Raw genomic sequence first — 246,198 nt, forward strand, 5'->3', positions numbered from 1 at the left:
ACAACGTGATCTAATTATTATATGCATTAGAAGAATGAACAATGTTGTACTTACTCACTGTAGGAAAGTCAAATGACACCAAAATTGCACAAAACAAAGCTCTATGACCGGAGCGGCTGTGTTGCCAGATTGGGCGGGTTTCTGCACAATCAAGCTTCTTTTGAACCTAATGGGTAGGTTGATGAAATGGTTATGTGTTCGTGACGTGTTTTTTTAAATGCAAATCCGGTTTTTACGGTTTTAACATGTATTTTCTACAGAGATGGAGGTTTAGATTGCTTTCTATTGTTGGACAGTTTTAACATTATATTTGGGGCAGATCTGGCAACCTCCATCAGCTGACAGCAGACACACTGACTGTGTGAGTGACAGTGGTGCAGAGCTGGACCAGACACGCAAGGGCGTTCAGTGTGAGCCCGGTGTAATTTGGTTTTGAGCTTTCCAACCTGGCGTCAGGAAGAAGCTCCAGAGTTTGGCTGTATTTCACACGAAAAGATGAAACTGGGGCTACTTGCAACTTGCAAAGTTTTCATGACAAGGATATTTTTTTTCTTCTGTTCAGGATGAAGATATTAAAGAGTTAATGCAAATACCCCATTTGTATTGTTTAATTTCTCACTCAATGAGAATCGATAAGAGAATTGGTAAGGAATCGTATCGATAAGCAGTATCGATAATGGAATCAGAATCGCTAAATTCTTAACAATTCCCATCCCTAAAGCAGACATCATACTCGAATACCGAGGGATTGCAAACGACGACGATTGTCAGCTGACAATAAATTCCCATCAAGCATGAAGCGCTGCATGTGCACGCACACACACACACACACACACACACACACACACACACACACACACACACACACACACACACACACACACACTCGCGTACACACACACACACAATTTTCTTCCTTCTTTTTTTTAACCGCTTAAACTTTTTTTTTTTTCCTACACCTCGCAGTCTACCTGGGGACACTCCGCGATCGATCGACTGGCTGGGCACCCTGCTTTAGGGAGAGCTCTGAAATACACCATTTTTGAGAACTGGTCTGGTACATCGACAATGACCGTATTACCTCCCAGCTCCGGTAATCCAGTGATAAAGTCCATGGCAATGTCAGACCAGGGGCACCGTGGAACAGGTGCCCAGGAGACCAGGAACTGGATGACAACGGTCTTGTTCAGGGCACAGACAGGGCAGGTGGACACAAAATCTTGAATGTCCTTGTCCATGCTGGTCCACCAAATTCACAGTCTGGCCATGAAGAGCATTCTCCTGGTTCCTGGGTGTCAGGACATATGTGAAGAGAGCGCGTACTGGATAGCGTTGGACCTGAAGGACTCGTGCAGAAACAAGCAGTTTGGTGGGCACTTATCAGAGATGAGTTGACCTTCAAGAGCATGCTTGACTATCTCCTCTATATCTCAAGTGTTCGACCCCACCACAGAGATGGGAGGCAGGATCATATCAGGTCCCCCAACCTCTGGGGAGGAATCAAACGGCCAAAAAGGGCATCTGGTTTTACACTGTTAGACCCTGGCTAAGATAGGATTTAAGTTGGATCTGTTGAGGTATAGTGCCCACCCTGCTGGCCATGCGTGGAGCCTCCAAGCAGTCCTCAGGTATTCAAAGTTCTCAGGTATTCAAAGAGACAAGGCTCATCATCCGTTCAGACCATGAAAGGTGTCTTAGTGCCCTCCAGTCAGTGACACCACTTCTCGAAGGCCAGTTTCATGGCCAGTAGCTTCCACTTTCTGATGTTGTAGCTCCTCCCAGCAGCTGAGATCTTCCTGGAGAGGATGGTGCAGGGGTGGACCCGATCATAGTTGGGATTATGCTGAGAGAAGACAGCGGCCACACCTGGGTTGGAAGCATCAACTTTCATGAAGAACTAGTTTTCAGGACTTAGTGCCATTCTCTGAACATGTTCCAAGTTGGTGGCCCCTCCAACTGTAAAGGCACAGAGGACTGCAGAACCAAGCTCCAGGTGTCCCAGTGATGCAGATGGTGTGGTGAAGTCAGCCCCTGAGCGTGTTGCTGCTGTTCCTTCTCCCATTTGTTCATGATGGCCAATATGATCCGGTCTTCCATGTGGTGTGAAGAGTCCAGAGGCACCAGGTGGTCCTTGATGGGGCCGGCAAGACCACTGATGAAAGAATCCATCTGGGCTTCTTGGTTCCAGTCGTATTCGCCTGCCAGCATCTGGAACTCCACCACATAGTCTATGATCTGCCCACGATGGCTGCTGGATGGATCGGGCCACCTGGGTGGTACAGCCTGACAGACCCATGGGAGCGTGTCCCAGAACTCCTGGAAGGAGTGACACAGGGGCGAGTGACAGTTCCACTCCACTGTGGCACAGGCCTCAGCCTGCCCTGTCAGATGAGAGATGGTAAAGGTAACTGTGGAGTTATCGATGGGGTATCATGATGCCTGGAGCTCAAAATGCAGGTCACATCGGATGAGGAACACTCTGCAGTCACCAGAACCGCCAGAGATATGGGCTGTTGAAGACAGAGACAAGGCTCATCATCCGAGATTGTCTCTGGTGGAGTTACAGCTGTGAAAAAGCTGTCAGAGGATGGAGCATAGGTAAGAGCTGCTGGGACAATAGCGCATCCCTGTAACCACCTCTTCTGCCATGGCAGCGAGGGCAAATTCATGGCATTCCACGTCTTGCAGCTCCTGAACCCACGCCTTCATGCTTCCTGATCTGCAAGCCGACACCTTTGGGAAGCCAGCGCAGTATGAACTGGACAGGAGTCTGCTGGGTTCATGTTGTGGCCAAGTCGTACCGTCACAAATCAGGGTGAACCCAAAAGCAGACGAGGTATGATCTTGAGTCTGATGGAGTTCATTGAAGCTCAGGCACAGGTATCAAGAACGGCAGTCCAAAAGCAGTAGTCCAAGAAACAGGCGAGGGTCCAAAAGCACAAAAAAAAAAAAAAAAAGAGTAAGAGAGAAGAAACACTGGGGAACATGACAGACGCAGGATATCTTGTCCCAAGAATGAAGATGATCTGGTACTGAGACGGGGGAAACAAGGGTTTAAATATACAGGGAATGAGGAGAAAACAGGCGACAGATATCTGGATGATGAGACACATGGAGGGGAGCTGACAAGAAGAACAAGTGTGAGAAGGTGTGGACCAGACAGGTAAGTGACAAAATAAAACCGGGAGCAACAAACAAGCAAAGCACAAACACTTGACAGGGACACAGTAGGAGATCTAACAGTTTCCCCTCCCAACGGCCCAGGCCGATCTGGACTGGCCTAATGGAAGTCAGCCATAGATTGACAACTCGTTGTTTGCATTGACAAATCTTACTGCGTGTACACATTTTAATACAGTTTAGCAGATTTTTTTACACATTTGAGAACTTTACTACTGATAGACAAATTTTAAATGACGTCAGAGGTGTAGAATTATTATGGGTTTTAGTCATGAGATTGACAGAGAGATGAGCTGCCCACCTACAGACCCTGCCAGAGGAAAGTGTCTGCCCTGCATGCCACCAGTTTGTATAGATGAGCTGCTTAGACAGAGAGAGCTAATTTGTACACACCACTAAGCTGCTCACATGTTACAAATAGTCAGAGAAAAAAAACCCCATAAAAACAGCAAACATTTAAAAAAGGATCTTTGATTAATGAACACTAAAATAGGTTGAAAATTAAAGCAATGAATTTTATTAGATTTTTCATGCTTTATCTTGGTATTATTCTTTTTTCATTGCATATGTCATGAACTAAAAAATAAATTGTTATTAAAGGTGTGTGTGTATGCGTGTGTGTGGATTTACCGGTGAAAACGAAGGTGAGGATCTACATGAGTCTTCCCTCCATTGAAGATTGCTGATGGGGACCCACTGCTGTGGTGGAATGGTTCCGCGGGAGAAATACCACACCTTTCTGGGGGGGTGTTCATACCAGGAACCAGCATTCCTTCCGAGAAACATTTTTAGTGCTTGTGGGAACATTGTGATACCTGGTCAAGCAAAGTGAAAGGTCATATTTTTGACTTCAAACTGCCCTGAAAAGAATCAATGATTTCAACATTATTCACTTTCCAGGCCACAAGGCTGTGTTTGTTTAATGTTTAGCGACTGAAAAACACAGTGTTGTTTAGTTTATTTTATATTAATATTTATTTCACCCTTCATCTTAATTTAAGAGAGTCCAGAAAAGTAGTTTATTTTTCACACCACAATGCTAAACTTTGTTATTGTGAAGAGCAAAAATTCCACTATGACATACTGAAACCTGCAGAGCCAGACTCAGCAGTGAGGATTCACCATGCTGAGATGGAGAATGCGATAAACACTGAAGAATTTGATTGCAATCACTCCTATGACCATGTTAGCACAATAAGAAATGTGTTTCTTAAAGTGGCAATGTGCTCCGACTGCCATGCATTTTGTAGTTTTGGTCTTTCGGATGAATATTCGATGAACAGTATTTAGTATTGACCAATATGCTTCCTTACTTGTAATTAAAACAACAAGTGTGAAGAATTTTATCTGGCTTGCTTGATTTGCAACAAACTCCAGTGTAATCATTTTGCTGCTAGGCACTTGGCTTCATGTGTGTGTCCTCACAGCAGAGTCTAATTAATTGTCCACAGTCCTGTTGCTGGTTTGACGCCTGCTGATAAAAGTCCCACAACAATAATCTGACAAACAATGTCTTGAAGTCAGTCAAGCACAGAGTATTGCCGTCGATTCTAGCTTACATAATATGTGTCACATCTGTTCAGCATGTGTTCTGTTTCTTTTCGGTCTGCCAGTGTGAGCAAAAAACAAACAGGACTACAGCTGAAAAAATGTAGACAAAGTTACGAGAACAGTGCAAATGTGAAAGTGAAGAAAAAATATCACACAAGTCCTTTGAGACCATAAAAGCACAATAAAACAAGATAATTTAAGTTCACTTCACTTGGTTCTGATCAGGAAAAGGCATCACAAGTATGAATCTAAAAGCCCATTAAGTTGGGAAGGCCAGTTTGGGCCCCTTGGTTCCATAGCCAACAGTTTCAAACCTGGGTTTTAAAACGGACAGTGATTTTAGAAGTGACTCACACATAAGCACAGTGGTTAAGTCCAGTTTCTTCCACCTTAGAAAGTTGGCAAAGATGAAGCCCCTTCTTGCACATCAGCACTTTTGAAACAGTGATTCATACTTTTATTGCATCTGAGCTGGATTACAGTAATGCACTTTATGTTGGAGTCAGCCACTCTTCACTCTCCTGTTGGTTCAGAACGCGGCAGTCTGATTACTAACTGGAGTGCGCAAGAGAGAAAACATAACTCCTGTCCTGGCTTTCCTCCACTTGGCTACCTGTGCATTTTAGAGTTAATTTTAAAGATTCATTTAGTCATTTTTAAATCTTAGAATAGTCTCACCCCATCCTACCCCTCTGAACTGCTTCACCCCTACTCAGTGCCTCAGGTCAGTTGTGAAATGAGTGTCCACTGCACATCAGACAAGACACTTCACTGTCTGTTAATCTTAAAACTTGTTTTTACTCATTGGTTTTTCAACCAGCTTAAGACTCTGCTGCTGATTTTTATTGCCTCAATTTTATTGTTTTTATTGTATTTTTATTGTTTTATTGCTTGCACCTTATGCTTTTAAGTTTCTATGTCTATTTATGTGCAGCACGTTGCAGCGGTGATTGTTTTTGAAGTGCTTCATAAATAAAATTGAGTTGAGAATATTCAAAAATGACAAAAACACTGTAGTGACTGGAAAGGACAATGTGCTGATTGGTCTGCTCTGTGCCATGTTGTGTTTGTGTTCAAAATGAAAGTCAAGTTCTATGCAACTCCAAAGTCTGTCATTTGAATCCACACAGGCAGTATTATAATATTATGATAGTTGAAGATGACACCCTTATAATACTTTTGCTGTTGACAAAACCAAAAATATAACTTCAGGTTTGTTTAAAAAAAAAAAAAAAAAAAAAAAAAAGAGAGAGCGAGAGAGAGAGAGAGAGAGAGAGAGAGAGAGAGACGCCTTTAATCCTAACCTGGGGTCACAATTACTGCTGAAATACAAAGTTACCATGCAGTTGTGTGGGAGGTTTAATTTTGCGTTCATCATATTCCATTAACTTCCTGGAGGATTTACCTTTAAAAAGTCAGGTGGAAACCCATCTGGCGGTGTGGATGTCCAGAGGAACGATGTCTTCAACTCAGACCAGGCAGGATGAGAGCTGCTACCACTGCTGCGCTAACCTGGCGAGCGAGCACAGCTAGCAACAACAGCCGCTGTAGTTCTGTGCAGGGTTTTGTTTGTTTGGAAAACTTCCTGTGCGCTATCTTGTCTTCAATTTAAAAAAAAAAAGTAGCGTTGTTCCGGCTCTGCAATCTGCAGACATATACTTCTCATTGCAGTTATAACATTTCCAGCCTGGTCCATGCTTGAGGGTCGTGTGTGTCAGAGCCATTTATTGATAGAGTTGCGACAATGACTGTTCGGTTCTGCCATTTTTTGGCCCAGCGGTCCTCTTTGTGTTATTTTCGTCGGTTACAAGCCGTGCTAACACATCAGTTCCATCAAAATGTCAAACTGTTGTTCAGGAAGAGCTATTGATAATGTTGTTGATTGTATCTGTTGCAGGCTGAAAAAAATGGGTGTCTGTGAGCTCTTATAGCACAAAATCTAGCCTATCATGCCATATAACGATGTTTAACTTATTATTATGTAGAAAATAAGCTTTAAGCCTAAAAAAAAATTCTGAACTTGTGATATCACACTTCAAACATCAGCAAATTAACACTTGTTGGAAAAAAATGGTGACCATTAAGTCATTGCCGTAACTCTCTCACTATAGAGCTCTGGTGTGTGTCAACTCTACAGCACCGTCCAGTGGCTGGCAGCGGAATTACAAACAAAAAGCAAGAAGTTTTGACAAACTGCTGTGTCTTCTCTTTAAAGAGCTGAAACCAGAAACAGAGCTCTGGTGACATTTTCCAGGTAATTAAAAAAAACAACACTATTTTCCAAGTAATTTTACAACATTTGTTAGACAATCTATCAACGCGCTCAGGAAAAAGAAGATTTTTTTTTTAATTTCACCAAAAGTCAGTTAAAAAAATATCTTTCATACATAATGAACTATCTGTACATGGTCAACGTTACAGGTTTGCGTAAATGTTCTTGTGTTATCTCCTAATGTTGTCACTGTGCTGCCGTTACTCAGGTTTCCTCTCCTGCTCCCCTAACAGTGGCCACTGAAGCAAAACCAGATGAGCAGCATGTTTCTGAACCCCCCAGACAAAGGTAATCTAATATCAGCCCTGCAGAATCTAGAAGACATGGAGATAGGATCTTCTGGGTTAAAAGTACAGCTACCAAACACATACTGAATTATTGTTAGTGTGCTGTTGTTAACATTCACAGTTGTTGATTCAATAAATGTGATAATCCTTTCAAATTGTGTAATAAACCACGCATCAGGAACAATGCTGGATGATCAGTTATGATGGGTCTCCCGGAGCTCCACTTCAAATGGGAGTCCTCCTCAACACACATTCTAAATGTTGCTCATTCCCCACTTCAAGACACCGCGATCCTCCTCCTGGTTTGTACCTGTGTCTGCATTAGACTGCTTTTTCCCAGCCTGCTGAGCAGCTAAGACCCTGCTTATAAGAATTGTACAATACGTATGTGTAGATTTAGAAAGCTGATAGCTCCAGAGTGTGTCTCAATCCCTGTGCAGGTCTGTACTTGTCTGCATACATGCAATGTTTACTCTGAATGTGTTTGCATGTGGGGAGCTTTTCTGTTAACTGGTAATCAGGGTATCAAATGATTGACTGATGTATTTTCTCTATGTTCTGACTAACAAAAATCTCAGGTGTTGCCTATTAGTGAGATCATACCAGGTAAAGATTACACATCCGAGTCTCTTCGGAAATATCCTCGAGGATCCTCGGAAATAATCATACTACTAAAGGAGTTTTATGGGGACATAAATTTTTGAATCTGGTTCTTTCAAAAGTGATCATTATATTCCACAGAAAACTAAGCATTGTCATTCGATAAAGAACCTATCTCAAACAGAGAAACTGTCCGTACAAGACATCTGACCAAGTCCAGTTCACCTGATTTTTGCTGCAGTTCCAATGAAATGTCTCTAATTACAAGCAACAGTGATCGGTTTAGCTGGTTGATATTTGAAGTCCAGCCTGGTGAGGATGTGGATTGTTTTATCATTCTCATTACTAGAAAATGTAATTTCCTTCTGCCCTTCTTCTCAAAAAAAGTTTTTTCCAAGTTGGTGTTGCAAGACCTGAAGCCTCCCAGCAACAGCTGGAGCATGATGAGTTTGGGAAAAGGACAGAATACAGCTTGGACAGGTCACCTGTATGATAAACACATTTACGTGCATGCACATGGAAAAGGTGTAAGCCACTGAGAGACAAGGACCTAACAGACAAACCAGAGTCTACTGCTGAGCTGTAACCACTAGACCCGTTGATAATAGTAATTATCCTTCAAGGGCTGCATGGTGGAGCGGTGGTTGGCGCTCTTCCCTCACAGTGAGAAGGTCCGGGTCCAAATATTGGGCTTTTCTGAGTGGAGTTTGAATGTTTTTCCTTTGTGTGTGTGTTGGGGGGGGGGGGGGGGGGGGGGGGGGGGGGGTACTCCTCTCCTCGGGATACTCCACTTTCCTTCCACAATCCAAAGCATGCATGTGAGGTTAGTCGGTAACCATAACACTGGCCCTGGGTGTGAATGTGAGTGTGTGTGGTTGACTGACTCTGTGTGTTTGCTCAGACTGTGACAGACTGGCGACCTGTTCAGGGTGTATTCTGCTCTCTTCAAGGTTGATTTGTTAGAAGTAATGTGTGAGTAGAAGGATGTGAATGAGTTTGAGAAGGGTCAAATAGCTTCGGCTGGGTTCTTATATGGCTTTCCTTTTCTGTATTGGTCATAGTTTCTGTCAAAAGACGTACAAGGAAGGAAAAGCTTTCAACCAGCTACAGGGCCGCTCATAGATATGGTCACATGCAGGTCCCTCCTCGCAACTAACAGGACTTAAAGGATCTGCTGTTCACATCTTTGTGCCAGATACCACAGCGCACTTTTAGAGATCTCAAGAATCCCATGTCTCGATTCGCCAGAGTTCTGCTGGCAGCAAAAGAGAGACTTTTGAAATATGTGAGGGATAAAGTTATGATGGATATAATATTTCATAATATTTTATTGAATTTCTGATGTTTGGTTGAATAACTAAAACCAGGCATCAAACATCCCACCTGAATAAGGGTTTTTCAACATATATGTGTGACTAATTGCATCTGGTTTATTCATAATTCAATTTAATACACATTCTACTTTGTCCAATTGCTTCTCACATTCACACCCTAATAGTTACCCCACAAAGCACCTGGATTGTTTTTAGATTCCAGTTTTGACAGTACACTGGAAAATTTCAGAAGATCATATTTCAGTTCCTTCACCAGTCAGACAGAAACCCAACACTCCAATGACAAAGTTCAGAGCAGCTTCCATGATGTGCCCCTGCAAGCTTTGTGTTACTGTCTGTGGTCTGTTTATTTAATACAATGAATACTTGAATGCTTCATTCAAGCTTAAGTTCAAACCTAAAATAGACTGAAAAAATATCAAGTTAATTTATTAAGCTCCTTTTTTTAAAAATATTGTAATTATTAAAGAGAAGCTCACAAGACAAGACTATTGAATGCAAATGTTGACAGTTTGTTTTCAGCTTTAGCAAGGGTCTCTGACATAAAGACATTAAAATTGTTCACATACAGATTGACACATAAGTACGTGCCCCACAGATACAAACATAGAGAAGGCGATTACATACATGAGATCACCATTAACATATCATGAGCGGCTTGCTGAGCTGCAGACAGCCCAACATACTTTGTGTGAGCGGTATTCACACAGTAAACCCCCCCCACATCTCTCCCTCTGCTCAGGTTACACACATCCCTGATACAGCGCAGTGTTTCTCAGCTGCTGGGTGGGAGGATGAAGGATCATCCACTCAAAAGTTTTGAGTATTGCGTTACACAAATTTTAAGACAGGCCAGTTTCTCGTCCGCCCGGTTTGTTTCCTGAGACAATAATAAACTGGCCTGAGCAAGCAAAGCTTTTTCACCTCCTGGAGTGATCACAGCTCAATAAGGTTCGTCGCTCGCAAAAAGCTGAGTATACATGACTCAACTGATCTCTCTATAACAAAAATAAAGATCGTTTTGACGTAGAATGATAGTTGGAGATGTTGTTTCTGGTGTATTTTCAAAAGGCTATAGTATGAATAGCTTAAAGGTATCTTGTAATTGCTGTATTGTTGAATATAGGGGCCAAGGAGGGTCCAGCTCTGGACTTCAGGTTTGACTTAAAGATACAATATGCAATGCTTAAGTTTAATATATATCAATATAACCTCTGCTAACAAGACAAAACATCCCAACTACAGTTTTATGATGTGCTGCAGGTGCACCTTCCAAAGGCAACAACAGTTTTCTAACTTGTCGGTACCTGTTTATTCTTGGAAGTTTCCACGACAAAATGATATTGACATGCTCCAACAGTTGTAGGAATTGTTACCCAGCAATATCTGGAACTCATAAACAAGTTTTTTTTTGATCCAATGAACTCAATCTACTGCCACATCAACCACACAGGAGAGCCAAAGAAACGAAACTCTGAATCAAAAATCACTCAACACCACAAACCAAATGTGAACTAGAGGGCAACTTACATTTTACAAAAGGGGGACACATAGTGATTAGAGCGTAATAAAGAAGTTTGTTTTACAAGACCTTCTCAAACTAAGACAAAAACAGAAAGAAGTATCCATCTTTCAGCAAATGAAGCCTTAACTATCATGAAACCTCACTGGATGAGGCACAGAGTCCCTGCAGATCCTCCTTCACTGTGGATAGTCACAAAGTCTAGGCAACCTGTATATAAATACAAAAGTCTCACTCAGACCCATTCGTGTACAGCACCCTCTAGTGGTGAAAACACAGCAGTGTCACACAGAGAGCAAAAAGATATCAGTGACAAAAGAAGAATTATGGCATTGACAGAAAGTTCAGTTTTTATACAACATGTGCTTCAATGTCGATTTTTGGAAAAGGACAAATATGAGTAAACTGAAAGATAATTAACAAACGAAACCCAGAAGTTGTGCAACATCTAGATCTAGATTTCTACTTTTATCATCATTCTCCCAGCCGTTTGCTTCTTCATTACTTTTTATTTTCCATACTGAGTAGCATGTAAATGCTCTCTCTCTCTCTCTCTCTCTCTCTCACACACACACACACACACACACACACACACACACACACACACACACACACACACACACAAATATGTGAAATGAGTTTAATCTTCAGTCTTCAGCACCATGAGGAGGAAATGGCAGCTGACGAGAAGTTATGATGGTGGTGTAAATTCAGTTTTGTCACCAGAGATTTCAGTGATAAAAACACAGATATTCTCTCATGATTAATGTTGTATTCTACGTAACAGAGGGGTCATGAGCCAGGTTTTTTTTCTACTGAACTGACTTTTACCTTGTTACTGCTGCGCTTATCTTTCAAAAGGTAGATTCTTCACATTCTGAGACCCTCATTTCTAGAATCCTGAAGAAAACTCCCACATTTCAAGAAACAGATTTTTCATTGAAACTCTGACAAACAGATGGATTTCACTTGCCTGACTCCATAGTGAAAACGGCAGCTTTCATCCTCAGTTTGGCAGCTACATGAGCTTTATTCAGTGGTTGTTCTGATTCATTTCTGATTCAAAGCATGCAGTCTTTTTTTTTTTTTTTTTTTTTTTATAAATCAGTTCAAAAACAATATATCTCTGAAGTGTTTCCTGGCTGCTGGAGGTGATTTTGTGTTTATGAAGATGCCTCTACAACCTGTCAAACACCAGCTTTTCCTTTTAAAATGTGTTTAAATGTATACAGATTAAACACAGAGGTTATAAATGGTCTGTTACAACACCCAGACCCACAGGGCCTCGGGGAAAAACCTTGCCTCTTGTTACAAAAATATTGCTTCGCGCTTGACCTGCGTCTTTTCTCACCATTTAGTTTTTGCTCATAGTTATGCTGTAAGGTAATTTTTCAGTTCGACACCAGTCATTATTCATGCTTAGAGTTTCGTACACAACATAGCTGCGCTCCACGTGCACGTCAGAGATATGACACTTCCAAATCCCCCTGATGGGATCGGACATTACAGCCCTTAACATAAACTTTATGTTTCAAAGTCTTATCAGAAAGAAAACACTTGAAAGGGCAACAAGGTTACACTTCTTCTGTACTTTCAGATTACACTTTTAATGTTTCTCACTAAAGAAAAACACTTCGTTCAGCTCCATAAATAAAAAATGTCATACTTATTTGGTTTCATCAAATCATGCGATCATGTGTGTGCCCTGCTCAATATTAGTATTATTTCCATCACAGAGGCAGGAGTTGGTTGAACTATTCAATGTGGGTCACATTTTTTTTTATATATATTTTTGGGGGTTCGCTTCCAGTTTTTACGCTGTTAGGAAACCAACTGCTGACTGTAACAGCAAAAAAGTGATATCAGTCTTCTCAAGTTGACTTTAACTGGAAATGAACTTAACAAAAATTCTAGTGCTGTCAATTTTAATCGCGATTAATCCATTGAGGTCTGCCAATTGGGTCAAAGAAAAAAACTAGAGGATAATAGTGTGTTTTCCTGACATTGGGACTGATTTCTGAGGATTAGATTCTTCATTGCAATTAATCTCAATTTTAAAAAAGTTAATTGTTGACAGTTCTCCATGAATTAATCACGATTAATTGCGATCAATGCATTTAAAACTGACAGCACTAAAAAATTCACCTTGAAATATGACCTCAGGAGTGAAACCATTGGACGGAAAGCCTCCTTTCAGCAACATCACTCTTCATAAACTTTCAACACTTTCATTTTTTACAGGCCATCATGAAAACGTCAATCTGACTCCAATATGAAAGCCATGAGCAGAGATTTCTATAGATAAGTCAGATTTTTGACATTCACGTGCGCAGTAAACGCAGGGTCACACCCTTCAAAACCACCGCTAATAAATTCAGTGTTTTGGAATTCGGTGACAGACGTTACCTCGACTCGCTGCTTCCAGTTGTACCTGCGAGCCATTCCACCTTAGGCATCAACACTGAAGGTGTTGAAGGTGACATAAAACTGGAGATAGCATCAAGGCCGAGGCGTCAAGAGAGTTATGAGACGGGATGTGCACTTCGTTTCAACTCGGCTGCGGGGCGCGATCCTCAGAAGAACAACTGAAACACTCTGCTCATGTATTCATTTATTTTGATTATTAATCAGTAAACACAGGAGTAGTTGGTGATGACGATGTGTAATAACTGCTCTGGGTGGAGATGAGGTTACTGTATTTTAACAAAGATAGTTAACACATTTCAACATGGATTTCTGTTTCTTTTCTTTTTTTTTTCTTAGAATGACCATAAAATCACATGTAACAATATTCTGAGAAATCAGATGAACCACTTGCTGATTCCTGTATGATACATTGCCACTGCTCTGAAAAATGTAATACAGTTAAAATTTCAATGCAAGTAGTGGCAACGGTCACCTACTGTTATGGCACTGTTAATGTGAGTAATCTGACAATCAAGAAAACAGGCATCTTTTTTTTTTTTTTTTTTTTACATTTTTTTGTTTGTTTTTGTTTTTTTTTTTTTCATACTTTCATAGTTTAAATCCTCTCTATGAAGGTTGAAAAGTAAACATTGTACCTGAAATAATAATAAAGACTGCGGATTCACAGAAGAACAGGTGAGTAAATACATTAAGCCCACAGCTCTATAGACTACTATTTAAATTTTTCACACTTCACATATTGGTCCGATTTAAATCGACAAAACAAATAATTCACCTATTATTGCAAAAATGTAAACATCCCTCCAATGTGTCATGACAATATCTTTGCAAAAACAGTCAAAAACATTAGCTTCAAGTTGACCTTTTTCAAAAAAAAAAAGATTTTTTTTTTTTTTTTTTAATGGAAATGAAATTAAAAAAAAAAACAAATACAAGTTTCCTGAAACTTCTGATTTGGAATATTGTGAACCTTTTGAGCTGAATTAGCACACATCGTGACTTTCAGGTCAAAACAACAGCGATGATCAATAAACACCTATTCACTGAGAGTTTCTGTCTTTGAAGTTCACCGCTTCAGGCCACGTTCAGAGAAAATACGTCCTTCAAGAACTGCCCTCTGTAGATTTTTCTCAGAAAAAAACATTCATCTTTCATCTGCACACTCCTGAAAAGACTTCCAGTAAATGATCATGAAAATCCTCAATGGCCCATTGTTAGCTATTGTGTTAGTTATATTCCTAAATATATGCAAAAACTGCCAAAATAAGCGACGTTACAGTTTAGGTGCTGTCCTACAACATCAGTAAAGTTAAAAAAATAAAAACCTTTATGACCCCTTTAGAAGAAGAACAATAAAATTATCAGTCCTGGAAAACCAAACTGTTTAGTTGGCAGCTTTCATAACTGTGAAATCATTAGACATTTTTTTAATGATTGGACTACTTCACTGATTCATCATAAACAATAAATTAACTTTGTTGAGCTTAGTTAAAAAACAACTTTTAAATATTATAGTAGTTCTGGATCATTAGGGACTCATCTGGTTTTTAAACCATCATATCTGACAAGAAATAACATTTTTATGTGCATATCTTTCATTTACATGTGTAAAATCACTCACCACTCATCATTCAACTTCATGTTCTTCAGATAGGTTTACATTTTTGATTAGAAAAATAAATTCTGATCTCCCTTTAAAAAACATAAATATGCTTCTGTTTTAGTTTCAGCTCCGTATTTCCATTTCCAATACAGACCAAAGACTCTAATAGGGACAAGTTTGACTACAATGCTGATTCTAACAGACAGTGGTAAACATAAAGCTCTCCGCATCAGAAGTTGGAAATCTGTATTTGTGTCTCAAATTTACCATATCTCCTGAAAGTTTGATTTGAGAAAAAGAAATGTGGGTAAAACAAAAAGAAAAAAAAAAAAAGATCAACTTCAGCTAAATGCCACAACACATCTGCATTTGAAGGCCTGTAAGCGTGCTAATCTAGAACGTCGGGCCTTCCTCATTCAGCGGAAAACATCTAGAAAACAAAGCCGGCATCGGTGGGCCTGTGCTTCCGTCGCTCTTCCAACCAGACAACCAGAACAAGAAACAAACGAAAACAATCTCATCAAAAAAAAACAAAAGACACTTTTTTTTTTCTTCTTTGGGCCAAAACGAAACATATTTTGAAATGGTGTGTGACATTTCCGTTGCTCAGAAATAATCTCGGAGAAACACAACAATGCTACTTCTATTAACAAGATGGGAAAAGATCTGACATCACATCGTTTCTCATTTTGACGAGTATCTGTAGCGTACATGGGCTACTGTTAGTATGTACATGTAGCAGCATAAAACCACCCCGACAGTGACCAGTCACACTACAGCTCCAGTTCCCATTCTCATATCGTCTCCCTCCCAGATGGCTGTCGATGTGGATGAGGTGGAATGTGCAGTTTTCATTATTTTAGTTTGTATTAACCTTAAAAAGCGGGATTCACTTACTTTTTTTTTAATTTTTTTTCAAGATTCTGATCCCAGACTGTTATCACCTTATGCCTTTGTGTCCTATAGTTTACTACAAACCCTAATGGCACATTTGATTTTATTCATCATACAGTTTGCAATTAAGTTTTGGCACTTAAAATATAAATACAGTCTCTTTATATATATACATATATACGAATATATATGTATATGTATATTCGTATCACACAAAAGCACAGTTATAACAGTAATACACCAGTGTCCAGTGATAATTTGAGGTGAAACTTTGGTCTCCATATTACCAACTGGACTACAAAAACGCTGGTCATCACATGGAAAACAAACTGATTATGTTTTTTTTTTTAAACAATGAATAAATAAAAATGACAAATAAATAAATAAATAACGTTGATAAATAGCCTGACATGAATCTCCACTGCGTGACTGACTCGTAACACACTTGGTTACCCTTTAAGCAGACCATTCACACCCGATAACGGACAAAATTATAAATTCAGCACATTTCGTGTGAGGTTATAGCTTAATGCCACTATTTGAGGTTATCGATGTCTCCATCAAGAATGAATAAAACCCAGCCTACATCTCTGACTCAGAACGTCCATGAAATATTTGGCCCCTTGTTTTTTTTTTTCCTTTTTGTTTTTTGGTAAAAGGACACAAGCTGTGGCTTCAGAGGTGAGGGGAGGAACATTTCAGTGGCCGAGGGTCAAAAGTGCAACGTGACAAGCATGAACCGCCCTCCTCTCCCAGCCCACAGCTCACGGATGATACGCAGTGAGGAGTGATCTGAAATGATATGCTACTTTTTTTTTTTTTCTTAATGCTGCATGTTGATAGGAGGGAGCCAAAGCTCATTTAATCCATGTGTGCTACTTTTACCATCATTCAGTTTACTATATTTCATATATATATATATATCGCAATCTCTTCTGGTCGTTGGAACCCATTTTACAGCTCGGATTGGACGAAACGATTCCTTAAAATATGACAAAAATACAATTCCATAGGATTGTGTGCAAAATGCTCTATAGGCATACAGTAACAAATAATGGTCTCTTCTACTAGCCACAACATTAGACTGAAGTGCTTGTGATGAGGTATGAATATTGGCCAGTATGTTGGAGGAAACATTAACCTTTCAGCTCTTCTGTTGTATTTTGAAATAAAAAAACAAACCAAAAAAAATAAATTGCAATCATGAATGTAAATAAACGATGGCATCAATATTATTTGTGAGTGAAGAGGGATTTTAAAGTATTCTAGCACAGTATGGCAATGATTGCGTTCACTGAAAACAAGTCTTTGCTTCCTATTTAATTATAGCTAGGCCTAAAGTCTCACGTCTATATGTATATAAACATGAGACTTCAGGCTTATATCATCCAATCTTTCTAGCGAACAGCGGCCAATTTTCCAAGAGAGTTTCACACCAAATATTTTATAAATAATACAGAATAAAATGGCAAATGCTCCTAAGAGATTCATCATTACCTTTCATATGCACAGATAGGTTTCAGTGAGTTTCTAATTAGGTACCTGTACTGTATTAGTCAGCCCAACAGTTGGATGGATGGATGACAGTGAAGGGTCCAGTGTGCTAAGATGTGGATAAGCCTTCATCTGTCTTCATTGTTCCTCTTCAGTTCGAAACACCGCTTACAGAGGCAGGTCTGTGCTGTTGTGGCGAGTCTTTCTGGAAGTTCCGTCATCCCTGGGCAGAGCTTTCTGTAGATTGGACATGGCGGCGGTCTTCTTCAGGTCGATGACGGCGTAGCACTCGCTGCGCCGGGGTGCCTGCGGACCACATTTTTTGGGTGGTAGGCGCTGGTGCTGTGGCTGGGTCTGGGCACCCCCGCCGCCGAGGCCTTGGCAGGGAGGCTCTCCCTCCAGGTCCACCTGGATGTAATTCAGCTGCCGCGATGGAGGCATGTGGCCGTGCTCACAGCCCCCGACCCCCGACCTCGATCGCCTGCGGAAATCAAAGCTAAATATTCGCCCCCCTCGGTCTGGCTGGCACTGCCGCGGATGCGGCGGGCAGGGGTGTCGGAGCCGGGAGGGCTGGACCTGCTCGGTGTTGACATAGTTCTGCAGGGCGTCTCGGTGGATGCCCCGAGCGTCCTGATGGTACCCATTGGGCGTCCCGGGACCTTCCGAGAACTCGTAATCGTCGTCAAAGTCTTCCTCCTCCTCTTCGTACTCTTCCTCGTCCTGATCGTCGTCGTCCTCCTCCTGCTCATCGTCCCGCTGCAGAGCGCTGTACTCCCACACCGGGGGCAGCGAGGGCAGGTTCTCGTAGTTGAGCAAAGCTGTCCGACGGTGACCCCCGGCCATGGCCCTCTCGCAGGCGTAGCCCTGCGGCGGCAGCGACGACGGGCCGTGGCCGTGCGAGTGCAGGAGCGAGTGGGAGTGGCTGTCCCCGGTGCTGCTGCTGCTGCTGGAGCCCACAGACTGGGACACGCTGCTGGGACTCAGCCGCTGCTTCCGCGCGTTCCGGAGGCCGTTGATGTTCTCGTAGGTGAGCTCGCCGCTCTGGCAGCCGTCGGGGTGCTCGAGGCCCGGGTGCCGATGCGCGTGGTGATGGAAATGATGGTAGGAGTGAGAGTTGCACAGGTGCATGGAGGGCTCCTCTCCCTCCGTCTCCGAGCCTGTTGCGCCCTCTACTGGCTGAAGGCTGTGAGGATTGTGCACGTGCCTCTCCCGCTCTCGCTCCAGCAGATGGCGTTGGGCCGGCGTGGGGCCCAACATGAACTTGACTTCTTGTGAGGATGGCTGTAAGAACACTTGAGGATCCTTATGCTCTTCGAGGGGACAGCACCGCAGGCTGGACTGTGGGTTTCCTTGACCCCCGACAGGCATGGATCCTCGTGTGGTTTCTGGGAAAGTGCTGGGCCGGACCTCAGGTAGAGAGTGCACGCAATGACGCATGGAGAGATCCCCCTCCATGCTCACAGTATTTACATAGGTGTGGGTCTGAAACGGGGAGGACAGACAGGCTCAGACTGCAGCTTTGCACTAACAGACTGAACCATGAAGAACGCCGATCTTACCTGGTCCTCCAGACCCATGAGGCTATGTCCATGATCATCAGCGAGAGACGGTTGAGAAGAATCACCTCTGATTGGATAGCCGGGGTATCCGTTGGGAAACGCCTGGACTGGAAATGCTGGAGCTAAAAAACATGTACGGTATAAGACAATGACATTAGATTAGCATTTACACGTCCAGACATGTTACACCTGAAGAAAATGTGGACCGAGCAGCTTTGAATCACTGAAAAGTGCAGTGAGCAGGATATGCTGTCAAATTAGCTGGGATTAGCTACAGTGCCCTGCAAACCCCTAAAACTAGGAGAAAAGATTCAAGTGTTACATGCTCACAATAATGAGATCACTTCCTTCCGCGCTGTTGACGTCTCTCTCACTGCTGTAACAGGCTTGTTTGTTCTTTTTCCCACTTGAGGGCAGCAGAAGCAAGTTTACCTTTGAAGTCCATGTGGCGAACTTGTAAAACTGTTGCTTGTTTACACATCTACCAGTTACTGAGCAACTCAACACTGCACTACAGATTTTGTTTGACTTTGTGTTGAATCAAAACGGAGCATGTACTTTATTGAAAATCTGCTTTTACATTGTCAAACTTCTGAGGGAAAAGTCTTGCGTTTTCAGCAGCTCAATGCTCCAGCTATGAGTATGATTTAATCATATGTTCATAGCAGCCCAAGCCCAATTATAAAAAAAATCTGAATAAACTTTACACAATTTCACCAGAATTAATCGACCATGTGAACCTGCACCACACCACTGTTTAAAGTAATGACTATAACGCTGCAATCAGGCATCAGACAAACATCTTGCAGACGTTTTAGCAGTTTAAATCAGCTCAAACGGGCTCTCTAAAGTGGATGTCTGAAGCTGATGTGCTGAAGCAAAGACCCACCTTTGCCTCTGACTCAGTCTCACCTGTATCTAATGTTAACTTACAAATTCAGCATTTTTTTTTTTTTTTTTTTTTGCCATGTTGGTGCATGTGACTTCTACAATTACTTTCAAATCAAATCTATAATTAACCAGACTCCTCTTACCATGTGTGAGAGTGTGTGTGTGTGTCGTTTGTGTGACTCACTGTTGGGAGTCTGCGGTGTGCGAGACATTTCCATCTCTGGTGTGTGGCCGCTGCGACTCATCATCATCATCGACTCCTCCACCACGTTGATGCTGTTGCACTGCATCAGCTCCTGGAGCAGATTGAAGATCTCCTCCGCCCGGGAACACTTGAATGCGAAGATCCCTAATCACACCCGCAGGATGACAGCAAGGTTTGAGGGCAGGCGAAAGCGCGTGACACTGTTATTCATGATTTACACAAGCTGATAACGCGTCATGTGGAGGAATTTATTCAATCTTAGAAAGAAGCAAATAGCTGATGCTCATTTTGCAAGTGAAAAACAAGGATAATGTAACAATTTGAAGGATTTATGCCAGAATAGGAATTATCCATATATTTGTCTTACAATGCTGAATCCAGATAAGCTCCAAGATCAACAGCATGGGTGATTAAAGGAGGGATTCCGAGCAATCACAGCTTCTGCGGCATGTGTGATGCAGACACAAACTGTGCTGACGAGTAGCCTGCCATTGTTCAACTGCAAATAAAGTAAACCTCACTCGAGCAAAGAAAGGAAGAAAATGATTCATATACCCTGTCCAGTCTGACAGCGGCGGCCGCTCTCAAAAGAGAACAGGTTGGAGTCGTAGCCGTAGCGGCGCAGGCAAAGGTACGGCCACCGGATGGCGTCTCTCTTGCGCGTGTGAAGAATGAGCTCGGTCTGAGTGAGCTCCATGATGCCAGAGCCCAGCTCGTTGCCCTCATCATCCACATTGGTAACCTGAGGACAGGAAGAGAAAACTATGTGTCAGTATCGACTATTTTCAATGCTTGTGAAGTATTTTGGTGTACCACAACATAACAGCACATTTAATCCAAATTAATCCATCAGAAAAAGAATAAAAGAAGATCTGTTGATGCTTATTTGGTAGCTACAAATTTTATGTGGTGAGTTCTGTTGAGGTTTATTCGTATGTGTTCTTCAAAATAAAGCAACATGGCTGCATCCCGTCAGTGACTGTTTGGTTTTCCTGAAGCTGCAGCAATATTTGGCTTTACTGACCTTAAACTTGGTTAGATGGTTGTCTCGGATGGGGTCTCTGTACAGACAGCTCCAACAGCTCCCCATAGCTTCAGCAGGCCAGCGGAAACCTGTCGCAGATGAATCCATGCAATCGATCAAAAACCATTCGAACATATACGAGAAGGTGAACCCGAACAGACGACAATACACCGAACATTCACGCTCAAATATTCACAGTCATCTTACTCAGTCCAGGCCATCAGTGTAAAGGGATTTCCTTCTCAATCCCAGGATCTTCTACTGGGCGTCGGCGTCAAAACCCAGTTTGTCTGCTGGACTGACGTCTTCAAGCGAAGATTCATGTTCCTCCCCCTGAAATCAAGAAACACATTCAAGTTCAGGGAGTTTTAAGCACATTAAATTTCACCTGCAACCAAATAAAAGGGAAAATAGAAATGTATAAAAACAGTAAGGGGTCCTGGTTTTACCCGGGAAGCTATATGAACCTGTTGTGTGTCCTCTTTCCTCTCAGCTCCTCTCATTGTTGTCACCTCTCTGACAGTACTCAGAAAAAAAAACATTAAAAGAAATAAATATACTTCTCGAGGCTTTTTTCCTGAACAGCCTTCCTTTCTTTTATCTTACTATCCTTTCTTCTTGAAACGACGTCTCAAGAAAAAACATTTGCATGCAACAGATTGGGCATCTGAAATAACACACACACACACACACACACACACACACACACACACACACACACACACACACACACACACACACACACACACACACACACACACACCCAACTATAAGGAATTTTAAGAATGGATCTGTTTAATAAGTCATAGTAAGTAGTCACAAGAAGTAACAAGTAAGGATAAATCTCACCCGATTCTTCACTTGCCTTTTCACTCACTATCTGATTGGGATATTCAGCCCCATAAAGAACCACAGACACAGGACAGTCAAACTCAGACAACACAAAAGACATATTTTAAAGCTGTGTACATTTCAGGCCTTTTCAAATAATCCTGAATATTAGTACCATACTGAATGTTCGCATCCTCTTTCACTGAGCCTCTCCTGAATCTGTTCGATGCTGAAGAAGGCAGACGCGCTTTCCCTCAACTGGTCTACATCCTAAAATGTGAGCCGAATTTGCTTGAACACGTGTTTTTGCTCTGCACTGTGACTTGTATGAGCATGAAGCTCAATAGCTTCTGAGAAGCAGCTGAGTTCTGATCCCAGACTGGTCCTGAGCATCACAAACAAACACAGAAAAGAAAAAAAAAAGTCATCTAGATTGAAAAATCTCGTGAATCTGATAGAAAAATACAGCTGTGGTCTTTGAAGAAAAATCAATACGTGCAGGTTTCTTATTTGTTGCTGTACCCACACACACACACACACACACACACACACACACACACAGACACACACACAGCGCCGCATTCTGAGCTCTAACCTGGGCCTCCACATCTGACTGGAGACACCAGGCTGGACTCCTCTCCAATCCAACAGGGCTAAAGGAGCTAAGCTACATCTCACACACACACACACTCCTCATACAGCTGCTCGTGCACGCATGGGCTTTCCCCTCCCTCAGCTATTTACACACGAGAGGAAAAAAAAATCACTGCTTTTCCCTCAAAAAGCACTGAAGCCAACCAAGAGTCCTCCCCTTGCAAGGAAAGAAAACAACAAAACAAAAACAAAAGAAAAACAACAACAACAACAACAACAACGACAAGCCGACAGCGAGGCTTCATCAATGTGCAGAGATCAGAGCCATGCAGAGACCGAGAGCTGCTCACTGACACCGAGACGCGCAGCGACGCGGCTCGACCAGCGTTTCTCTCCGGGCTCCGAGAGGAACCAGCCGCCCCGACACGCAGCAGTCGACGGGGAAAGTGGAGACAGGCAGCGATGGTTTGTTACTCACATGTCTGGCACGGATTTTTCTCTCTCTCTCTTCTCTCTGTTCTCTCTTCAATATGAGCCCTAATGCGAAGCAGGCATTGAGTCTGCGGTGCGTTATCGTCGGCGGCGGCTGCTGCTGCTGCTGCTGCTGCGGCTGGTCGCGAGATGTGGCACATGCACGGAACAGACGCCAATAAAAAAAAAAAAAAAAAAAAAAAAGATGCAGTGAGAGAGGATTTTTTTTTTTATGTTATTTTTTTTTTCTTTCCTCCTATTACGCCCCCCACCCCCCCTACTGCAGCACGGGCCTCTGCCTGTATGACATTTCCCAAGCAGCTGGGGTGAGAGTTCACAGCCAGACAACGAGGCTGCGAGGAGCGACAAGAAGGTAAGGAGAGGCTGGAGGACCACGGAGGAAAGGTGTGTCTGCCTGGAGGACGGAGGGGAGGGGCGAGGAACCCCGCTGAACCCAGCACATCCACACACATCACCCTTTAACACTCAGTTATTAAACACATCTCCATATTTTTTTTTTAAAAAACTTCATTCTTTTCTTGCCACTTTTAGGTTTTCAATTAAAAGCATCTGCTAAAGCAGACCTGAGCATCATAAGGTCCGGGGGCCATGTGTGGCCCTTCGTCTCTACTACACTGGCCCTCAAGTGAAAGCCTGAATTTAATTAATATTTATGTTATTATTCAGTATATTGTATCTAAAATGGTCTCATTTTTCACAGTTTTGGAATTATTACATTGGTTTTGTCCATCACCACACTTATTAACAGAATTTGAAATTTAGAAAAAAAATTGTAATCACGATTTCCAGATAAAGACTAGGAACGACTGTGAAAAGGTGACACAGAGCAAGAATAGCTTCTAAAAAGCATGTAAAGAAAGACAAAGAACAACTACTTTTTATCAAGAGATAGTTATTACTGAGCAAAGCTCATGCCAACTTAGGTCTCAGCCCATTATGCCAGATTTTCATTTAGACATTTGAGATAAGGATTTACACACTTTTGGTAGTAGCATGTGTATCTTTTGGACTTTTTGTTACTTTGTCTTTGCTTTGAATCTGTTTGTGGTCATTATGTAGGCTCTCAGTTCATGGTGTCTATTTGTACTGTAGTTACTTTGTCACTTAGTGAGAATGTGTCTTTTGCAACAATCTTTCTTCTCCCTTGATGGCATTTTAAAGGTTGCTACTATTGATTCTTTTATCTGCTTTGTAGAAGCTATGGGCTACTTGTGGTTATTTTCTGTCTCCAGTGGAAACATCGTGTCTTTTTATGATCGTGTAATGCACAAGTGGAAGTAACAAAATACAAATATGCACACTGATATCATTAAGAAGAATTTACTACACTTCTGTTGTTTTCATCTCGTGTATAAAATAACCTTAAACTTAAGTGCATTGTTCTCTATTTAATATTTTTCTGCTTCTAATGAAACTGTGTCACAGATCAGTGCACTCGCAATTTCTCTTCGAGAGCAAAGCTGTCACTGGGAAATTGAGGGAAATTCAGGGAGTTAAAGCTAGGGTTGGCGATTTGAATGAGATACATTTTTTTAAATACTGGTTAAAATGATCTTTATGACCCGATGGGAAGCAATTCATGGCGTGTTTTTAAAGTAGTTTGGAAAATATCCGCTATCTACAGCAGGAGTAAAACGGGACAAACAGCAACCAATAGTCTTGAGGGGACACCTTTTTTTAAACCAATCAAATCCCTTCGGCGTTCGACCTGCCCCCTGCGCGTACATGTATGCGTGCACTGACCCTGGTTCAGTGCGCGCGTAGAAGGACGGAGCGTCGTTGCAGAACGGCGGAGACGAATGTTTGGGGGTTCACTCACCGTTGAGTGCGCCATACCTTGGCGTTGTGCAAATAAAGAAAAACGAAGAAACGAAGCGCTCAGGACAGGTTACGCCGGGAACGCACTGCACGCGGAAGTGCCGCGCGCACCGCACGCGCCGCGAACGTCTCCGCGTCTCCGCTCCCAACGGGAGCTCCTCCAATGGGGTGGGAGCTGGGCGGAGCTAGCTAGGCGGAGCCTTGGGGAGATGCTAGATGCTAACGCTAGTTTTCCAAGATCGCCAACCCTAGCTTTAACTCTAAACTCTAACTAACTAACTCCCACAATGTGTGCCTGAAATCAAAGTTGAACCTGTTGATTCAAAGTCAACAGGTGACTTCTCTGAACAGATCTTTGGCTTTCACTTTGAAAAATTAAAGCTTGTGCAGCTTGCATTTTTAAGTTATATTATTTATTCGTCTTCTTTTTCACTTTTTTCAGTTCAGGGTCACAGGGTGCTGAACCTAAAGGCAGGATACACCATGAGCAGATCGCCATCACACAGTGAGGCAGACACACCCAGGGAGAACATGCAGATTACACACAGGGAAGCCTGACCCAGACTTAAACCCATAACCTTGTGGTCTTTTCACAGAGGCAGGAGTACTGCTCTCAAGTAGTGTCTTACTATGAAAAAGTTTTTGTGTTGGCTCTTTCTGAATTTGATCTCAATCCCACCCTGTCTGTGCCCCATCAGGCTCATTTCGCTCATCTGAAGAAGTCGTGTTGTTGCAGTCTAGACTCAAACATCAGATCGTGTTTGGGAAGCTTTAATGTAACTTTGACCAGAGTTTTAACTGGTTTTTCACGTCCTTCAAGCCGGAGGCATACCTGCAGGTTTAAGTGTTGACAGGCGTAGCACGAGGGAGGGGGGCGGAACTATCTTGACGCTTTTGTGATCTTTGCGCCCTCACGTCTGCATGAGTGTGTTTTGCAACGAGGAAACACTCCAGCTGCACACGGGCTGCACGAGCAGGAAGACAGAGCCGTCCTCGCTGTGTTGTTGACCTTCGAACCCCTGCCAGCTTATTACACAACGCATTCATTTAGCCGACGGCACGAGCACGAACCAAACCCTCGGGTCCGCGCGGTGGTTCGCTCCGAGGACGCTCCCCCGCTACGCGACGACGTCACGTCGTCTGGCCGCGCAGCTCGTGGTGCAGCCTGGGAGTGTCTGAGGAGTGACCGCTCAGATAAGGCAGCCCTGCCCCGCTGTTTCTCACTATATCACGGGACAGCGGCATGCCAGAGAGCCACTGAGCTGCTGCGTATCATTTTACAGCGTTTAGAGAGAGGAGGCTCGGCTCGGCGCGGCGCGGTGCGGCTGACAGCGGACTGAGCGGTGAGTAGTTCAGCTGAGGACAAGGCGGCGAGTTTCCTCAACGTCCATCCGCGACGGTTGGAGCAAATATCTCCTCTAACGCAACTTTTGTGGTTACAAAACCGACACCAATGCATGAAAACGACACAAAGTCACTTCGTCTGGAATATGCAACATCTCTTGGAAGTGTCAATAATACAAGTGTTGCAAGAAACGCTGTTTCATACTGTTGTATGAAACGCTAAGTAGTGTTTTTATTTTATTTTTTTTTAACTATGGAACGTTTCCTCAACCAATTCCTTCAAATGTTTGTGAGATGTTTAGTTTCTCAGCTTGTTGGACACATTTCTGCCTGCAGGAGATTTGCATTTCCCACATCAGATAAATTAGACGAAGCTTTTTTACTAGACAGTTTTTCAAGAGCTGTGGAGCTCTGCTAAAATAAAATGTATTTCCAGCCTGCATTAACAACTTCACTACACTGAGGCCACTGACAATATAGTTCTTATTGGTCAAAATTTTGTAATATTGTGTTGTGCAACACACAATGGTGTGCATTTTAGTTTAATGGCTGTTTCACCATATGTCCATTCAAATTTAAAAGACACACAAGCAAGGCTGCTGGACAAAACTTAATACTCTTAGTTCATTGTGAATAAATATTGTCTCCAATCATAAGTATGACAAAACAACAGTCATGTTGTAGTGCGCTGCTGGTGTATCAACAAAAAGAAGCCAGTCTGACAGCTTGCTCTGCATGTCGTGTAATACAAGTTATCATCGCAAAGTGGTGTGTCACTTGACTGGCAGGAGAAATGGGTCGCACAAGGCTAAGCTAATATGTGGTGTTGTTGTGATAAGCAGGTATCAGTTGACCCACTTACTGTAGATCACTGCCACAGATGGAAAGGAAGAGCCAAAGAAGCAACAACTCCAAGCTAAAGGAATAATTGACTCAACGCCGCCATCTAATGGACAGTATAGGCATTATTTAGATTTCACAGTAGATTTCACACCCTTTAAAATAGCATTTATGTAAGTTTGTGGTGTTTCCTCTGCTCCAGTCTTGATTTTTGCAGTCATGTGGACTGTAGGGGATCAAACAGACCCGTTTTTGTTAAAATTATTGGTGCTTCTCTGTATCCAGATGTTTTTTTTCTTCCCATTTTTGTTTGAACCATTAGCCGAGCGTTTCCCAAGCGGATGTTATTGCTTCAGAATTCAAGCAGCTGTCTTTGGGGAGTTGTTGGAGTTTTTCCACAGTGACACACTGAATATTTTTGGCATGTCTGTGCTGCAGTTTCTTGTAAGTTGTTGCGTATATATAGTCTGATATAGACAGAATATTGGCTGATGTCTTGATCTGGTCTCTTCTTCTTTCTATGCTTTTTTTTTTTTTTTTAAATGGACTGATTTCAAATATATAGATTATTATATACTTATTTCATAAACAGGATAAAATTGCTTTATGTACTATTAAATTAGGAATCACTGATTTAAAAAAAAAAAATCTGATGCTGCTTGAAGTTAATCATAATGTTTCCTCGTCCTATATCAGATCATGTGGCTGCCTATGATTGGGATGACGGCCCTGCCGCACCTCGGCGGGTTTTACGGCGGCTACATCACACGCAAGGAAGTGAAGACCTGGTACCCTACACTGCAGAAACCATGGTGGCGCCCACCCAATTCAGCATTCCCCGTGGTGTGGGCATGTCTGTACACGGGCATGGGGTAAGGGCGGTAATCAGCAGCTGAGCCCCACAGTTCTCTCTTTTATCTGAGTGAGCTTATGTTTAACTTTGTCGACAGGTACAGCTCCTACCTGGTCTGGAAAGAGCTGGGAGGCTTCACCGAGAAAGCCGTGGTCCCGCTGGGACTTTATGGCACGCAGCTTGTGCTGAACTGGGCTTGGACTCCTATTTTCTTTGGCGCGCACAAGTTGAAATGGGTAAGTTTGAAATTTGGGTTATGACACCAAAAAAAAATAAAAAATAAGGCGCTATGAATATGGCGGCTCAGTATTCAACGCGCTCTCTTCCTCAGGCCTTCTTTGAGATCGTCGTCCTCACTGGGACTGTGGCAGCCACCATGGTGTCCTGGTATCCCATCAGCCAGAAGGCCACTCTGCTCATGGCGCCCTACCTGGCCTGGATGTTCCTCGCCACCAGCCTCAGCTACCGCATATGGAGAGACAACCCCGAGACGAAAGAGGAGTAAAAGAGTCCCCTGTTGTCTTGAAGAAGCCTTGTAAATCATTTTCTAGTTCTTGCACCTTCTCCATTGCTTCGCCCTTGGCCTCATTAACTTCTTGATATCAGAGGGTTAACATTAAAATGCTGGCCTTTTGAAATACCACGGGACCTATTTAGAAGCCCTGCATTCAGAGTTTTTTGATCTTTCTGATACATTTTTATCAGTCAAATCAAATAGCGATGGAAGAAAGTGTATGTACAGGAAGCTCCGTTATGTCATTCAGATTTAATAAAATCCAGCCAGGTCACTTACCTGCAACACAGACGAGGTCACAGGGTTCAAATGAGATTAATGAAATGTTTTTTTTGTGATGGATTTTTGTATTAAAAAAAATCACTTTTCTATTGAGAATGTGAGTTTATAATTGAAAATGTTCATCTGTGGCATTCATCTGCTTGATTCCATATATTAAAATAAATAAAAGCAAAAACTTGAATGTTGTTTTTTTTTTATCAAACTTTCAACAAGTTGGATGTGTCATTAATCCACATACTATAACTACAAAAAAATTACAACTACGTTAAAAACAACTGTTTTATAATCTTTGTCCAATCACCTGCTAAGTTTTAAAGAAGGTGTGTAGCTGTAGAGGTCTTCACTCTGGCCTCATGGCGATTATTGTTCCTGCTTTGAGTCCAGGATTTGCATGTTTTCCCGGTGGCTGTATTGAATTTCTCCTAGTATGCTAATTCATCCTCCTCTGTCTGAAAACATGTTTGTTCTTCATCTTAGCGTTTGTCACATCCGGGTTAGAACCTGTTTTCTGCTTATTTTCAGCTGGGATGTCAAGATGACTCTGTATCAACTCATGTTTTACTGCAGTAAAGAAAGCACATCTCTTACTAATGGATACTAAAATTGTGGATTAAAAAAAAAAAACGTCAAATGTATCAACAATAAACTTTATTTCTATACATGCAACAAGAAAATACAAGAGCAAAGTTATTTTTCAGAAGGTTTTTCTGGAGCGTCTTCTGGTGATTTGGAGGAAAATCGCTCCATTATTGTCTTCCACAAACTCTTCTTATCGTCATCCATGGTCTGCATGCTCCCTGTCACGTGGAAATAAAGTCTTCAGTCACTTTCTGAGAAGCCAAACATGGTAATGAAGTGTGAAGCAAGCGGTTCTGTGAGTCTTCACCTGACAGGAGAAGTTTACACTCCTCCACAGTGACTCCCGTGAAGCTGGTGTCCCTCACACGAGGAAACTGAAACAAGTGCAGAGATTTTTACAGAGTGAATAATGAAAAGAAAAGGAACTCAAGCTAAATATCATCCTTTAATGCAGAATATTTTGATGAAGAAACAAAAACACACTTGAACATCCAATTCAACAATGCCAATGCAGTTATCTACCTGAACTTTTGAGTGGGTAAAAAAACCAGAGGTATTTTTTAACATGTTCTGCATCTTTTCAATCATACCTCACTGAAAAGATGAACATTATTAAAGCGATACTTCAACATTTTGGCAAATTGGCCCATTTAGCGCAATTCCTTAGTCATTTCAAACAGCATGCTTACTTTTTTTTGTGAGGCTGAGCTGTTGGTTATTCAGAGGTGAGTCGGGAAAGGTTTTCAGGACGGACACAATGGAGGTGAACGGTATTTTTGTTACCCCTCGTCAAACTCATCAAATACAAAATCCAACAACCCCAAAACACTTTGATGGACACGTTATAATCCACACATTCACCACGCTGTGAAATATTAATGCAAAATTACGAGATTGAGTTGTTTATGCGAAAATTGCTAAGACGGAACTACTTACTAAACATGGCGTCTGGGCGTAGTGATTTCAAAAGAAAAAGTAGTTCCCAGTATTTGCTTCAGTGTCGTAACGCTACAATATTATTTGTTGGTGTTCCACAGCGTAGTGAATGTGCGGATTATAACGTGTCCACCAAAGTGTTTTGGTGTTGTTGGATTTTGTATTTGATGAGTTTGAGGAGGGGGAACAAAAAATACCGTCCACTTCCATTGTGTCCGTCCTGAAAACCTTCCCCGACTCACCTCTGAATAAACAACAGCTCAGCCTCACAAAAACAGTAAGTATGCTGTTCGAAATGACTAAGGAATTGCGCTAATGGGCCAATTTGCCAAAATGTTGAAGTATCGCTTTAATGCAAAAGGTTAATTGTATTCCTGTTTTTCCCACTCAATAAATGTGGTTTCTCTGTTGTAACCAGGGCATTTGAGGTAAAGATCAATCCCTTCATCTTCTCCTGTTAATGGTTACAATCTTTACTGTTCACATTAAAGCTTGAAAGTGACCCTTTGCAGTTTAAATATACCTTCGGACCAAATGAACTTCCTTTATTATGATAATCATAAAATGTAGCTGAAGCCTTTATAGTCTTGTAAGAAGATATAGGTTCCTTTGTGCACTGAGATGAAACCCCAGCTAAAGTAGAGAATGTGTTGTTTTTCACCTCCTCCGTGTCTTGAAATAAAGCAGCTGAGGTGTTAACCACTTGCACTGTTGGTGGAAAGTTCTGTGGAAGTGTGGACTTACTCTTTGTCTGTAAATGTTGCCGTTGATACGAGCCAAACTTTCATACATTTGGTCACATTTCTCTGGATCTGCGATCTGTAGAAGAATAAAAAGTATTAGTATGCTGTTGAAATGTCAAAAACAGTTAGAAACCTGATGAGTACAGCAAGCCTGATTCCTGAAACAGTGATAATTTGAGTTTGAAATGCCAGCCGGAGCTTTCTGTGCGGAGTTGGCATGTTCTCCCCATATGTGTGAAATCACATACATGTAAAATCATGTATGTGAGGCTGATCGGTGACCCTAAATTGTCCCTAGGTGTGAATGTGTGTGTGTGTGTGTGTGTGTGTGTGTGTGTGTGTGTGTGTGTGTGTGTGTGTGTGTGTGATGGACTGGCCACCTGCCCAGGGTGTATCCTGCAGTCACACATAATTACCTGGGATTGGCCGCAGACAGATTGATGACTAACGATTATTATTGTTATTGCAGATACTATTGCTCCTCTATTATTATTTTTTGTTTCATTTTCAGCCACTTTGCACAATGAACAACACATATTTATTATTTTTCTACAGCTATCACAATTCACCAAATCTTTACATCATTTGTTATCTCAACTATTTTCTAAGTATACATTTTACTCTTCTTGAAACAAAAAACATTGTGTCTGAGTTATTAAAGAGAGGAATAATCGGTAGTTAGCTGAATAAAAGTTACTTGCGTTGGAACACTGTGTACAAGATGAACGTGTTGAGCGTCACTGCCGCTCTCACTTCCATTACTTGATGTAAAAACACGACTAAACAAGAAATCAATAAATATGTACTGTATCTACAAATAGATCTAATTATCAGTACAGGTTTTCATACATTTAAATCAGTGAGGGCGGAGAAGGTCGTCAGCTGTTCCCTCCTCAGATCACCGTGTTTATCCTCTTAGCTTATCTCGCCGCTGCCGCTGGAACTCATACCTGCGTGTTTTCTCCTTCGCGGAAAGCAGAGGCGACCCTCTGCCGCAGAAACGTCCCCAGGTCGCGGCCTTTCTTCATCTCGTCGCGGGGCCATTCCTCACACAGCTTCAGAAAGCGGCGGTACCTGGTCGCGGACATCTTTGAACATGTAATCGTTCGCTCTCGGCTGAGCGACTTTGAGCCTCGTCGCGCACCGTAGTGGTGTTACATCTAAAGTCTTCCCCCAGACTCTGCCCGTGTGTCTCGTTTTTTCCCCCCCCCCCCCACTGGTTCGCACGTTGGAGAAGATGACCGGAGCAAACGAGAAAAAGGGCTCTTCGTCCGGGGTGATGGAGTGGATCAGCTCTGCCTGCCGCTTCGCCACAGACAGAAACGACTTTAGGAGGTAGGACCGTGTAGACAGTCTGAAGTAGAGGGTTGTTTTTTTGGCTAATCCCCGGGCGGCTAGTTGTTAGCTTACTGCGTTTGTCCTTGTATGGACCACTGATCGATCAAACACAAATATTTAAACTTACACTAACAAATTTCTGATGTTTTCAGAATGACTATCGTTTGGATATGATGTGATTTGCATACCAGGAATATAAACATTTTTTAAGTTCTGTTTACTAATCGACATTCAAAGAACAGACAGGCCAAACCGAACACAGTAAAAACATGTACATAGAGTACTGTGTCTCAAAGAGATTCAGAGAGTCCTTGGTTTGTCCAAGGAAACCACATATTTGACAACACATTTTTTTTACTGCAGTACCTGTTCCATATATATTTACTGACATTTTAAATTGTTTCGCACCATGTGTTTCATTTGTCAGGCTGTGTGTCTCTGTTGGTATTTTCATTTTGGCATTTTCAAAACATGTGATTCACAGTTTCTCATGTCTTGCATTTGTGTGAGTCCTTGTCTTCACACAACTGCAGAAGATTGCGTCTTGATCTTTAATCTTATTAGAGCAAAGACAAATTTTGTGAACTTTCTTTTTCTTTAGGAATCTTCTGGTCAATTTAGGTTTGTTTGCAGCTGGTGTTTGGGTTGCAAGAAATCTCTCAGATTTTGACCTGATGTCTCCTCAGCCAGTGACATAATGGGGACAAACTCCAGGATGAAGGTGAGATCCTCTCTACTTTAAGTCAAATTTGGAGGGAGATGCTATGTACTTATGTTTGATAGAAGATACGAGTATAATTCAATAAAGGAAGGAATAATGCTGTTATGACGTTCATGTGAACTTTTGTTATGGTGTAAATTACAGTTTAGAAAGGAAATCTTGTGATCAGAGGTTTGCAGGTTCTTGACGTTCATATAGCTGACATGATGCTTCTGCCCTTTCAGGTGTCTTGGACCAACGGAGAAGGAAGAAAGGACACAGAGAAATACTTATCAAGTTCTTTTTTTTTTCAGTTTCACTTAAAAAAAGTCTCCCTGTTTACCCAAACATTTTTCATTTTCTTTGTAAATGTTACCCAATAATTGAATGAATCTCAGTTCCTGTCTCTTAGTAACAGATTTATTATTCTATTTACCATTTTTCCTATTCCAAGACGGGCATCTGAAGTACGCCTGCTTACCTTGGAGCATTTGAGTGTTGTGTGGTGTGATTTCTGCAGCCATGTCCGCTCAGGAGCTGCTTGTTGCTGCGGCTCGTCGATGTCTGCGCGCTGGTAGAAAATCTCTCTCCGTTACTCAGAGTCTGAACTTGGCCGCTCAGGTCTGTGCTGTTGATGTAGGATTGAAGCCCTCTCTGCTGTATGATATCAACGGTGCCGATGCAGAGCAGCTGCAGGAGTATTTGAGCTCTTTGCAGTCTCTCCAGCTGGTGTCCAGGTCTCTCCTCGTGATGAGTTTAAATGGGAACAGTTTCATCGTTAATCCAGCTACGGTAAAAACGAATATACAGCAGATGCTGGAGGACAGCAGCGTCGCAGTGGTCGACGTCTGCCATTCACTGGAGAGCCCCACGATTGCTAACCTGCAGAAATGCGAGCTGAGGAGTGTGGGACAAGAGTTGCTAAATCTTATGGAAGAGTTTGAAAAACATGAGGAGGCTGAAAAACCTCTTTACGTTGGAGAGGGAATTGAGGACTGGAACCTGTGCTCAGTGTTCGGACTTTTGCTAGGTTACCCGGTCGTCTATTGGTTTGATCAGACGACGGGTTTCGAGAACTGCCTGTCGATGACTCCCCTGATGGTGATCACAGCCTCGGCGACATGGCAGGCAGACGCCACCGCTCACAGGTGTGGCCTGTATTCCTTCAGCCTCCCAGCTGCCCTGCAGGAAGAGACGCAATCCAACCTGGACAGCTGGAAACTCCGTCTTCAAGAGAAATTTGAGCAGCAACACGTTTTGAAAGACCTCAGTTTGAGTCAGTCCCACGTCACTCTGTCCTCTGTGTGTTTGTGATGTTCATCTGTTTAAAATAAAAACAGCTCCGGTACATTGAGTCTGTCACTCAAACTGATTCTCAGAATGCCTTCATTTGCATGCATTTTTATTTTCAAATGCTTCAAAAGTCATTAGAGCTGAACTTACAACAGAAGTTCCACTGATGTAGGATTACGAGTTCATAAAGGATGTTGGAGACAAAAGAGCACTGAATAAGGTCTCCCAGCAGCCCAAACCTGGAAAAGTCTAATCTTGAAAAGACTTCTGTGGTCCTGTAGGGACAAGTTCAATCCACCAATACTTCTGAGGCTTCACCTCCAGTCCAGCATGACTTGAAACATGGTCACACAAACAAACTGAAGCCTACAAATTTACTGACCTTGATGATCTTTTAAGATACTCTTGAAAGGGACGTTATGCACAGAAGTCATCCGTGTAGAAGAGACGCTGGTGTAGAGTCAAAGAAAAAACCTAGCACCTGACATGTTTCCAGTATTAAAAGAAAACTGATGCCCTTGGAGAGACATTCATTAGTCATTTCAGTTGAAGAATTTTATAATTGAGGACACTGATTGTGTCTGTACTCAATGTTGTGGAGTTCACTTTTCACCACGTGGCTACAAGCTTCCTTCATCTCATTAAACAGGTGATGTGATTCCATTTAATAGACGGGAGGAAGCGAGTGAGATCCAGATCATATCCTCATCGGGGGAAGGTGATGATAGTTCGTTCCCCACAAACTAGTTTGAAATCACCAAGGACAGTGGAAACAAGGAAAACTATTGTGAAAACACAGATTTAAATTGTAGAGAGATAAAGTAAATGAATGCCAGAAAAATTACACATTTGAACACAGCTTAACAGCACTTGCCACTTCCCATCCTGTTATAATTGCTATAGTCGCGTTTGAGGAAATGACGTATATGATCTAACGATAGCATTTCAAAAATGAAAAATATTAACACTGTTTAATGTATTGACAATTTTCCTACTGTTGCATTTCTTGGATCCAAGGCAAAACTAAATTGAACCTGATCAATCTGATAATTTCACCTTCACATAATAAACATCAGACAAATCGTTTTCAAAAACAAACCGGATTGTAGTTTATTATTCATAGTACAATGACATACTTCAACCTAGGATGCAATAGCATCCTCTCTTCTACAACCTGCACTCTGACACCTTGTTCTGTTTCACAGAAATAAAACAATAAGAGCTGTTTTTAATGCATGTTGTTGTTTGGAATAGAATAGGAATACTTTATGAATCCCAGTGGGGATTCTTAACATTAACAGCAGTATTTGTAAATAACAGCAGCAGATAAACCGTTCTCACTGCAGAGTTACTGTTTTTAACGGTTCTGTTTGTATCGTGCCACATTACACCTCGATTCATCTGAGGACACTTTGAGCACTAATAAGGTCAAGACTTCATCTGAGTACAATTCTCACATGAGCCACCGTGAGGAAGGAAACGGTCATTTTTAAAAAGGAGGAGCGCTAATAAAACCAAAATCAGATGTGTTACCATCTGTTTCAGGAGTGAGGGTTCAGCTGCTCAAGGCCTCCACACAACAAACCACACAGCCCTTTATTCAACCCCCCCCCCCCCCCCCCCCCCCCCCCCCCATCTGTTACGCTGCTTCAGCCAACTTGCGATGGTGCTGGGCTGGAACCAATCCCAGCTGACTGTGGGTGAAGGGTAGACCTGTGTTTCTATGAGACATCTGAGGTAGCTTTGGCAGTAAAGTGACCTGCATCACACGCTCTGACTGAACTTTCCTACCCCCCGACTGTCAGGGGAGCTGGATGACGGACAGGACTTCACCGCAGCGGCCGCTCACTCTCAGCTCGGCCAGGTGGTCTGCTCGAGTGGGGCCAATGTTCAAGATGGCGACTGGCGTCCTCCTGTCATTCGCTGCCAGTAAAAACCTGTATCCGGAGTAAACCTGGGGACCAAGGGGAACGTAATTACATAACAGCACAGGAAAACTGCTTTGAATGGGTGTTTTTTTGTTTTTTAATCCTACCTGCAACGATGATCCCACCACCAGCACAGCATCCGACTCAGCCAGCCTCTCATGCACAAACTGAACAGTTCCTTTATTCACCGTGTCCCCGAAAAACGTGACCTCAGGCTTTAGAATCCCTCCGCAGTTCTCGCAGGAGGGGACTCGGAAATGGAGGACCTGCTCGTCCTCTATGAAGACGTCACCGTCCGGAGCCACCCCCGCGGCCTCCACGCTCCAGTCCGGGTTCAACGCCATGAATCGCCTCTGCAGCTCCTCCCTCGCCGTGACGGCGCCACAGCCCAGACACATCACCCTGCAGATGGCAGTTGTTGGTTCTCAGAATAAAGTCATTGCACCAAAGTAACATACAACAAAACTGTCACACTCTACTGATGTCTGATCTCGGAGTGAAAGATATGTTTTTTTTTTTTTTTTTTTTAGTTCTTTCATCATTCCTTCAAACTATTTTTGTTGGATGTTCGTTGCTTTCATCTGCAAGTAGTTGACTAGTTTTCAGAAAGGTTTTATATATTTTTTTTCAATGACTATAATGTTATGCGTGCAGTACAAATTCAACATACACTACCGGTCAAAAGTTTTAGAACACTTAAATTTTTCCAGTTATTTACTGCAATTCAAGTCACTCAAGTCCACTCAGTAGCTTGAAATGATACAACGGTAAGTGGTGAACTACCAGAGGGTAAAATAAAAAGTAAGGTCACCCAAAACTGAAAAACTGAGTACATTTCAGAACAATACCGGTCAGTGAGTACAGTTTCCTTCGCCATCAAAAGGAAGTCAGAAACTGGGGCAAACTTTGACAGGAAGAGGTCTGGCAGACCCAAAGCCACAACTGAATCAGAGGACAAGTTTCTGAGAGTCAACAGTTTGCGAGGGTATTGCATTGCCATGCAATACCCTCTGGTATGCATCTAGTTGGTCAGGGGTTCTTCTTACAGCAAGTTAATGACCCCAAAACATAAATCCAAGCTATGCCAGAACTATCTTGCGAAAAAAGAACAAGCTGGTAAAGTTGAAAACATGGAGTGGCTAGCACAGTCTCCAGACTTAAACCCCATCGAGCTGGTTTGGGATGAAATGGACAGAAGAGTGAAAGCAAAGCAACCAACAAGTGCCACAAGTTTATGGGAACTTCTGCAACAGACATGGGAAGAAGTTTCTGAAGAATATTTGATTTCTATTGTAGAAAGAATGCCCCGTGTGTGTTCAGCTGTTATATCTGCCAAAGGTGGCTACTTTGACGAGTCAAGAGTTTAGAATACATTTTGGTCTATAAATTGATTCCATAATTTCTTTTTTAACTCCAATTGCTTATTTGTACTATGCTTTGATGTCTGAGTGCAATGACACATTAAACGGCGTAATTCTCAGTAAAAACACTGGAAAAATTGGGGTGTTCTAAAACTTTTGACCGGTAGCGTGTAATAATAATTCCTGAAAGTTGGGTTGTTGTTATTTAGATGGAGAATGGAGCGTTTTGGCAACATTACATTCTGGAAGCAGTTTTGAAGTCACATCTTTAAAAAATCAATCTTATTTAATTGGATACGATTTATTTTAACAATAAAACAAAAGTACATTTACACAGTATATTTTTTCTTCTAAGTTTTCGACATTCTTGTCCACATGGTGGAGCAGTGGTTAGTGTGCCTCACAGCAAGAAGCTCCAGGTTCAAATACCAGCCAGGCCTTTCTGTGTGGAGTTTGCATGTTCTCCCCATAGAGTGTGTACTTTCAGGTACTCCAGTTTCCTCCAACAGTCCAAAAACATGCACGTGATGTTATAGGTGACCCAAAGTTTCCCTGAGGTATGAAAGTGAGTGTGTGCAGTTATCCCTCTCTTTGCGTTTGCTCTGTGATGCCTTGCCCAAGGTCCTCCTGCCCTCAGCCATAGTTAGCTGGGATTGGCTCCTGCAGTCTCACCTGTGGGCGCAGCCGTGCAGCTCCGTCAGCCTCCTCTGTCCCGCCTTGGAGTGCAGAGCGTCCACGTTCTGGGTCACCAGCCAGTGCAGCTTCCCCCCGGCCTCCCACCGCTGCAGGGCGGTGTGCGCGCAGTTCGGCTGGTGGGAGGAAAACTGCGACCACCCCACGAAGTTCCTCGCCCAGTAGCGCTGTCGGGACTTGGCGCTGCGGACGAACTCCGCGTGCTGCATGGGCCGCCGGTCGGTGCGCGCGTACAGCCCGACGCCCTCCGAGCGGTAGTCGGGGATTCCGGACTCGGTGGAGAGGCCGGCCCCGGTGATGACGAACAGGCGGCTGGCCCGGCTCACGAAGTCCTGCAGGAGCTCCACGGAGCGGGAGTCCGCCGTGCGGCAGGCCGGGACGAAGCTCTGCACGCCCGCGGGCACGGAGGACAGTGTCCGGGCAGGGGGAGGGAGGACCCTCCAACGGAACAGCCTCATCTGCAGCAGGACAGAAACCAGCGACAAACCTTGAACTTCATGAAGGACAAAGTAAACATTTAAATCCAACCACGAGTCCTTTTCCCCAGCTTAGTGGCTTAGTTTATCAACTTTACCTTCGCTGTGACTTGAAGCCGCAAAATCGCTGTGAAGTTCCTGAAGTAAACACCTGAAGGCAGCTGTTTGGTAACATGTCACCGGCTGATATAAGACAGGAACCTTCGCCACAGCACCGGCAGCAGGACGTCCATGTTTTAATGTAACACCGGAAGTAAACCGCGGTGTATTTTGGGAGGTGTAGTCACAGCCATAGATTCGCTCAAGATTCTAGTGCTTTTGATCGATGGGCGCGTTCTGCCGATTGCGCTGCGTAAATTATCGGTGCTGGCTCTGCAGGGAACAAATCCATTTGTGTAAAATTCACAAAATATTAATATAGTTCGGCATGACAAGCCAAAATACATCTGCTTCACATCTGTCAACTATGGAAGCAGACAGCAGACGCACACGTCGCATCCAATGACGTTCATGAGGACGTCACCTAAATGGTTTTCAGTTATATATCTTTATATTATTCGTGCACGAAAAATGGACTGTATCTCCAATATTCGCTGTTATATTGGCATGGTTCTCCTGTTCCAGACGAAAATAGCCCCAATTCATTTTGAAGAATAAAAAAAGAACAAAGTGATCCAAAACAAATCATTACGGCGTATGTTGAACAGAGACATTTTTATATCATTTATGCAACATTTTGTAAGGCACTGATATTACAAATTTATTTTGATGTTGTAAACATAATTTTATTTTGTCTGAGAAGTCATCCAGTAACTTTTTATGAAGGGTTTCAGTCCTTTGATATAGACAAAATAAACGTGTGGCATAGATACAAATGTAGTGTTTTCTCCTGCGTGTCCATCAGAATATACTGCATACGTCTTGATCACAAAATTCCAGGATATCTGTCGATAGAAGAATGGACAAAAACACATTAGAAAAACCACAAGCAGAAAATTTAAGTCATATATCTGGTCGTACCAGAGTGTGTGCAGTTGAAGACAGTTTCCACATGAGTGCTGAAGTCCTCTCCCAGGATGGAGCGGTAGTCCATGTGGCTCGTGTGGACCAAACACTGTGTTGCATCTTTAAACAGTAGATCGCTTTCTCCAAATTGTTCAGACTCAAAGAGTTTGAACTCTGCTTGGGGATTGGCCGCCAAAGTTTCCTGCATGTGTCAAACAGAATAAAACATAAGCAAGCATTAACTTAAACACTGGCTTTTAACATTTTCAAAGATCATAACTGAGTGCCTTCTGGTTTTCATAAACATGCGTCAGAAAAGTCAAAATTGGTATTAAGTAGATTGCTGGCTAAAACTGATGTGAGGTTTGATTTCATCCAATAGAGCAAAGAAAAAAAAGGCGATTCTTCTACATGATCTTTTCGAACCTCAATACTTTTTTTCCCATATTTTTGAACAATTTATATTTATCACATTTATATTGTTTATTCAATTATAGACCAGCTTTTCAACATAAAGACAAGATTTTTTTTTTTTTTTTTTAACGATTTCAATGCAATGTGGAAACAAATTACAGTTGCATGTTGCAAGAAGCAGCAGACTGACCAGGATGAGATTGAGGCAGAGGATTCATGTTTGTTTGTGCTGCATCTGTATGATGTTTCAATACTTCTGGATGTCCTCAGATCCTCAGGCAGGCTGCTCAAGTATCTCACAGTATATAAGCTGAAGGATGTTTCACAATCAGGTTTTAAAGTCTTTTGGGAACATCATCTATTCTTTCATGCAGTCTGCTGAAAACTATGAGCAGGACTTTGAGAGACACTCACCTGTGACTTCATAAGGAAGTCGTACACTCGTGCTGTGAGCACGGGCCGTGTCATGACGGTGTTTGGCGGAATCACTCCCAGATTACAAGTTCTCCACTCCGACAACGGGGCACGGCTACCGTCGCTGCACAGCAGCTCAAAGTGTGACGACTCCCACCCCTCTGCCCAGCCGGTGGAGCTCAAACCTGAGGAGCAGCAGGGCAGAAGCACATGGCGGCATGATGTGAGTGTTTGCAAATTCGCATTAAAACTTGATGTTGAATATCTCACCAGCGATGTTGGCAAGAAGGTTGTGCTGCTCAAGGAAGGCCACGTCCCCGTAGCTTTTGCCACTTGGATCTCCAACAAGGCACCTTCACAAAAAAATGAGTATGTCACTAATTTGGTCATTATTTAGGCAAATTATTTTTGGTAGAATAGAATCAGTGCTGTAAAGAATTTCCCTCTAGGGTTAATAACTATTTTCTACTCTATTTTAAACCAAAAACTTTGGCCTGGGGAGCCACTGCACGTACCTTAAAGCCCCCATGTTGCCATAGTAACGCTCGTTGTGGTTGTCAGCGCAGCGTTTGGTGGCAGCCTCTCCCGTGCCGCCCATACACACCTTGCAGAGATCCCCCTGAGCTCCAGGCAGACAGCCTTTCCAGAACACCGTGTTGAACACTGAGACGACACAAGGCGTCAAACTGGAGTCGGTCAGATCAGTGTGTGAGCAGAGGAAGAGCTCTAATAATCAGACTGAGTATTCTGTGGACTCAGTACCTTGGTCTGGATCACATGGAGAGCTGCTGTTGTGCTCCAGACTTAAATTGTGCCTGTACGGCAGCAGCCAGCCAGCGGGGCTGTACATGTGGCCGTGGCAGGAGCGCCGGCCTCCCAGGTTCCCCATGTAGATGCTCCTGCTGGAGCGTTTTGCAATCGCGACACCCACGACTGTGGGCAACACTGAGGAGAGAAACGCTGATCAGAACAACATCACCAACCACTCAGCTGAAAATTTGCTTCTTTCATCTTCTCACCGTCCGTCTCTAAATGAGCTGATCCTTCAGACGGCACACAGGTTCCTCCTGAGACAATCCACGACAGGAAGAGAAGTAAACAACACATATTTGGAGAACTGATCAAACTGGGACAAATATTCCTATGAGCAACTTTTCAATCGAGTATAAAAAGTAACAGATCTCTAGAAAACTTTCTTTTTTTTTTCAATAGTTTGAGGGAATTTCAGGTCAAACCTCAAATCCTCAGCAAACAAAAGAGTCATCTGAGAAAATTTGATGCGACGCTACATTATCTATGCAGCGCTTTGCCGGCTGCTTTCATAACGCTGGTCTTCACTGACCACTAGTCCAGAATAAGTGTCTTCACTGGTCCTTTATTTTTTCAAACTTCCTGAATGAATTTTAAAGCTTCTCGCTTCTCAACTGTACATAATATTCACAAACTCTTACGGTTCATTTCAAATTAATCCCTCAATGACTGCTTTTTATTTTTTAATCCTTTGTCATCCCCTAAAATCTCCTATTATCTACTTTTTAAGTTTTGATTGTGTCATGTAATACAGCAGCATTTCAGCACACACACACATTCGGATTAAAAAGAACTGTCCTCTGTGTGTGCAGGTATGTATTAATTTTCATCCGTTTATGTAACTGGTGTGGAGAGTTTTACTCTATTAATAGTTTTACTATTTGCATTATTCTGTGTAAAGCACATTGTGTTGCATTCTGCATGAAATATGCTGTACAAATAAAGTTGTATTGATTAATGTGCCCTCTACCCACTATCCTTGTAGCTTCTATGGCCACAACTTCAGTTTTACTGTCTTGTAGTAGTAAAGTTTTGCCTACAAAAACAGTAAAAAATTTAATCTTCAATGGAATAAAAAGGGGATAAAAGCAACAAAACCTCACATTTAAGATGACTGATTGCAAAATATCTGTAATGTGTTTTATCAAATCAAGTAATTAATTCTACTGTTCCATTTGACGATATGAAAATACTACCATAATATTCAGTCACCACGGGAACGAGGCCACACCTCCCTGCGATGAACGAGTGGGTCGCATCCAGTGACACAGCATCCACTTCATCCCTCTGGGTGTAAAGTCACAGTTATAAAAGTGCTCAACAAGTTCTAAAATGTTTTACAATTAAAAAAAAAAAAAATCAAACCTTTATCTTCTCGATGCAGTCGCGCATCGACGCGGCTTTAACACACACCAGAGGGTCGGACTTGATACTGAGGGCCCACTGCTCGCACTTCTTCTGCTCTGCGTGGCTGATGCAGCACCACCGCACAACGCTGTCCTCCAAGGAGCTTCCTGCACACGGCGGTGAAGCAGTGAAGAACACAGCTGGCGGGATTTAACGTGAACCGGATCACATCTGCAAGCGGACGCACCTTCATGGCCGAGACCTTTGAGGAGCGCAACGTAGTCCAGGCCCAGAACCTGACTGACGTCCATGTCGTCTGGGAGAACCGCCAGTTTGTCCGTCAGGTCTCTGAAGAGAAGGTCGCTCTCTCCAAAACTGGTGGAGTCGAATATTTCAAAGCGTTGCTTCTCTCTTCCTTGGCGGCCAAACAGCATCTGGAAAACTAAACACATTAGTGGAGCGACAGCACGGCTCAGACGTCAGCGCTGCGAGAGAAAGAAGGAAACACGTCTGACTTGACTACACGTGTGAATTACCTGCACGGTAGTGAGAAACTTTCGGACAACTTTGCGAAAATTGTGTCTGGTGACAGTGCCCCCCCCGGGGCCACGGCCCAGATTACACTTTCTGTAGTGGCTGAGAGGAGCTTGTGTGCCGTCCGCACACAACAGCCGGAAGTCTTCTCGGTCACTCTCTGACGGAAAAACAAAAAGCAGGTTAGCTGCAACTGGGAGAGACCTAAAACATGCAGGACTGCAGCTCACGAGGCCTGGAGTTTAAAAGCCCCGTCCCAGATTATTATTGTCATGTTTAAAGCCAACACATGAAAAACAAAAACAAAACAATCACAGGATGTTAGAGCTGGAATATACTGCATACCTTCAATAGTTTCAAGACTTAAATGGTCCAAAAACGCAACATCTCCCACACCCCTCTTTAGACATCTGCAGCAGGGCAAAACAAAGTCACGTGTCTGCTGCCTTTCCTCTCAAACGTGCGCTGTAAAGTGAGAGCATGTGGGTATTTGGCGGAGCCCGACCTGAGAGCTCCCTGGTTGTTGAAGAAGGGCTCGTTGTGGGACGTTTCGCAGTGGTAATTCTTCTGGCGAATGTAGGACTTCTGACCTTGGCACAGAGTGCACAGGCGAGGCGCCATGGCAGCAGCTCCAGGGACACAGCTGGCGTTGAAGAAAGCGCCGACATCTGCCGGGGAGGAGAGGGCCGGGTTAGGGGACTGAGAGACCGCTGAGGGAATGAAAACGCAGAGATTCACCGGCTCTTCACCCTGACTGAGCGGATGCTCTTTTGACCAACTCAGGTAGTTTCTTGACAGCAGGAAGCCGAGCGGAAGGCTCCATCCGGCCGTCCATCGAACCCCACTGTGACAGCTCCGGAGGCCCCTCAGAGACTGGATGTCCAGGCTGCTGTTTCTCACCACAGCTATAGACAGAATACAGCCTCCTGCAGGCCAACAGAGCAGGACACCGCCTTAGTCCTGGAGAGGCAACGCGGACTGTCTGAAGAATCGTTCAGCAGGCCTACCGTCGCTGTAGACCTCTTTGGCTACGGCGACGAGGTCAAACTGCTTGACCGCAGAATAAACCTCTCCTGCGTCTAAGGTCACAATATCAGCACGGTTACCCTGGAAGGAAGAGTTTAATGGAGTGTCTTTAATGTCCTAATCGAACTGCTTAATTTTAAAAACATTTCAGATCAACAATAAATCCAATTCAAAGCTCATAAAACAATGTTTTCTTCTGAATTAAGATGCAGTGAGGTGCAACTTTGATATGAATGAAGCATCAGTTTACAGAATGTTTGTATCTTTCGTTCAGTATACAAGACAGGATAGAGTTAATACAGTATCTCTTTTTTCTTTTTCCCCTAAACGTTTCATCTTGAAGACTGCTTTATATGCCTTTAATCAAACACAGGTTTCTCCAACCCAAAACAGCCATGTTCTAAAGCAAAATTCCACTTTTATGCATAATAGTAAACATTTGACAGAATATTTAAATACTGCATTATTATATTTAGCTGTTTTTACATCATACTATAGAGCTGACAATAATGGCATCAATAAAAGATTTGATATTTTATTAATGCCTTCTCCATGATTAACTGATATCTGCTATGGATGCAAGTTTATTAAAAGCCTCCAAATGAGGATGGGATGAAGTTAAAATACAGCAAAATACACAGAGATAAAAAGTAAATATATTAAAAATGTACTAAAAAAGCCTACAGCTGAATCAGGGTCTTCACCACTTTACACAGATGCACTTATCGTATTCAATTAAATCAACCTTTGAGATGCAATTTAAGGATTTCTCACCTTGATCCTATCTATGCAGTCTGTCGTGCTTGTCGCTCGTATGCACGAGAGTCTGGCAAAAGCCGCAAGAGCAGCCGGTGGCAGCACAGCTGCCAGGGCTTTAGCCAGCTCTGCACACTTCCTCTGTTCGGGATCAGACACGGTGCACCACCGCATCTTCTTTGCTGCCAGGTTCAAACAGTAAAGGTAGTTACACCAACAACCTCCATGCAGTCCTTTCGGTGGGGGTCACAGTCGTCACTCAGTTTCAAGCATATTTGTTGCTTAAGAGGAAGCAAATGTTTATTCAGTTTTTGCATTAAGCATTACATAACTCAAGAAAACTTTAGGTAAATTTGGAATAAGTATTGCCGATGAAAAGAACAACAAATAAATACTAACATGAACAAAGGTTTATTAGGGCAAAATATAACATCAATAAACTTCACAATTAAACCCTTTTTTAAGGCATTTGGGAGTAAAACTTACCCCTGACGCTGCAGGCAAAGATGAACAAAATTAAAACAGGACAAGTCCATCGCATTCTGACCGTCTGGAGATCAAAGACTCAAAGAAATCCTTCCTGCAGTCTCGCAGCATGAAACAAACAGCTGTTCCCTCTGTCCGAATCAAATCCCCTGGTTTCCCTGCTGAGGGTTTCCAAAGTGTTGGAGGCACTGGCACTAACTCCGAAACAGAAAACCAGGTTGCGCAAGGCAAGGGCAGCGCCTCCGAAAACAATCCGGTCACTTCTTGCACACATATGGAAAATATTTAACACCATCTGTTGTCACAAGGACGACCCCTATCTACGTTTGCTCAGATTCAGACTGTACATGCAGAGGTGAGGCTGCTTTCAGGTGCCTGGCGACTGGGGCCGGTTCAATTTAGAGAAATTTCATACTGTTTCACAGGGTCTGAACAAAAAGTGACATTAAAAGGTTTAAGTCTTCAAAATTTGGCAGAAAAAGTGACAAAAACAGGTGAGTTTGTGGAAAAAAAAGGAATCCCTGACTGAATATGGTTGAGGGAGATGAGGAAAGTCTCTGAAAGTTCAGAAAAGTCAGCAGGTAAGTGACCTGCGATGTTTCCTCTCATGTTGTCCACACAGAGTCACTGCTGTCCGTCTCTGGCGCGTGAAGGACAGACTGTAAATGTCCGACTCGCTCTGCCTGCTTCAACATCCACGGCTTCTGTTTTTCCAGCTCTGCGGAGAGTGTGTTGATGCGCTGCTCCAGCTGTCGACGACAAACGCACCAAGTGTGAAATCAGCAACACCGAAATCAACACGTCTGTAAAATAACGATCAGGTTCCAGGTGGGGTTGTTTCTGAGCTTCGTCACTGCTGGGGACTGACTGTGAACGCAGCAACTCTGTCATAAAAGCCTTGATAACAACGACAGTAAAGATATAAGTACAGACACACACCAGCCTGCATGTTATCAACACTGTTTTTTGAGATATGTGATGTATGAGTGTCTGGATCGGTGGAGCTGCAGTGTGCCAGTGATAATCTTACACATACCCAAATTCCAGTCCGTGGCACCAGCTCCCTTTTTCACAAATAATATGAGTTCTAATACATATTAACAACACATGAACACATGAACACATTAACGACACATTGTTCAATTTAACATGACGGTTTATTGGGGATAATTACCTCCTTCAGCTCCTGGCAGACCGCATTTTTTTCCACTTCTTCATCTTTTCCACTGGTCTGCAGCCAGCTCTGTAATATCTCCTGCAGCTTTCTCCACGCCCTTGAAGAGTTACGGTACAAACACAACACAACATCGATCATCAACTGGATAAAATACACAAGAATGAGACAAGAATAAGAAAACTGGGGACAGATTTGTACCGGAGCTGCCTTCTGCTCTGCTGGAAACTCTTCATGTCTTCCTGAATGCTGATAAGTTCTCTCATCAGAGCTGCTGCTGGATCAGTTTCTACATCAGTGATGAGAAATTTTGATTATTGTCAGGGCTCAGGAAAATTCACTCTAGCTTGGACTCAAAATATTTCCTGATAAAAAATGAAAAAAAAAAAAAATTGGTTTCCTCGCTGTGTTCAAGATGTTCTCTATATTCATTTTCAGACACAGATCAAAAACAGACAGAAAAAAAAAAAACAGAAAACCAAAATAAGTGTAGATACAACACCTGGACAGATTGATGAATGGTGCTCAAAGGAATAATCAAACTGAGCAAAAGGCATGAATGGAGCATCTGCAGGTCCCGAAAGGTTACATTTTCCCAACTGGAAAAAGAAAACAAACCAAAAAAATGATATAAAACAGGTGAAGTGACTGAAAACAGCAATAAATATTTGGTGACGTGTGTTCAGGCCAAAAAGCTGATTTTTTTTTTTTTTTTTTTTTTAATGTCTTTACTGTTTTCTGGGTTCCAGTGGCCATAAAAGCTGAAGGAGGTAGAAGAAAGTCTTGGTCTTCCTGAGGAGAGTCCAGAGTGGCGCTGCGACGCTCAGACGGCGGCGCTTTGGACAAGAGGCTGCTCTGATGTGTCGCAGGAACAGAGAGACCGGAAGACACTGGACGCTGGTCTTTCTGTGAAACGTCACTCAGCTCAGATGGCTTTGGAGCTTCATCAAGGCTGGCGATGCTGCTTTGATTCAAACTGTCAAATTCAAGATGTGGATCATCAGTGAAAAAAAAAAAATGAAAATGAAAAATGAATTTTGCACATTAAAAGTAGTGTTAATTTACTGATCTCTATTACCTTTTATCTTTAAACAAAGACGACTCAAAGAGTTCCGTGCAGCGGCGGGGCTGACGTCGAGGCCTCCTGGTGACGAGCCTGTAAAAAAATGATAAACTGTAAGATGAAGTCCACGTGTTCAACAGGCTGCCGGAGTGAAGCAGCACTCACAGCGTCTCCAGCACTCCCTCCACAGCTTCCTGCTCTGCTGAGACCGACGAGGAGAAGCTGCTCGGTGGAGGCAGACAGAATGTCACACTCTTTTTGGGCAGCTCCTTCTCCGCCTCCGGCTCCTTCCGCGGTTTTCGCAGGGCTCGCTGCTTCCAGTGCGTGGCGCAGCGTTTCACCGCTCTGTGGACACGCCGCAGCCTCTGCAAGACGCGTGCAGGACTGAAGAAGTCACAATCATCTCAGGTCTAAAATCGCCGCTGACGCGCGGTAACTCACTTGTTCTTGGCTGTACTGTGTCAGACTGGTGGTGAGAGTGTTCATGTGGGCAGCGTAGGTGAGGATGCGGGTCACGCCCTCCTGCAGCAGCTGGTCCCTGCAGACCTGTGCGGCTCTGGCTGCCTCCTCTCGCTCCCTGCGCTGCTCTGTCACGCAGAGCCTCCATCCATACAACACCTACGGCAGGATCGCACAAACAGCATCTTGCCAGCGCCATTTCTGCAGCACGGCGTTCGTTGCTCAGTTTCGTTGCACGAAGAATGCGGAGGCAGGTGTTACCTTGGCCTGAAGAGCAAGGGACCAGTGCCAGAGCGCTCGCTCCGTCTGCTGAGCCTCTCTCCGTCTGTGCTGCAGCTGTTGAGAAGAAAAAAAAAACAAAGTCAGGGCCAGTTTAACAGGAACAAATATGGTTCTATGAAAAAGGGTTTTGACCCTTTAGATTATTAATAACCTTAAAATGTCACTGAGAAGGGATGCATCGGTCTATAAGGCTGCAGACAGCATTAGAGTGACACTGAATGTATCCTTGAAAACATTAAACATCCACAGATAATAAGAACCAATGAGAAAAAAACCAAAACATGCAGGACGATGGCTCTCCCCAACAAACACCCCAGATATGATAGAATCCTTTTTTCAGAATGTGAAAGGCACATTAACACACCTTGACTCTCCACTCTTCAAAGTATGTCTGTTGTACTTTCAATCTCACTAACAAGTTTCCTTGTCGTTTCATCACCTGGAAAATAACCACATTTCAACCAGTTACATAACAGCATAATATGAACACCAAACGTCTTCTGAGGGACAATGAACTTCTTGCCTTTTTCTTTTGCTGTTGGTGGCGATACTCATTCCATGCTTTCAGAGTCTTGGAGATAAGTTCGGAGTTGTGGTGCTGCCGGGCTCTCTCCATGCACATCCTCTCCCTGCGAGCTTCTTTGGTTTGTTCCCTCCATTGTCTGAAGGACAACAGCAGCCGCACTGAACGGAAAGACATCCCATCGAAGAAAGAATGATTAGAGCAGCATCCCTAGGCTTTCAAAAAAAGTGTCATTTTACTGACATATCTAATTAAAAATGACCACGGAGATAATGCATATGTATTCACCTTGATTTGCAGACGTCTGTGCCCTGCTCACTGCCTCCTCCTGCTGGTGGCGCTTGGACACTGCACGTGTTGTTGCTTCTCTCCAGGCAAGCAGCACCTTCAGAGCAATAAACGTGTCAAAAGGGTTCAGTTGCACTGGCGGCCGGGATCATTTCAATGATGACAGCTTTATAACCTTGAGTTGATGGACGCGCTCAAAGTGGTTCTGTGCGTGCTGCTGCTTGATGCGGACGTCTGCCAGCAGCGCCGCGTTCTCTCTCCACACAGTCAGAGCATTTCTGGGATGAAACAATTAAAAATCTGATGACACTTATGTGTTCTTAATACAAAAAAGTCAAACTTCATATAAGACAATATACGCGTATTCTTTCCTTTACCTGAGGAAACGCTGTGTCTGCTGCCTGTGAAGCTCCTCTGCACGGTCACAGATCTGAGACATCTGAAGATGGTGTTTCTTTGAATTCAACAAATCAGAGACAGACACGTTTAATCCTAGTTCTGACAAGATTTTAGAATAATGAGCGTATTCTACCTGGAGCTCATTTACATACCTTCCAGGCCACAAAAGACTGTTTGAGAAGTCTGACATCATTGTAATGCTGAATCTCCTTCAGTCTGCTTTTTTTGTCCCTCTGCCTCTGAACAAACTGATCTCACACACACACAGACACACACACACAATTGACAATATTACAGAAACAAACAACTGTGCATCTGATTTATGCTGATATCAGCTTTTTCCGTGCTTTTGTTATAAAACAAATCGAACAAGTTTAAAGAAAACTATTCTGGTACCATATGGGACACATAAATATAATAAAATGGAAAAATTCCACACCTACACCTCCAAGCTTTGCTTTCAGTCAGATGGTGCAGATGCTGCTAGAAGACTGAGCTGCTGCAGCAGGGGAATTTCACCCCTGTGGGATCAATAAAATGTGATGTAATCTAATCTAATCAGGGAAATTTCTAAAATGAAGATGATCCTTTTAATTTTTTTCACTCTGAGCCAAACAGCACCTCACTGTGTGCTGAAGAACGGATGGCGTCCTGCCAAACATGACAAACATGACAAAAAAACCCCACCTTTTTCCACTTTTCCACAGACGATCTCAAGAGGAACAAATCGCGCTGGTGATAGGCCTGCAGCTCTCTGTTTCTCCTGGCATGGAACACACAAACAAAACTTACTGGCCAACTATCACGGCGAAGGTCACAGCTCAGATGCATTGACAGTATTTGCTCTACTCCACCTGTCTCGTATCTCCGTGCTGTTTTCCCTCCACTGCATCACTGTTTTCTGGAGAAGCCTGTGCTTGTAGAAATGGTGCGAAGCCTGCAGTTTCTCCACCTCTTGAATCTGCTGTTGCGTGCGCTGCCTCCATCGAGCCCAGGCTCTCTGCACGATGCCTCGCTCCTCATGAAGAATCGCCTGGAAATAATGTTGAATGAGTTGTGCATCTGCAGTACTAACTAGATATACATTTCCCACCTGCAGTTGGCGTACCATCCGCTCAGAGAGCATCTCTTCCTTGCGCTTTTCAAACCGTCCCCACCAAGTGTAAAACACCCAAGAGTACCGCCACTGCCTGAAATAAATATCAGTCAACTAATTAACTAAGGTCTCATGAAGAAATCTTTTGATACTCCATAGAAAATAAAAATTTTAAAAATTAGTAAGAGTAGAGAAGCCAGTTCATGCACATTCCCTCTGTTCAGAGGCTCTGAGCTATAAAAAAACACTGTCTTTGAAATCAAAGTCATGTTGAATTTCTTTAATCATTTTATATTCTCACCGACTGAACACTTCAGCTTTGAGTTTTCTGTGTTCATGCAGTCTTTTCTTCTGAGTGAACTCAACCCACAGCCTCAGACACCGAGGTAATGTCTGCTCTGCAAACCAGGTGTCTGCACGCAGCTCCAGGGCCTGAAAAAAAAAAAAAAAATGGGAATTTAAAAACTGTGAAATTATGATAAATATCAACAGTTCTCTCTTTGTAGAGTAACTGACAGCTGAGACAGAGTTCCACGGGGTTTTTAGACCTTTTTCAGAAGAACCTATAGATGCATACTTATCGGGGCCTCAATAGGATCTAAAACTACCTGCATATGTCTTCGTTCAGCAAGTCTCCGTCTCCAGTGTTGTAAACAGCACCTCAGTAGTGAAAATCTGCGAAGAGGGAAAACATTTTCCAAATTAAGAATCACATTATGCTATCACAATTACAAAGCATGGGGTAATATCTTTACCCGAGCATAAAACTAGGATTGACAGAGAAATGAAAATACATCTACCTGTAGTTCTTCTGTGCCATCTCTGCAAGCCATTTAAAATTCTGGTCTTCAGCTTCCTCCAGACGGTCCTGCCATAGTTTCCAGTACTTTTGCGTCATCTATTAAAAACATTAAAAACGTTTGACACTTTCGAATGTTGACACCTGAAACGAGCAGGCACCGGTGCTACTGATCATTATATACCATCTGTTGCCAATGCTGGAAAGCCATGTTGTTGTTCAGTCGCTGTGTTTTGTTAAATGCGACATTGGAAGACAACCCCTGCAATCCAGCACGCTGCAACAAACACATACAATCTTCAGAACATGAAGCAATCACACTCTGCTGCTTTTATAGAAGCTTGATTTATTTTACCAGTAGACGGCGACGGTGATGTTGTGCAGCTGTCTGATTTCTTTCCGCCTCTCCTCTGCACAAGTTCACATCTGCTGATAAGCTCAAAGATCAAACAGCTGTACCGAGGAATGAAAAATGTAGAAATGCTTCAGCTGAATGTGACTCTGTAGTTTATAGAGAAACCGAAATCCTGTACGTTTTATGCACAGCTAAGGATACAGGCTTTCCAGTGCACCAGCGCTTTCTGCTGAGCGCTCTGCATGGCCAGCTGGCCAGCAGCGTGCAAACGGGCGTCTTCGCTCTGTTTGAGATACACGGCAGTTCTCCATTTGCTCCAGCAGCTTCTCACCAGGCGCATGCAACTGGCATGATGAGCCACACCTACAAGAAAAACAAACACATAAGAAACAGGCAACAAAGCAGGTCATGATTAAAAAAACTGACGCCACACATGCATGGTGTATGGACACTGACCTCTGATCTTTCTTTTGGTCTGGCAATGGGATATATATTCCATCCACTGATTTAACGTTCTTCTTTTCAGTTTCAGGTTGAAGTGAAGTGCAGCGATGGATTCTTTCTCTTTCTGGTGGCAAGTGGCTGCGTGCTTTTCTTTCCACCGAGTCCAAGCCTTTCACAAAATATAGAAGTTCAAACATCATCTGAGAAAATGCCCACAGGCACAGCGTTCATCAAGCTTAACAACAACATAAGATATAGAGGTGTGTAGGATCATGTCTACCAGGCGCTGCGAAGTCAGAGCTCTTTGTTTCAGTACTTGGTTTTCTAAAACTTGGAATTGTCGACGCTGCTGTAGTCTGGTCTGCCATGAGGTCCATACTGAGCTGTAGACCACAAAAACAACAGATTATGCTCTATGTATCATAAACAAACACCACAAATAAAGATCCATTAAAAAAAAGTCTCACTGTATAGTTGAAAGCCTTTTCTGTTCAAGAGCCAATTGAAGGATTCTGTTCTTCATTCTCTTCATCTCTGTGAAAACCTTCCACCTGTCCCAAACCAGGCGCATCTGTCTCTTATCAGCTGATTAAAGAAACAAACAAGTTGATGACAAATCTCCCAAAACACTGGGCTTTCAAGCAACAATGCCTGGAATCATACCAAATGATTGAGCCTTCTGTACTTTAGTCTTCTTTTCCTTCTGCAAAGACACAAACTTTTGCCACCTTTGGAAAGTCCAGCAATAAAGGTAATACCTAGAATTCAAATAAAATTATGTTAACATGGCCACAAAAACTGCTTTTAATAACCACATAGGCAGAAATTACGAGGATTGCTGGACTCTGCTTTCCAGAAAGTTCTGACAAAGACATTTAAGAGTCACTCTACTTAGCCCATTTGTGTTTGCTAACACAAATTAAGAAAAGTTCTGTAGCACCAGCATAACTTGTTAATAATAAGGACTATTTGTAAAAGAAGATGGTTTAATGACACGAAGTTCTAATACAAGATGCCTTGTTGTCCTTTTAAAGCATATTATATTTCTATAAACGTAAAGAAAGGCTCATGTTTGCAATCAAGATGAATTTATTATCCCATCATATAAGTAACCCGTATAATGAATGACCTGTAGTGACAGTCTGCACGCATGGTGACAGTCCACTCCCTCCTGGATGTCCACCACTCATCTTTCCATGCATGAAAAACTTGTCTCAAAACCACGTTGCTATGGTGGGACCTGCGTAGAGGAAATGTTCGTTTATCATCAACTTTTGCGTTGTACAACTTCATTTGTTTTTTTAAAATAGGAATTACTTTGCTTCGTGAGGAAGAACTCGACCAAAGGTGTTGCGCATCCATATCTTCAGAAACTTTCTCGCTAAGTGCCTGCAGAAGTTTAAAGAAGTATGACATGAATTATTGAAACAAAGTTAGATTAAGTCGATTTAATGCTTGAGTACCTTATTCTCAGCTCTTTGAGTCTTCCACCTTTGTTCCAGCTGTATCCAACCCTGTAAGGAATCTTTCTGATTTGCACTTTACGCACTTGTTTTCTTTCACCCCCAGACGTGACACAGCTCGGTCGTTGTCTAACTCCACCTGTCTTTCTGGCATTACTTTGCATTTCACCGTGCTCGGTGTACTCAACTAAAAATCAAAACAAAAAATAATCCACTTACACCCTTTTCGGTTTTTTGTGTTAATGATAAAACCCCTGCATCAGCTTGAGTTAACAAACTACCGCGCGCCTGTTGTTCCTTGTCACGTGAGCGCGGATGTGACGCTAGTTGTCAACAGCAACAGCCCGAGCCGACGCTTTACGCTTGTAAATTCCATCTGTTGGTGTTGTCACGTTCAACGTTTTCACTCTTTGCGATCACATTTCAAAACAGTCATCTTCTTTTGGATATAATAGCACTCACGATCGAACAGAAAATGTTGACATATTTGCATAGTCGTGATTTTTAGAATCGAAACAACACGCCCGCGTACTTGTTGGACCGACAACTTACACGCATTGTAAAACCTGGACTGCCCGTGAGGGCGGGGTATCTATGCTCACAAAGAACAGTTACCGAGAGCGCATTGGAGAATGACAAAACGAGCAAACCCTTGGACACGCAGCAGCTGCCCTAAATATTGCCCGTTGAAATTTCTAAATTGTACACATATTAACTTACAAAGTTAAATAGATCTTATTAAACACTTGACATGGCTGAATATTACTGACTGTATACATCTATGGGATTTACTTGTATTAATTTAGGTACTTAAATTCACGATTGCCCAAACACACTAGTGTGGGGAGAATTTTGAAAAGGCGCGCTGGGCACGGTCTAATCTTCCCCAGGACCTTCTTAAAGCGGTGATCAGAGGAAAATTGCTGCTACGACTTAGAAAACAGAGAAAGCGGAGACGGTTATTTACAGTTTCCGAGCGATTCAGTTTGCAATTGGGACCTGTGTTTTTGTATCAAGTTACTTCACAACAGTACGTGTTTAGTGTAACCTCAACAACAAGCTAGCGGTTTAGGATTTCGTGCTCGCTGGGTGGGCTTTATCCCCAATTCCCCGGCTAGTTAGTTAGCTAGCTGACGGAGCTAGGGGAGCTAGCTGGCTAACTAACGTGAAGTACCGCTTCTCGGCCTTTAGCGACCCGGATTCTACACTGTTAAATCTGAGTAAGTTAACCACAACTATTTATTTTTGTAAATATACAAGCCAGGATGTGTTTATCGTTTCGATACCACGATCGGAGAGCAGCGCTACCTGTGTGTGTGGGGGGGACGGCATCTCAATCCAAGTAACATATGAATGGGATAATTGAGTTTATGGTTAACAATGACTTATCAACTTTTTTTTGACGAGAATTTGGTTAAAGTAAGATTCTGTGTTTGTATCGGTGTTGATTTTCTTAACGGCTTCGCCTCCTATTTGGTTGTTACGGCTCATTTGCCAATTAGCAGCACCTGTTGTAGTCAGCGGTAACAGACCTGCCACCTCACCTGTCTGCGCTTCGTTAATTGGCTGTTAGCATTGACCGAAGGAGTCTCACGGTTAGTCGACAATGACCGAGAGTGGTAGTCATTCGTTTTGGTGAATTTCTTCGTCTGTGTACCTTGTTCTTTTAGATAAGAACAACTGTCACTTTCTGTTTGCAGTGCGACGAAGGCGTTTTTTTTGCATGTTCCGGAAATTCGTGGGGTGATGCGACGTTCCGACATATACATTTTTAAAGATACATTTAAATTGTGTTCAAGTTACTGGCTTTACTAAAAGGGCTGATGCTGTACCTATGCGGTTTTCTCTTCTGAAAACGTTCATAGAGCCCGTCTTTGTACAAAAACCTATGGAATTACCTGAAGAAAGGCACACGTCATTACACACGATCTACGTCTGTAATCTGAATTTCCGAATCTGTTTAAACGCCAGATTAAACTCTCACCCTGTGTGACCAGTTCTTTGCTTTAAGAACTTTGAATCTTTGCTTCTCACAACCACAGATTCGCTGTTGGCCTTGGAGCAGTTTGTTCTGTCTTACTCAGTCATGGAGAAAGATGCCTATGAAGAACAGAAGAATGAAGATGCTGCTGTGGAAGAGTCGAAAAAGCCAGCAGCCACAGCTCCTCACAGATATACGAAGGTGACTAGAAAGCTCTACTGTAGGATTATTTGGTGATTGTATATTTTTCCATCAACTAACTTGATCACTGTCAATTATTTTACAGGAGGAGCTGCTGGAAATAAAGGAATTGCCCATATCCAATGAAAGACCTGAATGTCTCTCTGAGAAATATGACAGGTACGCACTTGTCTTTAGATGTAAAATATGTTGTCTTACTATGCATAGTAAAAAGGGTTTCCATAAAATCACTCTTAAGCCTATTTAGCCCTGGATGTGGAACCATTGCGTCAGGCAATAGAAGCCACAAGCGTTGGCTCTCATTGAAATAAGCAGCTGTTTTTCCACTGGATGCATTTCACTTGCGGCTTGACTCACTTGCGGCTTGACGCACTGCAGCCACAACAGTCGCAAGTGATCTAACAGAGTCCATTTTCTCTGCATACGTCAACCAGCATGCAAGGAATTGAACAAAAGATGACAGACTTGTCCTGCCCCTGAATGACCGGATGCCATTGCTCCAAAATTTAAAAATCCCCCCTTGTTCTCGGCAATGCATACGCATCTGGTGGGGATGGCAGACCTCCGCTGTGGAGCTTCAGATCCATCCCGCATCCAATGTAAACTGAGCTTTAGAAAAATTATTCAGTGGTTTCCCATTTTGTCATGAGTCTCAAATCAGTAGTTGCATTAATAATCGCAACTTGTGTGAATGGCAGTGAAAGCCTCGCATCATTTAGCTTTTTCACTGCACATAAAATCTTTTTTTTTTCTTCTTCTTCCTACTTTTGAGATTGGACTGTTGGGTTTATTTTGTTTGGGATAACTGACTTTTGTCTTTTTAGAACAAACCCAATAACTAATTTTTACAACAGTTTGTATACTTTTGACTCGCCCATACTTAAGCGTATCTTAGACATAAATAATTTAAAGATCTGAGTACTCAAGAGTTTCTTTCCCTTGTGCAGCTGAAATTGTAAAATTTGTTGCTTCAGTTGATTTAAAATTTTTGAAATGGAGCTGATTTTTAAAAGTACTGTTATCGGTGTGAAATTATTGGCAATGTTCATTAGGACGCCAAGTTGTCCTCAGGATGTGCACTCCAGTCAAATTTGCATTTGTTTCACTTAACTAGTCAGTAAATTTTGAAGGTAAAATGTTTAAAGAGCACCAATGTTGCAAATGCTTGGTTAACGATTGGTTTAATGTTGATGCATCTTCTGAGTAAAATGACCATTAAAAATGTGGTAGTTCACTTATATTCAACTCTCGATTCTTGCAGTCCACATGAAAACTGGACGCATTCAGTTTTGTGGCTTACTTTTTGTTGACATTGTTTAAAATATCAAGCAACCTTGTGCTTGGGTTGCTCACTGTTGTGATCTGCAGTGTTTTTGTGTTTTGCGGTGTTGTGACTATCACATTCAAATGAATGTGATTACTGTGAATATGATGAAAATTGACGATGTGCACCTACATGGAAGTCTGTACTTCAAATAAAATATTTAACATGGTCAATTTTATGAAACTTTTTATCTCTAAGTAGTGCTTCATAGAATTGCTAGTTGTCTCCAAAAATCAAGACTGACCATGATGTAGACACTTTGCTTGTAAAGAGTTGTTAGTTTTGAGTGTTGTTTGCCTATGAGTGTCCTAAAATGTTTATCTAACCTCCTAATGATTCACTTTTATATGCTAAATAGTATGTCTAATTGTGGAATTGAATTAATACAGTGATGGCGTCTGGGATCCTGAGAAATGGCATGCCTCGCTGTACCCTACTTCAGAGCGAAGCTCTCCTGTGGATGGTTTTAAGAAGGACTATGGGGAGGATCGAGTTCCCCTCAAGCGAAGACTCCCAGGTAAATATAGAAAACCTTGAACACAAAAGGTGAAATAATCTTATGTCCTCTAGGATTTCTCGCAAAAGAATTGAATTTGATCTCCCAGTTACAGCCACCTGTACCCCCCCAAAAAAAACACAGCAATACGCAAGGCGATTGTCCAATTGAAGTACGTCTGCTTTAACTCATCTAGATCCCCGTGAACGTTTGAAGGAGGATGATCTGGACGTGATACTGAGCCCTCAGCGACGTAGCTTTGGAGGTGGATGTCAAGGCAATGCTGTACCTGCACCCCACACTCGTCGCCCAGTCAGCCCCCTGGAAAATAAGGAAAATGAGACGATCCGTCTCGGAGGGGCGCGCAGAATCGGCAGTGGCCGCATAATGGCAGCCCGTGCATTTGAGAGAGAAGCCCGTGCAGAAAAGGAGAGGGATCGTGAGCGAGATTTTAAGGACAAAAGATTCAGGGTTGGTTTATTCTTTCTGCATTTTGTCATTCATATCACATTCCTTCACTTTTTACCTTTTAAAAAAAAAAAAAAAAATTCACTTAAGTTTCAAATATTTAAATGTTTAGATCAGGGGTATCAATCTCGGACCCTGGAGGGCTGTAGCCCTATATGTTTTCCTATTTCTTCCTGCTTTAACACACCTGTATCTCATGAAGGTGAACTGAGGTTCACACCCCTGGTTTAGACTGAACAGATTACTTTAAACATTAAACAAAATGAGGATCCATTGCCGCCTTTAATTGTGCCAAAAGAAAGCAGCCTCTATAGATGCTCTTTCAGTGTTTTTGCTGTTAAGTTTTCCAGCATGAAACGGGCTTCATTTGATTTTACTATTGACATTGCTTTTGTTTAATCATGCAGAGAGATTTCGGTGACAAACGGGTCTTCAGTGAAAGAAGAAGGAATGACTCCTATGCAGAGGAGGAGCCAGAGTGGTTCTCTGGGGGGCCTACCAGCCAGTCTGAAACAATTGAGCTCATTGGATTTGATGACAAAATCCTGGAGGATGATAAACGAAAATCCAGGCGGTCCAGGAAGCGGACAGAATCTTTAAAAGAAGGCATGTGAAAGCCTCTTCTTGCGTTACGATTATGCTGCAGTACAATTTAAGGTCTTGTTTTGAAAGCTGCTTTATTGCGACAGTTGTTTAAAATTGTCACGTTTCCTCTGCAGCAGTGGAATGTAATGGTGGACAGGCTGAGGAGCAAGAAGTGAGTTTGCGGTCTTCAGCTGATCAAGAAGTCCCCCACCCTGATGTCTTGCCAGAACAGTCAACTGGAGACTTTGACTTTAATGAGTTCTTTAATCTTGAGAAGACCATGCCAGGACTGGCCTCTGTGAGTACTGGGGGTGCACTGTGGCTTTGTTTGGGTGAGGGGTGTACGTCACGTGTTGGTGTCATTACTTCTTAAACTGGTGGATTTTTTTCTTTTTAATAAAATGTTAAAATTCATAAAAGCTTGACAGTAGAGGTTTTGAAACAATCTCTGAACAAAAAGCCACTCTTGGTGAATAATGCATGTCTTGATTGAAATCTTCAAGCAAATAAAGTGAATGACCAGCTTAGTTCTGACATTTCTTAGAATCAAATGAGCAATTCGACAGTATCTGGATATTTCTTCCAGCATAAGATTACCTCTGCTGCCTTGGCTTGAATTCATAGGTCTTTGTTCGTGAGCACTGTCACTGATTCGTACGCCTCTTTTTCTTCTTCCTCTCTCTTCCATTGGCTTGTGCATGGGGTGAGGGAGAGGTTTGAAATGCTCTCAACAATTCAAATTTATGCCCATTCTGATAGTTGAAGCCTCGATTCAAATTTACGCCCATCCTGATAGTTGAAGCCTCACCGGCACCTTCAGCTGCAGGACTGATCACTTTTGATGTTTTGGTGTACTTGCACTGAGACCTGACCTTGATTACTGACAACCTTGGTTGAATTAGGAATGGTATTCAACTTAAAAACTAGACAAATCTATGGCGCAAGTTGTAACCACTTTTTGTGAGCCCTGTGAAAGGAACTGTTATTTTTCTATATGACTGCATATCATTCTGTACCTTAATGTTGTAATACATTTTGTGGTAAATCAATGGAAACCAGACTGGAAGTAAGTGTAACTCTCCTTTGTCACCTTGGATTTGTGTTTTGCTTTGTGTTTCTTGGTCTGACAAGCCTCTTCGTTATTACAGATGATCGAGGATGTCTTGGGAGAGGGCCCTGTATCTGCCAGCCGCTTCAGCCAGTGGTTCTCAAGTAATTTGAGCCCATCAGGCAGTCGGTCTAGTAGTTTGAGGTCCACACCTCATGAGGAGCTGGAAAAACTAGCAGGTAAGTGATTGGATCCTCTCAGCAGAGGCTAATGTGACCGTGTAGACACTGCAGATGCTTGTCATTCGACCTGTTTTGCCATGGTGTGAATGATTTACTTGGCCTAATTGGTCGATCTGTTAATTTTTCAACTCGTCTTAAAATGATTAAAAATGACTCTGCAAGTTTATGATCAGTTTGGATGAGTGAGTTCCCCTTGGTTGGGCTTTACCTGCTGCCCCACTGTCTCCTCAATATTAAGTGGCTGCTCTTCTATATTCTTGCTTTGCCTATACTGCCCCAACTAAAATCTTTTTTTTTTGAATATTTATGTTGGATGTCTTAAACTTTCAACTGTCTAAAGGACTTGAGCCATGCTGCACATCCCCCAGCCAAGGTCCTGCCTCATTCTTCACACCTATTCAATCATCAGAATGCAAGGAGAAGGTGGATATCCTGGAGCTGCTCCATAAGGCCAAAGTAGACCTGAAGCCCCTCCTCTCAACTTTGTCAGTCAACAAGGCTCGGCTAAGGGAAAGCAGTAAGTGCTGCTTCATTGAATTCAAGGCAAAAAGAAAAACTCTTTACTGTTACATGGTTACTGTTAAATGTCACTTTGTCTGCAATGCACACGCCTTTGATGTGTAAGATTCTATTATATAAGATAATAGAAGATTATATTGGTTCTCAACAGACGGCTACCTAATTAACACTAAAGCAGAACTGTGTAAGCTAGTTTTTCTGGCCTTCAACAGACATTGCAGCGTGTGGTGAAATTTATTGTGTGCACTGTTTTGCAGCTATTGCTTAGCTGCAAAACAGTGCAGCAGGTCATTTTCTTTATCCTGGCCCAATAGTGATCAAGCTGCATTTGTTTCAATTCCAGCCAACTCTGGGGTGGTGCTGTCACTGGAGGAGGTGGAGGGAGAAATGAAGGCGATGAAGCTTGGTTCTGAACCACAGGCACGAAAGGTGCCCCCTCCACAGAGGGGAAATAGCACACCCTTCATGGCCGAGCATTTAGAGGAGGCTCTGACCGGTGGCTCGAGTGCCCGTCCACGCTCACGAGACACTGACATGTCGGCCTTTAATAAACTGGTCAGCAGCATGAAGGCAAGTGGAACTCTGCCAGCTCACCCCAAAACCAGCACAAACAATGTAAGTATTTCTGCTCATTTTTTTTTTGTTCCAGGTATACACTGGATAAGTAACATGAAATGAAATGGGTAAACTTGCGCCTGTTGATGAATACAAGCTTTAAAAAGGGGAAGAAGTTGAGATTTGATGGGCATAAATTTGCTTGATGATGCTGAATGTTTGTGTAAAAACTTTCTGAATGCAAGCCATGGCACAAGTGGGTAATTTCACTGAGATTATGCATATTTGCCACTGGACCAATGATCACTAGTGGGAAAATAACACTTGCATGAGGGACACTTGGATTTCTGTAGGTTCTTCTCAGTTTGTGGAGGTTTCAGAAGTCTGTGAAATGCCTAACGCTCATTCTGTGTTGCAAAATGCCTCATGGTATGCATGAATAATTTCTTTGTCTTTGCAAAAAAACAGCAAACGTCAGACCCAGCTGTGGGCGCACTCTCTGATGGCCCGGTACCTGCTCAGCAGCAGAAAAACATATTCCAGGTGTGTATGTTGTAGAGTGAAATATGCTGATTGGTTTACAGTGGAATATAGAGGCCTTCTGTAGCAAAGAGCTGTTTGTGACACAAAGCATAAAATATATTAAATAGATGAATGTGGAGTGTCTGTAAATTGTATGGGGGTGTAGATCTTGTCCTCAATTCTAAAGCTCTCGACAACCAAGATGGACTCATAGAAAGATTCACTTTTTGAAGGGCCCGCTGTCCAAAGTGTCAAATCACATTGCTTATATGGAGACGAAAAGAATATGCAACTAAGTCTGATGTAGTTTCTTCCTTCGGGCATAGTAAACTGAACAGGCAATTGTTGAACTGCTGTAATTTTTTACTTATTTTAGGAGCTGTTGGGAGTTCGGAGTGGGTCCCCGACGCAGCTCAGTAGCCTGCTGGGCAGCTCTGACCCCGCCACCACTGTCCCTCTACACAGTCTACTACACAAGGCACCTTCACCGCCGCTCTTTCCCCAGAGGGCACCGTCACCCGACTATTTCAGTAGTCGGCTGCAACACTCTGCAGGCAAGTTCCAAAAAAAAAAAGTGTGATTTGTTTGATCACTTGTCATTGAACTTTTGAATCAAATCCACATTTAAAAACTATATATAGAAACTAATTTGGTCTGCATGAACCTCGGGTCAAAGCTTGGTCTTGTTCATGCACTTGCTACTGACATGGCAGATGTATGGAAATGTTTATTAAAGACAGAAGTTCTGATGCAGTTTAAAAACAGTTTGTCTCTTTTCCAATTTACTGTGGAAAGGACTTTGAACGTTTCAATGAAAACTTCCCTCCTTAGGCCCAGTTCATTCAGTGAAAACGCAGACCTTTTTGGGGTTCCGTTCACATGACGTATCAACACTGGCAATTATTCCACATATTGATCATGGATTTCACAGCTCACTTCATTAAAATTACATCTCTATAGTTTAGCTGTCCTACTGACATGTTGTTCGTTCTTCAATGCTGTAGAATTTGATTCTTCCACGATTTTGCAGCAAGACCGATTTAGTCTTACCTGTTGCCTCAAATCCAAAATGCTTCCAAATTAGCATTCTATTGTGTGGAATTACCTCAACTTGATCGGCTGATGCCAGATTACTTGATAATGTTTTTTTTCACACAAAGAACAGCTGTGCTTAGATTTTAGGGAGTAGAGTGGCAAAGGATGAGGATTTTGGTGTTTTTCCCAACTACATTAGATTAATTGCCAAGCCCTAATGTGACTGCAACGCTGCTTAATTACCTTGGTCAATGATTGATTTGTTAATTTGATTGATTTGTTTTCACTGTAATTTTCCTTTTACATTGAGATTAAGAAAATTAATAGATTGCACTTCTTCGTCCCAGGTTTTCCTATGGGTCCTCAGTCCATGCTGCCAGAGCAGTTTGCTGATGTGCACAGGTCCATAAGTCCTGGATCTGTAGCGCACCAACAGGTAACGCATGGATAATGATTGCACATACCCCAGAATATCAAGTTGTAGTGAATGCCTGAGTTCTCTTGCAGATTTCATTTTTGACTTGAAGCTGAATTAGTTTGTGTTTACTGTGCCCCCCCCCCCCCCCCCCCCCCCCCCCCCACATTTGTTTTTGTTTTGGGTCATCTCACCTGTGTTTTGTAGATGAGAGCATTGTCCATGCCCATCAGTCAGGCAGAACTGGAGGCTCTGGCATTCCAGCAGGACCTTGCTCTACATGCCCACCACTCGTTTCAGTCGGGCTACGGCAAGCAACAACAGGACAAGTCTTTTCGTAACCGGTTAGTTTCTCATGTTGGAATTTAAGTATTTAAATGGCACCCGAATGGCTGAATTCCTTATTAATATTAATGTAGCCTAGAAGTGTCAAGGTGGTTGTACTGGGGATATATCTTTTTCAAAAGCTCACTTTCTCTACTGATCCACTGTAACTGGACCAATCCCAAGTGTATGTTGCATCCTTCCTAAAACATTTGAGATGGGTCACAAAGATGGATTTTTTTTTTTTTTTTTGAGTGTGATTGACCTTATACCGTCCTTTGCTTTATTTCATAGGCAACAGCGAGTGATTCGCTCCCCTGGGCCCGGTCCGCAGCCTGCTGGACGAAGCTCTCCAGGCAATGCGGTCACTAGCATGGTGTGTGTGTGTGCCTTGAAATTGTGATAAAAATCTTTACAATCCCTTATCACAAAAGGTCTTTTGTAATTTGTGCCCCTTTGCATTAATTTCTCTCCTTTGTTTTGCAGCTGTCTCCATCATTCACACCCACAGCTGTGATCCGCAAAATGTATGCAACAAAAGAAAAGAGCAGGGATGAGCCTTCAGGTCGTTCAGAGACTAAAGAGGAGTCAGCAGGACATTCTCAAGATGGTATTTTCATTTGATTTGTACAAGTTTGGTTTAAATATTCATTACGAAGCTCTGAAACACTGAGATGTGGGATTTTCCCATTTACAGAAAGAAGCTCCCCAAATCTGTATATGGAGGCGATGGATGGCAGTCTCGCCCAGCAGGGAGGGATAAAGACTGGCCTACAGACTGTGCCAAGCAAGGACCAAGAGCGTCTCAGGCCTGGTTCCACCGGACAGCACGCGCCTACCGTGGGACCTCCAGGGCCATCTTCGTCTTTCCCTCGTCCCATCTACCCAGTGCCAATGATATCCCATGTACCGATGGTGCGTCCTCCTCCCCCCCAGCTTCACCCCAGTGTGGTTCAACGAATGCTGGCGCAGGGTATCCAGCCCCAGCAGCTGGGACCTGCTCTTGTCCAAGCAGGTTAGTAGAATTTGAACGTATGCGTTTAATGTCAGAAATCATTATCACTGATGGTCATTTTTAATTGTACTCACAAGGTATATTTCCATCACATGTTGACCTTGCACAACTTCAAGGCTTGCCTCCTGCCCTCCTTGGACAACCGCTGTACCCTGTAACAGGGCATCCACTACTACCTCCCAGATCAAATACTCAGATGCAGTTGGCAGTAATGCAGCAGCAGCTTCAGCAGCAAAGGCAAAGTGAGTGAGAACAACTTGTAAAATTACTAGTCTGTCCATATTGTATTAAAAAAAAAAAAAAAAAAGTTGGGAAAACTGGAGTGCCTTTTACGTATTCTGTGTTGAAAAGTAACTGTCATGATGTGGACACAAATGTAAGTACTGGCATTTATCAGCTTTTTTTTTTTTCTTCTTCTTCTTTGCAGTGCATCCCAATGTCCAAGGCACTCAGAGCCAAGGTCCCCACCGGACAAATGGCTCCCAGCGACACGGAGGCAGCCCCCCTCTTGGTCTCGCCAAGTGGTTTGGATCAGATGTGCTAGAGCAGCCGCTCCCTTCCATGCCAGCCAAGGTCATAAGTGTAGATGAATTGGAGTTCCGGCCATAAGAAAACGCTGTGCTGGATTTTTTTTTTTGTTTTGTTTTTTTTTCCCCCCCCTCCATCTCCTCATTACCAAGAAAATGTGAACTTTTAATTTGACAGTTCCCAGAACAGGACATCTAGCCATGCTTTGTCTTCAAACTTGAAGTCACTGCTTTTGATGAGGCAAGTGATGGAGATTTGTTTGGCCAGCTGAGTGAATTTTTTTTTCTTTTTTGTATTGGACTCTGCACAGTAAATGTATAGGCTCGATTGTACAGAACATGGGAAAGAATCTTCTCTGTATATAGCTTTGGTGGGTTTTTTTTTTTTATTTTTTTGTTTTTCTTTGCAAGGGAAAGGTGAAACAATCGTAGTTGAGCTGATAAACAGCGAGAGACAAAGTCACTGAGTGCTGGTAGCATTCCTTTTGTCATGTCCACCTTAATTTCCCCCCCCTCCCCCCCCTGACAACTCTAGAGAAGGGCCACCGCTAATGAGAAATGTTGGATTAATGAGGATCTTTAGTGCACCGTGCACATCTTCGTTAATGGAATGGCTAGTGACCCTTTTCTGTTGACATGAAGCATTTCAAGACGCCTCCAGGGGGATGCAGCAACCTGGCTGTGCCTTTTTTGTTTTTCTTTTGACTGTATCCTTACCAATCCTACTTGTCACGAAGAGGGCAGCACTGCTCACGTTTAAGGGTGGTTGGGATTCAGTTTGTGTGCTATTAAGTTATAAAAAGCACAACTAGAATTAATAAATAAAAATCTTCAGTAAAACATTTCTGTTTGATGGTTTTAATTTCCAGTTGTGACCTTGATTGACATGCCATTGTTTACGCTTCCCAATTGTGAAGGAACACCTTCCAAATTTCACTTTAACAAGACAGCTGGTCCATGTTTAATTGTAATCTTACAACAGCGTCAAGTGTTATTCTGTGATGGTGTTGTATTGGTATGAATTATACAGGGTTTTTTTATGGTGCAAATTTGTTCTAGAAAGCATATCAAAATGCTGTTTAAAGAAATAGCCTGTTATAATTAAAACAATACATTTTTACCATTAGAAGTAAAATCAATGTTATCATTTTGACTGGCCTTCCTAAGAGGACCCCCTTTTTTTTTTTTTTTTTTTTTTGTTTGAATAGTTTTAGATTCATTGTTGCCTAAATTTAAAGGGGGGCGGGGGTTGCTTGGTAATGGAAACTCATTTGCAAAGTGTTTCAGTTTCTTTTAAAGAAGTTTATCACTAGTGTTCTGCTGAGCAAAGTCGGAGTGGAAGCAGCAGATTTCAGTCTAAGTTCTGAAGTACTTCAAATTTTATTGGACGTTCAAAGCTTTGATAAATGGTAAATGGACTACACTTGTATAGCGCTTTTTACCCTGCTTGACAGAGCCCAAAGCGCTTCACACTGCAATATCACATCACCCTTTCACACCATACTTTGTGGAGGTAAGCTACGACTGTAGCCACAGCTGCCCTGGGGCAGACTGACGGAAGCGAGGCTGCCAATCTGCGCCATCGGCCCCTCCGACCACCACCAACCATTCACTCTCACAACTTTCATACTAGGCAAGGTGGGTGAAGTGTCTTGCCCAAGGACACAACGCCAGTTTTACGCCTGCGGGAGCGGGGATCGAACCGCCAACCTTCCAGTTATAAGACGACCCGCTCTACCAACTGAGCTACTGTCGCCCCGATAATGTAGTGTTGACTCTTCAGATACAATTTGGGTGTAATTTGAAGTTTTTTACCATGAATAGGAACAGACACTCAAATGTAGACCTAATGATTGCTATGAAATACAGTAGAAAAGATGAGACTCAAAATTACATCTTGGACATATGAAACTAACGATTGCCTAAAAGCTATTAAAAAATCAGGACAATTTAGACTAGATCTAAAAGCCTCAAATTTGATGTGCATCCAAGCATTGAACAGAAGAGGGGTGTGAATGAAAATAACCAAGCTTGGCTACTTTGAAATTGGGGGGGGGGTTACATAAATCAGTAGTAAATAGTGTGACCAATATCAATATTAAATGAATTGTCCCCCCAAAATTTAAATCGATTCACTCTGGTATCAACATTAAATATACTCGGTGTGAATAAATTGACAAAATGTCAAATTAAACTAAGCTTGAAAAGCTGACTGGGGCATTTCAGTGTGACCAGAGGAAAAACCAAATTGCTGCAAGCCTCAGAGATATAGAGGGAGACATTCCGTCTTTGTTTCGAATTATATCGGGCTTCATATCTTTATCATCATGAAACAATTGGGGGCGGTGGTATCTGTCTGCCCAGGTGCCTCTCTCTCCACACTCCGCCCTTGCTCGCAGAGAAGGGGTTTTTTCGGGTCTGTGGTTGGGGGAGGGGTTTCCAAACACACACATACACACACATACAGGAAGAGAACTGCGTGCTAACGTTCGGTTGTTACAACACGAAAAGACCCCCGCGGTGCTGCCGGGGCACGACTCCCCGGAGGGACGGCGGCTACAGCCACAGAATCGCTTCAAAAATGCACGTTTCCGATCAATGCCCGTAGATCCAAAACAAGAGCGACCCCCACCCCCGAAGAAAGCCGGGTCAGAGTTCACAGGAAGCTGGGGGGCTGCCATTTTTCCCCGCTGCTGCTGCTGCTGCTACCGCTAACGTTTAACATTAGATGCTAAAACGACGGGAGGGGCGGCCGTTTTAGGCTTTTGGAGCTAGCTGCTTTCAGTAAGTCGACATCGTGAACACGCAAGTCCGTCATTTCTCCGACCGCTGTCGCGAACAACCATTGTTGTTGGATGAATTCGCTATGGAGAAAGTAGCGGAGCCGTCTTGGACTTCTTCGTACACCTACCAGGTGAGCAAACACAGTGCGGAGATGCTACACAACCTCAACGTTCAGAGGAAAGATGGAGGCAGGTTCTGCGATGTGATCCTGCGCGTCGGCGAGGAGAGCTTCCCTGCCCACAAAGCGGTGCTGGCCGCCTGCAGCGAGTATTTCGAGTCGGTCTTCGACCGTCAGGCGGAGGGCGACGGCGACGCCAAGGAGCTGGAGATGCACACCATCAGCCCCAAAGTTTTTAAAGACATCCTGGACTTCGCCTACACCTCCAGGATCGTGGTGCGACTCGAGTGCTTCCCGGAGTTGATGACAGCTGCCAAGTTTCTGCTGATGCGCTCGGTGATCGAGATCTGCCAGGAGGTCATCAAGCAGTCCAACGTCCAGATCCTCGTCCCGACCTCTCGGGGAGGGGACGCCAGCCTTTTCCAGGCCGCGGGGGCTCCGGAGGTGGGCTTCCCGGTGGCTCACCACCAGGCTGCGGTGAACGGGACGGGAATGCTGGTGAACGGCCAGAGCTTTGCTAACAATGCACAGATGGAGGTGGACGGGGGGGAGAACCCCGCCGCCGCCGCCGGCGCGCTGGAAGACGGAGGCCAGTCCTCCGTGCCCCTGCTGGAGCCCGTCGAGGGGGTGCCGGGCTCCCCGCCGGCGGACATAACGGGCAATGCGTTTAATCACGACATGGGCTCCCCGGGGTCAAAGAGGGGCAGGGGGAGACCCAAGAAACCCGGGGCGCCCATGGAGGCTGTGCACTTGAACCACAGCATCCTGAAAGACAACGGGCTGTTCCCGTGCGGGACGTGCGGGAAAGCCTTCACGGAGGCTTCCCGCTTGAAGAACCACGAGGCGCAGCACGGAGCTTCCAGCGGCGGCGTAAACAACGCGGCTGACAGCCTGTCATCCGCCAGCGGCATCTCTCTGCTGCCCCAGTCCGGGCTGCTGGAGAACGGCGTGCAGCTGCACGCGGGACTCACGCTGGACAACGGGCGCAAGCGGGAGAGGACCCGGCGGCACGTCGGCTGTGACATTTGCGGGAAAGTTTTCCGCGACGTGTACCACCTGAACCGGCACAAGCTCTCGCACTCCGGGGAGAAGCCGTACGCCTGCCCGGTGTGCGGGCTCCGGTTCAAACGGAAGGACAGGATGTCGTATCACGTGCGGTCCCACGACGGCTCCGTGGGGAAGCCGTATGTGTGCCAGAGCTGCGGGAAAGGTTTCTCCAGGTGAGCTGAAGGCATCGTTTTGGAGTTGTTAGAAACAATGCTGTGACAGATAGTCATACACACTAAAGTTTGCTTTGTTTGCTGCCTTAAAGTGTAAATCATATTGTTCAGATAATTATTATTCATATATTGCACTCATGTTGAATTGGCACAATGTTAAATCTGAAACTGCATAAACATAAGGCATATAGCCACTAAAAGACAAAACATAGAGGATTGATTTAGTCACCTTTTCACAGAAGACATTCCCTTTGATGCAACAGCTTTCTTATTTACAATAACCTTAACCATCTGAATTGTTGCACTTGCTTGGATCCAATATGATTTGCTTTCATCCAGAGAATCCAATTAGCAGCCCTGTGGTTCCAGGCCTTGTTTCTAACTCACTGCCTCCACCTGCTGCTGTGGAGGGTAAACGTGCTCATTGTAGCAAAAACAGCAGTGACATTTTCCACAGTGCACTTAGCAAAAACATCATAGATTCATAATGACAGTTCAGTTCAAGAGGATAAGGTCAGGTAAAAGTTTGTTTTTAGATCCAGTATCTCAGCTGAATTCATTGCCATGGCCTGCAGTAGTTTTTCTTACAAGCTTCTGTTGCTTTTGTCCCGCCAAACGGTTCCTTTGTTGTCTTTTCAGACAATTCTCACTTTGTTTTTGTAAGTTTGCACACAGAGATGGGACATTTCCACTCTAACACCTGCGGCTTTTCATTTTCCCGGAGCTTATATTCATACTGATAACATTAGCTCTAATTGTAGGTGTATGGGTGATATATTTCACTATTTCGTTCCGTATAACAGATGGTCAAGTATTTTTCCATCCATCTTCTTTATCACTCAATCCTGTGCAGGGCCACAGGGTGCTGGAACCAGCCAGTCCCAGTTTACTATGGGCGAGAGCAGGATACACCCTGGACAGGTCACCAGTCCATCTCAGGGCAAACACAGAGAGACAAACACACACTCATGTTCACATTTAGTCTCCATTTACCAATTTACCTCATGTGCATGCTTTTGGACTGTGGGAGAAAACCCAGGTGCCCACAGGAAGAACATGCAAGCTCCACACAGAAAGGCTCAGCCAGTATTTGAACCCAGATCCTCTCTGTGTGAAGCAAGAGCGTTTACTACTTCACCTCGCAGTCAAGTATTTATTAATCAATAATTAATACACGACTGACTGCCTTTGGTGCTCAGACTGACTGTAAGATAGAAATATTGGTTAATGTCAATAAATCCATGGTATTTCCTGATTCTAGCATGTTTTCTTGCTAAGAAAAAGAAAGTTTTAATATTTCGTATTTATTATACTTACAGTTGTGACCTGTCATTGTCTCTTTCTTTTTTATGAATATAATGTGTCACGTTTGATTTCTAGAATATGGAATGGTTATTTGCAGTGTGATCGTAACGATCATGCATAGTCGAATCCACTGAAGTGAAAATGACTGACAGGTACCTTAAGATGTCCACACTTCAGCCTTGTTTAATTGAGGTGAAAACTCCTGTGTTTAGGTTCAATTCAGCATTGTTTTTGTCTTCTATTAACATTTCAGATTCACATGTCCTCTAAATAGATCATAGGCATGCAGACAGACATGTAAGGACAGAGGCAGGACTAAAAAGGTGATGAAAGCCAAGTGAATTAGATAATTTTACTTACTCAGAAACACAAACACTGTGGATAATGTCATTAAATTCTCAGCCTCTGAAGTATTTCACATTTTGTGATCACTCACATAGTGTTGCGTAGCCTCGCAGTCGGCATAGCTGCAGTCTGTTTCACATAAAACAAAGTTCCTGGACAGATGAGTGGAAGCATGTTCCTTATTAGCCATGTGAATTCATCTACTGGATGCATAAAAAAAAACAATCAAAAAAGCCTTTGAGAAACCAACATTGTCCAAAATGTTAAGAAACACACTCCTGAATCTGTAAGGCAAAAAAAAGAGGAAGTAGCATGTTATACTTGCTCATATCTAGTGATGTTTGTAATTCTAAAATTGGTGGGGGGGAAAAAAGTAAAAGCCCAAAGAAAGAGTTTGAAAAATAAGTTGTATTGGACAAGCTCAGAGAAAGCAATGTCAGAACAAATGGTTTTAGTAAGTGGAACCAGATGTTGGCTGAGTCTAATGAGGAATAATGATGGAAAGGTGCTTATTCACATCTTAACACGTGCGTGAACACAAGCCTTATATTTTCACATTTTTGGTTCCAGACCAGACCACCTGAACGGACACATCAAACAAGTACACACGACAGAGAGACCCCACAAGTGCCAGGTAACATTCACATTCCAAAATACACTTACTATCCACGGACGACGCGCATCAGATGAGGGACTGAAACTATAACACACGTGTGCTCATTTCTGCTTTTCAGATTTGTAATGCCTCCTTCGCTACAAGAGATCGCCTTCGGTCACACTTAGCATGCCACGAGGACAAGATCCCCTGCAAAGTTTGTGGCAAGTTCCTGCGAGCTGCGTACATGACCGACCACCTCAAGAAACACAGCGAAGGAACTCATAACTACTGCGGCATTTGCAACAAAGGTAATTCCTTTCTTTTTAATGTTGGCATGTGGCTTCAAAACAAATTCCTATCAAACATTGTCGTCTCATACGAGACGTCATCAACCTTTATGAATCTCAGAGTTAATTCAAAAGTGTCTGGGAATAAAGATACTGGTTTCATATTTTTGGAATAATTTCTTTTAATGACCTTTGTTTTAAAAAGGTGTCTGTGTCATCGCTTCGGCCATCTCCACTCTCAAGGAAGGCTGTGTGGAGGGTGCTGAAACTGGATTGATTCTAGTTTTTGCCTTGTCTGTGTTGTTCTCTTACAGATAATCAAGGTTTGTTTGTACATACTCCACAAGAGCAGAGGAATTTTTTCTCTCTCCAAGGGCTCACACTCCAGGTTTTGGAGTTTTTTGCAGTTTCTTTCTCGACCTATCATCTGGCCCTGACCTTTTTCTTATGTGGTTTTCTACCATCGTTTATGCGATTGTTCAGAAATCTGAAGTGGAACAGGATTTCCTCAGAGCTTTGCACATGAGTTCCTTGCCAAGTATGAAATGTCCGGACCACAACTGACTTGGTTTTTCTAGCCACCATGAGAAAGTGGGAGCATTTCTCTGTTCTTGCTGAATGTGTATTTGCTCTGAGGGTGTAGGTATGTGATTGAAGTAAAGTCACACCTCTTATAATTGCCAATTGGCAACAGGAAACATCGATACTGAGTCAACTCAACTCTGAGAAAGTTGCATATGAAACTCAAATTTTTATTCATTTGTTGTCCTGCGGTTGTTTGAATTTGAGTTTTGGTAGTTTACGTACTGACCATAACTCATAGCTTATGAAATGTGGGATTCACCACATTCCGATCAGGTTATTAAGGATTTCTGGTGGTTTAGGCTTGTAAAGTTTGCTCATCAAATTATTCTCAGCAGGCGTCTTGCTGTTGGTGCAGTGGTGAAGGAGTGATTAAAGTGGAGAAGAATCAAAACAAAAATTTTTTCTTTGTGATGGGATAACTAACAAGCAGCATTAAAAACATTTTGGTCGTAGTGTTTTCAAAAGATTAGTCCTTCACATGAGGGCATAAATGTAGACAGTGATGCCCATTATTATTGAAAGGCAGAGGTGAAAAGAGGAGCGTTCCTTTTCTAGTTTTGTAAACTCAAAAAAGAAGTGCAGAGGTTTTGTCGCCCAAACTGTCTCGGAGCAGGACGTCGGTGTCGGAACACTCCTCTCACAGGCAACGGCTTCGAGTGTGTCAAGCAACTGCCTTGTTCTTTGTTCTTCTGGTCCCAGGTTTCTCCACTGCGTCCTACCTTAAGGTGCATATAAAGACGCATCATGGCTCTCCACTGCCCCCCACTGCCACAATGCACACCTTCCCTGAGCCAAGGGGGGAGCTGCAGATGCACAACGGCACTCCTTACCACATGGGACGCCAGTGCGCAGTGGAAGGCAAGCAGCCGCCCGCCCCATCCCAAGTTCATGTTTCTGGCTTTCATTTGCTCTGCTGCTGCATTTTTTTTTTCTTTTTGGAGAAACATGCTGCCGCATCTCTGTGTTTGTTTAAACACAAGTATACATCCGTCCCCCGCTTACAGGCTGCTCGAAACTTTACTGTTATCACTTCATTTGCCAGATGCTGCACACCTCTTCAAGGAGTTGTTTTTCCCCTCTTCTTTAACATGAATGGATTTTTTTTATTATTATTATTTTTTTAATTTTGAACTCTAAATCAAGGAGGTCAAGATTCAGTAGGTGACCAGGTTTACTGGGTGGTGATGGAGGTATTAGTGTGCTCACGACTTGCAGAAATAGCTGCAGGAACTGAAGGATTTCAGATCACAACATCTGATAATTAAAATAATTTTACTCTGAAACAAAATCCGCCTTGTAATATGTTCCGATAGTTTCTTTAAAATTGAAAATGATTTGAAATAATTACAGTACTGTCACAATCACAGTACTGTGATATTTCATTCACATTACTCGCACAGGATAAATCCAGCTTTTTATCCCTCCGTGAATTGGATATTAAGTAATGCAAGTGTTGGAATGCCTCTCATCAGACGCACTGGTTGAAGGTGTATAATACATGTTTGCGGGCTGCCAACGTAAGAATTTGGAGATTTGAGCCACCTCTGCTTGGGTGTGTGTGTTTTGTGTGTGTCCAGCATGGCCATGGCCGTATGGTTAACCGTGCCTGTATCTGCTTGGCTGCTTCATGAGCAGTTGTTCGGCTACGCACAGTGTTGCATGATCGTCCTAATATACGCTCCATTTGCCCCGGATTCATTGAAACCCTCTATAGTTGTGCCATTTCCGTCAGGAAAAATGGCAATGAAGACACCGTGGACTGTGAGCCACGGTGTGGGAAGAAAATGAATGATTGGATCAACAATATGCTTGTCATGCTGAGGTAGTGTAGATAGCAGTTGATTGCATCAAGTTGTGATTAAGCAGTTTAAATCATTAACGTGGTATTATAATAATAAGGATTTTAATTTTGTGTTAAACGCATTAGTACAAGTAACTGCAGTTGTTTTAAGCATCATTATATTGTACCAAGTAGCATTACGTTAGGGAGGCTGGATTTAATTCAATTTGAACAAAAGTGGGGGGAAATATATTATCAGTGTGAACTAACTATTGAAAAAGTTGTGTTGTTTGCTTGAGATAATGATTACGTGTTTTCTGCTTTGAAAACCAATCATTTGAAGAGAATTGTATTAAACTAGAAATAGAACCTTTAAAATTGCAGCTATTTCTTTAATTTACAGGTTGCTTTTTTTTTTTTCAATAATAAAAAAAAAAATCCAGTTTGACAGATTAAGAATGGCTGTTTTTCCTAATAGAGATGTGATCAGTCAATTGGAGGACAGTTTGTCTCTTTCAAGACAATCCTTGTCTGGAAAAATGTTGAAGTGAATTTTGGTTGTTACTTTGTCAGCTTGCAGGATTGTGACAAAACCAGTTTCAGTTGGTATGACCTAAATATTTATCCGCAGTGCCCCATCCATGTTTATGGACAAGTTGTTTTCAGTGGTGATCCTGTGTGTGTGAAGCTGGTCTGTCGGTGTTCATCACCGTTGCTGCAGTTGTACAGTAGCGTGCAGTGGACCTAAATTGTTTGAACTCGATAATTCTCCCCTGCTGTAGTCACTAAATTAACAGATTGAAACCATGTAGTTTGTTGTGAGAAACAAACTGATTTTCTGGAACAATGATGCCCAGGTGTAGCAGATAATGTCAATAATGTTATTGATGAGTTGACCAGCCACGCATCAGCTGGATTATGAGCTCAGGGACTGTTTGTTTCAGAGGCTGCATTTAAAGGCTCATGATGTGAGTGTAACGCACTCCGAGGCTGCTGTAACGCAGCAGCCCCTTCCACAAACCTGTCCTTCGTTTCCAAGACAACACAATATTCAACAGGCGTCTTCCTCGTGGTATTGTCTGTCGCAGGGATCACGTAGAGCTCAGAAACACAACACTGCAGGGGTTTTAGTTTAGTTTGTTGTTGTTGTTGCAATAATCCTAACTAACATAAGATGTTTACAGTACAGCTGGATAAATGTGACCCGCAGGGGAGAATGAAACAGAGTTAATGTCAGGTTGTTCTTCTGCATTGATATATGTACTCAAAGCCATAATTTCACCGATTGTCCAGATTCCGAACACCGTAGAGATGTTTCCTCCAACTCATTACAGATGTTAACCTTGACACCAGGATGAAAGATGTGTGCAGAAATGGCGAGAGATGATTGGAGTCTGTGGCTTCACGAAGCCCGCTTGCTTTTCTTCTTTTCAGTCACCAAAACAAACATGTGACGTCCAAACAGATCAAAGGCAGAAGGGACACAGTAGAACCAAATCTTTCAGGCCTAAGGCAGGACAGCAGATTGGAAATGACCTTTCATCGAGCAAGTCAAACAATGCTCGAAGCTGCTGCTGCACTGACTAAAAAAAAAAATCACAATTTAAGCCAAACAAGACATTTTCTCCTTTAAGGCACCTCTCATCCTCAGTTTGTTTTCTGTCACACATGTACTCTGACTGGAGAATGACCTCATGTGTCCGCTAAAACGTATTTGTTCAGTCTGTACGATTTCAAACAGAGAAAAACGGCAGCATTGATGTTGCTGTTTTTCTGCACTCAAAGAAATGTAACATACATAAAGTAGATACACCTGTGTTTATCAGATTAAAACATGCTATTTGAGAAAGATCTGTACTGGAATGGCACATAAGTTATAATATTTAATCTGAAAGTAGCTTTCAAGCTAGTGGTTGGTTGGTATTCAATGTGTTTTGCACAGATATATTCATTTTTGAAGTATTTTGAATCGCTTTGGGTCCTGTTTAAAAGGACTGGAAAAAAAAAACAGCTTGAATCATTCATCACTTACAGCTTTAGTGAGTGGGCATGGGCATGGACTCATTCATACTCCTCTACCTGTCCAGTTTACTGTCTTCACAAACGGTTTTTTTTTCCCAAATCCTGGTAATGAAACGAAGATAATTCTCTCCACATGGTCTCCGCCGGCCTGTCATGTCTGCTCCTCCTCCCCCCCCTCTTCCCTTCTCCCTGGTCGGGCGTTGTGTGTAGACCTGTGCGCCAGTCGCCAGCTGCTCCTCACCTCGCCTGAGGCAGAGGGCCGCTTTCATGGGCTCTCTGGACACCCGGTTCTTCCCCAGCCGGGCCACTCCACCCTCTGCTTGCAGCCCGAGCTGCTCATGGGGAAGCCAGGTGGGACTCCATATTTCTGGGAGTGTCGCTCTAGCGGGGGGCCTGGCTTCCCCGCCTATGGGCCTGTCGCAGGTCAGTACAGTCCAGCCGGAGGGTGGGCAGGGGCATGGTGCTACCGCATGGCCTATTTGTGTGGATGGACACAGCAGGATTCTCATTGGACACTGGGCAAATGGACTGAGCTGTATGACTGTACGGTTAAATGCTTGTCGCCACATTTTTTTTTTTTTTTTTTTAAGCAGTCGTCTGTTTATAAAACGTAACATTTGATATCCTGTATTAGTATGTAAGTTTTGTTTGTGCTTGATCCCTTCATATTTTAACTCCAGACGCTTATATTAAAAAATTTTCAGGTGCTTCTCAGCTACTGGATGAATGTCGTTTGTTACAAAACTCAATACTATCATTTGTACTCATTAACATTTTTCTTCTTTTTTTTCCCCCCCATGTTTTGCCCTCTTCTGTTTCTGTCCCACTCCTCTCTTTGGTCCATGCCGCGCTCACCCCAGACGGGCAAGAAAACGCCGAAAAATGCCCTCACCTGGAGTCGGAGGAGTCTGACCCTTCGTTCGCGGAATTGTCCAACGGCGAGGAGCTCAAATCCCCCCACAAACCCGAGGAACCCGAGCTGGAGATGCCCTCTCTGGCCTGCAACGGCGCCTCCGTGGGCGCCATGGCCTCCCCGGAGGGATCCAAAGCCAAGACGGACCCTGAGAAGAAGTTTACCTGCGGGATCTGCGGCCAGGCCTTCCGCACCAAGTCCTACCTCAACAAGCACCAGCACAGAGTTCACAAGGCTCAGAAGGCCCAGGGCGTTTCCGGCTCCGGCCTCAGCGAACTGGCCCCCTCCCTGACCTCGCCCTTCTCCCCACAACAAAACATGTCGCTGCTGGAGTCGTTCGGCTTCCAGATAGTCCAGTCCGCCTTCGCCTCGTCGCTGGTGGACGCCGAGGCGGGACAGAGCGGGATGGACTTTGGCGGGAAATGACACTTTTTGCTCTCGTGCGCGGTAGCAAAAACCTCGTTTTTAGGACAAGCCGGGTCACCCACAGAAGATGCTCTTTATTTGGGAATAACGTTGCCTCAAGACTACTTCTGTTCGTCACGTTGCTTACTGTGCATCCAAGATTTTCGTCTGAAGCTGCCATATAATTCCTACATTTTTCTACTTTTTCGGGTATGAAAAAGACGTCTTTGCTGTTTTGATTTTCTATTTTAAGATTCGACATGAAGGGTCTTGTTTGCTTCTAAGTGACGTGGATCTATTGAAGTTCTGTTTCCTTCCGCTGTTCCTTCGACTTGTGAGTTTTTGAGCTTTCTGCGCCACAGAGATGCTTCTTGACAATAGGCGAATTACTTCTGCCATCCTTAAGATGAGTAACTGTCTTTTTTGCCCACTTTCACTGCTTTTGTGTGATTGGTACCTCAATCTTAGACCATTAAAAGTGTCTGCAGTGCTTCGTATTATCCGTTCCTGTAAAGGTTGTACAGAGATGTCTTTACCTCAAAACAACAAGAGGGCTACATTCTGCGTTGGCTTCATTTTTCATGATTTTTTTTTTTTTTTTAAAGACAAGAGACTTGAATTGGAAAAGTTTTGATTGCAGGTTTTCTTGAGTCTGTTGTTAATGGAGAAACTTTCCTAGCGGTCTCACAGCACATTTCATGGCATTTTTGTGGAACTTGTCAGTTTTTCTGATCACCATATGTTGTCCAGAACATTTTGAGAAAAAACAAAAAGAAAAAAAAAAAGCAGTTTGCAGACTTTATAGCTGGGAAGCACTTTTTAAAATGCAAAGAAGTCCGTCTTTTTTTTTTTTTTTTTTTTTTTTTCAATGTTTATTTGTATGTGTGTAATTAAGGAGAGGAAAGCCATGACGATACATAACCAATGCGGTGTACAGGATCGCATTTGAAACGGACAGTTTTCTGTTCTTGATGTCTGAATGAATCGGATGTAAAATCTGTCTTGAAACGTGCTTTGAGCTGGTTAGGACCGAAGTTTCTTCCCCCTGCTACAATCACAGTGTTCCCGATTCATGTTTGTTTGGTGTTAAATCAGTTGTGTGTATGAAACGAGGACCAAGGTCAGGTATATTGTCAGTATATATTTTGAAAATCTAGATTATATTTTATTAACTTATTCATGCCCTCGGTTCTGTCTGCTTTTTTTTTTTTTTTGTTTGTTTAAAAACAAAAATCCTGCGATTGGCTCACATTTGACTCTACTTCCCTCTGAGTTCTGTGAAATGGAGATTTGTGCGTTACACGTGTGTTTTGTGACAGCCAGAGGTGCCGAAGAAGTGTTCCATCATGAACCGCCGTCCTCCGGCGCGACAGAACGTGCTGCAGAATCAACAAATGAAGCTTTTTTTTTTTTTTTTTTTAATTGGACTGCTCTTCCCATCCCTCAGGATGGATCATGTGCCGCGTTTGAACGAGATGCAGCGTCTTAATGTGCAAACATGCTGATTCCACGATAACAGAAGCAGAACTCGCCACTTCCTCCACATCGATACACAAAAAACGGTCTTTTTAGGTTTCTTAATTTATTTTCAACGACAGAATCTTAGGACCACAGTCAGGAGAATAAAATATGACAGTTATATTTTCTTTTGCGCTTAAGAAGCCTTTCTAACTCTCAACTTTATGCATGCATCTTCATACGATGCCACATATTCGAAAATCCAACTGGGCACTGACTAAAAGCAAACTGTGTGAAAGATAATGTAATTTAACCAGAGTTGAAGTTTTAACTGCATCAAGCTATCAGCAATGAATCTGTATTTGTTGCCTGTCTTTTTTTTTTGTTTGTTTTGTTTCAGGTATTTAAGTGATTCCATCCCTTTGTTTTCACTCGGTATAAACTTAGACAGTGTAATATTTCTGCTTTAGTAGCTACAATAAGTGAAACGTTGATTACTGTGGGTTATTCCTCCGTGTTTTCCTGAGTAGCTGCAGCTCTGGTTAAAGTACATTTTGATATATCTTAGACAAATTAGGCGAGCCCTCTGCTAATGGGCTCGCATGGACTATTAGAAGAAATGAGAACAATCACAGCCAGCCTGGAAACGTTTAAAAAAAAAACAACAAAAAAAAAAAAAATTGATGAGAAGAGATCTGGATCTCAGTGTATGATATGTGGTGTTATCTGGACCTCTTGCACATTGACACAAGTCTCATGAGTTAATGCTTTTTTTTTTATTCAACGAAGAATGATGCAAATCAGGCTCAGTCGTGTGTGTGTGTGCGTGCGTGCGTGCGTTTCTATGTTTCTTGCTTTCTCTTTAATTATGATTTGTGAGTGGTTTAGTCTGTTCAAATTCAGTACATTCCTTTATTATTTATGGTTGTATTGTGATTGTAACAAGTGTATATATCTTTCATATACACACACTATAAATATATATAAATATATATATAAAACCAACCAATATGATCAGTGTTTGTCAATGGTGATTCTGTACATATGAAGATTTGTTTTTTTTTTCCTCTCTCTCTTGTTTGTTTTGTGGAGGGATGTTAAGTTATGGCCATTTGAAGTGTAAACTGCATGTTCTGGCATGCGAGCTGAGCTGGGGACTGAATGTCGATCACTGGTTGGTGGCAGTGGAATCTTCGCTGCTCCCTGTACTATCACTCTGCTCTGGCAGCGCTCACACTGCCAGCTGCACGACTCACATCTCTGACCAAGTCTTTCTGTTTTTCCCCCCCCCCCCCTTTTTTGATCCACTCTGCACTAGTATTTACTCCTTAAAAGGTAATAAGGGTTGTGTTGTTATAATTACTATTTGGAAAAATGAAATACTGTATTAAATTCAGTGGGGTTTTTCTGTTTTTGTTTTTTGTTTTCTTTCTCTCTCTCTCTCTTCTGGGGATACATGGTTTGTTTCACTCCTGTTGGTACTCGAAAGGTAAAATATGATTTCATGGATTATTTATAACCACACGTCTTTGCTTTCTGCTTTTGGTCTGTTGCAAAGTGCCTTCCAAATACTGATTGTGCACAGCAGTGGATTAAAAAAGGTCCTCTTTTCTAAAGGTTAAGAATTGTACAGAGTGACTTGCATTGACACTTTTGTATAAAAAAAAAACACACAAAACGTACAATATGTTAACTTGGTATTTTATCATCGTACTCAACAAAAATTCTCTTAAAACATGTGAACTACATGTTTTGTTATAACGTCTTTGGACATATTTCAATACAAGCTTACTTTTCTATAGATATTTGTTTTTGTACGCTGTTATTGAGTCTCATCTCTCTTCTTGGTGCAGAGATGAGCATCAAATAAATTGCAACTGAAAACCTGATTTTTCTCGAGTGATTATTACTAATAGTACAGAGCGACGCTTCAAATCGACATTTGCACAGTGTGGACGGCGTCCAGTCTGCAGAAATTTAAATACCTGGGTGATTGTTAGTGCTAATAGGCCCTGTGCCCCGGAGCTCCTCTGAAGGCTGGAGAAAGTCGCTTCCGGGCTGAGATTCTTCTTGATTTGAAAGCAAATATTTTAACTGTCATAAAACTGTAAGTAAAGAAAGCAATGGCAGAAGACTTCTCTAAAAAGCAAGCTGTGAAAAGCAAAAACCATGTTCGGGCCTGTTTCAGTGTAACTTTCAAACAAAATGGAGAAGGTTTTTTTGTAATCCCACTTCTAGAATGTATCCTTTCTTCTCTTCGGTCTACAAAACTTGTTCACAGATAGATTAGTTATTTCTGGATAAGAGAATCACGCCTGATAACTGTGTGTGCTTGAGGGAGTGCTGTCGTCTCAGATCACCGACCGGTTTCCACCCCAGCACACAGTCTTTGTATCGTCAGCGGTGCTTTATTAATCTGCTGCGCTCAGAAGAGCAAAATTGAAACATATTTCAGACGAGGGACAGTAGGGTAATTGAAAGATGGAGGGAGACAGACCGGGAGAGAAGGAAGACATGGACTGGAGAAAGAGAGGAACAGGAAGGACAGATGGAACGCTGACTACCTGAGGGGCAGAACAGCTTCACACTGTGCCAAAAAACAGTGAATAATGAACATCTTTCAAAACTAACCAAAGAAATTGTGAACTTAGACTAACTGTTCAGCAGATCTCCATCAGTGGAACATATAATATTAAAACAATTTCAACACAACAGGCTGAATATCTTTTATCCAAAACAATAACTAATAACTGTTTACAAGGTGAGAAAGCAGGCTGATTACTTGAACACCAGATTTGCCAAAAAGCAGTGAAACAAACAATCCAGCAATGAAATATGGAAGTGGTGGAAGATGTACTGACAATGCAGAGGTCAGCCTCCGCTTTTCCAATTTTTGTGAATCATTTTACACTTCTGACCAGATGAGCCTAAACAGTTCTTTGGATCTCTACAGACTCCTGCTGTCAGTATTGATTATTTTAATAGGCTTGATAAAGATCTTACAACCACAGAAATTCTAAGTGTGGCAGGTGGGACAGTATCCTTCCCGGATGCTTTCAAATCAGCATTCCCCTTTTCTACTGTCAGTGTCTGAGTCTCTCACCTCAGGTGAACTGCCACCGTTCATTCGTCGAGCAATTATGATTTCTATTGGTCAAAAAAGGGCAAAGAGACCCTCCTAGTTTCAGTCCCTGTTGCCCCATCTCTCTGTATTGGCAGCACGAAATGAGTTTAACTGAGGTTACTACATATTCAACTGCAATCCAATTAGGTTAAAGCTGATTTCTGTTAAAGAGACGACTGAATATAAAACGTGCATCATGATAGTGTTGAGCCTGTTTGATCAAGGAAGAAGAGGGAATTTGAATAATGTACTTCTCCCAAGGTGGCTGAGTAATGAGCATGTTTTGTTTCGTGCTGATCAATAAGATTTTAAATTAGATTCATTAAAGTCTAAATGAGCAAGTCTCTTTAGAGCCTCAACGGCCACAAACTCATTACAATAAAGCCCAACAAAGACGTCTGCACATTTCCTAAAGAGACTTTAATTGGGTCCCAAATAACTGAGCTTCAAGAATATTAATATTCATCAATATTCTTTTTTTTTTAACCTCCTCAGGTTATGACCCTGTTGGAATGGTGTCTATAATTTAAATAGCATAGTTCGCTGTGTTGCAGAATTTATGACCCCATGTTTATTCATTGAAAACATCTCAGTCATTCAGAGAAACATTTCAGAGAGTCAGGGTCTCTCTGAAGTAAAGACGTACAATATCCATCAGAGAAAAGACAGAAAGAAATAACCTCTCCATTAGAATCAACAGCTGACCTGGTGAACACATGTTGGAGCTGTGAGTAAGTGAAGAAATCAAATGTAGGCTCCAAAGGAACATGCCACAGAGACAGACTACGATCTGTGACCTGTGACCTGTGGCGACCTGTGTGAGAAACGCCAGATTTTTAATGTCAGTCTCTTCTCTACTTTTTTTTTTCATTGCTAAAATAATAAATACATGTATTATATACATCACACATCTAATAGAACGCCTGCCACCAACAACATGTGGAAACACAACAATTCAACATAAGTGAAAACAAAAAAAAAAGTTATAATTTAGTTGAAAGGTTAATGTCATTCTCCTTGGAGTTAGTTTCTTTCTCCTTGTAATTTAGTTTGTGGAAATCATCCATAATCTCCACCATCGTCTTTCCTTTGGTCTCTGGCACAAAATATAACATGAACGCTCCACTAGCAATGGAATAGGCCACAAAGATCAGGAAGCAGAACTGCCCCAGTCCGTCCTGTGAGGGCACAGAAAGAGGCAGGTTTTGTGGCGTGAACGGCAGACGACGCAACGCAGACACAGAGAGAGAGAGAGATGTGTGGCGGACGTCTCACCACTACGTAGCCGAACAGCATCCCGACGAGAAACATGGAGAGCCAGTTGATGGTTCCGCTGATCACGTAAGCTGAAGGGCGCCAGGCCTGAAGGAAGAGGTCAGCGGGGAGCGCCATAGACACTCCAGCTGGAGGGAAAATCATTTGAAAGTGGTTCAAGTGATCCTTTTCAGGGATGGAAGCTTTTAGGAGACGCAGAAAAGAAAAAGAGAAACTCACAAGGCCCGAGGCCGTAAACGCAAATTATACAGAAGATCAGGGCGACGTTCACATACGGGATCCACCAGGTGAGATCCTGCATCAGAAGAGAGCTCTCACGTTTTGTTCTCTGCAGACCAGTGGAGAAAAGGTGTCTGTCGGATGCGTTTACCTTGATGGACAGCATGACGGTCAGGCCGCACATTGTAACGCCCATGAGCAGGTAGCCGTATCCCATCAGCTTCTTCCTCCCGGCGCGATCGATCAAGAAAGACTGAGGCAAAGCAGAGGCACAGTGCAGAGGGATGTTCATTTGTCACACACTCCGTCTTCTTTGAGAAGGGCTATGACGTCGTACAGACAGCTTGGATGAGTATAAAAAAACAAAATCTGTTCCTGATATGAATATTCATGTTGCAATAGTAATCCTGCACTGAATGCACTAAAAAAATTAAAAAGTATCTAATACTCTAAATATTTTTTGACAAGGGAACTTTGTATTTTTAATTGTGCAATTGTTAAAAACTCCAACACTTGAGTACTAAGAATCACTTGCATGAAATCCTCACAAAACCTTGCCCATTGTTGAGGTGCTAATTTTGCCTTTTATGTTGCTATTTTCCTCCAGTTCGAGCTGCCTTTCTCTCACACTTACACACAGTGATATGGTGACGAGCTCCATCGCTCCCAGCCCAATGGCTAAGTAGTGCATCTGGTCCTCCGGCACTCCTGACTCCTTGAAGATGTCGAAGGCGTAGAAGTACAGCTGAAGGAAGAGGGCGGCGGATTAGTGGCCGATCACACGGGGTGAAAATGGGAAAAGCAACATGCTGTGTTATGAATGTCGAAGAGCTGATTTGACCGTACAGCATTGATGCCACAGAACTGAACGCCGGCGCAGGGGATGGCCAGGGTCAGCAGCTGCCAGCGCACGCTGCGGGAGGTCAGGACGTCCTTCACAGTCTTGGCCTTTTCTCCCTCCGTGCTCTCTCTCTCCTTCTGCATGTCGTCCAGCTCCTGTTGCACATTGTCTTCCTGCCACAGCCACTGCAAGGCTGTCACACACACACACACACAGCCACGCAAAATCAGTACAAACGCACAATTATTCAAACACGAGGACGAGGACAAACTTTTCATTTCAAGCGGTTTAATTTTGAAGCAGATGAAAAAGGTCTTGAGTCTTATATACTGTTATATCCCGCTCCAACACATCCGATCTTCTGCGCAGCCTGATAATGAGCCGTTCATTTGAATAGTGTGTAGGAGCACGTACTCCAGAGCCGGAGCTAAAATCAATAAGGCACTGTACTGTGTCAGTCATGCCGGTCTTAGATGCCGCTTTGCTCCAAACAGTCTCAATGCAGAGGTTGAGGATAACACATTCATGAGATTCATGTGTTTTGAAGCTTGAACACAAAAATAGCACGTAGATCGGCTGCTCTATTTCACCAGAATGCAACATCACTGATACGCTGTAGTGTTTTCTCTCTGTGACATTTGTAACACACACACACTGGAAAAATGTTGCAACTTTTACCATTTCCTTGTACAAAATGTGTTTAAATGTAGAAAGAGAGATGCCTCAGCAGCCTGTTTTGAGTCACACACCACCGGACAGGTTTGATATAAACTGGTGGCAGCTGGTTGAAAATATTCAGGGTTTGATCAGAGCTCATGTTGTTGAAAAGTCCAATAATTAATGAAATGAACCTGCACTGGTTCATGTTTAATCTGAACGAAATCATGACTCTCCTGTCTGCTTACCTCTCTTGCTGCCCTCAGTGTCTCCTTTATCAATATAAAGGTATCGAGGTGTTTCAGGGAAGAAAAGCAGCATCACGAGCTGCAGGAGGGCAGGAATGCCGCTAACAGCCAAAAGATATGGCCACATTTCATCTGTGCCCAGAATCTCCCTGAACAAAGCACGAAACAAGGACAGGAGCAAACAGGGAGAATCAGCAGATGGTACGACAAACAGCTGTATTCATCAGCTGACCTGAAAAACTCAACAGCACTGTAGCTTGTCCCAGTGTGGATTTTTGCTTAAAATGTCAAGTATGAGCAAACACTTCTTACTTGATGCCAACAATCTGACCTACGACCTTCCCCACAGCGATGAAAATCGATCCTGTGAGGGTCATGAAACCCCGGAGTTTCTTGGGCGAGCTCTCTCCGAGGTACATGAGGTGAACGCTGAGGCCGAGACCTGCGGAGAAGAGACAACATGTCGAGCCGGGAGTCCAGCAGCCGACAGCACAAACACAGACCTGGCACGCCATCGTGACTCACCAACGTTATAACCGTACAGGAACCTCCCCACCAGGATCATCTCAAAAGACCTGGCCATGCGGCTGAAGACCATGAGCACGGCAGCAATGATCGCCACAACATTGTTGAACAGGAGCGCTTTTTTCCTGCAAAGTCATAGAATTTGTTAAACAGAGTTCAAGCAAAGTTTGTTCCTTCATGCAGAGCATCATGTTCCTCAGCTTTGTATGTTTAATATTCACAACTGTGGCACCTTCCTTTGTCTTAATAGTCTTATTTCTTTCTTCGTGGCGATTTGATGAACACATTGAAATTAAGCTCCTTAGCATGATGATCCCTTCACACATATCAGCTGTCTCATTATATCAACAGCAGCAGGAGATTACACTGGAAATCACAGGAGGAAATATTTAAAAAGGAAATATTGTTGTTTCTGACGAGGGGAAAGTACAGCAACAACCAGAATGTTGAAGTGCAAAGTGCATGTGTGTGTGTGTGTGTGTGTGCGAGCATATCTCTGTCAGTGTGTGTGTCTCTCTCTCTTTCTCTCTCACCGGCCATGAGTGACTGGCAGGCTGCCGCTGTGGATCGCCCCCGCCCAGGCGCCCAGACTCAGCACGGCCACGATGAAGGACCAGATGAGCTGGTTGGTGGAATCAGCCACCGGAGCGCCGTTCCTCCACATCCATGTGTAATTCACAAAACTCTGAACATGCTTTAGAGAAACATCAAACACATGAGCGGTGAGTTTGGTGAAGAGATTCAGCTTTTATTTTGGGATTATTTTCTTGGTAATTTGCAAAACACAGATATTTCTGTACAAGTGGCGGCAGCATCTTCTGAAATACTGGTAGTTTCATTGATGGGAATCAATGATATCAGATACTGCATATCTTACCACTGCTGGTGAAGCGATGAGAGAAACTTGTATCCCGTACTGGAACGATCCTCCTATTCCCAAAACCGCTGACAGCAGGTAAAGGCGCCAGTACTGCAGCTGACATGGGAGGGAGACGTCACATGGAGAACAAGTGTTTGGAGAGTGTTTGGTTACTTTTAATGATTAGACAGTGTAGGAGTGGGCAGATGTATGTCCAGATATTTTACTGACACCAGCTCCAACTGCGAGTACAGATTACATAACCTGCACGTGTATTAACCGTACGATGCTCAGCACGGCTTCACTTTTCCTCTCTGTCCTGCTAAAACACGTTTGCAAGATCAACCATTTGCACTTAATACCTGCTCAACACTTATTCTTCATTGCACACTTTATGTGTTCTGCCGAACCGATAAAAAGCAAAAATGTTTGTTTTAACAGCTCATTGTGTTGCATGAATGTTTCTCTTGTATTTATGTTACATGTTATTTATTTAATTTTTAGGCACGGGAAAACATTATTTCTCATTTGTTTTGCACAATACTTGTACTATACTTCATGCAGCTAATCCACATCATATAAATGCAATCTTGTAAGTTACACACAAGAACCTTTCTCCAGTGACTTTTAAGGACTTTCTGCTTTTTCTTCTCTGGATATGAAAGTTCATGAAAGATCTTTTAAAAATTCTCACCACAAGGGGTCTTTACATGAATCATGTTAACTGGTAACTATCAAGAAGAGCCCTACACAAATGACTCATGAACAAACATGCATGTTTGAGCACATTTATGAATATAGTTTCTTTTGTATTCAGTTAAACAACAGTTTTATCTTCAGATTGTTGCACTGCTTGAATAAATCACCATGGACCTTTTATCAGCCAGGCGAATGCATTTGGTCCTTTTGGAATTACTTTGTGCTTTATTTCAAACTAACAGTGGCACACTGATGGTAAATTAGAGCACAGGAAACAATGCTTATTATGTATATCACTGAGACAGGTGTTTTTGGTCATAGTCATTTTTACATCACTTCTATAATGCAGTGTCATATATTTATACCAACTTTAAAGTCATAAAGTATATAATTATCTTTTCATAGCACCATAGATGTAATTTCTTTAAATTTTAGTGAGTGAGTCACACAAGTGGTATAAGACACATTCTCTCCTAAAGAATCCTGTAATCAGATCAGATTGTTTCCACTTACCTGTTTTGATTCCTGCTCCATCGTTTCTGCCGGCCGTCTGCAAGCTGCTGCAGGGGAGGTGGAGGAGCGGCGTATATGAAGGATGCCACATGAAGTTACACATCAATGGACAGTAGTTGTCCATTCATGTTGATAGAACAGGATCATTATGCCGTGACGTGAGAAATGAGGGTGTTCAAATGGAACCTGGTCAATCCGGCTGACCCTCAGTTTTTGACACCGCTTGGCCGTGTAATGTATCCTCTGGTAAGACATTATGTTTCTTCTTCAGGAATGAGGACACACACACACACACACACATGCACACACACACACACACACACACACACACACACACACACAAGCTCCTCATTACTCGATGGAAGAAAGGAAAATGACGACCTCAAGGTCTTTGTGCGTAATTCTCCTCGAGCATAAACAATATTTTGTCAGTATAAAGATACAACGTTTGCAGTCGGTAATTTCCTTAAAAAAACAAGCAGAGCAGAATATGTTTGAGAGATGTAAACCCAAGCTGAAATGGTTTGTGAACACATTTCTGTGATGTCAAATCAAAAGCTCCAATGCTTTTAATTTTTGACCCTGACAAATTAATAACAGTTCTTGTCTACACACTGTTTTCAGGAGTGGATCTTTCCCATGACCCGCTCGTGAACTGAGAACGATATATATTGAAACAAAAAAACAAAGTAAAGTTGAATAAGACAGAAAACATGACCGGAACACTCACACCCAAAATTTTGATTTTATTGATGAAAAAATACCATACTGAAACAACCAAACAACTGACAAACAGAAACAACTCAAAGAGGAAATTACGCAAGTAAATCACTGTAAATCCAATATATTTTACTGCAGAGTGCACGATCAAGCCAGATAAGGAACACACCTCTCATCTCATGGATGAGTTAGTTCTCTCTGAGCTTACATACTAGTGATATTCCTAGCTCTGAATAAAGGTGAATCAGTCTGGATTAGATGAAAGGGATTCACAGAAAATACAACCACAAAACACACATTCAAACCTCTGTGGCTGAAACTTCCTTCTACATAATTTATATTTTCGATATACAGATATTTTTCACTTATTGTTGGCAACTTGATGTACTTGTTGTTTATAATCTGACACTTATCTTTATCATTCTGTGCTGCTCGTCCATTTTGTTATGCTTTTAGGAATAGACTAAAACATGGAATTAGTTGTTCATCTCTCCAGTATCAAGGACTGAATGTCAAAAAGCACGTTTTGGTCCAACCACTTACAGACGCACGTTTTATATTTTGCTTCTCTAAAAAAGTGGTTTTAATGCTGCACAGTCAGTGTGTGAGTTCTATAGAAGGTTTTAAATATTAATCCAATGTTTCACAGACAGGGACATTAAATGTGAGCGTGAATGACTTTACAGCCATATACATTAACCTTTTTGGTGTTCACTGAGGCTTTCACACGTTTTTTCAACACGTTTTTCTTTGGATTTACAATCGAAACACTGTCCTCCTGTGAATCATGATGCAACCGTGTAGACTGAAGGCAGACTTTCTGAACTGAAGGCAAAACTGTTTCTTGATGCTCTGTTCTGTCCACTTGTTGAATACTCATGTTTTGTGTAAATGAAGGAGCTTTTAAAAAACGTGTACTCACAATTTAATTAGTTATTGGAGAATGAGAAGTGAAAGAGCAACGCAAAAAAACTCTGTTGCTTCACTGCAGTTTGAATGTTAATCTGCTTTTACCACAAACTCCAGCTACTTTCCACTAAAGGTTAATGTCTGCTTTTCTGTCAGTCCTGTGCTGATCTGCTGAGCTCCACATGGTTTACCTATGCCTCAGTATCAAGACCACTCCGCAGGACTCCCTCCATATGATCTGAGTAACGCTGACGCACGTGTTTCAATGGGACGAAGGGGGCATGTGCTTCATCTGTGTTTTACCACGGGGGTTATGTCCAGTTCTGTTATGAATATGTACTTTCTCCAGCTTGTATTGAAGTGTTATGGAGCCGTAGCTCAGCGATGGCTCACACGAAAAAACTCATTTCTTTTTTTTCAGGGACTGTAAGTGAGACGCTCGGACACTCCCTAAACCCAGCCTTTTATACAGGGACCATATACATACAATGTGATTTCAACGGGGGCAGAATTTGATGAGTTCCCTTCAAATAAAGTCCAAAAAAGATCAACACATTACAAAAACAAGTCTACATTAAATTGAATTTACTAAAAGCTGAATACAATTTTAATATGTTCTTCCGAAAATCAGTCCAAGTACAAATTTGTGTTTTTATTTAAATGAGCTATGCAACTACTTTTTTAAAAATTTATATTCAAAAATGCAATTCAACTATTTGCTTTTTTTTTGGTAAATCAGTCAAAACAGCGTTTCTCTTCAGGCTAATGTTGTTAAATCTTCTCAGTTTTCACAATTCCTGCAACCTTCACTACGCTTCTGCTCATAGTTGTTCTAATGAAACGTTGCTGGCAATGCATGACGTGTTTTTTTTAACCGTTACATTGAAGATATCTTGTCTCAGGTCTCAGTGATCTATTGTGTCCAGTACTCATGATAAAACAACATATGAATCAGAAATAGCACTGAAATATTGAGTTGTATTTTTCCAGTCAGGGTTAACTGACCAGCCGGATCAGAGCCCTTCAAGCTGCTTTTGGCTCCTGGATCTTAGGTTTTACACCAGGATCGCTTGCCAATTGAAAGCTTCCATGAGTTTGCACTTCAGCTGCATTGTGAGAAATGAATCGCACCATATTATGTAATGTATTGACGAATCATTAAAAGAGAGAAAATTTGAATTCCTCAGTAGCTTGTAGCTAAACAAACAACTGAAAGCATGAACTTTATGAAACATACACACCTTGATTGAGTGTATAAATTTATTTATTATTGAATATCTTCAGTAAGACAAATCAAATGATATTTCAATGACACATTTATACAAATCAAATACATTTTAAAGTGCTTTACAAGTGATTGTCAGTACAAAGGTCTCAATAAAAGTCTTCACTTTTTCTGTCCCTCTTCTTGTGCTTTAATAAATTCAGAAATATGTTGTGATAAACATGAAACATTTCTAAAGCAGATGATTCTGGACAACAAAAAAACGGCAGCTTCCTGAAGCTCTGCAATATGAATTGTAGTGTGTGTGTTTGTTAGTGGCTCCGTCTTCAGTTTGTTCAAGGCTCTTAAGTGTGTTCACAAGCTTGTGCAATAAATCTGACACTACACGAAGAAAAATACAACATAAAACACATATGGAGCCTGTTTGCGTTTGAGAAAAGGTCCTGTCTGTGTTTCAATACACCATTTTCACATGGTTAAGAAAAAGATATCACCTATACAGGTAAAAAAAAATTCCATCTTTGCTGTAAGCATTCATACTTCCACAATACCTTTTCAGATTAAAAAGTAAGAACCCATGCATTTGTGTGCTTATTGACGTTTTTCCAAAAGGAAATATATCATCTAATACTAACATACATGACCTGGGTCATAAAACTATGCATGAGAAAATACAGTGTCCTGTAAAATCAAAACAGTAATACGTAATTTGCAATTACCTTTGACATCTAAAAAAAAGGGCGAAGTGAAAACTAGCTGAGATGGTCATTTTTTTCTTAGTCTTGGAAAAAATATATCAAAGCAAATTCAATACTACTGCATTACCTTTTAAAATGAGGAATCATTTATAGGAAACCACCTTAAATCTGATGCTTTCAGAAAGACTGACAATAAGCACCAGCAAATATTGAACGCACTGAGAACATGAAAACTCATTGCTTCCGTCACAGTGGTGGTGGTGGGTTTCACCTCGCGTCAGTCAGTGACAGAGCAGAAATATCCTCTCTGCTTAGAGAAAAAGGAGGTAGAGGGGATCTGCTTGTCTTCCTCTTGAACCGCTCCACTCCTTACAGGTTCTTCTTTGAGGCCAAACGTGTGTTTACAGTGCCGTGGAGTGACACACTTCGCCCAGCTGGTACTCAACGTGAGGCTGGGATTCAAAGTCTTTGTCCTGGCCTTTGAAGTTGAGCTTGTGGAACTCGTGGGTGATGACTGACAGAGACTTCCCTTTGGTCTCCGGCAGAAACAGGCCGACGTACAGGGCGGACAAGAGGCAGACCGCCCCGAAAGGGACAAAGCAGTACTCGCTCAGCTCGCTCTGCAAAGGAAGGCCACAAAAATCGGTCAAACGTTCAACCCGAAATTCAGTTTTACACATTGGACTCTGGGGGGCGCTGGATGGTTATTTAAAGCTTCATTTATTTTTCTCTCAACTTTGGTGATGTTTTATTTTCATGTGCTGCTTCATGGCTTCTTGTTCATGCCAACAAAATACTTCTCCATCATTTTATAAATGCTTACCGCAGAACCTTTTCTGCGTATTAAAGAAAAACAACTTTCAAAAGTGTTCTTTAGTGATTTGTGAGTACACCAAGCAGACACAAGTTGGAAACTATTTAACTGGGCAAAGCTAAATTGAGAGCAGTACGATGTAATGACTTTTAATCCCTGCGGTTCTTTTTATGTAATCACAACCTCAGAACTCCTGTGTCACGATGAGTGGGCAGACACACATGAACGGTGCTGGTACACCATCAGGAGGAACCTGGGATTCAGAGTTTTGCTCCACGTCCGCAGAAGGAGATGAGAATTGAACAGCAAACACTGTGATGACCTGCTCTAAGGACTGAGGCACCCCTGATGTTATTTCTCTCACAGGTGTGTTTTAATTGCCTGTTTGTTCACATTTCAGTTCAAGCATCAGAGCATTCACACTGATTTGATCTCCATGTTTTACACAGAGCAGCACACCTTTGTCTTGTCCTAAAAATAATTGAAAAAGCTGTGTGCATATTCAGCATGAAATGCTTGTAGACATGCTTACTAAGGGGTCTACATTTTTAAAATCTATCTGGTATACAGATACTGATTGATGGACATGCTCACCACTAGGAATGGGAAGATCATTCCAACAATGAACAGGTTGATCCACATCATGGAACCAGCGATCATGTAGGCTGCTGGTCGAGCGGTCTGATTGAAGATCTCAGTGGGAAGCACGCCTGTCACTCCAGCTGAGAAAAACATGCAAATACAGTATATTTTTAGACCAGCTTGGCCGATGTTCAACAAAAAAGAACGTCACTTGTGAACAATGCATGGCCAATAATACAAACTCTAAAAAAAATGCATGCATTAGTAGTACACGTCACAGCACAATCACTTTAAATCAGTCCACAGGGGGTGGGAGAGTAAGAAAAGCAGTACGATTTCAGGCTGTTATCAAGAATGAACATTGACGAAGAAGAGATTTTATGTATTTTTTGTTTCATCAAACGTCAATTAGATGCTTCACAGTTCAATATTCATGTTTAATTTACACCACGTCAATGTTCATTTACTGCAGTATTTGTTTGACAAGACAAGCCAATGCAATAGCGTTTTAGTTTGAAATGTGCGTAAATACAGGTGAAAGCCATTTTTGGAGTGTCACACATAAAAGTTTAAACTTAGTCTGACCGGGTCCCATGCCAAAGCTCAGAATGTAGGTGAAGATGCAGGTCATGCTCAGGTAGGGCATCCAGCTTATGAGGTGCTGTTTAAACGTGAGGGAAGAAAGCAGAGAGCAAATACATGAGCGGGTAAAACTTTGACACGTTAGTTGGGCAATAGTGTGCTGGTAATACCACAAGTTACTGTCTAAACTCATGAAACCTTTAACTATTTCTCACCCCACACAGGTCACGCTGCAGCTTGAATGTGGGCTCATAAATCCCCCTAGTGGCCGAGTGGCCACAATGAAACGTTTCATACAGCTTCATCCAGAACATTAACTCCTGAAACTTTACCGTATGGTCTGAACGGTTTGGAATTAAGATTAAAAAAACCTAATTGACTCTCAGTCAGTCAGCAGTTCTAAAAAAGCACCATGTTTATGTGTTTAAAACAGTCAAACTCTCAGAAATGGATGAGCCTCCAAGGAGAGCAAACAAAAGAGTAATCATGCTGTTTTCGTGCACCAACAAAAGGCCACGTTTTACTTCATAGATAAACAAATGAGCAGAACAGCACATGATACTTGACGCTGCTCACTTTAAATCTGCCTGTTAATAGTGTTCTTCAACTGACACTGAGTATTCCAAGAGTGAAAGCATCTCTGTCAGTGAAATGACGTGATCTTCAATTTACAGGAAGTCTGTCTGGAGAAATGAAGGCGCGATGATCACCTCAAATGACAGAGCGATCGTGAAGACCACAGCCCAGACGGTCATGAGGATGAAGCCTCCCATCAGCATGAACCGCCGGCCTTTGCGCTCAATCAGAAGGTTCTGGAAGTTAAAAAAAAAACAACATTAAAACTCTAAATTTACTAGTTTGGACACATCAGTGTTGAAAAAATATATATATTAAAGCTGTGCTCATCACTTTGAGAAATCAAAAGTTTATATTTATGATGTATTTGGTAATTATAGATATAATCTCTTAGTTTCCTGCATTAATTTGTTGCTACATCATTTTTTTTAGTATATCTATTGTATATGAAGCAGGAGTTCCCACTAGAGTAAAACAATGTAAAAGCTACTTTATGTACAGTACTTGAAGTTATTCTCAGGCTGCATTAAAGCTTCAGGAATGCAAACAACAGTCTCTTATTGCCTCCAGCTGGTTACATAATGAGGAGCTTTAGTGACGGATACTTACACACATGATACAGGCTGTAAATTCACATGCTCCGGTGCCGATAGTGATATACTGGATTTTTTCGTCAGATATCCCAGCCTCTTTGAACACATAAAATGCGTAGAAGTAGATCTGTGAGGAAAAAGAAAAAGACATGAGCTGTGTGCTGCAGAGCATTATTGCTTGTTACAAGAGGTTGATAAGCTGATTAAAGTATTTTTTTGTACATAGAGTAATTGTGTTAATACCAAGTCCTCTCACTAAAGCTGCCAAGAGCCAACCATGTGGTTACAAGCCTGAAAAAACCTTGAGTATTGAGTTGGCATTTTCATGCATCTCTGCAAATAAGCCTAGTAATTTTAAACATTTCTATATAGATTTGGAAAAAAAAATCTGACACAACAGAAGATAAAGCCCAGTTTTCCATGAAGCACGTTCAAAACAATGAGCTGCATTCATCGGACTGAACAGTAAGGGACGGAGCTTCATCAGCAGAATCCATTATTGATGTGACCTGTTGTAATGTAAAGAAATCCAGGGACGACACAAACTGCTGATGGATCATCTCAAATTTCTCATTACCTTCCCGACACAGGAGCAAGAAACTGCAGCCAAAAGAACATCTGAGACTGTTTCTGTACCCATGGATCAGTTACACTTGTTCCTGTGGATTATGTAACAATAGGCCTAATATTTTCAACACTATCAGAGACGCTGCACATACAGGAGACATCTGTCTTCTGATCAGAGCAGGCGGACAGTCCTTCTTACCGAGTCATTGCCGCAGAGCTGCATGGCACTGCTGATGATCATGACTGTGATGAGCTGCCAGCGCATGGAGCGGTCAGTGAAGAGCTCCCACGGCTGCTTCGGCTTCAGGCCTTTTGCTTCAGCCTGTTCCTGCATGATCTCGTCGAGCTCGCTGCTCTGCACCTCACACCCTCGCAGACGCCTCAGAGCTGACCAGGAAAAATGACAACCAGTTTATTACCTGAGACAAGATTTATAATTGAAAAAAAAAAAACATAGAAAGCCACAAGAGAAAAAGAAATCTATAGTTATGGATGTTCGGTTATCTTTAGATTAATTAAAATCATTTGAGCTAAAATATAGCTTGATGAAGCTTTTTATCCACAGCAGAATCTTTTCTTTCTGACTCTTTCTACACATTTATCATTGTGTGTTGATTAATTCAAAGTGTCAGCTGTTTTCCAGACCAACATGGCCTGTTTCAGTACACTACATCCATCATGGATCCAGCTCGAGTGTTCACTGTGGTCATGCTAGATTCACAGAAGCTGGAGTCTGTCGCAATGTAATGCTGATAAAGTCAGCAATGCCTTTCAGGACTGGCCACTTCAGGCCAAGGGAAAACATGTAAACTCCAGACAGAAAGCACTCAGAATCAAAGCTGACGTCTTCTAGTGACAAGACAACGCTTTGGGCTCACCTTTTAAAAAAGTCATATGTTTATTTTAACCATGTTTTTTTTTTCTATTGTGTTTACGACACTAACAAATTTGGAAAAGAAAGAGAATTATGTGTGTGTGCGCATGTGTGAAAGGGATTAGACAATCCTCATTTGACCCAATTTTCCAAACAAAAGAAATGACATTGTAGTTTAATTTTGTAATCGCTGTAGTGTTTCTTCTCAGTGTGTGGCGCTAATCTTCCCAAACATAAAATTTGCACTGCAGATTCAGTGTCATGTATCGCTACACCTACCATTTATACAGCCCTCCTTGTCGCCCCTGTCGATGAGCAGGTACCTGGGACTCTCTGGGAACCACGGCAGGGTCAACAGCTGGATGAAGCCGGGAACCGCGTTACTGGCCAGAAGGTACTGCCAGCATGGCTCGCTGCCCAAAATCTCTCTTTAAATGAATCAATCAGATGGTTATTGAGGACGTTTTTTTCTGATTTAAGGAGGTTTCAAATCTTATTTTAGGCATGTGTACAAGTATTGGGTAAAGATCCATCCTACCTGAGTCCAATCACCTGTCCTAACACAACGCCAAACGCCGTGAAAACAGCCGAGGACAAAGAGATCGCTCCTCTTAAGTGCTTCGGTGCACTTTCTCCAAAATACATGGGTTGTACATTCATACTGATCCCTGCAAAACAAACAGAGGTTTCTATTTCAATTCATACTGAAATTCTGTGGTTACTGTTTTATATAAATGTTTCAGTCATGTCATGTCATGTGCTCTGACAATGTATGCATTTGCTGACATACCTGCGTTTATTCCAACCAGGACACGAGAAATAATAATCATTTCAAAAGACTTGGCAGCTCTACTTGTCAGGGCCAGGAGTGCGCTACTCATGAGGAAAATGTTGTTCAGCAGCATACATTTCTTCCTTGGGGAGAGAAACAGGATGATTACATGAGATCAATTAGAGCTTAAGACCTTTAGAAAACTCTATGTTTGTGTTTTTTATGCATAATATGATTGATTGAAAAGAAAGTTGTTGAAGAACACACAAAAAAAATCAGGTTATGTCATTGAAATAAACTGTTGGTACAGTGAATATTCACTGTCGGGGTCTGCAATCTTTACAACTGACAAAGCCGATTTTTCTCCCTTTCCAGATGGTAGTCTGGAGCTGCAAATTATTTAACACTGAAAAAACAAATGCAGCACAAGTAGCGAGTCTATCCATATTCAACTCTTCATTTTCACATAAATCTAAGAATGATTCACAAACTGCAATATAATAGAAAAAAGAATTTCGTGACAGCAGCAGGGAGCCACGTGCAGCTCTGGAGTTGCAGGGTACAGACACACTGTTCAGCGACACATGAGAGAAGAAAGTACATTAACAGCTTCATTTCATGCTCACATGTGCATCTGAATGGGTCAATCATTGCCTCTGTACACTCAATCCCTAACTGTATGCACTCACGCATTGGCAAACAAGGCGACATCTCCTACCTCCCGAAGCGTATGGTCATTGGCCCCGCGATAAGCGCTCCAACCAACCCTCCCAACGAGAAGATGGAGACAATGATTGTCCAGACCAGCGTCACTTGGTAGTCTTCCAACTGGATATCCCACCTCTCCAGGAAGGTCTCGTTGATGAAAGTTTGAATAAACTGAACAAGAAAAAAACAGCAAGTTAACCAAACATTCTAACAATGAATTTGATCAACACAGTTTTACTAACAAAACTTCAGGATTGAGGAGCATAGCAGCAAATTGTCAAAGGTTTGCTGCAGAAGTTTGAAGTCTTCACACATCAGTATTACTGCGTTGCTTTTTAGAACAAAATTTCTGTAACTTTTAACTTTTAACTGCTATCCTGTCGTGCTAACATTGATTGCAACGGATATTCTTGTAGTCAAAACTCATGGACCTTATAAGACATATAGAAACTACATTAACGACCACAAATCAGAGGAATTGGCCTGGATCAGGCTTGGAATTAGGCCGGTTAATTTTAGGCCAATATCCAAACTGCCTTTGACTCCTAAAATCTATGAGAAGGTTGTTTACCTGCAGCTAAATAACACCTAACAGTATCCTAGAGGTTTTCCAGTCTGGCTTTAAACCCCCGCATCGCAGCAATTCTGCATTGTTTGGGTTTTTATGAGGTTCTTATTCTGCTGGACCTAACAGCTGCATTGGACACCGTGGATCACGACACTTTACTATGACACCTTAATACCCCGATAGCAGCACCCAGTTGGAATCAGTGGTCATGCTCTTGAATGGTTGAGATCCTACCTGGCAGATACAACAATGTGTGTTAGCCTAGCTCTCTGAATCCTTCACCACTCCTCTGTCACATGGGTTTCCACAGGGCTCCATCTTAGGGCCTCTGTTTTTTTCACGTCTATCTTTCGAAGGCACAGAATCTCATTTCAATGCTACATGGTCAACGGTCAGATTTATGTCTTAAGGAAGAAAGAGGCCTGCTCACTAACACCTCTATTGCAATGTCCAATGACATTGAAGTCTGGATGGCGTTGAACTTTTCAAAGTTTGTAAGAAAAAAAAACAGAGGTGATCGTGTTTGGTCTCAGTGGCTCCTGTGAATGCCCCCTGCTGAACTGAGCCGTTTGGCTCCACACAAGAAGCCAGCAGTTTTGAACCTGGGATTTATAATAGACAGCGGCTTTAAATCTGAGTCATAGATAAGCACAGTGGTTAAGGTATGCTTTTTCTATCTTAGAAAGTTGGCCGAGGTGAAGCCAATTCTTGCATTTCGGCACTTTGAAACTGTAATCCAGGCTTTCATTATGTCTGGACTGGATTACTGCAATGCACTTTATGCTGGAATGAGCCAGTTGTCCCTCGCAGGGCTCCAGTTGGTCCAAAACACTGCTGCACTGCCACTAACTGGAGCACAGAAGAAGGAACACTTAAATTCTTCTTTTATTTGTTTTGAAGTCTGTGAATGGTCTCGCTCTCTGAGCTGCTTCCCTCAGTGCTCCTCCTCGGCCCTCAGGTCAGCTGATCAGCTGCTCCTGGAGGTACCGAGGTCCAAACAGAAGCTCACAGGGGACAGAGCTTTTCTGTTGCTGCTCCAAAGCTATGGAATGAGCAGACAGGCCCCCTCGCCGACCATTTTCAAAATTAATCTTAAAGCTAATTTGTATTCCTTGGGCTTTAAACCCAGCCTGAGACTCTACTCCTATTCTTTTTATTGTTTTTATCATTGTTTTTATAGTATTTCATCTTGCACTTTGTCTTTAGGCTTTCATGTCTACCTATATATGTACTTTGGTTCAGCTGTAGTTGTTTTATAAAGTGCTACATAAACAAAGTTGAGATGAGTTGAATACAGTTAAAATTTGTGTCTCTATATTAATTACTCCAGTGGCCCACATCAGCTGCTCAGTACTGATGATGAACTGCCAGATGAAGTTATCTTGAGAAAAAAGAGGCACTCACTTATTATAACTTTATGGCAATTCTACAACTCTAAAATGTCTCAGTCTGGTGCTGAATGGGCTAAGCAAAGCAATGAACAAGTGGTTATAAAAAGGAATGACAGACACAATTTGGCTCTTTTTCTTCTTTGTGCCAAATCATACTGTGAGTGAACATCAGTGCAGGTCTGCAAAGCTCACACAAAGATCATAAAACACACACATCCAGGAGTACCACGGGTATTCCTTTACCGCTCTGTTATTGCACCTTCACACTGGGAGACATTAAAGCTCGGGTTAGTTTTGATATTTTTCTATAGATGACAAAAAATACTGTCATGGGGAATTGTAGATAAAGCAAAATGGAACATGATCAAGGCTATGAGAACAATATTAACAATCAGCAAGAGGGGAACAAAATCACTTGACACAGATACACGCACAAAAAACTTACAGTTGTGGGAGCGTTCATTATGGCAAGGTTGTAGCCATACTGGAGAGTCCCTCCAATGGCTGCAGAAGCAACCATTAGCACCAATGTCAGAGGACTGCCCTGTTAGATAGATAGATAGATAGATAGATAGATAGATAGATAGATAGATAGATAGATAGACAGATAGATAGATAGATATGGTTGTGTTGCTACATGTCATCCATGTTGTAAAGTGACAATGAAAAATAAAAGCAACTCAACTGACCTGACAACCAACTAAACAATCACTAAAAAAAAGCAGAAGCTTTGAAAGAGAATTTATCAAATAAGTAACTTTTCAATATTTACCTTCTGTGCATCTGTTTGCGACATGGTTGAGGTGAGATGGAGATAAAAACCAGGAAGAAGAGTGAGTTGGTGAAGTCCGACAGCACCCTGAGGTCAGTCCACCTCTAATATCTGCACCTCACACAGCAGCAGCAGCTCTAGCACGCGCCCGCAGCTCTCGCCAGGCCTCCTCTGATTGGCTGCAGTTGCGCAATCAGCTGCTTGGACGCAAACGCTCCCATCGAGCTAACGTCTCACCGGGACTCTCTAAATGCCGAAATAATTATTGACCCACTGTGGCCGTCCGCGAGCAGGTGAGCGTCCGCAGGGAGCGATGGGGAGCAGCGGCGCGCGCGCAGTGTTTGGAAGGAGGTCGATGGTGAAGCGTCAAGGTTGTCTTCACTGTCAAACAGGTTTCAGGAAAGGACAGGCTGCCTGCTGTGGAATGTGAATAAATGTGAATAAATCACACATGCGCTCGTCACACAGTTAAAATGTTATTTGGTCTTCAGAATTTCTTTATTATGCTTTAAATGTGTGAACCGAGTTTCAAGAGATTCATGGTTTGCCTTTAACGTGTATTACTACAGTAATACCCTTTTAAAGAAAACCATTTAATTAATTACAGTTTAGATATATATCATTGGCTTTTATTAAGCATGACAAGAAATTAATAGCAACATACGCAAAAAAAAAAGAAAGAAGCGTATAATAATATCAACAATGATATTTCTGCTCCTCCAACTAACTTTTTAACTGCCTCACAATATAATCGTAGGTTTGCCATCAAGTTTGAATAATTTACTGATGCATGACTGCGACGGTTTTCTGGTTTCCCACAGGCCAAAACCAGGTCAGATTAATGAGTCAGGTTGTTCTGGGAGGGACTGGTGTTCCTTATTCCCTGTTAGACTGTCCGATGAAGTGACGCAGAGGATAACCGGATGGAATTTGGCACCCGGATTAGTATGAAATTATGCATTCTGGCATGTCCTACAGATCACTGATGGCTTACTGCACATCCAGACGATTAAAAAGTTTTTAGCCGTGGGCCAGCAGGTCATTTATACTCCTTGGCCTGATATAGTGCGGAAATTACACGAAATTACCACATAACGGAATGTTATCTGTGTACTTATGTGTACATTTACTCATTTGTCTACTTCTTCCACTTTACTTTGATTGATGCACAAGAGGAGAAGCACCTGTAATTTCAATGTATGTGACAAATAACGAAAATAAAGCTATTCAACTCAATTCAATTCAGTTTCATGAATTTATTCCTTTGATTCAGTTCCTTCCACTTTTTGTCCACAGGATGGCAGTAGTGAGTCACTGCTCCTCAGAGTTTCAGCAGTTCATTCAGATGTCAGAATTACTTCTTCTCCCCTTCGGTTGGAGTCGCTCAGTGTGTCCATGTGTAGTGTGTCTTTTATCCTTTATCATTAACTTTACTTTATCTTATTGTTTAATTTTTCCATAGCTGTTTTTGACATGACCTCACTGCTGAAGTGACACTTATCCCAAACATTGTTGCTTTCATTTTGTAGATATTGCTGTTTATATTGATTAAAACAAGCTGCATTTCCTTTGTATGAAATGTGTGGACACAAATAATATATAATGCTATCCAGTGCTACAACTGCTTGATTTGGCTGGTATAAAATTAACCAAGTGTGACTTTAAGAACACCAGAGGAACTGTAAAAAACAAACAAATCAATAAATAAATAAAATAAATAGAGAAATGGATGAATGAATATTATATGCAAAATATTGTCTGTAGTTTTCAACATTTTCTTCAACATTTTTAAAACGCTGCATGGACTGCTCTCTCCTGGAAAGCTTTCTCACCTTTCTTGATCTTGATGCAGTAATGAGAGGAGATCAGGAACCCACTATGAACACTAGAAACTATCATATGGAGTTTTAAAATACACACAACAGATTTCACGGGAGTGCAGCCAGTAGTCGAAAAGATATTTTGGTCTGCAGCAAACTGTTGGACAGATGAATGAACAGACGGACCAGCAAAGCAGTATGCACTGGTGAAGAACAAAACCAATTGATGCAAATGAGAACATTAAAAAATTATAAGTATACTTCAATTGGCTTTTTCAAAGGCTTTGAAAAATTAAAAATTTAAGTGCTAATTTATCTTTAATATTATTTGCATCATTGAGTTATTAACAAAATTGAAAATAAACTGCTATTTGCAAATAGGCTCGAACACATTAGTGCTTAGAATAAGTGACCGCACACTCGTTTCATAATTCTCACGTTATATTTGGGCTGAGATGTGAGTAAAATGAGAGAATGGGGGAGGAATCCTTCATATTGAGGTCATAATGAGATCCCCTCCCTCCCCGCCTCTAATTGGTCCGCTCTGACAGGATTACACGAGTTTCCTCAATTGAAGTTCAGCCATCGGACATCTAGAGACGGAAAAAAAAAAAGAAAAAGAAAAGAAAAGACAGGAAATTGAACCCAAGTGAGTTTTTCTCGCCTGGGTTTAGGTGGTCGTGTGTTGAGATGTGTGTGTGAGACAGCAGAGTGTTTTCCTGCTCGCCCTGCAGCCCTGCAGCACTCATGACTGATGTGGTTTCTTTAACACGCCCGAGATTCACTCAAGCCGCAGTTTGGACCACAGCTCGTCATGATGACACGGATATTCTGGGATACAGTGTTTCTCATAAGCGGTGAGTGCCAGGTTCTGGAGGAGAATGGCGTTCTGTCACTTATGTGTCGATCAGATTAGTCAGAATTCCGATAAACACTCACGGTGCTTAAATCTCACAGAGCTTTGGTGAAATAATCCTCGTTTGCGTTCAGAAATCGAAATAACGATCTGTGCAATACAATTCATAACATTTGAAGCGATTTTTCAGTCATCAAAAGGAAGCTTTATTGTGGCGTTAATCCACTTGTGTTCATCCTCAGTGTTATCACTTACACCTGGTATTTTGTCCTTAATCAATATATTGATAACCTAAATGGAAGGGGTCATATGATTTGTGTGTCTATGTCCTTCACATCCCTTCTGATGTTTTTGCTTCACTTGTTTGATTTTACATCAAACTACCCTTTCTCTTTTCACAAGCTCTGCTCAGTAATCGCGTGCCTTTGCAGGGCCTGCAGTATTTATAGTGCTTTGGTCTCATCCTTTTAGTGAATGCGTGACCCTGTTACTATTGTTGGGTACCAGTTACTCAATGAAGCATCGATACCACATTGGAGGTCACATCTTTATGGGTGGAATGCTGGAATTTACCTTCAGGTTGTTCACATCAATATTAAGATGTGATATCTGATATCTGGCTTCAGTCTATAAGAGGAAAAAGCTACCATACAGTAATATCTATCTTTTATATTCCTTTAGGTACTTTTAGTATGTCTGTGGTACTTAATGGTGAGTTTTACGGTGAACCTTTTTGGTATTCTTGTTCTTCATCTAGCGGAGATTTGTTGTTTCCTCCTTCATTTTTCTCCACATTAGAACAGTTGTCATGTAACTAACATTTGTGTGTATTCTGCTCGCAGGTTCGCTCTTTACCTTTGGAGTAGGGCAGAGTAGTTCAACCATTATCGAAGCAAATCTATCCATCGACTCGAGCTCCACTGCTGCCTCGCACTCCTCCAGTAGCAGCCCTGTAGCAGCCAGCGGCGGGGGCACCACCGTCATACCTGCAGTTAAAAGTAAGTAAAGTAACATCAAAGCTTTTGAAGAAATCAAAATGACTTTCAGAGTTTCCTGTTGAACTGGATTACGTAATGTTCTCATTGAAGCTGTTTTGATTTATTGACAGGTTCTATTCCGACATTTGGAGCAGAACGGACAAATTCAGCAATTAGTAATGCCACAGTTTCAATCAGCAACACCTCTACTGCTGCTGCTGCTGCTGCTGCTGAATCCTCACCAAGCAGCGCCCCAAAAAACAGCAGCGCACACAATTCTGTCCCAAGCTTCATTGCAGCCACTACTGATAACGTCCGCCCGGCTAAAAGTAAGTTTCAACTCGGCTATCGAGTCTGTAAAAGCTGTTGAAAGCTCAAGGTGATCTCCAGGCTGCCCCAAGAAAATGGGTCAATGTATTTCATGTTAAAAGCTGTGGTTGTCCTCTTGGCAGCCCACGGCGGGGGTCTTCGGCTCCGTTTCCCACTGAGATACAAAGCACCACCAGTACAGACAGTGTGGCGCGCTCTGATAATTGATCCTATTAGCATGAGTGAGGGCCGCAATTGTGGCAAATCAAAGATTATGAGCAGTTCATGTAAGTATCTGTTTCACAAAAGCTGCACCGAAAGTATCGAATTATTATCTGAAAAGCGCCTTTTTCGCCCCGAAGGCCGCCGCTTCTCTCTCTCCGGGTCTCCTCTGGTTCGACTGCCAAAATCTCATGGAATGAGAGAGGGGTTGGTAGGCAGATGCCTCAGGGACAACAGAGGGCTTTCACAGAGTCTGAAAGACGGAGACAATGCATGTAGGCTGCAATCCAAAAGCCCATTTACCGTTGGAATGAAGTGTGTGTGTGTGACGAAGGCTGAAATTCTGCTATCTGTCTGGATGTTCTTCCTCCTTCTCACCCTGAATGCCATATTGTGGCATCTGTGTCAGACACTCGTGCTCCACTGACTTCAGTCTGTGTCAGAATCCGAGGAATCCGTCTGACTGTACAGCCTGTGCATTTGGTGGTGTCTGGGTGTTAATTTAATCTGATACTTTCTGCCCCGTTGTCTAGTTTGTCAGAGTGAAAACTGAGCCGTCTGCCTGCGGAAAAAGGTGCACTGAAGACTTCGGTTCTGTCCCCTGGGTCATAAAGCGGGTCAATAGATGGAAGGTTTTGTTTGTGGCGTCTCTTTGGGAGTTTTCTGCTGAACATAGTCTCCTGGGTACAGTGAGAGATGTGTCGCCACAAATCCACACGCATCTGCAGACAAAAAGCTCCAGTTTGTGGCGTGGGTGTCAGCTTTAGGGTTTAGTACTTGTTGCTGCTCGAGGTCTCTGGAGGCTTAGATTATTTTTAGAGTTATGATATTCTCCTGGAGGTTGGCGCTCTGGCCTCACTGCATGATGGGTCGCCCGGGGTGAAGCTTGACACACTCTCCTAAACTGATTTTGTTTCTAGGTTTAATTTGAGGGGAAATGAGGACAGCTTGACATCGCTGCCTGTGTCTTGCAGCATTATTGTTAAACTCAATATCAGCATCGTCTATATCTCTGCAGAGTTTGTGGCGGCGGCTGTCAGGTTTCATTTCGACGACTGTCCAGACACCCACCGGCATTTCTGCTTCCATGGCACGTGCCGCTTCCTGATACTGGAGGAGACACCTGCATGTGTGTAAGTCATTAGGTGACTGATTTTCAAATATGTCATCATCCAGCATTGGCCACCTTATTTTTTCATTAATCTGTGAGTTTTATCACTACAGCAAATGCCTTGTTCTATTTTTTTTTTCATTACATAACATTACAGGTTACACCATCAAGTTTGCAGTATGCAGCGTCACTGCAGAACACCCATAATTCCCCTCTCACCAGTTCCTCAATATTACATTTGTGAACGTGTTTCATTCCCTCTTGTCGTGCTGTGATGCACTCCGCTGCCACGCCATTTATCCTCCAGGCCTTCCCCGCGTGTTGCAGGTGTCATCCGGGCTTCGTGGGGATGAGGTGCGAGCACGCTGACCTGCTGGCGGTGGTAGCAACCAATCACAGACAGCAGACCGTCGCCACGGTGCTGGTGCTGTGCGTGATTGGGTGTGTTCTCGTCATGGTGTTGTGTACACTTCTACAGTAAGTGAGACTACGTGGCAAACAGATTCACTTGGCTAGCGGCTCATGAACGAAGCAGAGGGGTAAGCGCTCTGCTCTGCCGCTTCCTCCCTCAGTTGCTGGTGGAGGCGGGACTGTCGGAGACGAAGCCATGCACGTTACTACATCACAGAAAAGCATGGAGCGTCCTGCTGTCCGTCGGAGAGCGGTACTTTTCCATTTTTTTCTGCCTTTCGAGGTCACATTTATGCATCCTCTGCAAGGAAAGAAGCACGATTATGAAAATATCACAGTTGAAATGAGTAAAGAATTGAATTTGTTTTGGCAAGAATATGAGCCAAGTGCAGGACACAACTGTAGTAGTTAGTAAAACAAAAAATATCTACAGTTTTCTTAAGAATCTATTGATGAAGATATAAATATATGATCAGGCAAAAGAAATAAAAATGTGATTCTCTCTAAACTTTTTGTTTATTTGCCTTTCAGTGGTGTGAGAGGACATCTGTGAAGATGCACGGTTTGCTTCATGACATTTTTAGTTTTTCCTTATTTTTCTGGCTCACAAACCCTCACAATTTGCACTCAACGCGGCTCGAGCGGCCGGAGGCAAAGTGTGACTGAGGTAGGCCTTGTTGATACGGGAAGTTGGAATCTCCGTTGTATAAATACGCGTATACTTTTCTCAGCGACTGCAGCAACCCGGCGAAGTCTTCACTTCGCTCTGCGGAAACGTACTGAGAGCTGCAGCTGCCTCTGCAAAAGTCCGAGATGGAGGCTGCAGCAAAATCCTGCACGGGGCATTCTGTGTGCGTCCCGGTTACCGCTCGTCTGGCCCAGAAGACGGTAGAAAAGACCTGCGAGGCCATTAAACATCCTGTGTGGATGTTGCAGAGGAGAGATATTTGTATTTGGTCGTGGGACAACAATTCAACCTGCCAGAAGGACCCAATTCCTATTTTTGTCTTTTTATATGTTTTGCACAGACTTCAACTTTACAAGCACTACGGACATTTTTAATAACCTACGGTGGTGGGGAATTATGCTTTACAAACATTTTAGTGTGTGTTTTTAAGAAAGGATCTCACGTCACCCGACAGGAGTAGGAATTGTCGTCTGGACTGGCTGCAGAAAGATTTCCAGGACTTCAGTCAACAGTCACACATCCAGACTGCAACTGCAAAATGGTTCCATTGTTGTTTTTGATATGATTTGGAGAACACTTTGCTCGTGAATGGAGCGTTGCTACTAAAGGAAATGTATTTATCAGTTTTTATTTTTTTATTCTTGGGGCCGTATTTGAAAAGTTTCACGCATCAGAGATTTTTGATTTTTCAGGCTATATCTGAACCAACACACGGGCAACCACTTCCTTCTAAACTGCTTTTGTAATATTGCACTTTCCAGCGAGCTCGCTTACTGTTGATCGATTTAAAAACTGCACTCACTGCACTATGTAGTCACTTGTGAAAACCGCGTCGACATACGAGATGCCAAATACAGATGTTTTCTAAGTCTGTCTGATGGGGAGAGGCACGGGTTCGAGCACGACACTCACCGAAATCATGCTTTTATACTTTTTAAATGACAACACAGTATAGAAGAATGGTTTGTTATAGCATTGCCTTTGCTCTGATTTCAAGTACAGATGGAAAAGCCTCTAAATGTGAGCTTAGAATTAAAATGAATTTTTTTTTTTGTTTTTGTTTTTTTTTTGGGAATGAAGTAACTGATAAATAATTGCGGATTGATATTATGCACATGGGTTTTATGTTTAAAAAAGGTGAAAATGACAAATGTTGAGGGTGTTTTATATTCCAGCACAACTCTGAGGGGACAATAAATGTGTCTTTGTTTACGCTCTAAGAATATTTGCGTCTCTGACTTTATGTTGGTTACAGAATTGATGTATAAAAAAAAATCAAAGTGAAAACATGGTGTACCGATGGAAAGTCATCTGAAAACATCCTCCTGCTGATCTTATAAGTTCTCTCCCTTTGCCTCTTCAGTTTTTTTTTTCCTCACATTTGGAAAGCCTTGATTATCTGAATTTGTTTTCCAAGAATTAAAAATGCAAATGTATGTGGGTTTTTTTTTTTCCCCCCTTTCCCCATGTACGTGGCCTAGTAATTACTGCTCCGTCTCTGGGGTCTTATCTCTCACTTCATTGCGTGACCCTCTTTTCACTTCTGAAGCTTCATGCATTTTCTTCCTCTCTTTTCAAATACCCTAATTTTCTGACGCTCTGTTCTTCTGTTTTTTTTTCTTTCTTTCACTGAATATTTCAAGATGCGGGAATGCCAACATGAAACCCCCTCAACCCGAGGCACAAGTGAACAAAGAGACGAACTCCTGAGTGCTTTTATAGCTGAAGGAAACGTTTTAGCCCTCCTCTATGCGGCCATTCAGTTTATTTGTCTGTCATTTCACAGAATCCATACCCATTAATGCTGAAACACTTGCGGTCGGGAGTGACTTCGCCGCATAAAACACAACCCAGGTTACGTTTTGTTTCTATAGGATGCCACTCGGTCGACGTCTTCTCCTCATAACGTGCCGCGTCTTCCTGGGTCTTCCCTTTAGCTCTCCGCATGAGAAGCTTCATCTTGTTCCGCAATCCCATTATGTTTACAATTGGATTTCTGTGGAGCCCTTTAGAGCCGTCTGGCTGAGCTACTAAACCAGCTTTGAATTAAGCAGCTCTTGTGGACGCTCTTCTAAAGATACACAACGCTCTTACCACACAAACTGGTGGGAAAGGAAAGAAATTGAGGAAACGGAACCAAAATAGAGGAAAATGAATTAATCCTTGATGATTTAGTTCATGTTTCATGGAGATTTGGTGGAAGATGGATGTTGGGAAATGTGTGCAAGCTCCAATTTTAATTTGGACAAGTGTCAACACCTTGTTCCCTGTTAGAGGCTGGGGCTCGGGTTTGAATTGAAGGGCAACTTTGGTGTTTTTTCCGACATTTCCTCCTTTGGATCCTCAGCCCATCACTCCCAGTATCTGCCTCTGACCAGATGGTTTAAAATAAGAGTATTTACAAAGGTATTAGGCTTAGGCAACCCTGCCTTGTTCTTCTCTCTGCTAAGTGCAGCACCAAACCGACGGGAATGATCTGAGCTTACTATCTTCAGCTGAAGGGTCAGATCATCCAGACCTCCTTCAAAAGGAGTTTAATTTTTCTCTGGTGCTCCTGGGAGCACAAATCAAAACGGTGCCACCAGCTTTCACGCTTGCACCAAGACGCAGACAACAGCTTCTTTCAGCTCATAGTGGTATTCACCGAATTACTGGAATTTTAACCCTGAACTGTGATTAAAGGATGTTTCAAGACTTCAAAATCCTCACAGATTTTTATGTCGCTTCTATATATTAGTGTTTTGAATGGCTTTAAATTTACTTTAAAAATTCAATAAAATTGGAGAAATCTCCTAATATATTTCTGTAAAAACTTGGCAACACTTTACTTTAATCCAACTAACTATGCCATCATCTTCTGTTCGTTTGTATTTTGCCCTATATGTAAGTAATCAGCAGCACTGGGTGTGTATTTACCCACAGACTTACTGTCACTGAAATACTTTGGTTATTTTTCAGGTCATATTTTAGAGTAATGCATCATTCAGCTGCTTATGCTGAGTGGAAAAGCTGCTTTATTGAAGCTAGACGGCAAAATATTCCCTCCTCGGTTCGTTGTCATCATGTTAGAAGTTTGTAAGAAATAGAAGAAACTTTTGAAGTTATCGAATGTGATCAGTTATAAAGGGTCAAAATAACTTAATATTTGTTTCTGTTTTGTGTGGCATTACCACCGACACTGGGTTTTGTGTGACATCAAATGATGCTGAACTTTAAATATTAATGACAAATACTCCAAATAGTTTGAAACTTTTTGGAAAAACAATATAAAAATGTATACAGCTCAGTCGCTCTTGTAATAAAAAATAAATAATTTTAAAGATGAGCAATTGCAACCAGCATAACCTAAATACAATATAGGTGTTCATCATGTTACTATATTGATCATTTGGTCTACAAAAGCATCAGAAATTACAATGGACTGATGGAAACAATTTCCTGTAAATCAAATGTTCTCATAAGGAGAGGGGAAAAATTACTTATTGTGGCCGGAACAAAGTTATTTCAGAATATTTCGTAAAACTATCCTTAAACAACAAAGATTAGTTACAAATACATTTGTCCGATAATCTAATCTTAATACGTTTCGTTTCGTTTCGTTTCGTTTATTTGGGCATATCACATAACATAAACATGTCAACAAAATATACAAAACCATTCAATGAAAGCCCAAAAGGAGTAGGCTGAAGCAGAAGCTTATCAGTGCCTACCCCTTCCCATATCTTGTAATTATATCACTGAGGGTCACATGGCAATGTTGTTGTATTTGTACATAATTTTATCATCCATACCCAGGCCATTACACAGTAGCATGTGCATGTGCCTGCCTATGAATGTGTGTGTGTTATGTGGTACAAGATTCATGTCCTGGCATGCCACACAGTGTGTGTTATGTTTGTTTGGCATAGTTATCAAAAATACGGCGCATATACAGTTTTTTGAATTGATGTATAGTTATGGCACTTTTTAGGTTCCCATCTAAGCTGTTCCGGGTAATACATTGGCTTTTGAGGGTCGTACGAACACGTTGAACTTTTAAATTAAGCATTTGCCTGGAAGAATAATTGCCCTCTCTATTAGCAAACAGACGATTTATGTTACCGGGAAGTAAATTGTTTCTTGCCTTGTAGAGTATTAACAGAGATTTCAAATGTATTAAGTCCTCAAGTTTTAGAAGGCTAGATCTTAAGAACAATGAGTTTGTATGGTCCTTGAACCCCACGTTGTGTATGATCCTGATAGATTTTTTTTGAAGTCTGAACAAAATCTCCAAGTGGCTTCTGTAGGTATTTCCCCAAACCTCTACACAGTACGTGATGTAAGTACGTAAGTAGCCCCAGTCCTACTCCAACTAAACAGGTACATTTAACTATTTTGCTTAACAGCTAGATTTGATTGACTTGGAAATAACAAATTGAAAATTGACTATTTAATTACCTTTTCTGGGTATAGTTTGTCTTTTGCATTTCTACATTTCGTATACAAAGACAAACGTGATTTTGTGTATTTCATCCAAATATGCCATTCTATAAACAGGTCCTTAAGGCAAACAAAGCAATATTTGTTATGATTTTGACAAGATTCTTCTCAAGCTTGAGAAATCCATTCAATTTAATTTCTTTCTTAATTTGTTATCATATTTTGGTCAATAAATACACTCATAAATACACCTGAATTGCAGGTGGATCAATCTAATATATAAACTATTTGACTTGTTTATACTGTATTTCTGAGTAGTTCACATTTTATGTTCAAGACACTGGATGATTCTTAAACTTTATTATCCCCACTTTAATTACAACGGACTTGTATGATACCTATACAGTGTACGTACAACTGGCACATTAAAGCAATATATTAATTATCTATGACTTTCAATACTGATGACTCCATTCCCATCACCAGCACTTAATCTGTTTTGAGTGAGGATGCTGTTGAGGTGACTCAGGTCAACCTTCCCAGCTGTGTGCCCTTAGTCCAGATGCTCCTGAAGCCGCGATGCCAGCTCCTCCAGTGAGCGAAGGCGATGCTCTGCAGGGATGTCGGCCTGGCGATGCTTGTTGTGTCTGTCTATGAGGAACCCGTGGATTCCCACGGACCGAGAGGCGAGGTAATCCTTGACGTAGTGGTCACCAACATGAGCCACGCTGCCTGCCGGCACTCCGCATGCCTGCAGTGCCTTTTCAAAGATGGCCGGACTTGGTTTCGCTACACGAATTTCTTCTGATGTTATTAAAAAGCTGAAGTAAGAGCGCAGCTCGCAAGCATGTAAAATTGCTTCAAGACGTGCATCAAAGTTCGACACCACACCCAGTTTCAATCCGAGAGAAGTACAACTCTCCAGGGCTTTCTTTGAGTCTGGAAACACCTGAAACGAAAAAACGCATTCAGTGAATCCATGTGTGGTCATGAAGACTGGAACTGACATCAGGAGCAATGTTCAAACTGTTTTACACTGTTGTTCTACATCTAATGCTTTAAGAACACAAAACAATCGTGACAAATGCATTAATCCATTTAATTTTTTTCGTTTCTAATTATTACAAAGATACAAAAACAGATGGCTATTTTAACTAAGTGAAATATTGCAATAAGTTACTTTAGAAAATACTGCATTACAGAGTATTAACTCTGTAAGTGTGAGTCTACACACATTCTTGGAACATAAAATTAAAAAAATATATTAATTCATTATGTATAAAAATGCATAAATGATTATTTACCTCCCAATTTTCTGCATTGCAAAAGTTGTGGTAGAGATTGTGTGCTACTGTATTCAGCAGAGCTGGGTCCTCTACCCTGCATTGGGAAAGAGTGTCTCGCACCACCTTCATCCACCAGGCTTCTCCATTCAGGCCCTGAGCAACACCGTAGTTGGGGTATCCTCTGGAATATTGTTGATACACCTGCCGGAAAGTAGCATCGACCTCCACAGGACTGAGGTGCAATCCCACACGCCGAGCCTCTTTGCAGTACTGCTCACCCACAGATGCACGCACCTTCAGCAGGGTGTCTTTCACGTCCCACAACACCCAGCGCACCGGAGACCGCATTGCACCTGCAACAAATACAAGACAAGAGCAACACTTACAGCAGTTCAGATGCAGTTCTGGATTTTCCTGACCAGGATGGTTGTTTCAAAGCTACACAGAAAATCCCCAATGCAAAAATTTTGAGGTTTAGCAAGCTCTGATTTGAATGCAGCAGTTATTTGACATATGTTCATGCTTTCACTGTACAATGAGTAGTGAACCACACACAATGTACTGCAATGGTACAGATAATGTCAAGTTCAATCTCCAAAGACCAGAAACACACATGCCTTTTAAATACAGAATAGCTGAACTGGATCTGTATTGCAGACATTCATAACTAAGTTGTGATAGATGAAACAGCACATTTCTGATATCCCCTGTGACGGTGGCTCTTCCACAGAGAACATCAAGTAAAGGAAAACAAAACAAAGAGAAGCACAAGAAGTTATTCAGTAAAGGAGCTCACAGTACACATGGCTACACGACGTCCTCCCGCTATACGGTAGCGTCACCGTTGTCATGGTTACACAGCGTGACCACGCACTTCATTGATAGATTTACCAACTCCAGTACAATGTCCAGTACCGTACCTTGCAGCACCAGTAACTACCGCAGTTATCTCTCATTGACGGCCTTCCTGGCAGCATTTGTAAGACTTTAGAGGTCACGACAAAAATCATCAGGTTATACAAGTTGCAACATTACCGAAGAAGGTCAGGCTTTCAGATGTCAACTCGGCTAGCTTAGTTAGCTAAAGTTAGCCGGACTCTTCTTCATAGGTTTGCTGTGTCCACAGCTGTAGCCGCACAATGCCGGTTTGCGTGCACAATGTTCGTTTTCCCGTCTTCACAGTAACAAATATTTTATTTCGCTGCAATTCGTATTGCGTATAAATACCTAAACTGATGTGTTGTTGTTTGTTGTCAGCGTTGTGATTGATTCATCCCGTCCAGCAGGGGGCAGCATGCTCATAGAGTAGTGACCACAGCTTCCGGTGTCATTTTCTGCGCATGCTCGCTTGTTCACGTGCGGAAGGCACTGGGGGAGTCTGCCCTTACCTTAGCAAGCCGCATAAACAGTGGGTTTAAATCCCTGTAATCTATGTTTTCAGGAAACTAGGATGACCGGATAGTCCTAACACAATGGCGACTCCAGCTATCCGGATGTTTCGGAGGTTGGAAGGGCTTTTCTGCGTCTACAAGCCCCCCGGAGTTCACTGGAAGCTCGTACGGGACACGATCGAGACGAATCTTCTCAAAGGTGACAGTCACAGAGCCTTTTTAAGCTTTATAAACAGACCCTTAAATCCAACACTGCAAATTTCAATCTGTCTAATTGTCATGAATGGTGAAGTCTGCTCTGTCTTGTCAGAATTACGTAAACATGTTTCCCTTATTTGTCTTTGTTTTTACTTTTTAATCATTGTAGTACACTTAAATGTTTGCTTCTCTCTGTTCTCCATCATTTCTTTTCAGGTATAAATGCTACGCCTCCTCAGGCTCTGCCTCACGAGGTCCGTTTCCTGCTCCAGCCCAGCAGTGACCCAGAAGCTCCTAAAGGACTGACCCTGACTGCAGCCTCAGTTCCTGCACTGTCCAAACACCCTCTGGGTATGTCTGAGCTCACCCTCATCTCCTGGACCAAATCCTCACTGTTCATCCATTTATATCAACACAGACAAAAACTTTACTTAAGCATTGGTTTCTCACAGTGTTGTCAGAGATCAGAGTATGTCAGTCTATGTTTAGATAATAAATGTGAAAAACAAATATCCTGTAACAATGAGTTCTTTTTCTCTGACACTGCTCTTTGGGTTTTCTCAATGTCCTGGGTCTGTAGTGGACTGATCAACTTGACGTTTCAAACTTTCTTTTGCCAGCTTTTCACCACAAAATGTTAGTTAGGCTTTAATTTTGTCCAGTGCTTCTGTGAAGCCATATTCTATCCAAATCTTTTTTTTTTTTGACTGATTAATTTTTCTTTCAGCCTGACGCTCTGCCATTTTTAGTACTTACTTTATGAGCTTACCTTTGCGTGTTTTGCAGACGCTTTCAAATAGTTTTGAAAAACATTTTTAAATGTTTCACTTCTAATGTAAATGCTTAAACCTAGTGTTGTGACAAATGAATTGAATGTGGGCTCATCTATTTTTGCAAGAAAAACATGTTGTGCCCCTTAAAATCAAGAGGGCTTTGTGACCCACCCATGAACCTTTGCATTTGAAACGGAATGTAAATTTTGTTTTACTAAACAAATGTTTTATTCTGGACACCACTGCAGCATTATTTGGAAGAATATATCATCAGTTTGTGACTGACTTGGAACATCGTGACAAAGTTTGTCTTTTATTCAGAAGCACTGTGTGAAGTAATTGAACTAAAGTGATCAGCAGATGTTACGAATCGTACATGATTAGAGTGTGTGTTTGTGTGTGTTTTGTAGTGACAGGACCTGAATTTCAGCATATACGAGTCGGAGTAGGACATCGCCTGGACGCTTCCTCTTCTGGTGTTCTAGGTATGTTAGTTCTGCTCACTTACATAAGAACATTCATTTATTTGGTCGTTAAAATCCTTGTGAATATTTACACCTGTTTTTTTTTTTTTTAATTCAGTTTTAGCAGTTGGGAATGGAAACAAAGTTCTGAATGATTTCTACCAAACACAAGTCACGAGGGTAATTTATCATTTCAGTTGACATATAATGATCCAGATGAAGTTATTATTATGCGATTCACTGCCGTCTCATTTGTTCCAGGATTATACGCTTGAGGGGGAATTTGGGATTGCGTCACATAATTTTTCTGACACCGGGAGAATTGTTGAGAGATCCACTTATGGTATGTAACCTCATCTGTTCCACCAATTAAACTTTATGTTTAAGTTTGGCAGCGTGCCGTGAAAATTAAAAGGCATTTTAATTATAATAGTTTTGCATTTGTGACGTATTATACAGGTCAAGTCCTCTATTGTCCTTATCTAGGACGTTGTGTTTCCAGCTGTCTCCTGTGCAATTGAAACCATTTTCTCTTAAAAAAAAAAAAAAAAAAACCCCTGTCTTCTTCACAAGATCACATTACCCTGGAGAAGCTGGAGAGAGTGCTGGCAGTGCTGCAGGGATCCAATCAGAAGGCTCTGCTAACGTAAGCCAGCTTCATATAATATTCATTACATTTCTGTAAATATGTGTTTCCCCCCTAAATCACATTTGTGTTTGAGCTATTGTTGAAAAGAAACAACTTTAATAGTTTTCTGTTTTTCTCTCTAGTTATGCCAACGTGGACATGAGCTCTCAGGAAGCTTACGAGATGGCTGCTCAGGGTTTACTTGGCCCTGATGGAAAATCGCCGCCGATCATGACGGGCTTACGCTGTATTCGTTTCCAGCCCCCCAAATTCACTTTAGGTAAATCCTGTACAGCAGAGTTCATGTCGCCCCTCATCGCACAGATTAACGCCACCGATTCCGTTTGATTTGTGCTGCTTTCACAGAGGTGCAGTGCATCAACGAAACCCAGAAATATCTGCGTAAGGTCGTGCACGAGATTGGACTGGAGCTGCGCAGCACGGCGGTGTGTAAAGGAGTGAGACGCGTCAGAGACGGACCTTTCACCCTGCGGGACGCCTTGACCCGCCACCACTGGAGTGCTGCGGACGTCATGCAGGCCGTACGACAGAACCACGCCTCGAAGGAAACCGAGAAGAAGCCACGGTCCCCCGCCGAGAGGCCAGTGGCACAGACACGAGAAGACAGAGAGACAGTCACCTCGCAGGGAGACGCTTTTGAAGAAGCAATATCAGGTAGAACTGTTTCTGAGACAAGCAGTTAATCCAGCCCACTGAAGTTCAACGCTGGTAAAACAAAACAAAACAAAACAAAAAAGAATTTTCTTGCATCTTATGAGTGTCTTTTTCAAAGTAGGTTTTTTTTTTTAATTTAACTTATTGCTTTTATGAACACTCATCCGAACTGAATAAAATAATGTAGCAGTGATTTAGATAGTTTTGTATGATAAATTATTTTTTACTGTCTGAAACGGGATCAGTGCAGCGCCAAGAAAAACTTCTCCATCACAAAAGTTGGTTCCAACACAAGAAATGATGCACCTGTTTTTCAGCTCAAATGCTCCCCCAAGTGGTGAAAGGTCGTTGTGAACTTTACAGTCGAAATGTTTGGAGTACCAGCTTAATCTGTCAGAATGTTCTCACAGTATTAGGTCTTGTGCTTCCACTGAGTTTTTCAATAAATCAAAGAATCATTTGATTTTGATCAAAGCCTGTATTTTAAATAAACCTATTTTATGTTCTCATTTATTTAAACTGGGCAAAGGCAGGGGAAATTACCGTGACCTAAAGTCACCAAAATACACTTCAACATGTTTTTGGACTGACAGGAAACTGAAATACCCAGGAAACAGCTGCACTTCTATATGTAGAACATGAAAACTTCAGCCTGATCTGAGAACCTTCTCACAATGTGGCAAGTCTGCTGACAACAATAATCCTGAATTTGTGAAATTCAAATCTCACTTTCAGTTTTTTTTTATATTATGTAATGCTTTTAAGTGACAATGTGTATGATCAGTTATTGATGAGCTTTTGCTCGAGTCATGTACAACATTGAAGTGGCTTCAAGTATTCATTTGAAAACAGCAATTTATGTGTGATAAAATATTTAAAAAGATCACGGAGTTAAATCCAGCCTTGTGGACTGTGTGTGACACAAAAGAACATTTTCTTACAGCTGTGGCTTCATCATTACGGATGAAGTTGAACATAAGATGAATGGATAGGCTTGAAATCTGCTAATCTGTATAATCCAAAAGGCAATAGTGTCAAAGTAACTGTTTCCTCGTCGTGCTGCTGCCTGCTCCTTGTTTATGTTACAAGGTTACTGCCGTGGCGCCGCTGTTGTCGTGCTCTTCATGCCACTGATGAAGTTATTATTCCTCAGGGAACATAGCGTTCTTTGTCAGTTGAGAAGCACATTTCCCACGAGGTCACAAATAAAGCACGCAGGCAAACAAAATGTCATTCAGGAGGTTTATTAAGCATGATAGTTGATGTGTGTAATTACATTAACTGGGTGGGAAATACACAGTAACAACATTAAAAGAAAACAAATTATTATTGAAAACCTGTTGATCGTTTTTCCAGCACTGTGCTTAAGACACACAAACATTTGATCTTACCTTTACATATTAAAATCTTGTGCATTAACACACTCATATACAAATAAAAATGGTCCTTTTTTGTCATAAACATAACAGTAAATATTTTTTCTCAAAGCAAAATGCTATATTTGTGAAAATTACCTAAATTTAAATCCTTTGATTCACATGAGGGCAGTCATTAAAGCACTCATGGAAATGTTTTTTTTGTGTGAAGAGTGCCAAAAGGGTCTATTATGTCATGGAATTCAAAGCCTGTGAAAAAAGGTCAAACCCTTTTCATAGTTTAAAATATGGCTTAAATTTGAAAAGAGGTTTTAAACTGTGGTTGACGTCTTATTCAGTACTACTGACCAACAGAGTAACGTGTTATTGCTACCCAGGCCTTCAGTCTGCCTGTTATGTGTTTTACGGGTAGAGGGATTAAATATGGTGCCTTGAATTTCTTTACTCCACTCTGATCAGGTAAATCTGCGTAGGGGAAAAGTGCTTTTCCAAGGTAAAGGGGAAAAACACGTCAGCACTGATGTTAATATATGAAGCAGTTAAAGCAGAATTATCCTGTATTGTCATTATTTACAGAAAGTATACAAATCCTACACAAGCAGTATTTCTTCCGATGTGTCTCAAAACTGTGCTTCAAGCCTTCTGGGTCATTTTCTCATCATTGGTAGTTGAGAAGAAACAGGAAGAAGTGAGGCTCACTGATTTGGTGTCTTGCTCAGTAAGTGCTTGAAGGTTCAGTAAATTCACTCTCCTCTTTCTTTTTAGATAAATGCACCTTTTCAGCAACATCTTGATCCTTTTTTCTTCTCCGGCCCTTTGTGTAACACTGTGGCTTCCCTTCTCGAGTCACATCTTTGGCTCACCATCCTGGTAAGAACACAGCAACAGTCAGATGTCAGGACAGGTGACATGTCAGCGCACAAAATATAAGACAAGTTTAAAAAAAAAAAAAAAAAAGTGTTACCTTGCTATGCTTTCCAAAGACTGAACGACATTTTCCCCTGTGGCAGCACTGCATTCCATAAATTCAAAATTGTATTCCTGTTGAGGAGAGTAATTAATAGTACTGAATAAATGTTGCTGTTATGAAGCAGGGGTAATGAGAAGTGATCATACCTTCGCAAGAGCGTCTCCCTGTTGAGCTGTGACTTTTCGATCTGCACAGTCAGTCTTGTTCCCAAGAAGCAAAACAGCCACATTTTCTGCACTGGATTCCTAAACAGAAAAAAAAATCACAATTTTTTTATTTTTTTTTAATTTAATTGACTTTTATTTCCTCCTAGCTGTGAAAGTGAGTGTGTGTTCGGTTGTCTGTGTTTGTGTTTTTGCTGTGAGATGGACTGGTGACAGGATAAACCCTGCATTTGTTCTTTGTTTGCTGGAACTGGCCCCAGCCCCCGAGTTAAATAAGGTGGTACAGAAGATGAACGGGTGACGGTAAAAACATGGCGGTATGAACCAGTTTTTTGGTAAATGGCATGCTTCAGCTTCAAAGTGCTTTTTTTTCCTCCTTATTAAATATTTGTTCATGTAAAAGACACCAAATGGAGTTTTAACATGGTAAAAAAAAATAATTGAAACTAGTATTCAGTCAAAAATGGTGAGTCATTACAGCAGGAAATTAGAAACCCCACAATGTCTCAGTTTGTGTAACCCTGAATAAAACCTTTGAGTCTGTTATGAAAACACCGTAAAGAAAAGGCAGCAGAGCGTTGCTGAAAAGGACTTGAAAAGCGTGTTACCTGAATACAGCTGGCCCAGTAGCTGACTGCAGAGAAGCTCTGGGCGGACGAGATGTCGTACATCAAGAGAAACCCCTGGGCTCTGTGAAAAACCTGTCTCGTGATGCTGCGAAACCTTTGAAGACAATTAAAAAAAGAAACTGTCAAGACGTAGGACGACAGCTTTTCTCACATTAGTTCAATTCTTAGTATTATATTCTTTATTGTGTAGTAAAGAGAACAAAGACTTTCCTAAAACTAGATTAAATCATTCAAGACATCTCTTCTGAAAACAGGAATGGATGTTGGAACATTTATAGCTACAACAAATTGTAAGTAATGAAACACTAAATGTTTCCACTTGTCCTCAATTTTTATGGGCAATGATGGCCGCTTTCCGTTGTACTATGCACACATGTGAACGATCTTGATCGAATATCTGTCCTAAACTTCACACAGCATGCTGCAGGTCACCTCGGATCATTGGCAGCCACAGGCTGTGTGCGTAATATATCATCCAAACAAACAAAGCGCTGCTCAGACATGCCAAACCAGTTCTGAAACAAGTTGCATCCTGGCCCGAGGGGGAAATGTGTTCAGGAAAACTGCTACAATTTCTGTGTCCACAATAGAAAGTCGAATGGTTCTTTATGTAATTGTTGCATGTGCTCATCAGATGTCTCGCTTTGAATACCGGTGAACTTTCACATTAGGTGTGAAGAGCCTTCAGGCTTTTGAAATATGTCCCTGCTGCCACACAAAAAGCAAAGTGGATCTTTCTGGAAAAAAAATAACAAAGCCACTTCTGAGAAGAGAAGGCAGACGGTGTACATGCCACATTCGGGCCTTCGCTAGCCACCAGATCACACTCTGTGCCTGTGGTTGTTACTTCCCTCTGTCAGACTTCCAGTCTGACTGCCCATCGTGCGCTCCACCAGCTGCTCTTCCTGTCTAAAGTTAGTCCTCATGAAGCCGCTGTGGATCTACTGTGCGGTTCTCATCCGAGAGTTCAGATCTGTGCTCGTCATTGGAACTTTTTTTCCCATAATATGCATGACTTCAATTCAAAGCAAATATCTGCAACGTCTGTCTCAATCCCATCCTGCAAATAGAAAACGCACATCCATACCTTTCTTGACCTGCCGTGTCCCACACATGTAGAACCACAGGATTCCCTTCCACCACCACTGTCCACATGCAGGAATCCAGGCCTGCAAATCATGTTCAATCATGTTAATTTGCACATATTTCTAGGAGAGATCATACAGTAAAGGTCAGTCTCTCACCAATAGAGGTGGGGAGGATTAAGGAAAACTTTCCGCTCTGAGCTCTCTTCATAAACGAGGTTTTTCCCACACCGCTGTCTCCAATCATCACCACATTGTAGTTATTTGATTTGAGTTCCTTTCCTCTGGGATTACCAGCTGAAATCAAAAAACACTTTCCCGGTCACAGTCTTGTAATTCTCTCTTATTATTACTCCACAGCCAGCTGCGGTCTGCATTCCACACTGTGTTGAAATGATCTCGGTCTATTTACCTAAAGACAACTGTGTTTGACTTTCCTGATTCAGAGCGACGCCTGCGCCATGAGGCTGGGATGGGGTCTTCTCACTGTGAAGGAGACAACCGAATAGACTTCCACTGAGACATTACAGATACAGCAGGCTATCAACAACCATTCTGGATCAGATTTGCTTCACAAAAACAGATTCATAGTTCTATTATCTCATTGCCCACTATCCATTCTTCACTTCTCATGTTTGTTTTACTGTGAGGGTTCATGTATGAATGTGCTTGCTGATAATTTTTTCCTAGAATGTGAAACATCTCTGTGGCATCTAAATTCTCTAAAAAAAAAAAACCCTCTAATTTGCCTGCAGGAAGTTGATAACATCAACAAACTAGTAACCACTGCATGCAACAAGCATCTGTTCAGACGCCAGACGATGCATCTTCTATACCATGTCAGTGAGGATTAGAGCGGATGCATGGCTTGCATGAATCAGAGACTTAAGCTTCTAGATGACTCATGTACATCAAGGAAACTCTTCTTAAAGTAATAAACGGAAAGCAAATCTCTCTGAAGAAGGCTTAACTGAACATGAGTAATTTTTTTTGAGCTGGAGCAGAACTACACATGCATTAGTTTAATGAGATAAAAGAACAGAAAGTTGAACTTTGTAGTTCGTCTCAGCCTCAAAGACCATTTTGATTCTGATTATGTTGTGCGCTTATATATTCAAAACAACCTGCAATGTCTTTTGTAAGCACTGAGGCAACATGTGGTTGTTACTTCACAGTGTCCAACCAGCATGACATTGGGTTGAAACAGAGCTGTGCTTTTTATGAAACCTCTCCATGTTTATGTGATCGAAGATTATTCTGGTTATTCTAAGAAGCGACACCAGAATTCTATTAAGTCGAGCAAATTATGAAGAGCAGTAACCACTAGAAGCTGTGTTGTTTCTGTTTATTGTGACTATTTTACCTGAGAGGCCTTAAAGGGTCACTGAAGCTGGGTGATGGTGTCGTCTGCCTTCCATCAACCTGAAAAAACAAATATTGGAGGAATGATATTATACTTCACATGGTTATTAATTAATAAGAGAAGAGTTTGTTTTATGCTAAGGTTATCTTAATGGACTTCGGAGCACTGAATCATTACTTTCTACTGAAGTCAGGTTCATGTCTGAGTTCTTCTTTCTAACATGTGAACTACATGTTCCTTATTTTCGTTGTGCCACTTCATTATTGCAACAAGTACTTGCAGTGTGTTGCTGTTGCTTATGACAATGGGAAGTACAACTCAGCAGAGTCAAGCTGTGTGAAAAGACATCATTAGCATCAAAAAGTTTGTCAAGATCCTCCCATAAGTAATCAGCCAGGGAAATATATGCATAAAAAAAGTTTTTTTTTGTTTGTTTTTTGTTTGTTTGTTTTTTTAATGAGAATATCAAGAAATATGACTGGAATTCTCTTGAAAAAGAATACTTTGATGCTTACCTCGGATATGTGATCTCGACCTGATGGCTCTTCTGTCTGCTCTTCGGTTGCTTCTGTGATACTGCGGACACGCCTCTCATCTCCTGCGTCCATCACTCTTCGACTTTGGTCCTTCTGGTTTTGATGTCCGCGTGACTTTCGATGAGATCCCATTTTCCTTCTCCTGCCTCCAGACGCCAGCTCAGACATGGTATCAGTGGTGGACGGAGAGCAGCCAGAATCAAACAACTGATGCTCTGTTTCTTCCGGTTGGCTCTGAGGAGCTGTTTGCTGAACCAGGGGCTTTAACTGAGATTCATGAACATGAGTGCATTCCACTGTTTCAAGGATGATCTCCTCTTTTTCTTCAGAGTGATGGTGTCTGTCTTCAGTGTGAAGTTGCAGCTCTTGTTCTTCAAATCCAGGGACAGTTATTGCCGTTGCACTTCTGTCGGGTGTTTGCGACTCTGTTGCCTTAGTATCTTCCTCCTGCTTTTGTTGCAACTCTTCTCCTTTGGCTTGAAAAACAAGGTTTCTGCGAGAGGAGCCCATCTTTCGTCTTCTGTTGGTTTTCGTCTGCTCATTGAAATGTGTGCTTTCAAGCTCATCACTGTCTCTGTTTTGTGGATCATTCTTTGGGTCTTGTGTTACTTCAACGCTCTCTGGCTTTTCCTCTCTGTGTGTAACCTGTGCACTCTCACTATGAAGCATTAAACTCTCTCTTGCGACATCAGTAATTGCAGCATTTTCAGTTTCTTGTCTGTTTCTTTCAGAGGTTACTTGGATCTCAGGGCTTGGTGTCTGTGCTGGCTGTACAGTAACATTTATATCCATTTCACCGACTCTTACATCGGCATCATTAGCAGGACTGACAATGCTCACATTGTGAGAGGCAGACTGCTGAGGAGAGAGATCCAGTGAATCATTTATATCTGGTCTCACATTACTATCAGAGCTCTGCACATCAGCAGTGTTGCCTTGTTGCTCACGCTCCTCGTCATGAGCAGAGGGGGGGTTACTTATTTCCTGTAGTTCTTTGTGAGTAAGACTCAACACCAGTGATGCGTCTTCATTTTGTGACATCTCTGCACATACCTGCAGCTGCTCCACGACTTCAATCTCAACAAGATTCCTCACATCTGACTCTGTTTCTGTTGTTCCTTCCTGGACTTTATCCTTTTCTTGTCTTCTGCTGAGTTGGTTTTTGCGGGTGGAGCCCAGCTTTCTCTTCTTGTGTCTGGATATCGCAGGCACAATTTCACAATATCCCGAATTACTTCTCTCAGACTCGCTGTTGTTTGATGCATCCATTTCTGTTGAAAGTTCTGTGCTGGAAGACACGTCCACTGCTGGCTCTTGTGCTGCAGACACAATCTGAGGTGAAGTGTATATTCCTTGAGCTGCTTTGAATTCATTAGCAGGATCCTCACGTTTTCTTCCAGCTTCGTCCTCTTCAAGACCTTGTACATCCATCGAACTCCCTGCCACCTCGGCACACGTCTCAGTTTCTTCCACATAGATTTTGTGCCCAGGCGAGTCACTGTCGCAAGTTAGAACTTCTGTGTTTTGTGTCTGACTGGCTTCTTTCTGATCAACCACATCCTTAGTTCTCGGCGTGAAGCTGCTATTGTCATCGTGAGATGAGATGTTCTGCATGTCTGACTCACCTCTCCAAGCTGAGACATGTGCTGTTTGAAACAAGTTCATATCATCTATGTCACTTCCTGTGAGTCCGCCTATATTCTCAGGTTCTTCAACGGGTGTTTTATTCTCTTCTGTGTCGGCGTTGGGTTTGAGAGAAGCGCTGCTGTCTGAATTTGAAATAAAGTCTGGTGTTTCTGAAGCCCTGGTGATCATAACATTCTGGGTGAAGAACATATCTTCCTCCGAAAGCTTCTCTGTGTCCTCGCTCTCAGTTGACCCACTTTTTGTGGCGTCCTCTGCAAAATTGAGGTTGTCTGATTCTTCCTGTACGGCTGCCTCTGTTGTTAATGACATTTTTGCTATTTTAAGAGACTCATCCACCTTTGTGGCTTCTGCATGGTCTGTAGTTTCAGGTTGTGGTTCAGAAGTTTCTTCCTTCACTTGTTGTCTTCCTTTAGATCGTCGGCTTGAGCCCAGTCTCCTTTTATTTCCTGCTGGTTTAATGTCTGTGTGAATTTCATCATTAATGCTCTGAAGCGGGGAATCTAAATAAATATTTGTTTCTAATGTTTGTAGAAGAGGTTTATCCTCCAGAGCTGCAGGATAAGTGATTTGATGCATTACTTGTATTTGTGTAGCATCGGTGTGATCTTTCTGTAATTTATTTACAACACCATCTGACTGCTGAGTCTCTCTGACTTCAGATGAGCCGAACTGCTCTTTAGGTTCCCTATTTTTAGCTATCTCCTCTTTTGGTGATGAAAATGCTTCTTGCTCAACACTGCATCGAACTTCATGTTTTCTAGGGTTGTTTTTCTCAGAAAATATCTCTGCTGTCATGGAAGACTTTCCGTATTCTGAATCCACATCCATAAATGGATCAATTCCCAGGAACTGTTCAGCCAGCTTTAACATCTGTGTGTCCTTGACAGTTTCTCTGTTTTCTGACACAGAATACAAAGCGGGAAGTCCTTCGTCTGGCACCTCGCTGGAATTTGATTTGATTAGCTGTCGATCCACTGCCGGATTGGTGCACTCAGACAGTGGAGCAATGCCGCTAAAATGTGCGTTTTGCTTGGCATCAACAGTCACATATTCACTTGCAGCACTGCCAGTTTTGTCCATTTCTTCCTGCAAAGTTACTAATAATCCATCCTGGCTTGACCCCAGTATTCCTTGGTTTACGCCCGGACTGGGATCAGGGTTATTTTCCTGAAGTGTACTAAAGTGTCCTTTGTTGTCCTGATGTCCCGTGTATACTCTTTCTGTGCCATCTGTTTCTTTTTTCCTAATGTCATGTTCATGGTGTACAGCCTCAAAGGTGTTCTGTTCTGACAGGACCTGCTGGTTATCAAGATCAGAAGACATCTGGATATCTGTACTTTTTATGTCTATCTCAGGTTGGCTTGTATTTGCAGAAATATCCGTAAATACTGTTTCAGGTTCTGTTTGTTCTTCGTGACTGCTATTTTCTGTAGATATCGCCACTTTCGTTGGACCAACGTAGGGTTCAGTCAGTGAATATTCCTGGAAAATTCCCTCCTGTTTTAACAGTTTGTCTATTCCTTCATCTTTTGCAGAAGCGACACTGGAATGCTCATCATGTAACATCTGTCTGCGCTCCGACTGGTCAATCACCTGTTTATCTTCTGAGGGATTTGCAAATAAATCAACTGTAGTTAATCCAGAAGTACAAACAACTCCGCCAACATTTTCCTCCTCTGTCTGAGCAGGGTCACATTTGTCTGTTCCTTCCATTATGGTTTCCACTGAAGCGATCCAGCCCTTTGTTTGTTCTGTTGGTAGTAATTCAGTTGTTCCACTGGGTTCTTCACCTGCAGTCTTAGCATTAGCTCCCTCAATAGGTTTGCCATATGACTCAGTTACAGAGACCTCAAACCTTTCAGTTTCTTTGTGTCTAAGGTTAGATGCCAGTTTTCTTGTATTGCCAAAGTCGTCGAAACTACTCTCTGCCTCTGCATTCTCCTGAGGTTGAGCGTCAAAAGGAGTTTCGGAATAAACCTTTTCTAAACACGAGTTGTTCGCCTCAGTTTCAGAGAAAAGTTCTTCCTTTTCCCTGTGAAATATTTCTTCAGTGTTGGTTTTCAAATCGCCTTTCACCACATCTGCATAATCTGAGGACATGTGTTGTCCTTCCTCATCGCTCCTTGCAGAATGTAAAGGATCATCCTCATTTTTCTGATCAGGAGGCTCTAAGTTAGATTCTTTGGTGTAATGCTCAACTTGTGGGTCATCAGGATCTGAGTGTTTCTGTTTGGCGGCAGAGTCAGGAGGACTTTTGGCCATTACGTCATATTGACCTGCGCTTTTGATTTGAGCTTCTTTCAAATCTCCTGAAATCATTTGAGAATTATCATCAGCGCCATCTAACATACTGTTGAAGGTGTCAGGAATTAGGTTCATTTTTTCAATTTGTGGCTGATCCTCTTCACGATTGTGAAGACCTCCTCTGGCCTCCTCTGGCCCAAGAATGACAGACGTATCACAATCTTCCATCGTGATTTTCTCTGATTTATTAAACAGTCCTTCTATAATCACTCCTCCTGTGAATCCATCATCTAGATCTCCTTTAAAGTGTTGACCGTGAGGAATGAAACTTTGAAGGTCTGTCTCGGAATAGTTGGTGAGAGGAGTGCTCAGAACCTCGGAAGAATAATCAGGTGTAGAAATTGAAATCACAGAGCTGCTATGTGATGCGGACAGGGTATCAGGTTCACTTTGTTGAGCCACGTCTTGCCTTGACTCGGGCGTTAATGACATTATCATAGTTTCAGGGGTGTCAGGTTCATTTGTATTTTCTGCAGCATCGATATTTGATTTCTTAAGTTCCTGTCTGTCTTTTATCCTTCGGCTGGACCCCAGTTTCCTTCTGTTTCTTCTGGGGTCAAAGTCCGTTTCAGTTTGCTCATTTGCACTGGGAGAAATGTCCTGATGTTTGGAGTCAGAAGAAATATTTTGTTGTGATGGTGAAGTTTGGGAAGAAAAATGGCTCTTTTCGATGTCAAAAATGCCTGTTTCCTGAGAAACAGATTTTTCAGCACTGTGCTTGACGTCATTGTCTAATTGGTCCTTATCGTCATACACATGACCGAGTGTGAGGTCTCCTATTTCACTGTAGTTAATCCACGGTTGCTTTGAATCATCCACAGAATAACCCTCGCCTTTTCTTTCTAAAGTCAAATGTCTTTCTTTCTCAAGAGGGTCAGAAGAATCTAAATAGTCCAGTTTGGTTTCCTCTGACTTGTCTGACGCCTCTGTTTTTAAGCCTGTTTCTCTCATATCTTGATCTAGAATATTTCTGCATTCAGGAATTGCACTTTCCATTTCAGTGTGCGGAAAGTTTTTCGCCAAAGGATTTTGATGCTCAGAGGGATAACCAATAGTAGACGCTGAAAAGACTGGGCTGCCATGTGGCACAGATGGAATAGCTTCATATTCTTTAAATAGACTTTCGTCTTTCTGTGTTTCTGTTGTTAATGGCATTGTCTCTCCACTGTCATCATTATCTGAGAGTTTGACTTCAGATTCTTTAATTTGTTGTCTTCCTTCATCACTATAACTAGACCCTAACATGCTTCCGTTCTCACTTTGGCCAAAGCCAGCCTCAGTTTGCTCGTCTATGCATGAGGAACTGTCCAGACTTCTACTCTCATCCAGGTGACCTACTTCACCGTGGTTCTCATCCTGTTTCCAGTCCAAATGTGAGTCTTCCCTGTTGGTTGCAGAACCAACAGCACCCTTCACAACCACGCCAGGCCGATAGGTGTCTATGACTTCTGTTTCGTCTGTCACGGGTTCTGAAATCATTTCAGAATCGTCGGAATCTGCTGCATCATTCGGCACCCTTTCAGAAGTGTTAAACACGAGCACTGCTTCTTCTGTCTGTGTTGGTTTAACTTCCTCTTCTAGCTTGTTCCTCACATCATCCACTGAGTAATGATAACCTTTGACCTCCTCACTTTCAGGCGTGTCCGATTCATTTTTCCCTTTCGGCGTGTCTTCAACTGATTGATCAGACACGGCCACTTGATTGCCTGACTCTGAAAACATTGAGCTGTCATGTTTGCCTCCTTCACTCAGCTCCTCATTCTTCTCCTCTCTTGTTGATGACATTATTGTTTTCAGGTTTCCTGAAACTTCATCATTAGATTCCTTAATTTGATGTCCTTGCTTTGAAGATTGAGGGTCGGGTATGTTCATGATTCCAGCTTGACCAGAAGAGACATCTTCTGGTGGATGAAGCGTCTGACTGTGAGGAAAGAACTCTTTTCGATACCTATCTTGTGTCTTGTTATCTAATCTATTATCAACAATCTCCTCTGGGTGTGGAGCATATCTCTCCTCAAATAAGTTGAAATGCACATTTTGTTCCTCGGTTGCAACCACTTCGTCTTTTAATGATGAAAGCATAGGTTGCTCAAGACTCTGTTTCACTTCAACAATTTCTCTGGCACTGCTTCTATCTGCAGTTATCTCTAGTGTTTTAGAATCTAAAACTGATTCTTCAAATGAGTCGCGAATCAGGGAGCTGCCCTGTGAATGTGTACTCTCGGCGAACAAGTCTGTGTAAAATGTTTTGTTGCTTTCAGTTTCGTCAACAGAATCAGGATGGGAAAGTCCCTGTTCTGCCAGGCCCATGAAATCTAATGGGGAAATGTTGACAAGCTGTGTATCCACCGAAGGATATGAAAGAACGCTTTGACTTGTTAACTGAAAGGTTCCATCTTCATGCGGATTTTCTGCCATTTTTTCATTTTGAAACGACTGCAGCTTGTTCTGATTTTGGGGGCCTAAACTTTCCAACGCCTCCTCTGGACAGATTGTTGGAGAGGTCTTTAGTGGTGCAGAAATAGCAAGCTGACTCCCTTCACATATTTCCTTCTGACTTTCCAGTTGTGCTGCCTCTGACATTTGTGTGGTTTCAGAGGTATTAAGACCCCTGGAGCTTTCCTCAACTTCCTCTCTCATTTCGGGGCACGTGTCGATGTCGGAGTCCTTCCCATGCTGCTTTCCTTTGTGTCTTCGGCTTGAGCCAAGTTTTTTCCTGTTCACTGGTATCGGCTGCTGGGTTTCAAGTCTGAACTCATCGGGTTTTGGCGTGGCACCGGCTGCTTCAGTTCTGTCTTCTGCTACATGCTGTTGTGCTGCAGAATCGCTGCCTGCTACATGGAACTCGTCGCTCTCAGCTGCTTCCTTTGGTCTCGACGCAGCTCGACGTGATCCAAGCCGCTTTTTCTTTGCGCTTTGACCCGACATAGCCTATCCTCCCTCTCCTGAAGCATGAAACATGCAGTCATGTAATAATACATTAGCAACTTAATGTCAACTTCACAACACAGCAGAACACAGTGAAAAGGAAGCCTGACATTAACATGGCATGAAAAGCAACAACTGAATGTCCTTAAACACACCAAGTTCACTAATTGACATACAAAGGATTCCACAAAATTGTCACAATGTCACATGTACTTACCGCCCAAATCAGGAAAAGGTGTTGTCTTACAACTCGAGCAGCCAGTTTATGTCAAGTCATCTGTCTCTGCTCGGTAGTAGTTAGATTTCATGCGTGGGTGTGTGTCGCTCCTTTAGAGAAGCCATGCCTCAAAGCTTCCTGTATGGGCTCACACTCACGCCAACATACACGACTTCCTTATTCAATGCATTTTTTTTCCCCCTTTACATCTATAACATCTGGCTTTCCAGTGTATTATTCAAAAACGTTTAACCGTCTAAAAATACAGACAAAAAGATGCATGGTGTCACCGTGGAAAACATTTATTGAACAAGTTAAACTGCATCGGCACAAACTGTCAGAGCTCAGAGTCAAGCAAAGTGGGGTGGCGGCATTTAGCAAAGGTAACACGCTGTAGGCAAAATACAAAGATACCAATCATGTTTTTGAGCGAGCCAACAAACAACACTGAAATGAACAGCATTGGTTGAGTCTGTTTTCTCTTACTGGTACAAAGCTCGATAGAACTGCATCCCACAGCGACTCGATGAGAGGAACATCATTTAACCGAGAATTAAAATGCAGCAAGAACAAAACCATCACAGAACTTTTACTCCAACAATTAAAAGTGATTGGTTCATGTAAAACTAATCTCAGCCATCTTTTACAAAACATGCAAAGGTAAGACGATGGATTTTAAGTAATGAAAAAAAAAATATCCCTGTAAAATCTCAAATTCATGTCATGATAGAAAGGAGAAAACCCTCAACCCTTTGTCAATCATTTCACAGGCCCAACTGAGTAACTTTAGACCGTCTCAAGCAAAACGAGCAAACGAAACCGAAAAGAGAAAAACAGGACAACAAAAAGTTTAACTGTAGCAACAACAGCAGAGTCCTGTGGATGAATAAGAACATCCTCCTCATTTCCTGTCAGCAGACCTGGAGCGGCTGTTAAAAAAAATAAAAAGGAAAAAAGAAGCAAATAAATACAACATGAATAAGAACTACGGTAGGATCCAGAGTCAAAACAATAAATATAAAACCCAACAATACAAAGTTTAATAGTTAAATATACATATTGGGGAGGATCAGTTGGACGACATGACATTTTATTTGATTTGTGAAAATTAAATGGAAGGAAACTGTTGGATTTAAAACTTATTTAAATTATATTAAATCATTTTCACATGTATTCTGTGCATTGCCACAATAATCATTTTATTTATGATAAAATGTTGGAAATATCTGAAATACTGTCATGTATGAAGAAACATGAAAGAGCGATCACAATCCAGAAACTCACCTCCTTGAGCGAGAGAGAGACGGCGAGCGCTTAGATTTCTTGTCTCTGGACAGAGATCGGTATCTGCGCCTCTCTCTTGAAGGAGACCTTAAGGATGGAAAAAGAAAAAGTAAAAACATACACCTAGAAAAGCAATTGTGCAGCTTCGAGAAAAGACAGCTGGATGTCAGCTCACCTGCTGCGACTGCTACTCCTCTTCCTTGGGGATCTATGGTGTAGGTGAGGTCAAAAGAATAAAAGACAACACATCAAGAAAGAATTTATTTTAACCTTTCATCAACATAAAACCTTTGGCATTTAGCTGTGTGTGTCCCTCAGGATACATTAGTGGAAACGTGGTTACACGTACTTCCTCGTCTGAGAATCAATGGAATGAATGGGTAAATTCATGAAGAAGAAATACCCATGAAGTGCCAATCAAAGAGCCAAATATCAGAATATTTATCAAAAATCAGGACTCGACATTAAGACTTGTGTCAATTTAATTATGTAGTACACTCCAACTTTCAGCAACTGTCTTTACACGATGTGAAGAGAAATATGGATGCAAAGTTTATTCAAGCTCTGAAAAATGAATAAACTGCATATAGTGCCTAAAACCTTTCAAAAAAAGTCAAAGAAAAACTTACAAGACCTTCTTTATATATTGTTCGGGGAAGTTTAATGTCGAGCCCTGAAAACATTCTCAGCAGCAATATTAAACCAAGTAAAAAATAAAGTTCACTTCTTAAAAGCCAAATGCTCATTTTCCTTGACTGTGAAAATTTTGCAGCTCTGAAATTGCTTTAAAATACAAATGTACTGAGGGAAAACTGCTGCTTCAAAAGCTTCATCACACACAGAAACTACAAAGAGCAGGATAAAAGTAACTTACTATTTTTGGGGGATTTGACAAGATAGAAATGACGCAAGGACGCCAGACTGATGGTGAGTGGGGTCGAATTGTAGAGAGGATTTGCCACAAGATGCAAATGTTGGAGATATGAAGCTGCTTGGTGGCTGGTTGGAGGGGCAGCTGTCGATTTTGGGGGGGTGGGGAGGGATGTAAGCCAAGGGCTGCTCCCGCTGACACAGTAGATGTGCAGAGAATAGATCGAGTAAAGACGCCGACTGGCTGATAATGTGAAGTGGAGCGCTGTCGACTGGGTAAAGGTTGGAGGAAGAACAGGAGGAAGCTGGGAACCGCATGCTCAGGAACCAAAAGGTTGGTGGCGGTGCGCCTGGGTCATGTGACAACACCAGCCAAGCTGATTGGGGCTCGCTGGTCAGCAGCCACATGATGCTGAAAGAGGACTAGTTGACTGACTCAGATGGTAAGAAGCGTGGTGGTGACTCTGCAATGGGGTTCAGTTTTATTAATAGATGATAACTAAACTCAGGAAGAAAACAAAACGTACACCTGCAGGAGACTAATTCTAAAAGAGTGCAATAAAATGTTTGCAGAAGAGGGAACCCTGCTTCTTCTGATGTTGCCGTACAGCAATCTCTCTCTAGTGGAGCTTTGTGTTTCTACACACATATGAGAGCTCATATTGAAGTGATCACCTTTTTAAAACCTGAAGCAGAAAAATCAACTCTTTACTGACTGATGAACTATTGTTCAGCAGCTACTGCTATCAGTACTTCATTGCTCCTAATCTTTTATAGTGTATGAATGACCCTGATCTGCTTTAAAAAGTCAATAAAATAAAGGTGCACAACAAAAAGAATCATATTTGCAATGTGGAAAATACATACCTGCGTCGGACTGGGGGACTACTGCGCCTGTAATCGTCCCGACCGCGTCTAGCCCATGATGGCGGAGGACCACGGCCGCCAGAGCGCTTCTCTCCGGTGGACAGCTCAACACGAACTCGACAGCTATTAATGAATCTGGACAGAAGATTTAGATTCATCAATCTCTTAACAAAGTGCCTCAAAGTCAGTGTGACAGAAATCACAAGTCAGTGTGCTGAGGCGACGTTACCTCCCATCCAGTCCTCTCACAGCATCAGACGCATCCCTGGGGTCCTCAAACTCTACAAAAGCAAAACCTGGAGGATTCCGAGCAACCCAGACACTTCGTAAAGGCCCATAGGAACTAAAAGCTTTTTCCAGGTCTGTCTTGTTTCCACTGCTGCCCAGATTTCCAACATAAACCTTGCAGTCAAGAGGACAGTCTCGATGAAAAGCAGGGTCTGAAAGACGTAGAAGCGAGATTAGAACACACGTCAGATTCCAGATGATGGTGAAAATATTATACACCATGCTCTCAAAAAAATCTCTCTGTGGTTACAACGCTCTGAAGCAAGACATTACACCTTATTTGTCTATGATTAAAAGGTAATGGTGGATAAGTCATTGTTTTATGGCAAACATTTCTAATGATCAATTACATCTTCATGTAATGCAGAAGAAAGTACAGTTGAAAGCTTGGCTGATGCAATGGAGAGGTGACAATATCTAAAGTTTAAAATATATACTTTGAACAGCATTCTGTAAAGTATTTTTGAAACAAGTACGTTCACACCTAACTCTACATTAAGTAGTCTGTGATCAATGTATAAGATTGTGAGACAGTAGTCAAAGAGAGGGAAGTCATGAAAACAATTTTAGCATACTCTCTATTTGCAGTATTTATGATTTGCACTTTAATTCTATGTTTATCCTCAGTTCCATGGTATTGGATTCTACAACAGAGAAGACAATTCTTTGTGATATTTTGGACAAACAATTGGAGAAACAAACAGAAATGCAGGTTATTATATCACGCAAAAAAGGAAGAGCCATAGCAGTCTCTACTTTGTGAGGTGGCTGAGGTCCTTCAACATCTGCTGCACTATGCTGAAGGTGCTCTATGAGTCTGTGGTGGCGAGCGCTGTCCTCTGTGCTGTTGCATGCTGGGGCAGCAGGCTGAGGGTGGCTGACACCAACAGGCTCAAACTCATCAGAAAGATCAGTGATGAGGTAGAGATGGACAGAGGATCTGGTCTAACTGAGGTCCATCCTGAGCAATGACGCTCCCTCCCTCCATGACATCCTGGTCGGCAGCAGAAGCAGCTTCAGCAACACACTGATAACACCAAAGTGTTGTATAGAGCGCCACAGGAGAGCCTTCATTCCTGCACTCTATAACTCCTCCTTTTAAGCAGTGTTTGGTTTATTTTTCTGTTAACTTTATTCCTGCTGGATACACCTGTTACTGCTTAGCCTAGCCCTGCATATACTAACACATTTTACTCTACCATATTAATATTTAACTTGTATTTTATTTATTCTGTGTTCTTTTCTGTGTGACGCTATGCTACAAGAATTTGCCACTGGAATTAATTGAAGCATTTCTGCTCTATTGTATTCTTAAACTTTGAACCCAATGCCAAACAGCATGTCACCACTTAAACCGATCATCTGTTACCTAATCACAAAATGTGGCATGTTGGTGTGTGCTAAGCTGATCCCTTTGGCAAAGAGAAAAGTTCCTTTCACAAGTTTCCAAGAATAGTTTAAACTGACTGACAATACAATCAATCACTGTAGGGGTCACCATACCTCCCATTTCAGCTACGATGTTTAAACAAGTCCTACGATCAGGGGATTCTGAAAAAATAACAGAAAAGCAGTGGTCAATATTAACACTTGCATATCTGCTGCCTGATGAAACAATACTGCAGGAGCCATCCGTTTCCTTTGTGTTACATGTAACATCCCAACAGAGCACGTGACGGCCGACATCACAGGTGCCCCTGATTAAGCAGGAATTAGTATTTGCCGTGAAGTATAAATTAACGTTGTTTATTTAGAACTTGTATTTTTCCAGGTTATCTGAAGTTATAGGAAATTATGGACAATTGTAAGAAAATGAACAAATGTTGACTGGCAACCCCGGTTAAGACAGAGTAATTCGGAGTACACGTCCAAAACTTGGTTGGTTTTTATTACAAATTATGAAGGCAAGACGTCTGTACTGCTGATTTATTGAAGCAAATAAGATCATTTTTAACACCATGCATTTATATTTAAATTCCGCATTGGTAGAGGGTGATAACTAGCTATTAAAGTGACTGAAAACTGCAAATGTTGGGTTGACTGGGCGAGTTAGAAGATGCAAATTAGAAAATGAGGGCAAGGTTGAAACTTTAGTGTACTTTAATGACGAGGCTTTCTCAAAAGTGGTTCAACCTGTTCGATCATCTCTCAGTCTCAAAGCGACGAGGCGACGTTTCACATTTTTAAATATCACAACCATAAGTTAAAGAAACAAAGACCAAATTCATTAAACTGCAACAATGCGATTACTTGCGATACTAAATAGGCGGCATCACACTAATTTCTCGTAGTATCTGGGCTAACGATGGATGGGCAAGAGGCGAGCATGCACAGAAACAACATGGCATTTTAGGGCTAATTAACAAACACCCCGCAATAGCCCAAGAGCACATCGGAAACACGGATTGAAACGCCCCAGTTAGCGTGTATGTTCGGTAGATGTAGCTCACCGTGTATTTGAAGGCACAGCTCCTCTAAAATATTATCTACAGACTTCACTGTCGGAGGCCGAGTTGCTTCTCCTGTTAGCTTATTAGCAACAACAACACGGAAGAAGGAACCGCTTTTCTTCTTCTTCTGCCTGTGCCTGTGCCTGGCTTCACCGCCCACGGCGCCCCCTGTTGGAATGTAGCGGTAGGTCATCCACAGACGTAAACAGCGTGACGTCCAGAAATACCAAAGCGGGTCTATTCATAGAGAACAAGTGTCGTGCTTCAATTAACACAGCCCGATGTCTACAAGACGTCAACAGCTCTGACGACGGGATACGGTTTCAGAACAAAAACAAAGAAACAAAGCCAAATTAAGCTAAGTAAGTGATTTTAAATTTTCTATCAGAAATTTTTTTTTATTATCCCAAAAAAGAAGGCATCAGATGCATTGATGGACTGGAAACTTCACACTATGCTTAAGGTCTAACATATCTGGAAGAATTCACAGTTACCTACAGCAAAATAAGCATTTCACCAAAACACAGCAGGGCTCCACTATCAGACTTTGTAAACTTTCTTTTAAATAGCTATTGTATTGTATTGCATTTATCCATTGTTAAAACTTGTAAATATTAAACTTTACTCATGGAATATTTCAAATTTTCTGCCTATTTGATGTGTTCTACCCCGTGTTGAACAACGCTGTAGGATTATTAGAGTGTATCTATTCTAATTTTGGTGAAAATGGAAAGGACTAATGGGACTCAAAAGTGCCTCCTCTTGCAACATTGGAAAATAACAATTCATTTTGGGGGTTTCCATCTCCCAAATTGCTTATGTTTTAATGGTATGTTTTTTTACAAACTCAATCCATATCTCTTCCAATTTTTCATTTGTGATAGCCTACACATTGACATGGGGCCCAGGGCTTTCACTGCTGACACTCACTGTCTGGCAGGGTCTGTTTTTTTTATGTTTTAAAGTATAGATGGCAACATCTCATCTGAATCAATGGTATATTTCTTTTTTTTTTTTTCTTTAGCAAGCAACTTGAAAGAATTTAAACAATTCTAAACAGAATATATCATTGTGGTACTGTTAATCCTGCATGAGCTGGGGAAAATATGCAGCCAACCCCACCCATGTCCTAGTCAGTCAAAGTCACTTTAATTGAGTTTATTTTAATTAAATCTGAGCACTGCTATAATAAAAGTCTCTGCAGAACTATAAACAACTCGCTGGATAAACATAAGCTAAGCAAACCAGAATAAGTATAAACTGACAATATACCACAGCAGCTGTAATTACATTAGTCCAAACATGGAAACATGACGCTTCAATTGCTGTAGAGAAAAATACTTGGTTTAGAGACCACAAGCCATCCTCACACTTTTTGACGAAGGAATCTTTCCTCTCCTTTGTCTTTAATCCGCCCCCCCCAACCTCATTTTTAGAATGAACAATATGCATATTGTTTAATCAGAATAACTTACATTAAAAATTGGGGGAACAAGTCAATGTCAACATGAACACGTGCCAAATTCATTCCCAGAAAATATTGACTTTTTACATTTTCTTTTGACTGAATAGAGTTGTGCAGATAATCTCATTTTGGTAAATTGTAAGTAAATGTAAACATTGTGAATAAATTAAGTAAGCATTTATTGTGTGAAATTTCATAAAGTTGCAGACGAAATGTAAAATGATCATTTATGCATCTGTGCTAAGTACATGATGATTTACTGCATTTCAAAATCCTTACAGAAAACCCAAGGTTATTCATTTTGGCCTTGTGTCTTGCAGCTGTTACAGGCTGAATATATATTAGTTGGTGTTTTTTTTTTTTCCACCCAGACCTTTTTTTAAAAATAGCCTTGGGCTCAAAGGGTTAGGCAACTAGTAATTCTTCAAGGGTTGCAGTCACAATGGATGATTTTTTTGTGAAGTAGGTATTGTTATTATTGAGAGCTTCATTTAGTTTCATCTGACATTTCTTCAAAATATAGTAATATTTTTGCTGAAATGTCATAAGATTAGTTGTTCTTTTTAGCACTCACAAAGCAAGCAGGCTAAAAATGTACCTTAAAGTGGTTTGAAAAATATGATTTGACAAAAACTGTATTTTATTGTGGACACAAAAAGAATACGTACTTGAGCAGGAAGACTATTACTTCCACAATGAACCTAACAACAGGGAGCTTTTGTTAATGCTGGAAAATATGCCTAACTGTACATCAATCCATCCATCTGTCTATTCAACCATGTTCTATACTGCATTTCAGGGTCACACACACACATACGTTACATCATCTATTTTTCTCATTAACAAACAAGACGAACTTCTTTCAGTGATCTTGGCCCCACAAAGGTAAAATATAGAACAGCTGTTCACATTCAGAGAGCAGACCCGACAGGCCGAGTTATTGCTCAACGGGAGAAAAACACCGCAAACGATCTCTTCTGAATGTCTGCAGTGAAGAAACAGTTTGAAGAAACATAATGAAATGAAGAGCATCTTCCATCTGACAATATGTATGTCCTCTGAGCCCCCCCCACACCCACACACACACACACACACACCAAAAGGTTTTAAAAACATGACGAAATGTGTCATTTCTTTGATTTGTTTTCATTTTGTGAGAATCACAACACAGAAACAACTGTGTTTCATCTGTTAACAACTTTGCTACCTTTCTGGTAAATTCCCTTCAACCAACAACTGTTTGTTAGCCTGTCTGATCCGAAGTATCTGTTTACATTTTTAAAAGCTTTATGTGCTCAGGGAGTTCTCCGAAGAACCAACTGAATTGTTGAGCAATTGCTCACTCTTCTTTAAACACAACTTTAACACTTCATGGGCTGCCATGGTGACATATGAAGATAAAGTATGCCGGATATATAAGTGACTAATTAAATATTATACCTTGGTAGGGCTCACGTGTTTGACAAAGGCAGTAAAATACAGAAATGACCATAAAGCAATGTTGTTACACCAAATCAGGAAATATGTCACATGCAGTTTCCAGTTTATTGGAAGCACACACATAAAACTAAAACAACGGTCCTGCAGTAAATCCTTCCTTCACCAAGGTCTTATGGTTCCGTATTTTTAGGGAAGTGTTGAGTCAGTGTTGTGATCCCTCCAGAAGCTGCAGTTAAAGTTCACTGAGGTGAGCTGAGGTTTCAGAATCATTAGGGTGCCTGGTGAATTACAGGCAGACCTCTTTTCAGGGATCTGAATTCAACTTTAAGGGTTAAGTGCTCAATCGCACCTAATTTTACTGCAAATAAGTCAGCTATATTTAACAGCTAGAAGCTCTGAGTCCCCAAGCAAATGTAAGACGTTAATTTTCCCTGTCAAAACTCTGTGCACAAGCAATGATGCAACAGTGATAATTTGTCTGTTGAGTTGTTTAAGAGCACTCTGCTTCTCCAGAATGATCCCCTCTTTGCACTGAAAATACAGGAACTTCCTCTCAGGACAGAAGCAGAAACAGAGCAAATGTCAGTCAGTCCAAACAAAAACTGTCTTCTCGCACTTTACTCATCTTTCACAAGGGTAACGCAGTTCAGAGCTTATAAAACAACAAAACTCCCACAGTGGCATTTCCATGTGGGGAAAAACATTCACAGAAAAGCTCCTAAATTACACCTTAAATGTTTGCTGGAGCAACACAGGGGACTTCAGGAACTTGTTTTAGCAAAAATATCTTTCTCAAAGTTGAAGTTAAAACGCATCTTTAACACTGATTTGGTGCAGCTGCACTTTGAGAATTAAATATGCTTTATTTACAGCGCTGAAAAGCCTTCATCAAGGACATTGTTTTTATATGTAAAGCAATCCACATAATACATTCTCTATTTTAAAAAACACTTTATAAACTTTGACACAATAAAAAAAAAAAATCTTCTTGCCTGCACAGAGTAAATACTCCAACTAGGTATATTGAGTCATTTCCTCAGGAAACACGTTCAACAATCAACTTGAAGTTAAAGTTCAAGTCTAACTCACGGCTGCAGTGTTGCTCAGTGGTTTATTTAAGGGGCGACGGCAGACATGGCAGTGCAGACCTCCTGCTTCAGGGGGCAAAAGTTCAGGAATAAACGGGATCACTCAGGAGATTACTGCCATGTACGTAACGCGGATGCCTAGAACACAAACAAAGAGCATTATGTTGCTCAGCTTTATTTCAGTCGCAGCGCGCATGCTAGTGTGAGAGCTAGTGCCTCCCTAACTTTGCCCCTCCGTTCTTCTTTTATATCACCAAATGAATAGTTAAGCTCGGTTTGTTGTCTTTATTTATATCTCCTTGCGGCCACAGGATTCTCCTTGTAGCTGTTGAAATGAACCATCTCTTCTTCTTTTTTTTCCTGCATCCACTCAGGCTAGTGTTTTTCAATCAGATTAGTACAGCACATTCTGTTCTGTTTCACTTCCTGATGACTGTGCAGCCTGTATCCCTGAATGAACTCACCCGCATGCTTCTGGTTTCACCAAGACCCTCATTCAGGCAGACATATCCTTGCTACTGCCTGTGAGATTTCAGTTTTTCAGACAATCTTGAGTAAACTTGTTACTCAGTCACCACAAAGAGCTACTGCTTCTTCGTTTTAGCGAGGAATAAATTACTTTTAATGCTCCAGTAAGATGAGCCACGGAACGAAATGGCATTGAAAAAGAACATGTGAAGTTATATAGTAGAAAATGTGTTTGCTGTATTCATACAAAAAACAAAAAACAATTGATGTATAATCCGTATACGCAACCGGTTTACCGTCAAGTTTCCATTTTTACCATCAGCCTGATGCTTTCGCCAGCGCAGAGAGATGTTCGTGGTGTTTCAGGAAGGAAAACAGCCAGACAAGCAGTGTGTCACTGTTGTGATCTATTCATGCATTTCAGTTCAGCTAAGTTCAGCTGAGTTCATTTTGACCTCCACTTGACTACAAGACAGGAAGAAGTGCCAACAAAGCTACCAGGACACTGCAGTGGAAAAGTTAGGCGAAAGAAACAAACACCAAAGAAATCCAACCCTCCACCCGAATTGAACTTAACTGTCTTGACATTTTTTTTCTTTAACAGTCATTTTATTTTTAAGAAGTTCAGCTGAGCAGTGATGCATGCTGGGGTTGTGGTCGTGCATTCAGATCACAAGACCACTATCTTTCTGTTTCTGTAATATCTTTATTTGTAACCTGAATTAAATGTTCTGAAACGAGTGTGTGAAGCCCCCTTTCCTCCGATAACCAGATGCTCGGTAGATTACTCAGCCGGCTGACAGCATCCCCGAGGGCTTGCAGAATCAGGTTCAGTTGTGTTATGTCACCTTTATAATTAACAAGATCATCATGTTCCCTCCGATAGCTGCATGCTGTCTGCAAGCACTGTGGTCAGACAAGTGTCCTCACCTCATTGTGGGATTCACCCGTCAGAAACCTGCAATGCACTGTTAACTGTTTCAGTGTCACAGTTCATGCATTGAAAGAAGAGACTGAGTTTTCTTTCACTCTCTTTTTTACGAGACGTTACCAGCTTGATGTGTCTTTAGTTTTTAGACTTTCTGATGTAGAAATATGATTTAGTGTAAATCGAAGCAACAGTCAGTAAACTGACTACAATTCAAGCGCTGTGTAATGGTGTGCTAATGTACCATTATCTTCAAACCACAAACGCAAGCCTGTAAAATTAGTTTATGGGACTTTAGGCTGCGCTCATACACCTCTCAATGAAAATATCTGGTTTTTGGAAAAGTTTAAATCAATTACAGAGATTGTGGGCTATTTTTAAACACAGCATCTCAGCGGGCCATTGTCAAGAAAATGCTCTTCATTTAAGTACATCGCTGACAAAAATAAGTATGTGAGTGTCATAATAACAGAGCTTGTTGAAAGCAAGATGGATTGTTTTTTTTTTCATGCTGAGACACAGACCTGACTTTTTACAGGCTTTCCAAAATAAATCAAGAGTGTTGAAAGAAACTTATACTTCAGTGAATTTTAGTATGATCAATGGGTATAATGTGATTAAAATACATCTAAGATTACCTGTAACTAAAGTGTTTATAAGATATTGGCTAAAACCACATGGCGGTAGTTACATAAATGAAGAGCAGCGAAAGAAAAAGTACTCTGCTCCATGTGTCACTCTCACTTCAACTTTATGAAGCTGTGTTTGTGTGTGTGTGTGTGTGTGTGTGTGTGTGTGCTGTACTGGTTTTGCTTCTCAGGACAGGATGGGTATTTTACTGTATTGCAGTTTCCTGATGACTGTAAGCTTATTTGTGCGTCATTTGACTTGCAAAACAAGGCTTCTTACAGTTCAGATCTAAACTCACTTTTCTCCTCCAAGACGATCTTCACTTTCACAGTGAGTACTGATAATGTCATTTTCCACTCATTTAAAAGATACATCAAATGGCATCAACAGTTTGCTGTTGTAATTGGACAACAGTTAAACAGACATACTGAAACTGCCATTTTGATACGTATATCATTATTTTTCTTAGCATAGGTATGTTATTAACCAGTTTATTGCTGGCTGACCAGAAACTCAATGATGTGTTTATACTGCATGCATTAGGTAATGATAGATAACAGCAGCCGGACAAGGTTCATTACTTTACTCTCTCTGATGAAACTTCCTAAACTTTGATAAGGCGTGCACACTGTGTACTCTCAGTATTTACATGGAGCCCTCTTCAGTGCAAATTGATATTGTTACAACTGATTCTAATCAAAGGGTTGAGAAAATAACAGTTTTTATATTAAAGCTTGTGTTTGCATAAATCTTTAATAAATTCAGAATTAATTGGATGTTTTACAGTGCAATATTACTGCTATTTTCTTAACAGGTTAGTAATTAATTTGTGAAGCAATGAATAGTGATGAACCACTTGGGCCAAATGTATTAGTTATTCCTTATTTAATACTGTTATGTCTGCTCTACTTTTGGCCCTCTAAAATGAACTCCATCCAGGAGATTTTATCATACCTTTCATATAGAATATATTTCCTACAAATTCCAAACAGCTGTGTTGTCTTGGCAGATTAGGATTTGGAGATAATAAACCACGATGCATTAAACTCCCAAGTTTACAAGAGGCAGGTTTTCAGCTTTAAGTAGTCAGCTTCAGTATTTATCTGTTTTTTAAAAGAAACAAAGTAGGCAGTTAATTAACTGCGAAATTTAATGTATGACCGAAGCTTGAAATAGAGTTTATAAAGCACACATTTTCATAAGTTGTTGTTGACTTTTACAATTAATCTTTGCTGCTGTCAACATAATTCAACAAAATTACATAAAAGAAAAAAATTAAAAAGATAACTAAATCACATGAGTTGTTTTTGCAACATGCAATGATTTCTATCGTCGCAGAGAAAAAAAAAACAAAACCGAAAAAAAAAAACAACATACATTGTCTCTTCTGGGAAACGATGACAGATGATCTGTCTCAATCACAACAAAGTTACATTTCCTCGAGGCACTAATAAAAGTAATAAACACCGCTGTCCAGAGCCAAACCGCGGCACAAGTTACAGCAGCGCGTGTTCTGGAACCATAAAAAAAACAGCCTGTCCGAAAGATAAAAGGCGCAGTTTTTTACCGTCCCTTACAGAAACAGTAATCCGTCTCACCGTGCGTCTTATCGGGCAGCGAGGTATGCTTTTTATGTCGGTGCTTACACATCCCCGAGCGTGTGTGTGTGAGAGAGTTGAGTGTGTGTGCGCGCGCGCGCCGTGTTGATGATATGTGTTGTCAGCTGAGCGGGAGGACAGCCTGCTGCGGTACAGGCTGTTCCCGGCCCGGCTCGGCACGGAACGGGTTACAGGTCAGGGTGTCTATTGGAACACAGTGTTCTCATCAGCAGCGGCAGCGGCACAGCTACAGTACAGCCGGAACATTGTGTTACTTTGTGGCTGCTTTCCAAGACCTGCCCTTAATTTTACACTAAACGCCCTCCCACAACTCTACTCTCTCTCTCTCTCTCTCTCTCTCTCTCTCTCTCTCTCTCTCTCTCTCTCTCTCTCTCTCTCTCTCTCTCTCTCTCTCTCTCTCTCTCTCTCTCTCTCTCTCTCCTCCCCTGTGTGTGTGTGTGTGTGTGTGTGTTTTTTCCGTCTCCGTCTCTCTATCTCTCCCCGTGTCATTTCCAAGCCCGTGCTCCATGTGGTTACTACACCAGCACGTTTACCGTCACTAGAGACGGAGGGGGGGATAAAAGAGGAGGGGAGGAAGACAAAAAGAGCGCTACCTACTAATCACATGGGCAGAACATTTAGTACCCTGGATGTGAGATGAGGAGGACGGGCTTCACCGGAGCACAGCGTTAACAGTCCACCCGGTTTTTTTTTTCTTTTTCACTCATTTACACCGCAGAAAAAAAAGAGAGTTTGCATAAAGGGATCTCAAAGCAGTGTAAGTGTTCCTTGTTTTCTATTTAATGTGTCATTTATAAAAGTGTAGAATCTTGCTTCCTGCTGGATGACTTAAATGGACACTTGTTATACACGGTGAAGGTGCACCTTTTGTGTAGAGCCTGCCTCATCACTCGATGATACAAGAACGATAACTGAGAATAAAAAAAAGGACAAGTGATACAAAATGCGACAGTAGGGGGGACATTTCAGGTTACACCAGTATTCCACTTTTCTCTTAGAAAATATGGGCTAATAAGACTGTGTGTGTATGAGTGAGTGTGTTTATGAGAGAGGCACTTGACTGTGGGTCCCAGTGGAGGTGGATGAGGACATCAGTTAAAATCCAAAATCCCCGCTGGCTTAGGTGTATCTTCACAAATTACAGGCTGAAGTGTTTCTGAGAATTACAGCATCTACTCTGGTTCACTGTGTACTTGTGTGTGTGTGAGACAGTGTGTGTGTGTGTGTGTGTATGTGTGTGTGTTCATTTTGTAAGTCATACGTCAGGATAGTTGATTCCAGCCTCCAACTCTTGGAATAAATAGGTGTCTTCCTCAAGTCTGTTAAAATTTAGATGAGGGGTTGAAAAGAGGCATAGGTGGCCATTTGGCAGGAACACAGGTCCGGACAAAGTCCCAGAAAAGAACAAGACTTCCCCAGGGGACATATTTGGCATGAAGAAAGATAAATGATTTTCTTCGTACAAAGCCACAGACAGATATGTATTTTAAAGGTGACCCAGATCTTTGAGGATGTCTTTCGTCTAAGAAAACAGGCGTCTCAAAGTCAAAGTCAAGGGTTTGAAAACACCATTTTACAGCATCTGCTTGGCCTATGCCTTTTCCACTGTCACAAAATTCCCAAAGCCTGTTGTACATCAACTTTACAGGCTTTTCCTGCATCATCCGGACACGCTGTGACGATGCTGTCAATTTAAAAAAAGACTTGAGCACGTTAGACAATGCTCCACTTAAGGATGTTCGCCTATACGCTGTCCATGCACAGTGTGTACTCGTGTTCTCGTATGAATCAGCAGCCGAGCACGGATGTGAGACAGAATGTACAGATACACCGTGTGCGTCTAGATGTGGTCTTTGCCTCATTGTGTTCTGTTCTTGCATTCCTCTGCAGGGTATCAGAGTTTAAGTACATGAATCATACATTCCATCTTATCTGTATTGCAACTGTTTGCAGTTAAAAAAAAGAAGAAGTATTTACACTATATTTCAAATAACAGGAAAATATTTGAAATGTTTATTTGAAATGATTTCTGATTCCTGCTTGCTTTTTAACCAGATTTGAACGGTATGTTAATGCATTTAGTGGGATCAGTTTTTCCTAATTGAAGCCAGGCTGTTTTCGTCCACTGGGCTGTACGTGAGGGGGTCTCAGATGGGTTAACACTGTCAGGCTTTGCCTGCAGGGATCTTTGAATAGAAAGAACATTGTGTTCACATATATGCATACAGACACGTATGAGTCGAAAACATAAGGCACGAGACACTCCAAGGTGTTGCTGCTGGAGGATGGACGTTGCGTTCATTTTCTTGTGAGTTGAGAGTACGAACGCCTGACCGCTGAGGGTGACACAGATGAAACAAATTGAGCAGTTGCCATTAAGACGGATGTTGGTGGTTTCAAGTTGGGGATTGACGCATGTGTATCACGTTATAGCTTCCAGTCGGAACATCTTAATTAGACCGATTTCGTTGGTAGATCTTTTGACGAAAGCTCGGAGCTCTGGATGTGTTTCGTTTCGACACCACTCGGGACCAGGTGCGCTGGCCTTAATGTTTCTATTCAAAGGCTCTTTGAAAATCTAGTCGCCTCAGCAGCGCGTCGTTCTGTTTGCACATAGTCATTCACAGCATCTGGGACATCCTGAACGTCGGACCGGACAACCGACGGAAAAATCCAGAAAAACGCTGCGGTGACTGAGCGCCGCTGTTCTCCTCTGCAACAAGATGCCTATGAGCAAAGTTTACAGCTTCTCTGTGGAAATATTAATTGGCCAAAAAACACTGTCATCTTCTTTCAACTGGACAATAAATATGGTTATAGTTTTATTTAACTCTACGAATTACATTGCTCCTAGAGAAGCAACAGCAAAGCTAAAGGCTACTTAAACATCTATGCCTCGACTACGAAGGTCCTTAAATGTGACGTGGTTCCATAATTACCCATGAAAGTGAGAAATAACTTCTAATCTATATTTATCTGCGTCTCCTTGTGAACACCCAAAATGTACACTTTATATAGCTCTTTACCAAACAGGGTCACAAGCATATGGTTAGCAATTTAGGATTCAATCATTTGAAGTTTTAAGGTGACGTGTTTATTACTTCCCATTTATTTATTTGAATTAATAAATTATGAAAATGGCATATTTTCTCCAGTTTTACATGTTTGTAAGTCATACATTTCTGGTCTAGTTTCAACATAAAAGTGCATCTCACCATCCTCGTGACGAACCCATTTCAGTCTAAAAAGTTACCATTCCAAAAATAATTTCAATTTTTCAGGAAATCTTTTGCTGTTGTCAGAGAATCTGTGGCTCAGAAGGACTTGCTGGTTCTGAGTCGCATGTCAGATGCATTTGCACAACTTTACGTCAGGCCAAAAGTGCAAACGTCCCACATCCAGAACAGCTGCGATCCGAAGCTATATCCGAGCATGTGTTAACGTCTCAGCTGTTGCATGTGATAGTAATCACAAAACGGTGTTTGCCAACATGCTTAACAAAGCTAAGTAGCTTTTTCATTGTCTCCAGACAAAGTCAAGTTTATTGCGCCGGAGCACACTGGGAGTTGTGTGTGTCGGAGCGGCAGTGTGCAGACAATGATTGTGTCTGTGATGAAAGAGGCTTCATTTAGCTCCTGTAGCACCAACATGTCATTACGGTTTTATTGCTCTGGCAAAACTGCTGTTGAAATTCTTTTTGCCGCACGGAGGCGTGAAACATTGGCAGCAAACTTCTATCGGTCTATAAATCTATCAGCCTCTGTCAGGCTGGATAGTAAACGCTTTAGGACTGAAATGTTTCCTTGAAATGGTTTAATCACAAAGAGCGAATCCTACTTAGCAATCCTTTGTTCTCGTATCAGATCTGAACCTTTATTGTGTTGCTGTTACACTATTATAAAACAATTCAGGCGACCTTCGACCTCTTTATGTGAAAAATAAAGATAGGTTTATAAATACCGTAGCATTGGTGCTGGTTTGCATGTGAGACTTTATAATGACACCTTTTATTGGAAAAGGTGTACAATTCAGTTTAAACTTCAGAAGTTGCTATTAGATTAAACAAGATCATTATCAAATATCCGAAAATGTTCATCTCTTCAACAGGGATACAGGGCTCCTCATTTTGTTTTTGAACAATCGAAGTACTTTTAGAGTCTGTGTAGTCGCTCCATCAAGGTCAGAATGAGCAGAAGCAGAAGCTGCTGCCTGTCATCTGAAATCAAGAGTTTAATATATATGTATCAAATGATGATTTTATATATTTTCATCCCATATAAATTTTATATTTTCAAAGAAAACTGTATAGTAAATCCTTTTAAATTGCCCACTAATTTTTATGTGGGTGTCAGGTCAGTACCTGTTATTTAGAAATGATTTCCAAGGCTTTACACTTATGCCAATACTGATATATAAAAGCAGCTTCAGCCTGAACACGAGGGCAATGTTTTGTAAGTGGACACAAAGCGAGTGAGTGCAGACTGACACCAAACTCATTCCACGATCCGCCACCAGCGAGCAGCTCATTTAGTGATACAGTAGCATGACCGCACACGCCGCCTCATGTGCTCTCTAATGGGATATCATCAAATGAAAACCGGTACAAAGAAGGCGAGCGTGCGCACAAGCTCCCTGCTGTTTAGTCAAGTGAGGTTTGATCACATTTAACTCTCGATTTTAGTTTTCATGAAAATGGAAGCTTAATTTACTTAAGGAAAAAAAAGACACCTGATATTTATATGTGTGTGTGTGTGTGTGTGTGTGTGTGTGTGTGTGTGTGTGTGTGTGTGTGTGTGTGTGTGTGCAAGAGAGATATGCCTCTTATGCACATGTGCAACACACACTTCATATAGACCTTTTCCTCACAACATTCCAAATAATTCCTTTTCACAAAATATAACAAAATGTTTCCAGAACTAAAAGTTGTTTCGTGAAATAACATATTGGTAAATCTGAGACGTTTTTGTTTGACCTATTCGATTTTGCTGTAATGTGGAAGCTCGATAGTTCAATGATGCACTCTGTTTGGATTAATAACCGGCACTATTGAGTGAAGAACATTCTGGGAAGTGATGGTGACTTATCTGGATTTCATGGCCAAGTGAGGCAGGCGGAGGACTGCACGGTTTATTTTATTTGGCTAACACAGTCACATGAATTAAAGTAAAGCCTGATTTGGTGCATAGCCTGTTTGACTGTGCTGCTGCAGTGTGAGAGACCCGGAGAAAACAAGCATTGAGCAATATCACGGCATCACCCGACAGCCTCATGCTCCGATGAGATGTTGAATTAGTGCGTCAGGTCTGATCAAATTAAAGATTTCCACCTGTCTCATCACAAGCACAGAGGCAGATAATGTCTCTATATTTGTGATGGTGCTGCATTATCAGTGTGTGAGTGTGTGAGAGCCCACGCTTTCCCCGCGCGCACGAGGCTTTCAGAGAGAAGACTTGACTAATGCTGTCATGCTCATCAGAAAATGACTGAACACGGTTCTGCAGAGCTACACTCCGTCCATAAAGAAATCCTGATGCCATTTATAGACTGTTTAAAAGAGCACGAATATCCATAAAGACACAGACTTGAATGTAATACAGCTTCTACCGTGTGACCGAGAAGTAAGCAGCAAAGCAGCTGCTTTTATCTCAGATTTATAGCTGGAATTACTTCATCTTTGTGGGGATTATACAAGGTGTGGTACACTTGTGTTCCTCAAACAGCTGGCTTCAATGCTCATGTATTTTTTTTTTTCCCTTCAAAACTGCAAACACGATGTGTTTCTAGTGTGGGGTGGAGATTGAGAAGATGTGTCCTTAAATAGCTGCAAGTTATATAATAAAGGGGCAAAAAGTCAGATACACTGGGAGGATTATGAAGATCTCACTGATATTTTTGTCCATTAAAATCCTGCCCGACAAGTTCAAACTGTGGTTTGTGGTTTTGTCTTTTTTTTCTTGTTTCGAATTCCTGGAATGGAAGCACGAGACACGAGGGCGTCTAATTAACCATGCTCGGATCACTGATGTTTCGGCCTGTGTGTTTCTGTCGTCTGCAGTGTGAGTGTGTGATGCGCACATGCAAAAAATGACCACCGATCAGGACTTGTCGCTGGATGGCCAACCGGCCGCTGCTGTGCTTGCTGCAAAAGGCGTTGATGTAACACCCAATAAGGACCAAGGAGTTATCAAGGTATTTATTGTCACAGCAAGAGGTTTTTATTGTGTTATTATTCAGGCTCAACTTACAACCAGCGTGTGGCACATCCTGACCTTTGGCCTCTTCCTCTTTGGATCTTACAGCTTGATTGTTTTTGGCAAATCCTGTGAGGTTTCCGTGCAGAGTTGTAAAGCTGTCTGTCGGCCAGCAGGTTGTGAAGCGTGCGGGGATAGAGGGAGAACGGCCGATGATTGGGGACAGAGTAATGGTCCACTACACTGGGAAACTTGTCAACGGGAAGAAATTCGACTGCAGCCGAGATCGCAAAGAACCCTTTTGCTTCAATGTGGGCAAAGGTATGTTTAAACTTTATCCTGTGACTGTAAATAAAGTTTTATTGTTCTCAACATTTTGGAAATAATTATTAGCAAACAAATATGGTGATCAGACCAGATCAGCTTGTGGCTTGAGGAGAAGATGAAGATGATGTAGATAGATGGTGAGGATGGAGCAGAGGATGGAGTGAAACAGGCGCTGGTGATCTGGGGCGACGACCCCCGAAGGGGAACATCTGAAGGATGGAGGAGATAGAATTGATCTGTTTGCCAGATGTTCAGTAACAGTGCATGTTTATCTGAGGTTGTCTTGGTATAAACAGTAATAAAGTTTGTTGTTTTAACTGCTTTGAAAAATGGGTTCACAAAATTCCAAAGTTTGGTGGCTGTGCGGTCTGCAAAACATGAACACTCAGCACCAGTGGGCTAAATTCTGACCAAGTTCATCTTAAAAAAGAATTATGAGAAAAAGAGAAAGAAAAAGTGAACAAAAGAGAGAAAAGCATATTTCAGGGAAACTGGGGGGGAATTATTGCATGGGTTTGAATATTTCTATCTTGTAATTAAGTTAGTCATCCAGTAATTTGCGGTTCAAATATGCATTAAATGACTTTTGTCTTGTGTAACTTGTGTAACCAAAAACTCCTTTATTTTGTGAAATTAGCCCAGGGATCATACAATGTCGATTAGCTCCACATGGCTCATGGACCGCTCGTTGGTCAATAGGAGTAAAAAGACAGGATGGGGTTAAAGTTTTAATACAGTGAACTAACAAAAAACATGCTTAAGATAGTATGTATAAAAAATATAAACAATGGTTCGAACAAAACCTGTAATTCTTAAGTATTACAAAAAAATCATAAATCATACAAAAAGCTGTTAAAGTAATATTGAACAAAATTAACATCACAGTTCAGAGAAAACAGAAAAACAGATTACTGCAAACAGAAACCCTCTGATAAGACAAGCCTTCAAAAGTGATTGCACTGGGACAATAAATTGGGGTTTCTTGAACAGATTGTTGACTATTTGAGGAATGCTGACACATTATGACCCATCTTCAGTATTTTAGTGGAAGGTGACAACAGTGAAATCTTAAGATGAACCCAAACAGCTGATTAGAAATCAAATGATTCAGTCCTGGGTCGATTCCATTCAGTCAGTGTGTCTCCTCCTCTTTGTTTGGATGTAAAAGGATAAATAATAGTTTGAGTGTATTAATGTTATTTCAGTGATTTTAGGTTACATACATATGGAAATGTTTCAAAAAGATTTAGCAGAAGCGATATAAGTTATTGCTTTTGTAAAAGCTATGAAAAATTTTGATCCGATCCTCATGATCTGCAGTAAATCTGTTGAAAAGTGACAGATTTTCCAAAATGCTCAACTATTGCTTTAACAAATCCCCCATAAATATAGTATTTACATTTCAACCAATGTTATAAATCTTTTTTTTGAATGCACAGGACAAGTTCTGAAGGCCTGGGACGTTGGTGTAATGTCAATGCAGCGGGGCGAGATTTGCACGTTTCTGTGCAAACCAGAATACGCATATGGCTCCGCCGGCAACCCTGACAAAATTCCTCCCAGCTCATTAGTAGTATTTGAGGTAAGTGCACAGCGTCGGTGCTGACATTTGTGCTTAACGTTAAATCCCGCAACGCACACCCCGGTAATGTAGGAGTCTGCCTCGTGTCTCCGCAGACGGAGATCTGTGGTCATAAATTTTAATCCCTCCTTACTCAAACAGTTGACGCCCGTCCAGCTGTCAGTCCGTTTTCCAGCACCACTGTTCGTAATGTTATTATAAATTATAACAGTCACTCAGGGTTTATGATAACTCATTACCTCAGAGTGTTCCCGTCATAAACAAAATTTGTTTGTAAAATGATTTCTAATGACATTTTTCATCTTCATTTAATGCTTCTCGATGTATAATTGGCAGCAATGGATCAACTGAGTTTGAAGTGAAGTGGCTCATTCTAATTCAAGTGTTTTTTTGGCCACCACAAGATGTTTTTTTATTAAAATTAGGAGCACAGACAAGATCACAACTTAAAAAAAATGCACTGGGTTGAAAATATTACATAACTCCAATTGACATCTGTAACGCAAAAAAATGTTGCGTTTGTTAAATTTTATAATTAAAGATGAAAATAAAGTTTGTTGTTTCCGCTGACATCAAATTACAGCCTGTGCGGTTGAGAGGCTCCGTGCTTTACTTGGCTTTAGTCGTGCGTATAACATAAAAGAGGCTGGAGATGTGTTTACTTTTCGTTTCACATGGGAATGTAAAACTAGCCTCTTGGGGGGAAGCCCTGGTCTCGGTCACATCCTCCACATAAACTTGACACCTGATACGGGCTTTCCCCCCTTTACAATGGACTTCCTGGCTTTCTACACCGCTCCCATAAAATATTATTACTTTCACTATACATTCACATGGACTCTACAAACAGGAGGGGTCTAAACAACACCCATTCAGTTTCTATGGTAAAAAACTTACATCAGCAAGAGTCTGACCTTTTGTTTAAACTCAAATAGTTTGATTTTAAATGAATGTGGAAATTTGGAAAAGGTAGAGATTATGATAAGCTGCTTATCAGGTGGACTGAGTTTTCAGTCATTCATACGTTTCGTACAAAATATATAAAGACTAAATCTCCATCATCTGATAGCCAAATTGTGCATTTTGTTTTCAGACAGTTAATCCATGGGATTTTCTGTACTGTAGAGATGTTTATGCTTCTGGTTTCAACATTATATTTCCCCCCAAAATTAACATTAATTCCCTTATGGTGAGACGCTTTCTTATTTTTATGCATTTGCTTTTATTCTCCTACACCTTATCTCACCTCTGATAGTGGAATCAAGCAGCTACAGCATTTTGCTGTTTTCCAGATAAGACTTTGAAACTGACGATTAAATGAAATGTCTTCAACAAAACAGATGGAGCTGCTCAGCTTTGAAGGAGAGATACTGACAGAAGACGGCGGCATTGTGCGAAGAATCAAGGTCAAGGGAGAAGGTTACACGAATCCAAACGACGGAGCGAGTGTTGACGGTAAGAAAGCGATGTGTTTACGTGTTGAGTGACATTGTGTGGCTCAGTCGATGACAGGATCGGGAGGCTAAGCTGCGTTTCCTGTGTTGCAGTGCACCTGGAGGGGAGCTGCGGCGGCCGACTGTTCGACTGCCGGGACGTCAGCTTTACTGTCGGCGAGGCCGAGGATAAAGGCATTCCTCTGGGAGTGGACCGAGCCATGGACAAGATGCAGAAAGGAGAATGCTGCTTGCTTTACTTAAAACCAAAGTAAGAACCAAACAAATGTTGAAATGTGACACCTTGTTTGCTCCATGTGGGAACTTTCTATTGAACCAGTCAGGACGTGGTAACTGTGTCGGCTGGACTCACATGTAGCGGCACGCCGTGTCCCCCCCCCCCCGGGGCTCTTTGGCTGTCTTCAGACGTCATGCAGGATTCATTCAGTAAAAACTTCCGGTTGTTTGCCAGGTGTGTTATGGATACAGGTGGTTGTGTGCTCGTGGTGAAGCGGTCAGACGATCTGACTGGGCGACTGTATGCTGTAGGTTTAAATGTCCGCTGTGTGGCCGGGAGGCTCTCGAGGTTTTCCTATGTCTTAAATGTTTTGGATGAGGATGTGTACAAATGGGTTTTTTTTTTTTTTTTTAGCAGTATACATTTGTATCTGAAACCATGTGATTCTGTTTTTTTTGTTCCTGCAACTGTGCACAACAAGCAGGAATTTGTGTGCATAGTGCCGTGTGGTGACGTGGCGGTCAGTGTGCTTGGCTCGCCGCCACTTTCATTCTGGGCCTTTCTATGCGGCCGCTGCATGAACTCCCTGCAACTGGCATGGTAGCATAATAGCTGAATTGAATTTACTGCAGGTGTGTTCAACCAAACAATGACTGACAGCATTCTCCTTGTGGTCCTGGTCTTACATTTTGGTACAATTTGATGATGCTTTGCACTGTATTAGTGAAAAACCTACACACCCAACGCTTGTATCTGAAGTCAGTGCCATGATTTAAATGTTTCATATTTGTTATTCAAATAAGGAACTAAATAGAACATGCATAAATTGCATCTTCAGCACAGGCTGCAGTGTAAAAAATAACTACGTATCTCATTTCTTGCTTATGGTGTAAATCTTCGTCAGTGAAAAAACAGATCTAGATCCTCATCCTTCTGTAACCTGATCCAGTTGTCTATTTGTGCACAAAAACTGCACCCACAAACAAACACAAAAAGGGAATGGGAATAATAAACAGAGCACATGCAGCAGGGTACAGACTGTATTATATCATTCCCTAGATTAAAATAATGTAAACATGAGAAAACAGACAGTCATTCAGCGGGCTTGTAAAAACAAACAGAACACAGTGTTCTGCCCAAACCACATAATATCATTGCGTTAACCCAGCCCACACCAGCCCTCCCCATCCTCCCCTCAGGCACAAGAAAAACAAAGTGCTAGTGATAAATACTAGGAATTCATAGTACACCAACAGTTCATACTGGGAGCTCGTGCCAGTGAGCAGCTACTTAGCGCAGGAGCGAACCTGTCAGGAGCCAATAAAGACATGGAGACAGAGAAAACAACTGGAACAAGAAAAACACGCAGATTGACCTCAAGATGTACGCGCCGACGTGCAGATTCAGAGCTCCGTATTCCTGCAAATGTTTTTCTTCTTTTCATAGACTGAGCGAAATTCCTGCAAATACATTGCCTTTGTTTTTCAGTAATATGAATGAGAGGCAATGACGCAACACCGTCACTTTAATTTTATTTCACTAGATCCTCCAACAGAAGACAGACACGGTGGACGGGCTACACTGCAAAGTGTCGTGATTTCAAACATAATTCCTGGTTCAGTATGTCTTTTAGGAATGAATCATCAGTTCTGACAAAATAAAGAAAATCAAAATGTTCTTCATTGAGATGTTCTGGTTGTAACCTGTCACATTAAAGCAGCATACATGCTTGAATGGCGTCTAATGTAGAAATGGCATCTTATCCCACATGAGGTCTGATTCTTGAATTAATTAATTTGTCAGCATTATTACAAGTTTTTGTTGTTGTTTTTTTGTTTGTTTAAAGGTATGGCTTTGGAAGCGAAGGTAAACCAGAGTACAAAATTGGACCAGACAAAGATATTATTTATGAAGTCACTTTGAAAGATTTCCGCAAGGTGAGCAGCACTTTCTTCTTTTAGCAGTTTAATCTTTTTTTTTCCTTAGATATGGAGATTTTTCCTTTTAGATTAAATTTAAATTGATCTATATTCATTTCTCATACAGTATTTTTTTTATATTTGTGGATAAGCATTTGTGATGACTGTGTCTTACAGGCTAAAGAAACCTGGGAAATGGACTTGAGTGAAAAGCTGGATTTGGTTGATGGAGTGAAGAATAAAGGGAATCAGTATTTTAAGGTTTGTTCTTTCTGCTGAGCTTTTATGTTAAGAAATGATCCTGTTTTAGTTGACCGTGTTATGAATGAGTTGTTCATGCACTCCTGTTGTAGTCTGGGCGGTACCACCAGGCAGTCATCCAGTACCAGCGCATCATTTCCTGGCTGGAGATGGAGTGCGGCTCCGGCATCGAGCAGCAGAAGAGGATACAGGACTACGTTTTAACAGCTCACCTCAATTTAGCACTGTGTTTTCTGCGGATCAAAGAGTTCTCACAAGCTGTGGACAACTGCAATAAGGTGAGCAGCGTGACCCCGAGGATTGTGTGCTGCTCCACCGAGTCTTGAGCCGAGCTGCTATTTTTGTTTGTCTTTCAGGTAATTGAGCTGGATGAGAGCAACGAGAAGGCTCTGTACCGCCGAGGAGAAGCGCGGCTGACCTGCAACGAGTTCAGCCTGGCCATGGCGGACTTTCAACAAGTGCTGCAGGTCAACCCCTCGAACCGAGCAGCCCGCGCTCAGATTTCCATCTGCCAGAGCAAGATTAAGGAACATCATGAGCAGGACAAAAAGATCTACGCCAACATGTTTCAGAAATTTGCCGAGCGGGACGCCAAGGTGTGTGAACTGGCTATTCTTGGCTACATGTATACTAACACTCAGCCAACTCAGAGTGTGTGTGTGTGTGTGTGTGTGTGTGTGTGTGTGTGTGTGTGTGTGTGTGTGTGTGTGAGAGAGAGAGAGAGAAAGTGTGGGATTTTACTCTTTTCAATGAGTAATTTAGATTAAACTTCATTAATTACAAACGGTATGAAATAAGGCCTCCCCTAATGTGCGAACATTCACTTGTCACCACACAACACACTATTTCTTCTCTTGTACAAAACTCCATAAATAGACAATAAATCACACAGTTGTATCTCCATAACTTTTGATGCATTTTCTTATTCCTTATTCAGAATTACGACTTAATTAATCATAAACACTCACCCTTCCTTATCTTTAACCAATAATCAAGACTTGTTTTTAATGTAAAAATACTCCATTATCAATATATTGTGGATACTTGTGTGTCTTTGTGTGACACATGCCTCTATAATATGACTTTTTCTGCACACACTACATGATTTAATAGCATCAGTTGTACTTGTATTATATGTTAGGACATAATTCATACATGAGCAGCACAGCCGTAATGAGCATAGAAATCATGAAGAAATTAACCCTTCACTCAACAAGTGATCAGACAGCTTTGAGACTGGTGATAAGAATTAACGAGTCATTTTAATAACACCCCCTGAAATGATTTGGGGACCGTTAGTTTTAAGTATTTGATTTACTTGATTTCCATCTGAGTTCATACATTATAAGAAACTGTTCTGCTTTATCGTCCATGTAGTTTATTAGTAGCGTACTGCCCTCTAGTGGTCAAATTGATTTTCTCACCTGTTTCTTTCCTTGTTTACAGACACTAATATAAAGACATTTTCTAATCCTGTATTATTATTTCATGGCCCAGATTCATGAACTATTTACACTTACTTAGTTTTGTAATTTAGTTCTTTTGTATGAAACAGTTTGATTCAGATTTGTGAAGTCATTTGTATTTCATGTGAGACTCTATCTTTCTCGACAGACTGGGAAAACAAAGAGGAGGCGAAACGACTGCTTGAGGAGCAGCATGAACGGTGAAGTGGGCTTAAAGCGCAGGAGGAGGAGTCAGGAATGTCTGTCTTAACAGTGACATCTGAAAAAAGAAAGACGGGAGAAAAAAAAAAAGCCTTTCTTTGCTTTTGGAGTCCCGGGAGACGAGGCAGCAACGGAGTTGTGAATGAAAACCTCTGATCCAAAACTTCTTGATCCCAAAACGAAGCGCGACCATTCCTGCATATCAGACTGAGAGAAGCAGGGATGTCTGCTGCAAGACAAGCGGCATTTCCCCGTCACACATGGACTGTTGAACTGTCAGGATGTGCAGTACCTCCCTCTGGAGTGACAAACATACATATATATATTTATATATACATATATGTATGTATGTATGTATGTATGTATGTTAATATACTGTGTAGAGTTGCGATGTGCCTCTACAGCGGGTTTCTGACACCCAAACCTCAGTCGCTGGTTTTCAGACCTCTGATTTGTATTTGGTATTAAGCCTGTTGGAGGCAGCTGTATTCCTGCATCACACCAAGTGTTTGGGATTCAGACTTGAAACTTTTGATCATTTTTAAATGTGCAATATGTACTTTGGAAAAAGGTGTAAGAAGTCCTGTCGGCTCAGTTTGTTGTACTTTAAACAAACTAAAAAAAAAAAAAAAGAAAAGAAAACAATCAATTCTTCATGTGTCTTTAACCTGAAGTAGCAGTTTCATGTGACTACTTTCAAATAGAGTTCGACTAAAATAGAAATAGCTCCTAACGTGTCCGAAATTACAGACATTAGCTGCCAGAAATCAGAAGGGAAGTGTAAAAAAAAAAAAAAAAGCACAAACTTCAGTTATTGAACTGGACAAAACATGAACCTGTTCTGAGACTGTAGCTCCTTTTATAGCTTATCTTATTGTTGCCCGACTAAACTGAGAGGAGACGAATCATATAAATGTAGCTGCTTCCTTAAAAATAATCAGAACCTCAGACTGTGCTGCGGACAGGTTTTCTCCAGGAACACAGTTTAAACGCTTTGCCGTTCTTTTAGTCAAAGAACACCCATTGTGTTATGAGAGTGGTCACATCAGGGTCATGCACTAAAATAATTTATTCCTGAATACATGCATGCTGAAATGTTTTTTTCTTTTTGCTTTTAATCCATCAGACAGAACGCAGTTTATTTTACAAGAAGCCAGCCTGGTGTTGGAGTTGATCAAGAAAATGATTGTTTAGACGCTGAGAGATGAATTCTGTGGACAGATTACAGTTTAAACCCAGTGGCAGCTGCAAGAACTACAATAATACAACCTCAGCCTCCGTGGAATCTCATGCTCTGACGTGTGTTGTGCTCACTGTATGTTGTTCCATAGTATACAGGTGCATCTCAAAAAAAGAAAAGAAAAAGAAAAAGGAAGGTGCGTTTTCCCATAAATTAGTGTAAAACACATGTAACCTTGTTTGTTCTATTTATTTTTTTTATTGATTGTATTTAAGAAAGATTAATACAGTATGTAAAAATATAACATTTCATAAGATGAGATGTTTTTGCAACAATCAAAATTCTCAAAACGTTGTCTGCGTAGGTGGCGACAGTAGAAATAACGACGACAGTGAAGTTTTCAATGATGTGAGAGTTTTTGAGATGCACCTGTAGCAGTGTCGGTCAGTGCATGCAGCACAAATCAAGACGTGAAGTAATTTTGCTCCTCTTATTTGTGTTTAAATAACCTGAACGACAGTTTATCCTTTCAGATTTCACACATCATTCAGCTCTCTGGTAATGTGATCAGCCAGTTCTGTGCAGATATTTCCCCAGCTGGAGCAGGCATCTCTGCATTTCACACTCAGACTATTTTCTATATAAATGTGTGAATGTTATTGTAGTGAAAAAAAATATGATGCACTTTGGTAACTGTCAAACCAACACTGTTTTCTTTTCATAAAAATGTCCGGATGTGATCTGGACAATAATGTTGAGATGTTTTATAAACATTGGTTGGTTCTGAATGAAAACCTTAGCTGTCTTAAATATTTTGTGTAAGAAAAAGCAAAAGCGAAAAAAAAAAAGACAATGTGTGTTTGCGTGTGTATGTCTCTACAGTATATATTGTTGTATGTTAGCAAGGTTTCTAAACAGCTTGTTGCTACATGTTTCCAAGTACTGCTGGCTCGAAACATTCAAACCTTTTGTACAGTGAAAATGAGCATGAAGTACTTTTCTTTATTTCTTTTTTTTTTAAGACATTATAAAGTGTATTTAAAAAAAATATCCAGACTATTTTACCCCAGTGTCAAACACAACCGAGAGTAAGAGACTCACAGGCCTGTCGGCGCTGCCTTGATTGTGTTGATGACTTGAAAAACAAAGAGACAAGCGGCTGATCTGCAGCATGGCTGATCAGATCGGTTCATTAGATGATGAAGTGATATATCATTAAACGTGTTTACGTGTATTCAGAGGAACATTACCCTGTCGAGAAAAAAAAAAAAGATTGATGTTTTAAACTGGCATTTATGCAAAATAAGTATTTTCAAACTGAAAAAGATAAAACCCAAACAAACAGTGGTACCTTAGGTTCATGTTCATATATATATATATATATATATATATATATATACACACATTATATTTTTTTGCACTTTAAAAGCATTAAATAAGTCCAAACGTTGCATTGAAACGGACACATCACTTGCAGGTCCCTTTTTTTCCCCCAATATGATTACATCCTTTTAAAAGTGTCTTGACTTAGACTACAGGAGGGAAAGGTTTTGTTTTCCATCCCTAATGACGCGTGGCTTATTGTATGAGGACTGCTAGAAGCCGTTTGCTTCCCGGACGTGTACTTTCAACCTCTCTGCTGCACTGTAAACCCAAACGCTCAGAGTAATTAAACAGATTACTTAGTCTAATCCTGTTTACTCTTATTATTATTAAAGGTGTTATGAATTTGTTTTTAATCTACTCATTTATTTTGAATCTCTGTGACTTTTCTCTGTCGATCCACCCATACAGACTTGTTTCCATCATTGTGAACTGTTTGAAGGACCACGCAAAAGTACAACCCAAGATTCAATAAAATTTTGAGAGGATCACTTTTTAAACCTTTTTTCTTCTGCTTCCTAACTTGGTTTTCAATCACGTTACTTTATGGACTTATTTACCTTATAATCTAAAATTATCATTGATATCGAGTTGATAGGTGATTCAAAACTGTCCTCAAATGTTAGTGGGTGTTGTGTTTGTGTTTCGTTACACAGATAAAGCTGTATAGGAGATAGATTGATGGATTACTGAGTGACAGCAGTTTGGTGACATTGCACTGAACACGCGCTGTGTTTTCTCCTGTTGACCGCTTGGGGGCAGTGAAAGCAAGTGGAGGGAAAAATCCTCTTTATTCTATTATTCAAATATTTATATCAATTATTCAATAGATCACTTTTCCCAGACAGTGACAGATTGCTTTTCAGTCAACAAACACAAACGCGGTGATGAGTGCAGCACATGGGAAGAAAATTGTGCTTAAAAGACTTATATCATCATTAAAAGATGGACAGTACATACTTTTAAGTGCATTTTCTTTGTCAAGCTCATTTGTCAAGTTCATTATTAATACTTTTATATTTACTTGTTCACAGTGTTTCACGGTTGAATTATTTATTTGACCGATTTACAGTTTAACCTCTTAAATTCCAGCTTTGAACTGATTTCCGATGGTTATTTACTTACAAGTAAATATTTACAATAAAATTATATCAGTAATTCAACCCAAAAGTTAAAGTTCAACATATTACAGAATTACAGTCAGGCCTAAGGCTGGACGATTAATTGAATTTTAATCTTGATTTCGATTTTGGTTACTCACGATCATAAAAATGTTATAATCGGAGAAAAACGATTAATTAGCCGCACGGCGCGGCGTGTATGTAATTTCCTACGCTGCCAAAGTACCATGAATGCACCTTGTGCACGCAGCCGCAGCAAGGGCTCTATCAGCAACACGTGAAGGAAGCGGTTTGCAAACATGGCAGAAAAGGAGCCTTTAGTTGACAAGAAAGGTAGGACTACTTCAGTCATCTGGAAGCATTTTGGCTTCAAGTCGTCGGACATCCAGCATCCCTGCCACAAGTGCTGCATCGGAGCGGGTTTTCAGCGCAGGTGGAAATGTTGTCACCTGCCTTCGTTAGTCGCTGAAGCCAGACCAAGTGAACAGACTCGTCTTCCTTTCCAAAAACCTGTATGAAGTTAACTACAGGGAGTTTTTAACTATGCAGCCAACCCCTCTTTTGTTATTTAAAATAGATTTTGAGAGAGTTCAAAGAATATTTTCAGGTTGTGTTCTTTACTGAGTTATTAGTGTATTTTGCATATTGCTATTTTTGCAAGTTTTATAGAAATGCATGCAGATTGGGTATTTATTTTTATTTGTTTTATTGATATTATTTAAGATATTAATTTTTTATAAGTTTATTTTTGGTTGTTCTTTCAAGTTGTAGTTTAATAAATACTCAAGTTTTGGAATTATGAATAATCGTGGTTATTAATCGTGATTTCAATATCTATCAACATAATCGTGATTATTATTTTTGCCATAATCGTCCAGCCCTAGTCAGGCCTTCTTAATCTTACAGCCGAAGTCTTTTTTCTTGTCCAGACGAGCTTTTAATGATATTGAAAAGCTTTAGTTGAGCAGTTGTTTAATTCAAATCATCCAAGCTAAAATGTGATGTTATTGAAAAATATTGTATATTCTAGATTTGGTTCAGATTCAAGTTAAATAACATTTATGATCCAGTAAAAGTTCCCAGGCTAATTCTAAATGGATCCCGTCGTTATGTGGTTTTCTCAAATGCTGTTCAAACACACAAATGATCTTTTTATCTCAGCGTTCACACCAACGTGAATGAGAAGTCTCTAAATATTTCAAAAATGAGGGTCAAAAAAAAAAAAGAGAGAGAGAGACCAGGAAACGTAAACATCCCCAGGCCTCTGTACAGCTGGACAAACTTGAACTGGAAAGAAGAAGATATCTTATTATGGTGCATTCAAGGACAACGAAGCAGTCGAACCAGAAAATCATGTGGAGCAGGCTCAAACCACCCAGGAGTTTACCATCAACGTTTTATTAATACAAAAATCAGACACTGCCATCACATTACAAGATGATCATCACTTCCTCTCTGTCAATGGGGGTTAAACTTAGTAAAGTCATCTAATTTCAGTGCCAAATGTTGATGCAAAAACAAGTGGAAATATTCATTTTGCAGCATTTCTAATTTATTCAGCCAATTCCATCGTTGCTGAATTGCCTAAAATTTGGATATGAACACAAAATTTGTGATTCAAGCAGGTACACAAACATTTTAGTTAGACATTAGCGAATCAATTATTCATGATAAATTAAGAAACAATCTAGAAATGTAACCATGTAGATGCCAAAATGAATTCATACAATTCATTCATACAAAGTTATTTTAGAGCATCTCCAAGTTACACAAGACTATCACCACAAACCTTCAACACTAGATAGAAAAATTATACAAAATAGTAAAAACTTTAACCTACAAACTCCATAAGTGGGGATTCTGTAGAAAAAAACCCCTACAATTTACAAGTTTAAAATGGCAAATACAATAAAAATATATATATTTTTTAATCATAAGTGTATATAACTTTCCAAAAATATACTGACTGATTCTGACTTTTAAAGCAACATTACAATCATATTTAGTACGATATTATTGACTCACTTGCACATATCAAAGTTTCCTGACTGGAGTATTAGTTGTAACTCCCTACTGTTGAGACCGCTGGTGGCACAGCTGGATAAGGTGCACAGTGTGCAGGCTATGAATCAAACCACACGATTTCTCCTCTTTCTCTGCCCCATCCGGCTTTGATTCACGCCATCGCACTCCGATTGTCTTAATTTCATTCACAGTGATCTGAAAGTGACTCAGGGGTTCAATACATATGGCTTATTTGGCAATTGTCAATTAATGCAACTCGACTCCAAAGAGAAAAGACGACATATTTACTGTAAAATGAGATTACATGCTGAGGGTGAGATTAGCTGAGTGCCGGCCAATCACATCATTGGAGAAACTGAGTGGTCATCCATGCAGGACTGCAGCAGGGATTAAGGTACCGTGCTTACAATGAGGCATCATGTCTTTTCTAATGAAATCTCTACTCAAATCACTATCAAAACCAGTACTTATTCAGTATAGTTATTTTGGTTTTCCTGCACTTCATTCACTAAAGGCTTTCTAGCAGTGTAATGCTCTTGCATGGCGTTCTCGAACTACAAGTAGGCAGCTGCAGACGGCACAATTAGGTCCCACCTCCTGCAAATTCCCTTTAATAATCTCAACAATCAATTTAACATGTTAATTTAATGTGTGCCACATGCTGATCAAACATGTTATTAACACATGCGAGCAGGGATTAATTATGTTATGTGCTACATATTTTTAATACCAAAAAAGTGGGAAGGCACAGGGCATAATTAATCATTTTCATGTGATCTTAAGCCTTGATGGGTCTGTTATAGCAGGTGGAACTGATAGCAGTGAATGCCATGTGCGGAAAAGAACAAAACGTGCCTGGGAGTTAAGAGAGACATCAGCTAAGCAGCTTTGTGACCATAATTGACCAAGATTATGCTCAGTGAAAGCAGGGAACTTAAAGCAAGCGACTTTGTGGCACATAGAAAACAGAACCCACTCACATGGTCATTAGTTATTTCACTGATGACTTTACCCCTTTTACTCCCCACATTCAAATGCAAATATCTGTACTTTCTGAGGCATTTCTTGTTCCATCATCCTCTTTTAAGGACGATTCAGGTACAGGTCAAAGCAGCCGACAGCAACAGCTTATCTATACTTAAACTACATTCAATTGATAACAATGGATTAATGTTTCCTTCCAAAACAAAGGGTTTAAATGGAATTCAGTGTTTCATAATAACTGAAGTTTGTCTAATATGAATCAAGTTTAGTCATGATCTGATCTGTAGGTTCATTAAATTTAGCCATGATGACAAACAAGGTAACAATGATGTGTGTGTGTGTGTGTGTGTGTGTGTGTGTGTGTGTGTGTGTTGAATTGTATGGTTCTCAGCTAAAATAAAACATTTAATCATACAATTTAACATGCTTGTAAATTCATATTTAATAGTATTTTATAGTAAAAATCATGTTCGAGTCCTATAATTCACAACAAATTTTATAGATTTCATGCTATTAAAAGGATAACTAATGAAAAACATTTGATATTTCTGCTGTTCTGTTTTGAAGTGACAGTTGTTCACTTCGTCTTTGTGCTATTCTAGGTGAGTAAATGATGATTTAAGGCAGCATAATTCAAAAGTCACTTTTTGTCCGACCTGAAAGAGCCTGTAAATACATTCAACCTGTTAAACGAGGCTCACAAGATGTTTTAAGGCGAGGATATCCAGTCCTCGTCTGAGGAAACTGGCGCCGTCTGCGGCTACATTCACTTCTCCCAGCAGTGGACTTTTCAAAAAACAGGATGCAAAACGCGTTCAACTGTGCATGCTGTACAGTAAGGAAAACCTGAATGACAGAGTTTCACCACACTGGGAGTTGATAATCCAGAATAACCATCATCAAGCTGTGTGAAATATCAACATTTTGGGCTTGATGTGACTAACAAATTGTGTAACAAGCTTTTTTCCCACCTTGTAAAATGCACCATATTGTTATCGGGGTACACAACTTCGTGAAACTGCTCTTGGTTTGATCAACAAACACAGGCGGTGTTTAAACGACTACAGGAAAAACAAAAACATAACGGGAACTGGAATGCAGCTTATGAATCTGATGAATGTGTCAACATTTGTCTCTGCAGAAAGCCTGATCACTCATCACACGCCCTTCCTCTCATGGAGGACCACGGTCCTTCTTCCAGGGTTGCTCAGCACAGATTTATAAAGTCAAACACAAAAAAAAAAAGATTTGAGCACCACTTCTTTCAGGGGGCACAGCGTACCATAGTCTCCTCGTGCTTCAGCGTTCAGCACATGCGAGGCTGCTCCAGTTCGTCCGACGGCGCCTATGGATGCACGGTGTCGAGGGGGGACGACACGTCGAACAGTTCAAGAGCTTTCTTCTCCGGTTTGGTCAGAGGGAGATCTTTGGCAGGAGTACATAAGACCTTGAACCTCTAACAAAGAAGAACATTGGTTTTATTATCAAGAAAACATTTTTGACAATGATTTTTTTTTGGAGGTCCGTTTTCGCGAGGAAATCGCTTACCTGCCGCAGTGTGCCGGGAGTCCTGCTGAGGCTGTACAGCATCCAGAAGGGAACCATGAGGGTGGAGGAGAGCGTGAAGAACCAGCCGAGAGCGTAACCCCACCACGGATATTCTATTTCATTGTTGAACTTCAGAGGAGTGTATTTTATCAAGGAGAAAAGAAATGTTCCCTGAAAGTAAAACCAGAGCAAATGGCCATTAAAATGGGGGGGCGCAATAACACACATCTGTAACATAGATCCATTTATTAGCACAGAGCATCTATTTTGTAAGAATAATAACTACAGTGCTTTTTTGCTCTCTATGAGGTCTAAACATGCATCAAAATTAAACAATGACACATTTATGTCTGGACTGTGTACATTTGATCACAACAAGACTCCTGCAGTGCAGCGTTACACCTGTACAGCCTAATAGGATTATATCAGACTGCAAGAAATATCTAGAGTTTAGTTGGTTTTTTTTGTCAAATCACTTGCATTACTTGGATTATTTGACTTAGCAGAAACACAAAGCCGTTTCTTGATTTTCACAAGTCATCAGCTGACATTTTACATAACACCTCTTTCACCGTGTTAAAGTGAGCCGTGGCCGACCCGAGAGGCCGACTCCAGCACAGCCATCAGCTGATTCAGTTTTTGTCTTTAGTTTGTTTTTTTGCGAGCGTTAATGTTTTTTCTACTTCATGGCACACAGGACACATCTATGCACTGCTGACAGGGATGTTTGCCTCATTTTCTTTTTTTTTTTAATTTTTGTTCCAGTTTTAACAAATTTGCCCAAACTCGCAGAATATGACTTGTATGCACTGGATCGCAATTTAATTTGTAACAAGACTTTAGAGTTAAAATTTGACATCGTGAAACATGAACACCCAGGAAAGTTGTCACTATAATCAGAGTCCGTGCTTTTCACTGCCACTGAAATCAATGATCAACTGTATTAACTGTAGTAAAATGTGTTTCTGCTGCTGATGTGTCACTGAAAACCACTTGTATAATTTGCAAGATTGGAAAATTGACAAGTTTAGGGACAGGGCTGAGTAAAGAAATGTTACTGCTACTCACCATGCAAATTAGTGGAGTGATATACTTCAAACAATACTTGATCAAGGATAAAGGTCTATATCCAATCATGTCTTCTATGTTATCATAAAACCGGTCTGCACCTGTGAGCAGATAGAATTATAGAGATTAATAAAACTTCAACATCAATAACTCTAGAATACTGAAGATAAATGCAACAAAGTGACTGGAAAAGTCACATTTCCTGACTCACCATAAACCCATCCTATACACAGAGACTGCAGTATGGCGAACATCAGCAGTGTCATCCCGCTGCAGGCGTCGTAGTCAAACACCTGGAAAATGTACAGGCCGCCCTGCAGGGAACAAAAACACTCAGCTTTCATGTCATCATTAACGAAATGCAGCAAATCTGTGAGAGTTTCATTTCCTCTTACTTCAGTGACCATCACAAGGCCGATGAGGAAACTGAAAACACTGATAAAAAGCAGGAGGAGTTTACGTCGATGGCCTTTGTGGAAGTAGGCGGGATACATGTCGGAAACTGCCGTGGCGAGGGCCTCCAGACCCACGAACTGAAACACAAATCACACGATCCTCTTTCAGGGCCGTAATAAAAGAAGAAAAACAAAAAAAAAAAGATTTTAGAAGAATATACTGTAAGAAATGAGCCAGCCTCACCTCACTGTCCAGCCCAAGTAAGATGATCATGCTGAAGAAGAATATCGCCCAGACTTGAGGAAAAGGCATCATTGCGACGGCTCGAGGATAGGCGATGAAGGCCAAGCCAGGACCTGTGGAGGGAGGGAGAAGACATGACGGACTCCAGGTGACTTTCACTGTGTACGGTGCAGCGTCACGGCCCTGGCGTTCTTATATTGTCACATTTTGCAGATTTATGTTAATCCAGTGTGTTTCTGCAGGTTTTATGGTTCCTGGTGTCTTTACACTACCCACCTCCCCTTGGATGTTCAGAAATGTATTATATTTCCAGTAAATCCAGATTTTCTTTGACATATTCACCTGACTCTGCCACCTTGGATATGTCTGTGTTTTGCTCATACGCCATGAACCCGAGCGCAGAGAAAATGGCAAAGCCGGCAACAAAACTGGTTCCACTGTTCAGGAGGCACAAGTACACGCAATCCCTAAAACACACAGAAAACAACACATTTCATATATTAGAAAAACTAAGTTTTGGAAATCCTACATTTTTTTTCCAACTTTTTCAAATGATTCAAGAATTAGTAGTTTTTGCTTTAAAGTACAAAAAAACAAAAAATGATGCCAGACAGATTTACAGTTGAGGTGTTAGTGCAATACCTTGGAGGTCGTATCAAACTTACTTGTAACAGTTATTGTTGTATTTATTATAGCTACCAAGTGCAGTTAGACAGCCGATGCAAATAGCATAGGAATAAAATATCTGAGTGCCAGCATCCATCCACACCTGAAAGAAAAGGAGAGGAGATTTGCTCCATTTTTTAACAAATGACACATAACAAGGTCCCTTTTCCACACAGTGTGTTGAAATGTGTAAATTACTTATATGCTATAATAGTGTCAGCAATTCTTTTGTCAGCAAATAATGTGAAAGTATAATTAAAATAATGTGGCTACAGTGAAGAAAATGTTCTCATTAAAACTTTCAGTGCGGTATTCAATGCTATACAACTATTTGCATGTGTAAGTTGACATCCTCTGATTTGAAAAACTCAATATAATGAGCACTGAGCTGCTGTATCGTGAGCCGTATGTCTTCCAAGAAAGAATCTGCTTGAACCTGGGGATCGCTGAGGCGAGACGGATCTGGGTACAGGTAAAACTTGATCCCCGCCATAGCTCCAGGCAACGTGAGTCCACGAATGAGTAACACCGCCAGCATCAGGTATGGAAATGTAGCAGTGAAGTAAACCACCTATGGAAAAGCACAGTAAACATTAATGGAAAGTTAAGGACGTGTGTGTTACTGTGACTGCCATGAAAAGGCTCCTGGAAATCTGAAATCCCACGTTTCAGATGATGTAACATGTCCTAACACACTTTAGGACATTGAGCAACCTCCATGTTATGTTGCATTTTGGTCAAGAGGGAAAAATATACACGGAAAACTTTGGTGCTGAAAAGAGACTTAAAAAAAAAAATAAATAAATAAAAAAAATCAGGCCAGGTTGTTGAAACAAGAATACAAGTCTGTGAACTGTTCTCAGATGTGTGTATGTACTCAGCTTGTATTTACTAGGTTTATTTCTTCTTTTTTTCAGGCAACTGAGCGATGGGAAGGCCTTGGATCATTAGGAAAGAACCATGGCTTCAACACAAAGACCTCAGCCTGGCGGACTTTCAACAAGTGCTGCAAGTCAACCCTTTAAACCGAGGAAAGATTTTTAGCAAGACTAAAGAACCTCCTGAGTTCAGTAAATCTTTGGTAACACGTATACCAACAGTCAACTGAGGGTGTGAGTGAGTGTGGGAAGAAAAAGAAAAAAGCTGAGCCGCAACCTCATGTAAACATTCAAGGTCACAGTTTGGATAAGATGAGAGAGGGGAGAGCAGGATATAATCAATATCCACTCAATAACCTCTCGAAGAGTAAATACCAAGTTACGTGTTAGTAGAATAAAGTTCAAGGCTTCAACAAAGTCAGATGACAGTGAGAAAAAGATATTTTAAGCATCTGAACTGCACCGCAAACATGGGAAGTAAATGCTGTCGAATCTCCAGAGTCTCTGATCTCCATCGCCATGGTTACAAGTTAGTTTTCGGACATTCTGTCATTTTTAATTAATGATCGATTGTGCTTTTGTCAAGCACTGGTTGTTCTGGATGATTCAAGGGCTTCTACCATTGCACAACTGCGATTGACAAACTTGCCAACAGTGGATCAAACCTTCAACAGTAAAAAGCTAAAATTTCAGCCATGTTCTCTTTTTTACCTTTCACAGCACCAGCATGTAAAATACACAACGCAAATGTCTCTGCATATTCCCATTTTTAAGACATCTCAATCACAAACTGATGAAGAGGTGAAATGTCCTTAAAAAAACAAAAAACAAACTTAAATCCAGTTGAACCGATCTTACTGACTTTGACAAAACAAACCATGTTCGCTCTCCTCCGTACCTTTCCGGTAGACTTCACGCCTTTCCAGACACAAAAGTAACAGATGATCCAGGACAGCAGAAGACACAAAGCCAGCTCCCATCGCATGCCGCCCAGCTCCTCCACATGTTGTGTGATGTTCAAAATCCTCCTCCTGCAAATACAAAATATCTTCAGTCACGATCAGAAGTTCAAACGCTGTTGAAGTTACATTTTGAATTTTGTTTCCCCACACTTACTCCCAAAACTCTCTCACTGGTGATGTTGCATTCTCTGGCACAGTCATGTTGAAATAATCGGGCCTTTGATCAAACTCCACACAGGTATCTGGGAAAAAAAGTGATTTATAAACAATCTGTGATTCAGTCAATTTTCTGAAACCCTCAGAAACCTTGAGCAATGATTCCCCGTTTCTATTATTATTATTCTTTACATTTGTCATAATATTCATCTGATCCTTCATAAATTTGATCTTCATGCATATATTGTCAAAACTTTGTCCAAAGATTCTAAATGAATAATTTCTGTGTTTGTTCTCTGGTTCCTTCTTGTGTCACACACCTGTGTTCCAGATGTTCCTGCAGTTCGCCCAGGGAAGCTCGGAGCTGAACGAGGAGAAGAGGTACAGGAAGGCCCAGGCCAAAATGACAATGTAATAAATACTGGAGTACAAAACTACTATCTGGCTGCCATAACCCATCCCTGAAAACACAAAAGAGAGGACAAAAACATGATTTTTAAATGGTAAGATCAGCAAGAAAATCTGATGGGCATATGGTACAGATTCAGCATAAATCAAGTTGCACTGCAACTATGTCAAAACATCAAAAATACACTATGAATGTGTATAATATGGAATCATATAAGCTGCATCATTGACTTTATTGCGGGAAAACATCTGTAGCAAAGAGACTGGAAAAAAGAAAGAAGTTTAAGATAAACATCAGATTTTGGTAATCCTCTTAGTTTGCGTTCATGTGAAAGCACAAGGTTTAGAAAAAAAAAACCCAACAACCTCAAATTGAAATATTAATTTTTTTCTTCAGCTTGAAAAATATGTTAATGGCTCCAGTGTTCTGCTTTCATAATACACAGACCTTCCTTTTCTCTTGTGGCCAAACCGTGCCAAACTTTGGATTACCCATTCTGCACTGCTTTGAAAAAAGCGAAGGCTGGTTAGTCTACTGGTTTAAACGTTAGCTTGGCTCTTTAATATTGTCATCTAACGTGTTGCTGTCAGCAGCTGAACATGAGTCATCGTCAATGCCGAGCCAAAAAATGATTTTTGATAATCGAATGCATTCTAAAATTGTTCTTTAGCATGTAGTTAACTGGAGTTCAGTTGGTTATGAAATTTCCTGAAAGTGAAAATCTTGCCGTTTCTAAAAATAGTCTATTCTTTCTATTTTCAGGTCATGAAAAAAATTCAACTTTACATCACGTCTCATGCCTCCAACATTAAACATTTTCCTATAAAGAACATCCCGAGTCATTTCAAGCTTTTACAGTCTTCACATAAATCTTTACTTCAAGTCACATATTCTTCTTTATTTTCAGAAAATCAGCCAATAACCTTCAAACAGCGGGCAGATTTTCCTCCAGCAGGTAATGCTTCCCTGGCTGGTGTACTGGCCGAGAGCCGTCTCCAGCAGGAACAACGGGATCCCGCAGGTGAAGAGGAAGAGGATGTAGGGGATGAAGAACACGCCTGAGGAAAAAAGCACACGTTACTCCACGTGAAGTTATTTAACAAACACATGAATCAGGTAATTATTGTCAGAGTGAATCAGAGGATGAATTCCACCACTTCAACAGCGGAGAGTATTCACAGCGCTTCACCTTTTCCACATTTTGATATGTTACAGCTTTATTCCAAAAAAGATCCCATTCATTTTTTTTTTTTTAACACTCAAAATTCCACTTATAATACTCACCCCCTCCATTTTTGTAGCACAGATAAGGAAACCTCCACACATTTCCTAGGCCGATGATTTGTCCTGCGACCGCCAAGAGGAATTCAATTTTGCTGGACCACTGCCCTCGAGCAGTGGAGGCAGAGGAGTGATGAGCCGGAGTCGCGTCCAGTCTCAACTTCTCTTGTCCAAATGTCTTTTCCATCATGCTGTAATAGAAAACAAAGTGTACTTATGTAGCAGTAATCATGTATTAATTAACCTTGATTATCTAAGAGACACGAGTCGTGATTTAATATTATCTACAGATATGTGCATGTTGTGTAACTACAGAGTTATTACCCATTTACTCCAGAAGTGTGGTTTATTTATTCTGCAAACAGTGAACAATTTTTTTTTCTGCATTTGCAGGTTACTTTCCATATCGTGTAAATAATCACTGATCGCAGCCGAAAAACAACAAATGATCCCTAAATGAACCCTAACTGATGTCCATGATCTGCACAATGAAAGCAGTCTTGCTGTGTTTGGTCAATAGAGGGTCTCTGCAGCCTGGCATCAGTAGTGATTCTTTTCATCAATGTTGCTTTTGTGCCGCAGCATCTGAATTAAACGTGGGAGAGAAGCAGACAGAATGGCAAACATGTATGCAAATCCAGGACTGTCAAGAAGCCTCAGCCTCCGGGCTGCAGAAAAACCTTTTTTTCTGACAGCTCTTTAGCGATGACATTCACTCATCCTGCCTGACAGACGTGTGCGAGAAAGCACCGAACATGAGTCATTCACGAGCAACAAGGTTTACCCATACTGTGTTGTTAAAGTGCGACATCTCGAGAACCATAACCGCAGAAACAGAACCATGTAGAAGTTGGTCCATATGCACAAAAACCTGCTTACAACAGTTTACATACGCTCCTGCTGTTTCAAATTAATCTGAACCCAACAACTAGAAAAACAGTTATTATAGCTGTCCCCTAGGACATTCAGCACACACACACACACACACACACACACACACACACACACACACACACACACACACACACACACACACACAGTTACACTTATTTCTATTTTAAGACAATATTTTTCTAAATTATTTTTCCATGGGTTTGTGGCAAGATTACAATGTTCATTTCTGTGCTAGGACAGAAAAGTCAATATCATTATAGAATAGTTATGTTTAAATGGGATCTGATGTTGTGTCTAGAACAGGCGAGAGGAACACGTTGTTGAAAAATAGGTTTCATGGAAATGCAGGCCTGAAATGGACCGAGGATAAGAAGGAGAGCCGTATTGTAGCTTCCGGCCATCTGCACCAATGATTAGGACTCACCTTAAACTGAACCGGCAGCAGACCTGAAGTGAGAATTAACAATATTGACAGGTGGAAAGCAACAGCTGCTGTAAACAACTTCAGGTGCTTTCTCACTATAAACCAAAACAACCACTGCCAAACACTGAGGCAGAGTTGGCTTTTGGCATGGGCTCAATGGAAAACTAAACTATATTATTAGCTGTTATTTTTGAAGCTTTGAAAGGCTGAAATAAAGTTTTTAGAAATGTATTCATCTTGTAAAAAGTTTCAGATCGTGTTGACAGAAGGTTTGGGAACAGAGAGCCCGTCCATCGCAGCTAAAACACACTTCCAGCAACTTCCTCACCATGAGCTGCAGGACTCTACCCAGATAAGACCCCCCCTCCCGCCTCCCCCCTCCTCCAAGAGTCGAACCGGGGGTTCGAAGCACCACGAGGTGAAAGTGCAAACCACTGCACAGGAAGGAAATAGACGTTTAAAGCAAGTTATGTGCAGGAGAGGAATGCATGAGTGGAGTGTTTGCTCAGAGCGGAGCAGCTGGCAGGACGGAGCGAGCAGCGCTCACTGTCCGTCACCTTTGGCCTAGATAGTACAGCAACACCCGGCAAGTGCAGCGACAGCAGCCCGCCCGGGTCCCCGCGCTCCGGGCCGAGCGGCTGCCCCTCTCAGACGCTCACATCTCTCACGTGGAGACGGGAAGGTGTAGGATAGACGAAAAGAGACGGAGAAAGTACCTGAGAGAGAGAGAGAGAAAGCAGCCGCGGGAGTCCTCAGTGTTGATGAACTACGCTTCCATCCGGGGGAAACGCTCCGAGGCGCTCGGCGGAAAATACCAGTCCAGAGGCCCTCCGTGCAGCGGCGACAGCCCCAGCCGCGAGTCCATGAGTGGAGGTGGGAGAGGAGAGCGGTATTTGAACGTGACAATGGGGGGTGAGGCGGCAGAGCCACCGACACGCGGAGGAGGAGGAGGAGGAGAGGAGGAGGAGGAGAGGAGAGGAGGAGGCGGAGCTGAAGCTGCAGGAGCTGCAGACCGTCCGTCTGCGCAACCGGCTGCAGACCTCAACCACCCTGACCCCCAGAGGTCATCCCAGCTGCTGCCTCGTGGCTGCAGGCAAATGCTGTTCTACTTCTCTCTGTTTGTCTTGATACAAAAATTAAATTCATTCATTCATTTATTCATTCATTCACTTTAACTTGGAGGGCCCATAAGGTTTTCTCTCTAAAAAGTGGGGATAAACTTGGTGTATTCATGCCTCCATCTTGTTTTCGCTGATTCCTTCCCTTGAGCGTTTCAGAGCTCAACATCTGGAGTCGTTAATAAAATCCCATTAAATCTTCTGAGTGGTCCAAAACCAGAACAACACGTTTTGGACAATCAGAACTCACACAAGTTACCGCTTGTCCTTTAAAGTGAAGAAAAAGGTCACGAGCAAATCAAACGTTTTCTAAAACGTGTGTGTGACACCCTCGATGTCCGCCATCTGATAGACTGGCGATCTGTACAAAGTGTACCCAATATTTGACCACAATCAACTGGGGTAGATTCCATGTGGCGAAAATCAAAAACTCACAAGTAAGTAATCAACAAACACATAATCAGTGTAACAAATATAAATTGGTAGAAACACTTTGTATTTAACTCTATTTCCCACACTATGTTGAATATTTCATAAAAAGTAAAATAATAATGATAAACTCAAATAAAACTAAGCAGATGAACATTTAACAACATATTTGGCAGAGGAACATTGCACAAATTCCTAGTTGAAAAGCAAAATGTGTGAATCATGTAACTCCTCAGCACCAACTTTGCCTCTTTCTTCCTAAAAAATTCAGTGACTGACCTGTGGCCAATTAACCTCATTAGCTGTGGGACGCTCCACTGAACACTCATTTCCTCCTTCCAAATCGCTTCTTGACCTTTAACACTGTTAAATGTTTTATTACCTCTTTTTTCAACGTGCTGCATGTATTCAATAAAAAGGGTATCTTTTTTCAAAAAACAGCTTTGGCTTGAAGTTTTTCCCCTTAAAAAGGTGTCTCTAAAGCCTGTTTCTGACCAGAACGAGTGTCAAACGAGCATTGAGTTTGAATGATTTGTCCATCAGTGCAGTCTGTTTATTGCTCAGTTTCCCAAATTACAGTGAAAAAAGTGTAGCAATCTTAGAAAATGAGGAATGATGCTGTGAGCATCAACGAAACACACAGAGGGAAAGTGAAAGGGAAGGCCCTGAGGATGGGCGTTGTTTATCACAAGAGTGCCAGTAGTAGTAGTCGTGCCCCACCCCACCCCAATAAAAAGACAGTTTGTAGGTGACTGTGAAAAATTTATTCACCATAGATGTAGCGAAAATAAAACCACAGAAAAGCCCACAAACCAGTTGTATAAAATTCACAGCATTTCGAATCTTTTTGTAGTAAGCCCATCTGTTCAATTTATTCATTCATTCATTCATTCATTCCATCTGTTCAATTTAAATGAACTTAATACAATCTGAAATAATAAGCCGAATGAGACCAGGCAGCAGGGATGAACTGCATAAATATCCATCTAAGCTGCTGTTGTTATTATTGTTAGTAGTAGTAAATCATAATCAGAATTTTCCAACCCGTCCCAACTTGTTTGGTGATGCAATATTAGTTCGTATCACGGTGTGTTATACCACTCAAGTAAACAACAGGTGGACTTATTTTCTATCACATGAGAGAACAACAAAAACATTTGACGGTCAGACTGAAGTTTTGATTAAACCTTAATCGAAAGTATAACATGAAGCCTAAAGAAAGGCTTAAACTAAATAGTTTTAACATTGTTTAAATATTTGGGACAAAGCTAAAGGTCAGCCATGGTTAAACCAGGTGTTTGACATTTCCCTCACAGGAAAAAGTTAAGTCAATATTCACCTGAATTCTCATGTTGAAAACATGTTTAAATTATATAAGTCTTAATCTCCAGATTGAAGTATGATGTCAGTGAAACAGACAAACTGTCCCTTCATGAAGAGATAATCTGTTACAGTATGAGATTGTTGTGCTTAGTGGCCATGAGGAGTCATAAAAAAAGAGAAAAGAAGAAAATTCCAGCAGCTATGGTTTTATTCCATCTGAAAAACATAAGCATGGTACATGACCTATTTCTTCTTTTCAGTCTGCAGCCTCCAGTTGCAGAGTTCATTGCTCAATAGACGTTATAAAATCTAAATTTCCCCACAGCGGCTAATTATAGTTTCTTGGCTGCAGGAATCACTTTCCACAAGGGACAAAAGCAGGCCCAAAGCAATCTTGTTTTAGGAACTCGCATCTTCATGATGGACTTTTAATAGAAATGACTCTTTGCATTATTAAAAGACATTAATCAGGAAATACCATATTGAATGGATGAAAATGTATTCAGCTAAGACATCACTACCTGTCCTCACTCTCTCTCTCTGCAGTGGGTTTTTGTCATTCTTTCAACTCTCTCTGGTTGATAAATTTTTTTTTACCTTGACTGTTATAATTTAAAAGCCTGAAGCAGAAGGAGGAGGACGGACTGTGAGCACTTCTTTCTAGGTCTCCCATGAGTGTGGGTGGAAATGAGACACCCTGACCTTAAAGTCAGTGGGTCATCAAGTGGCAGATGAGAGCAACAGTTATATCAAAGTCAGTGAGCCATAAATAAAAGTGAGCTTCAAATGGGAACCAGTCAAGGCAGAGAACTATTTAGTACATTTGATATTTATTTACATTTGAAAGACGATGTTCAGTGTAGACATATTGCTGAAAAAAAAAGACATTTTCTCCATGTGCAACACACTGGTTTCCACACAGAACTTCACAGCAATGAGAGGATACAAGCTCCTGTTTGATGCGGGTGGCGTATTTGCATTAATTTGATTCTGCGTTTTAAAGATTACAGATAGTGTAGGAATGTGGATAATGCATTTCTGACTGGAACTTTCTGTTCATAACAGAGAAGCCAGTTGGCATATGTAAGTTAAAGAATTTCTTTGCTCTCATCAGTAAATTAAGAATAGATTGTTGCATCAGCAAAGGTCATAATAATACAAAAATGTGGCGTCCATCATACTTTATGCAACAACCTGCCTTCCAAATGTCTCCTCACTCGTGCGTGTCTCGCTCCGCCCTTTGACTGTCTGTCACACACCTGAACTGAATCATTACCCGAGCTGGAGGGTTGTGAGGGCTGGAGGTGAGATCATGCCTCAGCGTGTAGAGACAGGAGGACAGAACGCACACTTATTCACACAGATTTGCCTTTTTTTGTTTGTTTTTTTAGAAAATGAAAGAAGCTGCTAAAGTTTTGTGGCAATAGTTCCGCTCTTGTATGTTGTAAGCAAATTCAGCTGTGATCAGCAATGAGATCAGGTGACTACAGAAGCTGCTTGTCACATGTCAGAGGAAGAGTTGCAGGTTCATGTAAGCTAGCAGACATTTAGTACATCACTGAGACTTGGGGCTGTGGAAAAACACTGACAACAGCAGGGAGCTAAAAAAAGTCATTTTCAAATCACACCAGAGTGAGAAGTTTAAAATATAGCGGGGGAGCGTGGGGGTTGAAGGATAACCTCAGGTCAGCAGCTGTGCCTTTGGATCACTAACAGGAGTCAAAGGCTGTGACTAAAATGATCGTTTTGCAGTATAAATGATGGGCATGCATATTTTTCAGCTCTGTGATCGTATGAAAAATATATTTTCATTTTTTTTTTTTCTTTTCTTTCTGTTTACACTGTTCCAGTTCAAATGAACAGAAGTGATTTGCTGCATTAAGCATTCAGGCAGAGTACTGCAAAACAAAGAAACAAATTGAAAAGCTGCAATGACAAACAATCCGATCTACTGATGTGTGCCTTTTAAATGGAACAATTAGAAAACAGCAAGAAGAGAGATGACCCCTTCAGCATCACAGCTGTCAGCTGCTGGAGCGGTTGTGTTGTTGAAGCCCTGCAGCAGTGCAGTGAGAGATCTGTGGCACCACTTTATGATCCTACGTTGCTCCTGCGAAAGGAAAATATTTCATCAATTGGTAGCTATACAACTTATATTTGTGGTCTGGAGGCTCATACACATACAGAAACAAGCTAGATAAATTATCCTCGTTTGCTTAGTTTTTTTGACTGATTTTTATTAAAGTCACTATTTCCATTCTTCAATGCAGTTAACTTAATCAGAAATCTGACACTGATTTAACAGCACCTGCAGCACATTGCCATGTTCACACACCAGTGGAGGCATTTTGATGTGTTGATAGCAGAAGCTTTTTGTTATCTCTTTTTATCTCTACGATCATATATAGAGAAATACAGCATCATTCAGCAATGTAGCATCACCTGATTTTATTGCTGATATCTGCTTCAAACATCAGTGAAAATGTTGCCTGGAATGCTGCCTGAAGATGGTTGAATGAACAACAGAGGATGTAATACCTAAACCCACAGAGTATACACCAGAGACTAAAATGTTTTGTCTGGTTTGAAAAACTACCTGTAACTAACAGTCTCCTGAAAGGCTGGTGACATTATACATATATATAAAGTCAGTCTATTATAATCTATTAACTATAACATCAGAAAGTGATATTGTTGAGATCTAGCAGATCTCCATTTTTTCATTTGTGCTTCCTAGACATGAACCATTATTGCAACAAAAATATATTTGGTAACACTTTACTTGAAGCATCCGGTATAACACATTATAAGTAGTTATAAACACTCATAAATGATCGCAATGCTTTATAACCCATTATACAGCATAGGGTTAGGGTTAGGGTTAGGTCCTGATGCTATAAAGCATTGTGATCATTTTTGAGTGTTAATAACAATACCTATACAATGCTATAATATACTTATAATGTGTTATACAGGGGTGCTTCAAGTAAAGTGTTACCATATAGTTTTTAAAATAAATACTTTTAAAATTGGATTGACTTGGTCACTTGCTAGTTAGATTTGGACATGAAAAAGCTTACAAAAGTTTAGAAACAGTCTTTTTTGGAATAAATTGTGTGGTTAAGGACGTCTGTGTAACTCAGCTACATGCCATGTGCTTTCACTGTGATACAAACAGGTTTTCCTGGATGAATATCCACAAGGGTCTGTTCAAAGCCAGTGAGGACTTGATCCAATCTTATCAGTCTGTCTTGGGTTCTAAATGATGGTTAAGGCCACTAGAGGGCGCCTTCTGCCCAATCAGTAACTTCCTCATGCCCATGTAACAGACAGTATCCCCCTGGAGAAAAGACAATCGAGACAGACGTGGGTTTTGCCAAAAGAACCATTAACCACTTCACAAATAGAAAGTGAAGGTGAAACATATAATTTTACTGTTTGAAACTCAGTTAAACTGCCTTTAAAGAACTCAAAACAACAGGAGAACTCACAATGATGAAAACAAAACAGTATATAATGGGTTTTTTGCATCATTGTATGGACTGTTAATGTATTATCTGTGAAGAATTTGCAGCAGCACCTGAGTTCCGTGTATCATTCATTGTATAAATTAAAGATTGAAGAAACAGCCATAAAAACAAAATGAACAGCACTGATTTTAAGGTCTTCCCACACGAAGCCTTGAGACTCTGGTTACAACCAGTGGTTAAACATTACTAATTTTACTTTACATTAAATGTAAAGTGAAGTCCAAGCGGGACCATGTGAGATTTGTTACATGTGTGCAGGGTGGAACACACAGGAGCAGACATGAAACACTTTGACCTGTGAAACACATCAAATGTTCAAACACATAGAACAATGCTACTTAAGTCCATGAGTCATTTATTTAACACGAACAAAGGTCCACATGTACAGGACAGCAAATGAAAATATTTAATAAAATGTCTCATGTGTTCCTGACATGTGACTTAGTGGATAATGACTGTCTCAGTTAGTGTGGAAAGCTGTGATGTGTCTACCTTCAACACCAAAGTCTTTTATTGCCTCGTTTTCATTTCTCTGCATACCTGGAGATTTTCATTCTTGCACTGTTTTCTCTATCTCCCTTTCTACATGTAGACTCCTTCCTTTCAGTTTGCGTGTGGCTGATTTACTGTAAAAGAGGAACAGTGTGACTAACATTGCTAAAAATAAACAGGAATGTTGAAATGAGGGGGTTATTTTTTTGGTTTTTACACGAGAATGGTCAGCTGGAAAAAGCATTGCTTCCATGTTCATTTTCTTTTGGTCACCATGGAATATTCTGATGGTAGAATGAGCCCTTACGAGTCCAACAAATTGAAGCTGAACGTGCTTATGAAGGTTCTCTTCCTGTCTAACATGCTTCACCCCCAACACCCTTTATCTAAGGATCGATCACCAGCCACTTTCTATCTGGAACACATGCCTGCCATCTGAACCTGGTTTCTCTCACATTGATTCTGAAATCCTCAGCTTCAGCTTGTCCCTTTCATTTGCTCATTTTCAATTTTTGTCACTATTAGTGACCCCCAATGAAAATCACTGCATCTTAATCCCTGCCACCTCAAATTCAGCCTCCTGTCTGAACTGTCTCCAAGCCAAATATTCATTGAAGTCTCGAGCTCAGCATTCATTCTGTTCATCACCATTTCAAACAAGAAGGGCTCAGAGGCCCTGCTGACCCCACTGTGTCACTGACCTGATACATATAGTTTGCTGCATCACCTGACTTTCCCATAAAAATGTTCTCTTGACATCCTGTCAGACTTTCTCTGGGTTTATAAAGAGCAGTTCCCTGTGATCTGTAGCTTAGTGGTTAAAAGACAAAATTAGAAGACAGAGAATGATTGAGGAAGCAGGGCTGTAAATCGAAAAGCTGCTCATTTGCATATCTAGGTCAAATTAGATGACGCCATCTGAAAAGTGACAAATTGTTGCCAACTCAGCCAGAAAACTTTTCAGTGATCATCTAACTGCAAACCTGCTCATTTGCATATCTATTTGCATATCCGGTTAAATCTAGAATAGAATTTAAAATCCTTCTCTTAAACTATAAAGCTCTGAGCAACCAGGCCCCATCAAAGAGCTATTACTCCCATACTGTTCTAGGAGAACGCTTCGTTCTCAGAGTGCTGGTCTGCTTGAGGTTCCTAGGCTCCTACACACTAAAAACAGTTGGGTTAAAAAAATAACCCAATTTTAACCCAACTGCTGGCTCAGAAAAGGACGAACCCCTTTTTTGGGTTATTTTAACCCAACAGGTTGGGTTCTTTTTTTTTCAACCCAATTTTTGGGTTGAATTATTTAACCCAAAAAGTTGGGTTATGCTAACTACAATGTTGGGTTATTCCTCACCCAACTATTGGGTTGCGCAATTTAGCACTCCTAATAGTTGGGTTAAAATAATTGTAATAGTAATGCATTGGTTTTATATAGCGCTTTTCTGGACACTCAAAGACGCTTTACATTGCATTATTCATTCCCTCCATACTGGGTGGTGGTAAGCTGCTACTGTAGCCACAGCTGCCCTGGGGCAGACTGACGGAAGCGAAAGTGCCACTCTGCGCCATCGGCCCCTCCGACCACCACCAACCATTCACTCTCACACTGCTTTCACACTTAGGCAAGGTGGGTGAAGTGTCTTGCCCAAGGACACAATGACAGCTTTACACCTGCGGGAGAGGGAATCGCACCGCCAACCTTCCGGTTATGAGACGACCTGCTCTACCAACTGAGCTACTGTCACCCCAATAGTAACAGTAATAAATACATTTACTGCTGGTTGGTCCTACTTCCCAACTACTTATCAGAATTATTTGTATTCCTTTATTAAAAATATACTTAAAATCAGTAAAAGCAAAAAATGAGAATGAGTTTTTTTTACAAGAAAATGTATTTATTTTACAAAACACAACTGTCAAACATTTGACAGAAATTGGGTAACTTTACTGGAAATAAAAGCACAAAGCATTCTCAAACATTAGAGAAAATCCCATAACTGGACCTGAAAGACAAAAAAAAAAAAAAAAAACAAGAAAAAAAAAACAAGCACCTAACCCAAAAATGAGTTATCTGAAAAACAACCCAAAAATTGTGCATAACCTTGAAAACCCAGAAATTGGGTTAAAATAATAGCCCTATAACCCAGAAAATGGGTTACTCTTTATAGAAATAACCCAAAAATCTAACTCAACACTAGCAACACATAAATTGGGTTACCAAAATAACTCAACATTTTTTTAGTGTGTATAGGTCATAGGTTCCTTGACTCAGTGGGTGCAAACAGTTTCTAACTGGGCATCAATCAAAACAGCTGATCCATTGATTGAATGACCAGATCCAGTGGGTGCAAATGGTTTACTTAACCCCGGGCTCCTACCATGTGGAACCGGCTCCCAGTTCTTCTTCACTTCTCTCGTTTCTTTCATGTAATATTTCATAACTACGTGTCATTGACCATTGTTTCTCTTGTAGTCTGTGTACTCTCTGTTTATACATGACATGTATGTTGATACAAGACATAAAGAATGTACTATCTCCTTCTCTTTCTGTCCCCTCACCCCAACCGGAATAGCAGAAAGTCGCCATCTCTGAGCCTGGTTCTGCAACGGTTTCCTCCTTTTAAACAGGAGTTTTTCCTTTCCACAGTCGCTTATGCTTGCTCATGTGGATCTGTTGGCTTTTCCCTGTCAAAGTGTCTAGAAATTAATAATAATAATAAATAATAATACATTTTATTTATAGGTTCCTTTCAAGACACTCGAGGTCACCGCACAACGAAACAAGATAAAAACAGTTTCAAATACATAGGTTAAAACACAAAAAAGTGTTCAAATGAATTTACGAATACAAGTTTACCAGATCAAAACAGAAGGAGGACTGAAGATCAAAGTGAGTACGCTTGTTTGAACAGGTGGGTTTTGAGAGAGGATTTGAAAATGGATAATGAGTTGATGTTTCTGATGTCAGGTGGGAGGGAGTTCCAGAGGCGGGGAGCAGCACGACTAAAGGCTCTGGAGCCCATGGTGGTCATGCGGGCAGGGGGGATGGTGAGACTGAGAGATGAGGAGGATCTTAACGACCGGCTTGGTGTGTTTATGTGGAGTAGATCAGTGAGGTACAGAGGGGCGAGGTTATGGAGGGCCTTGAATGTTAACAGAATGGTTTTGTAAATGATACGGTGAGTGACTGGAAGCCAGTGAAGCTGTTGGAGAACTGGGGTGATGTGGTGAGAAGAGGGAGTCCTGGTGATAATTCGGGCCGATGCATTCTGGACCATTTGGAGTTTATGGAGGGATTTAAGTGGAAGACCGGAGAGAAGTGAATTACAATAGTCGAGACGGGAGGTGACAAGAGAGTGGACCAGAATGGCGGTGCTGGCAGGAGTGAGGGAGGGACGGAGACGATTAATGTTAGGAAGATGGAAGTAAGCAGATCGGGTGATGTTGTTAATGTGAGTTTTAAATGACAGAGTGCCATCAAGGACGACACCCAAACTCTTGACCTGCGGGGAGGGAGAAAAGGTGGAGTTATCAATGGTGATGGTGAAGCTATTGATTTTGGTGAGAACTGATTTGGAGCCAGTGAGGAGAACCTCAGTTTTATCGCTATTCAGTTTGAGAAAATTAGAGGAGAACCAGGATTTGATTTCCTGGAGACAGACACAGAGGGAGGTGGGGGGGAGGGTGGAGGTGGGTTTGGAAGAGAGGTAGAGCTGGGTGTCGTCCGCGTAGCAATGAAACTGTAGTATTTCCGGAATATCTGGCCAAGGGGGAGAAGATAAATGATGAAAAGGAGGGGACCAAGAACAGAGCCTTGGGGAACACCAGAAGAGAGGGGCACAGAATGGGAAGTGAATGTTTTTCACTGAATGAACTGAGTGCGGCCAGAGAGATATGATGTAAACCAGTCCAGAGCTGTGCCAGATAAACCAATAGTTGCCAGTCTATGGAGAAGGATGGAATGAGAGATGGTGTCAAAAACTGCACTCAGGTCTAGAAGGATGAGGATGGATGAAAGTCCAGAATCTGCTGCCAACAGGAGGTCGTTGGTTATTTTAAGTAGAGCGGTTTCTGTGCTGTGGTGGGGACGGAAACCAGATTGAAATTGCTCAAAGAGGCTGCTATTGGAGAGGTGAGAGTGGATTTGAGAGACAACTGTTTTTTCCAGAATTTTTGAGAGAAATGGGAGATTAGAAATGGGACGAAGGTTATTGAAGTTATTGGTGTCAGAAGTGCCAAATTACTATGGCACTTCATAAATAACGCTGAATTGAATTGAATATCTAGGTCAAATTGAGCTTTACTGTCAGGCATGATCTCAAGTCACTCATGATCATATTGAATAAAGTAGCACTCTCAGTACATAAACAATCCGAACAAATGACAAATACAACTGATTGGCAACAATTTCTAAGTGGGTGGATTGCCAGTGGATTTATAAGCCATTACCATGGTTTCACAACACTTCATAAAACAGGTGAACAGGTTTTTTGCAAAAAGGTTTAAAAATTGCTTCTGGATATGATGCGTTATGAGTTCGTCATTCAGATTTTTTGTATCTCTGTGGCAAAGTGGCAACAGTTTTACATGGAAGGATATGAAGTGATGCGTTTAAATAAAGTTACACTACTCAAATGAATACTTTCAAAAGAAGCCAACCCTTCAACCAGAACTGTGACTGCAACAAAAAGTTGGATCGCTCTGAGTAGAACCCCCGTCACTGCACTTAACACTTTACAGATTCATGTGGCGATCTATTACTGATTTAAAATTAGATCTGAAAGCATTGCTGTTATTGAGGTACAAAGTTTATCACTCTTTTTTTTTTTTTTTTTACAATATATTACAGCAGTTCAGATTATTATCCAATATAGAACTTCAGATTTCTCTACCTAGAACTTATGCCATACAATACATGCAAATGTTAAAGCAATACTTCAACATTTTGGCAAATTAGCCCATTTAGTGCAATCCCTTAGTCATTTCGAACAGCTTACTTCCTTTTTTTGTGAGGGCGAGCTATTGTTTATTCAGAGGTGAGTCGGGGAAGGCTTTCGGGACGGACACAATGGAAGTGGATGGTATTTTTGGTTCCCCTCATCAAACTCAAATACACAATCCAACAACCCCAAAACACTTTGGTGGACACGTTATAATCCGCACGTTAACTACGCTGTGAAATAATGCAAAATTACGAGATTGAGTTGTTTATGTGAAGATTGCTAAGACGGAACTACTTACTAAACATGGCGTCTGGGCGTAGTGATTTCAAAAGAAAAAGTCGTTCCCAGTATTTGCTTCAGTGTCGTAATGCTACAATATTATTTGTTGGTGTTCCACAGCGTAGTGAATGTGCGGATTATAACGTGTCCACCAAAGTGTTTTGGGGTTGTTGGATTCTGTATTTGATGAGTTTGACAAGGGGAAGCAAAAATACCATCCACTTCCATTGTGTCCGTCCCGAAAACCTTCCCCGACTCACCTCTGAATAAACAATAGCTCGCCCTCACAAAAAAAGTAAGTATGCTGTTCGAAATGACTAAGGAATTGCGCTAAACGGGCCAATTTGCCAAAATGTTGAAGTATCGCTTTAAGTCTCAAGCACATTATATCTCTACAGTTGTCATTTATAATTCTTGTTTTACACATTACCAGTTATAAAAATCTTTGAAGATGAATTGTCACGACTAATGAATGCGTTCATTATTCATTATACAAGTGAGTGTTGACAGAAAGTGTCACCATACACTGACGTGGCCACCGTGCGAATACATACTGCATATATTTGAAATGACAGTGAAATGGATGGAACATGCTACAAGTGAGTCTGCCGCTCAGAGATAAGGCAGAGCCCCCCTTCTCATGTAGTTATCAGTTTTCTGTAGACAAACAGGCAAATGTAAGAAAACCACCAGTCACCACAGGTTCTAAAGAAAAGACAGAGGCCACTCCCCACAGAAACCCAGCTCTTTAAGCTCTTTGGCAGAGGAAGGCAGTTTAATACAGGTGGACCATTTCCAGCAAAGGACACGCTCTCAGGTAAAGGTGACGATAAAGTTTATTATACTATTTATTCATTGTTTGTTTGCTTATTATTATGTTTATTTATTTATTATTTATTTATTTAAATGTATTCACTGATGCCATATTAAATTTTTAATTTCTATTTGATTTTAATTAACGGTTTAATAGATGAATACTTGATGTGATTTGACATGGAAATATCACAGACGACTGTACTTGTGATGTTTGGAAAAAAAAAAGTGAGCTCCATCAAGTAGGCAGTGGAGAGGAGTGACTGTGATGTATGATGAAACATGGAAAGGCTCTGTTTAGGAGACCATGTGGGACAGAACTGGGGACAAATATGAAAAAAACTCAAATCTCATGAATCCTGGCAGCATATTATTCAAAATCTGGTCTCCCCTGAAGTGAATTTTTCGTGTGGTTTTCAAATGTTCAAAACCCTACCATGAATCAAGACTTATCTGTTTTCTGTATTGGCCATTTCTCCAGAAAATTGTTCATTAGAAAAATGAAATGTAACAAAATGAATTAGTTACATCTGTGACTTTGAGATGTGTCCCCAAAAAAAATTTCCCAAGAATGTTTTCTTGGGAAATTGTTTTCTTTCCAGTAGTCTTGGTGGAGGGATTTGTAAGTTGTTTCTGCTGGTAAATTTCTAAGGTGGGGCGCTTCATCATTCTTCCATTTCAGTGCGTTTATGTTGCAGCTCATCCAGGCAGGAATGACCAGCAGGACTGTCTCATCAACAAAAGTTTTATTTTTAACTTGCCAACATTTAATGGAAAAACTTTTTCACCTGCGACTCCTCTCATCAAGCGTGTGTCTGATGCTCTGCTGCTCTCCAGTAACAACTTGCACCTCAGTGAGGCGTTCAGTACAACTGGAAATTCACAATGTTTACAGAAATGAAGAAATGACAGACAAAAACAAAACAAAACAAAACAAAACAAAATAAAACAAGTGGCGTGTCTGTGAACCTTACACTATATAAAATATGGTTGTATTTCCTTTTATTGACAACAAAAATGACTTAAAATGTATATAACTGTCCACATCTCTCACATATCTATGTATCTTACACTTTAATAGCTATATCACATTTAAATCCTGTGTATTTATCTTCAGTTGGACAAGTTACTTTTAAAAAGTAATCAGTTATAGTCACTATTACTTCTTAAAAAAAGTAACTGGGTTCGTAACTGAGTTATGATATTTTATAGCAACTAATAACTAGGTAAAGTAACTACTGCATTACTTTGGGAAAAAAAACATGTTTAAATATGTCAACTAATTTGGAACCGACTTTTAATGAAACTTTAAGATCATGCTGAATTAACTATCATAAAGCTGAACATATGATTAATGAAATAAATGGACATTTGACAGGATAAATTAAAAACAGGAAACGCTAGATGCATTTTAATTATTCAAACATCCAAACATCAACCAGTCAAATTTCATTTGTGTCTCTACATCTATTAACATAGATATACGACAATGGTTTGTTTTGCTAATGTCTGTACCAAACTGTCTTTGTATGATCAGGGCTCTCTTCGGCTATATCTGTGTCATGTCACGTGACTCACTTTGTACCAATATGGTTCCTTCTTTCTGTACACTAACTCCGTGGTCAGGGCTCAGCTGCACTCTGGCAGATAAACCAGCAGTGAATTATGCAGGAAAAAGTCATTAGATTACTCAATAATACTACTGTTTATTTTAAAGGTGCTGTAGGCAGGATTCGGCATCTCCGATTTGACCCATCTAAGATGGCGATAGAAACCCAGCACAGCCAATCCTGTCCTGTTTTCTCTGACATCATGCCCTTACGCAAGTTAAGCCCCTCCCACAAGAACGTGTGACGAACGCCCCTCGACCAATCACGGTCAGAGCCTCAGGGGCTCTTCTGATTGGTCAAAGATACCTGGAGCTGTCAAGATTCCTTTTCAGCTCAGAACAGAGACAGATGGAAATGCTGCGCCCTTGCGGTAGTGCAATTATGCTACACTCCTAAAGGATTATCAATGGATAGTCTAACATTGAATCCAAAGAAAACACAGAAAAATTAGCATTGACTAGCAAAATCCTTCCTACAGCACCTTTAATGCTGTTACTCCCATCACTGTTTATCTCACATTCATAGACCAGATCATGATGGGCGACCTTAAATCTGCCCCAAACCACGTCATGAAACAGCACTGGTTGGTTTAATTTCATGTCATTCATTTAAATGGTTAATTAGTGAGTGGTGGAATCTCTACTGAGACCCGCCTCCTCACAGTGACTTTTCCAGTACCAGACGCTATTTATTTGCTCCTTCATTGCAGATGATTTATAGAAAATGAAGTACATACATTTTAATACAACATAATTCAGTATTAGAGTTTATGTTGCTCTTTTTTTTCCTGTTTCTGAATCACAGTTAATAGTCATCATGTCAGTCTTCAACAGCACTCAACAGTCAATCCTCAGATAGTGTCGAAATAACAACCCTTCTAGTGTCCATCCATTTGTCCATCTTTTGTAGCACTTTATCCACGTTGGAGTCGCATAGTGCTGGAGTGAGTCCCAACGGTCAATATAAGCATGTACGCAGGTTTTTCAAGACACCTTATTTGTGTTCTGCATCATCTCAACAATTAATGTGGCTTAACAACATGCTGTCTATAATATTAGTGACTGGAATGATTCTCACCAGGTGAAATGGAGCAACAGCGCACTTCCTTGGTGAAAGTACACCTCATGCAGGTGAAGAATGGATCAAGACCCGTTCAGCCCAAACCACAGGAGCGAGAACAGTGGGCCAATAAGATGGAGTTCGTCCTGGCTGTGGCTGGACACATTATTGGCCTGGGAAATGTCTGGAGATTTCCATATCTGTGCTACAAGAACGGAGGAGGTCAGAGTATAATGATATGGTTATGCTGATCGTGTTTCTGAGAGTAGCTGAATAGATCATGACTACTTTCAGAAAAAAAAAAAAGTTTGCCGTAATTTTTGTTATTATTATTTATTTTAATGTTTGAAGAAAATTTCCTGATGAAAAGGACATAGTGAAGGGCAAAATAAATTTCTTTGAAGAAGCAATTCATTATGAGTGTTTATACTCATGGGAGCTTTATGAAATGCTAATTCCCCCTCATTTCAAAAAGTTAGTTTTTAAGTTTTATCTTTAATCTATAATTTTCATATTTACAAAAAAGATCCACTGATTTCTGAAAACTTCATTCACTGACGTGTTTATATTTTTAGGGGTGTTCTTCATTCCATACCTTTTGTTTTTGGTCACCTGTGGCATCCCACTCTTCTTCTTGGAGACGTCTTTGGGGCAGTTCACATGTCAGGGTGGAATAACGTGTTGGACAAAAATCTGCCCCCTCTTTGAAGGTAGTGCTTTATTTTTTAACTGATGAGTCACAATCTTTCATGATTATATGGAACACTTTAAAATTCTCCTATATGCTGATGTTCGCTATTCTTCTGAATCTGAGCATCTTACAAAGTTGACACAATTGTCTCTCAACAGGCTTAGGTTATGGAAGCCAAGTTGTTGTTTTGTACACTGGGGTGTATTATATCATCATACTGGCTTGGACATTTCTCTACCTGTTTTCATCCTTCAGGACTGAGCTTCCATGGGCGAGCTGTAATAACAGCTGGAACACAGGTACCAACATTTACCAGCACTACATCCCCACCTCCTCAACACTCACTTGTCTGTTGTGTTTGCCTGGTTAATAAATTCTTGTGTTCTGTCTTTTTGTTTTTGTTTTCATGGAAGATCACTGTTTTGAGTACGCTCACAATCAAACCTCAACTGTGCAACTTGATGGAAACAGCACATCCTCAGTCGTTGAATTTTGGGAGTAAGTAATAAGAACGATTGCAGTGATTCATATCTATTTTTTTCCTGGTTGGCATCTATGAGAGGCGTTGGGTTCTCGATCTGGAACTACCCAACTTATTTTTTTTCCCCCTGTTGTATGTAACCTAATGAATTGCGTTACAGGAGGAGAATCTTGGGGCTGTCTGATGGGATTGATGAGCTTGGCAGTATTCGCTGGGACCTCGCTCTTTGCCTACTGCTTGCCTGGGTGTTGTGTTACTTCTGTGTGTGGAACGGAGTGAAGTCCACAGGAAAGGTGCAGCGCAAACAAAATGATGAACTGCTCTGCTGTACTTAACTTCTCCTCTATCTATTTAATGTATGTGATATTAAATAAAAAAGTGTTTTTTCTCATTTATTAGGTGGTGTACTTCACAGCCCCATTTCCGTTTGTCATGTTGGCGGTGTTGCTCGTTCGTGGTCTCACGTTACCAGGGGCCAAAGAGGGGATTATGTTCTACCTTTACCCAGACCCGTCCCGCCTCTCTGATCCAGAGGTACAGCTGGAGCAAAACTCGAATGAGATCTAAATGTCTATACAGATATTTTACCAGGGTTGCTTCTTCTAGATTATTATTTTCACTTTTGATTTGATCAACAAATTGTCTTAAATATTATTTCTGTTTATAAAGTAAACCTAAATTCATTCATGTGCCCCAGGTATGGATGGACGCCGGTAGCCAAATATTCTACTCCTATGGGGTTTGTACTGGCGTTCTCACATCTTTAGGAAGTTACAACAAGTACAACAACAACTGCTACAGGTCTGTTATTTATGTCCATACTCACTTCAGTGTCCCCGGCCGATCGCAGCAGTGAACTCATGTTTCCGTGTTTGGATGTTTCGCCCACAGAGACTGTGTCTACCTGTGCCTGTTGAACAGCTTCACCAGCTTTATTGCTGGTTTCGCCATCTTTTCTGTGCTTGGCTTCATGTCGAAGGAACAAGGTGTGGATATATCCATGGTGGCTGAGTCAGGTATGACAGCTCTTTACTTTACGTTTCACAGAAGACTGTAGTGGACCTGGTGTGGGTTGTTCCACGGTGTGACCATCTCTTGCAGGTCCTGGTTTGGCGTTCATTGCTTACCCACGTGCTGTGGCTTTAATGCCATGTCCTCAACTCTGGGCAATTTTCTTCTTTATCATGATCATTTTTTTAGGATTGGACAGTGAGGTAAGAATCAATCACATAGTTGATGCCATATTCAAGCTGTGATCATAATTCTATCTTGTAATAAAACAAATTCCTGTCATTGGCACAGTTTGTGTATCAAGAGGCTCTGGTCACAACCATCTCCGACCTGTATCCTTCTTTATTTCGAAACAACAATCGGCGGAAGCTTCTCCTTTTGGCCATTAGTGCAGGAAGTTTCCTCATTGGCCTTTTCATGGTGACGGAGGTGAGTGGTTTAGAGTTGGAAATATACTCTATTATATATTATATTATACAGTAAAGACAAATCATACAAATACAACAGGAACCTGAACGGACACTGTGCTTTTTTTAAGTGCTACCTGTTTCTTCGTGCGTGCAGGGAGGCCTTTATATCTTCCAGTTGTTTGACTACTATGCCTGCAGTGGAATGACATTGCTACTTTTTGCCATTCTTCAGTCGGTGTGTATTGGATGGATCTATGGTAAGGAATTCCTTCAACTCGGTAAATACTGATGACAGTGTAATCCAAACCACCATCTCTGACACTTTTTAATGCCTGTTGACAGTCAAGTTTCACACACTAGCTCTCAGCAATGAATCGTGGCATGCTGTTAGTGCTCAGTTTTGCTTGAGGGTGTGTGAAAGGTACGGAATTAACTTGATATTGTAGACGGAGCTAAGCAGTACTGTATCAACAGCATACTGTAACAACAGCACTGGAACAACAGTTAACATACATATGAGGGACAGAATACAGGGAACACCTCTCACTATGTTGGACTTCAACACAATACCACCAGATGAAACAGATAGATAAGTACAAGTCAGGTTGAGATTATTTGGCCGTGTGCTGAGGAGAGATAGTGGACATGTTGTATATTGATCTATTGTATTCTGTTCTATTCTGTTCTATTCTATTCTATTCTATTCTATTCTATTCTATTCCCAAGGTGCCGATCGTCTGTATGATAATGTGGCCGACATGATTGGGTACAGACCTTGGCCTTTCATGAAGTATTGTTGGAAGTACTTCACACCAGCTATCTGTACTGTGAGTTCTGGAAAGACACATGTCTGTTCATCATCTTGTTCATGTTGTCCTGACAACCTGAGTGTGTCCGACAGCTGCCACAGACGTATGTCTGTGTCTCAACCAGATGGAAAGCCACTGATAAACCACTGACTTTGCACTGACGGAGACCCACTGATCAACTTCAGGCTCTTTACTGTCATTTAAATAAAGGCTTAATTATGATGTACCAAAGTTTTAAAGCTCCTAACATCTCTCCCACACTTTGCTGCAAACTCATATCAAATAAATCAGACTGATTTTTAAGCTCATTTAATCTAATGAATATTTATCTTACCTAATGTCAATTTTTACTTTTAGAAATAAAGAATTGAGCTATCTATCAATCCCCATGAGGAAATTATTTCTATAAATTTAATATTATTCAAATTTAACCTTAATTAAACCAACTAGGAGCAGCGGTTTAAACAGCACATGGGAGGCTGCTGTGGTTCAGGGGCCTTGCTCAGGGGTCCTCAGTAGTGACCTACACACAGAGAGATTCAAACCTATGATCTCAATTCTCTTCTCCAGGCCACATCAGCAACTTAATTTACTTTAGCAGAGTCTAAATTGTAAAACAGAAATCTGTCAGCATCACACTGACACACAAACAACAATCTCTTTATCAAGAAACTTTTTAATTTGTTAACTTTTCATCTGAAATTTTCATTTTTTGATAAAAAAGGACTTTAATGGTGCAATTAATGAATTAGTAGAACATTTGAACAAAAAAAAGGTATAAAACATCTATGGTTGACCAAAGTGCTTTACAATTCAAACAGAAAGAAGAAGAAAAAAGGCTGCAATTTTATCCAATACTACTTATATTTAAGAAAGTATTGTAGTATTTATTATAATTAAGTAAACACAGCTCAGTCTGTTTTATGTGTAATTTGAATGTATTTTTTGTGAAATAAATACGAATGTGCAATATGCAATAACTCAACAATATTTTGACTTTTTATATTGGCGTCTAAGACCTGACCTATAACAACATCCTTCATGCTTAACATAAACGTTTGCATTTTGCACATATTTCATTGAGTACAGCACATAGAGATCTGGAAGGATAACAGCTGAATAGTCTTTGTAAACAAAACAGGTTTATGCTATACTGATAAACTGCACTTTGTTAATACAGTCAACTATCTTAATTTTCTACGTATCTTGTTAACTTTAACACTGAGGGCAAAAACTGTGCCGTGGAAATTACCTCATGAATCCATGCTTTGTGTTTTGTTTCCTCTCTTTGTCTATTTAGGGCACACTTTTCTTCTCACTGGTCAAATATTCCCCACTGAAGTTTAACAACACTTACGAGTACCCCTGGTGGGGGTACGCCATCGGGGGACTCTTCACTCTCTCGTCCACACTCTTGACTCCCCTGAAGATGCTGCATGCTGTGAGCGTCACTCCAGGAACACTGAGACAGGTACAATCACACAATCGCAGTGCTTTTCATGTCCTCCAATTGGAAATCCGAATTGATAAACGAGACTGTAATAGATTACATGACAATGTGAAGTGTCTTTCTTTCACCACACAGAGGCTGAAGCTCTTGTGCACTCCAGCAGACTTACCCATCGCGAAAATCAAGCAATCGTCGACCAACGAAGCGTTCCAGACTTTCACAGAGCTGCGCACCCTTCGCCACACAGAAAGTCCTGGTGACAGAACCGAGGGCGCTTACTTGATTTCAGCTGCAGTGACAAAGGACTGCTGAGCAGAATGTGGATTCTTTGCAACATCCATAGTGCTGTAACACAAAAGTACTGCACAGATCTAAACACCGTGAACAGAAAGAACTTCTTTACTGTCAGTTTATTTATTCTACTGCTACAACTACTATAACCACTGCTACTATATTAATTACAAATAACAATCATGAGGATTGTAACTGAGTGTTTAATCAGGTTTGTGCAATTGAAGAAAGTTTTGGATCAGTTTTAAATCATGACTTGTGTCCTTCAGATTAACAGTTATTGCTATGTATTACTTATAATTTAAGGGCAGCACAGTGACTCAGTAGCATTTTCTCATCATGGGGAGAATAACCTTAGTTTGAAGCAGAGCTTACAGGCCCTTTCTGTGTAGAGTTTGCATGTTTGTCCTGTGAGAAGGTTTTCTCGGGGTGCTCCTGTTTAATCCCACAGCCCTATGAAATGCACAGGTTAACTGTTGAGTCTAAAATTGCACAAAAGTGTCGATGTAAATATGTTTGTGATTGTCTGTCTCTCTAAGAGTCGTACATTAAATGTATTGATACATAAGAATAAGTCAGCATTTATACACACACATACAAATTAGTTTTTCAATGTTTCCATGCTTAAACACCAAACGATACAGGTGCAAAAGAATCGGTAAAACAGTTCACACCTGAACACATCTTTATCAACTGGAAGAAAACTGACTCCACAGGTTGTAATTCAACACACTCCGTGTTCACAGCAGAGTAATTACAGTGTAATCTAACACATCAGCTTTGTGTTCTTAAATCAGTGCCTCAGTCTAAGTTTTTTCAGCTGCATTAGTTATTGAGTGAACTCCTCTATCCATGCTCTCAAGGTTGAGTACAGGTAGACTTGTACAATTTAGTGTGATTCTGCAAAAATCTCTGCCTTTGCAAAGTGAAAAGATTCATTTAGGTTAGAGTTGATGAAAAAGTTTTCAATTTAAGTACACAAGGCATTTTTTTTTAAAAAAGTTTATACTTTCATCATACCATGAAGTGTTTTCTTTTAACACCCTAATGATCCTTCAGAAGGAAAATATATGTTAGGAGAGGGCTAAACTGGGAATGGTTGAGTGTAAAACAAGCTTTGAAAGGTTATTATTATCATTATTTTTATTATTTGTGGTTTGTGTGGACTATAAATATGTCAACAGATACTGTCCAGGTACTGCAGTTTCTTAAGTGAGTAGAAAGTAAGTAAATTGTTTTTATATAACGCCTTTCGCCACCACAGTCCAAAGAGTTGTGTTTGGTTATTTCATCCTAAACGTATGAATGAACAGTTTGTATTTCTGTGTTAGCCCTGTGTTGGAACATCAATCTTTCTACAGCGTACCCTGAGAGTTTCTGTCATGCTCTATAAATCCCTGTTTTTGTTAACATCACCTGCCGTTTCTGTGTCGCAGTGATCATACTGATGTGTAAATCTGGAGGTAAAATTGTCTGAAATGAGGCTTTGCTGTCAAGCCAGATCAGCAAGGATTCCTAATTAAAAAAAAGACAAAGCTGAATGGTGCATGTTGGTGTTTTAATAAGCTCATTGTACTAGACTGTGTGCAACCTTTGAAATTTGATTCATGGTCCACAGCAGACACCACCTGCCAGTTTTTACAGTTTACCACATTTCGAAGAAAATTTAAATCTAACTTATAGATAATTGAGGACGGAGGAAACTATGAATGTACCGAAGGAATATTTATTATGAGTGAGGATAGTTGCTGCAGAAATTTGTAAATTAAAGTAATGATCTAACATCCTTATTCACCTGTTTATTTACATGTTTTTCATGTAGCTTTTGTAGATATTAAAATGTCACGGCATCTCTGATGGAAAAAGAAAGAAAAAGAACAGAAGAAAGTCACAAGGTTCAAACAAACCGACCAGAAAAGGGATGTGATTTAATGAAATCTGCTTCCTCCAAAACTGGTGATCTGTTCTGGATGTAATCTGTCTGCTTTCACCCAACGACAATCCCCTCCTGAGATGTCTGATACAAACCACTAGAGGGCTCTGAAGCCACACATCCAGACATAAAGTCAGACATCGCCACCAGAAGCCTGTGAACACTGGAAGCTTCCTGTAGACCAGTGTTTTCTTCACCATGGTTTTCTCACAAAAGCAAACTGTAGAAATATGTCAGTGTTATTTTAATGCAACAGATCCTTATCTGAGAGAGAGAGAGAAGGAGAGAGAAGGAAAGAGAGAGAGTGAGAGAGATATGCTGGTACTCTCCTCTCAGCATGTAGAAAGTACAAAAAGTACAAAAGTAGAGACAATATGTTTCTATTCTTTATTTTTTATTTTTATTTTATAGTATTTGCACTGAGTTGCACCGTTTTCACTTCAGTGGAGTATGTTAAACTGTTTATATTGCATGCTTATTTTATGTAACGCTTTGGCAATGTAAATGTGTGTTTGTCATGCCAATACAGCTTCTTTGAACTGAACTGAATTGAATTGAGAGAGAGAGAGAGAGAGAGAGAGAGAGAGAGAGAGAGAGAGAGAGAGAGAGAGAGAGAGAGAGAGAGAGGTTGAACTTTGCCATTGACTGACACCTGCTGGTGTTGGCCTATCATTAATCCCATTATGCCTGAGTACAAAAAGTAAAGAATGGTGAGGCCGACCCCCTGATGTTTACTCTGCTCAAAGCAAAGCGATGTGAATTTGACAGAAAACATTTCAACAGCACCTCATGCTTTTGTGTCCAAAAGGATGAAAGTAATATTATATTGTTATTAACAGCTTATACACTTTAATCTTTCAAGCATAAGCCAAGGAGGCCTGAAACTTGGCCAATAGCAAATCTACAGTGTATATTATGTGTGAATTTGTTTCAGTAAATATATCGAATTTATTGGCGTCTATGACACTATTGTGGAAAAATGCTATAGATCCAGAGAGCATGGCTCAAGATGTAATTAAAATATGTGGGGGGTTATCTATGTCTAGTTTAGATTAAATGGTAGCTGCATTTTTGTTCCAAGATTCCATCAAACAAAATCACTTCAATATTGACTTTCATTGAAGATGTATCATGTCATTGTTCTCAATAAACAGAACAAACTCCACCAAATGTGACTTGCAGTTCGGTACTTTTAATTTTAGATGGCCACTGGTGCCTATGTGAAGCAATACCTTCACAAATTCTACTTTTTTGAAGCATACATTTCTTTGATTATTAAAAGGTAATAATTCTGCTTCATGTTCAGCTTGACAATACTGCGAGCCACACACTGTTTTAAAAAGTAGACAAAGTCAAATATCTTCAACAGAGTAAAACAGTCTGTTATCTCTGGCTAACTTTGTGCTGAAGTGAAGTCAAGATTATATTGTGAGTGCTTCTATGTTAATCATGTGGAATTAGAACTATATGTGACACGGAGGAAAGGAAAGAAAGTCACTGTCTAAAGCCCGGGCTCTTTCTGTGGAGATTCTACCTGTTAATGTACGGTCAGTCCTGTGATGCAACATATTAAGCTGGGATTGGCTTCATCAGTCTGTGACCCCGAGTTGCATAAAGCAATCAAAAAGTTGGATTGATGGATGTGATGCAACGAGTTTTCCAATGCTCTTGTTTTGTTCTTTTTGTTTATAATTTTACAGGATAGCCATTTTGTTTTGTATGAAAAAGCTGTATTATAAATGCAAGTAAAGGTGAGGAGAGAAGAGCGTTGTGTTATCCTCAGAGAGAAGATTAGATGGAGTACTGTTATTATCAGCAGGCTCACAGCATGAGAGAAAGTGTTTTTCTCATGAAGACAAAGGGGGACAGTAGAAAACCTTTATTAGAACTGTACAGCTTGTTCTTTACTCCCACATCGCTATTGCGATACGTCTCAATAAAAACAACGAATCTCAAGAATGTTGCATTCAGAAGAAAAGCCTTCCGGATAGAAAAGAAGGACAAATCTCTTCTCCTCAGGCACCTATAATTATTAGTATTTCTGATTTTTTGCTGTATGAAAGGCATGTTCGTACCATTTCAATGCCAGTTTACAATGTAAAGTCAAACAATGAACAGACATTCAGTCATACATTATACTGATGAGATATTTGCAAGACAAATGTGACATTTTAATATGATTGACAGCTGTAACGCCCATATCTTTGTTTTTACCATAAGCATATTATAATGTTGAAACAGTGCAATAGCATAGTAGTGAATGTGCTCCAAGGTACTATCTATTATACTAACTTATTTTTTTAATTAAAAATAAAAAGAATCCAATTATGTTTATTTAAACTTCCAGCCGTAAAAGTGCTGTACATTACAGCTCGAGTCATTAGAGGAAAATGTTAAGATGTTCTCACAGTTCGGTCATGTAATGCGTCTGCTTGACCCACTGACAGATTAACTGCTGTTCCTGTTTGCTTCCTGTCACAGTTTCAAGTGCCTTAGCCTACACGAGAGTGTGTTACTTGTACCTGTAAAGCACGCAACTAATCCCAGTTAACTGCTGATTATGTGTGACTTTAGGCACGTGGCAGTCACCCTTTTGATCTAAGCTTTTCTGCCTGCACCGCTCACCTGCCTTGGGCTTTTATATAAATCTCATTTAGCGCTCAGTGCTCACATCCCCGCTGGACCAGATGCCCCAGATTAGGCAAAACAGATACTGTGGCCTCCAACCATGTGAAAACTACATTTATTTATTTATTTTTTTTCATTATATCTAAAAAACAAAACAAAGAATCCCTCCACAGACATAACTTAAACAAAAAATCACGAGCAATTTGTTAAACTGGGAGGCACTGTGGATGCAATGGTCTCTGCTTGTTGGCTCTTGTAAATGTAAAAATCTGTCTAAAATCAACCATAGGTGTCACTATTTCTTGAAATTTAAATACACAAAGAATATGAGTTTATAAGGCCATAATAATTTCAAAACGTATCTATGCATGTTTCTGCCTATCCATGTAATCCACTGATCTGGTTCAGTTGCTTTGAAATGTTCAATTCTGCTTCAATTCTGCATTATTCCTAAAGATCCACTCATTTTGCTTTGGATTACTTTTAACAGATCAAATAACTTTATTTCACAATGTCAGCTAAGGCGGAAAAATGACCTGTGAATTTGAGTTAGAACTTCTCTCCTGGACCACATCACACCTTTTCATCTCATTCAGTGAAAACGAGGTCAGTAGTTGAATAAACTTAAGAACAAACAAATAAACAAATTGCAAAGTCTAACCTGTCTGGTGCAGAAAAGTAACAGTAGAAACACATCAAAGCGTGTTTGACCTTCATTGTGTGTCCTCAGAAACAACCTGTTTGACCAGTGGGCCTGTCAGTGACCGCAGTAAAGACTATTAAAAGCTGTGAGAATTGAAGGAGACAGCTGTCACCTTTAAAGCACACTCTGACTCCCAGACAACCTACTCAACACTTCTGAATTGCGCACAAGGTGTCAATCCAATTTACGGGGATTGGAGATTAGAAAGGGCCAAACCCCTCCGGTTTAACAGCTTGCTAGTGACAATTTTTGGATGGTAAGCGGATAAGCACAAGCGCCTTGGTCGGGAAATCCCACTTGTGAGAATTGACATACTTATGAAAGCTGTGTGACAGATGGTTTCCTGTTTGCACATCCTGGGGATTCCTATCGTTGATCGAAATATTCAAAATTCCTCACATCACATTAAATTTTTAATGTCAGTGGTTTGAATACCTGGTTAGAGGGGAAAACAATTTGCCTGATAAGAGATTAAAATGTAATTTGGGTTTATTTGCTCAAAACACAATGTTTGGCCAAATATGTTGCATTACTTTTAATGATATTAATGTTTTAATATATAGCATGTCATATCACATATTTAAAAAAAACATTAAAACTAAAAACCAGGTTTTAAAACACACTCGTCCCTAAAATTCCCTGTCTACTGAATTTTTCCTGACTGATTTGCACCTGACTTTTCATTATTCCCACAACTCTGTGTGCCTCTTAGATGTCTTCATTCAAATTCCATCAAAAAAAGAGAAAAAAAATCTAACTCCAGAAAATACAAATTTACTTGTATACTTTGTGTATCTTTTTTTTTATTTAGATGTCTTTTAGAGATGGGAAATTAGATTTTCATTTTAAAATATTTACATCACTGATGTTATACTAAATGTTTCATGCAAAACAGTGAAATTAGAGTTAGTATTATAGTATTAGTACACTCGATTTGGTAAGGCTACTGGTGTCCAGAAGAAAAAAAAAACACATTTAAATTATCTTGGCAAAATAAACCAAAACAATTCTCAGTTTTTGGGGGTCCTTGATAAACTCTGCCAAAGACTGAAACTAAACTGTAGTTTATACTGGATAGAGTGTGGACAAGGGGGGAGGATACATGTATATGTGGAGTTTGCATGTTCTCACTGTGTGTGTGTGTGAGTGATTCTCTGGATACCCCAGTTTCCTCCCACACTGTTTAATCCACATAGATGTGAACGTGAGTGTGTGTGACTACTGTCTCTCTGTGTTTCCTTTGTGGTGGACTGATAACCCATGTGGGGAGCATCACAACTTCATCTGTTCTCCAGCCCACCCTGACCCTCAGCGCCATAAAGATGGGTGGATGAAACTGATATTTATGATAGAATCTCTTGATATTTTGACATCTTACAGAGCATATGCTGCATTATTAATAATTATTTGACTGATTATTGTAAACGACCAGAGTGAACTCACAGAGGAAGTCTGGTTACAAAAGTTGAAGTATTTTATTGTATTAAAAAGTGAGAGTCAATGTCTCTAACGTGATTCCTGTTTTAAGTGAATCAGTTACATTAGACGAAGTAAAGCCGCCCCATATGGAGATGGTGTAAAGTGCCAAATGCTGCTGTGATTCTCTGCCAAGAGTAAAATGGATCCAACCATTGTAATGCAAAGGTGTTGAGAGAATGCAACGATGGGTGTATTTTATATATAAGAAAAGAAGCGCTTGACTGTTCAGTTGTATTTTTCTTTTATTAAAGTACCAACTTCATTAGCATATCTCAAACTGGATACCATCCTTCATTTATTCAAACTTTTAAATGTAAGTGATCAACACAGTGAATCATTGAAACTTGAATCTTTCAAACTTGTTTCCACTACTCCAAATGAAATAGTCAAATTTGAAAAATCTAATTTAGTTCAAAGTGATGTGATACAAAATCAACTTGTAAAGAAACAAATAAAGTAATAGTGTTCAGCAGCACTTTTTCAAGAACACGCTCATTTATTCGCAGAAAACAATAATGTCAGGTTTCCGACAAAGACTAAAATCATCTAATTTCTTCAATAGTTGCGGTGACTTCCAGACAGTTTCAGAATAGAGATTAAAGTTCTGCTCCTCACTTTCAGTTCACCTAATGGAGCAAGTCCAACTTAACAGATGTTCCCATATTATGCGGCAGCAAGGCGTCTTCAATCACAAGACAGAATCTTGTTCATAGTGCCCACTGTCATTATTGGTTTTTTCTGACACTCACATTATATGCTTGTATTTCCCATTTCAATATATATTTATAAATAAATTTTATTTTTCCCCAAAGTTATTTTTATCCTATCATGGTCCTTGGATAACTAACAATAAGGAGCTGTTTTCGTTCCATATGTCTTCCCTGCAGACACTACTGACCTTTCACTCGCTATTTTTAAACATTTTAGATTTGCTTTCCCATGCAAATTGCACCATGTCTCAGCACAAAAAAACTTAAAAGCTAAACATTCGGTCCACTTCTTGCTGCAGCATCGTCATTCTTAAATAGAAAATCAATCAAATCCAACTTATTCTCTCACAAGAAATGACTCCTGTGTGGAAACAAAGTCGTTTAACTGGCATCTAACAAGGTAACTGAAAGTTGCATCTCTAATAAACTAAGCTCACTTTTCTCATCAAAGGCTGTCTTCTGTAAAGGGATTACCTCAACTGCTCCCAAACTTGATTATCTGCGAGACAGGGCGCTACACTTTGGCCAGTAATCTAGTTATTTCAGTTGGCATCGGGGTGAAGAGTTCACTGCAGTGGACGGAGCAGACAGCCTGACGACAGCAGACTGAATATTTAAGAATTTTTTCATCAGTAACATGTTCTGAAAGTCATTTTTAAACTTTGTGTTTTATTTCCAAGGCATCCAGAAGACAAAAGTTCATGTCTCATTTCTGGAGTTAAATGTCCGTTCATAGGGATTTAAATGATGTTTAAAAATTTGACGGACCATCATCAGCAGGAAAACATTGTGCTTTCAAATTTTTTCCCATTTGGGAGTAAAAATGATTATTTGGGGAGAATTACTGTAGTTTGCGGTCATAGAAAAATGACTGAGGGTTTTCAGCTCTTGTATTATTAGAAAACAGGATGGTTCATCTCAACGGCTTCATCCTCTAAAAAAGACTCAATAAAATGAAATTAGCTGTCACTGTTTTAGTCAAAACTGATGCTTATCTTACCAGTTTTCAAGGGAAACATGTTTATTAAAAACATTGAGTCTGTTTCCTTTTGACTTCTGTTTTCAGTTAAGACCAGCTTGACTGCCACAGCAGATTTACATCCAGGCTTAATTTTTTTTTGTATCAATGTAATATCAGGTCCTGGCTTTTGGCATTGAAACAAAACGCCATGACCTGGGTGGGGTCAGGTGTCATGACAGCTGACCTTGGGATCACTGGGATTAACCCTGTCAAACTCATCAGGCTCATTAAACAACGCAGTGAAGAATGTGACAACCGTCATGCCTGCAATGCCAGCACTACAGATATGAAGCGATGAAGTATACTTTGCTTCAATAGAACTTTTGTAATGCAAAGAATGCACCAGCCTAGGCCTGTACTGGAATCTGCACTGTACTGTGCAGTATGTATGTGTTTCAGAGGAACTTTTTTGTCCGGTAGTTTTGTTGTTTGGGGACTTGCAAATGGCTTTAAAATGTATTGAAAAACAAATGAAGAAGTTTGGTGGGTGAGAAATTTTCAAATGGTTATTATTCAAAGTGACAGAGAATCACACACAATTTTCTGCTCAACTACAACAAATATGAATCTCGAGGAAAAAAAGGTGAATTGTTCTTGGATTTGAACTATCTTACTTGCTTTGAAAAAAAAAAAGTAGAAGTTTATTCATAAAATGGGCCAAAACAAAAAAACAAACAAAACAAAACTCCGACTGGCTTCTAAATGTGACATACTCCGTGTGACACACATCAGCAGAAATCCATGGAAAGGAATACTTTTCAATGCTTACTGTTATGTTGAAAATGATCTTTTTGACGGCACCAAAACTTAGTTTGTGTTCTGGGAAGCACAGCTACATTCTAGAAACTTGCCTTAGCCTTATGAAGTTCCAACATACAGTTAAGGAATGTACTCACAGTTTAAACAATGAAAAGCAAAACATTTATTCATTTCTTTACATGGACAGATCGGCCATCATCTCCACTTATTGTGGCTGTTGCTGAAGCCATTACTTTACACTTGCTTGGCAGTTGATTGATTTTTCAGGAATAATTTATGTTCATAAGCTTCAGAATTTAATTCACTGAACCTCTGAAGCTAGCACGGAATTTTAGTGCAAATATCTCGGTTTAGAGCAGTGGGAAAAGCCACTGGTGCAGCAAACGCTGGTTGGCTTCAAGGGTCTTACATTGAGCTCAGGTAAGACAATCTACCAATCTAGCATAGGTGTTAAATACCTGGCAGGGATAATCTCTGAGACTGTAAGCATATTATAGTGATTTGTCCCACTGATGGCGTGAAGAACTCTCAACTATAAGTTATAATAGTTCTTACCACCGGACCAGCATTTCCTGTAATTTGACCTGCAGTGATGAATACTTTCCTTCAGTTACTGAGGTCAAACAGTTCAATGAGTGGTTGTTGTCAGACTTTGACGATCTTCCTCCTGATGAAGACCAAAGTTTTCAGCTCTTGCAGAAGACGTATCATCGTAGCTTCCTCGCGATTCAGACCAATTCAGACCATATGAAGCAGTCGATCAGCCACAGATCCTGAACAATGTGAGCTCATTCAACAACTCACAATTCCTATTGTTTTACCAGGTATAAGTTAGCAGGAATAGCGTGCTTTTTATGCAATGACAGTAGAGGGATACACCTGAGAGTTTTGCAGAATACGTTAGAGTACAATTAGACTAAGAAGTAATGCAGGACAAGTAGAAGACGTACAAGTCTGAGTTTTGCAACTGAAAGCAGGAAAAGTGGTGGGATGAGTTCTGGCCTCTGTCACTGTGAGGGACAATCACTTTCTTTTATTTAATTTCTTTTTTCGTCCAACCATTGCATCTTGTCTATATGGAGAACAGTTTACTGAGGAAACTGAAATCATGTCATTGGATGAACTATGAATCTTGGTTACACCTTCCAAGCAATGAATATACTCGATGTAATTCATTCAATGTGTATCCAAATAAATAAATGACTAAACAAATTGGTATATTCAAATTGCTTAATACATTTTTTAAAGATCGAAACAACTTGGATAAATTGGTCTCCTAATTTCATGATGACTTTCATATTTTGCATTGTTGCATTTAGTTTTTGGAAATCCACATTATCTCATGAACTTCTGGAAATCTCAAAAATGTACTTGAAGTTGGTTGAAAACCAGATTTTGGGTTTTAATGGGGAAAAAAGAACATGATCAATCGCATGATGAAACTTTTGATAAACTTTAATTTCTGTTGTATGAGTTACAAGACAACAATATCAGAAAATGAAAAAAAAAAACAACTGATGACTGTATGAAAAAATATAGTTTTAGACCAACGTACTGAATGAATTACCACTTTTTCTTTGTCATCAGTTTGCAGGCGGTGGAAGTGGTTAAGAAAAGAATGCCCTCCATTCAGCAGGAGGGATGGTGCATGTGCTTAATCAATCGGGAACATCCTCGACCTCCTTGATCTTCTGCCTCCTCGCTTGAGGAACTGTGACACTTTAACCTGAACACCAATGACTTGGCGGCGAGCCACAAGAACTGCACCCTGATGTAAAAAAGTATTCTATTCAAATAAAATGTAGCTATTTATCATTCTGTGAAAAGAGAGAGAGAGAGTTATTTTGTGCATGCTAAAAGTGTGGCATATTCTATAAATGTCAAAAATAAAAGGAAAATGACCAAGTTTATTACTCTACTCTATTATTTGATAGAAGTTGTCAATTTACATTTATTACATTAAAGTGAATGTAGTGTTTCTTTTTTTAAAATCTTTTGCATATAGTGTTTCAAATGGAACCTAAACACAGAGAGCCCAAAAAAATAAAATACATATCATATACAAGTATCTTTGTAACATCACACAAATTCATGCTTAACATTTACTCCTCCCAAGCCCCCAGCCCAAGCCCCTCCCAAAAAAAAAAAAAAAAAAAAAAAAGGAGGAGGTAGATCACAGCGGAACCAGTGATTATAATCGGAGATTATGGGCTGAATACAAAGAAGATCCTCTAATCTTATTTTCACCTGTTGCCCCTGGGGGCTATATAACCATGCCTGCTGAGTCACTTTAAGAAGTTAGAGAGCAGACTCTGCTGCTTTGACTGTGCTCCAGGGTTTTTTCTACTCTGCCAAGCAAGCAACTGAACCGGGAAGATGGCCTGGGAAGGAGGAAATGAGCCCAATGGCACGGAGGGCAAGAACTTCTACATCCCCATGAGCAACAGGACGGGGCTTGTGAGGAGCCCATTTGAATATCCACAGTACTATTTGGCGGATCCATGGCAATTCAAGATCCTGGCTTTATACATGTTTTTCCTGATCTGCACCGGCTTTCCCATCAACGCCCTGACACTGGTGGTCACAGCTCAGAACAAGAAGCTCCGGCAACCTCTCAACTTCATCCTTGTTAACTTGGCTGTGGCTGGACTCATCATGGTCTGCTTTGGATTCACTGTGACCATTTATTCTTGTATGTTTGGCTACTTTGCCATGGGCCCCATGAGCTGCGCTATTGAGGGATTCATGGCAACACTCGGAGGTAAACATTAGGAGAAGTCTCATGTTTTGACAGCTACAAGTTGTATGATTGAAACTGCTTGATGCCGGTGGACAGGTTTGAGTGTCTCCATCACAGCTTCTGATCTTCGTTCTTTCTTCTGCAGGTCAAGTAGCTCTGTGGTCTCTTGTCGTTCTGGCTGTTGAGAGATACATTGTGGTCTGCAAACCCATGGGCAGCTTCAAATTCACAGCCAGCCACGCCGGAGCTGGCTGCGCATTCACCTGGATCATGGCACTGTCCTGTGCTGCTCCTCCTCTTGGTGGCTGGTCAAGGTAATGAGACAATGAGGATGTCTGAAAAGACACACCTTTAGCACTTTTTTTAAAATGAATTATTAGGTGTCACCAATATGTCATTCATCTGTTCCTGATGCCTTGTTTTCACAGATACATTCCTGAAGGTATTCAGGTTTCCTGCGGGCCCGACTACTACACTCTGGCCCCAGGCTTCAACAATGAATCATACGTCATGTACATGTTCAGCTGCCACTTCTGTGTTCCCGTCTTCCTCATCTTCTTCACATATGGAAGCCTTGTGCTGACAGTCAAAGCCGTAAGTGAAGCTTCTTGTCTGTGTTCTGCCTTTGTAAAAGTTCACAGTTATCTCAGCTGAATCTCATTATGATCAATGATTAACTCAGCTTCACTAAGTAGCCCAACATGCATTGACAGATGATGGTTTTGCTTTCAGGCTGCAGCCCAGCAGCAGGACTCTGCATCCACCCAGAAGGCTGAGAAGGAAGTCACACGTATGTGCTTCCTGATGGTGCTGGGCTTCCTCTTTGCCTGGACCCCATACGCTTCCTTTGCTGCCTGGATCTTCTTCAACAAGGGAGCTGCATTCTCAGCTACAGCCATGGCTATCCCTGCCTTCTTCTCAAAGAGCTCCGCGCTATTCAACCCTGTCATCTACATTTTGATGAACAAACAGGTGAGTTCATTCTTACGCTGGATGAACTCTCACTTTATTTATTCATTTTTTATCAGCCTGTCAGTTTTAAATGAACAATGTTTATGTTTTCTGTCTTCGTCACCAAGTTATGGTTACAGACAAATGCTAATATGTTTTTTCTTTCCATTTCAGTTCCGTAACTGCATGCTTGCCACAGTTGGAATGGGCGGGATGGTTGATGATGAGACCTCAGTATCTGCCAGCAAGACAGAAGTGTCTTCTGTCTCTCAAGGCTAAAAACGGCACTTCTCCACACATCCTCCGCCCTGATGTCTTTCTGATTCTGAGTCGCTGTTCTGACCTGGAAATACGCAAAAGGATGAAATCTTAAAAAAATGGACATTTATATATATCAACATTCAGGCAACATTTTGCTGTCCACGTTTATTTTTGCGTGTTTTTAAGATGAAAACTGGACGGCAAAGTGAAACGCAGCCTGAGGTGTTTCTTTCTGAAGCAATCACTGGTGGTTTGTTTGGACGATGAGTGGGTGCTTTGTGACATGGAAAGGTTTGCAAATGTGTTAGCCTATGTCATTCTGTAAATATTTTGTAAACAAAAGAAAAATTAGGAAAATATATTAAATGCATGCATGAAAAGATTTACTGTCTCTTTTTTTTTTTTTTTACTTCTTATAAATGGTTCAGGTGTGACTAAAAACATCTGAGGATTGTAAATCCTGCTGTGGGAATCAATGAGACCTTTTACCAGCTAAATTTGAAAAAGCTACAAAAGCGCATGAAAACATTCTTCAACAGGAAATTATGCAAAATGATTGGAATGCAACAGAATATTTACTGGATATAAGTCTAGGAAATGCCTTTACTTGCAGAAAACCAGCAAAATGTTTCTCTGAACGTTTCGACTTGTCCCCAAATTGATTTCTTTGCTCATCAAACTGAGCCAGTGTTGTGGTGGACAACTTGGCTCACGCTTCTATTTTCAACCTCAGACTGACCCTGTGGTTTAGAAATAAAGGCTCAGAGGGAGTCCTCTGTAAGCCAAGGGACTTCAAGGGACAGCTCTGTCCGAGACCAACATCTAGGATTCTATAAAGGCAGAACAAGGCAGGAGAATATTAACCACACCAACACATTTCACAGACAGCTCTCAGGCAACACATGAGACCTACTGAGCAGTTTGTTCAGTGCAAGACCCAGCAAGTGGTGTCAGACTTCATCAGTGTCAGTGCCATGAGATAATGCCAGATGTGTTCGATCACTGCATCGTTCAGGTCAGGAGGTGGGGAACACTACAGTACAGTCAGGCACAAACTCAAGGAGTCTAAAGCCGCACACAAAAAGAGGACTGATGAGCACCTCTTTAATGATGACTCAACGCGCATGTAGCATGATATTCAGGACATTGCCGACTACAAAGGAACTCACTAACCATCCCTGGACAGTACTGACCATCTTGCAGAGAAGCAAAACCACTTCTTTTGGAAATGAAACATATAAAATCCACCCTTCCTACCAGCTCTGAGCTACACCAATACACTTAGAGATCACACTGATGTACAGAAGATGCTGCTGCCACTGCCTCATACAGTGCAACTGTTACAGAGAGAGACAAGAAAAACCTTCAACGACTGGGTAAGATGGCTGAGGAAATAATTGGTCTCCCTCCTGAACTTCCTGCACAGCATCTTCCAAACACATTGCCTCCGCAGAGAAATGCACATCCTGTCATATGCAACTCACCCATAATACCACCTGTTCTCTCCTCTGCCATCAGGGAGGCGGTACAGAGCGCTGAAGGCTCGTACCTACAGACTGCAACATAGCTTTGTTTTTTTTTTCCCAGGATGTCTCACTCAGAAGAGACTCTAATAATGTCCTGAAATTGCTTGAATGACTATTTGTTTTTAGTGATTTATATTAGTAATTCATTCGGTTTTACTATTTTTAAAGGTAACACACACACCCTGGGACTGTGACTAAGGAATAAGTAATATGACTGATTATTGAAACCATCCAGAAAATGCAATTTACTTAGTATTGTGCCTGTTTCAAATGGAACTAAAACAGGAAGTTTGTCGTTTTAATTTCTATATTTTAGATGAGGAAAGGCATTAGGTGTAACCCTAACCCTATGACATATGTCATATCTTAACATTTAAAATCCAAAGATCCACTCTGCCTAAATGTGCATCCAAAATGGCGCCAGGTGTGTCTCTGCAAAGACATGGAGCTAACACACGATAGTTAAACAAGGCTGTCCGGCTCTCTGGGGGTAAGTTCTGCGATGGTCTTCTAGTCGAGGGGGGTAAACGGGTTCTGAATCCAGTTGCGCTGCTTGTTGAGTTCTGGAAAGTAACGGTGCAGCTACATCCTCAATGCCTGCAAATGTGCACCGATGGATCTCGCCACAGCGCTGGGAATCTGGTGCTCCTCAGTGCTCAAAAGACTATCAAAGGATTCATAGTTGTTTTGTGCCACCTTTGATCCCACACCTCAAGCTTTCTTATTGTGGCCTCAATCTTATTCTGGACTTGAAAAGCAGTGACTGCTTTCTCCTGGAGCGAGAGACTGAGTCAGCTAAATACGCCAGAGCAGAAAGCCACTCAAAGTCACAGAATCGATCTGACAGCTCAAACTGTGTGTCCATAAACACTCCTCTCACTTTGTTTTATTTTATTTTTTTATTTATTTAACCTTTATTTAGCCAGGAAGGTCCCGTTGAGATTAAAAACCTCTTTTTCAAGGGAGTCCTGGGGGTTACAAAGTAATAAGTTACAATAAATAATAAGTTACAATAATGTCATGCAGTTCATAAAGCTGCATGAGCACTTTTCCATGTGAAAGCCAGACTTCAGTGTGTAGGAGAAGCTGCCGATGTTCGCTTCCCATCTCTGTGCACAAGATCCCAAACAGGCAGGACTGCCGAGGACGACTTTTGATTAAATACACTGTTTTTACAGCTTCATCCAAAACCTTCTTTAGGCTTGCAGGAATAGTCTTAGTGGGCAGCGCCTCATGGTGAATGCTGCAGTGGACAGCTGTGACCAGTGGAGCCACATCTTTAGCTCGCTTCACAACTCCACTCAGTCTTCCCGCCTCGGCCCTGGCTCCATCCATACAAACCAGTCCAATGCATTTTCCCCATTCCATTTTTTGTGTAGCCATAAATTAATTTGTCGCTCCCCCCATAGTGTTTGGTTGTAAAGACTTACAAAACACAAAATCCCCATGTATTCATATAATCCATCCAAGCATCCATATTCATAATCCATTATATTCATATCTGACGAAAGCGAGCAGGTTTGCCAAGGCCTCAATGCCAGTTGAGTTACTGGAGTATTTTCTTCTTTGTTTCCTTGATGGTTCTTTTGTCTGCTCATCCTGATCTTGAGCATGATCTTCAAATAAAAATCAGCAATAGACTGGTTTGCTTGACCGGGTTAATTGACAAACATCAGACAATTCATCAAGGTCAATAAAGTCTTAGAACAAAAACCCACTTCAGTGGCAATAATTGAGGCAGTAGAAGAAATCACTAAGACACTTGACCTTAAAAAAACATTCAGCTGGAATTTTTATCGATTTCAAGTAAGCCTTAGACACTTAGATCATTCAACCCTACTCAACAAACTTCAACTATGTGGTATGGGGGAGGGGTCGCTGGGGAGTGGCTAAGAAGCTAATTCATGTGTTCATGTGTTAAAATAGACTGTATTCGTCACATCAGACTTCACATTAGCTCTGTCCATCTTTTATATACAGTGAATGTTTTTTCCACACCAAGTTCCTGCGTTTGGAACATTACCTTAGGTATTATTCTTCTTGCTGGTTTTGAGTTGACGACAGGACGCATTTGAAAATTCACTATCTTAAGTGACCGATGTGGATTCTGGGGTTGGATTAAACAAGTTTTCTTCTTCCCACTCCTTTTTGGACAGAATGAAAGATTTTGAATGTTTGACTGGCATGTTTTCTGTTTTCCACTGAAAATGTGTGTATTATTGATTTAGTTTTGAGCAGCTCATTTGTATCATGAATGAATCAAAGACAGCACCTTTAGCAAACAATCCAGAGTTTTTGATGTTTCATTCAGCAGTCAAACTGCACTTATTCAAACCCATGCAAATCTTACCATATCTTACACAAAACACCGATTAGGTTCTGAAAAAAATCAAATTACGGTAACTGCTTCCGATTCCTGAAAAGCAGTGCATCACCTTGCCTGTCTGAGTGACTACGCATCCTCTATCCTGTCTTACTTTCACAGCTCATTGGATAAAGACCTTCTAATTACCAGGTCTAGACCTGAGCTTTCAGCTCTAATCACATTAGATATTCTGCCACACTGTGTCTCCGACTCAGTAAAAAATATAAGCTTTTCCAATATTTTCTTATTCTTGACTGGTTTGACAGTTTTTAATACAAGTTATATAAGCATACCAATTCCATTGTCTTTTTTTTGTTTGTTTGTTTTTTTGGGGGGGGGGGGGGTCAATTTTTTTTGAGCAACATACAGTAAATTAAGTGATGAACTGATGCAGAGTTTCAGGTCATCTGGATGTTTTTTCTAGGAGGTGATGGAAACTCAGAAACCAATGACAATCATCTAATCCAGAATTAAAAGCACATAGCTACAAGGTTTGTGTCCTCAGTGCGACACCCTGATATGTTACCTAGTCCAGTAATATATCACAGCGCTTAAAAGGACCTCCTGAAGATTCATCTTATGTTCCATTTGAAATCCTGCTCAAACAGTAGCTACTAAATGTTTGATACACATATTTTTGAATGCTATTTTTTTAATTCAGGGGCAAAAAAAAGGTGTTTGTATCTATATGTCTTATATCTTTCAAAACTGCCTGTATTTTGGCCATTTTTTGGTACATTTATAAGAAATAGAGCACACAAATTTTCTACTTTCAGTTGTATGGTATAGATTTAATCTACAGAAATATTGGTCTCGGTCTACACTATTGTTGCAAAGAAACTTGTCTCCGAAATGTAAAATGAGTATAACATAGAGTAGAACATCATCAATAAAAGCTCATGTCTTGAAACTTTAAATAGAGAGTGACTGACTGTCTTCATTCAGGAAAACGCGATCGCTGCGGGGTTTAATGCCTTGCTTGTGTGTCTGTTGAGTAGATTATCCCAGTGGAGGGTCCCCTCACTCTTTGACAGCACTGTGCAAACAAGGTACCACATGGCACTACTGAGGCCCTGCTGTGGGTCACCGTGCCCCCAGCAGGCTGTAAATAACCCGAAGAGGAAATGGAAGCATGTGACCTTTCAGTTCAGATCTGAACAACACTTTCATCAAGCTCATCTAAGTCTTGATATCGTACTAAACTCCATATCATCAAGTCTGGATGAAATGTTTAATGCATGAATTTATTTATTCATTCTCACATATAAACATTTCCAAATGTATAGAAAATACTATTTTTTTTACCCTGATACTGGCACTGATATGTTTAATGCACCTGAAGTTTTGCACAGTCAGAATATCCCATAAAACGTCCAAAGTTAATGTCAACAAGATCAATGCAAATCTTCTTTAGGTTAAAAGAAGTGCAGCCCGCTGTTATGAACATGCTGCTCTCCAAACGCTTGCAAAAAAAAAAACAAAATAAATAAAAATTACACTGCCTTTGAGATGTGTTCGGTTGCAGTGGTTGATTTTAGCCACCTGCAAAGGTATTAAGTTGGATTTCAGCCGGCTCAGTTTTGGACATTAGCCATGGCTTGTTGTACAGGTGGAACCAAACCTCAAACCAAGCTGAAGATACAGAAATCTTTGAATTTCATAGCTCTCTTGGTACGCCCGCCCCTTCACTAAAGCAGTGTGAAAGAAACTCCATCGTGAGTTATAACAAACAAACTGCAAACAAATTCATGTTTTGCTTTCCCCAGAGATCTATGGAGTCTTTATTCATATATAAAATATTATCACAACTCAGATGGAGAATGTGAAAGGTTTTGTACAATTCACACCAAACTTTGTAGACTTTTCCCCAGGAAGTTTTGTCTTCCCTCCACACCCTCCATGTGCCACTTTGAAGACATGAGCGACCCTTGCTAACATTACAAGCTTTCCTCATGATGGAATGATTTTACTGTACTTGGGTTGACCTTTTAATCTTTCCTCTTTTTGTTTTTCTTTTTTACATTAAAAACAGTGCAGATATTTTCAAGATGTTTCCAGTGGGCGGGTATCCTTTAGCCAGCTGGGATTAGCTTCAGTGACCAAACCACAAATTGGATAAACTGGCTTGATGGATGGATAAAGCTATTGTCTTCATTACATCAAAACAAACAAACAAACAAACAAACAAACAAACAAAAAAGCTGTTTATTCTATTATTCTCTTTTATTATTTTCAGTCTGTGATTATAAGCAAAGTGCATTCAGCGTGTTTGTCACACTGAAAGTATTTATTTCTGTTGTTCAAACACTTTCAGATATTCTGAACACACAAAATTAGATAATTTGCAAGCATTTTTAATACATATTCAAAATTATGTCCAGAAATTTGTAAATGCAATTCATTGTGAAAAAGCACTCTACATATTATTTTGAACTTGAGTGATTTGTTGATTTATGCTGTTCAGTAAATAGCTCATAGTCAAAAGTTAAATTGGGAGGACGGGGAGTCAAAGTAAGCATCCGAAAGTGTTGTTTGTGTTCAATTTTATGACACAAAGGACTTGTCGAGATGTTGCAGTTGTTCAGTTGATGTACTGTTTTTGGATTGAGTGCTTGGATGTCAGCGCTTTACTCAGTCCACGTCGCAGATTATTCCAGATGAAGATGGTAGGAAGGCATTGAAATTCCTCCACACAGAAATAGTCCACTTCTGAGATGATTGTAGGAGCAGGTATGCCACTGTTACGTCCATTCCAGTAGTGATCAGTGTGCAGCGACAAGCCGCGGAGAGATGTCTTTGTTCATTGACACTCAACAGCAGAGTCGCGCTGGCTGCAGTCGGAGCGGAGAAGTGAGATCACGCCAGTGAAAGTTGCATATGGTGTCCCGTCTGTTATGAAGTCCATCGCTGCCAAGTGCGTTTTCCTCTCAGCCTTGGAGGTGGATCCCAAGATCTACTGGGCCACAGCCTAAATTGTGGAGACAGAAAATGCAGTCAGCCTTCAGCACCACATTCAGTTGAACGACCTGCAGCTGCAAAGTAACATTAATTTAAGGTGTTGCTTTGATTTAAACCTCTTCTCTTGTCTTACTATTTTGACTCACGGAATGAAGCTCCTGAAAGGGGAATACATTTCTTACATCTACTTTACAAAAAAAAAAAAAAAAAGAAAGAAAAAACCAACCAAGCACCATGTAGAAAAAAAGTGATATATGAGGAGAGATTTGGATGGTTCCTACTTAACCTAAAGCTGACATCTATATGCTCATATACACAGCTATAAATGTGATTCTTTTAAAGACAATTGAAAAATAACATACAGTGTATAAGGTATATTGTACTTTACTGTAAATCTACCTTCTTCAGGAAAAAAAGTTCTCCATAGAATCTCCTAAAATAGAGCGTGTAAGTCTCAGGGTGGCACAGAAGAAGTTATAGAAATTTAGTTACACTTACACTGTGAAGTCAAGACACTCTTTGATGGTTTTGGGGGCATGAATCTTCCTCTTAAATCTATACTTAGTGATTTGTTGTTCTTTATAGTGCAGATTGAATGGCTTGGAGCTGCCAGAGAAGTATGGAAGGTGGGACAACAACAGCCCATTCACATTTACAGCGACGACCACACCTGTTGTTCATATTATCATCGTCCACAACAGCAAAGAAAAATCTGACATCTCCTCATTAATCTCCTATTCTCTCATTATGAAAAAAAAATCAAAGCTTGAGAGCTCGGACTCAATAGAGGCGTCATGAATCAGCCCCAGCAGATGTGGCCTGAGCTGAATTAGCTTTGTTCAAACTTTTGGAAAACTTAAAAGCCTTGTTTGAGGTGAACAAGTAAGTTAAAACATCCATGATGTTCAGTCACTTTACCACATGTGAATATTTATTCCTCGAATTTCATTTGGATGTTCGTTCATTATTTGGCACTGAACTTCATTGCATTCTTTTAATAATTGATACAAAAGTGTAGCTTTGAAACTTTGTATCTTTGAATTAACAACCTGAACTTCCTTAAAAACCTCGATCTCTCTTTTATCGCCATCATCATGTAGAACAAAGAAAATCCATGGCTTACAGAACAAAATCAGCAGTTTTACACAAATAACTCACTGTTTTCTCACAAGCCCCATAGTTCTCTGTATCATTGGTAAAATCAATAAGAGATCCTGCAGTTCAGGCTTAAAGTCAGCATTATTGCAACGAGAGAGAAAATTCAACACATGCATGAACTAAAAAAGGGAATGCATTTATAAGAGTTTTTTTAAGCTGTCTGTGTATATGGTGTATAACAACACAAAATGTTGTTGGCAGCTTTCTGCATTAGAGAAAATCATTCAAATTCCTCTGCGATTTATGAAAAGAAAACACAAAACGAGAGTTTAAAACTCTCAGAGTTTATTTCTGACTCAATTTTTATATTTAGTTTCTCTCACTTTCCTAAAGCATCAAAATCAAGTCAATACTGAAACTTAAAGCAACTTAAATTGACTTCATGACATTCAGTATTTATTGTATGAATAGAATTCACACTCAGCAATTGTAGCAGGGTTTGTTCTTTGTCTTTGTAAGTGCAGCCTGTTGCTGCTGTGAAGTAAGCTGCCACTCATAACCTCATCATATCAGCACATGCTCCTTCACTCTGGGATTTATCAATTCAACAGCTTCTAAACTCCAAACAGATAAACCAGAGATGGCACTGAAGGAAGTTCAGTATAACTAATTACTATTTAAAAAAGACAAGAAAATGCATGGTATCAGTGAAAACTTCATTCATTAGATAAACAATGCACTTTACCTGAAATTTTGGCCATGAATCCCCTGACGGTCCAGGCTTAGCTGGTGCAGTGGTTTATCCGTCATTAGCCCCACACCGCTTGAGCAGCATAGATTTGAGCGATTGCTTCAATTTCATTGACGAAAAATGTAATAGTCTTTGATGCAGGAAAAAAACTGAAAAAAGAACAGAAATCAGAAATCAAAAATAAACCGTGGCTGTTCTAAAAGACTTCACTCCCAGTGTGTTTGCATGGCAGCGTCTCAAAGTGCTGTTTCTCAGCGTCATAGAGATCTTGCAGAATTACACTGTGCTTAAGTCAATTATGGTGCCTAAACATTTCACTAAAAACGTTAAGGTAGTGAAATTGGATTTCAGGTTGGTTGAGGTGAAAAGAAAACTGTTAATGAACTTAAAAGCTTTTATTGAGGTCAAGTAATAAGGTCATCACATGTGACGCCTTAAGTGTGCTAAGAGTTAAGGTTCTTTTCCACCTTCCTGAAGACACTGTAATTCAATGATTTCCTTAAAAAACCTTTCTTCAGGCCCAACAGTCAAATCCAGGTATACACATGGAACACAACTGACACAAGACTGAAAGTAAATCATTTGTATTGCAATCAATAATCTAGTAATAGCAAGTAAAATTACCATTTTTGTCATTTTAAAAGTAATAAAGCCAATAAAACAATACATTGAGCCAATATAACTTCTTTATTTTGTATTAAGAATTTAGCTTTTTAATTCATTGAAGTAACATTAAACAACCCCTTGAAAATATAATAACTGCCATCACTTCTTTTTCATTTTTTTTTACATAATGTCTCCATATTGGTTGTCAATGTGCCGGCAGGTTATGATATTATTTGCATTATTACATTTAAAATGGCTGACATTATTATGGTATTGTCAGGTTTTGTGTTATTAGCCAAATATGATCGGCTCATAAAATACCAAATAAACATGTATAGAAAAGCCGGTACACACATTTATATCGGTCTGAACTTCTGCATAATAGTCAGTCAGTTTGCACAAAAATTCAGTTTTTAGCATCTGATTGAAATCTCACACAGAGACAGCAAGTTAAAATGATTGGATTTGTTAAAGCGCCAGATGTATCAAACAAACAAATGATTTTAAACAGTGGAACACAACAAACATGTTTATGTGAATTCTTCATAGTTAATGGATGGAGCTGCTGTCTGTTGTCAGTCGTCTGTCTTGTAATCCTTCTTTGATTGAAAGAAACAGGAAAGACACTGGGAAGTGTGTTGATTCGAGACCTTGTTGGCCACTGATAGCACTGCCGTGACCTAATGAAGAAGCCAAATTAGATAAGTCTTTGGTAAACATTTTGAGTCTGATCTGTGGGATTAATCTTTTGCTATATCACAGCCAGGCCACGGCTAATGAGACACTGAGATTAATCTAATCAGGATAAAGACACCTACAGTTCCTCATGTTGAGACTGACGCTAAGGATTGGCCTCAATACACAAGCACAAACAAATTTCTGATTAAAACAACCAAATTTCTGCAATAAGCCAAGGAAGTGTAACGATTATGTAAGATTTCTCTCATTGTCTAATCTTCTATCATTACGTCACATGAGAACATGCGTGCAAATATGCCTCGGCAAATATACTATTTTCAACATATTTAGTACTGTTAGATGACGTATTTATTAACAAATGATTCCAACCAAAGCAGAAAAAACTGGCTGATTTCCCTTGATTAGTCAGGATTACAATAATTTCTGCAGACCTGTGAAGTGGGGCAAATGACTTTAGACACCATCCTCTCTATCCGGTGTTAAGATTAATTATTGACCTTCCACAACCTGACAATCCCGTAATCCCACTTTGGCAATTTGACGAAAGCGCCAGTGAACAGGTATAAAAACCACCCATCGCCACTCTGAGGCTTGTGTGCACCTGCTCTCATCAGAGTCTTTGCAGGAAGAATCTCAGCAGAACAACCGACCAGCAAAGATGGTGTGGGACGGAGGAATTGAGCCCAATGGCACTGAAGGCAAGAACTTCTACATCCCTATGTCCAACAGGACTGGGATTGTTAGAAGTCCTTTTGAATACCCACAGTATTACATGGTAGACCCAATGGTCTTCAAGCTTCTAGCGTTCTACATGTTCTTCCTGATCTGCACCGGGACGCCCATCAACACCCTGACGCTCTTCGTAACCGCTCAGAACAAGAAGCTCCGTCAGCCTCTCAACTACATCTTAGTCAACCTGGCTGTGGCTGGACTTATTATGTGCATGTTTGGCTTCACCATCACCATCACATCTGCCTTCAACGGCTACTTCATTCTTGGACCCACCTTCTGTGCTATTGAGGGATTCATGGCCACACTTGGAGGTAAGGAAGAAGCAACAAAACATTCCTCTGTAGTGAAAAAAAAGTTTTTCTTACTTGTTTTACCCTCAGGAGTAGAATCTGAACGGTCTTATGTCTTTTCTTCCTGCAGGTGAAGTTGCTCTCTGGTCTCTTGTGGTTCTGGCTGTTGAGAGATACATTGTCGTCTGCAAGCCCATGGGAAGCTTCAAATTCACTGGAACCCATGCTGGAGCTGGAGTCCTCTTCACCTGGATCATGGCCATGGCTTGCGCAGCACCCCCTCTTTTCGGCTGGTCCAGGTAATGAACACCAACATATTGCAGGAACCTACTTGTTTTAAAAGCCACTGAAACACCTCAAAAAGGTGACAGTGTGTCATATTACAGGATCTTGAATGACGGTAGATGATAAAAGGCTGCTGCAGTTGAATGGACACTCATTTTCTTCTCTTTAACCTCTGACAGGTACATTCCTGAGGGCATGCAGTGCTCATGTGGACCCGACTACTACACTCTGGCTCCAGGCTACAACAATGAGTCATATGTCATCTACATGTTTGTTGTTCACTTCTTCTTGCCAGTCTTTGTCATTTTCTTCACTTATGGAAGCCTTGTGCTGACAGTCAAAGCCGTAAGTAAATTTCTGTTCATCACTTTCACTCACGCTCTGTAAACTAATCTGAAAACTAACTAAAAAAAAAAATGTGATACCTGCAGGCTGCAGCCCAGCAGCAAGACTCAGCTTCCACCCAGAAGGCTGAGAAGGAAGTGACACGCATGTGCGTCTTGATGGTCTTTGGCTTCCTGGTAGCTTGGACACCCTATGCCACCTTCGCTGGATGGATCTTCCTGAACAAGGGAGCTGCCTTCTCTGCCCTGACTGCTGCTATCCCTGCTTTCTTTGCAAAGAGCTCCGCCTTGTACAACCCTGTCATCTATGTGCTGATGAACAAGCAGGTTGGTTACACACGCCGCTTTGCATAAGCTTTTCTTCTTCATTCAAAGTGGATCTGTGTGCTCAGCAGCCTTTGTATTCTTCCTTCCAGTTCCGTAACTGCATGCTGAGTGCTATTGGAATGGGCGGCATGGTGGAGGATGAGACCTCAGTTTCCACAAGCAAGACAGAAGTGTCCTCAGTGTCTTAATTCTGATGACATCTTCAAATCTGTGGACATTTTACTTTCCGATTGCTTCCAGATTTTAGGAGATCCCATCAAAAAGAAAGTCTTCAACTTTTGCCAAATGGAATTATGGATTCAACAAGCGGACTCTGGAACAAACACACTGAGGAATTCTTTTTCATCTGCAAATATGTGTAAAATAACAAGTGTAAAAAAAAATGCATTTGCTGTGGAGGTGATCTTGTTCAGCATTTGTGTGTGAGTGTGTGTCTGTGAGCTAATATGAGTGAGTGAGTGACTGAGCGAGTGTGAGTCCACCTCTACTCACAAGACCAACCTGCTGAAATGTGACCAACACTTTTCACTGGTGAATGCACTAACACATGTGGGGCATTTTCATGTAATTATATGGAGCATATGTTTTGCTGGGTTACCAGTGACATTATTTTTATGTACATTATGAAAATGAAAAAAAACCAAAAAACAAATAGGATGGATTAGATAATAAATGCATGCATGAAAAGAAGTTTTCTGTTGTCCTCTCCTCCTTTCTCGACTACACTTGCTGGCTTGTTTTAAACCTGAGAAGATTTTTACCAACTTACCTTAGATTGAACAGCAGTTTCTTGAGCCAATTACATACTTTACAAAACAATTTGATAACAGTCCCAGAAAACTTAATATTTTGTTGGTTCATTACTTTGTGGATTTCAGTCAGAAAGAAACCAATGAAATCGGTCAACTATATTGAACGGTGATAGCAAATAGGAGTATTTCTCCAATTAGAAATGACACTATCATCTGTCATCAACAAAACTTTTATGGCTTATGTGGACAGCAGAATATATTTTTTTATACAAGTTTAACACATGCCAGCACTTCTCAATTGTTGACTTTATTTGTACAAGAGCGAAATCTGAGGTGACAAGTCACTAAGTATTGACTCTTTGAAAGAAAGCATCATGAAGTAATCCGCTTGGATAAATTCCTTCTCTGCATTTTATTCATAGTTAACTTTACCAAACAGCTCAGAGTGGTGAGCTGCCACATTAGAGACTGTAAACAACACTCCAAGGAGCTGCTTGGAGTCAAGGGTCTTCAGGAACCTCTTTTCTAATCTTTAGGCCACTTTCAGGCATTACTATGTTCTGAGTAATGGGTTTTCTGATTTCTCAATACTTCCACTACTTACATTTTAGCACAGATATCTGTACCTTCTTCTCCTTACACTCTCCTTACACTCTTAAAATTGTTTTTTTTTTCTTCTTTTAGAATCACAGAGAGTGATTCTGAGCAATAGAAAAAGGACCAGACACATAACTCCCTCATTACACAAAAAAGGCTGAAGGTGACTTAAAAGTGCACAGATCACCTATTAGGTCATCAACTTTTTAACTTTTACTGAGGTAAATCAGTTAAATCAGCAGATTTACTTCACTTTGATACAAAAGCTTACTTAACTGCATCATAGTTGAAAGTCTCCTGCAATCATGCATGACTTGTTGTTGTGCACAAGTCAGTGTATGTGTATGTGACGCATTGGGCAAAGGGCCACGGACCAGATTAAAACAGTCAGCTTATGCTTCCTCGAGGATTTGGAAGAGTGATGCAGAGTAACCTGGATGTTACTGGCAGCAAAAAAACAGCAGCAGCTGTGTCTGTGATTGTACCTTCCCTTGTACTGGCTTTATACTACTGTTTATTAACTGCTTTGCATGTTTTACTATTTTCACAGCACTCAAGTGTGTTTTGATGACGCTCATGTCACGTTTCTCTTCTGATCTTTTTTGTATGATTTTTCCTTAAAGAAATACATTATCTCCCTCCTCAAATCACCTAATTCTAAAGGGAACGTTTACAGGCTCACGCTTCACAAACTGTCCACAAACACGAGAGCAGACACTAAAACCAAGACATGAGTTTCCTCACGACAGCCCTGAGGAAAGACGTCTTATGACTGAACACATGTTTAATTAAAGCCGCAAGCGGCATTGGACGGGACCTCGCCCTCTGGCAAGGTGGCCTGACTGAGGTCGTCCTTGTACATTGATGACCGAAGTCCAGGTCACTGGGAACCTTGCTCCTCCATAGACTTCCAGCACCCTGTCACCGAACATGGAGTTGTTAGCATCTCCCATCCACTAACATGTAGCTGTTAGCATGTCTTTTCCACTAACATGCAGCAGTTAACATCTCATATCCACTAACATGGAGTTGTTAGCATGTCCCATCCACTAACATGTAGCTGTTAGCATCTGTCACCCACTGACATGGAGTTATTAGCATCTCCAATCCATTAACATGTAGATATTAGCATCTGTCATACACTAACATGTAGGTGTTAGCATCTCTCATCCGCTGACATGTAGCTGTTAGCATCTCTCATACACTAACATTTAGCTGTTAGCACTGAAGTCTCAGTCATTGGGAACCTTGGAGCTGCAGTGCGGGAAGCTCCATTGCCGTGGCCCCTGCTGAATCGGTTGGATCTAAATAACTTCTGAAGGACTCTGACAGTGACTTTTTACATCGCTGAAACTCTGAAAGAAGGATGAATTTGTTGTAAACAAGCTTGAATACTATGTTTTAGGCCTTCAGAGACCTATATGACATGACAGAAAAATAGCATCATATGTACCCTTTAATGACAGCTGCTGTCGACTGCACTGCATGCCCATATATGGTCAGTAGTGGACTTCCTGTTGGATTTAGGTTATTGGTGTCAATGGGTGATTTTTAGATCTCGATGAGATGAACACATGAGCAATTGGTTTTATCTCTCTACGACATTCCTACGGGCTGCAGCGGCCATTTTTTTCCAAAAATGTGACTTTTATTTTGAAGGGCTGATAAAATCCATACCGTGTGACTTTTGACAAAGTTTGAAACATCATTTGTAGAGAAGCTTCTCCTCTTTCAGGCCGCATTACTTTGACGTCTCTACGACAAACGGTCTCGGACAAGAAAATTTTTAAATGAGGAGTGATTTTTACTTTGAAAGGGAAATAGCGGACTTCCTGTTGGATTTAGGTTACTATTGTCAATGAGAGATTTTTAGATCTCGATGAGACGAACGCGTGAGCAATTGGTTTGATCTGTCTACAATATTCCCACGGGCCGTTGCATAGGAATTTTTTTTTTTTTACCAAATTTTACACTGAAAGGAAAATGTCGGACTTCCTGTGCAATTTAGGACATTTTTGTCAATGAGAGATTTTTAGATCACGATGAGACGAATGCATCCATGTCAATTTGATCTCTCTACGACATTCGTGCGGGTAGCAACGTCCATTTCAGTGCTTCAAGTGGGTTTTCAGACTCAAACTTTAAGGGTTAATAAAATCCACACCGTGAGACTTTTGACAAAGTTTTTAACAACTTTGGAAGAGGAACTTGTCCTTTACATTTCACGCCACTCTGACATCTCTACGACAAGTGGTCTCAGAGCAGATAATTTTTAAATGAGGAGTGATTTTCTGAAAATTTTTATCTTGAAAGGGAAATAGCGGACTTCCTGTTAGATTTAGGTATAGGTATTCCTCTTGGGAATTTTTGGATCTCGATGAGACGAACGCATGAGCATTGGTTTGATCTCTGTACGACATTCCTACGGGACGTGGCGGCTATTTAACTGTTTCTAGGTGGCGCTAGAGAGTAGATGGGGTTATAGTGTTAATTTTTCCACTTTTGAAAATTTTATGATTGTCTGGATGTGCCTGCCAAATTTAGTGACTAGACGTTCATGTTTAGCGGGTCAAATTTGGTGTCGAATACAGCAACTTTTGGCTATTATGTTGATCGTGAAATACTGGACTTCCGGTTGGATGTAGGTCATCGTGGACAGATCGTAATTGTTAGATATCGAGCAGACGAACGCATGGGCGGTACTTTGATCTGTCTCAGACATTCGCACTGGCCGTGGCGGAGATTTTACTGTTTCTCGTGTTTGCTAGTTCCTAGGTGGCGCTAGAGAGCAGATGGGGTTAATTTTTTTATTTTATAAAATTTTTCATCTCTCTTGATGTGCCTGCCAAATTTAGTGAGTTTTCGTGCATGTTAAGGGGGTCAAATTGGCCGTCGATGTCCAGGCAGTAAAATAATAATAATAATAATAATTAAAGCCGCAAGCGGCATTGGACGGGACCTCGCCCTCTGGCAAGGTGGCCCGACTGAGGTCGTCCTCGTACCTTCATGACCGAAGTCCAAGTCACTGGGAACCTTGCTCCTCCATAGACTTCCAGCACCCTCTCACCCACTAACATGGAGTTGTTAGCATCCCCCATCCACTGACGTGGAGCTTTTAGCATCTGTCATCCGCTAACATGTAGCTGTTAGCATCCCCCATCTGCTAACAGGTAGCTGTTAGCATCTCTCATCCGCTAGCAAGTAGCTGTTAGCATCTCTCATCCGCTAGCAAGTAGCTGTTAGCATCTCCCATCCACTCACATGTAGCTGTTAGCATCTCCCTTCTGCTAACATATAGCTGTTAGCATCTCCCATCCGCTAACATGTAGCTGTTAGCATCTCCCATCCGCTAACATGTAGCTGTTAGCATCTCCCATCTACTATCATGTAGCTGTTAGCATCTCCCATCCGCTATCATTTAGCTGTTAGCATCTGTCATCCGCTAACATGTAGCTGTTAGCATCTCCCGTCCGCTAACATGTAGCTGTTAGCATCTGTCATCCGCTAACATGTAGCTGTTAGCATTTCCCATCCGCTAGCATGTAGCTGTTAGCATCTTCCATCCGCTAGCATGTAGCTGTTAGCATCTTCCATCCGCTAACATGTAGCTGTTAGCATCTCTCATCTGCTAGCATGTAGCTGTTAGCATCTCCCATCCGCTAACATGTAGCTGTTAGCATCTTCCATCCGCTAGCATGTAGCTTTTAGCATCTCCCATCCGCTAACATGTAGCTGTTAGCATCTCCCATCCGCTAGCATGTAGCTGTTAGCATCTCCCATCCACTAACATGTAGCTGTTAGCATCTGTCATCTGATTCAGCAGGGGCCACGGCAATGGATTGCAGTGCGGGAAGCTCCATTGCCGTGGCCCCCGCTGAATCGGTTGGATTTAAATAACTTCTGAAGGAATCCAAGCTGCACCATGTTTGTCTGAGTGAGTATATGAGCAGGCACACACCTATAAATAAGGTCCAGGTATCAAAAAAACCAGAGTTGCCCTTTAACACTGTTGAATTTGAAATTATCCCTGTGCTTTGTTAAAAATGTCATATTTTGCAAAAATATGGGGTGTGAGGCTCTTATTTTGATAGTCATGTCTGCTCCACTATGTCAAACACCAATATATCCATGTGAGTGTGATTCCATACATTCATTTGCCTGTTTGAGCAGCAATCCATTTCTCGTGTGATTTATGGTCACGGAGCGCCATCTACTGTGGAAAGCAGGGACAACATGCAGAATGTTTTACAGCAGCTCTCAGATCAGCCCTGAGGCTCAATGCCCATATATGGCATAAGTAGGTCACATGATGTTAGAGTGTGACTCGGCAGACACACAGTTTCTCTTTGGTCAAAACAGCTGGGGAAATGCATTTCCGTGGACCAAAGTGAGCAAACAATGTCAGAAAGTGATAGGAAATTTAGTTGTCTTTCACTGTAGAGCTTTTCAGAGCAGTCAGACTTATAATTTTGACCATGGAAGCCTTAATTGGTGAAGAAGGAGAGAGTTTTTGAGCAAAATTTGAGCAAAATTTTGAGCAGAAAGTGTGAATGACGGACTTCCTGTTGCATTTAGGTCATGGGCACGAGTGAGAAAGTTGTAGATCTCGATGAGACGAACGCGTGCATATGTTTCTTTTCTCTGTACGACACTGTGAAGGGTGAAACAGTCCATATTAGTGGTTTTTGAGTGAAAAGTGTTTTGAGGCACATTTGATTTGACAGGAAATAACGGACTTCCTGCTGGATTTAGGTATAGGTATGTCTCTTGGTAAATTGTAGAGCTCGATGAGACGAACTCATCCATGTTGATTTTATTTCTCTGCGACATTCGTGCGGGTCGCACTGTCCATAGTAGTGTTGCAAGTGCGTTTTCAGACTTCAAACTTTAAGGGTTAATAAAATCCACACCCTGAGACTTTTGAAAAAGTTTTTAACAACTTTGTGAGAGACACTTGTCCTCTTTTATTTGGCACTGCTCTGACGTCTCCACGACAAGCGCTCTCGGAGCAGATAATTTTTAAAGGAGGAGTCATTTTCGGCTGATTTTCATCAAAATTTGACATATAACTTGAAATAGCGGACTTCCTGTTGATTTTAGCCAGAAAAAAACAGATCCTTTTTTGTAGATCTCGAGGAGACGAACGCATGAGAGTTGGTTTGATCTCTCTGCGACATTCCTGCGAGTTACGGTGGGCTTTTTTCACGTTTCTAGGTGGCGCTAGAGAGCGGATGGAGATATGGGGTTAATTTTTCCATTTTATGAAATTTTTCACCAGTCTGCATGTGCCTGCCAAATTTGGTGAGTTTTCGTGCATGTTTAGGGGGTCAAATTGGCCGTCGATGTCCGGGCAGTAAAATAATAAGAAGAAACGAACGAAGAACAATAGAGGCCTTGCCCTCAGGCAAGGTGGCCTCAGTTGAGGCCACCTCGCCCTCGGGCTCGGTCCCTAATAAGAAGAAGAAACGAACGAAGAACAATAGAGTCCTTGCCCTCGGGCAAGGTGGCCTCAGTTGAGGCCACCTCGCCCTCGGGCTCGGTCCCTAATTAGGGACCGAGCCCGAGGGCGAGGTGGCCTCAACTGAGGCCACCTTGCCCGAGGGCAAGGACTCTATTGTTCTTCGTTCGTTTCTTCTTATTATTATTATTATTATTATTATTTTACTGCCTGGACATCGACGGCCAATTTGACCCCCTTAACATGCACGAAAACTCACTAAATTTGGCAGGCACATCAAGAGAGATGAAAAATTTTATAAAATAAAAAAATTAACCCCATCTGCTCTCTAGCGCCACCTAGGAACTAGCAAACACGAGAAACAGTAAAATCTCCGCCACGGCCAGTGCGAATGTCTGAGACAGATCAAAGTACCGCCCATGCGTTCGTCTGCTCGATATCTAACAATTACGATCTGTCCACGATGACCTACATCCAACCGGAAGTCCAGTATTTCACGATCAACATAATAGCCAAAAGTTGCTGTATTCGACACCAAATTTGACCCGCTAAACATGAACGTCTAGTCACTAAATTTGGCAGGCACATCCAGACAATCATAAAATTTTCAAAAGTGGAAAAATTAACACTATAACCCCATCTGCTCTCTAGCGCCACCTAGAAACAGTTAAATAGCCGCCACGTCCCGTAGGAATGTCGTACAGAGATCAAACCAATGCTCATGCGTTCGTCTCATCGAGATCCAAAAATTCCCAAGAGGAATACCTATACCTAAATCTAACAGGAAGTCCGCTATTTCCCTTTCAAGATAAAAATTTTCAGAAAATCACTCCTCATTTAAAAATTATCTGCTCTGAGACCACTTGTCGTAGAGATGTCAGAGTGGCGTGAAATGTAAAGGACAAGTTCCTCTTCCAAAGTTGTTAAAAACTTTGTCAAAAGTCTCACGGTGTGGATTTTATTAACCCTTAAAGTTTGAGTCTGAAAACCCACTTGAAGCACTGAAATGGACGTTGCTACCCGCACGAATGTCGTAGAGAGATCAAATTGACATGGATGCATTCGTCTCATCGTGATCTAAAAATCTCTCATTGACAAAAATGTCCTAAATTGCACAGGAAGTCCGACATTTTCCTTTCAGTGTAAAATTTGGTAAAAAAAAAAAATTCCTATGCAACGGCCCGTGGGAATATTGTAGACAGATCAAACCAATTGCTCACGCGTTCGTCTCATCGAGATCTAAAAATCTCTCATTGACAATAGTAACCTAAATCCAACAGGAAGTCCGCTATTTCCCTTTCAAAGTAAAAATCACTCCTCATTTAAAAATTTTCTTGTCCGAGACCGTTTGTCGTAGAGACGTCAAAGTAATGCGGCCTGAAAGAGGAGAAGCTTCTCTACAAATGATGTTTCAAACTTTGTCAAAAGTCACACGGTATGGATTTTATCAGCCCTTCAAAATAAAAGTCACATTTTTGGAAAAAAATGGCCGCTGCAGCCCGTAGGAATGTCGTAGAGAGATAAAACCAATTGCTCATGTGTTCATCTCATCGAGATCTAAAAATCACCCATTGACACCAATAACCTAAATCCAACAGGAAGTCCACTACTGACCATATATGGGCATGCAGTGCAGTCGACAGCAGCTGTCATTAAAGGGTACATATGATGCTATTTTTCTGTCATGTCATATAGGTCTCTGAAGGCCTAAAACATAGTATTCAAGCTTGTTTACAACAAATTCATCCTTCTTTCAGAGTTTCAGCGATGTAAAAAGTCACTGTCAGAGTCCTTCAGAAGTTATTTAGATCCAACCGATTCAGCAGGGGCCACGGCAATGGAGCTTCCCGCACTGCAGCTCCAAGGTTCCCAATGACTGAGACTTCAGTGCTAACAGCTAAATGTTAGTGTATGAGAGATGCTAACAGCTACATGTCAGCGGATGAGAGATGCTAACACCTACATGTTAGTGTATGACAGATGCTAATATCTACATGTTAATGGATTGGAGATGCTAATAACTCCATGTCAGTGGGTGACAGATGCTAACAGCTACATGTTAGTGGATGGGACATGCTAACAACTCCATGTTAGTGGATATGAGATGTTAACTGCTGCATGTTAGTGGAAAAGACATGCTAACAGCTACATGTTAGTGGATGGGAGATGCTAACAACTCCATGTTCGGTGACAGGGTGCTGGAAGTCTATGGAGGAGCAAGGTTCCCAGTGACCTGGACTTCGGTCATCAATGTACAAGGACGACCTCAGTCAGGCCACCTTGCCAGAGGGCGAGGTCCCGTCCAATGCCGCTTGCGGCTTTAATTATTACAGGTAAATTGCATGGGATGATATCTTGCTGCAGTAGTCAGTATTTGTGGGTACATGGACTTTGCCTTTGCTTTTTTTTGTTTTGTTTGTTTTTGTTTGTTTTTTTGTTAATAAAGGTTTTCTGAAAGCGCTTTGACTGTTAGCTGGGATTTTAGTTCAGTGCAGGCTGCAGAATTATAAACAAAAGGCTCAGTGACCAGTTTTCAAAATGTAATCAAAACTGATCGAAACATGTCCTAATTCATAGTTTTAATGAAGATGTCAGAACAGCTGAGTGCGAGAAACCAAACCAAATGTGAAAAAAACTGCCAAAATTACTGTATTTACACAATTTACTGTAGAACAACCAAACTTCTTCAATCCATTTTAGAAGTCTGGTAATTTTAAATGAAATGCAGCTAAGTCTTGGTTTATTTGATCAGGACAGTGATTAGATCTTGTTTGTGCACCCTGTGAACTGGTGATTGACCTTTAACCCACACTGGGATTAGCTCCAGCCCCTGATGACACTAGTTTGGATTAAGTTAGTATAGTAAATCAATGTGTGGATGATAATTTAGAGTGTCCTTCTGGGGCCAGATACAGGAATGAATTTGTGTCTTACATTTTCATAAATGATTATTTTGAGCTGAATAATGACCTTTCAAAAATATTTTAGATTTCTGTATTCATTTTAATTTGAAACATTTATCCATTGTGTCATCCCTTTACTTTTCTTTTTGAAGACATTATCTCATTTTAATAAGCGTCTCTTTCTGATTTTCATGTCAAATCCTTTCATTAACGTGAGAAGCCCTGATCTCTGATGAGCTTGACCAGCTGACAGTTTTTGTGATGCTTTGCCCCCCCTGGTGGTCACATTCCAGCATTGCGTCTGCAGCAGAGGTTATCTAACTGTGCCATTCAAGCACTGAACACATTTTGAAGTCATAGAAATTACACGGAGACGTTGAATTAGATTCATTGAGGGAGAAAAAAAATCGTTGTTTTTCTAAAAAATGGTTAAAAGTTCCATATCAGGAGGTTGTTCTCCTGGAGAACATTCAGTTGGTTAAACAGGTGTCTGATGCCCTCTGCAGGAACACACAATAAGTGACAATCCCTCGTGTAGCTGCAGCAACGCATTACATAACTAACATTACATAATTATTATTAAACGGGTATCACGGCCTCTTCATGCTCTGCAGGAAAATAAATAAATGTAACCAGCACAAAACGTTACACAGCAGTGTATTACATGTTACAGCTCAGAGGGGATTAATTACATTTAAATATATCCCTTTCCCACACTCAATGGGCCATCTCTCTCATGATGTAGCCCTTTATTTCCTGCTGAGAACCTGACCTTAATTGTCAGGCAGGGGGCACACGCTGTGTAATTTGCCTGGAAGAGCCTGCTCTGGACACCTGCATGTGCTTAGTGTCTCTGTCAGGGGGCCACAGAGATGGCCGTCGCCTCCTTTTGTTCTAATGGCTTGGATCAGATAGGAGGGGCTGCAGAGAGAGGTCTTAATAACAAACTGGAGGATTAGACTGACTTCCAGGCTAGTGTTTGCAGCAGGGAAAGCTTTAAGAGCACAATGTGAGCCTCAGCCTGCACTGTAGCTCTCTTTCACTTTTTAAGGAGGCCATCGTAATTCACAAAACCTGCATTACTGACATGTATTTGTATTTACTAACTCAGAATGTAGTATAGGGTTTGGCTTACTTAAAATGTATTCAAAGACTTTTCAGCTTCAGTATCCAGCAACTAATTGTGCAAATCTAGTACGGACATTGGATATTTGGTGATGATTTTGCCTTTTTGATAAGCCAAACAAGCAACAGTATTAAACAACAGGTAGGGTTTCATATTATTGAAGCCTTTATTGAAGGAATATTAAAAACAAACTATGGTTAAAAATAATCAGATTTTGCTTGTGTAATGCCACACAATTAGTTAACTTTCAGTGGCAGTAGGCTGTTCATTTAATTTCCCCCCTCCTTTTGCTGATATGTTGAGATATTAAATCATGAAAATCCAAAGTTACCGTCATCATGCTGTGTCACTGATTCACGTTAACCTAATCTGTATTTCAACCTTTGGTGTTGCTGGCTTTGATAGGAGCCTTCATTGAGTAAAATATCTTCTTATATAGACCAATTCTTTCCATATCCTTTGATGCTAATGGAGAACACACTGAATTAATTGTCAAAAATTTCATTTGCCTGAGTAACCAGACTGAGTTGAATAAATCAAATGATACCATTGGCTCATACAAAGTTAAAGTGATAAACATCAAATGATTCATTATAAACAGGCAGATGCACAGTCACATGTGTGTTTTTATGCCATTAAACGTAGTGAAATCCGAGGAATGCATTCATTCAAACAGAGTAAGAGACGGTCGGGCCAGTACGGTAAGTGGTTTTACGAATTAGTATCATGTTAACAGTTTTAAACAGGATGAAACAGATGCCCTGTGGGATTATCCCCTTTGCCTTCGCAGTTTAGATCACCTTGATACGCAGTGTGAGGCATGCTTTAATATATGCTGCTGTCTCCATGAGGCTCTAAAGTCATTAGAGATCCCCGATGCAGATTGTTCACGTTTCTTTGTCAGTTCCTCATCACTTGAAGTTCGCTCTGCTTTTTCTCTCTGTTTTCTGTGGAAATGAGGAGGCTGACGTAAGTCAGCACATGAATACACCATGGTTACAAAGGTTACTCAGCGGATACACTCCCTTTGAAATCACTCACTTAAAACCAGAGTCTTTGATGTCACTCTCTTAATATCTGAGTATCACTGAAGAAATACACACAGCAAACAACTGAGAGAGAAATTACAATTTTTATATAACGGTGACGGCAGCGACTTTACAAGCAGATAACAGGTGGCAAGAGAGTCAGGTTCTTCAAATTATTCCACTGTATCATTTAAAGATTTTCTTTATTGTTAAGAAAACAACTGTGCAATAACATCCATGTGAAATGTCACAACAATGACACTGCAGTACACCATTAATTATGATCTTAGGGAAATCATCAACAATGACAAAGGCAATCAATTATACAACTTGTTATGAAATATTCATTGGAAAAACTCTAATCTCATTAGACATATTTATTTCTGTAGAAGAACAAAAATAAACACAAGTATCCTGGTCTCAGATATCTGCCATGTATGTATTGATGTATTTTAATGCAGTGTGTATTTTAATCCAACAGAAAAGTGTTTAATGCCACAATGAAGTTGGTTCAGTATCAACAGCACCGAGTCGTAACATTATTTAAAAGAAACTAGAACTGTGTGACTTTTTTTAATGCGACAGTAGAGAATAAACTGAAAATCCACACAATGATTAAATCAAGCTACAAATGGTCATAAATTAGATATAACATTGATCCCATGGCACCTCAGAAACAGTGATGATCACACTTTGGATACTCTCAACACTTTCCAAATAGATAACATGATTAGATTACATTCCCACAATGCACCTACTAACTACCAGCACAGTACTTGACATGATGGTGACACATGTTTTATTTGACATACATAGTTCCCCCCCGCTGCGTGACGTTGTAGTGAGTATCTGTTTTCCCTGCGATGGGCTGCTGGCTTGTCCAGGGTGTATCCTGCATTCATCCATCGTTGTGACCAGATGGAGAAGAATAGAAGATGGAATATATTACACTGTTCCTTTTTAGTGCATCATGATATTCTTACAAATTTAACAAAATAAAACATTAAATATAGTCCTTTTTAATCCATTATATGGATTCTTTTGCTTCATGTAGTGAATGGATTTTATGTTGCAGCTATAGTGGTAACGTTGTATGGTGATTTAAATATGTGTATAAGTAGCACAATGTCAGTGAACCCAAAAACACAATAGATTTGTAGTCATAACAGATTCATATTATTAAAGCACATAGATTTTTTTTTAACAATGACTGAGAAGGAAAAAAAATAAGTGTGAAGATGTGTTTGCTTGGGAGCTTTAAACATGATTTTAAAAATGGCCTGGTAGTAAACATTTTGCAAGCTGAATGATGAAATTTCTATCTTGTTTTTATAGTTTTAATTAATTATCATACTTTGAGTTTGACAAAACAAAAATCCCACAATAATAAATTACTTTCTCGTTGTCTGAAACCAATTACGATTAAAAAAAGAAAGATTCCATTCATTTACGCTTAAACTTAACATGACATACAGTACAAGTCTTTTCACTTAGTCCACCATGTTTATTGTAATATACTCCGAATCACATCTCATTCACAAATATCATCGGCCCTTGAGAAGCTGCTCTTTTCTCAGTGCTGTAATTTACCGCTTTACCCAGGTATGTCTGAGGTAAACTGAAGCTCACTTGCGGCTGGTTGACGCTAGCTTGTCTCTGGACCTGCGGGCGATAATCCGTCTGTGACTGATTGAAACTGTTCTGTCTGGTTGGACCAAAACTCTCATCTGGCTGGTCAAAACTACTCTCACTGTAGAGTCGCTGTCGCATTTCGCTCGATCGTTTCCCAGAAGCACTCCTGGTCGGGTATCTGTGGCCAGTCTTGTACCATCCTGTCTCCTTGAAGACGAACCAAATATTCCCACCCCAGAGGACGAGATTGACGAACCCAAAAACCTGCAAGTTGGAGACACGTGGGAAGTTTTATTCAGGGTTCAAACAAAATGCATATGTCATTTTATTGAGTGGAATATCTACCACAGATGTATTGAGACGCGACCAGAGAGGCTCCTGGGTAGCTGCACATTTGTTTTCCTGAGCTCGACAGGCAGAGATGAGAAGAAGCACCTGTGTGGGGTTCGTGGCCGCCTTGATGTCGGAAAGAGTTTTGGCCCAAAAACAACTACTGACCAGCCACATGAACGAGAACATGATTGTCACCACAAAATCCTGCACAGGAGGCAAAGAGAGCTCAAATCAGAGAGTCACAAACAGGAAAAATAGCAGTTTGCATAAATGTTAAAAGCTCACTGACCACGAGTGGGCCTCTGTTGTTCTTCAGGTACTTGTTTTGGTAGAAGACATAGACAACGGTCGCCATCAGTGAGTATAAGAACGCGAAAACGCCCACTGTCACAAAAAATTGTGCCGCCGAGGAGTAGTCTCCATCGAGGAAGAGAACCTCTCCTCGCTTCGCCTCACACAAGGGAGCCCTGAAATGCACTTGCTCCAATCTGCGAGGCACACAAAGGAAGTGAAGGGATAAAAACAGGCTGTTGTAAAAGTGACATGTGAAGTGACGTCCCCTGTAGGAACCATGTCACTGGAGCCACCCACTGTTGGCTTCGGCAGCACGTCGATGAACTGATTTCTCTCTCAGTAAATGAGAGCCAGAGGACTATAAACTGGAATTACTGTTGCACACAGAAAGAGAGCGTTATCTGCTCTTAGTGACAAGAAATAAAATAGATAAAAACAAGCTGGTGAACCAATTTAACCTGTAGATTCTAATCTATTCTATGAATGTTCAGAACAACAGTAACATCCTTGTCTCTCTTTTTTCTCGTTCTCGCTGAAACGCGTCAAATGAAAGTATGAATTTTACGGCGCTGTTTTCTTTCTATCTGCTATCCAGCGCTCTTAAGAAGCCTGTTGCTAAGCAGCTTGAATCACTGCAATTTATTCACAAATAAACAAACAAAGCTGGTAATTAGACACTTGGCCATTTCTGACAATGGCTCAGAGTCATGGAGCGTGGAGGAGGTTGATTACACTTCTGCACCACAAAACCAAGAGATCATAACCAGCAGCAAACCCACGAGCAGCACATCGTCACTCGGGTGAAATGCCAAACCTGACCTCTCGTTCTGCAGTATATGAGCAGAGCCTGTAGGAGAAACTGAGTTAAACATGAGTTTGCTCATTGTGTTTATAAGGGAAATGAACATTTTAAAGCATAAAGATTGAATAGAAAGGTCTGTTGGATAAACAGGAAAACACACCAGTCCACATCAGTCTGATATTGTATTCATGCATGTGTTTTGAATTTCCTCTATGGTATGTTTTCTGCCTTTTTTCTGCAGCTCTGGTTGTGCTGCACTTTAGCTTAAGCTGAAGAAAAGAATGTTTTTTTTTTTTTTGTCATCCTCAAGATTTCACTCACTTCCTTTGCTCATCATTTCATCTGTGGATCTGAGTCAGGCTGCAGACACATGCTGCAAAATGTTGAGATTAAAGGATCTCGCACTATAACAGGAGCAGAAGGGGCCTCCTGAGGTGAAGTCTCTGCTGCTACCAGTTCAGGTACAGTTGCCTCTAATGATGCAGTGAACCACAAAAGGCTCGGGAAGCTTAAATTGTGCCGGCTCTCTGCTCAGCTTCTTGATTTTAAATTGAGCGAGCCTCGGGACAGAGCGGCTCCTTTGTTGTGGCGCCTGACAGAGTCCAACGACTTTAAAAATCTCTGCTGTCTTTAACTTGGAAATCCGACATGTAAGGCTGAGAAAATTTATGCCATTTCATATTTTGAAACAAGCCACGCAAACTGTGCGCCAATTAAAATACTGTCAAATGTCACACATGTCGTCCTACTTAAGAGTGTGAAACATTGCATCTAAATGTAACATCATGTTCTTTTACAGTGACAGTAAAACATTTTGACATTCACTGTTACAAAACACAAACATATGTAACCAAAAGACACACTGAGAATGTTTTAACTAAACTTCCATGTCAGGTGTTTGTGTGCTTTGAAATGAGTGTCTGGCAGCTTCACCTGAAAGGATAACCAAAATCAATGTTGATGCTGAGGTTGCTCTGCCTCCTGTCTGCACAGTCCACCTTAACCTGGAGACGACCATAGTATCCTCCACATGTCGCGAAAGCACAGATGGCAAAAATCTACCAGAACAAAGTCACAAAGAGAATCAACCGTCATTCAGTACATCGTTTATTTAAATTCTCTCAAAGCAGCACAACTCAGATCAGGTTTGGAGTGCGACCTAATGCATAATGTATACAGGTATTAATCAATTACAGGAGCGATTATTAAGATTTATAATTAGTTTGAAAACAAAACGTGAATAATTTAAAGGTTGGAAGACAACTGACGGAGCTGCTTACTGTGAGCTGGAGGGAGGCCACAGCAGTACAGAGAGATTTAATTTGTGGATGTGACACACTACTCTGGTCTGACACTTACTTTGTCTTTATAATATCCTCCTCACACGCAACCTGTTTCCACCATACTCCCTCAGCAACTTAAAGAGACATTTTTATTCCACACTTTTGAAAGCCAACAGACTCCTGTGAGGTCCACCAAACACTTGATCACTCAGCAAATCGTTACACGAACAGAAAACATATTGAAGGAAAAGCAGAATTTTGTCTAACTCAGTTGATCAGATGAAGGCAGCATTGAAAGCACAAGAGGAATCAAACTTACCGGAGCAAATATAACCATACACATTTAAAAGTCAGAGCCAAACTCCTCTCAGTGCGGACAGCTTTAGTCACCAGGTTGAAATGTCACTGATGTCTACAGGAAAACCAGAGCGTCTCCTCCAGCAGAGGGGAGGGCTGACAGGAGGTGGCTTCCCCAAGGAGGAGTCAGAGATTTCCTCTAACTTAACATTTATTCACAGCCTATTTCTGTTGAAATGTAGAAAAATCATACAGAAATATGTGTTTGTGCTACAAAGAATAAAAGCTGCATTATCTTGTGTTTGTATATATTTTTATGTGTACTCCATGAGAACATTGCCCTCAAAATATCTCATTAGAAACAAGAAACAAATGCAAATATCTGGGGCAGCATTTCCTTCATATTAATTATTTCTCTGAACTATATCTGGTAGCAGCAGAGAGTTGATGTGTTCTGAGAATGTTGTACTACATCTTCCGTATTGGACCTCTTCAATCTGATCATGTTCAGAGTTATTTCACACAGAGCTGCTCTGTAATGTGGTTAAACACAACATGCTTCGTTTGCCTTTGATTTTGAGCTGTAGATGCCAAAACCAAAGTTTTTTTTCTCAAAATCCATATATATGATGGTGCACAGTAATTAACTGTATTTTTCATAATATACACACCTCAAGCAAGTTCTTTGTCAAAACCCGAGTTGCCATGGTAAGAGGAAATGACCCAAAATATACGGCATGAATAACGCATGACTTTCTCCCTCTGTATAACAAACCCCAAAGCACTTTCTGTTTATTTTGATCCTTAAAATTCCACCTAATTTATCATGCATGTCATTCTGAGGGAGTCTGAACATTCCTGACACAAACCAGCACAACTTGACAAGCTTTCAGACTTGACTGACTTCATTGATTTCACAAAACACATTGTCCTGGAGAAAAAAAAAACAGGACTGAAAATCATCTGTGAGTGTGGATTGTATTCATTGAGAGATACTGTGATTACATTCAGTTGTCTCAGGAGCCACTGATATTTGGGCCACTTCCTCAGCTATAAAAAGTCTCTTGCTGACCTCTTTTGGTGAAAAATCTGTATTACAGATGTATTTTTAGGCAGAGAGGAAATTCAGGTTGTGTACATTTCTGACTACAACTTCTGTCCAACGCTCCCCGAGCATTTTCTTTGATCTTTGAGTTTATTCAAGCAGTTCAGGGTCATTGGGATCTCATGCTCACATCCGGAACTGGTCACCAGTCCTGACCAACAGAGAAACACTCACATACACTCACACCTAAATGTGTGGGCTTTTCTGAGTCACCAGCCAGTCGCACTCAAAGAGAAAAGTGGAGTATTGACATGAAACCTGCACTGAGTGAGAACATGCAAACTCAGCACAGAAAAAGTCCCATGAGACTTGCATATTTTCCAATACACCACTGTGCAGCCTTTTAAAATCGAAAAATCATTCCTGAATTTTAGCCCACAAAAGAACATTTCATTTAGAAATAAAAGAAATATTTAATTCAAAACTCAACCCCCTGATATGTTGAACAAGACAGAACAATAAAATCAATGTGAGGAAATAAAAAAAGAATCTAAGCATGATGAAGTGGATTTTTAAACTGGTTTTGCTGAATGACACAACAGCTTCTCGACAGTGACCTGAACAGCTCATGAAACTATTTGCTTTTAATGCCTTTCTGTACTGAATGATAACAAAACATTTTCCAATCAATACATAACTCAACATTATCTGAGTCCTTGGTTTTAATAACCTGTGATGTGAAATATCATAAGGAAAAAAAAATCTATTTCTTTCAACAATTTTTGCTTGATATTTCAAAGCAATAAGCAGCCAGCTTGTGATTCTTTAAGAAAAAAAACCTTTCCCTTTATGTTGCATACTTCCCGTATTGTGCTTCTAAATGAAACATGTTTGGTCACATTATCATAAAGCCTTACTCTGATGCACTTTATGTCATAGGGCTGCTTTTGATGGGAACAAAAATAGATCATAATTGTGTTCTAAATCTCCTGAAATGAGGTCTGAACTGAAAGAGGCAAACACCCACAGTGGAAAGATAAACACGGACATCAGGACAATCTTTTAGAACCTCTTTTTGTTCAAGAAGCAGGCTGACAGGAGCATTAAATGCAAGCAAAAATAGAATGTGATGCATAAATCTTGATGAGAAGAGACATCTAAATCTCTCTCCAGCTTGGCCAGAGACAGGAATAAATATATCCTCTTCCTCTTCCTTTCTCTCTACTGCTTTGCTTTATTTGATTGATGAAGAAAAAGTACGATTGAAGCCTGAAATGCACATTTGCATCAGTTGTCACACAGAAATACTGCATGATGTGATGTGGTGAGAAGCAGAGTGTTTCTTATGACAACATGGTATTTTTTTAATTTTAGAGTCGACTACAACAAGTCATTAGGAAAAACTTTGTTCTGCAATGCAAAATTACACAAATGACTATGAAAATACAAGAGAGCGTTTATGATTTCACTCTCTGTTGAAGTCGAAGAGTTAAAGATTGGAAATCTGTGATCTATGAAGCTCGTGGCTCTGCTGAGCAGCTGTTCCATATACAGTATATGGCTTTTCCTCTGGTACTCTGGTTTCTTCACACAGTCCACGAAGCGTGAAGTTAATCAGTCACTTTCGCTCCTAATTGAGTACGAACATGTATAGGATTGTCTGTCTCTCTATGTGTGTGCTCTGTGATGGATGGATGAATTGTCCAAGTGTATTCTGTGTGCAACCATCACCAGAAGAAACACTATAGGCAGAAACACTGTTGCTGAAAGGTTTGTTGATTTGTCAGTATATAATTACATTGTTTTATTATTTTTTGGAGAGATTTCCTGTTAAGAAGATCTTAACTCCGATTTTGTTGATTCTGTTTCAAATTTTTGTCCTGTAATTTTACGGATCAATATTCTTGAAGCTTTTCTGTCCATATTATGGAGAATCTGCATCAGAATGTATGTGTGTGTTGTGAAGGACAGTCCAAGACAAGTTAAATATGCAGGCATCATCTATAGGATGGATATGTAACAGAAAAAAGAAACCCAAATAGAAACATGATCATTACAAATGCTTTGAAATAAAGTAGTGATCAAGAAACAGAGAACAAAGCTTTATGGCGTCTTTCCTCCACCTGATTCTAACTTACGCTTTAATTCAATTACTGCTGTAGTCAAATATTGATTCTGCTTTCAGCCCAAACAAAACCAGATTGCTTGGAGCATGAAGCCACTAGGGGGCAATACTTAACCACGTTGATTGATTTGAAAGAAAAAAAAAACCTCTCCAACTGCAGTGATGCCCTCGTTCTTCCCACTCTCCCACTCTGCATTTGATATTTCTTCTCACTCTTTATTTCATTTAACAGATGTGTCTGCTGCATGCAGGAAAAAAGATCTCAATATGCTGCTGATCATGTTCTGCTGTGTGTCCTGGATGAATAAAAATTATCCTCCAGCTGATGAGAAAATTGGGCTGGGCTAACAGCTGGAGCGTTTTTCTTTTTTCTTTCTTTTTTTTTTTTTTTTCTCCAGTCATGTTAAAGTGGTGAGGCTCCAGCCTCTCGCTGCATTATTAATGAATCTTTTTCTGGCATCATCTCCTCTCTACACTGGAGGAAGAAAGAACCAAGCATAAATCCGAAGGTTGTCTACCTATAGGCCTCCACCTATCACTGAACAAAAACACATACAGGACAATACACATGGATCGTCCAATAAAATGATAGTTTCTCTCTCTCTCTCTCTTGCAAAGGACTGACCGTCTCTAATTTATACTGAGTTGCTTCAGGCTTTACCTGGCATGCTTCACATACTGTATTTACAGTATCGCAGTGACTGCATGGTTCTTAGTGGGTGAACAACTCAGCTAAACTTAAAAACTGAACCTTGTTCTCCTACAGGATGCCACCTCAAATTCACTGCAAATGTGACACCATGAGGAGAGCATAAAAATATTAAAATTGCTTCTTGTTCATTTTTTTTTTTAACCATGTAGGGTTGGAGTTGGGGGTGGACAGTGTTATGTAAAAGGATTTGGAGTTTTTTTTTTCCTAAAAAAAAAAAAAAAAGTTTGACTTCTGGCTTCTAAAAGCATGTGCAACCCATTTCCATTTTAAACAGTTTGGATTTTTTTTTTACTTCTCTTCAATCCATACATCTAGTCGATTTCACACCTCTCTCCCTCCCAAAATGTCAGTATCTTTGGATGTAAACACACTCCCTCCTCACCGAAATGTTTGGTGTCATCACTTGCAGGGTGTAACGTCTTTCTAAGATGGCTATAGCTACTGCGCAGCTCACGCTGACCCTATTCCATCAATCTCGCATTAAAAACGCTCCCAGCATTTAAATATTTCAAAGAGCTCCTCAGCTAACTCCAGTGAAGCCCTGAGCCTCTCTTTGTGTGTGTGTGTGTGTGTGTGCGCGCGCGTGTGTGTGTGTGTGTGTGCCGTGTGTCTTTTTACCCTGTCAAACACTCTTTTCAAAAAAATGTGTTAACTCAGAGCTTATTGCTGATGACTAAACATCAGGCTGATGTCTATAAAAGGAAACATGGGTGTGAGTGACATGAACTCAGGTTCACAGGATAGATCTGCCTTTCCAAAAATAATCTCACCTTCTCTTTTTCTCACCCACACTTTTTTTTCAGTTAATCTGAGACGACGTGGTTTAGTAAAATAAACATCTTCATTATATACATACAATGCAGAGGGAGAGCTGAAATGTAGACGAGTGAGGGAAGGAGCTCATGAATATATTATCACACAGTTAGTCTGTGATGTTCCAGCTGTGCAGGACTGTCTGATTTGTCTTTGTGTGCTTTACGTATGCTTTCTGTGACAACTCTCAAAAGACATCCGCTCGACAGTGTGCGAAAGACTCAGAAATGCACACATGGTGAACCAGTTCTACAGTGCTTTTATCAGTTGTCCTACTGGTTATGATTTCACAGTTTCTTTACCCTTTCATCTTGTTTTCTTTGTTGTTTTTTTAATGAATTTCTGAAGTGTGTGATAAATGCTTCACACTGAAATTGACAGGCTGGTAAAATGACATCCAGACTGGCGTCAAGAGTGACAACAACCTCAAGCCGGTCCCCAGAGAGTCTGTAATTATTAATGAACTGAAGAGCGGGGTCATGGGAAGTTGAGATGATTTATCTCATCTCGGCTGATCATATAGCCTTCCAGATGTGGTTGGCAAAAAAAAAAAAAAAAGAAAAAAAAAGTGTAGCATTCAGTGATTTTTCTTGAGACTCAATTTTTTTATGTACTCTTTTGAATGCATGCATCAATATTCAATAACACACATTGGAAAGTCAATTCTTTGCTCCTGAGTAGTCATGGGATGTGTCATCTGAGGTTCACAGTTCATGACCTTGGTAAATAGACTCACTGTACCATGCAAATCAGAAAGTATTGTAAATCTTTCAAAAAGTGGCGATTGTTTTGTTTTCCCTTCTCATATTGTGATTAAATTGTAATATTACAGTGTGCTCAGGTAAGTTTTTGTTGTCCATAATGCACAGAATAAAACATTCTGTAGCCTTTAGTCCAAAAGCTGTTTTGCAACATTTGAATTATTTCACCATGGCTACTGTAGGCCCTGTGTGTACAGGGGCGTTTCTGCAGGTTCTCCAGTTTCCTCAAACAGTCTAAAAACATGTACCTGAGGTTGATGGACTGATGATCTCTTCAACGTGCGCCCTGCCTTCACCCACAGTCAGCTGGGGTCTGCCCCAGACCTTTGAAACATTTAAATAAATAAAGTGGTATAAAAGATGGATGGGTTAATGGCTGCTTATAGGTGACTAATTCAGAAAGTAATGCCCTGACTTTGTAGTTCTTAGCTTTCAGCTCATAAACTTTCCCTGCTCATAAACCGAAGCAGCTGTTGAAAGCAAAAAAGCTCTAAATAGGACTCCCGTCGGGACGAACAGAGGCTTCAGTCATGTGAGCGATCAGGCGAAAGCAGCATTTGTTTATTCAGAAATGAAAAGTCACTCCCTTCATTAAAATAGAAGTTAGGCAAAAAGGTTTTTGTTAGCTGACAGAGGTTTTGTTTTTTAGTACATCTGACCTAAAGTTGATTAAAATCCTTGAATGCTTAATAAAAACCTCTGTGTGAAAGCTTTTGACTGAACTGCAGGGAGTTCGAAAAATTAAAATTGATTCTGTGACTGAAATTCTCAGTCCAATTTCGATTTTTTTTTCTCCAGAAAATAGTTCTAGCTGCCAATTTTCCCGCTCACAGGCTGTTGTGTTGTAGTACCCTGAACAACATCAACATTTAATGTGTACACACTCTAGTTGAAGTGGAAGAGTGGGGCAAAGAACTTCAGTCAATTATTAATGTTTAAAAAGGTTTGGAGAGTTATGTCGCCACGGCTGGTCCTCAATCTTTCTGAAGGATCTGTGCAGTAACAAAAAACAACCTGCAGCGTGTTGGTCAATAAGCAAACCTCCGAAAACAAAGAAAAATAAAGTCAGCCGCTTGTTTTGGGAGCAAAAAGTTAATGTTGCAGGGTAACAGACAAATCCTAAACCAGGCAGGTTGAGACAAACCTACAGGGGACAGGGTGGTTAAAGACCAACCGGGCAGCAGGAGTAAAAATGAAGACGAGGAGTCCTTGAAAGCATCGTTACCTGCAGGGAGTCGGCTGGTCAGAGGCATAAAAAAACATCTGGGGAAGCATCTCGTCGGTCTAGCTGTCAGATTCAATTTAATCTCAGAGGTGAAATACGCGGGCCTCCTCATCCTCTCTGCATGTTAAATCCGCTGTATCAATGCTGCCGGTGGAGGTCCAGTATTCCAGAGAGTAGGAGGGGGGAAGCGAACACAATGCAAACCCAGAAAGTGGACGAGTGGTATGGCTTTGGTTGGAAATATTAGCCTTAAATAAAAGTGCACAGTAATCACTGAGAGCTTTGCTTACATTACAGGACTTGAGAGGAAGTTGGTCAACATCAAAAACCATGTATAATATTATCAAACAAATCAAAAAACTTGATGCACAGGGTACATGGGTGAAGGTGAAAAGTGGTTGCTTGTGTGATTCAAGCCCTCAGGCAGCATTGCATTGAGATGACTCTGCTGGATGTCACTGCATGGCCTCAAGAAGACTTCCAGTAGTACCTGCTCCATGAACACAGATGCAAATTGAGCATGCATCATGGTAAGAAAAAACTCACAAAATCACCCAAAAAACATCCTCTTTTCAGAGCTCCTTGAAAATTGCCTGAGAGAAAATGGAAAACGTCCCTGATGAGGTGAATCTAAATGTGAAATTCTGCAAATTCTTACCGAAAAGCACAGACAGAGTAATAAACAGAAAGTGGTGATATTGGTCCTAAAAAATCCAGAAAATCTCAGATTTATTGGACTTCTTTTTTATGGACCTGGTATAGTATGAAAATCGTGTTCCATCAAAAATACAAAAAAATTCTAAGAAAGATCTAAGAGACGGTGAATCTTAGTTTTACCTCTTGAGGGCCTTGAAGCCAAATCCAAATATGCAAAGGAAAAAAGAAAAATTCAGTTTTCAGTTGAGCTGAGTAACGCTGATAGTTTTAAGCCTCTGTACCATAAAGGGACACTTTATTTTTTAAAAAGTCAAAACTGACAAAAGATCAGAAGTCTGTGCAGATAAGTAGTATTATCAAGTTTTAAGATATGGGAAGTGCTCCCAGGAGGGGGGATCAGCAGGTTAGATAAGCACATCAAGCCCACATCCCAGAAACAGTCTCATCAGCAGGGAGTTACTGTATAATTAGCAACAAATCATCTCCTGCAGCGTAGGAACTCACAGTGCCTGGCTTTAAGTGTAATGCAGACAGTGGAGGACTGGGGCAAGGATTTTCTATGATGTCTCTTTTTCTTTGAATGTGCTACATCAATGGATGTCTCCAGTTGTGAGTAAAGGCTTCCAGGGTTCAGATGGTGAGATAGTGACAGTTTGATAGGTTAGCAACTGTTATTTTCCAAAGGTGGACTGAATGAAGACGTCTCTTCAACATGGTGCGAGATGTAAGGGAAAGGCTTTGAGTGAGATCTGCCAGACATGATCATCATGACACCAAACTCATCAACATTTAGGAAAAACACAGGCTCCAGCACTTCACGGTCTATGCCTTTACTGTGTTTTAAAAAAAAAATATATTTTTAATGTAGCTAAAATTTAAGCATATTTTACAAACTGTAAAATTTTACTAGCAAGTATGATATTAAATGAAAAGAGAGAATTCTCAGATGTGAACATGTGGCTGCAGAAGGGACACATGAGGGAATATGAGACATGAAGACAATAATAATAATTCACTGTTTTCACTGTTTTTATTGTTTTAACATTATAACATTACTTAGTTCAGTCATTGACGAGCTGTTGTGGACTGTTCATGCCATTATGTTTATTGGTCTGATGTCAACGTTCTCACTCTGTTCTGTCTGTGGACTGTTTATATAGACACTACACTGTGATTCATCGTTATTATCAAAGTCATCAATCTTTGAAATTTTTACCAATCAATGTAACATCTTGAAGCCCTCTGAGGCAACTGTTGTTGTGATACTGGGCTATACAAAAATAAATTGATTGAAATTGATTGAATGAATCACAAAACAGAATTGTGAAACATAGTTTTGTCACAGTTATGATAAGCCCCTATAGAAAGGATGGAGAAACACATACAGCTCAAGATCCATGGACAGCGGACCTCTGGGATACTGAATGAACGTCCAGCTGGATTCTAGTCCTTTAAGCCTGTTGTAACTCACTACCATAGCCAGGGTTTGGATCCACAACGATGCTCTTTGTCTCTGTTCTATCATTTTCTTTCTTTTTATCCCCAACCAGAATAACAGAAAGTCTCCACCTCTGACCAGGTTCTGCAGGTTTCTGCTAAAAGGGATTTTTCCCCCACCACTGTCGCTGATACTTGCTCAAGTGGAATTTTTTTTGGCTGTTTTTCTCTGTAAAAGTGCATGGAGATCGATCCCTTTGTTGTATTTGATGCTATATAAACTGAATTAACTCAAAGGGGGAATAGTAAGCATTTCATCAAGGTAAGACATACATCCAGAATGCTACTCAGCTGATCTGACTTGTCATAATTAAAATAAGGAAAACCTAAGTTCATGATTTAGGTAGTATTTGCATGTTTGCTAAACAACAACAACAAAAAAAAAGGTCATACATTTAGAGTGGTTGTGGGTATGGTCTACTCTATCAAATATCCATCCATTTATCTTCCCTACGGCTTTATTTAATGTCATGTTACTGAGGACTGCAGCTGAGCCCAGCTGGCAATAGGCAAAGGCAAGACACACTCAGGACAGGTCACCTGCACAGCACGGGGTGAACACAGAGAGATGGACGACCACACACACCCACATTCACACCTCCAGGCAAGTTAAAGTTACCAATTAACCACAAACATATTTTTCAGCTGTGGGAGCAAAATGGGAAAAATACTGAAGAAAACTCTGCCAGAACATGCGAGCTCTGCACAAAGTCCCGCCAGCCAGGCTCAAACTGGGAGCACTGTTAGATGACAACGCTTACCTGGATATGTGATGGTCCTGTTTGAAAGCAATCTTTGGTTATTTTCATCATCTTTTTGAATGTATTGGATCTGATATGAATGCCATGTTCTGTGATGATCTTTTACCGGTCTGTATTTATTGATACTACTGTTCACCATTTCCAGGAGGATCAATCTACATGCTTTTCTATCTTTCACAGCTTCACAGCTCTCAAAACAACAGTTTTTGACATATTGCTTTAATTTCAATAACTAGTATTGATGATATACAGTTTGTTACAATCCACTTTGATATTGTGGTTGATTGTGAGATTCACTTCCGAATGACATTGTTTTCATCCATTTTAAATCTGTTAAAGATCAACTTCACTCTACAAAGGGTTTGTTTCAAGATATACTTTAAAGTTTGGACAGAAGGAAAAAGTGCCACTTTATGCCCCTCTAATCATTTTCAAGGAGACGACACACTAAAGAAAGATCTGTCAATATTTTCAAATCTGGCAAGAAATTCAAGGTTATCATCAGTACTCTGCTGAAGGTCGAATGCTGCTCCTATCTTAGGAATTTGATATGCTTATCTATTCGAGGTGAATCGAATCATTGCCCTGGAGGGCATGTCCAAAATATTTTAAGCTTCTTCCTGCTGCAACACACCTAATTGCAATGAGAGGCTCCTTCTTGGGAGTTTGGTGATGATAAACATTCAGCTCAGAGATGAAGCTGGGAAAATGCACAGCAGTGGCCACCCATATGCTCATACCGTGTATCAGAGTGCATTATGTTACTTCAGTTCAATTTTTTAACATGGCATTCACTTGTTTCAAAAACAAGTCATCACAAGGCACTTTTACTGAGAAAATCCCAACAATTCCACATGAGCAGCCACAGACAGAGATGAAAAGGAAAATCTCCCTCTTAACAGGAAGAAACAGTGCAGAACTAGACTCAGAGTCACACTCTCTGCTTTACCAGTTGGACTGAGAGGATAGGAAGAGAGAAAAGGATAAGAGAGAGACCGAGACAGACAAAGCAATACACAATACTGTCTATTGTGGAGAGGGATTTGGATAGAAAGGGGCACAAGTAAAAAGAAACAGACTGACATAAATTTAATGGCTTGTACTACTTGTATGATGTTTTGCTGGGTACCACTTTGTATTATAATTATACTGCACAGGCTAATTTCACAGGTTGCAGAAGGATCTTCATTGTGCCTCTTTAAATCGGTTCCTTCTTTTGTCTATGTTTGCACCTCCATCAAAACAAGTTCCTCCTATATTCTACTGCACTTGGCAATAAATCCATTTCTGATTCTGATCTCAAAGTGGCTTCAAGTTAAAATTAACATTTACAATGGAAATGTGACACATGGCTTTCCAATGCAGTGAATTTGTATATTGAAACGTTGTGTGAATGTGGTCTGCCTGCGCTTGTAACATTCTAGTGATTTATTGTGAAGTACCATCTTGAATGGGCTGCATGGTCACGTGATTGTTTTATTACATAGTAGTACAACAAATCATTGCCTGCTATCGCACATGATAAAACATTATGCTTCAACTATTTTGCTGTATCAATTGGCAGAGTTTTATCGTTTCAAAAAAAAGCTCATCAGACGATGATCTGTACATCACGTTGTACGTTTAGGTTTCAGTAGGATATCTGCAGCATTCTGTGCAGCTTGAGCATACATCTCAGCTGCAGTTCAGAGGATACAAAACGCGTGTGTGGCTGCAGCATGGTGCCTCTTTATGGCAAAACAATTTCCACGCATGCTGCAATAATTCCATTTTAGATCAGGAAAATCGAGTAAGAGCGAGAGAAATCAGTCCAGCCATTAAGGTCACTCCACCCTTCAGCCACACGCGGCTCTCTCAGCCATTCTGAAAAAACTCGCACTAGTCGTGCATCCCCCCATAAAACAGAATAATGCTCCCCATTTCAGCCAGTGACAATCTCAGAGAAACCCTGTGGCAGCCATCTTAGGTGTACCAGCACTGCAGGATGTTACGAGGAGCTACAATAAGAAGGGAAGAGACGAGCCGCGCAACCCTTCACTCTGTGCGTTTGTGGCGCGTTCAGCACCGCGGCCAGCTCCCGCCGCCTCAGCCTCAGCCTCCGCCTGGCAGGAAGGGAGAGGCCATCT

General features: G+C 40.9%; 22 protein-coding genes across 38 annotated transcripts; 10 read left to right on the forward strand and 12 right to left on the reverse strand.

The window, feature by feature from the left end:
• Window positions 1-16,292: 16,292 nt before the first annotated feature.
• frs3 (fibroblast growth factor receptor substrate 3) lies at window positions 16,293-22,843 on the reverse strand. The gene is made up of 7 exons (XM_030091329.1): window positions 22,747-22,843; window positions 21,051-21,176; window positions 20,844-20,932; window positions 20,375-20,561; window positions 19,799-19,963; window positions 18,724-18,845; window positions 16,293-18,646 (listed from the first exon to the last, which is right to left on the reverse strand). Exons 3-7 carry the CDS (start codon window positions 20,907-20,909, stop codon window positions 17,333-17,335), a joined length of 1,854 nt encoding a protein of 617 aa, XP_029947189.1. The 5' UTR covers window positions 20,910-20,932; window positions 21,051-21,176; window positions 22,747-22,843; the 3' UTR covers window positions 16,293-17,332.
• Window positions 22,844-25,544: 2,701 nt separating this feature from the next.
• tspo (translocator protein) lies at window positions 25,545-28,990 on the forward strand. Its single transcript, XM_030091336.1, has 4 exons — window positions 25,545-25,921; window positions 27,459-27,634; window positions 27,713-27,851; window positions 27,947-28,990. The coding sequence occupies exons 2-4, from the start codon at window positions 27,462-27,464 to the stop codon at window positions 28,118-28,120; spliced, it is 486 nt and encodes a 161-aa protein (XP_029947196.1). The 5' UTR covers window positions 25,545-25,921; window positions 27,459-27,461; the 3' UTR covers window positions 28,121-28,990.
• Window positions 28,991-29,042: 52 nt separating this feature from the next.
• Window positions 29,043-31,816, reverse strand: uqcc2 (ubiquinol-cytochrome c reductase complex assembly factor 2). Its single transcript, XM_030091337.1, has 4 exons — window positions 31,620-31,816; window positions 30,671-30,745; window positions 29,298-29,364; window positions 29,043-29,208 (listed from the first exon to the last, which is right to left on the reverse strand). The coding sequence occupies exons 1-4, from the start codon at window positions 31,755-31,757 to the stop codon at window positions 29,099-29,101; spliced, it is 390 nt and encodes a 129-aa protein (XP_029947197.1). The 5' UTR covers window positions 31,758-31,816; the 3' UTR covers window positions 29,043-29,098.
• Window positions 31,817-31,829: 13 nt separating this feature from the next.
• On the forward strand, window positions 31,830-33,132 carry tomm6 (translocase of outer mitochondrial membrane 6 homolog (yeast)). The gene is made up of 3 exons (XM_030091338.1): window positions 31,830-32,004; window positions 32,609-32,728; window positions 32,953-33,132. Exons 1-2 carry the CDS (start codon window positions 31,907-31,909, stop codon window positions 32,703-32,705), a joined length of 195 nt encoding a protein of 64 aa, XP_029947198.1. The 5' UTR covers window positions 31,830-31,906; the 3' UTR covers window positions 32,706-32,728; window positions 32,953-33,132.
• On the forward strand, window positions 33,121-34,073 carry c5h1orf74 (chromosome 5 C1orf74 homolog). The gene has a single exon (XM_030091333.1). It carries the CDS (start codon window positions 33,230-33,232, stop codon window positions 34,019-34,021), a length of 792 nt encoding a protein of 263 aa, XP_029947193.1. The 5' UTR covers window positions 33,121-33,229; the 3' UTR covers window positions 34,022-34,073.
• A 30-nt stretch (window positions 34,074-34,103) lies between these two features.
• sirt4 (sirtuin 4) lies at window positions 34,104-38,627 on the reverse strand. Its single transcript, XM_030091332.1, has 4 exons — window positions 38,557-38,627; window positions 37,962-38,440; window positions 36,036-36,330; window positions 34,104-35,954 (listed from the first exon to the last, which is right to left on the reverse strand). Exons 2-4 carry the CDS (start codon window positions 38,438-38,440, stop codon window positions 35,802-35,804), a joined length of 927 nt encoding a protein of 308 aa, XP_029947192.1. The 5' UTR covers window positions 38,557-38,627; the 3' UTR covers window positions 34,104-35,801.
• A 538-nt stretch (window positions 38,628-39,165) lies between these two features.
• sxph (saxiphilin) lies at window positions 39,166-45,384 on the reverse strand. Its single transcript, XM_030091325.1, has 17 exons — window positions 45,251-45,384; window positions 44,783-44,946; window positions 43,990-44,089; window positions 43,732-43,908; window positions 43,488-43,650; window positions 43,328-43,392; window positions 42,985-43,142; window positions 42,696-42,882; window positions 42,467-42,615; window positions 42,298-42,388; window positions 41,311-41,358; window positions 41,054-41,236; window positions 40,807-40,954; window positions 40,562-40,644; window positions 40,292-40,476; window positions 39,479-39,665; window positions 39,166-39,402 (listed from the first exon to the last, which is right to left on the reverse strand). Exons 1-17 carry the CDS (start codon window positions 45,303-45,305, stop codon window positions 39,359-39,361), a joined length of 2,187 nt encoding a protein of 728 aa, XP_029947185.1. The 5' UTR covers window positions 45,306-45,384; the 3' UTR covers window positions 39,166-39,358.
• A 453-nt stretch (window positions 45,385-45,837) lies between these two features.
• Window positions 45,838-54,246, reverse strand: sfi1 (SFI1 centrin binding protein). Of its 2 annotated transcripts, XM_030091316.1 has the most exons (31): window positions 53,596-54,240; window positions 53,450-53,521; window positions 53,262-53,372; window positions 52,796-52,890; window positions 52,600-52,717; window positions 52,413-52,515; window positions 52,145-52,301; window positions 51,890-52,051; window positions 51,689-51,759; window positions 51,518-51,610; window positions 51,335-51,432; window positions 51,143-51,209; window positions 50,836-50,966; window positions 50,547-50,628; window positions 50,293-50,471; window positions 50,126-50,201; window positions 49,591-49,686; window positions 49,417-49,493; window positions 49,215-49,317; window positions 49,040-49,136; window positions 48,752-48,912; window positions 48,593-48,667; window positions 48,208-48,282; window positions 47,929-48,105; window positions 47,653-47,852; window positions 47,503-47,580; window positions 47,157-47,400; window positions 46,927-47,023; window positions 46,626-46,713; window positions 46,425-46,524; window positions 45,838-45,999 (listed from the first exon to the last, which is right to left on the reverse strand). In XM_030091316.1, exons 1-31 carry the CDS (start codon window positions 53,757-53,759, stop codon window positions 45,856-45,858), a joined length of 3,591 nt encoding a protein of 1,196 aa, XP_029947176.1. In that variant the 5' UTR covers window positions 53,760-54,240; the 3' UTR covers window positions 45,838-45,855. The 2 variants fall into 2 exon arrangements, with proteins under 2 accessions (XP_029947176.1, XP_029947178.1); XM_030091318.1 differs by lacking the exons at window positions 45,838-45,999; window positions 46,425-46,524; window positions 46,626-46,713; window positions 46,927-47,023 and having other exon boundaries at window positions 47,263-47,400; window positions 47,653-47,871; window positions 53,596-54,246.
• Window positions 54,247-54,508: 262 nt separating this feature from the next.
• Window positions 54,509-65,694, forward strand: eif4enif1 (eukaryotic translation initiation factor 4E nuclear import factor 1). Of its 5 annotated transcripts, none has more exons than XM_030091322.1 (19): window positions 54,509-54,815; window positions 55,638-55,777; window positions 55,863-55,936; window positions 57,491-57,618; window positions 57,794-58,068; window positions 58,473-58,671; window positions 58,785-58,948; window positions 59,799-59,937; window positions 60,281-60,457; window positions 60,803-61,074; window positions 61,483-61,557; window positions 61,913-62,090; window positions 62,919-63,007; window positions 63,194-63,330; window positions 63,605-63,686; window positions 63,797-63,920; window positions 64,008-64,325; window positions 64,442-64,567; window positions 64,753-65,694. In XM_030091322.1, exons 2-19 carry the CDS (start codon window positions 55,682-55,684, stop codon window positions 64,932-64,934), a joined length of 2,835 nt encoding a protein of 944 aa, XP_029947182.1. In that variant the 5' UTR covers window positions 54,509-54,815; window positions 55,638-55,681; the 3' UTR covers window positions 64,935-65,694. The 5 variants fall into 5 exon arrangements, with proteins under 5 accessions (XP_029947182.1, XP_029947179.1, XP_029947184.1 ...); XM_030091319.1 differs by having other exon boundaries at window positions 64,403-64,567; window positions 64,753-64,934; XM_030091324.1 differs by having other exon boundaries at window positions 60,350-60,457; window positions 64,403-64,567; window positions 64,753-64,934.
• Window positions 65,695-67,298: 1,604 nt separating this feature from the next.
• Window positions 67,299-80,272, forward strand: patz1 (POZ/BTB and AT hook containing zinc finger 1). Of its 3 annotated transcripts, XM_030091328.1 has the most exons (6): window positions 67,299-68,974; window positions 71,195-71,258; window positions 71,359-71,530; window positions 72,794-72,952; window positions 76,107-76,319; window positions 76,757-80,272. In XM_030091328.1, the coding sequence occupies exons 1-6, from the start codon at window positions 67,719-67,721 to the stop codon at window positions 77,233-77,235; spliced, it is 2,343 nt and encodes a 780-aa protein (XP_029947188.1). In that variant the 5' UTR covers window positions 67,299-67,718; the 3' UTR covers window positions 77,236-80,272. The 3 variants fall into 3 exon arrangements, with proteins under 3 accessions (XP_029947188.1, XP_029947186.1, XP_029947187.1); XM_030091326.1 differs by lacking the exon at window positions 76,107-76,319; XM_030091327.1 differs by lacking the exons at window positions 72,794-72,952; window positions 76,107-76,319.
• Window positions 80,273-82,735: 2,463 nt separating this feature from the next.
• Window positions 82,736-87,653, reverse strand: LOC115388109 (solute carrier family 2, facilitated glucose transporter member 11-like). Its single transcript, XM_030091050.1, has 12 exons — window positions 87,633-87,653; window positions 86,439-86,537; window positions 86,095-86,255; window positions 85,562-85,686; window positions 85,349-85,478; window positions 85,037-85,185; window positions 84,137-84,324; window positions 83,925-84,035; window positions 83,442-83,543; window positions 83,291-83,366; window positions 83,072-83,199; window positions 82,736-82,974 (listed from the first exon to the last, which is right to left on the reverse strand). The coding sequence occupies exons 1-12, from the start codon at window positions 87,651-87,653 to the stop codon at window positions 82,780-82,782; spliced, it is 1,485 nt and encodes a 494-aa protein (XP_029946910.1). The 3' UTR covers window positions 82,736-82,779.
• A 3,932-nt stretch (window positions 87,654-91,585) lies between these two features.
• LOC115388717 (solute carrier family 2, facilitated glucose transporter member 11-like) lies at window positions 91,586-100,026 on the reverse strand. Its single transcript, XM_030091979.1, has 12 exons — window positions 99,984-100,026; window positions 99,657-99,755; window positions 97,263-97,423; window positions 96,563-96,687; window positions 96,311-96,440; window positions 96,052-96,200; window positions 95,098-95,285; window positions 94,348-94,458; window positions 93,873-93,974; window positions 93,166-93,241; window positions 92,593-92,720; window positions 91,586-91,804 (listed from the first exon to the last, which is right to left on the reverse strand). Exons 1-12 carry the CDS (start codon window positions 100,005-100,007, stop codon window positions 91,586-91,588), a joined length of 1,512 nt encoding a protein of 503 aa, XP_029947839.1. The 5' UTR covers window positions 100,008-100,026.
• Window positions 100,027-102,528: 2,502 nt separating this feature from the next.
• Window positions 102,529-106,387, forward strand: tgfa (transforming growth factor, alpha). Its single transcript, XM_030092256.1, has 7 exons — window positions 102,529-102,660; window positions 103,502-103,657; window positions 103,768-103,965; window positions 105,186-105,300; window positions 105,606-105,755; window positions 105,851-105,942; window positions 106,221-106,387. The coding sequence occupies exons 1-7, from the start codon at window positions 102,618-102,620 to the stop codon at window positions 106,226-106,228; spliced, it is 762 nt and encodes a 253-aa protein (XP_029948116.1). The 5' UTR covers window positions 102,529-102,617; the 3' UTR covers window positions 106,229-106,387.
• A 2,068-nt stretch (window positions 106,388-108,455) lies between these two features.
• hdhd3 (haloacid dehalogenase-like hydrolase domain containing 3) lies at window positions 108,456-113,375 on the reverse strand. Of its 3 annotated transcripts, XM_030091867.1 has the most exons (4): window positions 113,310-113,375; window positions 112,101-112,435; window positions 111,332-111,745; window positions 108,456-108,466 (listed from the first exon to the last, which is right to left on the reverse strand). In XM_030091867.1, the coding sequence occupies exons 2-3, from the start codon at window positions 112,428-112,430 to the stop codon at window positions 111,350-111,352; spliced, it is 726 nt and encodes a 241-aa protein (XP_029947727.1). In that variant the 5' UTR covers window positions 112,431-112,435; window positions 113,310-113,375; the 3' UTR covers window positions 108,456-108,466; window positions 111,332-111,349. The 3 variants fall into 3 exon arrangements, with proteins under 3 accessions (XP_029947727.1, XP_029947724.1, XP_029947725.1); XM_030091864.1 differs by lacking the exon at window positions 108,456-108,466 and having other exon boundaries at window positions 111,090-111,745; XM_030091865.1 differs by lacking the exons at window positions 108,456-108,466; window positions 113,310-113,375 and adding an exon at window positions 113,118-113,289 and having other exon boundaries at window positions 111,090-111,745.
• A 67-nt stretch (window positions 113,376-113,442) lies between these two features.
• On the forward strand, window positions 113,443-117,781 carry trub2 (TruB pseudouridine (psi) synthase family member 2). Its single transcript, XM_030091772.1, has 8 exons — window positions 113,443-113,672; window positions 113,888-114,022; window positions 114,855-114,929; window positions 115,027-115,088; window positions 115,170-115,251; window positions 115,482-115,554; window positions 115,680-115,816; window positions 115,903-117,781. Exons 1-8 carry the CDS (start codon window positions 113,555-113,557, stop codon window positions 116,238-116,240), a joined length of 1,020 nt encoding a protein of 339 aa, XP_029947632.1. The 5' UTR covers window positions 113,443-113,554; the 3' UTR covers window positions 116,241-117,781.
• rab44 (RAB44, member RAS oncogene family) lies at window positions 117,440-129,541 on the reverse strand. Of its 2 annotated transcripts, XM_030091770.1 has the most exons (10): window positions 129,431-129,541; window positions 122,314-129,230; window positions 121,799-121,857; window positions 120,848-120,921; window positions 120,595-120,732; window positions 120,438-120,519; window positions 119,330-119,444; window positions 118,704-118,802; window positions 118,552-118,628; window positions 117,440-118,454 (listed from the first exon to the last, which is right to left on the reverse strand). In XM_030091770.1, the coding sequence occupies exons 2-10, from the start codon at window positions 129,211-129,213 to the stop codon at window positions 118,367-118,369; spliced, it is 7,632 nt and encodes a 2,543-aa protein (XP_029947630.1). In that variant the 5' UTR covers window positions 129,214-129,230; window positions 129,431-129,541; the 3' UTR covers window positions 117,440-118,366. The 2 variants fall into 2 exon arrangements, with proteins under 2 accessions (XP_029947630.1, XP_029947631.1); XM_030091771.1 differs by lacking the exon at window positions 129,431-129,541 and having other exon boundaries at window positions 122,314-129,352.
• A 166-nt stretch (window positions 129,542-129,707) lies between these two features.
• srsf3a (serine and arginine rich splicing factor 3a) lies at window positions 129,708-140,010 on the reverse strand. Of its 4 annotated transcripts, XM_030092847.1 has the most exons (8): window positions 139,967-140,010; window positions 135,190-135,357; window positions 134,243-134,290; window positions 132,681-132,891; window positions 132,452-132,586; window positions 130,890-130,922; window positions 130,715-130,801; window positions 129,708-130,359 (listed from the first exon to the last, which is right to left on the reverse strand). In XM_030092847.1, exons 3-8 carry the CDS (start codon window positions 134,247-134,249, stop codon window positions 130,332-130,334), a joined length of 501 nt encoding a protein of 166 aa, XP_029948707.1. In that variant the 5' UTR covers window positions 134,250-134,290; window positions 135,190-135,357; window positions 139,967-140,010; the 3' UTR covers window positions 129,708-130,331. The 4 variants fall into 4 exon arrangements, 2 of the variants coding, with proteins under 2 accessions (XP_029948707.1, XP_029948706.1); XR_003931579.1 differs by lacking the exon at window positions 139,967-140,010 and having other exon boundaries at window positions 130,890-132,048; window positions 135,190-135,520; XM_030092846.1 differs by lacking the exon at window positions 139,967-140,010 and having other exon boundaries at window positions 135,190-135,420.
• Window positions 140,011-141,406: 1,396 nt separating this feature from the next.
• Window positions 141,407-158,963, forward strand: fkbp5 (FKBP prolyl isomerase 5). 3 transcript variants are annotated; one of them, XM_030092843.1, is made up of 11 exons: window positions 141,407-141,538; window positions 148,883-149,016; window positions 149,192-149,339; window positions 150,785-150,927; window positions 152,268-152,382; window positions 152,475-152,631; window positions 154,445-154,535; window positions 154,695-154,778; window positions 154,871-155,056; window positions 155,135-155,374; window positions 156,393-158,963. In XM_030092843.1, exons 2-11 carry the CDS (start codon window positions 148,903-148,905, stop codon window positions 156,492-156,494), a joined length of 1,380 nt encoding a protein of 459 aa, XP_029948703.1. In that variant the 5' UTR covers window positions 141,407-141,538; window positions 148,883-148,902; the 3' UTR covers window positions 156,495-158,963. The 3 variants fall into 3 exon arrangements, with proteins under 3 accessions (XP_029948703.1, XP_029948702.1, XP_029948704.1); XM_030092842.1 differs by lacking the exon at window positions 141,407-141,538 and adding an exon at window positions 143,356-143,584; XM_030092844.1 differs by lacking the exon at window positions 141,407-141,538 and adding an exon at window positions 143,358-143,584 and having other exon boundaries at window positions 149,195-149,339.
• A 4,739-nt stretch (window positions 158,964-163,702) lies between these two features.
• LOC115388589 (sodium- and chloride-dependent GABA transporter 2-like) lies at window positions 163,703-172,988 on the reverse strand. Of its 2 annotated transcripts, XM_030091778.1 has the most exons (15): window positions 172,780-172,986; window positions 170,749-170,936; window positions 170,388-170,522; window positions 169,376-169,516; window positions 169,054-169,141; window positions 168,836-168,968; window positions 167,496-167,630; window positions 167,059-167,162; window positions 166,736-166,860; window positions 166,394-166,506; window positions 166,150-166,287; window positions 165,966-166,068; window positions 165,755-165,855; window positions 164,687-164,857; window positions 163,703-164,594 (listed from the first exon to the last, which is right to left on the reverse strand). In XM_030091778.1, the coding sequence occupies exons 2-15, from the start codon at window positions 170,933-170,935 to the stop codon at window positions 164,484-164,486; spliced, it is 1,785 nt and encodes a 594-aa protein (XP_029947638.1). In that variant the 5' UTR covers window position 170,936; window positions 172,780-172,986; the 3' UTR covers window positions 163,703-164,483. The 2 variants fall into 2 exon arrangements, with proteins under 2 accessions (XP_029947638.1, XP_029947637.1); XM_030091777.1 differs by having other exon boundaries at window positions 165,966-166,287; window positions 172,780-172,988.
• On the forward strand, window positions 172,290-192,826 carry LOC115388110 (sodium- and chloride-dependent GABA transporter 2-like). Its single transcript, XM_030091051.1, has 17 exons — window positions 172,290-172,481; window positions 172,636-172,936; window positions 181,927-182,046; window positions 187,684-187,884; window positions 188,238-188,372; window positions 188,512-188,652; window positions 188,767-188,851; window positions 188,995-189,127; window positions 189,234-189,368; window positions 189,532-189,635; window positions 189,726-189,850; window positions 189,936-190,048; window positions 190,137-190,274; window positions 190,410-190,512; window positions 190,982-191,082; window positions 192,365-192,535; window positions 192,650-192,826. Exons 1-17 carry the CDS (start codon window positions 172,290-172,292, stop codon window positions 192,824-192,826), a joined length of 2,475 nt encoding a protein of 824 aa, XP_029946911.1.
• An 11,494-nt stretch (window positions 192,827-204,320) lies between these two features.
• Window positions 204,321-218,352, forward strand: LOC115388111 (pineal opsin-like). The gene is made up of 10 exons (XM_030091052.1): window positions 204,321-204,799; window positions 204,924-205,092; window positions 205,207-205,372; window positions 205,511-205,750; window positions 205,904-206,003; window positions 216,554-217,036; window positions 217,146-217,314; window positions 217,480-217,645; window positions 217,732-217,971; window positions 218,061-218,352. Exons 1-10 carry the CDS (start codon window positions 204,415-204,417, stop codon window positions 218,157-218,159), a joined length of 2,217 nt encoding a protein of 738 aa, XP_029946912.1. The 5' UTR covers window positions 204,321-204,414; the 3' UTR covers window positions 218,160-218,352.
• Window positions 218,353-231,323: 12,971 nt separating this feature from the next.
• Window positions 231,324-234,584, reverse strand: synprb (synaptoporin b). Its single transcript, XM_030092050.1, has 5 exons — window positions 234,499-234,584; window positions 233,830-233,954; window positions 232,090-232,288; window positions 231,813-232,004; window positions 231,324-231,731 (listed from the first exon to the last, which is right to left on the reverse strand). The coding sequence occupies exons 1-5, from the start codon at window positions 234,520-234,522 to the stop codon at window positions 231,360-231,362; spliced, it is 912 nt and encodes a 303-aa protein (XP_029947910.1). The 5' UTR covers window positions 234,523-234,584; the 3' UTR covers window positions 231,324-231,359.
• Window positions 234,585-246,198: the final 11,614 nt, after the last annotated feature.

This window comes from Salarias fasciatus, chromosome 5, assembly GCF_902148845.1.
Source record: "Salarias fasciatus chromosome 5, fSalaFa1.1, whole genome shotgun sequence".
NCBI lineage: Eukaryota > Metazoa > Chordata > Actinopteri > Blenniiformes > Blenniidae > Salarias > Salarias fasciatus.

What these genes read in the sequence shown, in the direction of transcription:
- srsf3a (XM_030092846.1), bottom strand. Translation starts at nt 135,382, where the DNA reads ATGACCTACCGCTACATTCCAACAGGGGGCGCCGTGGGCGGTGAAGCC. An exon ending in AGTCCCCCAGTCCGACGCAG is followed by an intron (nt 130,923 to 132,451) that starts GTATGTATTTTC and finishes CCTACACCATAG; the next exon opens with ATCCCCAAGGAAGAGGAGTA. An exon ending in AGGAGTAGCAGTCGCAGCAG is followed by an intron (nt 130,802 to 130,889) that starts GTGAGCTGACAT and finishes TCCATCCTTAAG; the next exon opens with GTCTCCTTCAAGAGAGAGGC.
- sfi1 (XM_030091316.1), bottom strand. Translation starts at nt 53,759, where the DNA reads ATGCAAAGTAATGCCAGAAAGACAGGTGGAGTTAGACAACGACCGAGC. An exon ending in TCCAGCATTGGCAACAGATG is followed by an intron (nt 51,433 to 51,517) that starts GTATATAATGAT and finishes TGTTTTTAATAG; the next exon opens with ATGACGCAAAAGTACTGGAA. An exon ending in CAGAGCAGAAGGCAGCTCCG is followed by an intron (nt 46,525 to 46,625) that starts GTACAAATCTGT and finishes TAACTCTTCAAG; the next exon opens with GGCGTGGAGAAAGCTGCAGG.
- hdhd3 (XM_030091867.1), bottom strand. Translation starts at nt 112,430, where the DNA reads ATGCGGTCTCCGGTGCGCTGGGTGTTGTGGGACGTGAAAGACACCCTG. An exon ending in GCAATGCAGAAAATTGGGAG is followed by an intron (nt 111,746 to 112,100) that starts GTAAATAATCAT and finishes TTTTCGTTTCAG; the next exon opens with GTGTTTCCAGACTCAAAGAA.
- tomm6 (XM_030091338.1), top strand. Translation starts at nt 31,907, where the DNA reads ATGACCGGAGCAAACGAGAAAAAGGGCTCTTCGTCCGGGGTGATGGAG. An exon ending in GACAGAAACGACTTTAGGAG is followed by an intron (nt 32,005 to 32,608) that starts GTAGGACCGTGT and finishes CTTTTTCTTTAG; the next exon opens with GAATCTTCTGGTCAATTTAG.
- uqcc2 (XM_030091337.1), bottom strand. Translation starts at nt 31,757, where the DNA reads ATGTCCGCGACCAGGTACCGCCGCTTTCTGAAGCTGTGTGAGGAATGG. An exon ending in GCAACATTTACAGACAAAGA is followed by an intron (nt 29,365 to 30,670) that starts GTAAGTCCACAC and finishes CACTTGTTTCAG; the next exon opens with TTTCCTCGTGTGAGGGACAC. An exon ending in GTGTAAACTTCTCCTGTCAG is followed by an intron (nt 29,209 to 29,297) that starts GTGAAGACTCAC and finishes TCCACGTGACAG; the next exon opens with GGAGCATGCAGACCATGGAT.
- LOC115388109 (XM_030091050.1), bottom strand. Translation starts at nt 87,653, where the DNA reads ATGGAGCAGGAATCAAAACAG. An exon ending in TGGAGCAGGAATCAAAACAG is followed by an intron (nt 86,538 to 87,632) that starts GTAAGTGGAAAC and finishes CTCCCATGTCAG; the next exon opens with CTGCAGTACTGGCGCCTTTA. An exon ending in CTGCCAGTCACTCATGGCCG is followed by an intron (nt 85,687 to 86,094) that starts GTGAGAGAGAAA and finishes ATGACTTTGCAG; the next exon opens with GAAAAAAGCGCTCCTGTTCA.
- LOC115388717 (XM_030091979.1), bottom strand. Translation starts at nt 100,007, where the DNA reads ATGTCGCAAACAGATGCACAGAAG. An exon ending in AGCTCTGCGGCAATGACTCG is followed by an intron (nt 94,459 to 95,097) that starts GTAAGAAGGACT and finishes TTTTCCTCACAG; the next exon opens with ATCTACTTCTACGCATTTTA. An exon ending in TGATCTTCCCATTCCTAGTG is followed by an intron (nt 91,805 to 92,592) that starts GTGAGCATGTCC and finishes CTTCCTTTGCAG; the next exon opens with AGCGAGCTGAGCGAGTACTG.
- rab44 (XM_030091770.1), bottom strand. Translation starts at nt 129,213, where the DNA reads ATGTCGGGTCAAAGCGCAAAGAAAAAGCGGCTTGGATCACGTCGAGCT. An exon ending in GACCCTTTAAGGCCTCTCAG is followed by an intron (nt 120,922 to 121,798) that starts GTAAAATAGTCA and finishes TCTCCTTCACAG; the next exon opens with TGAGAAGACCCCATCCCAGC. An exon ending in TCAAACACAGTTGTCTTTAG is followed by an intron (nt 120,733 to 120,847) that starts GTAAATAGACCG and finishes TTTTGATTTCAG; the next exon opens with CTGGTAATCCCAGAGGAAAG.
- tgfa (XM_030092256.1), top strand. Translation starts at nt 102,618, where the DNA reads ATGATGACACGGATATTCTGGGATACAGTGTTTCTCATAAGCG. An exon ending in CGTCATACCTGCAGTTAAAA is followed by an intron (nt 103,658 to 103,767) that starts GTAAGTAAAGTA and finishes ATTTATTGACAG; the next exon opens with GTTCTATTCCGACATTTGGA. An exon ending in TAACGTCCGCCCGGCTAAAA is followed by an intron (nt 103,966 to 105,185) that starts GTAAGTTTCAAC and finishes ATATCTCTGCAG; the next exon opens with AGTTTGTGGCGGCGGCTGTC.
- LOC115388111 (XM_030091052.1), top strand. Translation starts at nt 204,415, where the DNA reads ATGGCCTGGGAAGGAGGAAATGAGCCCAATGGCACGGAGGGCAAGAAC. An exon ending in ATTCATGGCCACACTTGGAG is followed by an intron (nt 217,037 to 217,145) that starts GTAAGGAAGAAG and finishes TTCTTCCTGCAG; the next exon opens with GTGAAGTTGCTCTCTGGTCT. An exon ending in TTGTGCTGACAGTCAAAGCC is followed by an intron (nt 217,646 to 217,731) that starts GTAAGTAAATTT and finishes TGATACCTGCAG; the next exon opens with GCTGCAGCCCAGCAGCAAGA.
- patz1 (XM_030091328.1), top strand. Translation starts at nt 67,719, where the DNA reads ATGGAGAAAGTAGCGGAGCCGTCTTGGACTTCTTCGTACACCTACCAG. An exon ending in TGCGGGAAAGGTTTCTCCAG is followed by an intron (nt 68,975 to 71,194) that starts GTGAGCTGAAGG and finishes TTTTGGTTCCAG; the next exon opens with ACCAGACCACCTGAACGGAC. An exon ending in ACGCCAGTGCGCAGTGGAAG is followed by an intron (nt 72,953 to 76,106) that starts GCAAGCAGCCGC and finishes CGTTGTGTGTAG; the next exon opens with ACCTGTGCGCCAGTCGCCAG.
- synprb (XM_030092050.1), bottom strand. Translation starts at nt 234,522, where the DNA reads ATGTGTATGGTTATATTTGCTCCG. An exon ending in ACAACAGAGGCCCACTCGTG is followed by an intron (nt 232,005 to 232,089) that starts GTCAGTGAGCTT and finishes CCTCCTGTGCAG; the next exon opens with GATTTTGTGGTGACAATCAT. An exon ending in CGCGTCTCAATACATCTGTG is followed by an intron (nt 231,732 to 231,812) that starts GTAGATATTCCA and finishes TCCAACTTGCAG; the next exon opens with GTTTTTGGGTTCGTCAATCT.
- sxph (XM_030091325.1), bottom strand. Translation starts at nt 45,305, where the DNA reads ATGCGATGGACTTGTCCTGTTTTAATTTTGTTCATCTTTGCCTGCAGC. An exon ending in CAAAGAGGTCTACAGCGACG is followed by an intron (nt 43,909 to 43,989) that starts GTAGGCCTGCTG and finishes GTTGGCCTGCAG; the next exon opens with GAGGCTGTATTCTGTCTATA. An exon ending in AGTTTCTCACTACCGTGCAG is followed by an intron (nt 42,883 to 42,984) that starts GTAATTCACACG and finishes TTAGTTTTCCAG; the next exon opens with ATGCTGTTTGGCCGCCAAGG.
- frs3 (XM_030091329.1), bottom strand. Translation starts at nt 20,909, where the DNA reads ATGGGGAGCTGTTGGAGCTGTCTGTACAGAGACCCCATCCGAGACAAC. An exon ending in CCGCTGTCAGACTGGACAGG is followed by an intron (nt 19,964 to 20,374) that starts GTATATGAATCA and finishes GGGTGTGATTAG; the next exon opens with GGATCTTCGCATTCAAGTGT. An exon ending in TCATGGGTCTGGAGGACCAG is followed by an intron (nt 18,647 to 18,723) that starts GTAAGATCGGCG and finishes TCCCCGTTTCAG; the next exon opens with ACCCACACCTATGTAAATAC.
- LOC115388589 (XM_030091777.1), bottom strand. Translation starts at nt 170,935, where the DNA reads ATGATGGAAAAGACATTTGGACAAGAGAAGTTGAGACTGGACGCGACT. An exon ending in TACTTGGGCTGGACAGTGAG is followed by an intron (nt 166,288 to 166,393) that starts GTGAGGCTGGCT and finishes TTTGTGTTTCAG; the next exon opens with TTCGTGGGTCTGGAGGCCCT. An exon ending in GTGTATAGGATGGGTTTATG is followed by an intron (nt 165,856 to 165,965) that starts GTGAGTCAGGAA and finishes ATCTGCTCACAG; the next exon opens with GTGCAGACCGGTTTTATGAT.
- c5h1orf74 (XM_030091333.1), top strand. Translation starts at nt 33,230, where the DNA reads ATGTCCGCTCAGGAGCTGCTTGTTGCTGCGGCTCGTCGATGTCTGCGC.
- trub2 (XM_030091772.1), top strand. Translation starts at nt 113,555, where the DNA reads ATGGCGACTCCAGCTATCCGGATGTTTCGGAGGTTGGAAGGGCTTTTC. An exon ending in ACTGTCCAAACACCCTCTGG is followed by an intron (nt 114,023 to 114,854) that starts GTATGTCTGAGC and finishes TGTGTTTTGTAG; the next exon opens with TGACAGGACCTGAATTTCAG. An exon ending in AATCAGAAGGCTCTGCTAAC is followed by an intron (nt 115,555 to 115,679) that starts GTAAGCCAGCTT and finishes TTTTCTCTCTAG; the next exon opens with TTATGCCAACGTGGACATGA.
- eif4enif1 (XM_030091319.1), top strand. Translation starts at nt 55,682, where the DNA reads ATGGAGAAAGATGCCTATGAAGAACAGAAGAATGAAGATGCTGCTGTG. An exon ending in GGAGCTGGAAAAACTAGCAG is followed by an intron (nt 59,938 to 60,280) that starts GTAAGTGATTGG and finishes AACTGTCTAAAG; the next exon opens with GACTTGAGCCATGCTGCACA. An exon ending in TCGGCTGCAACACTCTGCAG is followed by an intron (nt 62,091 to 62,918) that starts GCAAGTTCCAAA and finishes TCTTCGTCCCAG; the next exon opens with GTTTTCCTATGGGTCCTCAG.
- tspo (XM_030091336.1), top strand. Translation starts at nt 27,462, where the DNA reads ATGTGGCTGCCTATGATTGGGATGACGGCCCTGCCGCACCTCGGCGGG. An exon ending in TGTCTGTACACGGGCATGGG is followed by an intron (nt 27,635 to 27,712) that starts GTAAGGGCGGTA and finishes CTTTGTCGACAG; the next exon opens with GTACAGCTCCTACCTGGTCT. An exon ending in GCGCGCACAAGTTGAAATGG is followed by an intron (nt 27,852 to 27,946) that starts GTAAGTTTGAAA and finishes TCTCTTCCTCAG; the next exon opens with GCCTTCTTTGAGATCGTCGT.
- LOC115388110 (XM_030091051.1), top strand. Translation starts at nt 172,290, where the DNA reads ATGTATTCATCTTGTAAAAAGTTTCAGATCGTGTTGACAGAAGGTTTG. An exon ending in GGGGTTCGAAGCACCACGAG is followed by an intron (nt 172,482 to 172,635) that starts GTGAAAGTGCAA and finishes TGGCCTAGATAG; the next exon opens with TACAGCAACACCCGGCAAGT. An exon ending in ATCCATGGTGGCTGAGTCAG is followed by an intron (nt 189,851 to 189,935) that starts GTATGACAGCTC and finishes CATCTCTTGCAG; the next exon opens with GTCCTGGTTTGGCGTTCATT.
- sirt4 (XM_030091332.1), bottom strand. Translation starts at nt 38,440, where the DNA reads ATGAGGCTGTTCCGTTGGAGGGTCCTCCCTCCCCCTGCCCGGACACTG. An exon ending in CTGCACGGCTGCGCCCACAG is followed by an intron (nt 36,331 to 37,961) that starts GTGAGACTGCAG and finishes TGCCATCTGCAG; the next exon opens with GGTGATGTGTCTGGGCTGTG. An exon ending in TGGTGGGATCATCGTTGCAG is followed by an intron (nt 35,955 to 36,035) that starts GTAGGATTAAAA and finishes CTTGGTCCCCAG; the next exon opens with GTTTACTCCGGATACAGGTT.
- fkbp5 (XM_030092843.1), top strand. Translation starts at nt 148,903, where the DNA reads ATGCAAAAAATGACCACCGATCAGGACTTGTCGCTGGATGGCCAACCG. An exon ending in GCTCATTAGTAGTATTTGAG is followed by an intron (nt 150,928 to 152,267) that starts GTAAGTGCACAG and finishes TCAACAAAACAG; the next exon opens with ATGGAGCTGCTCAGCTTTGA. An exon ending in CTGTGGACAACTGCAATAAG is followed by an intron (nt 155,057 to 155,134) that starts GTGAGCAGCGTG and finishes TTTGTCTTTCAG; the next exon opens with GTAATTGAGCTGGATGAGAG.